This window comes from Dipodomys merriami, unplaced genomic scaffold (assembly GCF_024711535.1).
Source record: "Dipodomys merriami isolate MVZ:Mamm:240054 unplaced genomic scaffold, mDipMer1.0.p SCAF_6, whole genome shotgun sequence".
Classification (NCBI taxonomy): domain Eukaryota; kingdom Metazoa; phylum Chordata; class Mammalia; order Rodentia; family Heteromyidae; genus Dipodomys; species Dipodomys merriami.
The window spans coordinates 70347480-70635837 of NW_027206179.1; the positions used below are offsets into that span (position 1 = coordinate 70347480).

The 288358-nt window shown below is 40.9% G+C and overlaps 5 protein-coding genes, 2 long non-coding RNA genes and 1 pseudogene across 14 annotated transcripts; 3 read left to right on the forward strand and 5 right to left on the reverse strand.

The window, feature by feature from the left end:
• Positions 1-8740: 8740 nt before the first annotated feature.
• Positions 8741-37586, reverse strand: LOC138813572 (uncharacterized). The gene is made up of 3 exons (XR_011367853.1): positions 37450-37586; positions 16828-17135; positions 8741-9470 (listed from the first exon to the last, which is right to left on the reverse strand). It is a non-coding gene; the product is annotated as an uncharacterized lncRNA (long non-coding RNA).
• A 122-nt stretch (positions 37587-37708) lies between these two features.
• Positions 37709-132883, forward strand: Micu2 (mitochondrial calcium uptake 2). Of its 3 annotated transcripts, XM_070003117.1 has the most exons (12): positions 37709-37923; positions 62841-62979; positions 72979-73010; positions 73433-73508; positions 91977-92024; positions 93156-93238; positions 107357-107422; positions 121644-121741; positions 125188-125359; positions 129744-129852; positions 130416-130573; positions 132439-132883. In XM_070003117.1, exons 1-12 carry the CDS (start codon positions 37714-37716, stop codon positions 132541-132543), a joined length of 1296 nt encoding a protein of 431 aa, XP_069859218.1. In that variant the 5' UTR covers positions 37709-37713; the 3' UTR covers positions 132544-132883. The 3 variants fall into 3 exon arrangements, with proteins under 3 accessions (XP_069859218.1, XP_069859220.1, XP_069859219.1); XM_070003119.1 differs by lacking the exon at positions 130416-130573; XM_070003118.1 differs by lacking the exons at positions 72979-73010; positions 73433-73508 and having other exon boundaries at positions 37712-37923.
• Positions 132884-138080: 5197 nt separating this feature from the next.
• Positions 138081-150015, reverse strand: LOC138814174 (uncharacterized). Its single transcript, XR_011367913.1, has 3 exons — positions 149863-150015; positions 138442-138518; positions 138081-138339 (listed from the first exon to the last, which is right to left on the reverse strand). It is a non-coding gene; the product is annotated as an uncharacterized lncRNA (long non-coding RNA).
• A 1157-nt stretch (positions 150016-151172) lies between these two features.
• On the forward strand, positions 151173-209436 carry Zdhhc20 (zinc finger DHHC-type palmitoyltransferase 20). Of its 5 annotated transcripts, XM_070003120.1 has the most exons (14): positions 151175-151756; positions 168781-168804; positions 173279-173382; positions 179488-179608; positions 184459-184528; positions 186614-186646; positions 187509-187629; positions 190786-190821; positions 191863-191995; positions 196129-196255; positions 200580-200654; positions 202105-202220; positions 203290-203366; positions 204672-209436. In XM_070003120.1, exons 1-13 carry the CDS (start codon positions 151240-151242, stop codon positions 203325-203327), a joined length of 1515 nt encoding a protein of 504 aa, XP_069859221.1. In that variant the 5' UTR covers positions 151175-151239; the 3' UTR covers positions 203328-203366; positions 204672-209436. The 5 variants fall into 5 exon arrangements, with proteins under 5 accessions (XP_069859225.1, XP_069859224.1, XP_069859221.1 ...); XM_070003124.1 differs by lacking the exon at positions 173279-173382 and having other exon boundaries at positions 151173-151677; XM_070003123.1 differs by lacking the exons at positions 203290-203366; positions 204672-209436 and adding an exon at positions 201718-201762 and having other exon boundaries at positions 151174-151756; positions 202105-202185.
• LOC138814418 (U6 spliceosomal RNA) lies at positions 200875-200973 on the reverse strand (annotated as a pseudogene).
• Positions 209437-217269: 7833 nt separating the features above from the next.
• Mrpl57 (mitochondrial ribosomal protein L57) lies at positions 217270-218066 on the reverse strand. Its single transcript, XM_070003128.1, has 2 exons — positions 217963-218066; positions 217270-217796 (listed from the first exon to the last, which is right to left on the reverse strand). The coding sequence occupies exon 2, from the start codon at positions 217785-217787 to the stop codon at positions 217479-217481; it is 309 nt and encodes a 102-aa protein (XP_069859229.1). The 5' UTR covers positions 217788-217796; positions 217963-218066; the 3' UTR covers positions 217270-217478.
• An 86-nt stretch (positions 218067-218152) lies between these two features.
• Ska3 (spindle and kinetochore associated complex subunit 3) lies at positions 218153-235511 on the forward strand. 2 transcript variants are annotated; one of them, XM_070003126.1, is made up of 9 exons: positions 218153-218348; positions 220678-220739; positions 220840-221005; positions 223404-223800; positions 226110-226195; positions 228483-228565; positions 230962-231178; positions 233326-233453; positions 234508-235511. In XM_070003126.1, exons 1-8 carry the CDS (start codon positions 218246-218248, stop codon positions 233406-233408), a joined length of 1197 nt encoding a protein of 398 aa, XP_069859227.1. In that variant the 5' UTR covers positions 218153-218245; the 3' UTR covers positions 233409-233453; positions 234508-235511. The 2 variants fall into 2 exon arrangements, with proteins under 2 accessions (XP_069859227.1, XP_069859226.1); XM_070003125.1 differs by having other exon boundaries at positions 230962-231165.
• Positions 235512-239043: 3532 nt separating this feature from the next.
• Positions 239044-246862, reverse strand: Sap18 (Sin3A associated protein 18). The gene is made up of 4 exons (XM_070003127.1): positions 246727-246862; positions 246444-246553; positions 242082-242204; positions 239044-240925 (listed from the first exon to the last, which is right to left on the reverse strand). The coding sequence occupies exons 1-4, from the start codon at positions 246796-246798 to the stop codon at positions 240769-240771; spliced, it is 462 nt and encodes a 153-aa protein (XP_069859228.1). The 5' UTR covers positions 246799-246862; the 3' UTR covers positions 239044-240768.
• Between the last annotated feature and the right edge of the window lie 41496 nt (positions 246863-288358).

Consider the following 288358-nt stretch of genomic DNA (forward strand, 5'->3'; position numbering starts at 1 on the left):
GTTTTTAATTTTTGTTTGTTTGATTTTTGGAACCAGTGATCCTGAGGCTTAAACTCAGAGCCTAGGTAATGTACCTGAGCTTTTTTTGCTCAAAAAGCTAAGGCTAGGGCTCTACTACTTGAGTGACACCTTCTCTTCCCCTCTCCCATTTTGTTTTGTTTTGTTTTTCCTTTTATTTTTTTTTGTAATTTATTGGGAATTAAAGTTTCATGGATTCTCCTGCTGGGCTGACTCCTCAGATCTCAGCCTCTTGAGTTGCTAGTATTAGTTGTGAACCACTGATGCCCAGCTGTTTTTAACTTTCAGCTAGCACTTAATGATTGCACATGTTTATGAAATACAAAGTGACATTTCAATCCATGCATACAATGTGTAATGATCAGATTAGAGCAATTGGCCTATCCATCCCTATGTCAGGATTAATGTTTACTTGTTGTTGTTTGTGCTTTCTGCAATGCTGCAGATGCAATCCAGGGCCTCAGCATTCTGGACAAGAGCTCTACTATTGAGTCACATTTCCCCAACTCCAAAAATTTTTTCAGGGGATGAGGAGGGAGTTGGGGCAAGCCCTGAGGCTTGGACTCAAGGCCTAGGCACTGTCCTTTAGCTTTTTTGCTCATGGTTAGCATTCTACCACTTGAGCCACAACTCCACTTCCAGCTTTTTGATAACTGGAGATAAGAGTCTCACGGCCTTTTCTGCCCACAATCACAATCCTAAGATTTCAACCTCCTGAAAGGTAATGAGGATCACAGGTGTGAGCCACCAGCGCCCAGCCTCCGAGAGTTATTTCTAAAATGGCATGGCCTAGCTCTTAGCACTGCATCGAATTCAACCCTGGAAAACCCTCTTCTGTGTCTTACCCTTCCACTTCTGCCTCAAGGGTTTGTAAGTGTTAGACAGACGAAGTGAGAGGCGGGGCAGGACAAGGTGCTGCTCTGGGCTTTCTGATCCATGTTTGTCCAGTGGATCCCCTCCATGAGAGAAGGGCTGCCTTTGTGAGGCCCGGCAGACTAGAGCAAGTTCGTGCAGCCCTCTGCATCTCTTGGCTTCCTTGGGAAGGGAAATGGCCCTTGCAGCCAGCCAACCATGCTGGAGAGTTGCTCATGAATGGACATTGTGCTGGCCTGGCGGTGCTCAATAAGATTAGTCTTTAGCTGATGCACACGGATCTTACTGAAAAGGCCATTCTGTAATTGTTGCCATCAGTGCCAGGGCAGCGACATTAGGCGGTGGCCTGAAATTCCCTGGAGGGGCCGGGTTCACTCACGTGGAAGAGTAGGAGCTGAGAGTTAGGGGGAAAGCAGCTCATTAGGGCTCTGACCCTCTCAACACCAATTACTCCCCCGCACCCCAGATAACTGCCAAGCAGGGGGCACACTAGAAGCTTCCAGGGTTTTGCCACTGTCCCTCCTTCATGACCTCTGTTGATTACAGCTTCAGAAATAAATAAACCTGACCTTCAAATCATCTCACACCAGGCTCCACACAAACAGTCCTGGGAGCCCAGGAAAGGCTCAAGGGGTTTTCTATCGCTGATCAATTTTAGAGAAAAATACTTAAACCTAATAGAGTGGTGCAAAAAGCTAGTCTTTTTTTAAACCAACTCTTCTCGTTCCTCCAGTGAGGAAAGAGATTTTGGCAGCAAGGTGAGATGAAGAAATATTGGGCTGGGATGTAGCTCTGTGGCAAAGTGCTTGTCTAGCAAGTGCAGCATCCTGCATTTAATCCCAAACACCAAAATAGAAAAGACTAAAAATAAGCAAACAAAAAAGAAATGTTAATATATCCAATTTTTGCAGAAAGTTATGTGGAATGGAAATCGTAACCCAAAAGTCCTCCTTCCTCCCCCCCCCCACCTTACCACAACTCAATTTCATTTGGGAGCAAAAAATGTTAAAGGTGTGGAGAAGCAAGAAAAAAAGTTGAGGGAAGAAAGAAAATCTCAAGGGATGGGAAGGGGAAACAAAGGAGGAGGCTACAATGCTTGATAAGAAATGTACTCATTACCTTGCTCATGTAATTGTAACCCCTCTGTACAGTATTTTCACAATTAAAAAAAAAAAAGAAAGGAAATCTCCCAGAAGAGTCCTGGGCAGGAAAAGTCCATGAGATTCTTTTTTTTTTTAACTGTATTTTTTTTTGTCTTTTCTTTTTTGGTACTGGGAATCGAACCCAGGACGTTGCACTTGAGGCAAGTGCTTTGCCTAGCCCAGCCCAGGTCCATGAGATTCTTATCTCCAATTGACCACCAAAAAGCAGACATGGAGTAGTGGCTCAAGTGGTAGGGTGCCAGCCTAGAGCACAAAAGCTCAAGGACAGCATCCTCCAGACTCCTGGCCTTGAACCAGCATACACATACATATGCACACACACACACACACACACACACACACACACACACACAAATGTGCTCTAAAAACATTTTTCACATATTCTGTATATTTTATCATTTTGTATGCATAGTACATGCAATATAGTATGTATATTGTATACATTGTACATTTATGTGCATGTATTATATTGCACATTTGTGTACACATTGCATGTATAGTACACATTTCATGAGTGTATTGTATGCCATGTATTCATGTATATGTTGTGTGTATAGTATATATTTCATGCACACATTATACATGTAATCCATATTTCATCTATGTATTGTACATGTACATATTTTATGTATATATAGTACATGTTTCACAGAGATACTTTGCATATTATCATATTTCATGTATGTATGGTATGTACAGTACATATTCCTTATACATATTGTACATTTTATATTTCATGGCTGCAATGTACATATGGTATGTATTTCGTATCTGTATTGTACACATGGTACATATTTTATGTATGCGTTGTACATCTAGTATATATTTTACATACATATTTTATGGTCAGTACATATTTCATGTACATATTACACATTTCATGTGTTCATTAGAATCCTCAGGCATTAGAGAGAGCCCTAGGCCTTAGCATCTCACTTGAATATGTGTCCACTACTTACAACTTCACCCCTGCTTCCTTGCTCTTTTTCTGCCTATGGGGTAGCTTCGTACGAAGTTTAGAAACCATGGCTTTTCAGGTGTTTGGACTTCTTCACACACTCTGGTGTGGAGCGCATACCTCCCCCATACACGCGTGCACCCACACACTCACCCCAGGCCTGTCTCTGACACACACAGCCCCTTGCTTCCTCTGGCTGCTGGGTTGCTCCTGTGCAAACTTGTTTCAGGAGATGTCTCCACAGAGCTGGAATAAGAACATGTATCCTTCAATTGTTTCACGGCTTTCGATGAATCAACCAGTTGTTTTCTGCGTTATGTAAATATTCTTTCAAATATGCAGAGGCATATTTCAGAGATGATTATTTTGCTGACAGATCTTGTTCATAAGTACTAATGAAGAAGATATTTTTTACAGATAATCCAAACACACAGCTCAGGTATAAAAAGGTGCTATTAGCAGAACTATAGCTCCAGAGTATTCTCCAAATCCCAAAGGAAGAAGCTATAACTGTTTGGGATGGAATAGAGCTGTCAAAACTATATGAAAAAAAAACTTTTTTTAAAAAAAGCTCTGTGAATGGAAAAACATAGATCATTCTTCTGTTTTATTTGTAGCAGGTTGAAAATTGTTGCCTCCAGGTAGAAAATATAAACAAGGGATATCGGCGCCCTCTTGTGGAGGGAGACAGACAACAGTACTGTGTCCAAATTGGTTTACATTCTAAAGGGACTTTTACCCTCCTGATGGTTATTCAACTATTTGTTCTGCTGGGCACATTTACTCTGAAATCAGAGAATGTGCTTCTAAGTTTCAACTCCTCGGATTAACTCAAATTACTATTGACTTGTCAACATCCTGAGGAGCTTATCCCATGTATCTCTGGCAAGATTTTAGGCAAGACATAGTACCACTCTGGCGTACAGAAACTCCTGATTCAATAATAGCTATGTGCATTTGATCATATGAAACGATGCTTCTCGAAACGAACTCCAAGAAATGGAAACAAGAAGCTTTCTGTTATTTTGCTTCTTGGTTGTTGTTTTTGTTTTCTTTCTCCTTTGTCACTGTTTTTTTTTTTTTTCTGTACATTTTGTCTTGCGTGTAAATTATCTGTTTGGGGGAGGGGAAGGAAGAGCACAGAAACAGTGGGACCAAGAGTGAATAAATGCAGCAGTGATACTCACTAGACACTATGTTGAAAAAATATACAACTTGTTTGGGAGGAGGATTGAGAGGGGAAAAACTTAGGAGAAAACGAGGGAAGAGATGACACTGTTCAAAAAGAAATGTACTCATTACCTGACTTACGTAACTGTAACCTCTCTGTACATCACCTTTATAATCATAATTGAAGAAAAACCTCGTGATTAGCTCTCTTTGCATCCTGCTGCTCTTAAGACATACAGAAGCCATGATAACCTTATGATTCCACATCTGATGAACTAGTCACTCCCTTTTTTCAAGTGTCATATGTGAATTTTATCTTCATTTTTTGGATAAGAAAACCTGTGGCAAATAAGTTTTGCACCCACTATCCTCAAAGCAGGAAGAATGTTATTTTTTGTATGTATGTACATATACTGGGGCTTGAACCCTTCGTTGGGCACTGTCCCTTCATTTTTTGGTTTTTTTCTTTTTCTTTCCTTTTCTTTTTGCTCAAGGCTGGCATTCTATCACTTGAGCCACAACTCCACTTCCAGCTTTTTGAATTGGAGATAAGAATCTCTTGGACTTTCTTACCCAGGTTGGATTTGAACCTCAAATCCTCAGCTCTCAAACCTCCTGAGTGGCAAAGATTAACAGATGTGAACCATCAGTGCCCAGCCATATCAGTATTTTACATTCTCAATCAAAAGCAGTAGGCTTGTCTTCTTGTCCCCTTCTGCTTAGAAACTTAATATATATTGGGGTGGCACTGATCAAGACACATTGTACTCATAAATTGATGTATTGAATTGAAACCCTTTTGTATAACTACTTAACGATAATAAATGCAAGAAACAATCACTGAACAGAAAAACAATAAAAGAACAATAATTTTTAAATGAGTCAATAAAGAAAGGAAACAAAAAGTATTTAAAGTAGAAAAATGTAGCTTTCTCCCTTATTTGCAATATCTAGTATAGGTATGAGTCAAGCGGAAAAGGCCAGATAATGTGATGTTAGGAAAATGAACCCTTAAATATGTATTTTAATGTTTTCGTTTCTTTCATGCATGTGTTTCTAATGCATTTATAAGATTATTTCTTTGTTGCTTTGTATGTCCCTCCCCCACAGTGTAACCCCCGCTTTCACTATATTTGATGTCAGTATATCATGTGGAGGAGATGGGGACAAACAAGTCGTTTAAGGATTCAGGTGGACCTGTTGCAACAATGAGAAGTACAAAATGTCATGTCAAAACCAGCTTTACAATGTCGGTGTGGGGGGGGGGGGGAGGGGGGTATAATTGGGTGGGGGGAGGGGGGTAAAATTGGGTGGGGGGAGGGGGGAGGCAGGGAAGGGAAGTGAAGGGTAAACAAAGGAGGAGGCTGCAATGCTTGGTAAGAAATGTATGCATTATTCTGCCCATGTAATTGTAGCCCCTCTGTACAATATGTTCTCAAATAAAATAAAATACAATTTAAAAATAAATAAATAAATAAATAAATAAATAGTTGAAAAAAAAAAAAAGACTTAAAACCTTTAGCTTTGGGATATACCACTTGGGGTAGGTGGTGGCATACTCATCATTAGACATTTCCAGTCCTAAGAATGGTTGTTACATCTATTGGGAAAGCAGAGGAGGAGCACTGGAGGGCTGCTTAAGCATCTTGAAGACCAAAGAGTACCAGATGGTTAGAGGAAGCCTTGGTTCTCCATCAGGTACCGGAAGAGGGGTGCAGAAAAGTTCTGGTAACTGTTGATTTTGCTATTACCTCTCACAGAAACAGTACCAATTTTGATTCATGTGACCACCCACAAATACACCATTGGTGTATTTTCCAGGCATGAAGTATAAAGCCAGCAAAGCATGAAATCCCTTGTAATGACTAATTTAACAAGAGCCCATGACTTTTTGAGAAGAATGGACCTGGGGCCTAAACCCAGGATATAGAGTGAAGGGATCGGAAAGGCACTGGGCAGAGCACAGTGACTGTGGCATCCCAAAAAAAAAAAAAAAAAAAAAAAAAGAAAAATGTAGCTTTGAGGTGTTTAGTAAGAAGTTAACAGGACTTTTGCCTTTAACACCTTTGCACACATCACACTGTATAGAACCAATGTCAGGTAAGTTTGGTGGTGCCATTCCTATTCAGTAGTACTGAATAACGTTCCTGTATGTGTGTATATGTGTGCACGCACACATGCATTCATGTGCATGTGCAGGGAGTGGGGAGGGGTTTACTGGGACTTGAACTTGGGGTCTTTCTGCTGGTTCTCTATTTCTTGAACCACATTTCCACTTTTGGCTCTTTGGTGATGACATGGAGGTTAAGAGTCTAAGAGTCTCACAGACTTTTCTGCTTGGGCTGGCTTTGAACCAGGATCCCCAGATCTCAGCCTCCAGAGTAGTTAGGATTGCAGGCGTGAGCCACCAGTGTCTGGCATACTGTAACATTCTTAAATGCCAAGAACTTTGTCCTTTGTTGGTCACTCTTGTGGAACCCCTGCCAAACTTTATCATGGAAAAAAATACTTCAGAATCCTGAGATTCATCAGTTATTCAAGCAATAAATTAGCTGCTAGAAACTTCAAATATTCATAGAAGTGAACAATCAAGACTTTCTTGTCATTGGTACAAATATTAGAATAATACCTTATCTTCTATTTTCATCTTGCTTTTTCCAGTTTGATATATTTCTCAAAAGTATTTCCTTTACCTTGGATAGAGAAAACAATCCTGGTTAATCTAGAATGTGTCTTGTAGGAAACAATAATTATGATGTGGTTTTACAATCTTAAACTTTATTGAGGGACAAATGAAATACACTCTGTCATCTTCAATATTCTTTTTTAAAAGCATCACATTTGAAGATAGGCTTTCCTATTAATTATTAGCAATAATAATACTAATTATAATTATTAGCCCTTGGCAGCTGCTCAGACAAAGAAACTAGGCACTCAATATACTTCTCCAAGTTTAGCCTTTCCATGCAACATATAATTTGAAAATCCTGAAAATAGATTTAAACACTAGTAATTCTATATTTGTTTCCTTAATAGTGTTGTGACGTAAGAGATTTTTTTCCTATTGTGCTTGTCTCTTGCAGCTGCATACACAGCAATTATTCAAGCCTATGAAACTCACATGAGACAGAGACAGAGGCTAATAAACCTTACTAGAGTCTGGAGCAAACTGTATCAATTAGCATGGTGAGTCTTCACATGATAGTCAGCTCATGTCCGAACTCAGAGAAAAATACATTTCAGCTTCTGTATTAGATCACCACAGCAAGATCATTCAAGAATTAAAATAATTTAATACCAATTCAAAAGAATTAATTCTACCAATGTCACATATTCTGAACCCTGGGACTTGAATTCAGTGCCTCATGCTCTCCCTTGGTTTTTCCATGTTGTTTTTGTTTTTGCTCAAGACTGGTGCTCTAAGAGAGATGAGGAGAAGGATGAAAGGCTGACATTGATCGAGATGCATTGTACTCATAAACTGACACACTGAGTTAAAACCCCTTTGTACAATCACTAAGATGGGCGATCTGCTAACACCTATAATCCTTGCTACACAAGGAGGCTGATATCTGAGGATCATAGTTCAAAGCCAGCCTGGGCAAGAAAGTCTGTGAGACTCTCATTTCCAATTAACCAGCAACAAGACAGAAGTGGAGCTGTGGCTCAAGTGATAGAAGGCTAGCCTTGAGCACAAAAATTCAAGAATAGTGCCCAGGCCCTGAGTTCAGGCCCACTACTTACTATTAGCAACAGATATTCAAATTATATATGCACACACATATACATACATACATATGAAGAACTGTATTTTCACACCTAAGATCCTCAAGCCCAGAAACACCTGAATCACACCTTCCTGCTCTACCCCCATAGATGTTTGACATTGGAAGAGATTCAAAATAAATTTGTCAACTTAAAATTAGAGAAACAGAGAATTGCAATTTGAGTATTTAATCATGCTGATACTAGGGTGTGAATGCAGACCCTCGAGTTCTTGTTGGCTTCATCCCCTCTGGACCGAGGTTCGACCACTTGACCATGCTTCCACTTCCTCATACATTTCCTCTATGACCTTCCTTCAATGTAAGGTCTTAGAATGTTAGAGGACAATTTAAAATAATCTATGCCTGTAATCCTAGCTACTCAGGAGGCTGAGACCTGAAGATCACAGTTCAAAGACCGCTCAGGCTGCATACTTCATGAAACTCTTATCCCCAATTAACTAGCCAAAAAAGCTGGAAGGGGAGCTATGGGTCAAATGACAGTGGAGCTATGGATCAAATGACAGGGCACCACCTTGAATAGCAAAGCTAAGGGACAGTACTCAAGCCCTAGCACTGGCACACACACACACAAATTGATCCAAGATAAAGTATAATAGAATACCTTAGTCCTTACATTTTTATAAATAAAGTAATAGACATCCAAGAGTATTAAATTAATCCATCAATTGTGTGCTCTTTTTCAAATAAAGATTTTAATTGAAAAAGATGATTTAGTAACAATTAGAGCTTTTATAAGCTGGTACAAATTTAAATTGGGCTAATTTAGAAAGAAACATTTCTTCGATTATAGTTGGCATCAGTCTGGGGACAAACACCCAAATTGTACTTGTTAAGTAGAATTTAATGCACATACATTTTCATAAGGACTAGTTTTGCAAACACAAAACTGTGAGTGACTACAAACATCTTAGAATAATTACAGCCCCCTTTTTCGTTTCCATGGGATTTTGTTTTCTCCCCAGAGGACAATTTCTTAGACATGTATGTGATCATCTCACTTTTTTTATACTTTGTAGGAAGAAATAAGCAGAAAGTCTGTAACACTCTTTATTGAAGTTTCAAGTGCTTAAGGCATTCCGTTATTACCCTACTCCTAAATGCCTCCCCCTCTTCTTTGACACACTCTTCCACAGCGTTATCTTCTGCCAGAGTTCCAATGGGAAGCACAGGAAGGTCTTGGCATCCTCCAGTTTATTCTATTATTTTTTTAGAATTTTTTATTTTGAGAACTGAGATCATTTTTCTGGATCAACCAACAGAACTGGTTCTTCTCCCCAATCTCCTTAACAGAAAGCCAAGCTATCTCATTGTACATTGGCGTCTATAGATAGCAGTGTCTTCTTGCTTTAGAACAACCCTACCTCACGTGGCTCTTCACAGGTATGTGAGGATCACAACTGAAATCTGGCATGCAGGCATCATCAATGTCTTGTTTTCCAGTCCAACCCCTAACATTTCTGCTGGGCCAATATAGATGGGACACTTGTGTGCTAGCGCCACCTGTTGTTGAAAAAGCAGAAATGAATATGACAGTCATGAGACTAAATTGGACTAGTGTTGGCTTTAAGACAATCAAGCAATAGAACCACAAGTTTATTTTTACTTTATCTAACGAGTAATTATAAGAGAACTACATAATTTTTAGCCTCAATATTTTATGTCATTTTTACTACTTTGGTTTTACAAGTTTGCTTTTACTTTATTGAATTTATCCAACAAGTAGTTACAAGAGCACTACCATAGTGGAAGATGGTACATAGTTGTACCTTTATCTTTGTTTTTGTTTAGAATGCACAGACTATTTTTATTTTTCCATATTCCATTGGACTAGCTTTATAAGAATGGTAGACTCGCTGGGCGCTGGTGGCTTATGCCTGTAATCCTAGCTACTCAGGAGGCTGAGCCAGCCCAGGCAGGAAAGTCCATGAGACTCTTATCTCCAATAAACCACCAGAAAATCAGAAGTAGCTCTGTGGCTCAAGTGATAGGGCACTAGCCTTGAGCTGAAGAGCTGAAGGGCAGCGCCCAGGCCCAGAGTTCAAGTCCCATGACTGACAAAAAAAAAAGGTAGACATAAATACATATTTTAAGCACAGAAAAAAGGCTGAAATTCAAATAAAACTAGGTAAGTTAGGTAGTGAAGTCTACTACAAAAACGCGGAAAAACTCATCAGTGTTGTATGTGATGCAAAGATTTAAGGCATTTATCCACATCTGTGGAAATACTGCATATAGCACTCTGTTAAAATATGTAATTCTTTTTTTTTTTGTCAGTTGTGAGGCCTGAACTCTGGGCCTGAACTGTTGTCCCTGAGCTCTTCAGCTCAGAGCTAGCACTCTAACACTTGAGCCACTTCTGACTTTTTCTGCTTATGTGGTACTGAGGAATTGAACCCAGGGCCTCATGCATGCAAGGCAAGCACTCTACCACTGAGCCATCTTCCCAGCTCTAATTCTTTCATTTTTATGTATCAGCTAAAATATTTTTAAATTTAAACCAGGCACTGTGGATCATGCTTGTAATTCTAGCTACTCAGGAGGCTGAGACCTAAGGATTGTGATTTGAAGCCAGCCCAGGCAGGAAAATTCTTCTCTCCAATTAACAACCAAAAGCCAAGCAGAAAAGCTCAGTGAGGGTGCCCAAGCCCCTGGTCAGGCACACACACACACACACACACACACACACACACACACACACACACACACACACACACACACACACACACACACACACAAAACACTAAAGTATTTTATATTGATATATTTTAACACAGACTTTGATAAGGTTTCTAATTAAACTCCAAGAATTCGTTTGAAACAAAATTTGAAATTAAAAAATTTTAAATACATTGAATTGAAACCTTTATGTATAACTGAAATACAACTCTTCCTAAAGTTGAATGTTTCAAACAAACAAATATTTGTTTTGTTTTCCACATCTAGAAAAAATGGTAAATGTTTAGAAAGGAAGAACCATGAGGAGGGACAGCTGCATGAAGGTTGTGTGTGCACGTGCATGCGCACACACACGCTGCTTAGTGCTAGGCTTTGAATACAGGTGTCAAACTCTAGTTTGGCATTTTCATTCAAGGCTGGACTCTACCACTTGACCCACAGCTTCACTTCCTCATAATGGTTATTTACAGTCTCCTCTGACCTTCTCAACTTTGAGTTCTGAGAGAACCAACAAGATTCCCTTGAACTAGAGGACAAGAATCAGCCTCTCCCAGCACAAGGCTTATCAGTCTTGAACTCATGATCCTGAAAACATCAAGAGCTCATAGAGTAAACTTAGCATGTCTTCAGATCTTCTTCCATCTGAATTAAGAATATTTGAAGCCAGGCACCAATGGCTCATGCCTGTAATCCTAGCTACTCAGGAAGCTGACATCTGAGGATTGTGGTTCAAAGCCAGCCTGGGCATCAAAGTTTGTGAGGCTCTTATGTCCAATTAACTACCAAAAGAGCCAGAAGAAGAGCTATGGCTCAAGTGCTAGAGCACTCGCCCTGAACAAAGAAGCTTAGGGACACTGTCTAGGCCCTGAGTTCCAGCCACAGAACACACACACACACACACACACACACACACACACACAGAGAGAGAGAGAGAGAGAGAGAGAGAGAATACCTTTTGTAATATCCTCATCAAATGCCGGTCATATTTTCCAGGACAGAGGGAAGGGAGCCAGCAGCCTCCAATGGAAATGCATTCCATTATTGGGCATTTATAACTGTCAGAAAAATCATCTTCAAATTAAATAAAACTAGAAATGCTTCCTACTTTGGTTCAAAGATTGCAAGTACTCATGGAAAGACTATTTTCCATCTCATTGGCTACCTATGTAGCCCTCTCATCAGATTTTCCATCTAACTATGATTACAATATTTTTATTTCATTCTACAATCTTTCGATGACCTACTATAAAATAGAAACCCTGAACCAGGCACAGTGGCTCATACCTGTAATCCTAGCTATTCAAGAGGCTGAGATCTGAGGATCACAGTTCACAGCTAACCCGGGTAGAAATGGCCTTGAGACTCTTATCATCAAAAAAATCCACCAAAAATCTGGAAGTGGAGCTATGGCTCAAGTGGTACAGCATTAGCCTTGAGCCCAAACACTCAGGAACAGAGTCCAGGCCCCAGAGTTCAAGCCCCAGGAGTGACACTAAAAAAATATAAATATACACATACTATATATGTGTGTATGCCTTCTTTTAACAAATATAGTCATTTAGTATCCACAGGGGATTGATTTCAAGACACACACACCAAACATCTGGATTTCAAAACCTTTGAATACTCAAGTCTCTTATATAAAGTGGTTTAGGATTTTCAAAGAACCTACATACATCCTTTTATTTCTTTTTCTTTTTCTTTCTTTCTTTCTTTTTACTTGGTACTAGTCCTGGGGCTTGAACTCAGGGCCTGAGAGTTGTCCCTAAGATTTTTGCCCAAGGCTGCCACTGTTTCCATTGATTCACAGTTCCATTTCTAGCGGGAAATGTGGTTCCAGTGGTTAATTGGAGAGGAGTCTCACTAACTTTCCTACCCCAGCTGACTTCGAACCACAGTCCTCATATCTCAGCCTCCTGAACAGCTAGGATTACAAGCATGAGCCACAGGTACATTCATCCTTTTAGATCCTTCAAGCATTGGTAGATTCTTTAGCAAATAGAGTATGACAGAAGGGCTATGTAACAAGTTGTTATACTGTATTGCTCAGGAACTCATAATGAGGGAAGGAAGTCTGAACATGTTCAGTTCAGACACAATTTGGGGGAATTGTCCCATATGCTGTCTGGAAGAGATGAAAGGACAAAGGGTCAGAGTGATGCTATTTCTTCTCTTGTTAAATTGTAGGTGCTCTCTGCAGTCGTACTTCCTTACTGCTGGAATCACAGCTGCAATCAGTACCCATGTATAGATCTATATGTATAGATCCAGGAACTTGACTGATATGTGGCTCAGTTGTATATATTAGGCAAGTACTGTACCTCACAGCTTTATTCTCCACCCTCATTTTTATTTTTCTTTCTGTTTTGATTTATCTTTGTTTGGTTGTTTATTTTTATTTGGGTTTTGTTGTTTTCACCAGTCCTGGGGCTTGAACTCGGGCCAGGGCACAGTCCCTGAGCTTTTTTTGCTCAAGGCTAGCACTCTACCACTTGAGCCACAGCTCTACTATGACTGTTTTGGTGGTGAATTTGAGATAAGAGTCTCACTGACTTTCCTTGTAGGGCTGGCTTCAAATCACGATCCTCAGATCTCAACCTCCTGAGTAGCTAAGATTACAGGTGTGAGCCACCAGCACTATGCCATTATTGTTTTTGAGATAGAATCTCACTGTGTTTGTCAGGATTACCTAAAACTTGAGATCCTCCTATCTCAGATTCCTGAGGGTTGGGACTACAGGCATGTGTTTTCAAGTATTTTTTTATCCATAGGTGTGAAACCTACTGATATGGAGATCCTTCCATAATTCTTTAAGTAGGTTTGAAAAGGACATATACTTCTTTCCTGAAAGTCTTTAAGTGGATTTTGAATTCATTTTCTTTTTATAATTTAAATTTTTATTGTAAAGGTGATGTACAATGGGATCACAGGTGTATAAGTCAGGTAATGAAAGAATCAGTTTTCTTCTTTAAATACAGTCATCTTTAGTAAGTGCTAGTCCATTTCTTTCTGATTTTCCAATTATGATACATGTGTACTTTAAGCATAGATAATATTTATATAATATAGAAAGGGTTAGCATGCCTTTCTCTGTCAAATCCATGCTGTATATAACAATCTTCAGCTTATCTCTGTCTGCTCACTAAAGTTGCAAATACACATATTTTTTATTACCTGCTGGACTTCTCCACATCAATGTTTCAAAAATACTTTGAGACAGGTACCAGTGACTCACACATGTGATCCTAGCTACCTAAGAGACTGAGATCTGTGAGTCACAGTTCAAAGCCAGCCCCTCCCTACAGGAAAGTATGAAAGGCTCTTTTTTTTTTTAATTGTCAAGGTGATGTACAGAGGGGTTACAGTTACATAAGTAAGGTAATAAGTACATTTCTTGTCCAATTTGTTACCCCCTCCCTCATTTTCTCCTACTTTCCCTCCGCCCAATCTCTGTACCCCCCCCAAGTTGTACAGATCATTTCCAACATATTATCACCAATTAACCACCAAAAAGCAGAAAGTGGAAGTGCGGCTCGAGAAATAGAACACCAGCCTTGAGAAAAAAGCTATGTAACAACACTCAAATCTTGAGTTCTGTATTAGCACAAGGCACACACATACACACATACACACACACACACACACACACACACACACACACACACACACACACACACACATCTTTGAATACCACGACTCCCCTCTTCACCCTGTCTCTTTTCCCTGCATCAACCCCCTTTTTGGTGTCCCCTGGTTTTTCCACGGTAAAACCAAGATTCTAATGGTGCCATATTCTTTCTCATCTTTAGTATCTTGTCAGCGGCCAAGTTGTTTTGATTTCACCTCTAACTTGTGCTTCAATTTTCCTTGTCCTGGAATATTCTCTTTGCCTGTCATAAGCCTTTATTTCCTGACTTTTGGACCATTTAATAGGTTTGTAACAATTAGAAGCATTTATGATTCTCCGTGAATTAGAGAATGAAGTCTAATACTTCGAACCTGGAACTCAAAGCAAACTCCTTCACTCTTGGATTCCTTTTTTTTTTTTCACTTTTGATTGGCATATATTAGTTAATACAAAGTGTTTTTTTGTGATATTTCTACACATACATAAAATGTATCCCAGTCAAATTCAACCTCTCTATGATCCCTCATTATCTCCCTACTCCCTTCCTTAGAACAATTTCAACGGGTTTTGTTTTTCTATTTTCACACATCTAGAGTAGTTTAACCATATTCAATCTCCATATACTCTTCTTTCACTCTCCCTCCCTTCCCACTTGAGACTCCACCTCACCACAATCAGAATGACTATCATCAAGAAAAAAAACCATAAACCATACCAGCAAGGATAAATGGAGAAAAGGGACAATTACTTATACTAAATGTAAAGTAGTACAAAAATTATGGAAATTAGCATGGAAGTTTCTTTAAACTTTCTTTCTTTAAACAACCCAGGTACCAGTGGCTTACGAATGTAACTCCATCTATCCAGGAAGCTGAGATCTGAAGATTGCTGTTCAAAGCCAGCCTGGGCAGGAAAGTGGATGAGACCTTTATCTCCAATTAACCACTTAAAAAAAAAAAAAAAAAAAAAAAAAAAAAACCAGACGTAGAAGAGTGTTAGCCTTGAGCAAAAAAAAAAAAAAAAAGAGCTCAAGGACAGTGCATAGGCCCTGAGTTCAAGCCCCAGGACTAATACCAAAACTACTACTACTACTACTAATACTAATACTACTAATAATAATAATAGACAGTTCCTATATGTTCCTGCTATACTACTATTAGGTATATATCTAAAGAAAATGGGAGTCAACACAGTCAATATCCCTGCGTGTTCACAATATCCACAATATGGAATCAGCCTCTGTGGTTATCAACTGATGAATGAGTAAAAGAAAATCCATGGTGAACTATTGTTATTCAGCCATAAATGAGAATGAAATTGTCTTATTTATAGGAATTTGGTGGAACTAAGAATCATCCTGTTATGTGAAAAAAGTCAGACTAGGAAAATTAAATATCACATATTCTTACTCAGAATTTTCTGTGTGAGTGTAGTAAACTCAGGGCCTGGGTGCTGTCCCTGGGCTTCTATTGCTCAAATCTAGCGCTTTACCACTTGGGCCATAGCTTCCCTTATGGATTTTTTTTTCTTTTGAGTAGTGTATTGGAAATATGAGTTTCGTGGGCCTTCCTGCCCAAGCTGGCTTCAAATTGTGATTCTCAGATTCTCAGCCTCCTGCGTAGCCAGGATTACAGACGTGAGACACCAGCATCCAGCTTTCACCCATGGATTCCAAGTTTCTTTTCAGCCTTATTTTCCTTTACACTGCCCTTAAACTGCAGCCTTCATATGTTGACGTTCTCCCAAAAACATGTCTTAAACTGTGTCCAATCCCAATACCTTTGTTCAAATATCTATTTGTTGGTATATTTGCAAATCTTGTACTAACACAAACAATCCAACCTCTTCTAAGAAGACTCCTATCATAATGAGCCCGTTTCCCCAAATGCTTCAGACATCTTCTGCGTTTATCCCATCTTTACTTACATCAGTTATTTATATATGAGTCCAAACTTTTTTCAAAGCAGAGACTACATCCTCTACATTTCTGTATCTTCTGCATATTCTATCAAAATGTTTTGATCAAAGTGAGTAGCTACTTTATAAATATTTATATCAAAATTGAATAAACATCTCAATGAAATCAGAATTAACCACAATAAGGAAACCCCTTAGAATAAATGGTAAGAGAAGAGGTTTTCTTTAATTTCCTCATTTGCTTTTTATGTCTCTATAACAACATATTGTTTACTCTGCAGAAAAGAATAAAGCAGGATGGAGGATTTTGTGAAAGTGACTCATGCAAAATTCAGATGACATCAGGTAGAAAGGACTTTACAAACCCTGCCCCTCAGTCAGTCCTCAGCATGAGGCATGGAGATTGCCCTGTTTATAAGCAACCACATTTTCATAAGGTACTAATAACCTAATGAGGACATGCCAAAGTCCTGTGCAGACCCTTTCATCTATTTCTTCCTTGCTTTGGGGGGCTCCAAGAATGAAGATGACAGAGAGACAGAATGGGAAATAGAAGAACAGAGAAAAGAAGCAAGTGACAGTAAAGAAATAAAAGGCAAAAGAAACAACTTAAAAGGACTAGCCATGATTTACTACCTGTGGGTGTCCAGTGTGTGCCTCATTTGCCCTGGGCTCCAGGTTTTCTTTGATCTTCCTCTCAGCTCGTCCCATCTGCTGCTCAGAGGAGATAGGAAGGACTAAGGGTCAGAGTGACGCTGTTTCTTTTCTTGTTGAACTGCAGGCCCTTTCTGTGTTCCTGCTTCCTTCCAGTTGGAATCACAGCTACAATCAATGGCTTGCATGTATAGGTGCCTGTGTCCCGATCAGAAGGGATTTGCTGTGGCAGAGCTCAATGGTAGAGCACTGACATAGTATTTTCAAGGCTGTGGGTTCCATAGTCAACACTAGAAGGGGGGGAAAAAATCAGGAGGTTGAACACTGGTGGTTCACACCTACAATTCTAGCTACTACGGAGGTTGAGATCTGAGGGTTGTGGTTCAAAGCCAGCCTGGGCAAGAAAGTCCATGGAATACTTATCTCCAATTAATCACCAACAAGCTAGAAGTAGAGCTATGGCTCAAATGGTAGAGCACTAGTCTTGAGTGAAATGGCTTAGGCAACGCACCCCAGGCACTGAGATCAAGCCATAGTATTCTCTCTCTCTCTCTCTCTCTCTCTCTCTCTCTCTCTCTCTCTCTCTCACACACACACACACACACACACACACACACATACACACACACACACACACACACACACACACACACACAAAATCAGAGGAGAAGGTTGGGAGTTAAATTAGATACTTTAAAAAAAAAAGTACATTCACACCATGATACCTAATATTATTTCTCCTAAGAAGATGGGTCAGATGTTATCTAATTTGCAAGTGTAACCAAGTTAATATGAGAACAAACTGGTGGGTACAAATCCAGTGGCTGTTACCTTTTAAGAAAAAGAAAATTTTAGGGGTTGGAGACATTGTTCTGTTGGTAGAGTACCAGCCACTGAGGGAAAGCATCAGGTACAGAGTTTGAGTCCCCATCTTAGGCCAAAAAATAAAAAACAGAAATCTAGACATGGATACTCACACACTCAAGACAGCCATGTGATAAGGGAAGTAGAGACTGGAGTGATATGGTAACGAGCCAAAGAATGGCAAGAATTACCAGTCACCACTAGGAGCTAGAAGAAGCAAGGAAGGATTTCTCTCTGTAGTCTCCAGAATGGACATGGCTCCTCTACTTGAATTTCAGATTACTGGTCATCACAGCTGTGAGGGGACACACTTTTGTTATTTTAAGCCACCCAGTTTGAGGTCATTTGCCTGAGATATTAACATGGATACTGAGGAAGTTGGGTAATCAGAGATCATAATCCCAAGAAGAAAATTATAAACATGGTCTCCTCCTGAGGTAGAAATCCATCTATTTAGCCCAGGTCACTAAACAATGTGGTTTGCCCTCCTTGGAAAAAATACTTTGTAGTATTAAACGTTGGCTGGATAATTTCATTTTATTAATGTTTGAAATCTTAAGCAGACAAAGAAGCTGTCACCAAAGAGAAGAAAGTAGAGGAGTCAGCCGATGCTTGACATTCAGTAGGTGTTTAATAAATAGTTGTTGAATGAATAGAAATAAAATTGTCAGAAAATGTCACAAGACATCAAAGCAGATTCTGATCCCCAGAGAATAGAACTGAGTAACTCAAGAGCATATGTCTGCTACCAGGGAACCACGAAATTCAAGAATAGTAGACCTAGCACAAAATGTGTATAAAGAAAACACTTGGCATTGAACAAAGTGCTATGTGCTCAAAATAGTATTTTCCTAAGTGGATGGGCTATAGGATGGATCTATAGTTGTGTATTCACTACTCATAAAATATATATATATATATATATATATATATATATATAATGAAGCTGGGAGCCAGTAACTCATACCTATAGTCCTACTTACTCAGGAGGCTGATATCTGAGGATCTTGGTTCAAAGACTACCCCGGCAGGAAAGTTCCTGAAACTTTTAACTTCAATTAAGAAAAAACAACAACAACAACAAAACAGGAAGTAGAGGTGTGGCTCAAGTGGTAGCATACTCTCCTTAAGCAAAAATAAAGCTTAGGGACAATGCCTAGGCCCTGAGTTTAAGTCCCAGAACCAGCACACACACATACACACACACACACACACACACACACACACACACACAATAATGAGTCAACGTCAAAGAATGTATTATGATATAAGCAGATGATGTTTCACCTTTCTTTCCTGATCCACACTTCTTCCATATCTGTGAGTTACCTCTCAACAGAAACAGTATGGATTGTCAGAAGACTCCATAAAACATTGGGCTGTTCATTCTCTCTCACAGACTAACAGACAATACAGGAAAATCTCCTCTTTCTGTGTCCAAAGACTCTTCCCATGTTCCTCTCCAGTTTATATACTGTAATTAAAACAATAGCTGTCTAAACATTTTAATGACTTCCTCTGAAACCAAGCTTCCCCAGCCCCATGATCCTTGAGTGGCAATTGTCCAATAGACCTTGTAAAATTATGGAAACGTTCTCCATCTATGCTGTCCAGTGGTTGGCACTAGAACACACATAGCTATGCAATGCTCCAAATAATTGAATGTAACCAGAGATCATAATTTAAATTTTTACTTAACTTTAAATAGCCACAGGTTGCTAGTGCTTACTACCTTGGACAACATAGTTTTAAATTATTATTTTTTGTGTTGGAGCCTGTCCTGGAGCTTGAACTCAGGGCATGAGCACTGTCCCTGAGCTTCGTTCCACAAGGCTTCTACTCTCTATTTGAGCCATGGCTCCACTTCTAGATTTTAAGTAGTTAATTAGAGATAAGAGTCTTGTGAATTTTCCTGCCAGGGCTAGCTTCAAGCCACAATCCTCAGATCTCGGCCTCCTCCGTAGCTAGGATTACAGGCATCTACCACTGGCCCCACGATGCTCTAAACTATTTTTAAGGCAACTCCCTCTTTTGCATGGCTTCCCCTGCCTTCTGCTTCCTAACCAGAGACCTAAGCTTCCATCTCATACACGCTGTTCATTGATCCTGAAATCTGCAACCTCTTGCAGGTGTTGGAGAATTTTTCGGCACCCATTTAGCCTATGGAATGGCAAATATTTGAGGGAATTAATGAAAGTCACAACGAAACCTACCGTTCAGCCATTTGGATAATCCATTGCTGAAAGGAATTTATCTCAAGAAGGAATTAACCTGGCTCCCTTGGAATTTTCATCTGATATTTCCAGTGACCTATACTGTCAGTCAGTCAACATTTAAAGATTCTTGGGAACTTCTTAGAAATATAATCTCCACCTTATCCCTACAAAACCTGAACTTGCATTTGAAGGAGCTTCTCCGGTTATATGCTTCCACATTAGTATTGAAAAGCATTCATCTAAACTATTCAGAACTGTCTACATTGACTCCCATAAACGTTTGTGCTTGTTAGAAAGAAAGTAATACACTGGTCTTTAGCTGGTATTATCTTTTAGGATATGTGTAAATTACTTGTAGAAAGCCCTTAATTAACTACTTTACTACAACTGAAATTTAAGAAGTAATATATTGCTATGGAAAGGCAGCTAAATTAAGACTTGAAGAGCTGGAGGCATGAATCAAGTGCTAGGGTGCCTATCTAGCAAATGTAAATTCAAACTCCATCGCCACCAAGACACAAAACAAACCAAAAAAAGACTAGAAAAACCTCAACTTTCTATTTTGCCTCCAATTATTGGTATAATCTGCTAACATTGTTTTGTTTCAGTTACTTTGGGTTTTTTTCCATTGCAATTCAATTAAATATATTAAATGAGGGGTTTCTAGTAGATGGTCTTCAAGCGGGGTCCACGCCTCTTTAGAATGTCACAAAAAGAGTGAAGCTAGGACTTTAAGGAATTTGTGTGTGTATGAGATTCTAACACTGCAATTATCTGTTTAATTTCCATAAGGTTACCTAGAATTTTCTCTTTATCACATCTTCATTGCTTCCTTTGACTAAACTTAAGTTAACTGCAGACAGAGTAAGCCTGACCAAAGCACACTGTGAGCATATACAGATGTATCAAAATGAAACTCCCTTGTACAATTAATTGATGCTATTTTTGTTGTTGTTTTGTCAGTCGTGGGGCTTGAACTCTGGGCCTGGGCACTGTCCCTGATCTTTTCAGCTCAAGGCTAACACTCTACCACTTGAGGCACAGAACCACTTTTGGCTTTTTCTGTTTATGGGGTGCTGAAGAATCAAACTCAGGGCTTCATGCATATGAGGCAAGCACTCTACCACTGAGCCATCTTCCCAACAATTGATGCTAATTTTAAAAAGGAAATTCTCTTACAATTTCTGGCATGAGCCACTGAAGTTGAGCTCACTTTTCTTTCTTTCTTGGACTCTGCTAAGAATGCGAAACCTTTTGTTCGTTTCTTTATTTATTTGTATTTATTGTAACATGGGGGGTCAAACCCAGGGCTTCATACTTAGCACTGTACCACTGGGCTTTACTTCCCTAACCTTATACCTTCTTCTCTGTTTGATATTAGTAACATCATACAATCAAAAGCATTCCTAAAAAAAACAAACAACAACAACAAAAGAAACAGATCTGTCCTCACTAGAGATATTGAAATTTTTCCAGTCCCTCCATGTACTAGGAACTTCATAGACTATATTGAAATACCACACTGTATTTAAAAGAAAATGTGATTTTCCTTTAAGCACTTGTTCTGGTAAGTCATACCTGTAATGCTAGCTACTCAGGAAGCTGAGATATATGGATCACAGTTCAAAGCTAGCCCAGGCAGGAAAGCACAAGCAAGAGTCTTATCTCCAAATAACCACCGAAAATCCAGAAGTGGCTTTGTGGTTCAAGTGCTACAGCACCAGCCTTGAGCAAAAGATTTAAGGGACTTAAGACTCCCAGATCCTGAGTTCAAGCCCCAGTAACAGCAACTAAAACAAAACAAAACTAAACCAAAAAAAGTTTGTTCCTACATCCCCAAATATACTTTCAAATATAATAAAAACTCTGTCTGCCAAGGCAGCTACTCTGGCTATAATTAAAAGGGAGGAAACATTACACAAGGAAATGTGTTCTCTGGTTAAAGCATAAGTACAAAATCCATGAAAGGTAATAACAAGATAATAATTTGTGTTTCTCTTTTGTACTTTCTGAACAAGCCATTGGAAGAAAAAGTGGCTTTAACTCTGAACTCACTATTTTCTAATACATTTTTAATGTTTCACATGGCGACCACCATGAGGGCCTGTAAAAATAACTTTAAATTCCCATGTCAAGTGAAGCCTGAAGATTTGGTTTCATTCTCTGAACTGCTTTGTTGAGAAATATGCCCTAAAAGGCATTTCTCATTTTACTCCCTTCTAGCTTCAACAGCTGCGGGATGAATTCTGAAACGTCTTTAACCCAATCTGAAATGTAGAATTTTGATCTCTGAAGAAAGTATTTTGGAAGAGCCTCACACATGGTAGAGGAAGGGATTTAAAGCTTTGATAAGGCTTCAGAAAGTGAGAAGCACTGTGAAATTTTAACAAAGGGCCACTTGCTTCGTCTCCCCCTCTCCAAGAATGCTTCAGATCTGTAATGTACAATCTCATACTTTCCATGCTATGTTATACATGGGTGAGTTGTGCTTTATCCCCGAATTTAACAACCTTCCGGACACAACCCATTACCACAAGCAAAAAGGAATCTTGAGAAAATAAATTCAAGTAAATATTTAGGTGATATTCAAGTGTTATATGCATATATATCCATAATCATATATATATATATATACACATATTTCTGGGTTTTTTATTTTTACTGTTTTCCCATAATTAGTAGGCTTTACAACCTAGTGTATCTTTCTAAAACTGCAGACAGTGATTTGAGGAATTATTGGCCATAAAGGCCCAGAGACAATGATATTCAAAGCTACGCAGGGCAGAATCGCTGATCTTTAGAGATGCATGCAAATGCTATATTCTCAGTATTTCATGCCTGATGGTGGATACATAGCTTCCTTCCTGGTTCTGACCAGCAGGCTTCAGATGAGCATAACACCATTGTGTGTGTGTGTGTGTGTGTGTGTGTGTGTGTGTGTGTGTGTGTGTGTGTGTGCACGTGAACACAGACACACACGTACACACACATGCACATCCTAGGGCTTGAACTCAGGACCAGGGTGTTGTCTCTTGAGCTTTTTTGCTCAAGAACCACAGCTCCTCTGTGCTTTTTGTTAGTACATTGGAAATAAGAATTTCCCAGACTTTCCGCCCAGTCTGGCTTCAAATTCTAATCCTCAGATCTCAGCCTCCTGAGTAACTAGGATTACAGGCATGAGTCATTAGTGCCTAGTTTGGCAAATGTCATCTTATCTACACTTACAGCAAGATACAATTCATTACTACCAATGTCTCAAAAGAATCACAATACCGTACTCAGGATCTATCTCATTAATAACCACGGTAATATGTGTATTTACATAAATACATAATTCTAACATTAATCAAAAAGTCCAATGTCCTATCTCACTGATTTTTCCTCTTCATAAATCTTCATTAAAAGATTTAAGTAGAAGGCGGGCACTGGTGGCTCACCTCTGCAATCCTAGCTACTCAAGAAGCTGGGATCTTAGAATCGAGGTTCAAAGCCAGCCTGGGCAGGAAAGTCCATCAGACTCTTATCTCCAATTAACCACCAGAAAACCAGAAGTGGCACTGTTTCAAGTGGTAGAGTGCTCACCTTGAGCTGAAGAGCTGAGGGACAGTGCCCAGCCCCAGAATTCAAGCTCCACAACCAAAAAAATAAAAATAAAAATTGGGGGGGGGGGTAATTAGGGGAGGTAAGTAGAATCTGTAAACCCTAAAGAGTCATCCTTCAGTTCCCAGAGGGGTGGCTCCTGGTCTTCCTTTCACCATCAGTGGAAAAATCTGCAGCTACTGAATCTGTGTATCATTTATGTACCTTTCATGATCTCCAAATAATACAAGCCAGCTTCCAGTGGCTCAGGCCTGTAATCCTAACTACTCAGGAGACTGAGATCTGAGAATCCCATTTCAAAGACAGCCCAAGCAGGAAAGTCCATGAGACTCTTATCTCCAATTAACTGGCAAAAAGCTGAAAGTGAAGGCTCAGATCAAAAAAAGCTAGAAACAAGTGTGATTCAAATGGTAGAGTGCCATTCTTGAGTGAAAAAGCTAAGTAAAAGAGTAAAGCTCTGAGTCCAAGCTCCAGTTCCAAAACAATAAATAAATAGGTAAATAAATAAAAGTGCTGTATAAATGATTGTTATACTGTATTGTTTAGGGAATAAGATCTGTCTGTCTCTGTTCAGCACAAATGCAAGTTTTTCTTTTTGCTCTTTAAAAGTCATTTATTTGCCAGGCAGTGATGGCTCACATTTGTAATCCCAACTATTCAGGAGGCTGAGATCTGAGGCTCATGGTTCAACTTCAGCCCAAGCAGGAAATCTATGAGACTCCTATCTCCAATTAGCTACCTAAAAAAAAAAAACGGAAGTGGCTCTATGGCTCAAAGTGGTAAAGCTTTCACCTTGAGTTTAAAAAAAAAAAAAAAAAAGCTCAGGGGTCTGGGGATGTGGCTTAGTTATAGAGTGTTTGCTTTGCATGCATGAAGCCTTAGGTTCAATTCCTCAGAACCGCATAAACCGAAAAAGCTGGAAGCAACCCTGTGGCTAGCCTTGAGCAAAAGAAGCTCAGGGACAGCTCCCAGGTCCTGAGTTCAAGCCCCAAGCATATATTGATCACTTAAAAATTAAAGAAAAGTTTATATGTAACAAATACACACTATGTATAGCTATAGATACCCGGGGGATAGGCCCAGTTCAGACCACTCCTGTACAATAATTCCACAGGAAATACTGGGAGGGGTATGGATGGGTATAAATGCCACGGATGGCTGACATTGGGCCCTGACTACACCTTTGCAGGTGCTCAGGCCTCACCTCTCAGCCTGCGTCCAGTCCTTCTCCAACAGTTGTGTTTTGTTTTTTGTTTTTTTAAATAGTTGACCCACAGTTGATTGGCAGAGGACAAAAAAATGTTCTTGGGTATGTTTTGTTTTGTATTTTGTTTTGTTTTGGTTTTTGGTACTGGTCCTGGGGCTTGAACTGAGGACCTGGGCTTTTGTTCAAGGCTAGTGCTCTACCACTTGGCTAAACACAGAAGGCTTGATTCCATTTGGCTCACATCTCCTCTGGCCATGGCCACAGTTACCCTTCCAGATGGCTGCAGCATTTAGATGTTGAGGGGTAGAAATGAGAGGAGTTTCTAGAAACGGATCCACCTACTCTTCTGTTTGTGCCAGTACTGGGGATTGAATTCAGGTCACAGAACTCTTGCTCAGCATTTTGTTTTTGGTTTTTTAATTATCTTTAAGTAGTTGTAAGAGTCGCCGTTTAACAGGGTGGCTTATGAATAAAATATATCTTCATCCATGTTGCTCAGCTTTTTTGCACAAGGCTGGTATGCTACCACATGAACCACATCTCCATTTCCAGCTTTTTTTTTGATTGAGTAAAGACTAAGAACTCAGGATTTGTCTGCCCAGTCTGGCTTTGAACCTCAATCCTTAGAGCTCAGCCTACCAAGAAGCCAGGATTATAGGTATAACCCACCAGCACCCAGCTTCCTAGTCACGCTGAGTTATGGGAAAGAAGGGTCACCCATTATACCTAACCCCATTCTTCCTTTCCAGATCACCACCACTTTATGATTTTTCACTGCCTCTGTGAGAAATGGTGGACAATGACCCCTCCCTGTATATTTTTCTAAGTCTATAACACAGATTCAGAATAACCCAGTCCTTTAGGAAGAGAAGCCCCTGTAGGAGCTACTCCTGTCAGATGCCAGTTTCCTTTCCTGCTAACCTTCATGAAGAGGTGGCTGGGTGGTAGCATAGTATGGAAATCAAAACATAGGTAAACCAGTGGTTCTGCTTTAGGGGTAAAGGAATGAACAACGAAACTGAAATTTTGAATTTTTCCTATTAAGAAACGAACAAAAGAAGAAGAATCAAAGTTTTTACCTTCACTTTGTAGTATCATTTTTTTTTTATCCTGGAGCTTGAAATTAGGGGCCTGAATATTATCCCTGGGCTCTTCTGCTCAAGTTTAGCATGCTACCACTTGAGCCACAGCTCCATTTTCAGCTTTGTTTTGTTTTGTTGTTGTTGGGGGGGGGGGGCGGGACGAAAGTGCTGTTCCTGCAGCTTAAACTCAGGTCCTGAGCACTGCCCCTGAACTTTCATGCTCTACCACTTGAGCCACAGCTCCACTTCTGGCTTTTTGGTGGTTAATTGGAGATAAGAATCTCATGGACTTTCCTGCCTGGGCTAGCTTTGAACTGTGATCCTCAGACTCAGATCTCAGCCTCCTGAGTAGCTAGATAATGGATGTGAACCACTAGCACCCAGCACTTTCAGCTTTTTTGGCAGTTAATTGTTGATAACAATCTCATGGAGCTGGGTGTAAGTGGCCCACATCTGTAATTCTAGCTACTCAAGAGGCTGAGATGTGAGGATCATGGTTCAAAGATAGCCAGGCAGGAAAGTCCCTGAGACTCTGATCTCCAATTAATCTCCAGAAAAGGAGAAGTGGCACTGTCGCTCAAAGTGGTAGAATGCTAGTGAGTGAAAGAGCATAGGGACAGCACTCAGGCCCTGAGTTCAATCTCCATGACCATCAAAGAGAAGAAGAAGGAAGAGGAGGAGGAGGGGGGAGGGAGAGGAAAGAGAAGGAAGGAAGAGGAGGGAGGAAGTGGAGGGAGGAGGGAGGAAGAGGAGGGAGGAAGAGGAGGGAAGAAAGAGGAAGAGGAGGGAGGACGGGAAAGAGTCAAACAGAATTTCCTGCCCAGGCTGGCTTCAAACAACAATCCTCAGATCTCAGCCTCTGCTGTAGCTAAGATTACAGGGGTGAGTCACCAACACCCTGTTAATGACATCTTTTTATATTCAAGGATATCCCTTGGTTTTCTGGATGCCTTAAAACATATGAATATATGTCACAAACTTGAAGTTCTTGCCTGAAATCTTGGAATCATGAAACATGTCACTCATATTTTTTGGTTTTGGTTGTTTTAATTCCTGTCCCCTTCCTCTCCTTGCTAACTTGGATATGCCATCTTCCTAATTCTATCTAGGATTTTCCTGAAATGTACTTTTTTCCCTCTGGTAATATTGGCATTTGAACTCAGGACCTCAAATTTGCTCAGTTTGCTTGCTAGGCTGGTGCTTTATCACTTGAGCCATGCCTTCAGCCCAGATTTTTTTTGGGGTCTGGTCATGGGGCCTGAACTCTAGGCCTGGGCGCTGTCCCTCAGCTCTTCAGCTCAAGGCTAGCGCTCTACCACTTGAGCCACAGCGCCACTTCCGGCTTTTTTCTTTTAGCTTATGTGGTGCTGAGGAATCGAACCCAAGGCCTCAGGCATGCAAGGCAAGTGCTCTACCACTGAGCCAACTTCCCATTCAGCCCAGATTTTTAATGGCCAATTAGATAATGGCCAATAAGTCTCACAGACCTTTCTGTTCAGATAAGTATGAAACTTTGTTACCAAATTGCTTTCCCTAGGACATCCTTGCGTTTTCTGCAATTCATTCAACACTTTAAAAGAAGTTTTACACATCAATTGGATTGTAAGCAGTATTAAAAAAATACAAAATCAAAAAATCAGCAAATGAGCTCTCTTTTCCTTTTTTTTTGGGGGGGGGGTCTGGTCATGGGGCCTGAACTCTGGACCTGGGCGCTGTCCCTCAGCTCTTCAGCTCAAGGCTAGCACTCTACCACTTGAGCCACAGCGCCACTTCCGGCTTTTTTTTTCCTTTTGCTTATGTGATGCTGAGGAATCGAACCCAGGGCCTCATGCATGCAAGGCAAGCACTCTACCACTGAGCCACCTTCCCAGCTCAAATGAGCTCTCTTTTCTGAATCCTCATCTTTTCAAAATTCATGATGAAATGCATAGCATAAGACTATGTGAGTCTGGGGTCTGTGTCGACAAAATCTAGTTGAGGAGAAAGGCCAAGGTATTGGTAAAAGGTGATTGCAGAAGGCAGGTTACGTATACAATACATAGATACTCAGTGTTGTAGATTCTCTCATTTTGTGTATAATTGTTTTTCATAAACTGAAATAGTTTCATGATTTCATAACTTCAGTTAATAATGCAGTCACTCCTCCATTTTCATTAATGCACCTCTGTGAGGTGCATTCTTGAGCTATGGCATTCAGTATGAAAGCCTAAATTGGCAGATCATCAGATTTTTGTGTCTATGTCTCAGAAAACTTAAAAACAAAATTTTCCAACTGAATTTGAAGAAGGCAAATTGATCACATGGCTCTCATTAAAATAGTATTGACAACTCAAATTAGTAAAATATTCATTGTACCTATAATAATGTTTACATTTTCTTTAGTGAAAATTATTTCATCTTCAAATTGTAAATCTTTACTATCTGTTTTGAGTATTTTTTTTATAAATGTGTAGACTTAAAAAATGAATAAGCAGCCAGGTACCAGTGATTTATACCTACAATTTTCACTAGTAAGGAGGCTGAATCTGAGGATTACAGTTCAAAGCTAATCCAGGCAGAAAAGTGTGAGTTCTTATCTCCAATTAACCACCAAAAAGCCAGAAGTAGAGCTGTAGCTCAAGTGGTAGAGTGCTAGCTAGTTTTGAACTAAAAAGCTCAGGGATAGTGCCTATTCAAGCCCCAGGACCAACACAAAGAAAATAGAAAGAAAAGGAAGGAAGGAAGGAAGGTAGGAAGGAAGGAAGGAAGGAAGGAAGGAAGGAAGGAAGGAAGGAAGGAAGGAAGGAAGGAAGGAAGGAAGGGAGGGAGGGAGGGAGGGAGGGAAGGAGGGAGGGAGGGAGGGAGGGAGGGAGGGAGGGAGGGAGGGAGGGAAGGAGGAGAGAGAGATTACATTATGTATTGACAAAAGTTTTAAGCCAGTCACCTACAACTCACTCCTGTAATAGCTACTGAAGAGGCTGAGATCTGAGGATCAAGATTTGAAATCAGACCAGGCAGGAAAGTTTGTAAATCTCTTATCTACAACTAATCACCAAAAAGCTGAAGGTGCCACTGTAGCTCAAGTGGCAGAATATCAGCTTTGAGTGAAAAAGCTAAGGGCAGCACCCAAGCCTTGTGTTAAAGCTCCAATCCTGGCGCGCACACACACACACACACACACACACACACACACACACACACACACACACAGAAAAGATGAATTCAAATATGTCTTTGACCTAGAAATGTAAAAATGTAATCTAATTCAGCAAGGCTGTTAGATTACACATTAAGACTGATTACGCATTAAGACTGATTTTCTTTGGTAAGAAAGGAATAAATATGAAGGACTCTCCAAAGTACATTAAAGAGGTTAGACTCATTTTTGTATTAATCAGCCTATGAATGGGCATGAAGAACTATTGCTTGGAGTAGTCAGATGTTGAACTATATTTATAGTGGATAACTGTGTGTCAGAGGGTATGAATCATTCCCAGAGGTCTTAAATGAGTCAAAAGAATTGCTAATTATGTCTTCCTGTGCAGTGTGGGGCCATGGGTAAAAATATCTGGGGATCATGACTGATACCAGCATGTGTAGAAATAGGTCGAGATAAAAATCTCACTGACAAGAAAACAGCACTGCCTAGAAGAGCCTTTTCTGTGTCTTTCAAATCCTCCTCTGTTTCTCATTCCCTTCTTATCATCCAGGTTTTACATTCTCAGTACCTCATGCCCTGATCATAGGAACATCTCTTAACACATGCCTTTGCTTTCGGTCTTTTTCTTCTCCCAAGCATTTCATAGATGGATGTCAGCTCTGTCTTCCTAAAACATTTCTTTCATCATATGTCCATTAGCTGTGTGATTTAACCTTTATAGGCCCTCTCTCTCCTTGTTGGAAAAAGGAGGAGATTGGTTTGAGTTTATTTTTCCAGTCCTAAAATTCTATTCTCTATCAATCCAAAGAGGGTAAGTTGTTTTATTTCTTCAATCTGACAAGCTATATTGAGTGTGAAATATATGCCAAGCATGGTACCATGCCTTGGAGACACAGAGTAATAAGACTGGTCTTCTTAAGGCTGCCATACCTGGGCTGGGGACTGACACAGTGGATTGGGCAACCAATGCTTAAAACTCTGTGTGTGTGTGTGTGTATGTGTGTGTGTGTGCGTGTGCATGTGTGCATGTGTGCGCATGCATGCTTGCACACCAGTACTGGGGCTTGAACTCAGAGCCTGAGCACTATTTCTTAACTTTTCCATTCAAAGCTAGCACTCTACTACTTCAGCCATAGCTTTACTTTCAGCTTATTGCTAGTAAATTGGAGATAAGAGTCTCACAGACTTTCCTGCCCAGGCTAGCTTTGAACTGTGATCCTCAGATCTCAGCCTCTTGAGTAGTTAGGATTACAGATGTGAGCCACAGTGCTCAGCCATATTTTTTTTTGTCGGTTGTGGGCTTGAACTCTGAGCCTGGGCACTGTCCTTCAACTCTTCAGCTCAAGGCAAGCGCTCTACCACTTGAGACACAGCACACTTCCAGCTTTTTCTGCTTATGTAGTGCTGAGGAATCGAACCAAGGCCTCAGGCATGCAAGGCAAACACTCTACCACTGAGACACTTCCCAGCCCAGCCATGTTTTCTTTTAAGATGTTATGGGAGGGCTGGGAAGTTGGCTCAGTGGTAGAGCACTTGCCTTGTATGCCTGAGGCCCTGGGTTCAATTCCTCAGCACCACATAAGCAAAAAGAAAAAAGCCGGAAGTGGCGCTGTGGCTCAAGTGGTAGAGTGCTAGCCTTGAGCTGAAGAGCTGAGGGACAGCGCTCAGGCCCAGAGTTCAGGCCCCACGACCGGACCAAAAAAAAAAAAAAAAAAAAAAGATGTTATGGGAGGGGGGAGGGAAAATGGAGACAATGAGGGAGGAGGTAACAATGTTTGACAAGAAATGTAGCCATTACCTTACTTATGTAACTGTAACTCCTCTGTTCATAACCATTATAATAAAAGAAAAGAAAAAAGAAAAAAAGATGTTATGAGAATATAATAGTGATTGTCTTCAGTGAGAAGACATAGTTGATCTTTTTCTTCAAGACAAACGTCCTTATGGAATTAAGAATATTCGTTAGCCACCTATGGCTCACACCTATAATCTTAGTTTCTCAGGAGGTGGAGACCTGAAGATCAAGGTTTAAAGCCAACCTAGACAAGAAAGTCCATGAGAATCTTATCTCCAATTAAGCACCAAAAAGAAGTGGTAAGTGCTAGTCTTGAGCACAAAAGTTCAGGGACAGTACCTAGGCCCTGAGTTCAAACTCTAGAACTTAAACACACAAACACACACACACACACACACACACACACACACACACACACACACAGCATGTTAGCTGTCAGAAGATAGGAAAATAATTTAGAGAAGTCAATTAATGGGTGAGAAAGGCCAAGATAAAGTCTAAGCAAACAAAATACAAACATGAGGTGAAGTGTGGGAGATGTAGAGATCAGCCACGAGATGGGTAGGAATAGAGGAAAGAGGCATGAAGAGTCTAAGGTCAAATGTGCAAAAGGTCAAGTGGATTGACAACTGTTCCACAATAGTCGTGTGGTATATAAGGATGTCTTTTCTTAGTCCATAATGGGCTCCATTCACAGCAGTGGTCCTAGAAGATTATAATGGAGCTAAGAAATTCCTAATACCTTAGTGATATCATAGCTAAATGATGTTCTGTATCACACTGCTCATGGTATGCTGGTGTAAACAAACCCAAAAACATATACTATAATGTACAATATGTAATATTTGATAATAATGATAAGCAACTATGTTACTGGCTTACAGATTTCTTATGTTATAGTTTTCTTGTTACTTTACAATATACTTCTGTTTTTCAAGATTTACGCAAGAGTCAAGCATTGGTGGCTCATGCCTGTAATCCTAGCTATTAAGGAGGTTGAGATCTGAGATTTAAAGCCAGCCCAGGCAGGAAAGTCTGGAAAGACTCTTATTTCCAATTAACCAGCAAAAAGTCAGAAGTGAAGCTGTAGCTCAAGTGATAGAGCACTAGTGTTGAGCAAAAGAGCTTAGGGACAGTACTCAGGTCCTGAGTTCAAGCCCCCGTGCCAGCAAACACACACAAAAAAAGTAAAAATACATGCAATTATGTACAATATGTAATGTTTGATAATGATGATAAACAAATATATTACTAGATTATAAATTCACAATGTTATACTTTTCTTATTAGTTTAAATTTTCTAGTTTTTAAAGTTCACTGTGAACAGTATGCTCTGTTTTGCTGACAGAAACTTCACAATCTATTGTTTACACCATTATTTTTTGGGTATATGTGCTAGTACTAACGCTCAAACCCAGGGCCTGGATATTGACCCTTAACTTTTTCCACTCAAAGGTGGTATTCTACCACTTGAGCCACAGCACTACTTCCAGTAAACCTGACTTACCCCCAGCTTTTTGGTACATCCATTTAACTTATGCTTAATTTAATGTCACGTGGGGTTTTGTCTCTTGTGGCACACATAGTGTGTATATTCCCTATAGCCCAGATGGGTAGTGTATTATACCATCATCTAGCACTCTGCAGTGTTCACATAGCGAAATCACCTAACAGTGCACTTCTCCAAATGTGTATTATTTTTAAGAAGCACATGATGGGGGGCTGGGAAGGTGGCTCAGTGGTAGAACGCATGCCTTGCATGCCAGAGGCCCTGGGTTTGATTCCTCAGCACCACATAAGCTAAAAGAAAAAAGCCAGAAGTGGCGCTGTGGCTCAAGTAGTAGAGCGCTAGCCTTGAGCTGAAGAGCTGAGGGACAGCAGCCAGGCCCAGAGTTCAGGCCCCATGACCGGACCCAAAAAAACAAACAAACAAGAAGCATATGATGGCTAAGCATCAGTGGCTCATGCCTGTAATCCTAGCTATGATCAGAAGGCTATGATCTGAGGATCATGGTTTGAAGCCAACCCAGGCAGAAAAGTCCCCATGAGACTCTTATCTCCAATTAACCCCTCAAAAACTGGAAGTGGTCCTGTGACTCAGTGATAGGGCACTAGCCTTGAGCAAAACAGCACAGAGGCAGAGCCTAAGTGCGAGTTCAAGTCTCATAATTGATCCCCCCCATTAAAAAAAAAAAGCATATGATGATATATACTGCAGAAATCATTACACAGTCCCCTTTTGGCCACCAAGCCACTCCAGGCCAGTCTTCTGTTCCAAGCCTCATTGCATCCAGTCTTCCCCTGGCCCTTAGTCCTACCCCTTCTCCCACCTTGGAAGGCCTCCCTCAGACTCTACCAAGACCCACACCCAGTTTCCTCTCTTCCCTTCCATCTTTCCCTTCTGCCCCAACCACGTACTTTCTCTTCTGTGCAGCTCAATATTAGATAAAATTAGGAATTGTTTTGAAATTTGGGCCTAGCCTTTTCAGTGACAATAAAAATCCTTGTGGGTAACTTTTATTTATTTACTTATTTGTCTGTATCACTTCTGCCCCTCTGCTTGAGGAAAAAAAGCACAGGCTAAATGAATTAAGACACCCTATTTTGGAGCTGTTCGTGTTTCCATTCTGCTTCTACCCAATTGCCATTTAAAACAGACTAGGTGTTAGCTGGAGAAGCAGCTGCTTCTTATTTGGGAATTGGTTTATATATACACTGCAAAGATGAAAATACACCCAAGCTTGGGCTTTCTCTACAGCTGGTGATGAAGAAATGCACAAAGCTAGAGCCCCAAAAAGACCAGTATAGTCAATGTGCTTAGAAAATGTCAGCAGCTGCCAGGGCAGATTCATACTTCAGATGGCTAGAGTTTTATTCTATTATAAGAGTTTTTCCTCTGCAAAAGAAAAGTTTGTATACATTAAATCTTAAGTGAGAGCTCTAGAGGATCAGGCACATAACATAAAACAAACAAATAAAACTAATTACTAAGTACAATGTTCTAAGGAAATTCAAAGGTTTTCAGCAAAAGACACTCATTTAAAATAAAGCTTTAGCTGGGCACTGGTGGATCACAGCTATAATCTTAGCTACTCGGGAGGCTGAAATCTGAGGATTGAGGTTCAAAGCCAGCCAAGGGAAGAAAGTTTGTGAGACTCTTATCATCAATTAAATAACACAAAGCCAAAAGGGGAGATATGGCTCAAGTGGTAGAGGGCCAGCCTTGGGTGAAAAATCTAAGGGATAGTGCCCAGGCCCTGCATTCAAGCCAAACATAAACAAATTAATAAAAATAAAATCAAGCTTTGTCCTGTTGATCAATAGGGGGTTACAGAGTGGGGAAAGAGAAATGGGTTCTATTGGCCTGGTAGGTAATAGCAGGAAGGTGACAAAGAGCATGACTGATGGTGGATATGATTGAAGTATATAGTTTGCATGTATGAAAATAGCACCATAAAGCATCTTGAAATTGGGAAAGGCAAAGAAGGGGGAAATGATGGAGGAGTGAGATTGACTAGAATACATTGCATACAGGTGTGGAAATGTCACAATGAAACCCCTCCTTGTATAACTAACCTATCGTAATCAAAGTAAAATAATGATTTGTCTTGAAAAACAAGCTATACCAAAGGTGTGATATATTTCTGTATCCTTGATTACCTAATTTGGGACTAGATACCCTACAATGGCCCTTGGGCCACATACTTATTCACTGCTTCATATATGTATCTATTAAATGACTAATATATACTGACATATTCTAGGCACTGTACTTGCTAGGTCTGAGGAGTAAAAAGCTACAGTTGCCCTCCACTCAAGGATATCAAATTATGGGAGAAATAGACTGTTCTTAAATATGCCAAGTGATCTAATTAGAGTAGCATCTATTTTGGACTGTAAGATAAGACATCTAGGATGTCCAAACACATCCTAAAAATCCTATAATCATCAAGGGATAGAAACAAAATAGATCTCCACAATCTAGGAAAGCAGGACACATACCAAGAACTGCCAAAGTTAGCAAATGCGAAAACAGACCAGCAGTTCATATGGTCAGACCAGATACTGAGAAAGTAAGAAGTCTCACGTTACCACAGGCTAGTGATCTGGATTTGGCAGACATTTCCAACAAGCTCATTTGTGATCACATAACAAGAATAAGCTAAATCTTGAGAAGATGAATTCACATCTGTTGTGAGGCCACCAAGTGCCAAGTATTTGGTTAGTTACTTCATATAAATTTTCTCATTTAAACTCCCCTCCATAAACTGTGAGAGTTCTTAACAGATGAGAAATTAACACTCAGATTAAAATTCCTAGGTGTCAGTGGTTCACACCTTGCTATTCAGAAGGCTGGAATCTGAGGATTGAGGTTTGAAGTCAACCTGAGCAGAAAAGTCCATGAGACCTTATTTCCAATTAACCACCAAAAAGCTGGGAGTGAAGCACCCAAGTGGTAGAGTGCTAGCCTTGAGTGAAAAAGCTGAGGGACAGTGCCAAGGCTTTAAGTTTAAGCCCCATTACCAGCACGGAGACAGACAAACAACAATGCCCCCAACCACCGTGATCATCCTGGTTTGAGATAGCTTTAAAATGTATGCATTGAGTCAAATCTCTTGGTTTCTTTCCTAGAAAGACACACTAGAAGTGATTTCAGCCACCAGGAAAAAGTGAAGAAATTAAAGTCAAGTCAGCTAAAAGAAAGGGGTACATACTAAGTGTGGATAACTAATTTATTCATAAAACTTCCATTAAGGGGTCAAATTAGATTCTACCTGAAAGCTTTTTTGTTGTTGTTATTGTTGTTTATTTGCAAAACTCTAAGATGGTGATGGATTATACAATCAGGTGTCTTGGCACTATCAACTTGGGCTCCAAATTACTCCAGGCCCAATTAAAAGCTTCAGGTAGCTAGGGACATATCAGATGCTGAATGAGCAAAAAGTTAATTAAATTTACTCAGGAAAAGTGATGAGCAAAGAATGGAAGATCAGAGACTACAAAATGAAGCCAAGTTGTCTGCGTCAGCTAAACTATTTATATTATCCAAAGAACTTCCAGGACTGATGTGTTGTACCTGCAATAGGGGAAAACATATTTCCCCAGTAGTAGGGACATGAGTGGGTACACTGTTGCATCTGACATCAGCTCTTAATCCCAGGTGAGGTAATAACAACCACCAAATACTTTGCTGGAACAGAATTTAAACATTCAGCAAATAGTACTGCCTGGAACCAAGTGGCTTTGTCTGAGAGTTCATAAGAAAATTAGTCAGAAGGCTGACATTGAATATGATTTAGCAGAAGTAAAAGAACAGGGAAGACCGGAAGTATAGGAAAGAACAAACAAGATATATGGAAAAGGGACACTTTTTTTTTTTTAATGTTTGCCAGTTTTCCGAAAAGGAAAAAATTCTGGAGGTGAATGTTGATGAGCTTGTGTAACAATACCAATTGACCTAATGCCACTGCTCTGTTAAAATGGCAGTGTTAATTAAAATAAATTTTAAAACAAGGTGCTGGTGGCTTATTCCTGTATCCTAGCTACTAAAGATGCTAAGATCTGAGGATCATGGTTCTGAGGTAGCCTAGGAGGGAAGTCTGGAAGACTCTTATCTCTCACTATATTAAACAGCAACAAGCTGGAAGTGGAGCTGTGGCCCAGGTGGTATAGTGCCAAGCCTTGAGTGAAAAAGCTAAGACCCAGGTCATGAGTTCAAGCCCCAGTACCCAGTTCATGTATAAATAAATTTATTTTAAAGTTTCAGCTATAGAATATACAAACTTTTTCTTTGTTAGTACTGGGGCTTGACTTCTGGCTTAGCTTTTCCACTTACAACTAGAGCTGTATTGTTTAAGGCATTCCTCTAATTTCAGCTTTTTGCTAGTTAATGAAGTCTCTCATATTTGTCTGCTGGGGCTGGCTTTGAATGGAGATCCTCAGCTCTCATCCTCCTGAGTAGCTAGGATTATAGGTGTGAGCCACTTGTGCCTGGAACCCTTTCTTTAATAAGGATAGTTTAACATCGGCAAGGCAACCTGATTGTTATTTAAAATGGTTGGTGCTGGGCTGGGAAGGTGGCACAGTGGTAGAGCACACGCCTTGCATGCGAGAGGCCCTGGGTACGATTCCTCAGTACCACATAAGCAAAAAGAAAAAAGCCGGAATTGGCGCTGTGGCTCAAGTGATAGAGCGCTAGCCTTGAGCTGAAGAGCTGAGGGACAGCGTCCAGGCCCAGAGTTCAGGCCCCACGACCGGACCCAAAATAAAATGGTTGGTGAAAAACCATCTAGAGATTATTTACATAAACTTCTGAATAGCATGATATAGATAAATAGACATGTGTAAAAGTGTTATCTTGTTAAAGTCTTAATCTAGACAGGTTTGTGGAAATTAGGGCAAGTATAGAATTGTGGAAAACATAGGATTTTCCAGTCCCAACCCCCCCCCCCACTTCAATGATTGGGATTCCATACCAGGATGGTTCTCATCCTTGATTGGAATTAACACTCTGCCTGTCAAAGGTGGCTTTCCCTCCCAGTTCCCACACTACCCACCAAGCACCAGGTTCCTGCTTTGACCATGAAATGACAAACTTTCCCTTAAGCGGATCAAAGGTGCCAAGACTCAAAACAAATACACAAAAGTCAACTACTAATTGGTCTACTTAATGGGAGCTCCTTGGATCATCTATTATGCACCTGTAGTCCAACACTGCAGAGCTTCTTACCCCGTAGGACCCCTCTCTGGCCTTCCTTAAATAAGGGAAGATCGCGCGACCTGACACGTGAAGGACCTTACTCTCACTGCCATAGGTGGCCCTTTCCACCAGGGAGAGCCTCGCCTAGGCAGTCCGGCCGGCACGCACGCCCACATCTCGCGAGAGCTGGGCCGCAGGGGGCGTGCCCACATCCTGAGCGGTAGGGGGCGGGGCGCGGGGGGGGGGCCACAGCACTTCCGCAAACATGGCGGCGGCTGCGAGGCAGACCTCTTGGCTCGTGGCCTGGGGCCACAGGCTGCGGCGCGGGCTCGCGGCGGGTCGACGCGGCGTGCCGACCCGGGGCACTTTGGCAGCGGCTGTGGCTGGAATGGCCCTGGCAGGGGCCGGAGCAGCCTGGCATCACGGCCGCGTGAGCGTGGCGGCGCGCGAGGGCAGCCTCCCGGCGTTAGCACAGGTAGGGGGCTCGGCCCTCCCCGCCGGCCCACCCAGGCCCCGCCCTCCTTCGACGCCCCTGGCGGGAGGGGTCCCGCCCTCCCTCCCCTCGGCCCGGCGCTGGCCCGCTGGGGGCGGGGCTTTCCCCCTGCGGACCTCGGGCTCCTCCCTCCCCTTCCGGCGGCCCACCCCGGGCATCTGAGGCTGGTGACAGGCAGGTCAGGCCTGGGCTGGAGGTCAGGCGGGGGGCGGGGGAAATGCACCCCTGTAAGTTGAGTTGTGCTGTGCCTTTTTTTTTTTTTTTTTTTTTTTTTTTTTTTTTTTAGCATCTCTGGCTGCTGCAAGCGCTGCTTCCCACCTGGTTAGAGAAATGGGTTTGTACCCGGAGCCCCCCGGGCTCAAGCCTGTCATCCTAGCTACTCAGGGCACTGAGATCTGAAGAGTGGGGTTCAGAGCCAGCCGGGCTAGGATAGTCGTGAGACTCTTTTTTTTTTTTTTTTTGGGGGTCCGGTCGTGGGGCCTGAACTCTGGGCCTGGGCGCTGTCCCTCAGCTCTTCAGCTCAAGGCTAGCGCTCTACCACTTGAGCCACAGTGCCACTTCCGGCTTTTTTCTTTTTGCTTATGTGGTGCTGAGGAATCGAACCCAGGGCCTCATGCATGCAAGGCAAGGGCTCTACCACTGAGCCACCTTCCAGCCCCAGTCGTGAGACTCTTTAACTCTTAAATTAACCACCAAAAAAAAAAAAAAAAAGCCGGAGGTGGAAGTGTGACTCTAGTGTTGGATCGCTAGTCTTGAGGGGTCGGGAGGAAGCTCAACGGCAATGCCCTGTCCCCCGAGTTCAAGCGCCAAGACTGACTCCCTCACCCCCCAAAAAAGGTGGGTTTATGATCTGCAGGTATGTTCGTCTTATACCCCACAACACATACACACACACGCACACACACACATCTGTTAACCTTTAAAAGTTGACACCCACTTTGGATAGTTTGGTCGAGTTGGCCTACTACCAGATATTTTGTTGTTGTTGTTAGTAATGAAAATCAATCTGTAAAAATTAAGAGGTTGGCTGTGAGAGAACAAAGGAAGGAGTGACATTATCCAAGAAGAAATGTACTCATTAGCTGACTTCTGTAACTATAAGCACTCAGTATATCACCTGCATAATAACAATATTTTTTTAAAAACTTAAGCAGTTCACCAGGCATTACTGACTCATACCCCTGTAATCTTAGCTACTCAAACTCACTGAGATGTGAAGAACATGGTTCAAAGCTAGCCCACCAGCCCAAACAGAAAAAGTCTGTGAGACTTTTATCTCCCATTAAGCAGCAAAAAGCCCAAAGTAGAGCTGTGGCTCAAGTGTAGAGCACCAGTTTTAAGCAAAAACAAAAAACTCAAGTGAGACAAGGCCCTGAATTCAAGCCCCAGTACTAGCACCAAAATAAGCAGTTGATAACTTCCAGATATCATCCACTCTAAGGAATATTACATGATTATAAAGCCTAATGTTTAATGGACCCAATGTATTAAGCAAAAAAAAAATCATCTGTGAAATGTAAACATGCAGTTCCTTAATTGGTAGGGAATTTACACGTATCGACTTTTAACAATTTGAAAGACTACTTACAAAATACTGTGTAGATATTTTAGTGTTAATATGTGTTTTCTGGAACATAAAAGCATTTTATTTTGCTTTATTTGTTAGGTTTTTATTTGTAATAAAAACTCAAGGGAAGCCAGGCACTGGTGGCTCATGCTTGTAATCCTAGCTACTCAATAGGCTAAGATCTTAGGTTCGAGATTCAAAACCAACTTGGCAGAAAAGTCCATATGATTCATACCACAGCTCCATTTCTGTTTTTTTGGTAATTTGAGATAACAGCCTCACAGACTTTCCTGCCTAGGCAGGCTTAGAGCAGTGATCCTTAGATCTCAGCTCCCTGAGATTACAGACATGAGCTACTAGTGCCTGGCTAGATTCTAGAGTTTTATAGCATTTTTGTTAGTTAAGTTGGTTTCTCTGCTTTTAATCTCACAGGGTCAACCCCTTGCTAGTTAGGGCCCTAGTTAATCTTCCCACAGTTCTACTCTACTACACAATGTACCTTTCTTTGGGAATCATTTATACCTCACTCGGCCTTGAGTATAGTCTACTTTTTTTTCCCTGCTACTAGTGATAGAACCCACCTGTGGGTGGTTGCTCACCCACTTAGTATCCCCAGTCCCTGTAGTCATATTCAGAACTGTCACTACTCAGATACCTCTCAACCAAGGTGATTTTATTCATTGTTCCCAGAACATGTGTCTAATCCCCATTTTTCTAATTGTAGACTCTTACTTCACTTCACCACCTCATTGGATTGTTTTGCTTTGTTTTGTTCTACCCTCTTCCACTTCTAGCCTAGTTCTTTTGTTTGTTTGGTGCTAGTACCGTAGCTGTAGCTTGAACTCCAAGGCCTTGTACTCTCCCTTGGCTGTTTTCTGTTTTTGTTTTTTGTGGTTGTGGGGCTTGAACTGAGGACATGGGTACTGTTCATGAGCTTTTTTGCTCAAGGTTAGCACTTTCCCACCTGGAGTCACAGCCCCATTTTCCACTTTTGGGTGGTTAATTGGATATGAGAGTCTCATGAACTTCCCTGTCTAGGCTGGCTTTGAACTGTGATCCTCAGATCCCAGCCTCCTGACTAGGATTATAGGTATGAACTACCAGTGCCTGGCTCACTTGGCTTTAAAAAAATAATAATTTTATTATCTTTAAGTAATTGTCAAAGGAGTTGTCACTCACCAATAGTTTATGAATACAGTGAATCTTGATTATTATCACCCCTTTCAACATCCTTACCTACCCCATCCAACCCACCCCCTCCCTGACTTATCTTAATTTTAGGTTATGTATTGACTGTTTTGCCATTTAACGAATTCTTTTGGCTTTTTGACTCATAACTGCCTCTACCACTTGAGTCACACCTTCACTTCCAGCTTTTTGCTGGTTAATTGGAGTTAAGAGCCTCTTGAATTTGTCTGCTTGGGCTGGCTTTTAACCTCAATCTTCAGATTTCAGCTTCCTGAGTAGCTAGGATTATAGCTATGAGCCACCAGCATCCTATTTTCTAGCCTGTTTTCATTTTTTAATTCCTGATTCTCCTTAAAAAAAAAATCTCTGTCCCAGTGGAGTAGTTTGGATTCTTTCTTTAACCCTCATTTCCCTCTCATCTGCAACTTTGTAACTTTAAGCCTTGTTAAAATAATTATTTTATTATCAATTGTTTTATAATGCCTGTTCATACAACATTTTCTTGATCTGCTTTTTGGACCAATTTAAGACACTGGGTTTTCCTTTACTACCATAATGTACAGATCCTGTCAGCAACAGTAGCTAAATACTAGGTTGTTTAGTGTAGCTATACCTTGGAAACTCTTCCTCCAGCTAAGTGAATGATGGATTTCTCTAAAAGGTGTGTATTTAGTTGGGGGAGGGAAGAGGGGTAGTTACTGTTAATCTTCCACCATCTACTTTGGGAAGCATATGTGCATAGTTGAGAATTCTTAAAATAGATAAAAAATGATTAGTGATAATTCTTTATCTTTTGATACAGTTTTGTTTTGTTCATTAGTATGGTTATAATTATTTTACTTAGTATCAAGAATCTATAATAATACTGATAATGGCCTTCACATTCAGTCATCAGACTACAAATGATTTTTTATAAAGGGTGAATTTATATTAATTATATATTTATATATGATATATATGAATAATATGTTGTATTTATATATTTTATATTAATATTATTATGCTTTTATCCTCTCTGTGATCACAGCTTGCAGTTGTGAAAGTCATTCAGGAATTAAGCATAGAATTCCAGGCAGGGACGTCAGATTAGTTGGGTCTCCTTTCTTTTTTTTCTTCTTTCTACCATTATTGAAATCCTACTGTTTGCCAGGCTGTATACACAAAGTGGGGAGATGGGGGAGTGTAAGAAGACAGCTTATATGACTACAGAATTACAGTTTACTTGGAGAAGGTAGTTTGAATACAGTGTAAATACATGGTTTGGGGAAGTGGCAGTGTGGCTCAAAGTGGTAGAGCACAAGCCTTTAGTTAAAGAGCTCAGGGACAGCACCCAGGCCATGAGTTCAAACCCCACGACCAACACATACACACACTCATGTTGAGTGCTGTGGAAGTGTTATGCAAGATCACCTAATACAGTGTTGGTTTCCTGGAGGAATGATTCAACAGTATTGTGATTGGGAATATATTGGGCAGAAAGCTAAAACAGTGTTGCAGTAAAGGGAATAGCTTGGAAGAAAATGACTTAAAATGAGTGTAAGTGGTGTCTGGAAATCAGATCATTGCATGACTTGGAGCCACTTTGGTTGATGTTTTCTCATGATTTATGTATACATCTTTATCTGGAACAGTATGAGTTTGTTCTGTATGCTTTGTTTTCTTTTTTTAGTAATACTGGTGTTTGAGCATGCATTCTTACTAGCATGCACTTTTTAAAAATTTAAGTAGTATACAAAGGCATTGCTAATCAACAAAGCAGTTTATGAAAAATGCATCAATTTTGTAGAATATGCATTGAATTTTATGACTGCATTCTCCCCCTCTTCCTGTCTTTGACTCAAATGTTTTAAAAGTACATTCTAGATGAGTATATATACCTCTAACCTTTTTTGCTGTAGATTCTTTTTCAGGTAGGGTCTCCCTTTTTTCCTGGGGCTGTCCTCATCCCAGCTGGGATGATATACCCAGCTGCTAATTGGTTGAAATGGAGTCTTTTTGCCTCAGCTAGCCTTGAACTATGATCCTCCCAATGCTGCCTCCCAAGTACCTGGAATTCCAGATAGGAGCCACTGTACCTGGGCTTTATGGGTTTTTTTCATTACAGTATATCAGAAAGCACATGATGTAGAGTTCTATAATAATATTTATTTTTACCATATCGTAAGAAGATATGTCCCAGGTTTCTTCATTGCAAAGTTTAAAAAGTACATTATACTCAGTAATTAATAAATGTTTTATGGGAAGAAACTTTTAGGCATCATAGGACTTTATTTTCTCCACTTTTTAAAAATTTACTTATATTTGCTTGGACTCAGGAGTTTTGAGTTTTTAGCCAAAGGATTTCACTCCATTACCACCACAATTTATGTTAATACCTGGTCTCTCAGTCTTCTGAAAGCTATGCATTGGACATGCTGTGCCTTACTTCCCTTGTTCCTGGCAAAAAGAAAAATGAAGAGGAGGTACAGCTAATTCTTGACTACCTCAGCTAAGAGAAGAAAGCTTTTGCCTTAGATAACACAGAATGACAGTTAATTTGTCTAAGATAAGGTAAAAATAAACATCATCTCTACCTGTGTTAAATTCGATCATTTCCCGTGTGCATTGTTCAAATGTTTATTTATGCTGACTGTAGTACTAGAAATATATAAGTGGTCTGGAAAAACACTACGAGTTCGGTATTTTATTTGGTGGTTTATCTTGTAGTATCATGGTTTGGATCCACAGCCTAGAACTTAGTAGGCAAATACTCATCAAGTTGAGCCATATCTCCCAGCTCATGTTTCTATTTTGTTCTTGAGACAAGTCTTGGTCCCTTTGCCCAGGGTGCACTGAAATCAAGGTCCTCATGCTTCTAACCACTCAGGTAGCTGTATGTGATGCTGCAGGGTTTTATTTCTTTATTTCATTTTCTTTTTTACCTGAGACTGAGACTTGAACTTGAACTCAGTATCTGATGCTTGCTTTCACTCATGGGCTGGCACTCTTATCACCTGAATCATGCCTTCAACCGCAAGTAACAAGTTTTAAATGGAGAAGAAAGTAGGAAAATGAGAGTAATAAGTATAGACCATAGAGAAGATTAAAATAAGCTGGGCACTGGTGTCTCACACCTGTTATCCTAGCTACTCAGTAGGCTGAGATCTAAGGATCTCTATTCCAAGCCAGCACAAACAGAAAGGTCTGTGAGACTCTTTTCTCCAGTAAACTACTCAGAAAAAGGCAGACGTGGTGCTGTGGCTCAAGTGGTAGAGCCCTAGCCTTGAGCAAAAAGAGCCTCTGGGACAGCACCCAGGCCCTGAGTTCAAGCCCCAGGATCAGCAAAAGAAAAAAAAGAAAAAGGAATACAGTATTAAAATATATAGGGCTGGGAGTGTGGCTAAGTGGTAGAGTGTTTGCTTAGCATGCATAAAGCCCCGGGTTCAATTCCTCAGTACATAAACAGAAAAGGCCAGAAGTGGTGCTGTGGCTCAAGTGATAGAGTGCTAGCCTTGAGCAAAAGAAGCTCGGAGACAGTGCCCAGGCCCTGAGTTCAAGCACCAGGACTGGCAAAAAAAAAAAAAAATACTGCTGAATATAGAACACTCTTTCCACTATATATCAATGATTATTTAAAAATTAATAAATAGAGCCCTAAACAGTTTATAGTTTTAAATGGTATTGCTTTCTTTTATTTCAAATTGCCTATATTTATGGTGATTGTTTTTGTGAAAAGGGGGGAAAAGGACATTAAGGCATTAACTGTGAGTAAAGTTGGAACTTATTGGAATATATTGCTAGCATATTTGTGTGCAGTGCATTAGGTTTCATAATAGTCACTTAAAATTGGTATTTGAAGGATAATAAACTTTATAGCAAACTGCAGGAGTTTAGTGACTATGAAATATTATATGCCCAATGAAGAGTTAAAACTTTCTTTCAACAGTAAAGCAAGAATGCAAAGAAGTTTGGGTTTGGGTTTTTATTTTTTTCTGTTTTTACTTTTGCCTCGGGTAAAAATGTCTGTGGAAATAGGTAAGTGATGACAAAGCTTTGATGTTAATAAGCCCAAATGGAAGTAAAAAATCAAAGTGTGTAAATAGCAAGATTATGAAAAGAAAGATGACTAAGTTATACTTTGTAATTACAGGTAATTTGTGCTTTTGGCATAGCTATTTGTCCCTTATGAATGAAAGGCTGTCTTACTTTCCTGCTTTGTGTAATAGTACAGTACTTAACATAGCCTACTGTAAATCTCTGGAGGCACTTTTCTGGGGGCCAGGAGGGAAAAAGCAAATTGTAATATAAAAGCAGAAGAGTATTTTAATCTTTCTTTTTCCAGTTACATTTGTTTAACTGAACCCAAACAAAAAGTCAGTGCTTTTTGCTCTTATTTTATAAACCATATGTTTTAGGAAACAGTGGCTGTAGTAAGTGCTTCTGTTGCTGGGAATTTGGTTTGTTTGTTTGTTTGTTTGTTTGTTTGCATAAACATATCCTAAACCATTAATGGTAGCAGTATATGAATATAAAAGATATTCATAATGTAAATATTTAGTGAATGAATAGAAAAATGGTTTGCTAATAACCTATTTTCTATAAAAAGGTTATTAAACGGTTCTATATTTTTCTGTAATTTCATTATAAAAATAGTATTTAATCAGATATACTTTTAGTACAGTATAGTCTATATAGTCCGTATGTCTGTTGACATCTGTGAAAGTTCTACGAATGTTTTATGTAGGACAGAAGTTGTGATTACCACTTATTAAGAATATGGCCTTAGCTGGGTGTTGGTAGATCATACCTGTAATTCTAGGCTTACACCTGTAATCCTAGCTACTCAGGAGGCTGAGATCTGAGGATCAGAGTTCAAAGCCACCCCAGACAGGAAAGTCTGTGAGACTTTTATCTACAGTTAACCATCAGAAAACCAGAAGTGGTGCTACAGTCTGAAGTGGTAGAGCAGTACCCTTGAGTAAAAATGTTCAGGGATAGCTCCCAGGCCCTGAGTTTAAGCCTGATGACCAACAAAAAGCAAGCAGGCAAGCAAGAAAGGACTTAAAAATCCTAAATTTTTCCGCCTGTGTATTATGTACTGAATATATATTAGAAACCTCGTAGCTTAGGGTCCTAGGCATCATTGTTCTCAGTCCCTTATTAGTGCTTAGCTGGTAAATCCCCTAGAAATATCAACTATTTTTTAACTTTTTAACTTTTAACTTTTTAACTCTGAAAGCCAGAAAACATTTTCACAAATTGATCTAGATTTTTCAAAGCAAAATAAGAAGGGCATACTGTATCCACTATTGGTGATTATATAGTTTTTCTCATTCTCTACCTAGTATGCATAATAAAGAACTATACTAAAAAAAAGTTATAAATGGGCTGGTTTCAATATTTTTGTGCATACAGTACAAATACCAAGAGATTAAATCACACTATTAAGTGTTTTAAAAACCTTTCTTTTCAGTTTTATTTGGTCATAATTGCTCAATGAAGAACCAGCTTAAATCAGAAGCAGATCTCTAGTAAGGTTTCTTTGCATCCCTTCAAATCCATAGTCCTGGGTATTTCTAGAATGGCTCCAAGACTGAATCCAGGTCAGGGTACCTGCTATTTAGTGGTGTAGTGCCCCTTTATGTATAGCTTCAGTGAGTGCCACAGAGATGGGGTTGTGACTGCCTTACTTAAGAGGCAAAACAGTAAACAGATGAGTATTTCCCAAAGGTTCAGCTCATTCTCAAAGGATAACTGATTCTGCATCTTACATATGTTTATATATATATGTATACATATATACATATAGAAGGCATTTCTAGTAGTTCTTACTCTCAGACACTAAGTAAGATACTGTGATGGTAAGCCAGTGAAGAATGATAATGAAGAACCATCGAGGGTTGACCTTCAGGACTGCAATAGAAAAAGGACAATCTGTAGTTTAAAGTGTTTTAGAGACACAGTTTTTCCAGAAACTCATTACTAATAGTTTTCCAGTGATTGAAGTTAGATTGATTTATTTAATACTACAACTATTTTTTAATTTTATTTTATTGTACAGATGTTGTACAGAGGGGTTAGTTACATGAGGAAGGTAATGAATACATTTCTTATCAAGCATTATTACCCCTTCCTTTTTTTTCCTCCTACTATCCCTTCTCTTCCCTCCTCCCTTACTTCTCCCCCCTCCCCCAAAGTTGTAAAGTTCATTTCCAACAGAGTATTTTGTGAGTATCATTGTTGCAATGGGTCATCCTGTGTCCTTGCTTCAGCATTTTGTTATTCCCCTTCCCTTCTCCAAATTAAATAAATGTATATGCAAGATGCAGGGTACCAAAATCAAGTACAGTGATATACCATAGGGGGAAGAAGATACAAAAGAAACAACAACAACAAAACCCACATAGTACATTAAAAACAACAACAACAAAGAAAAACTTGTGTCCATATCTTAGGGTTCATTTTGCTTAGCATCATCTTATATGTCATATGTACATAGCTTTTGAGCTATGCTCATCTGATAAGATTATCCTAGACGTATACTAATTATTGCAAATAAGGAAAACCATGAGACCTATATTACTTTGGGTTTGGCTTACTTCACTTAATATTTTTTCCAGGTCTTTCCATTTTCTAACCAATGGGGCAGTGTCATTCTTTCTGATGGAAGCCTATAATTCCATTGTATTTATATATCACATTTTCTTGATCCATTCATCTACTGAGGGTCATCTGGATTGGTTCCATATCTTAGCTATGGTGAATAATGCTGTGACAAACACAATCGTGCTAGTAGCTTTAGTATGCTCTTGTTTGTGATCATTTGGGTAAATGCCCAGAAGTGGGATTACTGGTCGTAGGGGAGCTCTGTGTGTAGTCTTTTGAGGAACTTCCATACTGCTTTCCAGAGTGGTTGAATAAGTTTACACTCCCACCAACAGTGCAATAATTTTCCCCATGGCCACATCCCCTCCAACATCTGTTGTTACTGGATTTCTTGACTATAGCCATTCTAACTGGGGTAACTATTTTGTTTTTTAATTAAGACTTCAACATCAATGTGTCCTACCATGTCTAGCAGCTTTTTTTTCTTACTGAACATTTATGTATTATGAAATTTTAGAGGGGAAATCAACAAGAAGCATTTGAAAACCATCTGCCTCGTACTTGACTTGAAAAGACTAGTTACTGTTTGACTTTGAGGTGCTAAGTATAGAGTAGAATGGTTTCTTTAAAAAAGAAATAAAAATCATTTAAAATCTTGCAAGAGAGGCTGGGAAGTGGCTCAGTGGTAGAGTGCTTGCCTTGCATGCATGAGACCCTGGGTTCAATTCCTCAGCACCACATAAGCAGAACAAGTCGGAAGTGGCTCTGTGTCTCAAGTGGTAGAGCGCTTGCTTTGAACTGAAGAGCTGAGGGACAGCACCCAGGCCCTGAGTTCAGGCTCCACGACTGGCAAAAAAAATCTTGCAAGAAAGCAGGCATGGCAAACCTGTAATCCTTCCAAAATGGGAGGCTGAGGCAGGAGTATTACATTCCAAGCTAGCTAAGCTATATTATGTTTTAGACCAGTCTAAGCTATGTGGTAAAATCCTGTCTCAAAACAAGAGAGACTCACAAGGCTGAGATCTGAGGATTGCAGTTTGAAGTCAGCCCAGGCAAGAAAGTCCATGAGACTCTTATCGCCAATTAACCACTAAAAAGCCAGAAGTGGAGTTGTGGCTCGAGGGATAAAGTACCAGCCCTGAGTAAAAAGCTAAGAGACAGCACACAGGCCCAGAGTTCAAGACTTTTATCCTCACACTATGTGACTGTAATTCCAGTGTGAGAACCCCTAAAGTCATATGGAAAATGTGTATGTACTATTTCTAAGAAAGGACACTTAATATTCTCAAACAGATTTACAATCTGTTTAAAGATTAAGGAAAATGTCAAATATGAGCTAGAAATCTAGTTCTTAGTTCACCATTGTTCTTTCATATTATAGAAATCATACTTTTAGCTCTAAAGCTCAAAATAATAATGGTTGTCCCAAATAGTGTTAGTATAGTGAAAGTGAGCTGTGCTTACTCTTTACAATGTGCCTTGTCACTGTAGCCTTGTTCTCTAGGCTCTAACTGTATTTCTCTTTAATACTTCTTTACTAAATCTGTATTTATTATACTTACAGTGATATTTGTCACCCTTATATAGAGAAGTGGGGAAGGAAGTTGACTGGCTATCTCATCAAAACAAAACCAAAAAACAAGTAAAGAAGATGAAAATTAGAATTATACAAATATATGTAGGATAGGTTAAGTCAACATTTTTGAACATTTATTTATTTAGTTAGTTAGTTATCTGTGCCAGTTCTGGGGCTTGAACTCAGGGCCTGGACACTTTGCCTGAGCTTTTGTGCTCAAGGATAGCATTCTACCACTTGAGACACAGTTCCACTTCCAGCTTTTTTGGTGCTTAATTGGAGAGATAAGAGTCTCATGAACTTTCCTGCCTGGGCTAGCTTCCAGCTGCAATCCTCAAGTCTCAGCTTCCTGAGTAGCTGGGATTACTGTAGCAAGAGCCACAGCTGAGGATTTTTTTTTTCTTTTAAATTTTTAAAGATAGCCAGTGGATGACATTAATCAAGATGCATTGTATTCAAAAATTGCTTTGTTAGAGACTGAGAATGTGGCTTAGAGGTAAAGTGCTTGCCTCGCATGCATGAAGCCCTGGATTTGATTCCTCAGCACCACATAAACAGAAAAGGCTAGAAGTGGCAGTCTATACCATATATGACACTTTGGATACATGTTAAAGAAAAATCTTCGTTTTGACTCCTGAAAGTTTAAAAATCTTATATGAGAAACAAAAACAAAGTTGGGAACTTAGCTAACTTGGGATGTGATTGACATAGTTTTACATTTCCCTGTTTAACACCCATTATAGTAAAAGACATTAAAAGGTAGAAACAGCTAAAGGTAAAAATCAACTCTTGATCTAGCAGACATGGCAGTTGAAATTTAAAGTGGAAAATTCTGTTTCACTTATTTGACTGTTGTTTTACTTTAGCTATACTTAGTACTACCTTACACAGATCTGTTTGGTTTTTCAGGAATTGTTCTGCAAATTTCTTTGGAATTTAAAATAAAAGCATGGTTATCTTGCTATAAAATATACTTAGAAGAATGAAGTAAAAGTAGAAACAAGTTTTGGAAATCCTTGCCAGGCCTTAAATTACTTACTTTACATCTTTTTTTTTTGGCTGGTTGTGGGGTGTGAACTCTGGGCCTGGACACTGTCCCTCAGCTCTTCAGCTCAAGGCTGTTACTCTACCACTTGAGCCACAGCACCTCTTCTGACTTTTTTTTGCTTATGTGGTGCTGAGGAATCGAACCCAGGGTCTCATGCATGCAAGGCAAGCACTCTACCACTAAGCCACCTTCCCAGCCCCTTACTTTACATCTTATAGGTAACAGATATACAGCTTTGCTTGAATAAAAAAATTAATTTGAGGGCTGGGAATGTGGCTTGGTGGTAGAGTGCTTGCCTAACATGCATGAACCCCTGCATTGGATTCCTCTGTACCATATAAACAGAAAAAGCTGGAAGTGGCACTGTTACTCAAGTGGTAGAGCACTAGCCTGAGCACAGAGAGCCTCAGGGACAGAGTCCAGGCCCTGAGTTCAAGCCCGAGGACTGGCATTAAAAAAAAGTAATTTTACAAAATATTATATAATTCTATGTATTTTCATATTGTGAAACTTATGTATTACTTTTATTTACTAGTGATTTATTTCATAAGCTAAAAGAATAACATGTATATTAGTACGCTTGCTAGGACAAGCATTATAATATTTTATACTCAAACAACAAAGCTGCTGGAATTAAGCTTTTATTTATTTACTTTTGGAGATACTGGGTTTGAACTCAGAGCCTGTGGTTTACTGGCAAGTATGCTATCATTTGGGCCACACCCTGTGCCTTTGCTAGTATATTGCCTGTTTTAGTAAAATAGTTGGCTCATCTTCTGATCCTTTTTTTCAGATGTACTTAAGTAGTAAAATTTTGTTTTAAAAGTACTGTATTATAGTGTCAGTGATTCCAATATGAAGCAAAACTAAAATCAACTAAAAACTAAACCAACCATAGTAGAAGGCTGAAATCCATCCGATCCTTCATTCATATTTTTATAGGAGGGAGTGAAACAGCTGGTGTAATCCAGTTTCAGAGCATTCTGTTTCTGAGAGATGCCATGGTTTCTGTGCTAGGCAAACAATCAGGCTGAGCCCTTTGTTTTATTAACCAGCACCTGTCAATAGCTTTGCCTCTTTCCCCTTATTATTAAGGCATATTTAAGGCCTACAGTAATTAGCAGTATGCAGTAATTTGTAGTTATAATAAAAGGAGAAAGGGATCATATGCATAGTTAGTGAAATTGCACATAGTATAGCATACACCTAGGTACCTAAAGATCTTTTCAGAAATTGTTAGTGAGGTTTAAAATATGCAAGCATAAAAACCAAATGTTTTCATCTTTGTCCTAAGACTGGAATCTTTTAAAATTATTTTTAATTTACAGTTTGAATTTGGAATGATTCCCATTCATAAAGATCCATTCATTCATGGCATACTTTTGGGGGTTTTTGGTCTGAGACCAGGACTTGACTTGGTACCCAACGCATTCACTCTTTGGCTGGCACTCTTAACAACTGAGCCACACCTCCAACCTCAATGCCATGCTTTAACACATACACACATTTAATCATAATAAATATAAATTAGGAACTGAAGACTCAAAGCCAAAGGTACTTTCTGTTCTTGAGAAACAATGTAGTAAGATACATTTCTGGTAGTGGGTTATGAGAGCTTTGTTTGAAATGCACTCAGGTTCTGTATGCTCATGGAGTAAACACCTAACCCAAATAGGTACTCCAGGAAGGACTTCTAAAAGAGGTAAATACCAGAACTAACTTTTAATAAGTTAGCAAATGAGAAAGGGGACAAGAAGTAATTAACTGTATTGCAAGCTTCTCCTTGTGAAATGTTTCCATTACAATCAGAAGCAAGTCTTGCTCTGTCTTTTGAAAGATTTACTGATGCTGATCAAAGGCAGCCAAGTGAACACTGAGGTTAAAGATACCCCAACAATTCAGACTAGTTTTAGGGAAGTCATGTCAGCAAGGATCAAAAATAAGGTTGGCATTTGAAACTGGTATGTTTGTTTTGAACAAACACCTATTCATGAAAAAGTGGAATTTGAGAGAAGAAGAGAGAAAGGTGGGAGGGAGAAAGAGAGCAGACAGATAGACAGACAGAACTGGAAGTTGAATTCAAGACTTTACCCTCTCACTTAGCTTTTTTTACTTATGGCTGATGTTCTACCTCTTAAGCCAAACTTCCAGGTCTGGAATTTTTAAAAGAAATACAGCTTTTGTTTTTAATAGGAAATTGTAAATCTGCTCCTCTATTAAAGATTTCATTATCTTTTCATTTACCTGAAGTTTAAAAAGATTTTGTTCTGTTTTATTTTGGATAAAAATCTCACTTATGTGGAGTCAACATTCATTGCAGGTTTTTAAAAATAATTTCAATCTTTAACCAAATTTTGCATGGGATTAGGGCATGTATCTTAAGGGAGTGTGATAGGCAAACTGCTGTCCACCTTGAGCCACAGCTTTGCACAGCCATCCTTGCTGCATTTCTGTTAAACTGAGGAAGCAAATGGAGGTGACAGCCATCTGCTGGGGCTTGGGAGATGGCATTCAGAGTGGGTCACAGAGAATGTGGGAGCATGAGGCAAAGCATGGCAAAATAATCTGTGAATGAATCACTTTGCTTATGCAGTCCCAAACTATGAGGTACATTCGGATACAGGCTGCAGCTGTTCTTAAGAAGGCAAGGGAGGAAGGACTGGAATCCTTTAATCCATCCCTTCTTTGCTTCATACTGCATCATGTAGTGCAGGAAACAATATCCTGAATATTGTTATCCTTAGTGGCTCCCTGTGTTTATGACTCAGCCCTCTGACAGCAGCACTTTCCCCAGGCTTCCTTAAAGCTCTCAGTTTCCAGAAGATCTTTTTGCATGGTATATAAGATTCCTGAAATTAGATCATAGCTTCTGTCACAAAAGTTCCTTATTACTGCTATGCAGTTATTTCTCAGCTGCCCAAAGATCATGATCCAGATACATTTATTTATACCAGACCTGTTACTAGTTTTCTATTTAACGTTAATTGTATAATCTTGAAAGTTACTAGTGATGCATATCTCCTTGTGAAATGTAAAACTCAGAATGTCATGGTTGATAAATAACCTGAAAAAAATAATTTCCAGAGTTTGAAATCTATCCTTGTGGGACACACGCGTATGCTAAATGCTACTTGTTCTTTCATATGTCTTTTCCAACAAAACCTTCTATAATGCCTCTCTACTAGGAAGCAAATTTTCTTCATTCATTTTAATCTCAGTACAATAGTTGAGGAATACCTGTTATCTTGGTAAAAAAAAAAATAGTTGGTCTTAAGATACATATTTATTAAATAAGTTTATGTTGATTAACTATAGAAAGAGAAGTATAGTATCCTGTGAAGGAAAATAAGCTAAAGTAATTCAGTCATGTCTTGAGAAAAACATGACTTAATTAATATTGCTACTTATGATACTTTAGGGTATGAGAAGATATGTTAAATGCAACTCCTTTGGACAGCTTCGTAAGGATTTATTTTTATTTTTTATTTTTATTTTTTTGTCAGTTGTGGGGCTTGAACTCCGGCATTGCCTGGGCAATGTTGCTGATCTTTTTCACTCAAAGCTGTGCTCTGCCACTTTGAGCCACAACACTTCTGGTTTTCTGGTGATTGATTGGAGATAAGAGTCTCATGAACTTGCCTGCCTGGACTGGCTTCCAACTGTGCTCCTCAGATCTCAGCCTCCTGAGTAGCTAGGATTACAGGTGTGAGCCACTGGTGCCCAGCTAAGATAATTTTTTAACAAGTAAGTAAAATTAATTTTTAGGAAGACCTTAAAGATTAAAAAAAATAAAGCTTTCATCTTTTTGTTTTTTTCTGGTTGAGGAGCTTAACTCTGAGCCTAGGTCCTGTCCCTCAGCTCTTCAGTTCAAGGCTAGCACTCTACTTGAGGCACAGTGCCACTTCCAGTTTTCTGGTGGTTAATTGAAGATTAGAGTCTCATGGACTTTCCTGCCCTAGCTGGCTTTGAACCGTGATCCTCAGATCTCAGCCTCCTAAGTAGCTATGAGTGAGCCACTGGTGCCTGGCTAGTCTTTTAATCATTGGAAACATTTAAACTTTTCATTTGGACTATAGAATATATACCATTATGAAGTATTTCCTGGAAATAATAAGGAGAAATTAATATTTTGCTGATCAATCTAGGAAGGTTTAATTACTGAGAGAGATACTGTTTCCTTATTTATCAACAGCTCCTGATAATAGCTACTCTTCTCTATTCAGAAATTCCTGGTATGTGTGGAGCTTTTTTAATATATAAAAATTAACATATATAAACATATGCCATTTCTCTTACCAAGCCTATATAAGCATATCCAAGCATATCTTCAGGTTTCATGCCTTTAATTCTAGCTACTCGGGAGGTTGAGATATGAGGATCCAGAGTTCAAAGCCAGCCCAGGCAGAAAAACCTGTGAGACATCTCCAATTAACCAGCAAAAAAAAAAACCAAGTGGAGGTGTGACTCAAATGGTGGAGTACCAGTCTAAGCGAAAAAGCTAAGGGACATTGGCCCAAATTTCTCCTTTGCTAATACTCTTGTCATTTGTAGAACTTCTCATGAATAGTTACATATGAAAATCTTGAATTTAGTCCAGCAGTATTTTTGTTTCATGGACAGTAAAAATCTCCCTAGTTCAGAATAAAATGGAAAAGTCCAACCAAATTAGTAAAAGTTTCCAACCATAAAGTTTTCTTTAAGTAAAGAAGATAATATTTTACTCACACCACAGAAAGCTCAGACAACAAAGCAATTGTATTTCATACACATAAGTACAAATTCCAAAATAAAAGCCTCAGATGAGTTAAGTGTTACTATATTTTGTCTAGTGTAATGTATATGTAGTAGACATTTTGAAAGCTATAATGTTGCAATGAATGTCCTTTCTTTTCCCACTTTTTTCTTGGGAAATGTAGAGACCAAAGAATGTTCAACAAAGAACAGAAAACTAACTTTCCAATTTGTCACTTCATGGATAAAAAGTAGACAGAATGGTGAAGCACCTGTTGCTTTAAAGGCAATAAACTAGTGAAATGTTTCAACAGAAGTCATTAGCTTTCAAAGATCTCTTTTATCCAGTTCACATCACTCATTGCTCTTAATTCCTTTGTCACATTTTTTTACTGCATTACAAGTAATCCTTGAAATCCATGGAGCATTTTGTATATAACTAGAACCATGTGGATCGTTCTCACATGTTCAGTGTAGCCTCAAATCCCAACATTTCTTCTGTTCCTTCTCTCTCATATATTTAGTATTAGATTCAGGTTTGAGAAGCATATCTTTGTAGTAATGGGAGGAATTCATCCCCCACTCACCACTTTCCAGCTAGGGAGACTAAATGCAGTCCCTGGGTAGGTTTAGGATAACAGCCACCAACAGGCCCTAAGCAGCTCTTTGATCTCGGCAGCTCTGCTGCGTTCCATACCCTCCTTCTCTTCCTGCAGAGCTAGTTCTTCAGGCAGCTGCTTCTCATGCCAATCCATCTGTTATTTGGTTATTTGTATGAAACTGTATACACTGGCTAACAGAGTAGATTTGTAGAAGTATTTAATGAAATCTCATTCAGATAAGGTTAAGATTAATCGTGTTTATTCCATTCCTTCCAGAATAGTTCTCTTTACAATAAACAGGTTAGAGTAAGGAAGGGCAAAACAGTTTTTTTCTCTGGATTAAATGAGCTCAGTGTCCCCAATATTTATGTACTACTTTATTTCCCCCCCATAGCATTCAATATGTGTCTTTTAAGAATAATTTTAGAATGAACCAGCTAAATTGAAACTTCTTTGTAAAACTATTTGAACATAATTTTTTAAAAAGAAAGCAAATTTTAAAATATAGTCAGATAAATTCTGTCTAAACCTCTACTGTATCTTTCTGTTGTGTTTTGTTTGTTTTAGTACTATTAACTCCTTAATGAACAGTTTTTAAAAGGTCATATCCAGCGATAAGGAAATTCATACATCAAACTCCCCCCCTACTCCTTTTTTTTTTTTTTTTTTGCCAGTCCAGGGGCTTGAACTCTACGGCTAGGCACTGTCTCTGAGCTTCTTTTTGCTCATGGCTAGCACTCTATTTCTTGAGCCACAGCACCACTTCTGGCTTTTTTGTGTAGTTTATTGGAGTCTCACGGACCTTTCTGCCTGGGCTAGCTTTGAACCACGATCCTCAGATCTCAGCTTCCTGAGTAGCTAGGATTATAGGTATGAGTACAGGCCCTAGCAAATTGATCAGTCATAGGCCAGGTATCCAAGGATCATTCAGATGTAGAGTGCATACACATAGGGTAATGGTAAATAAACAGATGCTTAAGTTGTTCTTTCTCATCCTAAAATACAATATGTGTCATGTGTCATGTGAATGTTCTTTTTCCCAATTGCTTTTCTTCTGTTTTCAATGTGATCTCTATTCTATGTTTTCAGATAATCTATTAACTGTTGAGTCTAATCTTTACAATTTCTTAAACTTTTTTTTGTTTTGTAATATAGCATTTTTCACTATTCTTTTTTTTCTTTCTTTCTTTTCTCTCTTTTTTTTTTTTTTCAGTTGTGGGGCTTGAACTCTGGGCCTGGGCCTTGTCCCTGCACTCTTCAGCTCAAAGCGAGCGCTCTACCGCTTGAGCCACAGCACCATTTCCATTTTTCTAGTGGTTTATTGGAGATAAGAGTCTCTCAGACTTTCCTGCCCTGGCTGGCTTTGAACGGTGATCCTCAGATCTCAGCCTCCTGAGTAGCTAAGATTACAGGCGGCCATTCTTTTTTTCTTGACTACTTCCTGTTTTAAACATTTCTCTTGACTTGCATCTTGTCTTTGCTCTATAATGTTAAAAAAAAAAAAAAAAAAAGAAAGCCTGTTGCCAGATATTATCCTGCTCCTTTTGGTGTTAGAATAAAGGCTTTCTCAAAAACAAAAAAGTCTTTAGTTTTTCTTTTGCCCTCCCACATTTTCTTTCAGAATATGATTTTTGTTATTTGTTTCCTACTGTTCTTGCCTTCATTTTCCTCAGGATTTTGAATAGATCACACCTTAGGTATTAAATGGACATTCTGGCCTTTGCCATAAACAATGTGAATATATATTCTTGACTCCTTTCTATCTTGATCCTTTTATCTTTCCATTAAAATATTAGCTGAAGAACAGAATGTTAATAGTTTTATCAACTGGTCAGTTATTCAGCTGCTGAAGGTTTTAAGAGCTCGACTGTGGACCATTAAAGTTGGGAACACATCTATGCCCTAGCATTCTTGGAAGTTCTCTCTGTTCTGTAAACTTGAGGTTTATCCCATCCCATGGAAACAGCCTTCCAGTTTCATTTTGTTCCACCATTTTGAGGTGCCTGCCAATTTAGAGAAATGTCCCCAGTTTATAGATTTTTAGATTATTGTAGCCATTAATACAGTATTTTCCTCTGCCCAACCAATCCATAATATGCTGTGTTGATTCTGTCTTTGATAGGACATGGGAAGAAATGGCAAATGTTAGGCCATTAGTGAGCGCTAGGAATATCAGGTAAAACATTGTGCGCTCTTCTCTGACTTGCTCTGCCCCTGTACATTGGGAGATACCATGACAGTACAACCTCTGGCTCATATAACACTTTTTTTTTTTTTGCCAGACCTGGAGCTTGAACTCAGGGCCTGGGCACTGTTCCTGAGCTGCTTTTGCTCAAGACTAGTACTCTACCACTTGAGTTACAGTGCTACTTCTAACTTTTTCTGTTTATGTGGTACTAGAGTATCGAACCCAGGGCTTTATGCATACTAGGCAAGCACTCTATAACTAAGCCACATTCCCAGCCCCATATAACCCTTTTTTATGACAGCCCCTCCTTGGTGCACTTTACTGCTTTTTATAGGACAGTCATGTCAATACAGTGTGAGTATAGTGAATTATGCTATGTACACCCCAAGCCAGTGAGGTAGCTCAGAGTTCCACCTTTGCATTCTTACATCACACTTGTCTTTTTGAAAAACAAACTGTTTTGCAGCCTGGGTGTGGTCTATCAGTTGGGTCCAGATTTTTTGTACCTAGAAGTTCCTCTCCAAGAAATTTAAAGTTTAAGGCCTTAGCATAGCTGCTTTGTTCTTTTGGGGTTTGGGGTTTTGTCAGGTTGGATGAGAGGCAAGAAGGTTTTTAAAAGCTTTGACTTACTGCTCTGTCAGTAAATTCGTAGATTTTCTGAAAATTGACTTTTTAAAGAATTATCTCACTTTAGGAAGGTTCATTATGCTTTGGGGGGGAGTGGAACTAGCATAGAAAAAATTTATTCCAATTTTATTTACACATATATTTCCTGTGTAAGTTCAGAGTAAAATCCAAAGAGAGTCAGAAAAACTTAAAGCTTGGTTTGTGCATCAGATCTTAAAGTACCTAGAGATTCTGACCTCCTCCAGGGCTAGATTCTGATTTCCTTCAGGGCTAATGTATTCTCAATAGCCTTGAAACGATCCATAGCACTTCAAAGAATGTTATACATGAGTAGCAAAACTGGTGCCAAAATTTATATCCAAACTAAATTGCTCAAAATTTGTATTATGGTACTTTTTAATCTATGTTAGCAATTGCCTTAACCCTAGGAGATGATAACCGTCACATTGTTCTTGACATCCTGAAACCCGAAGATCTGTGTGTGAGCACATTGCATTGTTATTCATAGATTCTTTTCCTGTGATGCCTCATTATGACTAAAGAATGAACTAATGGTGAGCTCTTTAAAAACATATGTTGACATTATTGGGAAGATGAAAGCATTTGCATCTTGTATTTTAATTTTATTTGACATGTAACAGTGTTTATGACAATGCCAAACTATGTCTCCTTGTATTTTTTGTGAAAGACATTCTGTTTTCACTCACAGCTCTAATCATTTTCAGCCTATATAAACATAGTCTTGCTATTTTTCTGACACACACATTCTACAAAGTACTTTGGATGTCAGTAAGTCAGACAGTGGAGTCTGAATTATGCCATGTCATGAATCTTCCAGATAACTAAAATTATCTTTGTAAAAAAGAAAAGTTTTTTCTTATGAAAGATTTACATTTAGAACTGTTATACTGTATTATTTTACATTTTCCTACATATTGAGCAGAATATTCCCTACATAGTTCCTCAGTGACTGAAGATCATCTCATGAATATAGCTAGGGGCCCTACGTTAGTAATGGTGGGAACTTTGATTGGTTCAGACCATGTCTGTTTTATATTATTTTCCATGCTACCTCACTGTCAGGCTATGTGCTCTCCATTCTGCTGTTAGTGAATATTTTAGTGCAAAATAGGCATTTTTTTAAAGACATTTGGAGATATCCACTCATAAATGCATTGTGCTCAGGAAAACAATGAACCATTCCATGCTGATAATGAAGGTTACGATGATTTACTGACAAAATAGAAAATTTGGGACTGGAGGCATGGCTTAAGTGGTAAAACATCAGCCATGAGCAAAAAGCAGAATGGGAGCAAGCAGCCCTGAGTACAAGCCCCAGTCCTAGCACAAAACACAAAAACAAAAGTCAAAAAATATATACAAAAGTTTATAATGAGTATATACCAGAGGAAAACTTGATAAGATGCACTATCCCATGGTATAGTTAGAGAAACACTTTACAAATGGTTCATATTTTCTTTTTAAGAAATGTAAATATTCACAAATATTAACTCAGTTGGACTCAAAATCTTAAAAGGGTAAGCAGCATCAAAGTAAAAAATAAAGAATTACATTCTATGTAAAGTGGGCAATTAAGAATTTCCACTGGCTGGGCGCCAGTGGTTCATACCTGTAATCCTAGCTGCTCAGGAGACTGAGATCTGAGGATCACGATTCAAAGCCAGCCTGGGCAGAAAAGTCTGTGAGACTCTTATCTCCAATAAACTACTGAGAAAAAGCCAGAAGTAGCATTGTGGCTCAAGTGGAGAGCACTAGCCTTGAACACAAAGAAGTTCAGGGACAGCACCCAGGCCCTGATTTCAAGTCCCAGGACCAGCAAAGAAAAAAAAATTTTTTTAAGTGAAACTAGTGTGTTACCCTGCATTTGTGCTGGCTCTACACATTCAGCATCCAGTGGCTCAGGCCTTTGATCCTAGCTATTTAGGAGGCAAAGATTAAGATATTACGGTTTTAGGCCAATGTGGGCATAAAAGTTGTCCAAGAGGGGGCTGGGAAGGTGGCTCAGTGGTAGAGCGCTTGCCTTGCATGCTCAAGGCCCTGGGTTCGATTCCTCAGCACCACATAAGAAAAAAGCCAGAAGTGGCGCTGTGGCTCAAGTGGTAGAGTGCTAGCCTTAAGCTGAAGAGCTGAGGGACAGCGCCCAGGCCCAGAGTTCAGGCTCCACGACTGGACCCCCCCCCCCCAAAAAAAAAAAAAGTTATCCAAGATTCTATCTCAACCAGTGGATAGGTGCAGAGACATGTGCCTATTATCCCAAGCTATGGGGGAAGCACAGTGACTAGGCTTAGTCACTACAAGTGAAAAGGGAAGGACGGTAATAGGAGGATCACAGTCCAGTCCTGCCTAGAAGCAAAACCAGACCCTATCTTGAAAATAACCAACACAAAAGGATTGATGAAGTGGTTTAAGTGGTAAAGCACCTTCTTAGCAATTAAAGGACCTGTGTTCAAACCCCAGTACCACAAAAGAAAAGTATTTTTTAATGTTTTAGAAAAACAAGGAACAGCCCTTACGTTTGGAAGCAAACAATTAAATGAAAATGTCATTCAGGGCTAATAGTGAAAACAAAAAGGCGGAGTGAGGACCAGACCTCATTAGCTGATGAATTAACAAGCACTGTGGAAAATGTGGTGACTCACATTATAACTGGCTCAAAAAGATTCCATCTTGTACAGAACAATTACAATTGGAAAAAAAAAAATGACTTGAGGTGAGTGACTTGAAGTTTCCTTCCCAGCTAGCTGCTCCCACTCATGTGTAGGCAGACAGAAGTAGCTCATTTTCTTTGATGGCTTTTTTTGAAGTATTTAAAATAGGGTCTCACTGAATAGACCAGGCTGGCCTCAACTCTCCATCCTCCTGCCTCACCCTCCCAATGCTGGAATAACAAGTGTGTACCATAACACCTGGGTTAAATCGCTGAACCAGACTTCAAGACATTCTATATATCTCCAGGCACCGGTGACTCACACCTGTAATCCTAGCTATTCAGGAGACTGAGATCTGAGGATTGTGGTTCAAAGCTAGCCCTGGCAGGAAAGTCCATGAGACTCTTAACTCCAATAAACCACTCAGAAAACCAGAAGTGGCGCTGTGGCTCAAGAGGTAGAGCTGAAATGCTGAGGGACAGTGCCTAGGCCCAGAGTTAAACCCCTTGACCACCCAAAAAAAAAAAAGAAAGAGAGAAATAGAGAAAGTCAAAGTCTATATGTCTACTAATTGAAAAAAGGAAAAAATCATAACCACTTATAAGTTTATTTACTTGGTTTCTGTTTACTAATTTAGCCATCTAAGCCTTGGGGAAAATCCTGTGAGATTTTAATCCTGAGGCCCAGTGACAAGACACTTGTATCATTTGTACTGCCTTTCCAGTGTTTCGTTCAAAGAAACCAGTTATCTTATTAGACTTGAAGTTTTCTGTATGCTGCTTATTAGTAATGAACAGACTGAAACAAGGAAATCATTCACTCTTTTCTAGTTTAGTTTAGTGTATTATATGTATCCCATTTCCAGTTTAGAAAGAATCTGTGGATTTTAATACTCATGTGGAATTCTGTACCCCACAAGAAGGCAGGAGATAATAAACTTCCAGATGAAAGAGTAAAGGAGCCAGGCACTAGTGTCTTAAGCCCGTAACCTAGCTACTCAGGAGGCTGAGATCTGAGGATCATGGTTCAAAGCCAGCCTACCAGGAAAGTCTATGAAATTTCTATCTCCAATTATCTACCCAAAAGTCAGAAGTGGAGCTGTGGCTCAAGTGGTAGAACACTAACCCTGAGCAAAAAAGCTCAGAGACAGCACCAGACCCTTAATTCAAGTCCCGGGATCAGCAACAACAACAACAAAAAAGAAAATATGTTCAGACCAGAAGAGATGAGCATTTTTAATTTAACATTTTGATATACTCGAGTTTTAAAACTAGCCAAGTTTATTGGATTGATATGTAGGTCAGGAGTGTGTGCTGAGTCATAGTATTTCCATATTTCCAATATAGGCTTTCATGTCTTACCAAATGATGGCTGTTAAGTAAACTAACAAAAGCAGATGTCAAAACCTTGGTGATGTTCTGCTCTCCTCTTCCTTCCATTTTTGTCATGTGCCCTAAAGACTACACCATGAATTTGACTGCCCAGATCTTAGAACTAACCTTGGCATAGTTTGTTTAACTATTGTTCCCGGGGGCTGGGAAGGTGACTCAGTGGTAGGTGCTTGCCTTGTATGCATGAGGCCCTGGGTGATTCCTCACACCACATAAGCAGAAAAAGCTGGAAGTGGCGCTGTGGCTGAAGGGGTAGAGCGCTAGCCTTGGGCTGAAGATCTGAGGGACAGCGCCCAGGCCCAGAGTTCAAGCCCCATGACTGAAAAAAAAAAAAAAACAACCAACTATTGTTCCCTGTCTTGGAAAACTGCTCATTTATTGATTTCCAGTTAAATATTTCTGCTCTGAGATACCTTTCTTAAGTGTACAAGGCAACTAATTGTTTCTCTCTTTCCAGACCTAAGGAATTTTGGGGGGCACTTCTCACCGTCTTACATTAATTTATATACTTACTGTTACTCTCCCACTCTGGAATTAACTTCCCTCAGTCTTATGCTGTAACCTCAGTGCCTACTGGCAGAAGGTAGTCACTAAGCAAATATTTGCTAAGTGATTTAAACTTCAAGGGCTGTCAGATATAACATAAAAATTACTTTTTGAGACTATTCTGATAATAGCTGAGTTTAGGAATACTGAAAAACATTTAATTACTTTTTTTTTTTTCCAGAAAAGTGACTGTGAAGCAATAGAAAAAGTGAGCCTTCGTAAACAGCGGTTTATGCAGTTTTCTTCACTGGAACATGAAGGAGAATATTATATGACACCAAGGGACTTCCTCTTCTCAGTAATGTTTGATCAAATGGAACGTGAGTTGAATTCATTATTTATTAGTTTTATTTTTTAAAAAAACTCTAAGAGGGAAAAACAGGATAGTTCCAGGCTGACCTGGAACTACTTAATGAAACCTTGTCACAAATAAATGAATCTAACTTTTTTTGCGGGGGGGAGGGAAGGGCTTCAGGCGTGGGGCCTGAACTCTGGGACTCTGGGCCTAGGCGCTGTCCCTCAGCTCTTCAGCTCAAGGCTAGCGCTCTACCACTTGAGCCACAGCACCACTTCTGGCTTTTTTCTTTTTTGTTTATGTGGTGCTAAGGAATCGAACCCAGGGCCTCATGCATGCAAGGCAAGCGCTCTACCACTGAGCCACCTTCCCAGCCCCTGTTTACACTATTTTAATACAGTTTTTTTGGTAATGTATATCAAAAACTTAAAAAACACTGACCTAACCCAAGTTCACTAAGCAAATAATTAAAGAGGTACAAAAATATTTCTTTCAGAAGTAGTTTAACCTCTTTGACACGAAAGTAACTTGGACATCATCATTCCTGTCCTCACAGAAAAAATAAAGGTGAAAAATGGAAAATCCACAACTCCTAAGACATATCAGATAACAGATCACAAGGCACGCTTGCGACAGGCAGATCCAGAAAATAAGAGCCTCTGCAAAGAAGAAATAGTTTAAGGATAATTGACTAGCTACTAAAATCTTAGTGTGAACTAGCCCAGGAGTTAAAAACTTCTGAAAACTCAACAATAGAAAGAACTTAGGGGGCTGGGAAGGTGGCTCAGTGGTAGAGCGCTTGCCTTGCATGCATGAGGCCCTGGGGTCAATTCCTCAGCACCACATAAGCAAAAAGAAAAAAGCTGGAAGTGGTGCTCTTCAGCGCAAGGCTAGCGCCCAGGCCCAGAATAAAAAAAAAAAAAAAGAAACAAAGAAAGAACTTAGGAAAATCACTAGGAAATTCATCTAGGATAGCAGAGTTCAACTACAGAAAATTTTAAAAAACAGAAAGTCTCAAAAGAAGTTGAGGGCCACTTTACCTATAGAGGAAATGACTATAAGAATGATTTTTCATGTCTCATAAATTATTTAAGTAAGGAGGTAGATCAAGTATTTAAATTTTTGAAAGAAAAGTTCCCTATCCCTATCCTAGGTAGAAACTAGATACCATACTGTAAAATAATAGTTGCCTAGATTCTAAGAAATAACCTTAAGAAAATTTTCAAATTCCTTACAGGAAAAATTGTTCTTTTGAGAAAATACCTCAAGCAATCTTTATTAATGAAAAGAATTCTCTTTGGATATGGCCAACATTATAAAGAGTTAGACATACATGAGTTTGTTTTTTTTTTCTACAGAATGGAGAAATAGGAAATTTGAACAGTCAGCTATCTTTAGAAAAGTTCTGGTTCTCTAACAAGAGAATCCTAGGAAGAAAGAGTCTAGAAAAAGACTGAGTAATTTTTTTTTTTTTTTTTTTTTGCCAGTCTGGGGGTTTCAACTCAGGGTCTGGGTACTGTCACTAGGCTTTTTTGCTTAAGGCTAGCGCTCTACCACTTGAGCCACAACTCTACTTCCAGCTCTTTGGTAGTTAGAGATAAGAATCTCACGAACTTTTCTTCTCTGGCTAGCTTCAAACCATAATCCTCAGATCTCAACCTCCTGAGTAGCTAGGAATATAGGCATGAGCCACTGGTACCTAACCCTGAGTAAAAAAAATTAAAACTTACAGGACCAAACAAAAAAAGAAAAGTATGAACTAAGTTAATATAGTACATAGTTAATGAGACAGGGTTTGTGGCTAAATGAAGTCTCCATCTTGTTACAAACATTCAAATTGAAAATCTTTACAAAACATTGTGCTTACCCAACTAGGAATGTGTATTTGTAGGTCCCAGTTGGTAAGCCCTTATCTATGCTTAAAATGCAGTAACAGTGATAATTCTAGCAGTTTTGGTAAGTGGTTTTTGACAAGCTGATAAGAACATAGGTATGGAAAAACATTCTGAAAGAAGAAAATTGGCAATTGCTTTACAGGAATGAAGCCTTAGTATAAAGCTGTAGTAAGTAGAAACAAATGACATAAGCATAAAGATAAATTGTTGGAGCAGAATAGAAAGTCCAAAAGCACACAGGCATAAATATAATTTTAACAGATGATAGAGGTGGCAAATTAAATGCAAATCAGTGGAGAAAATGACTATTCAATTACTAATGCTAGGACAGTTTGATACTAATATAGGAAAAATAATGCCTTTAAATTTTTGAGTGATAATTTTTAAATCTTGAAATGTTTGAAAAATATTTATTGAATAAGAAACAAAAAGTAAAGCATAAAAGAATGATAGAGCCAGGCACTGGTAGCTCACAACTGTAATCCTAGCTACTCAGTAGGCTGAGATCTGAGGATTGCATTTCAAAGCCAGCCCAGACAGGAAAGTCTGTGAGATTCTTATCTCCAGTTAACCACCCAAAACTGGAAATGGAGCTGTGACTCACAGTGATAGAGTATACTAGCCTTGAGCAGAAAAGCTCAAGGATAGCACCCACTCCCTAAAAGAACTTGAAGAACAAGTTCAAGCCCCACAACCAACCAAAAAAAAAAAAGAATGAGAATTCAGTCATACTAAAATTTGAACTTCTGTTTACCAAAAATTGCTTCAGAGAAATTGTAAAGATAAGCCAAAGCCTGACAAAATTTATTTACAACACATATAATTGACAAAATTTAATATTTATATGCTAAATTACAATAAAGAAAAGGTAAATAATTAGAGTTAAGGACATGCTGTTTCAGGATATGCCAACATACTATTGACATATCTTAATGTTTATATACTGAATTACAATAAGGAAAAGGTAAACAATTGGAATTAAAGACATGCCATTCTAGGATATGACAAATGGCATATTGATCATTTCAATCTGACATTACTTGAGGAACTGTAACATCAGAAAGGGCCATTTGACTTCATTTTCCTTCATTCTTTTGGGAGAGAGGTCCTTCACAACATAGCCTTGATCACCAGACTGGCAATTGTGGTAATTCATTGCAGCAGAGTCAGCAAATTCTTTGAAGTAACCTTTATCTCCACTAACTTAAATACTCCCCTATATATCTCTTAATGACATTCCTAGAATTTACAGAGGTCTATTTGTCCTGTCACTCCTTTACAAATTTATTATTCTTTGTCTAAGAATTATAAAATGTTTTCCTTATTCAATTTCTAGATTCAGCTAAAGGGCTCTCTTAAGAGCCAAGGATGTAGCTCAGTATGGAATGTTTACCTAGAATGTATGAGACTGTGGGTTTGATTCCCAGAACCATAAGAAAAAATAAGGAAAGGAACCACATATGAACTATGGAGGATGGAGAAAGATAGAAGATAGGTGTGTGTTGGGTGTGTGTGTGTGTGTGTGTGTGTGTGTGTGTGTGTGTGTCTCAGCTTAAGAAAATGTACAGAAATAACTATCAACAGTATAAACAATAAACATGAACATGTGTACCCTTGTTAGTAACTACAGTAAGATAATTTTATACCTATTAGATTTGCAGTAAACAAAGGTTGAAGAGAATGTAGATCACTAGAGATGTAGGTCATATGGACTTTTGTATAGCCTTGATTGGAAATAAAAATTGAAACTACTGGGGTTGGTGATTTAGCTCAGTAGAAGAGCACTTGCCTGGCAAGTTCAAGGCCCTCAGTTCAATCCTCAGCTCTGGGGGGAAAAACAAATTGAAACTACTGCCAGGCACTGGTGGTTCATGACTGTCAACCTAGCTATTCAGGAGGCTGAGATCTAAGAATCACAGTTCAAAGCCAGCCTGGGCAGGAAAGTCTGTGAGACTCTTATCTCCACTAGACTACCAAAAAAGCTGGAAATGGAGCTGTGGCTCAAATGATACAGTGCTAGCCTTGAACAAAAGAAACTCAGGAGCAGTGCCCTGGCCTGAGTTCAAGCCCCAGAACCAGCACATACATACATACATACATACATACATACATACATGCATACATACATACACACATACACACATACACACATACATACATACATAATAAAAATTGAAAATACTACTATGGAGAACAATTTGGAATTACTTTGTAAAGTTAGAGATTAGCATAGCTTTTGACCTCCATTCCCATTCTTAGGCATATATATACATAGAGTGTATGTATCCCAACAGGACCACTGCCTGTGTACACGAGGATGTATATATAAGAACACCCATGGCAACAGTGTTAGGCTAGCAGAAAAGCTGGAAACAATTCAAATTTCCATTAGTAAGAAGATGACTAAGTGTTAGTGTGTTCACACCATGGAATTTTACTTAATAAAAGTGAACAAACCTCAGGAGAATCATTTTTATCATGGAAGTGTGAGCAGCTCTATAGATCTACTGCCCACTAAAAGTAGTAAGTAAATAAATCATTTAACGCCTCTGGTGATGGTCCCAAGATTACACTGCAAATTAAGAAACATCTGAGGAGGCTGTGAATGTGGTTTAGCAGTAGAGTGCTTGCCTAGCATGCCTGAGGCCCTGGGTTCAATTCCTCAGTACCACATAAGCAGAAAAAGCCAGAAGTGGTGCTGTGGCTGGTAGAGTGCTAGCCTTGAGCAAAAGAAGTTCGGGGACAGCCCAGGCCATGAGTTCAAGCCCCACGACTGTCAAAAAAAAAAAACAAGTTCCTCAACAAACATCTGAGCTCATGCTATAATCCTAGCTACTCTGGAGCTTGAGGTCTTAGGAACCCAATTTGAAGCCAGTAGTGGCAGGAAACTCTATGCAGCTCTTATCTCCAATTAACCAGCAAAAAGCTGGAAGTGGAGCTGTGATTCAAGTAGTATAGCACCAACCTGAGTGAAAACACTAAAGGACAACACCCAGGCCCTGAGTTCAAGCCCGAGTTCTGGCATAAATAAATAAATAAGCAAACAAGCAAATAACAAAAATAGGCCCTAGGAGAAGAGAGAATTAGTACCCCAATTTGCTATAGAATATTATCTAAAATGTTTACTTTCCAACAAAATGTTTAAGACAGGCAAAGAAACAAGAAAAATTACCCCAGTGGGCCAAAACAGGCAACAAACTGTGACTGCAACCAGATACCAGATTTAGCACAAAAAGACTTCAGAATAACCACCGTAAATATATTAGAAGAATTAAACCATGATTAAAGATTATAACATCTCCACTTTTATTATTCATTGGAATGCAATTAAACTCCATCAGAAGGCATTTAACCAAATCAAGAATTCAGTAATTTTGAAGGCCCAATAATGCATCCTTTATGCATATGATGTCCTTCATCATGGATAAGAAGAAGAAGAATCTTGGGTGCATTCCTGAGGATCAAGAATAACAACAGAACTAGGAGAAACTGGGCCAACCCACTGACCCATAGTCTCTTGTGTGTAAACAGAAAGATTTAAAAAAAAAAAAAAACAGTCTAAGACTTACTAAATTTTAGCCTCATATTTACCTGTTAGTTATCTTTTTGGGTTTTTGTAAATGATACCCTTCATTAATAGCAGTTGGTAGGACTTATGTAAACCATTGCTTCATGGTCATTTCAGGTGATCCTGGCTGTTCCTTTCCCTGGTTCCTCCTTGGGGTTGGGGATCCTCCTCTGTGCTCGAACCAAAATACTGTTTCCCTTCAACTCTTCTCTACTTGTCATTCCTTTGTTGTTGTTTTGGAAGTTTTTGTTGGGAATTTTGGCAAGGATTTATTTTAGTATGGTAGAGGAAAAGAAAGAGAAAAACATTTCCTGATCCCCCATGCAAAAAGTGGGAGTTAGACTCCAGCCCTATTTTTCAGTTATTACTCCTATTGCCTTTCATTTTTATCATTCATATCCCATCTCCATTTCCTGTGAAAGCACCAGCCCAGAGAACCAAGGGGTTTTATTGTCAGCAGGAGCTGACAGGCTAGCTAGCTCAGGATAGAGAGTAGTAGCCTGTCCTTGAGAAGGAAGTTTAATTGTATAGTGCCAGGGAAGCTCAAGGCAGGACAGGGAGGCCGAGGGAGGGAATTTTCGCTGAAAGTCGGGAAGTGCAGCTGGACAGACCTGAGTGGACAGCATTCCACTGATGCTAGAGGAAGCTAGAGATGCCTGTAGTTTCGGGAATGGGGTGGGGGCTAACAATTGTGGCCAAGCCCGGCCTGGTCACCCAATTTCGGGGAAAGGACAGAGGACCTTAGATGGAGGCAATCAAACCAAAATGGGGGAAGACATGCTAACAACCAGGAATTGCTGCAGTATTTAAATTGCAGATTTCAGAACCCCATGCACTAGCATTCTTCTTTACCATCCCATTCTTCATACCGTATCCAGAATGTCTGTTCTCTGACCTGATAACTGGTTCTAGTCTCAACTATTCTATAATTCCCAGGCTCTACTCCTGGATCTTCTTCCTTTGCTATAGCTACAAGTTTTGTCATTTTGTTGCTCTGATAATGCCTTGCAGATCTTCCCTGTTTGTCTTTCTTGTTGAACTTAGCCTACTGGGAACTGCTGGAGAAAGCAAAGGACTATACAGATTGGAACCACCAAATTCATTGTCTTTAACCCCAGCTAGATTCTCCAAGTACATTCACTTAACACTGAGCTCTCTTCCATCTCCTTCATGAGCTCTTCCAAACTTTTGCTCCTTTTTTAAACATTATATTACATCCTTCCTTCACTTATTTTTTTTTTTTTTTTGGTCAGTCGTGAGGCCTGAACTCTGGGCCTGGGCTCTGTCTCTCATCTCTTCAGCTCAAGGCTAGTGTTCTACCACTTGAGCCACAGTGCCACTTCCAGCTTTTTCTGCTTATGTGGTGCTAAGGAATCTAACCCAGGGCCTCATGCATGTGAGGCAAGCACTCTACCACTGAGCCACCTTCCCAGCCCCTTCCTTCACTTTTTAAAGGATATCATTTTAAATGATAAGATTTTATCTTGTATGTGTATCTGTTTGTCCATGTGTATCTGTATGTGCCTCTAGGTGTGTGTCTTGTGCTTGAATTCAGGGTCTGGGTGTTGTCTCTGAGCTTTTTTGCTCGAAGCTGTATTTTACCTTCCAGGTGTGTGTGTGTGTGTGTGTGTGTGTGTGTGTGTGTGTGTGTGTGTGTGTGTGTGTGTGTGTGTGTGTGTGTGTGTGTGTGTGTGTGTGTGTGTGTGTGTGTGTGTGTGTGTGTGTGTGTGTGTGTGTGTGTGTGTGTGTGTGTGTGTGTGTGTGTAATTGGAGATAAAAGTCTCATGGACTTTCCTTCCTGGGCTGGCTTTGAACATTGACTCTTAGATATCAGCCTCCTGAGTAGCTAGAATTACAGGCATGAGCTACTGGCACCTGGCTGATTTTTATCTATCTATAGAATCCTTCATATCCCTTCCATACTACCTAAAAGCCTATCTGGTTTTCCTACTCTTTTTAATTTGAAACTATTCACCTCACCTTTCTGTGACTAGTCCTGCCACCCTCTCCTCTGGTCCTGTCATTCTTTTTTTCTCTGCCTTAAAATACAAATAGTCTCATATTTTTGCTATCCTGAAAATTTCTCACATTTTCTATATAGATGTAAATTTAAGAGTCTTCAGAGTAAAATTGCTGTGTAAAGGTAAGATACTTCAGGTCTCAAAACTGATTTTAGATAGAAAAAAAAAGAAGTGAAGGACTGAGTCATGAGGTATAACAGCACATTGAGGTTGGAGAGTTGAGATCACGCAAGGAAAAGGAACAGCTAAAAAGATAGGAGGAAACTAGGAATGCAAGCTGTCATGAAATTCCAGTAAGATATCAGTGACCTCTCCAAGAACCATTTTGGTGGTGTGATATAAAAGTGAAAGCCTGCCTGTGTAGTAGATTTAAGGAAAATATGGGGAAATGGGAAAAATAATAAGTAGTCTTTGAGATATTTTACATGAAGAGAAGAAGAGATGAGAAGCAATAGGTAGAGGTGAAAGAATGATGAAGAAAGGTTTTGTTAAGGTGGGATAAATAATAGGATTATTGTCATTAGGTAGTGGATGAGAGAAAAAGATGTTTGGTGAGTTAATCTTAACTCTCCTGTCTCCTTCTAGAATTATAAAATTATTAGTATCTGCCTCATAGTATTGTTAGGATGTTTAGAAAATATGAGAAAACTTTCTAGTGCTATAAATTAACATTAATTTTCCTAGTTAAAAAGTAAAAAAAAAATCAATTACATCCTTCAAGTCTAAAAAAAAAAATTATGTAAGTGCAGGTGCACACCTGTAAGCCCAGATACTGGAGCATAAATGAGAGACCCTATTCAAAGTTCATGAAAACAGAAAGGGTTGGAGTATGGCTCAAATGATTGTTCCTCCCTTGCAAGGTCCTAAATTCAAACTCTAGTACCACAAAAACAAACAAACAAAATCTACAACTCCTGACACCTAAGTTTACATCCTAGATGTTTCTAAAAACTCTGTAGTGACATCTGTACTAATTTTTCAGTTAGGATGAAAACAAAAATCTTAACAGTTTATGAACAACAAACACTAGAAATTGTTCATAGTGAGCTGAGCACCAGTGGCTCATGACTGTAATCCTAGCTATTTGGGAGGCTGAGATCTGAGGATCACAGTTCAAAGCCAACCCAGGTGGGAAAGTGTGTAAGACTTTCATCTCCATTTACCCACCAGAAAACTGGAAGTGGCACTGTGGCTCAAAATGATAGAGCACTAGCCTTGAGTAAAAAGAACCAGGGAGTCCTCAGGCCCTGATTTCAAGTCCCACGACAGAAAGAAGGAAGGAAGGAAAGAAGGGAGGGAGGGAGGGAGAGAGGAAGGAAGGAAAGAAAGAAAGAAAGAAAGAAAGAAAGAAAGAAAGAAAGAAAGAAAGAAAGAAAGAAAGAAAGAAAGAAAGAAAGAAAGAAAGAAATTGTACCTAGTAGATTTTTAGCCTGGATTAATCAGTCCAGACTAGAAAATGCACTTCTAAAAACATTCCTTTTTTAAAAAATGTATATGATACAGACAACTAAGATAAACCAAAGGGGATTATTAGATTTCATATCCTGAAACAGAGTGAGATAGAAAATAGATACTGTTTAAAAGAATTATAAAGGCTGGGCACTGGTGGCTCACGCCTATAATTCTAACTGCTCAGGAGCCTGAGATCTGAGGATCATGGTTCAAAGCCAACCAAGGCAAGAAAGTCATGAGGAGACTTTTTTTTTTTTTTTTTTTTTGCTGGTCGTGGAGCCTGAACTCTGGGCCTGGGCCCTGTCCCTCAGCTCTTCAGCTCAAGGCTAGTACTCTACCACTACCACTTGGGCCACAGCACCACTTCCGGCTTTTTCTGCTTATGTGGTGCTGAGGAATCGAACCCAGGGTCTCATGCATGCAAGGCAAGCACTCTACCACTGAGCCACCTTCCAAGCCCCAGTCGTGAGACTCTTATCTCCAATAAACCACTCACCAGTAGTGGTGCGGTGGCTCAATTGGTAGAGTGCTCACCTTGAGCTGAAGAGCTGAGGGACAGCGCCCAACCCTCAGAGTTCAAGCCCCACGACCAACTAAAAAATTCACTTCAATGAATAAAAAGCACAGCATCTTTGTATGTAGATTTGGCTCATGATTTTACTTTAGTCAAACCTTCACTGTTTGTTTGGGTTTTAGGGGGCTTTGGGGTTTTGATTTTGGTTTTGGTTTGGGGTTTTTTGTTCGTTTGTTTGTTTGTTTTTGCCAGTCCTGGGGCTTGAATTCAGGGCCTAGATACTGTCCATGTATTTTGTGCTCAAGGCTAGCACTCTACCACTTTGAACCACATTGCCACTTCTGGCTATTTGTACCTTAATTGTAGAGAAGAGTCTCATGGACTTTCCTGCCTAGGCTGGCTTTGAACCGAGATCCTCAGATCTCAGCCTCCTGAGTAGTTAGGATTACAAATGCCCAGAGTAAACCTCTACTTTTTATAAATTTTTAGTGTTTGTCTTATAAATGTTTTTCTTCCTTAGTTCTAGTTTGTCAAAGAATATGGGTACTAAATAGCATTTCTTCTTTTGCTACAGGTAAAACTTTAGTCAAAAAGCTAGCAAAAAAGGTAAGCAGCATGTGTGATTTTTGTTGTTGTTTGTTTATTTGGGTAGGACAGAATCTGAACTTGTTCATTTAAATTGAAAGACTTGGGCTGGGGATATGGCTTAGTGGTAGAGTGCTTGCCTAGCATGTATGAATCCCTGGGTTCAATTCCTCAGTTCCACATAAGCAGAAAAAGCTGAAAATGCTGCTGTGGCTCAAGTGGTAGAGCACTAGCCTTGAGCAAAAGAAGATCAGGGACAGTGCTCAGGACCTGAGTTCAAGCCCCAGAACTGGCAAAAAAAGTGGGGGGAGGCTGGAAGCACGGTCAAGTAATAAAGAATATAGCTAACACAAGGATGAGACACTGAGTTCCATTCTGTAGTACAGTACAAATAAACTTTAAAAAAATAAATAAATTGAAAGACTTAATTTGTGTATTCAAAGGATATTGACGATGTACTGGCAGGAATCCAAACAGCTAGTTGTGGATCAACTTTTTTTAGAGACCTTGGTGATAAAGGTAAGTAGCATTTGTTGTTCAATTTCTAGTTATGTGTTTTATTTAATTAAAAGCATTATTATGGAATTATCCATGAGATTTATACCTTGTTATTTATTAGGTGGTTCTAAACATAATAAAATATCCATTTAAGTAAACAAATTTCTCAAAACTTTTTAAGCAGTTAAGATAAGCTACTGAAACACCAATGTTAGGGATGGGAAGTTGGCTCAGTGGTAGAGCGCTTGCCTTCCATGCACGAGGCCCTGGGTTCGATTCCTCAGCACCACATAAGCAAAAAGAAAAAAGCCGGAAGTGGCGCTGTGGCTCAAGTGGTAGAGCGCTAGCCTTGAGCTGAAGAGCTGAGGGACAGCGCCCAGGCCCAGAGTTCAGGCCCCACGACCGGACCCTAAATAAATAAATAAAACACCAATGTTTTAATAGAGGGAGAATGAGGTAGAGTAAAAGGTAAAAAGGTGATACATAAATCTAAAGAATAAAGATGAGAAGATCACAGAGAGAATCCAGAGGAATGAATACCAGTATGTAAGGAAATAGATGATGGTCAAAAAGATGAGGAAGCCAGGCGCCAGTGGCTCACTCCTGTAATCATACCTACTTAGGAGGCTGAGATCTGAGCATCCTGCCAGCCCAGGGCAGTAAAGTCCATGAGACTCTGATTTCCAATAAACCACCAGAAAACTGGAAGTGGTGCTGTGGCTCAAGTGGTAGAGTGTTTGCCTTGAGCTGAAGAGCTGAGGGACAGCGCCCAGGCCGGGAGTTCAAGCCCCATGACCAACAACAACAAAAAAATCAGGAAACAGAGAATAGAGGAAAACCAGGAGAATGATATCAAGAGATCCATTTTAAAGACCAGAGTTACCAAATATGTAAAAATCAAGTAAACTAAGGGATGGAGTAAGCGAGGTCCATTAGATTTAGGAGCAGAAATGCTGGGCTCTTTAGAAAATACAGGTGAATGCGGGGAAGAGATCTGAAGCTACACTGTAGAACTTTGAGAAATGAATGGACCCTGAGAAAATTAAGTGCATACTTTCTGAGGTATCTTGGCATGTACAGAGGAATAAGAGGGTAGGAGCTCAGGATAGAGGCAGGAAGCTGAAGAAATATTGGTTTTGTTTTGATAAAGAGGCCAGAGCATGTTTCCTGTCTCAGAGGGAGAGATGAAAATATAAGAGAAAGGAAGCACGAATAAGTCGAAATTCTGAAGAAGAGGAATTGTCTTCGGAACTCAGGTGGAAGTACTAGCATACCACAGGCTAGATAGCTACTCTTTTGTATCTAGAGGAAAAGGTGAGTAGATGGTTATTTTATGCTTATACTTGCAAATTAGTGACAAAAAGCTGAGCAGTTGTTGACATAGCCTTGGCTTTTTTTTTTTAATAAAACATAAGTGGTAGGACTGACTTCTATGGAGAAAGAAAATTTGAAGAAGCTTCTATAATGAGAAAAGAAAATTGAACAGATGAAAGAAACAGAAAACAATTTCTGGGAAGCCTTGAGGGACCAGAGAAGAATGTAGAGCATGAAATACTAATGCCACCAGCCAATGCAGTTGTGTATTCATTTTCCTGCAGCCTGCATATAGGAATAGAAATGTTCAGCAGTTGTATTAGAGAGAGAATTTTGCTAGATTAGTAGATGAAAGGATCTTAAACCTAAAAGAGGAAAATTTATAATAGGAAGAAAGGTGAAAAGAAGAACATAAAAAAGTCAAACAAGATAACCTATCAGTGAGTTGAAACACAGATATAGTGAGTAATAAAATGAAAAAGAGCAGATAGATTAAAAATAGTCATTTAGAAATCTTTCAAGTAAGCTGGACACCAGTGACTCATACCTTATACTACTAACTACTTGGGAAGCTGATAGCAGAAGATCATGGTTTAAAGACATTCCAGCCAAGTAATTCAAGAGACTCGATTTCCAAAATAACCAACACCAGTTGAACAAAAAGAGTAATGCTGGAGCTATCATACTGTCAGACTTTATACTTTAGAGCTATAGTGATAAAACCATCATGATACTGATCTAGAAACAGACCTGAAAATTCAAACCGATCAGAAGACTCCAAAATGAACCTACACCTACAGCTATCTGATTTTTAACAAAGGACCCCAAAATATATGTTCAAAAAAAGATTTTTCAACAAATGATGCTGGGAAAATTGGATATTCTTACACAATAGACTATCCTTTATCCTGTACCAATATCAATTCAAAGTGAAACTTTGAAACTTTTACAAGAGAGAATAAGGGAAACACTAGAACTTATAGGAACAGACAGTAACTTGAAGAATTAACTCTTGTAGCTTGGCAAATAGGAATGGGGATTGACAAATGTGATTGCACCAAGCTAAAAAGCTCTGCAAAGGATGTAGTCACTAGGCTGAAAAGACAGCCTACAGAATAGTAGAAAATCTTTGCCAACTACATATCTGACCAAGGGACTAATAACCAGAATATATTGGAAGCTCAAAATATTAAACTCCCAAAGAAATGGCCCAATTAATAAATGGGCAATAGAGCTAAACAGACACATCTTGAAAGAATTACAAATGGCCAACAAATACATGAAGACATGCTCAAGTACCTAGCTATATATGAAGTGAAAATGAAAACAACATTGACTTTTGTGTGTGTGTGTGTGTCGATACTGGGGCCTGAAATCTGGGCCTGGGACAGCCAGGCCCAGCTCAAGGCTAGCGCTCCATCATTTGAGCCACAGCCACCACTTCCAGCTTTTTTTGCTTATGTGGCACTGAGGAATCAAACCCAGGGCCTCATGCATGCAAGACGAGCACTCTACCACTGAGCCATCTTCCCAGCCCCACAACACTGAATTTTATCCACTGCAGTCAGAATGGCTACCATCAAAAACAAAGACTCCAACAATCATAGGCAAGGATATGGGGAAAAAGGAACTCCAATACAGTTGGGGCCCCTGTGAACTAGTGCAACCACTGTAGAAACTAGTTTGAGGTCACCTCAGAACATTAAAGATAGAACTACCCATGATAATGTCACTAAAGATAGTACGACTCACCCACCAATAATAGCACTTTTGGGCGGGATATAATAGTGACACCTGGACACACATGTTTGTTGTACCACTATTCACAACAACCAAGCTATGGAAATAGCCCAGAACCAACCAAACAATGAATGGGTCAAGAAAATGTGGTATGTGTATGTATATACACACAATGGAGTATTATTCAGCCATTAAAAAGAATGAAATTATGTCATTTGCAGAAAAATGGATGGATCTAGAAAGCATAATAAAGTGAAGCAAGCCAGGCTCTGAAGAACAAAGTTTGTTCTCTCTTATAATCTGGTTGTTAGGCCTAAATTATGTGTAAACAGTATTATGTATTTAATTAAAACATGGTATTTGCAGATGTGAGATATAGTAAAAAAAAAAAAAAAACCCTTTTTAACAATTAACATGAAGTGAAAAGAACATTAGGAAGTTGAAACATGTCTGTGGTACAAGTACTTGTGGAAGGGGTCAGACGAACGTAGAGGAGAAAGGAGAGTGAGTATAATCAAAGTACTTAATGTGCATGTGTGATTTAAAAAGGGTCTAGAGGGGGCTAGGAAGGTGGCTCAGTGGTAGAGCGCCTACCTTGCATGCCTGAGGCCCTGGGTTCAATTCCTCAGCACCACATAAGCAAAAAGAAAAAAGCCAGAAGTGGTGCTGTGGCGCAAGTGGTAGAGCGCTAGCCTTGAGCTGAAGAGCTGAGGGACAGCGTTCAGGCCCCATGACCGGACCCAAAAAAAAAAAAAAAAAAAAAGAAGGATCTAGAGGGAGGAAGGAGAATGACACATGATGCAGATGCATTGTATATGTCAATGGGCATGTTAAAAAAAAAACCCTGATAAAACTGATATTAAAAAAAATTGGGGCTGGGAAGGTGCTCAGTGGTAGAGTGCTTGCCTTGCATGCATGAAGCCCTGGGTTCAATTCCTCAGCACTACATTAGCAGATAAAGCTGTAAGTGGCACTGTGGCTCAAGTGGTAGAGTGCTAGCCTTGAGCTGAAGAGCTGGGGAACAGCTCCCAGTCCCAGAGTTTAGACCCCACAACTGACCCAAAAAAAAAAAAAAAGCCAAACTGAAGCAGGGTGTCGGATGCTCATCCCTGTAATCCTAGCTACTCAGAAGGCTGAGATCTGAGAATTGCAGTTCAAAGCCAGCCCAGGAAGTAAAGTCCTCGAGACTCTTATGTTCAATTAACCACTAAAAACTGGAAGTGACCATGACACCCCCCCAAAAAAAAAAAATTGAGCCTGGTACGATTGGCTCATGACTATAACCCTAGCTCCTCAGGATACTGAGATCTGAGGATCAAAGTTCAAAGCCAGCCCCAGTAGAAAAGTCCCCATGAGACTCAAACTGGAAGTGGTGTTGTGGCTCAAGCAGAGAGCACTAACCTTGAGCACAAAGAGGCTCAAGGACAGTGCCCAGGCCCTGATTTCAAGCCCCACAACTGACAAAAAAAAAAAAAAAAAAAAAAAGGCCAAACTGGAGACATGGGGTAAAGTGGAAGAACAGTGGTCATGCTGGATGTGTGGCTCAGTGGTAAAGCAAGCACTCACATAGTATGTGCAAGGCCCTGGATTCTGCCCTCAGCTCTATCTTTAGTGGAATTATCAGGCAGTAGTTCTATCTTTAGAACTTTTTAATGCAAAAATATGTAAGTAATAGTCCATACTTAAATTACATTATTGTTAAAAGTATCCATTTCTGCTCCTCCTTCAGTATGTGTGTATTTAGTAGATTACATAGAATTTAATGGTATTTTATAAGTATTCATTCTTTATACTATTTAATTATTATTAACTATCACAGAAACTGATTTCTTCCAGCCATAGTAACATAAAAAATAGTTGTATATGCGTTAAGAAGTTAACAGTCTCCTAAGTTTTTCTTTCTTTTTTTTTCTTTTTTGTCGGTCGTGGGGCTTAAACTCTGGGCTTGGGCGCTGTCCTTGTGCTCGTCAGCTCAAGATGAGCACTCTATCGCTTGAGCCACAGCACCATTTCCTCTCCTAAGTTTTTCATACGGAGAACTTACTGGAATGTAGCCTTGAGTGTAATGATTAAGAATATGTTTTGGAATCAGTAGGCTCAAGTTTAAGTTTTTCCTAGTCTTATTACCAGGAGAAATAATTTAATTGCTTTCACCCTCATTTTCATCATCTTTAGAACAAGATAGTAAAACCTATCTCATAGGATTGTTGAAAGATTTTAATAAGACAAGATTTTTTTAAATATTTCTAGTGCCTACTACAATAGCTCTAAAAAATTCCCAGTTTTATTAGTCTTAGTTTTCATATTAGATCTGGCACATTGCAAATTTATTATTGGAATATTATAATTTTATATGATTCTGTAAGATTTTAATATGGCCCTTGTTTAATGATTTGTAAATTGAAATAATTAGTAGCTTTTTATTAGCATATATTAGCTATACTAGGGAGGATGTCATTGTGACATTTCCAGATAGATGTACAGTGTGTTCCAATCATTCTGTCCCTAACTCCCTGCCCATCACTTGTTCTTACCCCCTTAACCAACTCCATAATACTATTTCAACAGGTTTCATTGTTCTTCTTTCATACATGCTGGACAACCTATTTGACTGTATTCATCCTCTTCCACCTTCATTAGCCTAACCCCTCACCAGGACCCACTCCCCAACAGAGTCTGTTGTTCTTTCCCTGTCCTCAACCTCCAATTTACCATATGTTTTAGTGCATTTAAAAGTAATGTGACCAGGGGCTGGGAAGGTGGCTCAGTGGTAGAGCACTTGCCTTGCATGCTCTAGGCATGCACCACATAAGAAAAAAGCCGGAAGTGGCACTGTGGCTCAAGTGGTAGAGTGCTAGCCTTGAGCTGAAGAGCTGAGGGACAGTGCCCAGGCCCAGAGTTCAGGCCCCACGACCGGACCCAAAAAAAAAAAAAGTAATGCGTCCATTCTTTATTAATATTCAGCAAGGACCGCCTAAACTGGGGAAAACAAATGATTAAGTAATTCTAATTGGGTGAGTCTGAAGGAAGGGGCTGCCTAGTCTATCCTAAAAGAGCTTATGAGAGAATTCTGAATCTCATGAGAGATAATGAAGGTGAGATTTAACAAACTTTGTACCAAATGGAGGGGTGGTTTTGTAATAATGAGACATAGTATGATGGGGAAGTAAGCAGAGAGCTGTAAGCAGAAGCATTTCATTTTCATGGTCTGAAGAACATAGCAGTAATGGAGATTATATAAAACTGTTAAGTGGAAGCTTTGAAAACAATAATGAGATTTGAAGGCAAGCTAAAAGCATAGTCTTGATTGTTGAGACAGGAGAGAAACAAACCTGCTTTTTAGTCTCTCCTTGAAGTTGAGACCACTTGGGTTCATGTTCTCTTTATCCAGTCTCTACTTGCAGCAGCAGATTTGTGGAGAGGTTTCCATATTGGCAAGTGAGAAACCAGGGAGGAATTCTCAGGTCCTCCAAGTCTGCCAGAGATTTCCATTGAAGTGTAGCACAACTGGAAATCAGGGCTCTAAAAGGAAGATTGCCACTCTATTTTTGTACTACCATTATGGCTTCTAAGCCCATAAGGAAGAAAAAAATAGTACTAGTTTTCAGAGAATACTGAGAAAGATTGTCAGTACCTTCTTTATTTATTTTTACTTTCAGCAGAGAAAGAGAACCCAGGGGCCTTCTGACACATTTTCCTCATTGGATAGCTCGCTCGCTCTCTTTCCATCTCTCTCTCCTTCTCTCCTCCTTTCTCCCTCTCTTCTTCACTTCCTTCTCCCTTTCCCTCCCTCTTTACCTCCTTCTCTTTCTCCCCATTTCTTTCCCTTTCCATCTCTTTCCTCCCCTCTTTCTCTGTGAAGGGTTATTTATAGTCTCAGAATGAGTAAGGGCACTAATCATACATTTTTAGGACTTCTTGAAGAATTAAACCTAGCATTTCTAGATCTTTGGGAGAATGGCCTTGATGGACTATTAGAAAAATAAACAGAGCTTGGCACTGGTGGCACACAGCTGTAATCCTAGCTACTCAGGAGGCTGAGGATCACAGTTCAAAGCTAGCCCTGGCAGGAAAGTCTGTGAGACTCATTCCCCAATTAACCACCAGAAAACCAGAAGTGGCACTGTCACTCAAAGTGGTAAAGTGCTAGCCTTGAACAAAATTGCTCAGGGACAGTGTCCAGGCCTTGAGATCAAGCCCAACAACCTACCAAAAAAAAAAAACTCACAGTGCTAAGAATGTGGCTTAGTGGGAGAGTGCTTGCCTAACACACATGAAGCCCTGGGTTCAGTTCCTTAGTACCACATAAACAGAAAAAGCTGGAAGTGGTGCTGTGGCTTAAGTGGTAGAGTGCTAACTTTGAGCGAAACAAGCTCAGGGACAGTGTCCAGGCCCTAAGTTCAAGCCCAGGACTGGCAAAAGAAAAAGGAAAAAATGGAAGCCCATGACTTACATTAATTAGCCAGTCATTCAGTTTGTTTCTTTTTCTTAGCCAAAGACCATAGGATATTCAAAGGAGAAATACAGGGAAGAAGCTGATAAGTGAAGCTAAAGGCAGAGGAGGCTAAGAGGAGCTACAAGCAGTAAGTGACTGTAAAGTTAAATAAAACAGAAAGCAGCCAGGCGCAGATGGCTCACACCTGTAATCCTAGCTATTCAGGAGGCTGAGATCTGAGGATTGCGGTTCAAAGCCAGCCCGGGCAGGAAAGTGCATGAGACTCTGATCTCCAATAAACCACTAGAAAACGGGAAGTGGCACTGTGGCTCAGTAGAGCGTTTACCTTGAGCTGAAGAGCACAGGGACAGCGCCCAAGCCCGGAGTTCAAGCCCAAGACCGGCAAAAAGGAAAAAAAAAAAAAAGACTCTATTAATAAAGTACTGACAGAAAACAGAAATATATAGTCTAATGATATCAGAAAAAGTAAGCAATTGATAGGGAATATATGAAGCAGGACAACAAAGTTACATGATTACGAAAAGTTAGAATTATCAGCCAGGTATCAGTGGCTTACACCTCTAAGTCTAGCTATTCAAGAGGCCAAGATCTAAGGACTATGGTTGAAAGCTAGCTCAGGCAGGAAAGTCCATGAAATTCTTACCTCAAATAGACAAAAAAAAAAAAAAAGTCTAAAGTGGAGTTATGGCTCAAGTGGTAGCATGCCAATCATGAATGGAAAGGCTAAGGAAAGCAAGAGAAGGGGCGATGTCCAAAAAGAAACTTATTCAAATTACCTGACTTAGGTAACTGTAACCCCTTTGTACATCACCTTTATAACAACAATAAAAAATACAAAAGAAGCTAAAGATAAAGGAAAGCTCCAAGGCCCTGAGTTCAAGCTCCAGCACCAGCAAGAAAGAGAGAGAGATAGAGGATAGAACAGACAGCTACTGTCACCATTTGTCCAGTTGCTGGCTTCCTGTCACTGAGGCCACATCCCTCCAGTGCATCTGCTTTACCACTTTAGTTGGGAGAAAACTATCCCTGAGGCCTAGGGAAGTTCAGAAGCTTAACCCATAAAGCCTCACAAAAGGCTGAGAAGGTGGCTCAGTGGTAGAGTGCTTGCCTCGCATGCACGAGGCCTTGGGTTCAATCCCTCAGCACCACATAAGCAGAAAAAACCAGAAGTGGTTCTATGGCTCCTGTTAGAGCGCTAGCCTTGAGCTGAAGAGCTGAGGGACAGCGCCCAGGCCCAGAGTTCAGGCCCCATGACTGACAAAAAAAAAAAAGCCTCACAATTTGTATCTGGCCCATAGTTTATAAGCTTCTTTAATGCCCACCTCATCTATAAAATAGTATGTGCCTCAGTCTTAGAGTGAGACAAGTATAAGACATCTAGCACAGTGCCTGAAATAAAGCATCAGTAGAAGCTTATTTTATTATTAGAGAAACAAACCCATGGGCAGGGAAGGTGGCTAAGTGGTAGAGAGCTTGCCTCACATGCATGAGGACCTGGGTTCGATTCCTCAGCACCACATAAACAGAAAACTCTGGAAATGGCACTGTGGCTCAAAGGGTAGAGCGCTAGCCTTGAGCTGAAGAGCTGAGGGACAGCGCCCAGCCCCAGAGGTCAAGCCCCACGACCAACAACAACAACAAAAAATCCCATGTGCCATAATTCTCGGTCTCTGAAGCCATACTATCTTACTTCTCTTTGTACAGCTTTTTCTGCAGTGCCTCTTCCTCCTCTTATCTATTAAACATTGGTAATTCTATAAATCTGGATTTCACTTAACTGCCTTTCTTCAACCTCTGATTTTAGCATTTATTCAGCAACTCCCAGACCTCTTTTCACTGTCTCTAGCCCAGGTTCATACCCTGAGTTTCAAAGATCTGAATATAATACTAGCTATTAGACACCTACTTTTGGATCTTGCTCAGTTACCTTGATTTCAACAAATATCAAGCATCACAATTTGGGGATGGGAAATGGTTTGAAAATTCAGGCCCTCATGGCTTGCTTAGCTTCCTTGTTCTGCTGTTGCTCTGCCACTCAAGCCTCAGCTCCAGCCTCTACTATTTTTAGAACATTTAAAAATAGGGGCTGGGAAGGTGGCTCAGTGTTAGAGCGCTTGCCTTGCAAGCCTGAGGCCCTGGGTTCGATTCCTCAGCACCATATAAGCAAAAACAAAAAAAGCCGGAAGTGGCGCTGTGGCTCAAGTGGTAGAGCGCTAGCCTTGAGCTGAAGAGCTGAGGGACAGCGCCCAGGCCCAGAGTTCAGGCCCCACAACCGGACCCAAAAAAAAAAAAAAAAAAGAACATTTAAAAATATTCCAGCCAGGCACTAGTGGCACACCCCTGTAATCCTAGCTACTCAGGAGGCTGAGATCTGAGGATTGAAGTTCAAAGCCCAGGCAGGGCAGGAAAGTCCATGACTCTTATCTCCAATAAACCACTCAAAACCTGGAAGTGGTGCTGTGGCTCAAGTGGTAGAGTGCTAGCTTTGAGCTGAAGAGCTGAGGGACAGCGACCAAGCCAAGAGTTGAAGCCCACAAAAAAAAAAAAAATCCATTTTTGCCATGTGTAAAAGTGGTGAAAATTTAAAATAAATTAAGCCATAGTAGCTCATAGATACTCAGGAGGTAGAGCTCAAGATGATAATGGTTTGAGGCCAGCCTAGACAAAAAATTAAGACATCATCTCAACCAATAATTCTGGTTGTGGTAGCATGACTGGCATCCCAGCTATCAGGGAACCATAAATAGGATTGCAGTCCAGATTAGCTCAGGTATAAAAAGAAATTCTGGGGTGGGGGTGGGGGGTAGCAGGGGTAGTATGAGGGGGGGGGAGATGGGAAGGGATAGGAAGGGGAAACAAAGGAGGAGGCAACAATGCTTGATAAGAAATGTACTCATTATCTTGCCCACATAATTGTAACTCCTCTGTACAGTATTTTCACAATTAAAAAAAAAAAGAAATTCTATTTGCAAAACAGAAAGCAAAAAGGGTTAGGGGAGTGGCTTAAGTGATAGAGTACCTGCCTAACAAGAACAAGGTTCTAAGTTCAAACCCCAGTGCAGGGGGAAGGGAGGTGCAGAATAAATAAATTATACATTATTGATATTGTATATTAAACTATCATGTATTTTTTAAATTCACAGTATCAATAGTTTATACTTAAACTGAGTTTACCGTAACACCATCCTCAAATATGTACTGAGCATAAGTTATAAGATACGTTGTTAGATACAGATATAGAGCCAGGGGCACCCGTGGCTCATGGCTCACTCGGCTCATGCCTGTAATTCTAGCTACTCAGGAGGCTGAGATCTAAGGATTACGATTCAAAGCCAGCCTGGGCAGGAACATCTGAGAAACTCTTATCTCCAATAAACCACTCAAAAAACCAGAAGTGGCGCTGTGACTCAAGTGGTAGAGTGCTAGCCTTGAGCTGAAGAGCTGAGGAACAGCACCCAGGCCCAGAGTTCAAACCCCATGACCAACCCCCCAAAAATAAATACATACAGATATATTTCTATGACAGGTATGATAATCCAATGTCTTTGAGAAACAGGATTCTCAAAATATTTCATTTTTTGACATGCAATTTTGAAATGCTGCCACTTAGCAGCATTTATTTTATAATTAAATATACCAAATATTTACAAAACTGTTTCTGCTATATATATTCTGAAGTGTTACTTTTCTTTCAAAGCATTTTCAGAAGGCAGATGCCTAGAATACTGTTGTAAACTATATCTTAAGAATCTCAGGTGCTATCTTATATATTTTCTCAACTCTGTTTATTTAAGCTTTTTATTTAAGTCAGTGTCTTAACAAAAGACACTGGAATTTTCCTTTTTACAAAGATGCCCTTGAATCAAGGACCTTTACCTATGTTTAAAGAAAAGAAAAGTGAGGTCTTCCTTTGGCTACAAGCCCAGTGCAGTCGCACACTTGGCCATTTTTTTCACTTTGTTGTATTCCTTTGAAAATTAGAAATATGCTGTTCTCTGCTTTTTTGAGGCTGCCAAGAGATGAAATGCTTTGATCCTTTAGCTAACATTAGAGCATTTCTGCCAGATACAACATATGACAAGACACATTTTGCTGCTTCTCTCTTCACATAAATACTGAACACTTTTAAGAAAAAGAATCAGAAGACTTACTTGTTAGAATTGAAAAGAAGTATACCTTCACCCAAATAAAACAACAAAAAGATGGTAATATAATAGGATGCAGGTCATTTAAAGCATTGCATAACATTGGCGCCCTAGATACAAGGTCTTTCCTACATTGCTCTGAACCACATTTATTCCTGTTATTTAGTCCCTGTTTTTCTGATTGAGAGCTGTTAGGGCATAGCCTTCCTTCACACCAGAGTAAATGGAGTCCCACCATATCACCCTCTTCAATCCTTCATTTCTCACCTGGGGGCCATCGTAGTTTTATTTCACTTTGCTTCTTCCACATGGATGTTATTTCAGACAATCTTTTTTCAATTTCCATATTCAGGTTGATCTGTCTTACATGGCTTTTCCCACTCATAACACACCTTCTCAACTAAATTTCCATGAAACTGGACAGGATGGAGCACATATGTTCTAGCTACTTGGGAAGCTGAAGCCAGAGAATTGCTTGAGCCTAGGAGTTTGAAGCCATTGTCTAAACAGAACAAAATCTTATCTCGGAGAAGGAGGAAGAAAAAACAAAACTCATCATTCAGAGACTACCACTAGAACGACTTCCTCAAAACACCTATGACTACCTAAACTCTGTATGTGACTTCACATCTTCTAAATCTTTTAACTCTTCCAATCAGTTCCCCAGTGGTATCAAGTTATTCTGTAAACATCAGACTTCAGTCCCCATATACTCCTGGATCTAAGTACCAATTCCAACACTTAAAGAGTAAAGAAAAAAAGGAAAAGGGAAAACCGGCAGATTAAAAGAGAGTTAATCCCACTTGGCACTTAACTCCTATGTGATAAACCCACAAGGACTGTACCTTGGACCTAGAAGTTCCTGACAGGCCTGTCCTGACTCCACCACAGACCTGGAATTTCCTGTGCTGCAGGTGTGAACTTCCCAGAGGCTCCCAAGTGGCACATGACTATACCATAGGCTCCATATAGTGTCTGGTCCACAGACCATAATATGAACACCCAGTCAGGCTAAGCACTGCAGCAACCCACACATAGATCTGGGAGGTCCTGGCAGCTAGTGGTGCTGGAAGCACAGCATAGTGGCTTCCAACTGGCAGTTACAGATTACTACAATGAGTAGATGCTCACTACTGTGAGCTCTGGAACTTGGGAGGTGAAGCTACAAGTTTAGTGGAAACTATGTCGGACTTGGGGTTGAGAGCACAGAAGATTTCACTGGAGATTGTATCTACATCTCCAAATTCTTTCACCCTATGCTGGAAAACAGACACTACTCCATAGTCAAGTCCCTTACGCCACCTACTGGCTTGAAGGACTTGGACACTGAGGGGAAAGGAGAGAGAAAGAAAGAGACAGAGAAAGCCTGCGCAAGCACATGTAACTGTAAGACCCAAAATTTCTGATTTTGTTTTTTATGTTTGTTTTTTATCACTGTCTTTTTTTTTTAATTTTATTTTATTTTATTTGAGAACATACTGTACAGAGGGGCTACAATTACATGGGCAGGATAATGCATACATTTCTTACCAAGCATTGCAGCCTCCTCCTTTGTTTACCCTTCACCTCCCTTCCCCGCCTCCCCCCTCCCCCACCCAATTATACCCCCCTCCCCCCTCCACATGGACATTGTAAAGCTGGTTTTGACATGACATTTTGTACTTCTCATTGTTGCAACAGGTCCACCTGAATCCTTAAACGACTTGTTTGTCCCCATCTCCTCCACATGCTATACTGACATCAAATATAGTGAAAGCGGGGGTTACACTGTGGGGGAGGGACATACAAAGCAACAAAGAAATAATCTTATAAATGCGTTAGAAACACATGCATGAAAGAAACGAAAACATTAAAATACATATTTAAGGGTTCATTTTCCTAACATCACATTATCTGACCTTTTCCGCTTGACTCATACCTATACTATATATTGCAAATAAGGGAAACCATGGGACCTATGCTTCTTTGGGCCTGGCTTACTTCACTTAATATAATTTTTTCCAAACCTTTCCATTTCCTAACAAATGGGGAAATGTCATTCTTTCTGATGGAGGCATAGAATTCCATTGTGTATATATACCACATTTTCTTGATCCATTCATCTACTGAGGGGCATCTGGGTTGGTTCCATATCTTAGCTATGGTAAATAATGCTGCAGTAAACATAGTTGTGCTGGTAGCTTTAGTGTGGTCTTGTTTGTAAACATTTGGGTAAATGCCCAAAAGTGGGATTGCTGGATCATAGGGGAGATCTATGTGAAGTCTTTTGAGGAACCTCCATACTGCTTTCCAAAGTGGTTGAACAAGTTTACATTCCCACCAACAATGAAGTAAGGTTCCTTTCTGTCCACATTTATCACTGTCTTGATTTGATTGTTCTTACTGTTATTCCTTTGTGATTATTTTAAATACCTGATTTAGGCAATTCTTGTATACTGCCATTGTCTTTTTAGTTTTGTTTTTCTTTCTTCCCATCACTGTAGGTGAGCCACAAAACCTACTGCTCAGTGTTTAAGGTTAAATCACCCCCTTTCCTATTTACCTTCCCCATTTAAATTCTCTTCTGTATACAAGTAGAACTGCTCTCACTTATATTTTCTCCTATCCCTATCTCTTCCTTTGTGATCCTTATTTATGAATACTTGTAGCAAGTAATTAGTCTGCCTGATCATCCTTTATTTGTTTGTTTTAAGTATATGGTATTTATCTGTTTGATTTTCTTTATTATTCTCGCTCAACGCATCATCAGCTTACATTGTACTTAACATTGTACTTATATTACTCCATTCCCACCATTTTTTTTAATAAAGCCATACATCTTGTATGGTTCATCTTTGCTTGATTCATCTTTGCTTCTACATGCATCTAAAAATTCAGGAGCAGTCCCAATGGTAAGTCTTCATCAGCAATTGCCATAAATCTCAAGAGTTGTGGTTTACCAAATGCAACAGCTTTTGTAGCCAATTTTCCTCACCCTGAGTGCAGAAGTGGACAGCACTCAATTTCTTGAGCATTGAAGCCAAATGTTTGACTACTGATACACATTTCCCCAATCTACTACACTACCTAGTCTGAAATAATCACTGAGAAACTGTAGCTAAAATGACATAGGAGATGAAAATACCTAACTAAAGGCTTAGCCCAAATGCATAAATCACAGCGTAGAACCACAAAATCCATAAAGATAGAAAACAACAAATCTCATTCAGAAGCCAACAACTGCATAATAAAATAAATTTCATACAAATTCAGAAAACAATGACTGATTAATGAAATTAAAGATATATATATATATATATATATGTGGAGCTAACTGAATTTAGAAATGATGCAAATAATTGAGCTTGCAAAATTCAAACAGCTAAAGGAAAAAAGTACAGGATATGAAAGAGGAATTTATTTAATAAAGATTTTTAAATTTTTAATTATGGAGATGAGGGGCTGGGAAGGTGGCTCAGTGGGAGAGTGCTTGCCTTGCATCATGAGGCCCTGGGTTCAATTCCTCAGCACCACTTAAGCAGAAAAAGCCAAAGTGGTGCTGTGGCTCAAGTGGTAGAGCACTAGCCTTAAGCTGAAGAGCTGAGGGACAGCGCCCAGGCCCAGAGTTCAGGCCCTACAACCAACAACAACCAAAATAAAATTATGGAGATGAGAGCTCAGTAATATAAATTTAAAAAAGAAACTCAGTTGAAAGCTTACCTAATAAAACAGAGCAAAGAAAAAAAAGAGTATCACAAATTGAAGCTGAAACAGGAATTTTATCAGTCAGATATTGAAAACTCACTAGGAGCTAAGTGCGAGTGGTTCATGCCTATAAATCTTAGCTGTCAGAAGGTTGAAATCTGAGGACCATGGTTCAAAACCAGTCCAGGCAGGAAAGCCTGAGAGACTCTTGTCTCTAACTAGCAAAAACTGGAAGTAGAGGTATGGCTCAAGTGGTAGACTGCTATCCTTGGGCAAAAACGCTCAGAGACAGCATCCATGCCCTGACTTCAAGCCCCAGAACTGGCACAGAAAACAAAAGAGAGGAAAAGGGGAGGGGAGGAAAAGGAGAGAAAAGAAAAGAAAGAAGAAAAGAGGGAAGGAAAGAGAAGTGAGATCACTAAGAAAATATGTATGAGATATGAAGGAAAAGCATCAAAAACAAATCTACAAATCATGGGCATCAAAGAAGGACAACAGACATAAACTGAAAGCCTAAATAACCTGTTCAGTAAAATAACAACAGAAAATTCCTTAGTCATGAGAAGAAAAAAATGCATATGTACATACACACACACAAACACTATGTTCTTCTCATTATGAGCAAGATAAAACCTAACATGATCTACTTGAGCAAGCAAAAAGGTTATTTGGTCACCAACGTATTAGGTTTAACCTAACTTAATCTAGGGCTTAAAAATCACAAGAAAACATTTTTCAGAATGCTGTCAACTGAAGATTGGCTTTATTCTCAGCCTCTAAATACTGGCCTGTGACAATTCAGGGAGAGCCTTGGTCTTAAATTTAACATTCTCAAATCATCAAAGTCCAGCTATATCCTACCACCCCAAAAAATAAGTCAGTGGCTCCAAATTCTCTCCAGAAATCCTGTAAGCACCATTTTAAGATGCCCTTCTTAAGTCTTGCTCTATCCTTGAACAAGTCACTGAAGTTAGACTATTGCAAGCTGCTCACTAGCTTGGGCCCAAGCTACTTTCCCATTCTTCCTTCAGTTCCACAGGAATACAGTGACTGGCTTAGACCAGTCAGTATCTGTTTCCAATGGAAAAGGTAGGGCTGTCTCACCACCTCCTGAATGTTTGTGAATGAAGAAGGATAATTTCTCAATGAGAATTAAAAGTATTGCCACAAAGATATTTGCATATGTCATTAATGGCTTGAATTCAGAGCTTAGGTGCTATCCCTTAGCTTTTCTGCTCAAGGCTGAAACTGTTACTTAAGCCACATCTCTACTTCCTTTTTTTGGTAGTAAATTGATGCTTAAGAAGAGTCTCATGGACTTTCCTGCACCACTGAGTTTGAACTCATTCTTCAAATCTCAGCTTCCCAAGTAGCCAGAATTATAAGTGTGAGCTATCACTGCTTGTCACAAAGGTTTCATTACAACATTTTAAATAATTATGTAAATTCTTTTGAAACATTTCAATTTGTGTTATGCTGCTTTATTTTAAATTTCCTTCACTTGAGATGTTATGAACAGTGAAATTTGAAGTGCCATACCAAATCAGACTTTAGTGAATAACTCTTTTTGTTATTGTTGTTGGTCCTTGGGCTTGAGCTTGGCCTAGGCATTGTCCCTGAGCTTCTTTTTGCTCAAGGCTAGTATGCTATCACTTTAGCCACAGTGCCACTTCCATCTTTTTTTAATTTTTATTTTATTGTAAAGATGCTGTACAGATGGGTTACAGTTACATGAGTAAGGCAATGAGTACAGTACTTATCGATCATTGTTGCCCCTTCCTTGGTTGTTGTCCCACTCTCCCTACCCTCTCCCTCCTCCCCCATCCCAACCCCCCCCCCAGTTGTAAAGTTTCTTTCCAATATACTGTCCTGTGGGTGTCACTGTTGCAATGGGTCATCCTGTGTCCTTGTTTCAGCAATTTGTTATTCCCCTTTCCCTCCCCAGATTAGAAAAATGTACATACAAGATGCAGGGTATTGAAATAAAGTACAGTGACAACAGGGGGTATACCTCAGGGGGAAGAACATACAAAACAAACAAACAAAAGCCACATATCTGTTTCTAAATTGTTTATTAGAGATAAAAGTCTCACAAGGACTAGTACCCATGGCTCACGACTGTAATCCTAGCTACTCAGGAGGCTGAGATCTGAGGATTGCAGTTCAAAGCCAGCTGGGGAAGGAAAGTCTGTGAAACTTTTTTTTTTTTTTGGGGGGGGGGCCTGGTAGTGGGCCTGAACTCTGGGCCTGGGCGCTGTCCCTCAGCTCTTCAGCTCAAGGCTAGTGCTCTACCACTTGAGCCACAGTGCCACTTCCGGCTTTTTTCTTTTTGCTTATGTGGTGCTGGGGAATCGAACCCAGGGCCTCAAGCATGCAAGGCAAGCACTCTACCACGGAGCCACCTTCCCGGCTCCTGTAAAACTCTTAATCTCCAATAAACCACTCAGAAAACTGGAAGTAGCACTGTGGCTCAAGTGGTAGCGCGCTAGCCTTGAGCTGAAGAGCTGTGGGACAGTGCCCAGGCCCAGAAATCAAGCCCCACGACCACAAAAAAAGAAAAAGAAAAAATAAATCAATTTCAATTGAGGCATTCCTTGGCCAAGTTCCATTGACACTTAAAATTAATTATGATACATTCCTTACTAGCAACTTGATTTTTTTTAAAATAGTATCTTCAGTTATAGTATCTTTGTTATAAAACTTTTCTACTGTGACAAAGAGGGGTGATTTAAAGTAAAAAGTAAGGGTATTTTTACTTAGGTGAAGTTTCAGTGTTAACATCCCTATGTAATTAATTTTTTGAAAAAGTGTTATTTAAGTGGTTGTACAAAGAAGTTCCCATTCTACAAAACAGTATATGAATACAAAGTGTCTGATAACATGGTCACCCATTACTCCTAACCCATCCCTTCTCTCACTTTCTTTTCTTTTTTTTTTAATTGAGATTAGCTGATTACATAAATTTCACATATTTCAGAGTATTGTGGAATAGTGATAGTTAAAGTTACAAACACATTTTAACCTTCACAAGGCAAATTGTCATTATCATGGTCTATAAAGTTTGTGGATTCTATGAGCTTTAACATCCCTATGTAGTTACTTTTAAACCATCTAAAACTTATTTCCTGGTGGGTTTTTTTTGTTTTTCAGGGCTTATTTCATATACTGAGTATCTTTTCTTGCTTACAATCCTCACTAGTAAGTATCCACCATTTTTTATAATAATCGTGATACTCTTGTGCGTGTGCATGTGTGTGCGTGTGTGCGTGTGTGTCTGTGTGTCTGTGTGTCTGTGTGTGTGTGTGTTGGTCGGTCCTGAGGCTTGGACTTGGGGCCTGGGCACTGACCCTGAGCTTTTTTTGCTAAAGTCTAGTGCACTACCACTTACTTGAGACTTGAGCCACAGCTCCACTTCTGGCTTTGGAAGGGAATGGGGAGTGGGGGGGGGGGTGATTAATTGGAGATAAGAGTCTCAAAGACTTTCTTGCTCAGGCTGACTTTGAACTGAGATCCTCAGGTCTCAGCATTCTGAGTAGTTAGGATTACAGGCATGAGCCACCAATGCAAGGCAGTAATTCTCTATTCTTATCAGGATTTGCAAAGTTTGGCATTTGTGTCATTATTAAAAATTAGTGATGTATTCAGGCACCTGTGACTCATGCTTATAATTGTAGCTACTTGAGACTGAAACCTATAGGATCTCATTTCAGAGTTGGCCTAAGCAGAAAAGTACAAGAGAGTGCATCTCCAATTAACTAGCAAAATGCTAGACTGAAGGTGAGGCTCAAGTAGAACTTCACCAGAAAGCAATAGCACAGGGGCTGGGAAGGTGGCTCAGTGGTAGAGCGCTTGCCTTGCATGCATGAGGCCCTGGGTTCTATTCCTTAGCACCACATAAGAAAAAAGAAAAAAGCCAGAAGTGGCACTGTGGCTCAAGTGGTAGAGCGCTAGCCTTGAGCTGAAGAGCTGAGGGACAGCGCCCAGGCCCAGAGTTCAGGCCCCACGACTGGACCCAAAAAAAAAAAGTAACAGCCACTATGAAATTAGACAAAGTTCTGTAAGAATAGCCCTTGATGGAGTTAAATGAGTTTTCAAATTAATTTTACATTGAAGAGTAGAAAAGAGTTTCCATGGAAAAAGTGCTAGAGGAGGTAGGAGCAAAACCTTTCCACCTACCTACCTTTGAAAATTATCTGAAAAGGGTCATTTCTCTGCCTAGGTGCTTGCTCATAGAGTTTCTGGTGGTTTGTTTCAAACTTGAAGATGTATCTGTAAATAAGTTGTGATTCACCAAACATTTAGGAATACTCATTTTTCACTTCATTGCAGAACCTCATACAGGGTTTCATGTTGCTTTTAAAATGCTGGATGCAGATGGGAATGAGAGGATTGAGAAAAAGGAATTTGTTAAGGTAAGAAAGTGCTCAGTATTTGGAAGTTATCATAAAGCACTTGATGCTTGTGCAATAAATTTACACTTCCATAACTATCAAAATTATGTTAACTACTTATATTATGAAATGTTGAGAAATCATTTGCACATTAAAAAATGTTTGTTACATTTTTCCAAAATATTATCTTGAGCAAAGTGAGTCATCAGCACATAAAATTTCAAAAGAAGAAGTAAGCTTAAACTTATCTATATGTTTAGGGAATTTTTTTTGTTCAGGGAATTATAATACAGTAAAAAAGGCTTCATATCATATATATGTTTGTAAAAATAGTTGTCAAAGACATTAAAATTATTAACAAGAAAAAAAGAGTAAGAATAATAGAAACTTTTAAGTAATGTGCCTTTTATCACAAAGCTCAAAAGCCTCCAAGTTACCTTTTTTTGAAAAACAGAAATAAATTTCTTCAGACTTTGTTGTTGTAGTTGTAGTATCAGGTTTTGAATTCAAGATCTCATTCTTGCTAGGCAAAAGCTTTACTACTGAGCCACAACTCCCCACCAGTCTTTGGCTGGTGGGTTTTTTTCCCAGTACTGGGCTTGAATTTGGGGCCTGGATGCTGTCCCTCAGCTCATTTTTACTCAAGTGAGCCACAGCTTACTTCTGAATTCTTGTAGTTAATTAGAGATAAGAGTCTCATGAACTTTCCCGTCTAGGCTGGCTTTAAACCTCCATCCTCAGATCTCAGCCTCCCAAGTAGCTAGGATTGCAGGTATGAGCCAACAGTGCCCCGTTGGTTTTTGAGATAAGATCGTTTTTCCTGCCCAGGTATATTCCGAGACCATGATTCACCTATTTTAGGCTTCTTATAGTTGCTGGGATGACAGGCACATGCCACAACACTATGAAGGGATCTCCATTGGGAAGACGTTCCTAGGACTTTTCTGCCCAGTCTGTTCTGGAAATACAAGCCTCCCAATCTCAGCCTCTCATGTAGCTATAGAATGACAGGCATACAATGCCTGAGAAGGGTCTCAGACTAGCCTTGCACCATGATCCTCTCTTTCTCAGCCTCCCAAGTAGCTAGGATTATAGGTATGAGCCACTAGTGCCTGGCTTCGGTCTGATTTTTTTTTAGTGATATTAAATATTTCCACTATTTCAGATTGAACTGTAGATAGGAAGAGACTGAACACACAAATACAAACAGGCACACACATACAGTATGTGGGCGAGAAAGAGAGGACACTCTCATGTTTAACCAGCATTTAAGTGTGAACTCAGTGAGGGAGGCTAGCCACCTACAACAGGAATCTCAGCATCAGCTCCCAAGACTATAAAATATCTGGGGAAGCAAGAGAGTAGCAGGTAACAGCATATTCATAAAGTCCAAGATATTGCCACATGGAGACTTTCTTTTATACATTTTTCCTTTGTAGTACTAGGAAGGCTGTTCAAATAGTTGGGTTTACATCTGTGAATTAAAAGTAGAAACTACAATCAAGAAAGGACATGAAAGTGAAAGGGACTTATTAGGGATCTGGAAGGGTGCTGAAGAAAGAGGGTAATAGGAGGGCTGGGAAGGTGGCTCAGTGGTAGAGTGCTTGCCTTGCATGCATGAGGCCCTGGATTAGATTCCTCAGCACCACATAAGCAGAAAAAGCCAGAAGTGGTGCTGTGGCTCAAGTGATAGAGTGCTAGCCTCGAGCTGAAAAGCTGAGGGACAGCACCCAGGCCCAGAGTTCAGGCCCCACAACCGACCCAAAAAAAAAAAAGGTAATAGAGTGGGTGTCTATCATCAAAATACATAATATACATGCATAGAAATATCAGAATGAATCCCATTACTTTGTGTACTAATAGAAAGAAAAATATTATGGAATAACACCTATAGAACCTGGCCAAGTTGAAGTGGAGGGATAAGAGGACAGGAGAAATCAATGGCTACTACTTTTTCTAGCCTATTACCTGAGTAGGAAAGATAATCATAATATCTTTCGTTAGACTTGTTTTTTTTTTTGGCGGTTTGAACTCAACGCTTTCACTTGCTGGGCAAGCACTCTGCACTTGAGCGATACCCCTAGCCCAATAATAGCACTCTTTGGTGAAAAAAACGTATCACTTATTGGCTATATCTTTCATATATGTTATATTTACAACACCCATTTGCAGTAGTATCCCTATTTTATAGATGAGAAAATTGGTATGTACAGTAGACTCTTGATATGTGCAAAATCTGTGGTTCCAAGGAAATGCTCAGGATGCAGAGTTCAGTACTGGACTGAAGATGCTTGATTCCTTTGTCCTATAACACTGCCCAAATACATACCACTACACATATACTGTCTTCAACAAATCTAATCTAACACTTTTACCTTGTTTGGGGGACACAATTTGCTTTTTGGAAAGCATATTTTCACAAAATTAAGGGCAGAGAAATATTCAGCAATGACACAAGAAGTACAGATTGATAGCTATACATAAAACAAGTTTTTTTGTCATTTTTTTGTCATTTTTTTGTCATTTGTCATTTGATTATTTAAAAGGAAAATTAATTTAAATCCAACCTAAGGAAGAAAATATTTGCCTAAGTAGAACTGAAATATCAGTACCATACTTCTATTCTACCATACTTCTTTTTAATCTTTTGTTGTTGTTGTTATTGGTTGTAGGGCCTGAACTCTGGGCCTGGGCACTGTCCCTCAGCTCTTCAGCTCCAGGCTAGTGCTCTACCACTTGAGACACAGCATAACTTCCAGCTTTTTCTGCTTATGTGGTGCTGAGGAATTGAATGCAGGACCTCATGCATGCAAGGCAAACACTCTACCACTGAGCCACCTTCCCAACCCCCCATACTTTTTATCCTTCATATCTCAGGGACAAGAAACAAATCTATAACAATTACTATCATTCAGATAGTTCATATGGGTAGTTTATATGAAAAGCTTATGATCCATGAAGATGAGATTCTCTTAGGTTGATTAAGCTATTAGTGACTCCTTGGGAGTCAGTAGGTATAGGGAACTAATAGGTCTTACATTTCTTGGATAGTAAAATCGGAGATAGTTTTAAAAAATAGACCTAAGAGAGCCCCTGGTAATATTGCTATCATGCTTTCAAAGTTCAGCAATTTTGTTTCACTTATAGAGGTTTGATAACGACATGAGGCCAAACTACAAAGCCTAAAGAAAATACTGATTAGCCGGGCGCTGGTGGTTCACGCCTGTAATCCTAGCTACTCAGGAGGCTGAGATCTGAGGATCGCGGTTCAAAGCCAGCCCGGGCAAGACAGACCGTGAGACTCTTATCTCCAATAAACCACCAGAAAACCAGAAAGTGGTGCTGTAGCTCAAGTGGTAGAGCGCTCGCCTTGAGCTGAAGAGCTGAGGGACAACGCCCAGGCCCAGAGTTCAAGCCCCACGACCGACAAAAAAAAAAAAAAAGAAAATACTGATTAGCAGTAGAGAACATGTTATTGTTCCCATTTCCACAAGGACATAACTAAGGCTTTTACAAGAACTCAGTCTTTTCTGTAGATACAGACTCTGTTCTTGATATTATTACATATACTTTAATTTTTCAAATATGCTTTTTACTTAATAGGGATATATGCTGCATTTATAGACCAATTTCTGATTACTGACTTACCCTTAAATATCTGAAAAATTATTGAATAACTAGTCCATGAATTATGATACATCACTTTTCTTTTAAGTTTGAGGTTATAAAATTCAATTTTTTATTTTTTTATTTTTATTTTGTCAGTCATCGGGCTTAAACTTTAGGCCTGGGTACTGTCCCGGAGAGCTCTTCAGCTCAAGACTAGTGTTCTACCACTTGAGCCACAGCTCCACTTCTGGCTTCTTCTGTTTATGTGGTGCTGAGGAATTGAACCCAGGGCCTCATACATGCAAAACAAGCACTCTTACCACTGAGCCACCTTCCTAGCCCATAAAATTCAATCTTAAAAGCCTATAAAATACAATGTGACATGATACAGGTTTTTAAAAACAACATTTGAGCCAAATACCTGTGGTCAGGCCTATAATCCTAGCTAATCTGGAGGCTAAGATCTGAGGATTGTGGTTTGAAGCCAGCCCAATCAGGAAAGTACATGAGATTCTTATCTCCAGTTAACTACCAAAAAGCCAGAAGTGGGTTCTGACTCAAGTGGGAAAGCACTAAGCTTGAGAAAAAAAGTTCAGGGTAGCATCCAGGTCCTGGGTTCAAGCCCTAGGACTGGCACCAAAAAAATAAAATAAAAAATAACATTTAGAAGAAAATTACATTTAAATTAATTATTTAAATAATTATTTCACGTCCATGGTCTTTATATTACTAAGTCTAAGTATTTTGCATCTTACATTTGAAACAGTCTTAAAAGAAACAAATAGTTCTTTGCAGACTATAAAACATTTAAAGAATAGGGAGAGGGGGCTTTAGTCTATCTCAATGTTGACTCAATTAATTTTAGTTATTGCTCTCCCCACTGTAAGTTATAAAAAGTAATGAAATTTACTTTAAAATCTAAGACATAAGTATAACAAAGTGATTTCAACAAATGTAAAAGTAGTGATAAAACATATTAATATAAAATCTTGTGAAAATGTCCCAAAATGCAAAACACTTTGGTTTACTTCTGTGTTTCATAACACATTTATGTTTTATTAACAACCAGATCTAAAAACTGTATTACTGAGTGTATTGCTTGTGCCTTTATCCCAAAAACTTGTAAAATAGCAGCTATCTACATGACTTGTACTTTGTCAGGTAATAATAAACAATACAGACAGTGATCAAAGCCAGTAATAGTTAATCCGTTTCATCTCTACCTTGATAGATGGTACATCTGCTTATGTAGGAGAAGTGCCAAGGTTTTAATGCAGCTTCTCTAAACAATAGATTAATGACAAGTCTGTTTACTAATATAAATTGCTCCCTAGGTGGTCCTTTTATTTCACATTGTTTTCATACTGGTAGAAAGGATTACTACAATAATGTCATAATTTATCACATCAAATATCCTGCTAGAATTAATACTACATAAATAAAAAAGCCTTTAGTAGAATGTATTCTTCTTAATTTTATGATAGTATTCTGATCCAGAGTTTATTTAAACTGTCATTTTCCCTGAAAGCAAAAGTAAGTTAAATTGGCTCAGCATGCTTTGTTTTCAGCCTGAAATTGGAAGTACCCATCAATGTAAATTTAGTAGTCAATTTAGTGGTACTTTTTATCCATTCAGAATTTGTATCAAGTGAGAATGCTTATGTGTCTCTAACCCTGTTTCTCTAACATAGCACCCCTATTTCCACCCAAATCTCCTTCCCCTAATCCTATGGTAGGTTTTAGTTACTCAAATCCAGCCCAAATACCATCTCCTCAAAGACAACTACCTTTCTCATAATGATCCACCCCCAGCTATGTGTCTCTGTCCTATTACCCTGCTCTATTTTATTATACTCATAGAACTTGACATGCTCTGACATGACTATATTCGAGTACTTGTTTGTTACCTCTAGCCCATGAGAATGTAAGCACTGTCCCCACTGTTCTGTATCCCCAGCATAACAATGCTGTTCTGTCCCAGTGAGCATTTAGGACCTTGTTGTCATGAGCTAATGTCATGTCTAGCCATTGTAGAAAAGATCTTAAGATAGATACCAGAAAGATCTTTTAGCCCAGGTCTCTAGACAATATGTTTAGGTTTGTACTTTTTCAAATGGAGATATTATATAGAACTTAATACCCAGAAGCAGAACCTGCTGGAATCTTCCCCTTGTATCCAACTATATTGTATTAGGTAAAACCTGACATGACAAGATTTATCTGGCACAAAACATACTTTGATAGACTATAGGATAATCCCTTGCTATTCTGAATTTCATACCATGTTTGGATAAGCCTCCTAAAAAAATTCTTAAGTGAACTAATCTTATTTGCTTTTTTTGTTGGTTTTATTTGATTTGATTTGAACTTTTTTATAATACAGCTATATGAAGACTATAATAACTACATAGAATGCCATAATAAAAGAATAATAAGCTTTGAACCTCTTATAAAATTTTATAATTAATATTTTATTGCTACCTAGTCTATTTTTGAAAGTTTATTTTAAATGTCTGTATGATAAAAACAGAGGACCAAAATTACCAATATTAGGAATCAAAAAATATTGTGAAGATCTACAGATAGCAAAGAGTAAAAATGGATTATTGGGAACAACCAGTGCATATGTGCCTAAAAATTTGGCAATTCAAATGAAAAGGACAAGACCTTAATAACAGATAAACAAGATGAGAGCTAATCTGTATGGCCTTTTGTCAAAGAACTGAATTTATTTTCCAAAACTTTCTTACAAAGAAATGAATTCAAGTTCATCAGTTTCACTGGTGAAATCAGTGGAGCAGTTAAGAAAGAGGTACTACTAGTTTAGTTGAGATCATCATTACCCTAGTAACTACAATTTCACACAGACCTACCAAAAAAGGTAAATTATAGTCCTGTTTTCCTCATGAACAAAAGTAAAAAAATAAAATTTAACTACTTCACTGGATAGAACAAGTCAAGCACTATGTACATTATAACCTAAGTAAGAGCTACCAAGGAATATTAATTGATCTTAATGGTTGAGAAATCAGTTCACTACAATCCATTATATTAACAGGACAAAGGAGAACCAATAAGATCATGTTCACACACAGACAAGCATTTAACAAACGAAACCATAAAAGTCAGCCAAATAGTAATGGCCCTTCCTTAGTCTTAAAGAGCATTTATAAATAAAGATAGAGGCTGAGAATGTGGCTGAGTAATAGAATGCTTGCCTAGTATGCATGAAGCCCTGGGTTCCATTCCTCAGTACCACATAAACAGGAAAAGCCAGAAGTGATGCTATGTGACTCAAGTGGTAGAGTGCTAGCCTTGATCAAAAGAAGCTCAGGAACAGTGCCCAGACCCTGAGTTCAAGCCCCAGGACTGGCAAAAAATTAAAGAAAGGAAGGAAGGGGCTGGGAAGGTGGCTCAGTGGTAGAGTGCTTACCTTGCATGCATGAGACCCTGGGTTTGATTCTTCAGTACCACATAAGCAGAAAAAGCTGGAAGTGGCACTGTGGCTCAAGTGGTAGAGCGCTAGCCTTGAGCTGAAGAGCCGAGGGACAGCACCCAGGCCCAGAGTTCAGGCCCCATGACCGACCAAAAAAAAAAAAAAAAAAAAAGAGTCCAGTGCAAGTATATTGTATGTTGAGCAGGACCCTGAGTTCAATCAAAGCACCAAGAAAACAAAAGGCAAAGCTACTTTTATACTGTAAGGAGAAATCCTAAATGACTTCATCTTCTGTTCAATATTTTCTTGGAGATTCTAGTGGTAACAAAAAGAAATAAAAAGTTAGAAAAATGCTGAGAAAGGATAGAGTTTATTTAAGCTGACATGATTTGATATAGGATATCCTAAGGAACCAGTAACAAAAGCAAAGATGTCTAAAATAATACGAATTTAAAAAGAACTGAAGATAGAAGATGAAGTGTATTCTTATATACTAGTGACAAACAGAAGATGAAATTAAGATCACTTGTTTGGGACAGTATCAAGTAACAAAATAATTAGAAATTAACAAAAGTTTTACACTAAAAGCTTTAAATGTTCTTGGTAGAAATTCAAGGAGGCCTAGATAAATTAAGATACTACGATATGCATCGTGTTAAGGAATTTGACTGTCTTAAATATCAGTACTTGCAAAATTTGTCTTAATATTCAACTTTCCTGAGTAAAATCTGAGCAGCCCTTCTGTGTGTATGTGTACCAGGCCTAGGCTTGAACTCAAAGCTTAGACACTGTCCCTGAACTTTTTTACTCAAGGCTATCACTTGAGCCATAGCTCCACTTGTGACTTTTTTGGTGGTTAATTGGAGGTAAGAGTCTCACAGACTTTCCTGCCCCAACTGGCTTTGAACTGTCTGTGATCCTGCCTCCTGAGTAGGTAGGATTACAGGCATGGGCCACCTGTCACCAGACCTGAACAGCCTTTAAAAAAGAAAAAGAGAGAAGAAAAGAAACTAATAGCTGCACCCTTGTGGTTCATACCTGTAATTCTTCCTATTCAGAAAGCTGAGGTTGAAGATCGAGGTTGAAAGCCAGCCAAAGCAGAAAAGTCCATGATATTAACAAAAATGCTAGACTGGGGATATGGTTCAAGTGGTAGAGCACCAAGCAAGTACACAAAGTCTTGAGTTCAAGTTCCAGTGCCATCAAGAAAAATAATTAAAAAATAATAAATGAATAATTTTTTTTTGGTCAGTCATGGGGCTTGAACTCTGGGCCAGGGCACTGTACCTCAGCTCTTCAGCTCAAGGCTAGCACTCTTCCACTTGAGCCACAATGCCACTTCCAGTTTTCTGAGTGGTTTATTAGAGATAAGAGTCTCATAGACTTTCCTGCCTGGGCTGGCTTTGAACCGCAATCCTCAGATCTCAGCCTCCTGAGTAGCGAGGATTATAGTGCGAGCCACCAGCACCCATCTACAAATGAATAATTTTTTTAAAGGAAGTATCCAGGAACCAATGGCTCATGCCTGTAATCCCAACTACACAGAAGGTTAAGATCTGAGGGCTGATTCAAAACCAGCCTAGGCAGGAAAGTCCCCATGAGACTCTTATCACTAATAAACTACTTAAAATGGCCATAAGTGGCCCTGTGGCTCAGGCCTTGAGCTCAAAGAGGCTCAAGGACAGCACCCAGGTCCTGAGTTCAAGCCCCAGGACCAGCAAAAAAAAAAAAAAAGCTTTTGATATAAGCACAGAGCCTAAATAAAACATGTCAGTCTTAAGAAACAAGAACAAAGCAAGATAGCTCACACTGACAGACTCCAAGTCTATGACAATGACAGATGATACTGACTCATGAACAATAAATCAGTGGAGGTAGATCCATGAATGATAATAGACTTTATCCTCGTAGTCACTTAATTTTCAACAATGAACCAAATCAATAAATTGGAAAGCAAAAACTTGTTTACTAGATAGGCATATGGAAGAAAAAAAAGCTTCTCCATATACAAAAATAGAAGGTGCTGTGACTCAAGCCTATAATCCTAGCTACTTGAGAGGCAAATATCCAAGGTTCAGGGTTCAAGGCCAGCCTAGCACAACAGTTTGAGAGATTCTATCTCAAGCAATGGCTGGTTGCTGTGGCATGCTCCTCTTATTTCAGTTATGTAGGGAGCACAATGACTGGGTGCAGTGGTATGTGCCTGTCATCCTAGCTACATGGAAAGCCGAAGTAGAAAGATCATAGACCTAGCTAGCCTGGGCATAAAACAATTATCTTAAAAAATAACCAATTCGTAAAGGGATTGGAGGCATATCTCAAGTGGTAGAGGGCCTGCCTAGCAAGCACAAAGCCCAAGTTTAAATTTCAGAAATGTGAATTTGGGGTGAACAATGAATACAAATGTAAAAACTAACACCATTAAACTTCCAGGTAGAATATTAAAGAGAATATCTTCTGAAAGACTGAGTCTTTCTGTTTTTTTCCTTTTTTTTGTTCTTTTTTTTATTATGAAAATACTGTACGGGGGGGCTTACAATTACATGGGCAAGATTTCTTTTTTTATGAGTACATTTCTTATCAAGCATTGTTTCCCCTTCCTCCTTTGTTTCCCCCTCCCATCCCTTCTCATCCCCCCCACCCTCCCATCCGATCTTCCCCCGACCAAAGTTATAAAATTCATTTTTTGAGATAGCAACTATACATCTCATTGTTGCAATGGGTCCACCTGTATCCCTATTTAAACGATTTATTTTTTTCCCTTCCCCTCCACAAATTATACCAACATCAAATACAGTGAAAGCAGGGGTTATACCATGGGGGAGGGACATACAAAGCAACAAAGAAATCATCTTATAAATATGTTAGAAACGATTGCATGAAAGAAAAAAAACATTTGAATACTTATCTTGGGGCTCATTTCCCTAACATCAACTTATCTGACCTTTTCTGCTTGACTCAGACATATACTAATTATTGCAAATACCCAGCCAGGTGCCAGTGGCTCACGGCTGTAATCCTAGCTATTCAGGAGGCTGAGATCTGAAGATCAAGGTTCGAAGCCAGCCCAGGCAAGAAAGTCCATGAGACTCTTATCTCCAATTAACCACCAGAAAACTAAAAGTGGTGCTGTGGCTCAAGTGGCAGAACACTAGCCTTGAGCTGAAGAGCTAAGGGACAGTGCCCAGGCCCAGAGTTCAAGACCCATGACCAACAAAAAAGAAAAGAAAAGAAAAGTATACCCATGTGGCTAGGAAAGGCAATCCACCACTGAGCCACATCCATAGCCCCAGACAGTTTCCTAGGGCACTGAAAGCAGTAATGATAAAAAGAAAGTGATGAATTAGTTTACATCAAAATGTAAAACTTCTGCTCAGAAGCACTGTTAAGAAAGTAAGTAGGAATCCAGGTGCCAGTGCTCACACCTATAATTCTAGCTACTCAAAAGGCTGAGATTTGAGAATCAAGGCTTAGAACCAACCCAGGCAGCCAAATCTGCAAGACTTTTATCTCCAATTAACTAGCAAAAAGCTGGAAGTGGAGATATGGCCCTAGTAGTAGAGCACCAACTATGATTAAAAAGCCAAGTGAAAGTATGAGGCCAAGTTCAACCCTAGTACAAGGGGGTGAGGTATGGTGAAGAAAAGGCAGGGAAAGAGAATAGGCTTGTTGTATTGGTGCTTGTCTATGATTCTAGAAGTCAGGCGGATAAGGCAGGAGACTCTGGAGTTTGAGGCCAGCCTGGGCTACTTAGTGAGACTTTGTCTGACAAAAAGACAGACAGGGCAGGGTGGTCAATTAGGAGAAAATACTTTGATAATACATGTCTGACAGAGGTCTTGTATCCAGAATGTATAGAGAACTCCTGCAACTTAAAGTTCTACAATTTAAGTTTAGCTGTTGGGATCTGGCCCAGTGGCAAAGCACTTGCCTCACAAGTACGTAATATCCTAGGTTTGATCCTCAATACCAAAAAAGAAAAGACTTTTAAAAAGAAAAATCAGAATGATATATCTGTTTGAGCCAAATATTAGTGGCTCACATCTATAATCCTTTTTTTTGGTCAGTAGTGAGGCTTGAACTCTGGGCCTGGGTGCTGTCCCTCAGCTCTTCAGCTCAAGGCAAACACTCTACTACTTGAGCCACAGCACCACTTCCAGTTTTCTGGTGGTTAATTGGAGATAAGAGTCTCATGGACTTTCCTGCCTGGGCTGGCTTGAACCGGGATCCTCAGATCTCAGCTTCCTGTGTAGCAGGCATGAGCCACCAGAGCCTGGCTACCTATAATCCCTACTGTGAAAGAGGCTGAAATCTGAAGATGAGAAGGAAAGTCTGTGAGACTCTTATTTCCAATTAACTACCAAAATGCCAGAAATAGTGCTGAGGCTCAAAGTGGTAGGTACTGCCCTTGAGCACAAAAGCTCAGAGACAGCACCCAGGTCCTAATTTCAAGCCCAAGGACTGGCACCAAAAAAGAAAGAAAGAAAGAAAAAAAAAAAAGTGTAAGGACAGTGTTCAGCCCTCAGTTCAAGCCCCACAACCAAAAAAACACATGTAAATGTACTTAATGAACAAAAGTCAACAAACACTTTACTGGAGAAAATAAACAGATGTGTAATAAATACTTGGAAAAGTGTCCCATATGAACCATTAGGTAAATGCAAATTAATAGTATGGTACACTTCCAACAGAAAAGGTAAAATTAAGAAGACTGGCCATAACAAATATTGGTGAGGGGGGCTGGGAAGTTGGCTCGGTGGTAGAGCGCTTGCCTTGCATGCATGAGGCCCTGGGTTCGATTCCTCAGCACCACATAAGCAAAAAGAAAAAAGCCAGAAGTGGCACTGTGGCTCAAGTGGTAGAGCGCTAGCCTTGAGCCGAAGAGCCGAGGGACAGCGCCCAGGCCCAGAGTCCCCACAACCGGACCCCCCCCCAAAAAAAAAAACACAAAACGAATATTGGTGAGGATAGGAAGGAACCAGTTTGCTTTGGGGGGAAAAAAAAGTTTACTAGTTTTTTATGAAACTTAATAGACATGGCTCAAGTGGCTAGCCAATGAGTGAAAGCATCAGATACTGAGTTTCAGTCCCAGTCTTGGACAAAAAAAAAAAAAAGGAGAAGAAGGAAAATGGGGACATTCCAACTGTAATATAATATTAACGTGAAAATATAACATTGAAATTCCTTCTGTATAACTAAATAAGCTAATTAAAATATGGTATGGCTGCTGAGCACCAGGTGGCTCACGCCATCTCAGGAGGCTGAGATCTGAGGTTCACAATTGAAAGACAGCCAAGACAGGAAAGTCTATGAGACTCTTACCTACAATTAATCACAAAAAGCTGAGTGGAGCTGTGGCTCAAGTGGTAGAGAGCAAACCTTAAACGAAAAAACTAAGAGGTGTGTACACATGAATGGTATGGCTAAGATTGGTACATTTTAAGATCTAATATTGTCTGTAATTTAGAGTTATTACTTGAAGTAATAATATAGGAAAAACAGAAGTACTAACTAGAAATAATAACAGAGGAAAAGTAGGTAGAAGTAGAGGAACCAAGAATGATAGTGTGCTGATTATCACTGAAGTTAAGTAATGATTATGGTGGCCTTTTATATAATGCTGTTCATATTGTTTATGTTTGAAATTTTGTATAATAAAACTAAAGAGGACAGTGGAAAATTAAGAAATATTTGAGTCTTGAACCTGGCTTTAAGCTATTAACTTAAAACTTAAGAGGCTAAACAAAAATAAAACATTTCAGTGTTTCCCCCTGAACTAAGTAGTGAGCAGTCAATGAAAACAGGGATATAGAGAAATAAAGATAAACCACTTACTAAGATAAACATAATAGACATAGCTAAATTTGAGATTGAAACAGGTACCAGTGTCTCAAGCCTATAATCCTTGCTACTTGGGAGAGAGAAATTGGGAGTGTTGTGAGTCCAGCAGGGTAAAAAAGTCTGTAAGACTCCTTAACTCGTAACTAGGCTCAGTGGTACCTGTCATCCCAATCTGGTACATTGACACTGGGAAAATATAGATTCCAGGCCAGCCCAGGTAGAAAAGTACATAGGTTATATAACATAAGTTATTATATCTCTATGGCTAGAAACTGGATGCATTAACCAATGCCTGTGATCCTAGTAATGGTAAGAAGCCTAAAGTAAGCAGACACCTGTGTGAGAAGAGAGACATATTATCTTAAAAATAACCAGCAAAAGATAGGACTGGAAGTATGGCTCCAGTGATAACAAGCAAAAAGCCCTGAATTCAAACCCTAGTGTGATTTTTTTTAATGAGATTAATCATTTCAGATTCAATTACAGCAGTTTGCAAACTATTAACAAATTATCTAGGAAAAACCCAATTGCTTTATTTTATCCCTAACTTGGAATTTTTGTCTATATCTGATTTTTTAAAACCTTTTTTTTTAAATCTGCTTTCCTTGTGAAGATTGTTACAAAGGATTCTGAAAGGTAGGTAGGTTTTTCAATATACTCAGCTTCAAAGGAATATTAACAATTTTATAATTAATAGAAGTAAATATTTGTTTTCCTGCCCTATAAATACATAAAAGAAGGAAACACAATATATGTATAGCATAAATAACTTAAAGAACCATATACTTGAAAATGTGACCATAAACTATCAGTGGTTAAAAAAAAAATTATGAATGAAAGTTCTTTTGAGAGGGCTGGGAAGGTGGCTCAGTGGTAGAGCGCTTGCCTTGCATGGATTAGATTCCTCAGCACCACATAAGCAAAAAGAAAAAAGCCAGAAGTGGCACTGTGGCGCAAGTGGTAGAGCGCTAGCCTTGAGCTGAAGAGCTGAGGGACAACGCCCAGGCCCAGAGTTCAGGCCCACGACCGGACCCAAAAAAAAAAAAAAGAGAGAATTACACTAATAATAGTGTTAGTACTTTTATCTGTTTTATTGTTTGATTTTTACATGGTCTAAGAGAAAGAGGATAGCAATTTATCATATAGAAAGTATGTACGTTTTAAAAAAAGAAAGTATTTAAGTTAGTATTTAATAATATATTTTGAAAACTCCAGGAGGCAGGCATGTAAACTCATGTTTGCAATCTTTTTAGCTGCAGAAGATTATAAGCAAACAAGATGACTTCAAGACAATGAAAACTAATGAAACAGAATGCCAGGTATGTACATATAGTCTAAATATTTCCACAGGGGATGTTTATAATAATTGCTCTATTCTATTTGTTCAAATAAATGTCCTCAAGTAATTGGTAAGATTTACCAATAGCAATATTTTACATAAATGTACTATATTCACATGGTCCCAACTCCAAAAGGCACACATGAGTATACAGAGCAAGAGTTATACAGCAGAATTTTCCCCAGGCAGTCAGTCCCCAAGTTTTCCTCCCTGAGCAATTAGTGTTATCAGTTTCTTATATACACTTCCATACACACACTCTCCAATATATATATATACTCTCCAATATCTGCTATAGAATATGAACCAATTGACTGGGAAGGTGGCTCAGTGGTAGAGTGCTTGCCTTGCATGCATGAGGCCCTGGGTTCGATTCCTCAGCACCACATAAGCAGAAAAAGCCAGAAGTAGACTGTAGCTTAAGTGGTAGAGCTCTACCCTTGAGCTGAAAAGCTGAGGGACAACGCCCAGGCCCAGAGTTCAGGCACCACAACTGGCAAAAAAAAAAAAAACAGAATATGAACCAATTTTTATTCCCACCTGTGCAAGTACATTTTGAGCTACAGCGCCATTTCCGGTTTTCTGGTGGTTTATTGGAGATAGGAGTCTCACGGTCTCTCCTGCCCGGGCTGGCTTTGAACCGCGATCCTCAAATCTCAGCCTCCTGAGTAGCTAGGATTACAGGTGTGAGCCACCAGCACCCGGCTGTGCAAGTACATTTTTTTTTTTTTTTTTTTGTCGGTCGTGGGGCTTGAACTCTGGGCCTGGGCGCTGTCCCTCAGCTCTTCAGCTCAAGGCTAGCACTCTACCACTTGAGCCACAGCACCACTTCCGGCTTTTTTCTTTTTGTTTATGTGGTGCTGAGGAATTGAACCAAGGGCCTCATGCATGCAAGGCAAGCACTCTACCACTTAGCCACCTTCCCAGCCCTGCAAGTACATTTTTAACTGATAATCTTTAAATTCAACCCTACCTCAGGATTTTCCTTGACATTTTCTTAAATTTCCAAATCATTTCATTTTCTTGAGCATGTTTATTTCAGAATTTGCAAATTATTAAAATCAAGGTGATTTTACATGTTATCCTCTTTTGGTGATCCTGAACTGTTCTTCTTTGTCTCCCATCCAAGTGCAAATGTTATAATGTCCTTTTCCTAGATGTACACATCCTGTATCTTCTAGTACCTGTGTGCCATTGTCGTGACGCTTCATCACATGTGAATAGAATTGTTTCTTGCATCCTCTTCAGTGAAAACACCACGCAGCTGCTTTAGCTTGAGTGAGTTAGGAGCCTGGTTCAGTCTTTAAAAGGCCTTACCATGTCACATTGATTCTTGAAATGCCAACCTTCTATCTTCTGCCTGACTTCTGGTTTTCCTTGTTTACATTTAGTTTCTTCACCTTTGTTCCTCATTCCACTGCTGTCACTTGGCCAAGCCACTGTCATTCATTACTTGCATTCCCACAGTAGCTCCTGACTGACCTCCTTGCACCTACTCTGTCTTCAGTCTAATTCATTTTCTCATTTTCACCAGGGTGACTTAAGTACTTGTATAACTACTCTTTTTTTTTCTTTTTTTTTTCTTTTTTTCTTTTTTTTTTGTTGGTTGTGGGGCCTGTACTCTGGGCCTCGGAGCTGTCCCTCAGCTCTTCAGCTCAAGGCTAGCGCTCTACCTCTTGAGCCACAATACCATTTCCAGCTTTTTCTGCTTATGTGGTGCTAAGGAATTGAACCCAGGGTGGCATGCATGCAAGGCAAGCGCTCTACCACTGAGCCACCTTCCCAGCCCCTATATAACTACTCTTTAAAATTAAATAAATAAATAAGAAAATAAGCTCTAATAGCATGTAAAAATTTTTTCATAGTTTCCCTTTGTTAAGTTAAATTCAAAACTCCTCATAAATCTGAGTTATCCAACCCTCCTTCAGCCTTCTTCTATACCACTCACACTCAGAATCCTAGTTGCCTATATTCTGATGTTGCTTTCATCAGACACTGGGCACACCTGTTTATCAACCTCAGAGAAATTGGAAATATTAAATGAATTAATACATTGCAGTCTCCTAGAACTAACCTTAACAGCCTAAGTTGTACATAAATAAAAATTTGCTATCTAGGCCAAGCATAGTGGCTCACATCTGTAATACAAGCTACTTAGGAGGCAAAGATTAAAAAGATTGCAGTTGGAAACCATTCTAGGCAAAAAGTTAATGAGACCCCCATCTCAATCCATCAATAAACTTGGCATAGTGGTGTGTAGCTGTAATCCTAGCTACTCAGGAGGCATAACTGGTTTACTAAAACAGGATGGGGTAGCCAGTTGCTGGTGGCTGCCTGTAATCCTAGCTACTCAGGATGCTGAAATCTGAGGAATGTAGTTCAAAGCCAGCCTGGGCAGGACAGCTCGTGATTGTCTTATCTCTAATTAACCACCAGAAAACTGGATCCCACAGTGGCTCAAAGTGGTAGAGCACTAGCCTTGAGCGAAAAAGCTCAGAAACAGCGCCCAGACCTGAGCCAGAGCCCCACTTCCAAAAAAGACAGGAGCATGGACTGAAGTCCTAGAAGGCCTGCCTAGGAAATACAAGGCCTGGAGTTCAAATCATAGTACTGCCAAACAAACAAAAAGAAAAACTTGCCATTATATATTATCATATTATTGTTGATTTCTACATCCAAGTCAGAGAGCAGCATAATGTCTGCACCTTCAAGTTTTATACAAACTCCCTGTAAGCATGTTTATTCCCACTTTCTTCCTATCACAATTTAAATTACATTTCTTAGGGAAATTTCCTGAGCTTCAGCCCCTGCACCATCACTATTTTTAATAATTTGTTGAATGCCCAGGAATGTAAAACCACAGGATCCTCAAGCCCTAGGAGTGTGTAGTCATAATAGAAATTTACTACATCTTTATTGATGACTAATGGACTGCCTGCCTGCCTGACAGACAGTACTATTGTGTTTATGCCTTCTTGGGATTTTTTGTTTGTTTGTGTGTTTCCAGGGGACATAACTGGGACTTGAACTTAGAGCCTTATACTTATTAAGTAGATGTGCTCTACCACTTGAGCCACACCCTCAACCCAATGTCTCATTTCTTATTTCAAAATGAATTCCAGATGAAGCAGAAATTTAAGTGTCAAAAATGAAAACATGGAAGTATTTTAGGAAATTAGTATTTTTACATTACTGAAGTAGATAACTGTTTTATATTATTGAGGTAAGTAATGCAGTTGTATTCCAAATTCCGTTGGATTTTGCTGCTGCTATTTAACAGCTAATACCTCAAATTTTAAAAAAAGGTCAAAAGACACGAAGAAGTAGCAGGATAAATACAAATAAGTAATAAACATGAATAATTAAAGAAAAAAGTTAAATAACAGCAATTGTTAAAATTTGTTTTCCTACCAGACTGGCAAAAGTACAAGGTTAATAGTCTGTAGTCCCAACTAGGCATGGTGGCTCATTCTGGCACACTCTCAGAGGCTGAGGTGGAACATTGTGAGTTCGAGGCCCACGTGTGCTACGTAGTGAATTAGAAGCCAGCCTGAGCCAAATATAGCAAGATCCTGTCTAAAAAAGCAACCAAAAAAATCCCGGACCCAAAAAAAAAAAAAAAAAAGGTAGATCACTAGCCTTGAGGGCAAAGAAGTACTGAATTCAAACCCAGAACCAGAAGGGAAAAAAAGCTACCAATTTTTAAATTATATACAAGGAGATATCTGTAGACACATATTACTAGTTTACTTTGCCATATTCTGAATATAGTAGTAATAGATAACCAGTTGTGATAGACAGATAGTGATAACCTTTTCACATAAAGTGACTTTATTTTTTTTTGGGGGGGGGGTCCGTTCGTGGGGCCTGAACTCTTTTTTCTTTTTGCTTATGTGGTGCTGAGGAATCGAACCCAGGGCCTCGAGCATGCAAGGCAAGCGCTCTACCACTGAGCCACCTTCCCAGCCCCGAAAGTGACTTTATTTTTGTACAGGATATCTTTTGTCTGATATAGTCACTTATTTTCCTGGGTTTATTCATCAGTTACACATCATCACAAATAAGAATGTTCATTTTTGGAAAGATAGTATTAGTGAACTAAGAATACTTTTTTGTTTTTTATAACACAAGCATTGAATTCTCACTTACTCTACTTATAAGCAGTTGGCTTGCTCACAGCTGGAACTCTACCCTTGAACTATGCCTCAAATCTGACTTTATGTTGGTTATTTTGAAGATTAATCTCTGAACCGACTTCTCTGCTCAAATTGGCTTCGAATCCTCCAGATCTCAGCCTTCTGAGTAGGATTACTGGTGTGAGTCACTAACAACCAGCTAAGTTAGAATAGTTCAGGCCAAAAGCAAATTAAATATAAAAATAACCTTTGAAACTTGGTAAGGAATAAACAATGTTTCACGTGTTGAAATATTAAACATAGCTTTCAAATCATAAGCCTTCATAAAAGCAGCCAGTAGAGTAATGTATATGTTAGGCAATATAAGGAAGATTTTGAAGCTTGGCATCATGGCTCATGTCTGTAATCCTTGCTACTCAGGAGGCAGAGATTTGAGGATTACAGTTTGAAGTCACTTGGGGCAGGAAAGTCCATGAGACTTATCTCCAAATAACCAGCAAAGGGCCAGAAATGGAGGTATGGTTCAAGTCATAGAACTGGCACACAAAAAAAATTGAACACAATTCAAAATCAGTCTTTAAGACTAGAAGTTTAAAATACATGTTCTGTGGGAAAATTACCTTTTGGGTTTGATTTAGCAGAAGTGAATATCCTTTTCTTTGTGTTCTTTTGAAAGAAAATGTACAAAATAGCAGATATGTGCACAAATAAAAAACCCACTCAAATAGAAATGAAAACTTGAAAATATCTTTTAGAATGCATTAAAGTATATTTAAATTATTAAAACAGTGGTACACATTCGTAATGCTAACACTGGGAAGCTGAAGCCTGGGCTACACATTAGTAAGACTTTGTCTCCAAAAAAAAAAAGTGAGGGGGGGGAAGGGGGGGAAGGAGAAGGATTGGGATTGGGGGGGAGGGGGGAGGCTGGGAAGGGATGTGAAGGGTAAACAAAGGAGGAGGCTGCAATGCTTGGTAAGAAATGTACGCATTATCCTGCCCATGTAATTGTAACTCCTCTGTACAGTATGTTCACAAATAAAATTAAATTAAATTTTAAAAAAAGAGAAAAAAAAAAGTGAGGGCTGGGAAGGTGGCTCAGTGGTAGAGTACTTGCTTTGCATGCCTGAGGCCCTGGGTTCAATTCCTCAGCACCACATAAGCAAAAAGAAAAAAAGCTGGAAGTGGCACTGTGGCTCAAGTGGTAGAGTGCTAGCCTTGAGCTGAAGATCTGAGGGACAGTGCCCAGGCCCAGAGTTCAGGCCCCACAACCAGACCCCCCCCCAAAAAAAAGTGAAAATAGGAATATGAATGGTAATTTTTTTGTGAGTCCTAGCTTAAACTCAGGACCTGGGTTCTATCTCAGAGCTTTTGTGCTCAAGACTAGCACTCTATCATTTGAACCACAGCTTTACTTCTTGCTTTTTAGAAGTTAATTGGAGATAAGAGTGTCAGGAGTCGGGCGCCAGTGACTCATGCCTGTAATCCTAGCTACTCAGGAGCCTGAGATCTGAGGATCACCGTTTAGTGCCAGTCTGGGCAGGAACATCCATGACACTCTTATCTCTAATTAACCACCAGAAAACAGGAAGTGTCCCTGTGGCTCAAGTGGTAGACACTAGCCTTGAGCTGAAGAGTTGAGGGACACCACCCAGGCCCAGAGTTCAAGCCCCATGACCAATTAAAAAAAAAAAAAAAAGAGTATCAGGGAATTTCCTGCCTAGGCAGGCTTTAGACCATGATCCTCAAATCTCAGCCACCTGGCTCATTATGGATGGGCACCAATGGTTTATGCCTATATCCTACTACTCAAGAAGCTGAGATCGGAGGATTATAGTTGAAAGCCTTCCAAGGCAGGAAAGTTTGTGAGACTCTTACCTTCAATCAGCCACCAAAAAGCCAAAAATGGAGCTGTAGCCTAAGTGTACAGCACTAGTCACGAGCAAAATAATTCAAGGACGGTGCCCAAGTCCTGAGTTAAAGCCCCACAAGTGGTACAAAAAGTAATAAAAAAAATAAAAAGAAATAATAGGGTAAAACTTCTGTTTTATTCAGTTGTATGCTTAGAGCAATACTTGCATCTTATTAGAAAATATTACTGTGTTCTATCACTTCTGTGTTGCCATATGGTAAATAGCAAAATTAGAAGCTAAATTTCTTCAGGAAAATTTAACAGTGTATCATTCTGTCTGCAATGCATAGATAGCTGTAAACCTGGAAAATTAGTAATGTTCTTATGTTTAAAAGTATATAGTATCCAGGGGCTAGGAAGGTGGCTTAGCAGTAGAGTGCTTGCCTTGAATGCTTGAGGCCCTGGGTTCGATTCCTCCACACCACATAAACAGAAGGGGCTGGAAGTGGTGCTGTGGCTCAAGTGGTAGAGTGCTAACCTTGAGCTCAAGAGCTCAGGGACAGTGCCCAGACCTAGAGTTCAAGCCCCATGACTGACCAAAAGAAAAATATATATCCAGGTGCTGTTGGCTCATGCCCGTAATCCTATCTACTCAGGAAGCTGAGATCTCAGGATTGTGGTTCAAAGCCAGCACAGACAGGAAAGTCTGTAAAACTCTTATCTCCAGTTAACCACCAGAAAATCAGAAGCGGTACTGTGGCTCAAAGTCATAGACCACTAGCCTTGAGCAAAAGAGCTTCCCAGGCCCTGAATTCAAGCCCCACAACCACCAAAAAAAAGTAGACAGTGTTATCTCAGATGATTGGGAGATGCATAGTAGTCAGCTAATTAGATTTACCATCTGTGAATATTACCTAATGTTTTAGAAGATAATTTTTGCCAAGAATAAATTTTGTGCCATTTTAACTAATTATTCAATAGTTAATACACCCCCTTATTGGACCATAAAGCTGAGACTTAAATTAATGAAAGCTGAGCTGTAAATTAATTAGATATACAGAACCTGAGTCCTTGAAGAGACAGAATTGAATCCAAGAATAGAAGTGTCTAATTCAGAGCTACTTTGAACAGAAGAGAAAACAAAGTTTTGCACAAATCATGGTTTCTATTTGGGAATTAAAAAATACAGAAGCTGTAAGTCTAATTAGGGATGGGGATCTAACTTGCTAAGAGATGCCAAAGAAGCTCTGTGTGTCTTTCATGTCTCCATTATAGAAATCCCGTAGTTTGGACTGACAATCAGTTACATAGTCCAAATTAAATTGCCTATCTCTAAGGGGATGAGGGAAGGGACCAAAGGAGCAAAGCTAAGCATGATGGGGTTGGAAATAGATGGACAGTTTAGGTGCTAGAATTAGAAAAACATGTAACATGGGCATAGAACACTGATCTTAAACTTGTAATGCTCCTGCCATACCCTCTGAGTCCTAGGATCACAGGTGTAAGCCTGCCTTGTCCTTGAATTCTTATCATAGATGAACTTAATATGCATCTGAATTTTAATAACTTCTGCTTCTAGAAAGATGGAATTAATATACTTTCCCATATTCCACCCACTAAGTGTAACTTAAAACTCTGTGCATTATACATAAAACATTTAAGCCAGACCTGGTAGTGTTGCTTTTAGTCCCACCTACTTTGGAGGGTGAAATAAAAGGATCACTTGAACCCAATCTGGGCAACACAGGGTCTCAATTCAAAATATAATTTTTGTGAGTTTTTTTTTTTGGCCGGTCCTGAGGCTTGAACCTCAGGGTCTGAACACTGTCCCTGAGCTTTTGTGCACATGGCTAGCACTCTACCACTTGAACCACAGCTTCACTACCAGAATTTTTGGTAGTTAAAGATAAGAATCTTACAGGCTTTTCTGCCTGGGCTGGCTTCACAATAATTTTTTTTTAAGCACCAGATAAGAAGACTTAACAGGTGTCAAGATTTTGACAGCCTGGTCAAAATAGCAAGATCCATTCTAATAAATAAATAAAAGTCATTATTATCTTTTAAAATGTATAACATGGGCTGGGCAGGTGGCTCAGTGGCAGAGTGCTTGCCTTGCATGCATGAGGCCATGGGTTCGATTGCTCAGTACCATGTAGGCAGAAAAAGCTGGAAGTGGTGCTGTGGCGCAAATGGGAAAGCACTAGCCTTGAGCTGAAGAGTTGAGGGACAGTACCTAGGCCCAGAGTTCAGGCCCCACGACCAACCAAAAAATAAATAAATAAAATAAAATGTATAACATTCTGAATAATGGAAGAAAATGTAACAGAGTATCTAGTTCAAAGAATGTAAGGAAAGACAAGATGTATTCCCTGGATTTTTTTTGGGGGGGGGGGTCGGTCGTGGGGCTTGAACTCTGGGCTTGGGCGCTGTCCCTGCACTCTTCATTGAGCCACAGTGCCACTTCCCGTTTTCTGGTGGTTTTTATTGGAGATAAGAGTCTCATGGACTTTCCTGCCCAGGCTGGCTTTTAACCGCGATCCTCAGATCTCAGCCTCCTGAGTAGCTAGGATTCCCTGGATTTTTATCTTGACTTTATTAGCAACTCAGAAACACCAATAAGCCCAAACAAAAGCCACTTGCTCTAACCAGAAAACAAGAATGCAGCATAGCAAGACAAAACTTTAGAGGGGAAAATGCATAGAGCCTGAGGAACTTGGCAAATACCAGCAAAAGATTTGGGGACTGAGGCTGTAGCTTAGTGCTAGGTCCTGGGTTTAGTCCTCAGGCACAGAGGGAGGTATAGATAGATAGATAGATAGATAGATAGATAGATAGATAGATAGATAGATAGATAGATAGATAGATAGATAGATAGATAGATAGATATGAGATAGACATCTTAAAATAAAATGAAAAAAGATATCATGTAGACATTAATTTGTTAAAAGCATGAGTGCCTGTCTAGTTTCAGATAAAATTAACTTGTTAGAGATAGGAAGAGACACCCACTAAGGCAACATACCAAATTCTAATTGTGTATACAGTGAAACAACAGAGTTTAAAAAATAAGTGACACCAAAACTGATAGAACTAAACAGAGACATAGACAAATCTACAATTTTAACTGTAAATTCTAACAACTATTTGAACAATTAATAGAACATCTAGACAGAAAATCCGCAAAGACATGGAGTTCAACAGTACCTTCAGCTATCAGGACCTAACTGACAGAACATCCCTCCCAACAACATAATACCTGTTCTTCCCAACCACCTATAGTACACCACAACATACCACATCCCAGGCTAGAAAGCAAACCTCATCAAATTTGAAAGAATTGAAATTATACAGAGTATGTTCTCTCACCATGACAACATAAAACTAGAAACCAATAACAGCAAGATAACAAAAATCTCCAAATACTTAGGAACTAAATGTTTAAATAGGCCTTGAGTCCAAAAACAGATGCCTTTAGGCCAACCAAAAAATGCATTTAACTGAATGAAAATGAAAATGCAGTTTGTCAAAATGTGTGAGATAGAGGTGAAACTCTATTGAGAGGAAATTTAGTAACATGAAATGCCATAATTTCTTGGTTGGGCACAGTGGCATATACCTGTAATATCAGCTACTTAAGATACAGAGATCAGAAGGATCATATGAAAAGAGGATCGGCACCATTCATCCTGCTGTATCAGCTTGGATGATTTGAAGCAAAATATTCTGAGAAAAAGTAAAACTAATATCAGATGTTCTGTTCTGAATGATTCCACTTCTTTTTTTAATATATATTTGTTATTGTAAAGATACTGTACAGAGGGGCTGGGAAAGTGGCTCAGTGGTAGAGTGCTTGCCTTGCATGCACAAGGCCCTGGGTTCAATTCCTCAGCACCACATAAGCAGAAAAAAAGCCACAAGTGGTGCTGTGGCTCAAGTGGTAGAAAGCTAGCCTTGAGCTGAAGAGCTGAGGGACAGCGCCCAGGCCCAGAGTTTAAGCCCCATGACTGACCAAAAAAAAAAAAAAAAAGATACTGTACAGAGAGGTTCCAGTTATATGGGCAAGGTAATGAGTCCATTTCCTATTGAGCATTGTTATACCCTCCTTTATTTTTCCCTACCATCCAGTGCCTCCCCACCTCCCCAATTCCTCCCTCTCTGTCCCACCCTCCTTCCCCTTACCCACTCCCCCACCTATCCCCACCCTGCAAAGTTGTAAAGTTCATTTTCAACTTATTGTCTTGTACATCTCATTGTTACAATGGGTCATCCTGTGTCCTTCTTTCAGCATTTTGTTATTTCCCTTGTGATTCTATAACATTTTTAAGTAAAAAAATTGTTAAGTAGAGACAATTGATTAAGAGTTACCAGAGGTTAAAGGCAGGGTGGGAGCAAGGTAGACTTGGGTATAACTATTTAAAAAAGTATAAGATCTTTGTGATTAAAAAAATGTCTTGCCAGGTGCCAGTAGCTCATGCCTGTAATCCTAGCTATTCAGGAGGTGAAGATCTGAGGGTTGCAGTTCAAAGCCAGCCCGGGCAGAAAAATCCCTGTGAGACTCTTATCTCTAATTAGGCACTCAAAATCTGGAAGTAGCCCTGTGGCTCAAAAGTGGTAGAGCACTAGCCTTGATCAAAAAGAGCTCAGGGTCAGCACCCAGGCCCTAAATTCAAGCTCCATGACTAACAAAAAAATGTCTTTTGACAGACAAGTGATACTGTTCTATAATTTAGCAACATGTTACTATTACAGAAAACTGAGCAAAATGTACAGAGGATGTTTTTATATTACTGCATTTTTAAATTTTCTTTTTAAGTATATTTTTCTATACAAATACATGGATTATTTCAAAGATTTTTTGGGGGGGGGGACCGGTCATGGGGCTTGAACTCTGGGCCTGGGCGCTGTCCCTCAGCTCTTCAGCTCAAGGCTAGCATCTACCACTTGAGCCACAGTGCCACTTCCGGCTTTTTTCTTTTTGCTTATGTGGTGCTGAGGAATCGAACCCAGGGCCTCATGCATGCAAGGCATGCGCTCTACCACTGAGCCACCTTCCCAGCCCCTTCAAAGATTTTTTAAGACTCATAAGAGGTATATTTGTTCTTGAGTTATGCATTCCTCTAGATTGGGCTTTTTGTGCATTTTGCCTAATTGGTTCTTACTATAGCACCTTTTTGAGGGTGTGGTGCAGTCTTTCCCTTATTCCCATGTTGTGTCCAGACCTCTTTGTACTGGTAGAGTACGAGAGAACTTCTCCTTGCTACCCATCCCATCTTATCCAGAATTTATCTTTTTTCCCCTCTCCTGCAGGTATTGTATTTTGATCCATTATACTATAGATGGAAGGGTAGAAACAAAGTAGAAGGGATTTCCAACATGGGAGGTGAAAGAAAGGGCGTTCCCAGTAAGAAAAAAAAATTGTGACACCACAACCTTTCAAAGGCACTGTGTTTAGAAACACAGGACTCTCCTGGGTCAGAAATGAATGGACACAAAAGAGATATGGAAGATTTCGTCAAGGCAATTTACTTTTGTGCAAAAGGGTCCAAGGCCATTACTCTCCCCAGAGCTAGGCAGGCACACTGGGCATATCAGTTTGCCAGGCTTTTATCCCAATCTAAACTGTCCCTCTTCCTTGTAAAGGAGTTAGGCTGACAGTCTAAGTACAATTGATTACCAAGGTTAAAAAAAAGGGGGGAAGGAATTCTTTTATTCTTGTCAAAAGTTCACTTTTTTTTTCACTTAGCAATTACAGTTTATTATTTTAACTTCTTCAACACAAGAGATTTATCTCCTAACATGGCTAGCTGGCAACAAGTAATACAGATGATAGTTACAATTGAAGTAAATAAAGCAAATAATTCAGGAAATATCAATATACAATACCAAATACACTTTAGTTTGACAGAGAAGAATATGTTTTCTCCCAGCAACAACTAGAAAAAATAAATTAGCCCTTGTTGAGGACAGGGGGAGTCTAGATTCTGTTCTATGAGCCCATGAAGTAAACTAGAACACAGATGACTACCCCTTCAGTGTATCCCGTCCTCTGGGCTACTCCTTACTTCCTCATTTAACATAGTGCCCTGGGAGATTATAGACCTCAACACTCCCTCAAACTGCTCCAGTTTTACCAACTTTTGTAGACGCTTCAATGGAGGGAAGTTGGTAAGAAGGTTCCACATGACCTTCTTAGGGCTGTCTTCTTACCCATCAGTCTGTTTATTGCTAAGTTGAAGATTTTTTTATTATCTTTAAATAGTTGTACAAAGGAATTGTCATTCAGCAAAACAGTTTATGAATAAATGCATCTTGAGCTGTATCACCCCTTTCAACATTTTCACCCCTCTTTTGACCTACTCTTCTCTAACTTTTCTTAATTTTGTAATATATATGCAATGAGTTCTTAACTGCATTCTCCTCCTCTCTGATTCATCTACCCCTCTCCCTTTGGCCTTACCTCTCCCCACCACACACACCCTAGCAAGTACCAGTTTTCTGGTGCTTATTTTGTTGGGCTTTAACTCTGTCTTTCTAAGGACATTATTTGAGTTCTCCCAAAAGTCTGCCATATTTCAATTAATACATTTGTAACCACCTCCATATCACCCAACATGTTTACTTAAAGGTAAATTCTAGCTACCACAAATGAGGGAAACCATGCAATTTGTTTTTCTGAGTCTGACAATATAATTTTTACCAAGTCTTTCCATTTCCTCATAAATGGTACACCATTCTTTCTAATGGATAAGTAAAATTCTACTATGTATATACACCATATTTTCTTGATCTGTTCATCCAATCAGATATATCTAGAGCTAATTCCCTATCTTGACTATGGTAAATAGTGCTGCAGTGAACATGATTGTTCTGATGGCTTTACTGTAACCTTGATTGTGCTCTATTGGATAAATGCCCAGGAGTGGAATTGCTGGGTCTTAGGGTATTTCTATATTTCATTTTTAAGGATCCTCCATACTGCTTTCCAGAGTGATTGAACAGGCTTACATTTCTACCAATAGTGTATTAGAATTTCCTTTTGGCCACATTCTCACCAGTATTTGTTATTGTAGGTTTACTGCATAATGGCCATTCTAACATTCTAACTGGAGTAAAGTGGATTCTCGGTGGTTTTTTTATTTGCTTTTCCTTTATTTCCTTCAGAAATGTTGAGCATTTCTTCATGTGTCTCTTGGCCATTTTTACTTCTTTGGAGAAGTCTGTCTTGATGCCCATTTATTGATTGGGTTGTTTAAGGTTTTAGTGTTTTTTGTTAAGCTCTGAGTACATTCTAGATATTAGGCCCTTGTCTGATGTATAGCTGGTGAAAAACTTTTTTTAGTTTTTGATAAAGTTCTCACAATGCAATAATCTCACATCCCACTTCTGTTCTCTGAAGCTGGTATAAGGAAAGGGTTAGGAGGAATAGACCATACCACACCTAACGTGTCTTTTTTTTTTTTTGCCCTAAATATTTATCTTACATTTATACCTCTCCTTTTGTTGTTTGGTTAATGATTTCATTTTTCTATAAATTGAAGGAAGAATCTCTCATTGCTTTAATAAGAAAAAAAACAAATGTTTTGCACTGTGTGTGTGTGTGTGTGAGTGTGAGTATGATTGCTTGCTGGTCCTGAGACTTGAACTCAGGGCTTGCTACTGTCCCTAAGGTTGTGTGCTCAAGGCTAGCACTCTACTTTTTGAGCCACAGCTCTACTTCTGGCTTTTTGCTGGTTCATTGGGGCTAAGAGTCTCACAGACTTTGCTGCCCAGGCTGGCTTCAAACCTAAGACCTCAGGCTCCTGAGAAGCTAGGATTACAGGCTAATCACATGTAAATGTGAGTAACCCAGACTCTATTTTGCATTTCTAACATTCAGTTTAGTCTCCTGCTTTAATTCTCTCAGCTCTGTTCATTAGGAACTACCTAAAGATCACATTTTGATCTCTATTCTCAGCTATTAGCCCCACCTAAGAATTTCTTTCCTGATCGTTTATCTTGAGTATTTCTAGTCTTTATTTTTCTTTTGTCTAGGCAAAGATGATTTTAGAACACTAATGATTATACAAAGTAGCAGACCAAAGTATTAGCTCTATCCTTTTCTCTTTTTCTTAACTAAAAATCATTTCTGGGTATTATCTCAAGAGTTCCAGTATACAAGTTCTGTTTTTATCTTTATAAATAGTTACTTTAAAATACTATGTGCTTTTTTAAAGGAACCAACAGTGAAAGAACCTGAAATGAATACAACTCTTCAAATGCGTTTCTTTGGGAAAAGAGGAGAAAGGAAACTTCATTATAAAGAATTTCGAAGGTAAATTTAAATATGTTTATTTAGGAGAATTCAATGAGTAGGAAGTGAAAAACTGAACATATTTCCCAGAACTCCAGACCGTACACATAAATACTATTTCTGAGCCAAGTGCTGGTGGCTTATGCCTATAATTCTAGCTACTCAGGAGGCTGAAATCTGATTACCATAGTTCAAAGCCAGCCTAAGCAGGAAAGATTAGAGATTCTTTTTTTTTTTTTTTTTTTTGCCAGTCATGGTACCTGAACTCTGGGCCTGGGCACTGTCCCTCAGCTCTTCAGCTCAAGGCTAGCGCTCTACCACTTGAGCCACAGCACCACTTCCAGCTTTTTCTGCTTATGTGGTGCTGAGGAATCGAACCCAGGGCCTCATGCATGCAAGGGCAAGCACTCTACCACTGAGCTACCTTCCTAGCCCCAAGATTAGAGATTCTTATCTCCAATTAACACCAGAAAACTACAAGTGGTGCTGTGGCTCAAAGTGCTAGCTAGAGTGCTAGCCTTGAGCAAAAAAGCTCAGGGACAGCAGCCAGGCCCTGAGTTCAGGCCCCCTGGCCTACAAAAATAAATAAATAAATAAGATTTCTACATTTGCGTAGTAGTTATCTCTAAGAACTAAACTTAAGAAACATAAAGTTACTATGTTTAGGAAGTGGCTCTGTGGCTCAAGTGGTAGAACACTAGCCTTGAGCTGAAGAGCTCAGGGACAGCACCCAGGCCCAGAGTTGAAGCCCCACAAGAGAAAAAAAAAAAAAAAAAAGTTTCTATGTTTAAAATAGGAAAAATACTATCTATCTCATAGAATACAATATTCTTTTTAGTAACTTGATATTTGTAACCAAGAGATATGCCCTTAGTGTCAATTTGTTGTTAATATAAAACAAATTGGGCTGGGAATGTGGCTTAGTGGTAGAGTGTTTGCCTAGCATGCATGAAGCCTTGGGTTCGATTCCTCAGTACCACATAAACTGAAAAAGCCAGAAGTCCACTGTAGCTCAAGTGGTAGAGCTCTAGCTTTGAGCCCAGAGACGCTCAAGAACAGAGTCCAAACCCTGAATTCAAGCCCCAGGACTGGCAAAAAAATAAATAAAGTACAAATATAAAACAGACTACCCAACAATACTTTAAAAAAAGGACCATTCATATTTGGGTACACAGGGTACAGTCTCCTTCCCCCTCCTTCCCCCAGAATTGGCTGATTTTAACTGGGCTTACTTTTGTGTTAGAATCTACTGTAGGTTGGCCTACAGGTGCCTGTTTTAAAATTCCTCATCTGGAAAACATACCTTTTCCATTCTTTAACACAAAGGTTGGCATACTTTTTTTTGTAGAGGCAAAACAGTAAATGTGTTCTGTGTCACTACTACACAGCTTTACTCTTTTTGTTGTTATTGTTTTCTGTGTCAGTCCTAGAGCTTGAACCAGGGCCTAGGCGCTGTTCCTAAGGGGTTTTTTTTGTTTGTTTGTTTGCTTGCTTACTGCTAGCACTCTATCCCTTGAGCTGCATATACTTCTAGCTTTTTTATATAGGTATTTTAGGCTGCACTTAAGCAAAGCCATCAGCAGCCTAAGGGTGCTGAGATATAAGTAAGAAAGTGGCTAAGAGTGGAGTCTGAGCTTCAGTAAGGATGAAAATAACAAGGGTGCTACACCATATCCACAGTACTGTGGCATCTACTGTCAGTATCCACAGCACCTTAGCAGCAACTGTCTATGCAACATACATGGCGGTTTTTTGTTGTTGATGTTTTATTGTCTTCTATATCTTTCAAGGTCAGATAGGCATTCTTCCCTTTTACAACTGGCACCAGTAAATATGTATCACATCATTAATTAACTCTATTCAGGAACAGGGTCTTATCTTTCATTTCTTTCTCATTCTGTAGCCCAATGGCTATCAAATACTTTTAGGTTCCTAATCAAGAATAATCTCTTGGACGCTTCCACTTCTTTCTGTCCCACTTTCCCCACCTACTCCACTATACCAAAAATGCAGTTGTCTTTCACAGGGCTCTGTTTTCTTGTCTTGTCTTCCTCAGTCAAGACCAAGTCTCAAGGCCACCATGAAAAGAACAATTAGCTATGATTTTAAGCCAAATTTCCTCCTTATCAATTTACTGTGCATTCACTTGCAAGTAAATTATTCTATTATGAATCCTAAATAAGAATCAGTTGAAGGGCTGGGAAGGTGGCTCAGTGGTAGAGCACTTGCCTTGCATGCAGTAGGCCCTGGGTTCGATTCCTCAGCACCACATAAGCGGGAAAAAAAAAAGCCAGAAGTGGCCCTGTGGCTCAAGTGGTAGAGCGCTAGCCTTGAGCTGAAGAGCTGAGGGACAGCGCCCAGGCCCAGAGTTCAGGCCCCACGACCGGACCCAAAAAAAAAGAATCAGTTGAATGTCATCTCAGGATAATAGTACAAGAAAATTCAATTAAAAGACAAAAAATATCAGAAATGGTCTTGCTGATTCATCAGTCTACATTTAAAATGTTTAAAAATTTAGATAAAATTCTCCTTTGATCTAGAGAGAAACATGGCATTGAAAAATCTGTACATTCAATACATTAAGAGAATGTTGTATGTAAGATATTCTTACCTGTGTTTGGGAAAAATAGAAAACTTAAAGCAAATAATTTTTTAACGTTGGCAGCTTTTCCCCTGTTGACCTGGAATGTACCTCTTTTTGCCCCATGGATTTCCATTTAAGCTGTGATATGACAGATAGAGATCTTTTAACATGCGGAAAAGTGAATAAGGGATCTGCAATATATTAAAACTTGTGAAGATTCTAATATTTTCCACATGATTTACATTATAAGTAAATCAAGTGTAACATTTCTGGATTTTTGTTCAAAGAAAATAAAAATTAATCTGATGTCCTTTTAATTTATACCTTTCCCTAAAAGCTGTTGGTGAACAATTCAATCAAAGTGCCATATTTTTCTTATAAGGAAGGAATGTTGAGTCATATAGATCTATGCTATTATCCAAAAGATTACAGAGATTTTTTTTCAGATAGACCCTAAGCTTTTGATGCAAAGCCATTGATTGCATTTGCTAGTTTCAATGTCAAAAAAAAAATGAAGAACTACTAATTATGACTAATATTCTAAGAACATGGTATCCCCTAAAATTTAAAACTTTCTGATTGTTGATTATGTTTCTATATTGTAAAAATTGCTTTCTGTGGAACTTTTATTTTCTATGACTGTATCAAAGCTCATCAAAATGTAGGTTACCTGGTAAATCTGCACAAACAAACTGAATACAGGAAGTCTCAAATTGAAGCAGGTACTGGAGTTTATCAACTTCTCTGTATCCTTCTCCCACAATCCCTTGGGAAACCCTACCTTCATTGTGCCCACCATATTAAGAGGCTAATAGTGAAATGAGTAATAATATTAAATTTGAATATCACTACCTGCTACTATATTTTATGTTTTAATATTCAGATTTATGGAAAATTTACAAACAGAGGTTCAAGAAATGGAATTCCTGCAGTTTTCTAAAGGTTTGAGTTTCATGAGAAAGGAAGACTTTGCAGAGTGGCTCCTTTTTTTCACTAACACTGAAAACAAAGATATTTATTGGAAAAATGTAAGAGAGAAGTTGTCAGCAGGAGAGGTAGGTATGCCCTTTCCTTATGCATATGATAAAAATGAAATAAATTAGATATTTTTTATAACTAAGTTAATTTTTAAATTAACCAAGTTTATACCATTCTTTATTGAAATATGAAATCAAAGAATTTTTTCAACACAGTTTTCCTGTGGGTGAATTCCTTCCAAAGTCAAAATCAATATAGCAACTGTGAATTTGCAATTCTACTAAAGTCAAGAATAAGACAAGAGCCAGGCACCGGTGGCTTATACCTATAATCCTAGCTACACAGGAGGCTGAGATATGAGGATCAAGGTTCAAAGCCCAGGCAGGAAAGTCTATGAGATTCTTATCTCTAAAAACAACGCAGAGAACCAGAAGTGGCACTGTGGCTCAAATGGTAGAGTGCTCACCTTGAGCTGAAGAGCTGAGGGACAGCACCCAGATCCAAGAGTTCAAGCCCTACAACCAACAAAAGAAAAAAAAAAAAAAAAGATCTGGGCGCCAATGGCTCACACCTGTAATCCTAGCTACTCAGGAGGCTGAGATCTGAGGATCACGGTTCAAAGCCAGCCCAGGCAGAAAAGTCTGTGAGACTCTGATCTCCAATAAACCACTAGAAAACCGGAAATGACGCTGTGGCTCAAGAGGTAGGTAGAGTGCTCGCCTTGAGCTAAAGAGCATAGGGACAGCACCCAGGCCCAGAGTTCAAGCCCCACAACTGACAAAAAAAAAAAAAAGTAAGAAAAAAAAAAAGAATAAGACAAGAATTCAATAACCTCAAACCTCAATCCTTCCAATTCCAACTTCTGAGTAACTAGAATTACAGGTGTGAACCACTGTGCCTATTTCACTTTATATTATATATTGTTCTAAATATATTTAGAGTAGAACTTTTTTAAAGGTATTTCAAATGCAAAAGAAAATATATATAATAGAAGACACCATTTAAAATCACAATAGAAATATATAACAACTAGAAATAACTATAACAGGCCAGATGTGATAATGTATGCCTGTAATCTCCACTGCTAGAGAGGTAGAAGTAAGAAGATTGCAATCTGAAGTCAGCTTACTAAAGTGTAAGACCCTATGATAAAAACACTACAAGTGCCTGCTGCCAGTGGCTCACACCTGTAATCCTAGCTACTCAGGAGGCTGAGATCTGAGGATCACAGTTCGAAGCCAGCCCAGGCAAGAAACTCTGTGAGACTCTTATCTCCAATAAGCCACCAGAAAAGTGGCAGAAGTGGCACTATGGCTCAAGTGCTAGAGCACTCACCTTGAGCTGAATGAATAGCTGAGAGACAGCGCCCAGGCCCAGAGTTCAAGCCCCACGACTGACCAAAAAAAACCTATAAGTAGCCAGACGCCAGTAGTTCACACTTGTACTCCTAGTTACTTAACAGGCTGAAATCTGAGAATCACGGTTTAAAGCCAGCCCAGGCAGGAAAGGTCAAGAGACTCATCTCTACTAAAATATCCAAAGAAAGCCAATACAAGAGCTGTGGCTCAAGTGGAAAGAATGCTAGCCTTGAGCAAAATAAGTGCAGGGACAATGCATAGGCCTTGAGTTCAAGCCTCAGGACCAGCACCAAAAAACTTTGGAAATGAGGAAGTCCCCATACTGTCAATAATTAACAACAACAACAAAATTAGGGATAGCTAGGCACTGGTCATTCATGCTGTAATTTAGCTACATAGGATGCTAAAATCAGAGAATCCACTTTCAAAGCCAGCCCAGATAGGAAAGTCCATAAGACTCTTTTCTCCAGTTAACCACCAAATAGAGAGGTTTAGGTTTGGTTCAAGTGGTAAAGTACCAGCCTTGAGCACAAAAGCTCAAGGACACCCAAGCTGCCTGCATTCAAGCCCCAGGACAGACACCAGGGGAAGAATAAGTAAGTAAGTAAGTAAATAAATAAATAAATAAATAAATAAATGAGAAAATTTGAATATACATATTTATATACGAAGACATTTTCATAACCTTGATAGATATAAAGGAAAATGCACTCCTATTTCAAGAGACTCTCTCTGTTATTGAGTAGGAATCTCAGTATTGAAAACAAAACTGTTCTTCTTTTAATTAGTCTATAAATGTAATGATTATATTAGTCAGAACAGCCCATACTTTTTCTAGTTACAAACTTAACCATAAAATTCTTATGGCTAACATCAATGAGTTCTTGTTCAACCATGCTACATTTCAGTTGTAGGCTGGAAAAAGCACTGTCATAGTTACTTAGGAATCCAAGTCTCTCCAAGGCTCTGCTGTCTTGAAGCCCCATCATCTGGTAGAGACACCATCCTCAAAGGCTGTGTCAGGAAAAGAAAGGAAGGAATCACATTCTAGGAATTGAATGTCTTGGCCTAAAACATCACCTGACACTTGGCTATTGGCCAAACTAATCACATAACACCACCTAAATGCACAGAGGTGAAGAAGAGTGGTCTTTCCCCTGTGTAGGAGACAGAAAAACCCTGATATGAACGAACTCTAATGGGTCTCAATAAAAATGCCATTAAAGGGAAACTAGACAGGCCATACAAGTTAAAATGAAAAGAATGTCAAGATATGAAAGTTATCAAGCCTAGGTAACTAAAAGAGTTTCAGATATGAATTTGACAGATCAATTGAACAAGAATACAAAGTACAGAAGTCAACTCATATGCACATGAACATTTTCTATATGTAAGATAGTATTTCAGATTAATTCATAAGAATTATTAATAATTGAAAATTTCACTGGTCAACTGATGGACAAAGTAAGATAACTCTACCTCATTGCTCTAAAACAATCCAGATGGTTCTAAACTTAAAATCTTAGAGAAAATGAACCTGAGTATGTATAGGAAAAATTTGGGGGGAAAATATCTTAAAGAGGAACAGATATAGATACAGATCTTTAAAAGCAAAACTCAGAAGCTTTCAAGTAAAAATTGTTGAAATGAGTACCTAAAAATTAAAAATTGTATCACTTCCTCTCATCTTCATTTAAAGATATAATCAAAGACACATTAAAAAAAATAAAATAGGGTGTGGGATCTTGGCATCATCCATTTAATACCATTCTCCTTAATTTGTAATTGAATTTTTAAAACTTCATGAATAACAAGAACTTTAAGGGGTCTGAGCTATTAAAAACCAACATGTTAGCCAGGCACTGATGGCTTACTCCTGTAATCCTAGCTACTCAGGCAGCTGAGATCTGAGGATTGCAGTTCAAAGCCAGCCCTGGCAGGGAAGTCCATGAGACTCTTATCTCCAATACACTACTCAAAAGAAATAAAGCTGGAGGTGACACTGTAGTTCAAGTGGTAGAGTACTAGCTTTAGCAAAAAGAAGCTCAGGGACAGTCCCCAGGCCCAGAGTTCAAGCCTCAGGACCAGCAAAAAAAAAAAAAGTCATCGTGTTAACAACTGTAAAGTTACATATTTTTAAGTTGCTCTGTTCAATTTTATGACTCCTTAGAGAAGCTACAAGATTAGAGGCAAAAAAACAACAACCTTAAAGCTGTATTATTTGCATAAGTATCATATTTGTGTCAGCTCTTTTCTTACCAAGTCCTCTGAGGGTGATGCCGAGAAGCCAGATGATCTCTAGGATCATCTTGAAGTCAAATGAATACTCATTTGAATACTCATTGCTCCACTTAGTAAACCCTTGGGAAGCTACTTACATAAAATTTAGGCCATGACCGCACGCACACAGTAAATGACAGAACTAAAGATTAAGCATAGTCCATCTCACTCCAAAACCCACTACTTTTTCAATGCTGTGTACACTGATCTAACCAAGTACAAATATACTCAACAGTATTTGTCTCCTGCGCTGCCATAGCAGAGCACACATTGAGTAGCTTACACAATAGAAATGTATTTCTTCACCATGCTATAAGTGGGAAGTCTGAGGTCAAGGGGCTACCTTTCCAGTTACAGGGCACTTCCTCACTGTGCCCTTATATAGCCACACACACAGAGAAAGAGAACGGAAGTGAGCTCTGATGTCTCTTTCCCTGTAATAGCAGTCCTACAGGATTGGCACCTCACCCCTGTAACCTGCTTCTACCTTCATTTCCTTAGGGCATCAAAATATGAATTGAGGGCAGGGACAAAATTCATTCTGTAACCCAGGACCATGCCAAGGCTTACAGTATGCCTCTCTAAGAGCTCCCATTCACAGTGTCCGCTCTACACCACCATACACAGTGGCCATACACATCTCTCCTGGTTCCTCCTAAGTTCTAAAACCTATTTTTCTATTATTACTCTGTGTGTCAAACTTTTTAGTAGATTTGCTTAGAGAGATCTAAGTTCATAAGCTTTATGATAGAAGACTGATCATTAAATTCATTTGATTTTTTAATGTATTCATAAAATTGTAATAACCTTTTATTTTCATTAGAGCATTAGTTTGGATGAGTTCAAGTCATTCTGCCATTTTACAACTCACTTGGAAGATTTCGCTATCGCCATGCAAATGTTTAGCTTAGCTCATCGTCCTGTTAGAATGGGTAAGTAAAATCATTGATGTTATCTGTAAGCATTTTCAGTCTATTCTTGAAGTAGTTGATACCAACCAAGGAGTCAGCCATCTGTAAAATAATTTGACTTTTATTCATTGTGATTATCACTTATTTAACATTTACTTTAGGGCTGGGAAGGTGGCTCAGTGGTAGAGCACTTGCCTTGCATGCATGAGGCTCTGGGTTCAATTCCCCAGCACCACATAAGCAAAAAGAAAAAAAGCCGGAAGTGACACTGTGGCTCAAGTGGTAGAGCGCTAGCCTTGAGCTGAAGAGCTGAGGGACAGCGCCCAGACCCAGAGTTCAGGCCCCACGACCGGACCCAAAAAAAAAAAAATATATATATATATATATATATATGTCCTGTAAAGCTTTGATTCAATTAAAAGTTACAGTCTTGACATTTCTCAACCAAATTTATGATTGAAATGCATTTACAATGAGTGGTGTTTAGTGTCTCATTTCCCAAATAAGAAGAACTTTTATTTTCACAATGAAATGTAGATCAAGTCTAGCCTGGCTGATGGCCTGTTTTATGTTCTGTTTTTTAGCGGAGTTTAAGAGAGCTGTGAAGGTAGCAACAGGACAAGAGCTCTCTAACAACATTTTGGACACTGTTTTCAAGATCTTTGACTTGGATGGTGATGAATGCCTGAGTCATGGAGAGTTTCTTGGGGTGTTAAAAAACAGGATGCATCGAGGTTTATGGGTAACCAATTTTGAATTTAAAAAAAATTATTACGCAGCTCACACCTGTAATCCTAGCTATTCAGGAGGTTGAGATCTGAGGATTGTAGTTCAAAGCCAGCCTAAGCAAGAAAGTCCATGAGACTCTTACCTCCAATTAACCACCAAAATGCCATCAGTGGAGCTGTGGCTCAAGTGGTAAAATATTATCTTTGAACAAAAAAAGTTAAGGGACAGTGAGTACACAGGCCCTATGTTCAAACCTCAGGACTGGCCAAAAAAAAGTTGTTAGCATGATGTTCATCCTAAAAATTTAGGGCAAATATGTTAGCTTAAATAGAAGTTTAATTATTTATAGAAATTATGAGGCAATGACATAAAATGAGATTGTAATTTTTTTTTAATCTGGAGCCAGGTGCAGAAGGCTTGTCCCTATAATCCTTGCTACTCAAGACACTGAGATCTGAACATTACAGTTTGAAGCAAGCTCAGGCAAGAATGTCTGTGAGGACTCTTATATCTAATAACCTACCAAAAAGCCAGAAATGGAGCTGTGGCACAAGTGGTAGAGTGCTAGCCTTAAGTAAAAGCAGCTCAGGTTACAGCACCCAGGTCCTGAGTTCAAGTCCAGAACTACTTCCCCCCCCCCCAAAGAAAAACAAAATTGTTCCTGGATCTAATAAAAACTGCTGCTAAGAACTTATAGCCTAGTATTTGGCTTAGAGCTCTGTAGTTAGACATACCTGAATTCAAATCCTGTATGCAAAGCTACTTCATTTTCCTCATTTCTGGATTATGATTGAACTAAGAGAATCTGCCAGGCATAATTATGAGAAGTAAGATACCATTATCTGAGGCACAGCAATGTTAGTTATATCATTATTCACTATCTATGGGAAGAAATCAACCCTAGAATTCTGTTGAGACTAGAAATCTACTACAAGTGGATTCCACTAATACTAGAAGTACTCTCATGAAAGAAACATAATAATTGGTAGGTATGGGCTGGGAAGATGGCTCAGTAGTAGAGTGCTTGCCTTGCATGCATGAGGCCCTGGGTTCAATTCCTCAGCACCATGTAAGCAGAAAAGCTGAAAGTAGTGCTGTGGCCCAAGTGGTAGAGTGCTAGCCTTGAGTTGAAGAGCTGAGGGACAGTGCCCAGGTCCAGAGTTCAGGCCCCCACAAACAACAAAATAAATAATAATAATTGGTAGGTAGGAAGGAAAAGCAAGATATTAGAGACTGTGATGTTCTTGGTCATGAAGGCGAATCTGTTCATTTACAACTTAGAAAAGTGAGTTCAAGCTTCCTTCCACACACATAATTTACAGAAACTATATGAGATTTTTAATAGCAAACCTGTTTGAAACTATAATCTACCCCCAAGTAATTTTTGGGGTGAGGGAGAATATAAAGGAAAAAAATAACTAAGTAAACATGAAATCGTTTAAAATGGAAGAGAATGATGTAATTTTTACTTTTTTAATCAATTACTTTATTAGCATTCATTAGTTGTACAAAGGGGGTTTTGGTGTAACACTTTCACAATGTGTCCAAATCAACTCTGCCTTCTCTATCACTCTCCTTCAGCCTCTTCCTCCTCCTCAAACAGCAACAGTTTTCATTTTTCTATTTTTATATGTGCAGACAGAGTCCACTGACCATCCATATTCTTCTTCCTTCACCTGCTTCATTATCCCTCCCACCTTCTGCTGGCACTCACCTCTCCCATCAGAGCCTGTTTTACTTTCCTGTCACTTTTTTAGTGTGTGTTAATTACACCATGGAGTCCTGCTGTGGTATTTCAGATATGCATATATTATATTTTGATCATAATAACCCTCTATTGCTTTCTCTTCCCTATTAATTTTTACTTTTGATTAACAGGTGCCACAACAACAGAGTGTACAAGAATACTGGAAATGTGTGAAGAAGGAAAGCATTAAAGGAGTAAAAGAAGTCTGGAAACAAGCTGGAAGAGGTCTTTTTTAAAGAGATAATGTAGCAGTTACGTTATTCCACATGACAGATTTGGGGATTGGTTTTTCATAGTACAAGCAGCTTTTCTTAAATCTTCATTGACTCCCTTTGTAATGTAAAGATGCCTTCTGATTTAATACTCTGTTGATAAATTTCCATTAAATGACAATAAAAAGAAAAGAGCATATTCATTTACAAAATAGATTGAATCCTGTCAGATCTATATCAGAAGTAATGTTTTGTGCTTTGGTAAGATGGAAAACCTAGTTACTCTCTGACTTCTTGGGTAAGATCAGATGTGCTTTCTGAAAGGTTGAATAAATGCTTGTGAGAAAAAGCAATGGATGAACAAGACCAGTGTCAATTCCAGATATTATGTGCGTCTGATAGAGTAAATGAAGTTTCAAATTTACTAAAAGTTGTTATCTTTATCATCTCAGAAATTTCTCATGTTTTATTTCAGTTAATAGCTTAGCTATGTCTTTGTTGTCTTTAACATATGTCTCTACATCTTATCTGGAAGCAGAATAAAGTAATTACACAGATTCAGAAAAACTCAGGGCTTTTTATTTTTAAATGTAAATGTTTCTTTGTTTTGCGGGTCTCACTGATCTGTATTCTTTTTTTTGTTTGTTTGTTTGGTCATGGGGCTTGAACTCTGGGCCTGGACACTGTCCCTCAGCTCTTCAGCTCAAGGCGAGCACTCTACCACTTGAGCTACAGTACCACTTTCGGTTTCCTGGTGGTTTATTGGAGATAGGAGTCTCATGGTCTTTCCTGCCCCGGCTGGTTTTGAACTGTGATCCTCAGATCTCAGCCTCCTGAGTAGCTAGGATTACTGGAGTAAGCCACCAACACCCAGCCTGATCTGTATTCTTAAAAACTAGTATGAGATGTCACTCAGAGGCAGAGTGTTTGCCTGGCTTCATGCCCAGCACTGAAAAACACTAGCAATAGTTGGGAAAATTTTTGTCATAAGATCAGGGTACCATGAGATATACTGAATTGTTTCAATGAATGTTTGAAATGGCCTTAGATATGGAAATCAGTACAAGGCTTCCCAAAAAACTAAATAGACATACCTTATAATTCTACTATATCACTCTTGGGTACATATCCAAAGGAGAGTAAATCAATATACAAGAAAGATACTGGAAGTAGCACTGTGGCTCAAGTGGTAGAGCACTAGCCTTGAGCTGAAGAGCTAAGAGTCAGCACCCAGGCCCAGAGTTCAAGCTCCGTGACTGACCAAAAAAAAAAGCATACTTGGGGCTGGGAAGGTTGCTCAGTGGTAGAGCACTTGCCTTGCATGCATAAGGCCCTGGGTTTGGTTCCTCAGCACCACATAAGCAAAAAGAAAAAAGCCGGAAGTGGTGCTGTGGCTCAAGTGGTAGAGCGCTAGCCTTGAGCTGAAGAGCTGAGGGACAGGGCCCAGGCCTAGAGTTCAGGCCCCACGACCGGACCCAAAAAAAAAAAAAAAAAAACAAATTCAGGAAGGTTTCCTGTGTTTTCAACTTTCCTAGCCTCTCTCTTAGTGCTGACTATGGCTGCTCCATTCTCCACAGCATCCTGTGAATTCTCAACTCTAGCAAATCAAGCCCCTTGCCTCCCACAAGTACAATGTATACTTTTCCACCTTTCCCACTCTTGTCCTAATAAAATTCTAGGCTGCAAGATGCTGGCCATGTATCAGTAGTTTATCTCTAGCAAACTTAAATCAAGAACAGGATACCTTGGTCATCTTTATCAGTCTAGCTTAGTACCTGGTTATCATAGACATCCAGCAAGTATTTGTTGGATTGAAGGAAAGGAAAAGGACCAAGGCTGTGAGCAAGGGAGGATTAAGGGAGAAAAAAGGAAGGCTTTCAGAGTTCATAAGTGGATGAAAAGCATGCTAAATCCCTGCTGGGTGCAGAGTACATGGTGGTGAATTTAAAGCACATGGTCTCTGCTGCAGTAGGGCTTATAGTTAAAAGTAAAAACTTGAAACTAACCAGAATGAGTTTTTAAGTGACTATAATTATGAGTTAAGGTAAGCAGTTACGTTAGAAAACAGAAAAGGAGGACTGGGAAGGTAGCTCAGTGGTAGAGTGCTTGCCTTGCATGCTCAAGGCCCTGGGTTCGATGCCTCAGCACCACATAAGCAAAAAGAAGAAAGCCAGAAGTGGCGCTGTGGCTCAAGTGGTAGAGCGCTAGCCTTGAGCTGAAGAGCTGAGGGACAGCGCCCAGGCCCAGAGTTCAGGCCCCACGACCGGACCCCCCCCCCCCCCAAAAAAAAAAAAAAAAAAAAAACAGAAAAGGAGACTTTTTGGTTGTTGGTACTAGAAATTGGACTCAGGACCTCATCTCAAATATATGGCTGAGCCACTTTTTTACAATAGTTTTTGTTTGTTTTGTTTTGTTTTTGTCAGTCATGGGGCCTGAATTCTGGGACTGGATGCTTCAACTCAAGGCTAGCGCTCTAAACTTGAGTCATAGCACCACTTCCAGTTTTTCTGCTTATGTGGTGCTGAGGGATCAAACCCAGGGCCTCATGCATGCAAGGCAAGCACTCTACCACTGAGCCACCTTCCCAGCCCAACAGTGATTATATTTTAGGTAGACTACTGCTTTCTACCTAGGCATGTGCCTGAACCATGATCCACTCTATTTTAGGCTTCCCCAATGGAGAGCCGGGTTTTGAGTTCAGTTGTATAGTTGAGGGGTAGTCATTTTCAACTAGGCCTGTTTTAATGTCAGGATGAGAATGTGGGTTGGCTGCTGGTGGCTCACACTTGTTATCCTAGCTACTCAAGGCTAAAATCAGAGGATTGTAGTTCAAAGCCAAGCAGGCCAGAAAAGTCCATTTGCAAAATAATTGTCAAAGGGGTATAAGTTGGAGGCATGTCTCAAGTGATAGAATACCAGGTGACCAAGTACAAAGCCCTGAGTTCAAACCCCAATATTGCCACACACATACACACACAAAAAGAGTTGAGATGTGGAACTGAGAAGACTCAAGTCATCCAAATACTCAGTGAATGCCACAAAGGGTGAGGCACTTCCCTGGCAATGAGAAAACAGATGGGAACACAGACCAACCCCATGTCCACACAGATCTTACATCTGACACACACGCTGCCAGTTAAACAGGAAGCAACATGTACCAGTGCCTAGCCTTATTTTTTTATATCCCTCTAAGCATCCCACATAGGCGGGATGACAGACACACATCAACATGGCCTAGCCTATTTGGTTATTTTGGTTTAATTTGGTTTTGGTTTTGGTCCTTGGGCTGGAATTCAGGACTTGGGCACTGTTCGTGAGCTTTTTTGCTCAAGGATAGTATGCTATCACTTGAGCCACAGCTCCACTTCCAGCTTTTTGGTGGTTGATTGGAAATAAGAGTTTCCTGGACTTTCCTGCCCAGCCTAGCTTCAAACCATGATTCTCAGAACTCAGCTTGTAGGATTACAAGCTTAAACTACTAGCACCCAGTTATGCCCAGCTTTTTTGTACTGGGAATTGAATTCAGGACATTGCACTTCACTTGCTAGGCAAGGGCTTTGCCACTGAGCTACATCCCAGCCATATGCCCAGATTTTTAGTGGTTGAGATTGTTTTGCTCAGCTGGCCTTAAACTGGGATCTCCCTAGTATCTGCCTCCCAAGTAGCTATGATTACAGACTTGAACCACTGCACCCTGGTAAGACTGTATTTGGGTGATTAGAAATCAAATTTTTGCACAACTGTAATCCTAGCACTCAAAAGTCTGAAGCCAACCTGCACTGTATTTCAAGATCCTGTCTCAAAAAACCAAAGCTAAAAATAAAATTGAGCTGAATTTTGGGGGGATTTAGTTTTGTCTGTTGAGGGAGAGTTCACTATGTAAGGCTAGCCTCAATTTTGCTATCACCATGCCTTGTTCTTCCAAATATTACAATTACAAAAACACCCTGCCTCACTCTGAAAACAGAACTCGTTTCAAATTTGAAAGAAAGTGCTTAATCTCAAAAGAACTGTATAAATAAGTAATTTACTTTTCTATGATTTTTGCAAAACTACTTGATCCTATTTGAAAAGCATATGGGTTTGTACCAAATAAGCTAACTAGATTAGCCAGTGATGCCTCATGAGACACTCATTTTGCAAGCAGCTGTACTTCCTAAAAATCAAAACAGAACCTTTAGCCATGTGTTTCTTTTTTTTTTTTTTTTTTTTTTTTTTTGTCGGTCGTGGGGCTTGAATTCTGGGCCTGGGCGTTGTCCCTCAGCTCTTCAGCTCAAGGCGAGCGCTCTACCACTTGAGCTACAGCGCCACTTCCGGTTTTCTGGTGGTTTTATTGGAGATAGGAGTCTCACGGTCTCTCCTGCCCGGGCTGGCTTTGAACCGTGATCCTCAGATCTCAGCTTCCTGAGTAGCTAGGATTACAGGCGTGAGCCACCAGCGCCCGGCAGCCATGTGTTTCTTTACGGTCATTTTGTTGAATAAATGGTCATTAAGAATCCTAATGTTTGGTTGGTTATGTTGTTATTTCTCTGTTTATCTTTTAAAAGGTGGAGAGCATGATCTCCTGAGCTGTGACTTCATCCATCTTCCCTACTGTCCAGGGATCTCATCATGCCTCTGGCTTCCATTGTCTCCCATGAACTCTAGGCACATTTGCTTCTATGTTTCTGTGTGTGTGTGTGTGTGTGTGTGTGTGTGTGTGTGTGTGTGTGTGTGTGTGTGTGTGTGTGTGTGTGTGTGTGTGTGTGTGTGTGTGTGTGTGTGTGTGTGTGTGTGTGTATTTGCTTCTATTGTGTGTGTGTGTGTGTGTGTGTGTGTGTGTGTGTGTGTGTGTGTGTGTGTGTGTGTGTGTGTGTGTAATGGACCTTAAACAGAATTTTGCAATCTCAGGGTTTTTGTTGATTTTTTTTTTTTTTGGCCATGGGGCTTAAACTTAGGGCCTGGGCTCTGTTCCTGAGCTCTTTTGCTCAAGGCTAGTGCTCTACCTCTTTGACATAGCTCCACTTCTGATTTTCTGGTGGTTAGTTTGAGATCAGGGTCTCATGGACTTTCTGCATTGGCTGGCTTTGAACAGTGATCCTCAGATCTCAGCCTCCTGAGTACCTAGGATTACAGGCATGAGCCACCAGCTCCTGGCTGGCTTGAGATTTTTTGTTAGTTTGTTTTTGTTTTTTTTGCTCATGGGTGGTTGGTGCTCTACCAGGATTGTGCTCTGCCAATTGAGCCTCACCCTCACTTCCAGCTTTTTGCTGGTGAATTAGAGATAAGAATGTCTCAGGGCTGGGAATATGGCTTAGTGATGCATGAAGCCCTGGTTTCGATTCCTCAGTACCACATAAACAGAAAAAGGCAGAAGTGGCACTGTAGTTCAAGTGGCAGAGCACTAGCCTTGAGCTGAAGAGCTGAGGGACAGTGCCCAGGCCCAGAGTTCAGGCCCATGACTGACAAAAAAAAAAAGATAAAGGGATAGAGATGCAGATCAGTAACAGAGTACTTGTCTAGCATGCTCAAAACAAATTCAAATCATAATGGAGAAAGTAATGTCAGCTGATAGCAGACAATGGAGCTTCAAGAATCTTCTACTAAAATAGCTGTGAAACTGGCAAGAACTATTCAACTGTTTTGAAACTGAAGTCTAGCAGAACACCTTTGGCATCTGTGTTGACGCTTGATGAAGAGGCTGATACATTTTGTGCATTTTGGCAGCAGGCAGGCCACTTTCCAGTGCAGCCTCCTGAAGCCATGGAGAGCAAGGAAATTGTCACCATGAGTCAGTCGAGGTTGGGTGCTTCAGGAAGCCCATCAATCGCTGCTTTTGATCTGTAGAAGAACCAGCACATAGAACAGTCATCTTTAATTATTATTTATATAATTTTCATTTATTTGTACAAAGGAGGTTCAACTGAGAAGAACTACCAGTACCTGGCCAAGTACACTGTATCTTGATCAAAGTCATACAAGGGGACAATCTTCCAATCCATCTCCACAGGCTGAAGCAGCTTCTCAAACACAGGTGATTTAGGAAGACAGGAAGAAAGAAGGAAGAAAGAAAAGAATTTAAAGCCAGTTCCTGGTGGCTCACACTTGTAATCAGAAGGCTGAATAATAGTTCAAAGACAGCTCAGACAGACATATCAGAGTTTTATATCCAATTAGCTAGCAAAAAGCCAGAAGTGGTGCGTGGTTCAAATGGTAAAGCACTAGGCTTGAGCAAAAAAGCTAAGCAAGAGTAAGAGGCCTTGAGTTCAAGACTCAATACTGGCACAAAAAAGCTGGGCTGGAGGCATGACTCAATGGTAGAGCACTAACCAAGCAAGCTCAAGGCCTTGAGTTCAAATTCCAGTACCATCCCTCCCCCCCCCCGCCCCCCCCCCCCCGCAAAAAAAAAAAACAATGACCTTATTGGCTAAGCAATATGTATCTGTTCAAGTAGTTAAGCCTGGGAGAATAATGGGTTTAGACCAGCCTGGCAAAAATGTTCACAAGACTCTATGTTAACCAATAAAAAGCTGAGCATAGTGGCTCGTGCCTGTTATCCCAGTGATATGCCCAGGCTAAATGTAAGACCCTACTCAAAAAATAGCTGCATCTAGGCACTGGTGGCTCATGAATCTAGCTACCCAGGAGGTTAACATCTGAGGATCTCAGTTCAAAGACAGCCCTGTCAGGAAAGGCTGTAAGACTCTTTATCTCCCATTCAACCATCTAAAAACCAGAAGTGGAGCTGTGGCTCAAAGTGATAAAGTGCTAGTTTTGAGCACAAAAGCTTAAGGACAGCACTCATGCAGAGTTCAAGCCCTATGACCAGAAGAAAAAAAAAAAAAGCTAAAGCAGAGACAAGGTGTGACTCAATTACTGGAACATCTACCTCACAAATACAAAGTCCTGGGTTCAAGCCCTAAAACCACTAAAAAATGGAGCCACTAATACTACCTCAATGTCATAGGATAAACGTGACAAAAATGATAAGATATGCAAGGGGGATAAAAAGGATCCTACAATCTGATTAGAAATATCAGAATTCAATACAAAAGTTCCACAAGATGGCACCCTTGCTATTCCAAAAACTTTTTTATCTTTCTTGGGCCCTGAGCATGAGCTTAAATAAAAAGCACAAAAGAAATACAGAATATTTCAAAAGCAACTAGAAAGGAAATACTGTGGGAGACTTTGAATTGGCATACTTTAGCTAAACAGTTACCAAAAATGGATTCATGAATTATGCTGTAATTGTACAGTGGAATTCTAGACAGCTGTTAAGTGGTGACTGAAGAAACTAGCTGATTTTGCTGACTACTAAACTATTCTCTTTCTCCTCCCTTCCCGGCATGCTTGGCCTTGGCATGGCTGGGCAGCCACCCTAGAAAGGCCCCATTCTTTTTTGCCTGTTGTCAGCATGCTGAGCTCTGCCTCTAGGGGGCAGTAGATGGAAACTGAAAGCTTAGAGTTAGAATGTGCCTGTGTCCTATCAATGTGACTTGTGTCCAATCCCAGCTTTCACCCTGCAGCCCTTGGTACCAGTCTCTGGCTTTTATTTATTAATTTATTTTGGCACTCTCAGAACTAACCTCTTTGTTCCCCCTACTCCTCCCATCCTTCATTCCATCCCCTAAGACACCCACACCAGCCTCCTTTAAGCTTCTAGATTCAAAAACCTCTAACCCTTTCCCTCTGTTCCAGTGACAGCTGCTTCAAGCAAGAACTTACTCTGTCACTTCTTGTTTCTTATGTATCCTAACACCTGTTTAATTTCTTCAATTATGTTTTCTCTGTTGTAATCATGTAAACTCTGATATAATAACCCTGTGTAGGGAAATACAGACAAAAGCTGGAGGAATAGATGCAAAATACCTATGTATATAAAGTTGTACATATATGAATATATAGATGAGAATATAGGTGGGGGGGAGGTGCTTGTGGGTGTATACCAGTCCTGGGGCTTGAACTCAGGGCCTAACCACCATATGTAAACTTTTTTTTCTGAAGGCTAGCACTCTACCACTTGAGCCATATCTCTGCTTCCAGCTTTTGTATGGTTAATTGGAGATGAGATTCTCACAGTCTTTCCTGCCTAGGCTGGCTTCCAAATGTGATCCTCAGATCTTAGCCTCCTGAGTATCTGGGATTACAGGCATGAGCCACCAGCACCTGACAGGCATATTTCTTATATATACGATAATTGCCCCATCTATCTATCTACCATATATCTATCTAGAGATATCTATATCTCTGTAAATAGATCTACATCTATATAGAGATCCATTGATAGATCATAGATTTCTCTAGATAGCTCATATTAGATATATTGCATATAAAAATGTATCAAATCATCACAACAAATGCTATGAGAAAGATACTGTTGTCCCTGTTATAGAAGGAGGAACATTGTCTCAGGGAGGCTCAACAAACATAGCTAAGAGGAGATTAGGCTTCAACTTGTACCCAAATATCCCTAACTCCATAATCTGTGTTTCTTCCATCATATTCTTAAGGTTATTTACATATTTGCTCCTCCTGCCCCCCAGGGTTCATGTGATGGAAGCCTGGTCCCCATTGTGGTTGCACTGAGAGATGGTGCAGCTTCACAGAGCTATAATACGAGTTGGCTGGATCACTGGGAAAAGAATTAAGGTAGTTTCCCTAATAGTTGTTATAAAAGAGTGAACCTGAGCCAGGACCTAGTGGCTCACACCTGTAATCTTAGCTACTCAGGAGGCTGAGATGTAAGGATCGTGGTTTGAAGCCAGCCTGTGCAGGAAAGTCTGTGAAACTATTATCTCCAATTAACTACTCAAAAGCCAAAGTAGAGCTCTGGCTCAAAATGGTAGGCAACTAGCCTTGACCAAAAGAGCTTAAGGACAGCACCCAGGCCCTGAGTTCAAGCCCCATGGCCTACAAAAAAAAAAAAAGTGAACCTGATCTCTGAAATGCTCCTCAGCTTTCTGCATCTCACACATGTAGATCCAAGATGCTCAACCAGAATGCCACCTGCTGTTTCATATGAAGTGAGGAGGGCCCTCATCGTTAACTTGCAGCATCCTAAACTGTGAGGTAAACTTTTCTAACTTGTTCCTGTGTGTGCACGCGTGCACTTTTTCTTATTATATTTAAGTAGTTGTATGAGGGGTTTCAATTCAATATGTCAGTTTGTGAATACAATGCATTCTGGCCAGTGTCACTCATCATTCTCCCTACCCATATGCATATTGCCCATTATTACTGTATTTGCCCATCTTTCCTTTCTCCTTTTGTCTGCCCTCCCTCCCCTCTTCCAACCACATATTTCAGCTTCCTGCTATTCATTTTGTTAAACTATGTTTTTTGTTTGAAGGATCACTGGAATCCTCCCCTGCATATAACATACTTTAGTTAATCCACTGCATATGTTTATGATCCTATCAGTGTTCTCATATTGTATTTATAATTTAGATCTAACTCCCACATATAAGAGGAAACATGTGCCTTTTGCCTCTCTGAGTCTGACTTGTTTCTTTTAACATAATTTTTCCAGGTCCATCCATTTCTTTGCAAATGGTAGTATGTTATTCTTACAGATGGATGAGTAAAATTCCAGTGTGTGTGTGTGTGTGTGTGTGTGTGTGTGTGTGTGTGTGTGTGTGTGTGTGTGTCACATTCTTCATTCACCCATTGTAGGGCATCTGGGCTATTTCCATAACTTGACTATGGTGAATAGTGCAGCAATGAACATGGATGTGCAAGTATCTTTATTGTATCCTGACTTGTAAACCTTTTGGCTAAATGTCCCAAGAGTGTGGCTCATATCACCAGATCATAGGTTAGTTCTAGGCCTAGTTTTTTGAGGACTCTCCAAGATGCTTTCCATTGTGGTTGCATTAGCGTTCCTTTCTCCCTACTTCTTCGCTAGCATGTGTTGTTGTTTGTATTTTTTTTCTTTTTCTTTCTTTTACCTTTTTTTTTGTCATGGGGCTTGAACTCAGGGCCTAGGCACTGTCCCTGAGAGTTTTCACTCAAGGCTAATGTTCTCCCACTTTGAGCCACAGCACTACTTCTGGTTTTCTGGTGGTTAACTGGAGATAAGAGTCTCACAGACTTTCCTACCTAGACTGGCTTCAAACTGCCATCCTCGAATCTCAGCCTCCCAAGTAACTAAGATTACAGGTGTGAACCACCATGCCGTTTGTTTGTATTCTTGATAATGGCCAATCTTACTGGGGTGAGATGGAATCTATTTTGTTTTTATTTGCATTTCCTAATAAATCTCTTCTATTCACAAATGTCCTAACTTCACATATCTCATCATAGCTCTGAAAAAAGATTAATACAGACCTCAAAATCAATTATGCTTAACTGTAATTCAAGGCTAGGGATATAGCTCAGTGGTAGAACATGTGCTAGGTATGCACAAAGACCAAAACTACAAAGATAAAACTACTTTCTTTTTGTTTTTCCTTTGTCAGTCATGGGGCTTGAACTCTGGGCCTGGGCGCTGTCCCTCCACTCTTTAGCTTAAGGCAAGTGTTCTACCACTTGAGCCACAGCACCACTTCTGGTTGTTAATTGGAGATGAGTCTTATGTACTTTCCTGCCCAGGCTGGCTTTGAACTGAGATCCTCAGACCTCAGCCTCCTGAGTAGCTAGGATTACAGGAGTGAGCACTGGTGCCTGGTAAGATAAAACTACTTTTTACAGCATAGTTCAAGCTCTAGTCACAAATATTGTAAATTTTATTTATAATAATGTAAATAAAATAGTATACTTTTTTCCTTCTTTGCCTATATTATGGCTTGAACTCAGGGCCTGGTCATTATTCCTTAGCTTTTTTGCTTAAGATTGATGCTCTACCATCTACTTCCAGCTTTTTGGTGATTAATTGAAGATAAATCTCATGGACTTTTCTGCCCAGATGACTTTGAATCTCAATCTTCATATCACAACCTCCTGGGTAGTTAGGATTACAGGTGTGAGCCACCAGTGCCAGCTCATAATACACTTCTAATAACACTAGAAAATATAAGCATCAGCTGCAAGGCTTCAATTATTGAAGTTATGAGATTGAGGGAATTAGAGAGGAAGCATGTCCGTCCCTAATTCCAAGTTACTTATCACTTGATTGCTGTTATATGACACCTTTTGTGACAATGTATGGAGAAAACAGACCTGGACCTTTCTTCAGAATGCTTAAAGACTACGGAATGTACCTTTCTTTAATTAAATCATACATAGCAGTTCTTAACTATATCATACAGGATTTAGCATAGACAGGATTTGGGATTGCAAGGGCAGTTCCAGTGACTCCATCCTCCAGCCCCACTCAAAAGCCCGTTTCTTCCCAGTTCAGTGCTTAGCATAGTGTATCAACTCTACTATGAATTTGTCAGTTCTTAAATCCAAAGTGATTTTACAGAAACATCAGAGCACCAGAGACAGTGATAGCACAGTTCCATGTTTCCTAAAAGCCTTTTCTCTCTGCTGATTTAACTCCTTGTTTCCCACATAGCCTTCCATTGATAGCACCTGAGCCCACAGACACCTTGTAGCCTAAACACAGTGAAAAATGTATGCCCAGACCATGGCCAGGAAGACTTTCAGAGTGAGAAACAATCTAACTGGACCCAAAATTCATGTAACAGTCAAAAATGTACCTAATCACTGTGCCATGCCAGCTAACTCTGAACTCCTCATTTTGGCTGCATTTCTTTCTTCAGTTAGGAAACTGAGCCTTAGGATTAAATCACAAATCACAAAAAGAAAAAGTGAGTCGGGTATCAGTAGCTCACGCCTGTAATCCTAACTACTCAGGCAGCTGAGATCTAAAGATCCTGGTTTGAAGCCAGCTTAAGAGGGAAAGGCTGTGAGACTTTTATCTCCAATTAACCACCAGAAAACTGGATATGGTGCTATGGCTCAAAGTAGTAGAGTTCTAGCCTTGAGTGCAAAAGCTCAGGAGGACAGCACCCTGATTTCAAGTCCTAGAACCAAGAAAGAGGAAAGAGAAGGGGGAGAGAGAAAGAGAGAGGAGAGGAAAGAGGAGAGGAGAGGAGAGGAGAGGAGAGGAGAGGAGAGGAGAGGAGAGGAGAGGAGAGGAGAGGAGAGGAGAGGAGAGGAGAGGAGAGGAGAGGGGAGGGGAGGAGAGGGGAGGGGAGGGGAGGGGAGGGGAGGGGAGGGGAGGAGAGGGGAGGGGTGGGGAGGGGAGGGGAGGAGAGGAGGGAGGGAGGGAAAGAAGAAGAGAGGAAGGGAAGAAAAGAAGGAAAAGAAAGGAAGGAAAGGAAAAAGAAAGAAATGCCAGACACTTGGTGGCTCACACCTGTATTCCTAGCTACTCATGAGGCTGAGATCTGAGGCTCACAATCTGAAACCAGCCCAGGCTCGTGTGTGTGTGTGTGTGTGTGTGTGTGTGTGTGTGTAACCCACATTTCACATATATCCAAAACAGATTAAATCAAGCTAGTGCATGTGTTGGTCACCTCAAACTAATTTGGGGGGGAAGAAGGTAAAAACATTTTCAATTATTCTAGGTAATTTCATATGTAAAATAGTCATGAACTGTATTTACTTTGCTTGTGACAGGTCACCAAAACAAATTTCTCATATTTAACTCAAGCTTTGTAGCTTTGACCAACGTCTCCTTACCCTCACCTCCCACTTCTGTAGCTGTAATTCCACTCTCTGCTTCCGTGAGTTTGGTTGTTTAGATTTCACATTTATGTGAGAACATGTAGTCTTTGTCTTCCTGTTTTCCTGTAGAAAACTAAAAAGACTGTGCTAGAAGCTAGTGACTCACACTTGTAATCCTAGATACTCAGGTGGCTGAGATCTAGGAATCAAGGTTTAAAACCAGCATGGGCAGGATAGTCCATGAGACTCTTATCTCAAGTTAATAACTAAAAAGCCAAAAGTAACACTGTGCTCAAGTGGTAGAGGCCAACTTTGAGTGGAAAGCTAAAGGACAACAACCAGGCCCTGAGTTCAAGGCCCAAAACCAAAACCAAAATAAAATAAAATGTCACACCTACAATTGGAACAGGGTTACATGAAACTATAGTCACTTTGGTCATCCTTACCCAGCACTGTCCTTTCTATAGACTCCCTAAGGCATGAAGATTATAACAGAGCCAGATGTGGCGATGTGCTATAATTCCAGTATTCAGGAGGCTGAGCAATGAACTGAATTTGGAGGTAGCCTGCATTACCTCACTGTCTCAACAAACACTACAAAGAAGAAAAAAGAGAAATCAGAGCAAACACCTTTTTCTGCCTCCCTCCTTCCTACCCTAATGCTGGGGATGGAATGAAGGGCTTCTTTTATGCTAGCAACTCTGATTACAATTCTTTCCTGAATGTATTAAATATATTCAGGAATAGTCATCAATCAATATCTGGGTAATTTTACAGAATAGTTTGCCATAACCATTACCACCTCTTCTTCCTCCTCCTCCTCCTCCTCCTCTTCCTCCTCCTCCTCCTCCTCCTCCTCCTCTTCCTCCTCTTCCTCCTCCTCCTCCTCCTCCTCCTCTTCTTCCTCCTCTTCTTCCTCCTCCTCCTCCTTCCTCTCTCTCTCTCTCCTCTCTCTCTCTCTCTTTCTCTCTTTCTCTCTCACACCATCAACCTATTCCTGAGCTAGGTATATAGCCAAAGCAATTGTTGTGTGTGCTTTGCATGTGTAAGGCCCTGGGTTCAATGCCCAGCACTAAAAACAAATTATTTATAATAAAACAATATAAATATCTCAAAAATAAACCAAAAATAGGCTTATACCTATAATCCTACACAGGAAACTGAGATCTGAGGATCTCAGAGCCAGTACCTGCCCTCCCCCCTCTCCCCTCCCCCCCACCCCCTAACCCACCCCACCCCGCAAAAAAAAGATTCCTGGTACCATTTAGTTCCCTCTGGTAACCATTCTTACACTGGTTCAGATAGTGTTTGTTTTCAAGTCAATTTCAGAACTGGTGTGTGTGTGTGTGTGTGTGTGTGTGTGTGTGTGTGTGTGTGTGTGTGTGTGTGTGTGTGTGTGTGTGTGTGTGTGTGTGTGTGTGTGTGTGTGTGTGTGTGTGTGTGTGTGTGTTCTGGGGCTTGAACTCAAAGCCTTGTACTTCTGCTCAGCTTTTCCACTCACAGCTGGCACTCTACCTCTTGCGCCTCCTGTTCTGGATTTTTGCTGGATACCTGGGACAAGAGTCTTACAGAGCAGGCACTGCTGGCTCACACCTGTAATCCTAGCTGCTTAGGAAGCTGAGGTCTGAGGACCACGGTTGGAAGCCAGCACAGGCAGGAAAATCTTTGAGATTCTTATCTACATTCAACCACCAGAAAACCAGAAGTGGAAGTGTGGTTCAAGTGGCTCAAGCACTAGCATTGAGCTGAAAAAGCTAAGGGACAGTGTTCAGGCCCTGAGTTTAAGCCCCACTACTGGTTTAAAAAGAAAAGAGTCTCATGGACTTATCTACATGGGCTGACTTGGACTGACTTGGAACCTCGATCCTCAGAGTTCAGCTTACTGAGTAGCTAGGATTATAGGTGTGCCCAACTTCTGATTTTTTTTTTTTTTTTTTAGTGAGTTGTGGGGCTTGAACTCTGGGCCTGAGTGCTGTCCCTCAGCTCTTCAGCTCAAAGTGAGCTCTCTACCACTTGAGCTACAGTGCCACTTCCAGTTTCTGGTGGTTTATTGGAGATAAGAGTCTCACGGGGACTTTCCTGCCACGGCTGGCTTAGAACTGTGATTCTCAGATCTCAGCCTCCTGAGTAGCAAGGATTACAGGTGTAAGCCACCAGCCACCAGTGCTGGCTTGGAATTCTGAAAGAATATTTTTATTGTAGGTCACATGGGAAAGAAAAGATTTTTCACTTGTTGGAAATTTCACCACTGAGGCAACACCTATGATGAAAGATAAGTTAGCAAAAGAAAAGCAAACAGATATGTTTAATATTAAGTCTTTTGGAATGTGGAACCTTAGAAATAAGGACCCAAAGAAAGTGGGAAACAGCTGGAAGCTAGTGTCTCACACTTAAAATCCTAGCTACTCAGGAGGGAGATTTCTGAGGAACACTGTTCAAAGCCAGCCTGGGCAGGAGAGTCTGTGACACTCGTATCTCCAATTAATCACCAAAAAACCAGAAGTGGAGCTCAAATGATAGAATGCCAGCCTTGAGCTGAAGAGCTCAAGGACAGGGCTCAGGCCCCAAATTCAAGCCCCACAACCAAAAAAAAAAAAGAAAAAGAAAAAGAAACAGGGTAACTTGAACTAAGTAGTTTCACAAATAGTAATGAAGAAGTGTGATTGGAATAGAGAGAATTTAGCAAGGCCTATTCAGATCCTTCTTCGTGTCCCTGTCTTTCAGGTTAAGGATATTTCTCCTCTGGGTACAGGTAGGAGACTTCTTGAATGGAAGAATCTTCTAATCTACTTAAGATAAAAATACAGGGCTGGGAGCCGGGCGCTGGTGGCTCACGCCTGTAATCCTAGCTACTCAGGAGGCTGAGATCTGAGGATCATGGTTCAAAGCCAGCCCGGGCAGGAGAGACCGTGAGACTCCTATCTCCAATAAACCACCAGAAAACCGGAAGTGGCGCTGTAGCTCAAGTGGTAGAGCGCTTGCCTTGAGCTGAAGAGCTGAGGGACAACGCCCAGGCCCAGAGTTCAAGCCCCACAACCGACAAAAAAAAAAAAAAAAAAAAAAAAAAAAAATACAGGGCTGGGAAGGTGGCTCAGTGGTAGAGCGCTTGCCTTGCATGCATGAGGCCCTGGGTTCAATTCCTCAGTACCACATAAGCAAAAAGAAAAAAGCCAGAAGTGGCACTGTGGCTCAAGTGGTAGAGCGCTAGCCTTGAGCTGAAGAACTGAGGGACAGTGCCCAGGCCCAGAGTTCAGGCCCCACCACCGGACCCAAAAAATAATAATAATACATTTTTGCTTTCTGTGGTGTGGGGATGGAATCAAGGACCTCACATAGGCTAGATAAATGCTCTACTGAGCCACAGCTACAACCCCTGAATTCAAGTTGTGACTCACTTTTTTGTATGTTGGTACTGGAGTTAGAACTTAGGGCCTGGACACTGTCCTTTAACTTTTTGAATCAAGTCTGGTGCTCTACCACTTAGGCTACATACAGCTCTACTTCTGGCTTTTTGATGATTAGTTGGAAAAGAATCTCATGGACTTTTCTGCCAAGGGCTGTTGTTTTTTGTTTTTTTTTTTTTCTTTCTTCATGCTTTTTTTTTTTGGTTGTGGGGCTTGAACTCTGGGCCTGAGCACTGTCCCTCAGCTCTTCAGCTCAAGGCTAGTGCTCTGCCACTTGAGCCACAGCGCCACTTCGTAGTTCTTTTATTTATTGCCAGTCCTAGGGCTTGAACTCAGACCTGGGCACTTGTCCCTGGGCTTCTTTTGCTCAAGGCTAGCACTCTATCACTTGAGCCACAGCAGTATCACTTCTGGCTTTTTCTGTGTATGTGCTGAGGAATCAAATCCATGCAAAATCATGCACCCCAGGCAAGCACTCTACCATTAAGCCACATTCCAAGCCCCAAAGGCTAGTTTTGAACTGTGATTTTCAGATCCCAGCTACTGATTAGCTAAGATTACAGGTGCCTGAGCCTCTAGCATCCAGCTTGTGATTGTTTTTTTATTTGCATCTTTTCATCTGTGTGTGTGTATGTGTTGTGCATGAGTCATGGGGCTTGAACTCAGGGCCTGGGCTCTGTCCCTGAGCTTTTCTGCTCAAGGCTAGCACTCTACCACTTTGAGCCACAGCTCCACTTCCTGCATCTTTTTTAAATTCTATTTTTCACATGTTTTGGAATTGTAGCTTTAAATTTATGGGTTTCTTTTTCTTCATTCTTAATATCTACATATATAATGTATAGTATTATATATATTACTTCTAATGACTTCAAAGCTGCCTTTACTTGTCCTTATTTCTACTTAGACCTTGGTTCAGACACAGAATTTATTATTGAAAAACCAGAAATTGATCAATCACTGGCCAGTTGGCAGCTGGATTCAGTCCTAAATTACAGGCCTGCCATCCTTCAGTCTCTATTAACTTTTTTTTAACCCAATGATAGCAATTGCTCAGCATGTGTAAGATTCTGGGTTCTATCCCAGAACTTAAAGAAAAAGCCATGATCCCAAAGATTGATGAACACAGTTTCTTTTCTAGGATTAGTTATGAGTTGTTTTTGCAATTTTCCTTCCCCCCACCCCCCTACCACTGCTATTCTTTGGAGCAGAGCAGCTGCACTCAAAATAATTTGAAGTTCTAAAGCTTTTAGTGTGTGTGTGTATATGCCCACACTGGGGCCTAAACTTAAGGATTTGGCGCTGTCCCTAGCACTCTACCACTTGGATCCACTGCCCCACTTACAGCGTTTTGCTGGCCAATTGGAGTCTCAAAAGATTTTCCTGCCTGAGCTGGTTTTGAACCATGATCCTCAAATCTCAGCCACAGCTGAATAGCTAGATTTTACAGATATGAGTCACCAGTGCTCAGCTTAAAGCAACTTTCTTATCAGCTTTTTCATTGCCAGCGGACTAGTTTAGGCCACTGTCAAGTAATACTGAGAGTATTGATATAGCCTCCCAATCCATTCTGGTCCTCCAGACTGCAGACTTTCTCCTCTCTAAATCATTCTTCTCACTATGACTAGAGTGATTGTCATTATGACCCTGGCTAAAGTCTTTAAATGATTCTCTGTTGTCACAATCAGTAGCAGAGATCGAAGGGTCCCACACATCCATCCCAGGGGACCACACTGAGGCAGGCAGGCACAGGAGAAAGATTATTATAAGGTTTATTGGAGGAGCCATATTTCCCCGAAGAGGGAGCACATGGCCTCCACCACCAACCAGGTAGCAGGAGGGTCTGAGGGTCGGAAGTGATGGGAAACCAGGTGGATCTGGGCGGAGAGAGGGAGGGGCCAGCTGTATGGCACGAACTCCAGGGATGGGAGGGGCTCAGGTCTGGGTGGAGCTGAGGACCAAAGGTGGGCATAATGCTTACAGGGATAGGGTAAAATTACTCACCAACATGCAGAACGAAAAGATTATTAGCATACGGGATCCTTTGCTTATAGGCCAAAGAACATTAACATGTCTGTAACCACTAAAGATAGAAACATTCCGAAAAGAATGAACATGTTCCTCCCCTCCCCTCCCCACAATGTGGCTACACTGGAATGGCTTTGGGATAAGAAGGAAATAGATTTGAAATATTTTCTAGAACTCAGGTAAGAGTCAATACCTTCTTAGAACATGTGGCAATCATTTAGAAATCAGGAACAAATGTGATCTAGTTGGTGACTAAATGTTGGGAAGAACTGGGTAACTACAAAAAACCTTCCAATATTTGTTCAACAACTACTAACGATTTCCTACTGTGTGGCGCTAAGGGGGGAAACCATGTGTAAGGAATACCTTTTACCTTGTCAAGGTAATTCATTTCCACTAGAATTTAAACTGGGTTACGTGCTCAAGTGTGTGTCCCCCGCTCCCCCTCCCCTCTCCGAAAAAGAAAATAAGATAGGCTATCAGGCCTATCTTCCATCTTTATCGAGGAGAGTTTTCACCTGGCGGATCTCCCTAGCCAATGAGCCATTCTCTTTCCCTACCGCACCCCTGCCCCGCCCTGAGGGCGGTCCCGAGAAAGCCACGCCCCTTGCCCCGCCTCCTCGGGCTTTGAAGCCCCGCCCCTGCGGCGCGGGGGCTGCGGACCCGGGCCGGTGCGGGAGGAAGAGGAGGCGGGATGTGGGGTGGGGGCGGCCCGGGGCCGCGCGCCCCAAGGGGCGGAGTCAAGAAGACTCATCGCTCAATCGCGAAGGCGCAGCGACACAAGCCGAAGACACAGCGCCCAATCGCGAAGGTGCATCGTCCAATCGCGAAGGTGCATCGTCCAATCGCGAAGGCACGGCGTCCAATCGCGAAGGCACGGCGCCCAATCGCGAAGGCGGACAGCCCTGTCCCTCGGAGTAGCCTTGCCTCGCCAGTGGCGGAGCAGAGCGAGCGCTCGCCTCAGGAGGTCTCGGGCTCCTCCGAGTCGAAGGACCAGGACCAGGACCATCCCCAGGACCATCCCCAGCAGGAATCGAGTGAGCCGGTCCAGCACCAGCAGGAACTGAGTGACCACGAGCAGCGCCAGCAGAACATGGCGCCCTGGACGCTGTGGCGCGGCTGCCAGCGAGTGGTAGGCTGGGTGCCGGTGCTCTTCATCTTCTTCGTGGTGGTCTGGTCGTACTACGCGTACGTGGTGAAGCTGTGCGTGTGTGAGTACCGGGCGGCGGGCCGGCGGGGCGGCGGGCCAGGCCTGGCGCGGAGGCCGCGGCCCAGGCGCAGTGTCACGGCTTTGTTCAGTTAGCAACGCGGCCTGCGGAAATCCCGGCTCCGGGCGGGCGGCCGGGCTCCGCGGCGGCGCCCGGGCGTGCGGAGCGAGGCGCGGGTCGGGGCCCCGGGCGGGCCCCCGGGGGAGCTTCTGGTTTCCGCTGTCACCGGGCGGCTCCCGTCCTTCTGTGACGGAGTGTTCAGAGACGCGTTTTCTTCGAAGGAACGGGGAGCAGTCACCTTTCTTGGAAGGTGGAGGGGTGCGAGCGGATGCGCTTTAGGCCGGTTTTTACTCGCGGTGAGATGGGTCATGCCTGGAGCGGTTTTGCCCGGGTACCTGCGGGAGCGGGCGGCCGGCGGCGGCGGGGGCAGGGAGGTGTGTCACCGGCCGGCCGGCCTGCGCGGAGGGCGGCACCGCGGGACCGGGCCGGGCCGGGCCGGGGAGGGCCGGGGAGGGGGGCGCGACCCCGGGCTGCGCGACCCGCGAGCTGCGCCACCCGCGAGCTGCGCCAGCTGATTCTAGTTCCTTTCCTTTCTTTTCCCTTTCCTTTCCTTTCTTTTCCCTTTCCTTTCCTTTCTTTTCCCTTTCCTTTCCTTTCCTTTCCCCTTTCCCTTTTCCCCTTTCCTTTTCCTTTTCCTTTCCCTTCCCTTTCCCTTTCCCTTTCTTTTCCTTTCTTTTTTCCTTCTTTTTCTCTTTTGATGGTGGCCTTGGACTCACTTTAAAGTTCATTTATTTCGATCTGAATCCTGAGGTTGGTACGAATTGTGGTTTTCGTTTTGGAAGAACGAGTGGGACGCGCACAGCCTGATGATCGTTTTCTTGGATGTTGGTTGCGGGGGGTTTATGTTAGTTATAACCTTCATGTGGGGTGCTTGGGTGTCTTGTTTTTGTTTTTAAATTTTTGCTACTTCCTTATGTTCCTGAGGGTTTTGTTACCGTGTAGTTCTCACCTTGATTCCCTGGAGTAAAGGCAGAGAAAGAATTGCAGTACACCTAAAAGGATTTGGACCTGCTGGTCAAATAGGTTGTCTTTTAAGAGCGAAGGAAATTCGCAGCCCCTAATCAAACCATGGGAGGGTGTTGGGTTTGTGCTTTTGAACGATTACTCTGTCTTAGGTGAGTTGTTCATAGGCCTTGAGTGTCTGCAGATGACTATTTTACTGACTGGCCTTCCCCTCCCGGTTTTTTTAGAGCTTGCTGCTTATGGTAACGTTTTAACATGAAAGCATAAAAGCAAGCAAGGATGGTGTCGCAAACCTGTAATCCTAGCACTTAGGAGATGGAGGCAGAAGGATGGGGTGGAGGAGCCCCTAGACCACCTTGAACTACATAGTCTCAGTCAAAAAACAAAAGCAAAAACAACAAAACAGAAAGAAAAGAGACCAAATGGTATTTGGTGTTCACAAACCACTGTCCCCAGACATCCCCAGAGGACATAATCTTAGTCTTCAGCCTGAATCCACAGTTATTTGGAGGACAACTATTAATTTGAAAAAAAGAATCACATAGGATCTATGGTAATATCAAGGAAAAGAAAGAATATTTACTTTTTTTTTTTTTGGTGTGTGTGGGGGCCACTGCTGGGATTTAAATTTGGGGGTTACTAATCAGGGCATACCTCTTTGAGCCATCCTCTTCCTCTTTTTTTTACTTTAGGTTTTTTTTTGAGATAGTTTTGTGTTTTTGTTGCAGGTAGGTACAGAATAAACTCTGGAATACATTTCCAAAAAAGCCCAATAGTGTGCCAAGTATAATTAATTATTCTTAGCCTTTTTTTTTTTTTTTTTTGTCAGTGTGGGGCCTGAACTCTGGGCCTGAGCACTGTCCCTCAGCTCTTCAGCTCAAGGCTAGTACTCTGCCACTTGCGCCACAGCATTATTTCCGGCCTTCTCTGTTTAAGTGGTGCTGAGGAATCAAACCCAGGGCCTCATGCATGCAAGGCAAGCACTCTACCACTGAGCCACCTTCCCAGCCCATGGTTTGTCTTTTGAATACCAAAATGCTTGCTTAAAATAGTATTTGAGCCTGGTGCTGGCCTCAGCCCTATAATCCTAGCTACTGCAGAGCTACTACTGAGGGCTGAGGATCACAGTTCAAAGCTAGCCTGGACAGACAAGTCCCAAAGATTCTCTTATCTTCAGTTAACCAGTAAAAAGCTGGAAGTGGAGGTGTTGTACAAGTGATAGAGAAGAAATCTTAAGGGAAAAAAAAGTAAGCAAGCTTGAAAAGGCTGAGAGGAAAGGCTTTGAGTGTGTACGCACACACACACAGTTTTAAAGTAATTTGAATTGAGATTTCTTTTTTTATTACTGACTCTGAAGGTACATCATTATTATTTAATTCTCTAACCTATTCTGATTCCTGTAGTGGTTTTGAAATAAAGCTGAAGGAGCACTGAAAATGTGATGCATGTTCACATTGCATGAGCAGATCTGTTTGGTAGTGAGGACAGAGAGAACACTTCATCCACTCCTGTCATTGTCCCTAATATCTCAGAGCACAGGTATTTGCAGACATAGGAGTATAGGAAGTGGGACTGAGCCTTTTATTTTGTATTTTTATTGGCATAAATCAATTGTGCACTGTAGGTTCATTTTGACTATTTGTGTAATGTGTCTTGATTAGAGTCACCTCCTCTATCACTCTTCCTCATTCTCTGTCCACTTTCTGAGCCAATTTCATGGCATTTTTACACAGGTAGACATTATCTCTTCAGTCACCTCCCACCACGGCCCCCACACCCAAGGCATGACATGTTTCACCTCACTAATCATTTTTTTTGCAATTTTTTTATTGTGATTAAGTGATTACATAATTTCACAAGTTGCACAGTATTGTGGGATAGAGATGCTTAGTTAAAGTCACAAACACATTCTAACTTTCATGGGGCAAACTGAGGCTTTGCTATGTCACACAGTTGTTGAAAGGTGGGGGCTGGGAAGGTGGCTCAGTGGTAGAGCGCTTGCCTTGCATGCATGAGGCCCTGGGTTCCATTCCCCAGCACCACATAAGCAAAAAGAAAAAAAAAGCCGGAAGTGGTGCTGTGACTCAAGTGGTAGAGCGCTAGCCTTGAGCTGAAGAGCTGAGGGACAGTGCCCAGGCCCAGAGTTCAGGCCCCACGACCAGACCTCCCAAAAAAAATTGTTGAAAGGGAGCATTCAGATGTAACCTACATCTTTTTATTCTTCCATATAACTTTTTTTTTTCTTTTAGTGTGTGTCAGTCTTGGGGCTTGAACTCGGGGTCCAGGCACTGTTCCTTTAGTGCTTTTTTTTTTTCCTCTTAAGGCTAGTGCTCTACCACTTGAGCCACAGCTCCAATTTAGGCTTTTTTTCCCCCCTAGTATATTGGAGCTAAAAGTCTCACAGACTTATCTGCTGAGGCTGGCTTCAAACCTCTATCCTCAGTGCCAGCCTCCTGAGTAGCTAGGATCATAGACATGAGCCACCAGCCCTCCCCTCCCACCCACCCCCACATCCATATACCTTTTAGTTACCCATTAGAATCAATGGAATTGTGGGGAATGGTTTAAGTGTTTCCATTCTTGGAGATTACTTAGGCTTTAGGTAATCCTAGAGATTTATATAGTAAGTTTTGCTCTGTGTGTGTGTGTGTGTGTGTGTGTGTGTGTGTGTGTGTGTGTGTGTGTGTGTGTGTGTGTGTGTGTGTGTGTGTGTGTGTGTGTGTGTGTGTGTGTTTTGCTGTGCGTTTTGCTGTGTGTGAATTACATCTCTGGACCCCAGCCCTCTGATAATGTGACCGTAATAACATTTCCACATGTAGTATTTATTTAATCCTCATAATAACGCAATAGGTTAAGTAATTTGCCTAGGATGATAAAGCTGGTAAATCACATGATCAGAATTGATACTCAAATGCTTTGACTCCAGGGCTTGTGTTTTTGACAGTATCTGGTACCCAGGACAATAAAATTTAAGGGTTTTAAGATTCCATTTTATCTCCTTTGTTAGTGGTTGCTTCAGAGTTTATAGCATACGTCCTTATTATAGTTTACTTCCAGGGGTTACATTTTTAAAAAGAAAAAGCATTCTTCCAGTCTTTATGCATTTCTTTTATTGTAAGACTCACATCATATTGGTATTATTTTAAGTGGTTGCCTGTCCTGGAACTTGAACTCAGGGACTGAGTACTGTTCCTGAGCTTTTATGGTCTACCTCCAGCTTTTGGGTGATTAATTTGGAGATAAGAGTCTCACAGACCTTCCTGTCTAGGCTGGCTTCAAACTAAAATCCTCAGCTCTCAGCCTCCTGAGAAGTATGAGCCAATGATGCCCAGCAGTAGTTGACTATCTCTTGGAAAGATTTAAATAATAAAAACTAGTCTTACATTTTTCCCCCCAGTCCTGGGGCTTGAACTCAGGGCCTGGGCATTATACTTGAGCTTCTTTTGCTTAAGGCTAGCACTTGAGCCACAGCACCACTTCCAGCTTTTTCTATTTATATGGTACTGAGGAATTGAACCCAGGGCTTCATGCATGCTAGGCAAGTGCTCTGCCAACTAAGCCACATTCCCAGCCCCCAAACTTACATATTCTTTATGTAGTTACCATTTCTAGTACCCTATGTTTCATTTTATAGATTTGTATTTCCAGCTCTTGTTCATTACCTTCTGCTTCAAGGGTCTCTTTCTTTGTTGTTTTGTTTTTGTCGGTTGTAGCACTTGAATTTAGGTCCAGTGACTGATGCCTGTAATTCTAGCTACTTAGGAGGCTGAGATCTGAGGATTGCGGTTCAAAGCTAGCTTGAACAGGAAACTCTGAGACTCTTATTTCCAGTCAACCACCAGAAAACTGGAAATGGAGCTGTGACTCAAAGTGGTAGAGCATTAGCCTTGAGCAAAAAAAGATCAGAGAGAGACAGTGCTCAGGTTCTTACTTAATGTCCCACAACCGGGGAGGGGGGGGGGGGGGAGGAAGTAATGTATTTACCGGACTGAAGGTGTGGTTCAAGCTGTTCCAGTGCCAGCCAAGTGAGTAATAACCTGAGCAAGCATGAGTCCCGGAATTCAAGCCCTGGTACCACCGAAAAAAAAAAGCTCAAACTGAAAGAGCTTTCCTATTTTCTTCCACATAAATTGAGTCTTCCTTGAGGATTCCAGTTCTTTTTTGTTTTTGTTATTTGCAGACCCAGGATGGCATGCATGCTAGGCAAGAGCTACCGCCAAACTGCATCCTTGATCTTTCTGTTTCTTTCTCTCCTTTGTCACTCTCACTTTTCTTTTTTTTTGGGGGGGGGGTCTGGTTGTGGGGCCTGAACTCTGGGCCTGGGCGCTGTCCCTCAGCTCTTCAGCTCAAGGCTAGGGCTCTACCACTTGAGCCACAGCACCACTTCCGGCTTTTTTCTTTTTGCTTATGTGGTGCTGAGGAATCGAACCCAGAGCCTCATGCATGCAAGGCAAGCTCTCTACCACTGAGCCACCTTCCCAGCCCTCACTCTCACTTTTTTGAGGTTTGAATTCAGGGCCTCCCACTTGCTATATAAAAACTTGAGCCATGCCCCCAGTCTCCACCAATTACTTGATGGGCAAGAAACAGGGAAGGAAAAAGCTTTGGACAAATTAGAAAGCAGGACAAAGCAATTTGGAAGAAAAGATTTGCTTCTACCCACATAAGGGCACAAAAATTGTAGTTATCTAGTAAGATAACATAAAGTTAACTTGAAGCCAGCGGCTTTTCCCTGTACCACTACAGCTAGACATCTTCAAGCCTGTGACCTCTGTTTTGTGAAATGGCTCTCCCATTAGGAGGTCTAGCCTTTCATTAAATCTGGGCTGGCCTCCTCCTACTTGATTGGCCAGTAGACCTTGATGGAGTGATTGATGTGTGAGTTCTAGAGCCAAAGCTTCAAGACACTGTGCATTTTTTTGCCTTATCTCCTTTGGTATATTCTAATCATCATGTAAGAGTTAGAAATCATATGCATGGTCAAAGGTTCTGCTGTGTGAACAAAGCTGGCTTTTGCCATAAGGGAGCTGCCTGATGGACTGCAGGTGGTAGGAACACCCTAACTGATCATGACAGACTGCTACCCACACAGTTGTAGGTAATAATCACTGGATGTTGCTTAAAGGTACTAAATTTGAGGATGGTTTGTCAGGCAGGCCACCTGGTCACTAATATCATAGTAGTAAGTGTAGTCTCTTCGCACTCCACTCCTGCATTGACCCCATCTGTCCTCTAGGAAACAATGAACAGATTTGTCACTCCTCAAAATCTTGGCTGGATTTCTACCTTGTTTTGTAGGATCTCAAGCCTTACAATGGCTTGAAAGCATTACTTCTCTGATGCAATTTTCTTCCTAACCTTCCTTCTTTGCCTTCCTGCCTTGGTGTCACTTACAGTTTGAGCCATTCCTCCAGCCTATTATTTTTTTCAGATAAGGTCTCATACCTTTTTCTCAGGCCAGCCTTAGATTGTGATCCTTCTATCTGTGCTTCCTGCATAGTTGGCATTGTAGGCTTGAGTTACCCAGCTTGTTCTTTGAGATTATTCTTTGCTGTTACCTCTCATCAGCCTTTTTGCTTGGACTGGCCTCAAATCTCAATCTTCTTACCTCTCCCTCTTAAATAGCTGGGATTAGAGGCATGTTTCACTATGCTTGACCTACAATTTCCTTTATACTTGCCCCCCTTTTCCCCTTTAGTACTGTGGATTGAACCCAAGGCCACACATACACTAAGCACGTACTCTCACTGAGCTACACCCCATCTTATCTCAAAAAGTAATATATTCTCCATAAAGGTGTTGTCACCTTCATTTATTTCAGTACTGGGGATTGAACTCAGGGCCTTGCACTAGCAAGGTAAGTAAGTGCTTTACCACTTGAGCTCTGCCACTGCCTTATCACTGTAATTTAGTATCTGTTATTTCAGCATTGAAGTGTAGATGCCCATCTGCTGAGGTGTGTGTGCTGCACGTCAGCAGTACTTAAACTTGTGCTACTTATGTGCTTACAGGAATAGTGTCAGGTATAATCGTCTTAAAGTTCCAAGTGATGAGGGTATGAAGGGCTCCCTACCCTTCTCTTTTCTCCCCTCCCCGCCCCTACTAGAAGCAACCCACAGCCCTCACTCTCCTTGCTATCCCAGGATACAATGTGCTTCGTAATTTATTTTATCTCTCAGAATTTGTTTTCCTGCTACAATGTGGGCTAATAGTACCTAACTTACAGATTAATGTAGTTTTTTGACAGCACAGATGTTCAGATTTTATTGGGGATGGCAAAAAGATTTAATAGCCGCTAGCACACTCATTCTTGCCTTTTCTTTATGGTAAGAGTTGGTCTTTTTGTTCGTAAAAGTTTCTTAAACCAGGTGCTGGTGACTCTCGCTTGTAAAACTCAGGAGATTTGAAGATCAGAGCCTGAAGTGGAGGTGTGGCTCAAGTGGTAGAGCGCATAGCCTTGAGTATAAAAGCTAAAGGATGCACTTAAGGCCCAGGACCAGTAGATGCACCCAACAAGTTTCCTTAACAGTCCTTAAACATTTTATTGTCTCTCAAGATCTCCAGTGAGTAACAGGAACACATTCTCACCTAGTTTTTCCCTAATTGGCTTATATGAAGATCATTTACAAAAATATACCTATTTTGCTATAAACTGTTGGTAGTGCCAGAAGTGTGTGTATGTGTGTGTGTTGTCTAAGTAACAGAAGGAAGGAGCTCTCCACAATGTCATTATCTGTGATTTTAAGGAGATTAGTGCTTCATACTATTTCTGTAAGCATATAAGTAACTTAGAAGGCCAGTAGGTAGACATTTGGACCTAACTGTTAAAACAACATAAAAAAATAAAAGTGACTACTATAGTTTCCGAGAAGATTTCTTTTTCTTTTCCTTTCTGAGTCATGGGGCTTGAACTCTGGGACTGGGCGCTGTCCCTCAGCTCTTCAGCTTAAAGCAAGAGCTCTACCACTTGAGCCACCAATGCCACTTCCGGTTAGAGAGAGAGTCTTTTGGACTTTCCTGCCTGGGCTGGCTTTGCACTGTAATCCTCAGATCTCAGCCTCCTAGTAGCTAGGATTACAGGCATGAGCCACCAGCACCCAGCATGGTGATTTCTTTAAGCTAGAGATCTAGAGGTCTTGAAAAAATTTTTTTAATTTAAATTGTTATAAAAGTGATATACAAAGGGGTTACAGTTTCATAAGTCAGGTAAAGATTGGGGGAAAAAATAAATCTTCCCCTTCTTTCCACCCAGCTTTTTTGGTCTTTTTGTTTCTGGACAAGATCTCACTATACAGCCCCTCATTTCACTATATTTTCTCATCCCTCAAAATCCTTCTGCCTCAGTCTATAGAGTGCTAGGATTATAGGTGTGAACCATTGCGCCTAGCCTAAAAGTCTATTTTGAAACACTTTTCGAAGTTCTTTGGCATTTCCCAGTGTTTGGTTATGCTAGTGGGAACTTTGAACCAATGGGGATTGGAATCTTAGGAAGAGTTAATTTTGACTAAAGTATCAGTTGAGCAACATATGAAAACATGCATGCTTATTAAATATGAAGTCCTCAGAGAAGCTCTTTAAACTTAGCTGTAAGGAATGGTATTATCAGCACTTGATGGAGATAATACCAAAACCACTAAAGTGTTAGTAAAATTTGTCAGTGGGTGTGAAATTATACTGGTTTATTGGATGTTCCTCAGTTTCTTTTTTCAATGGATAACTAGCAGGCTTCTAACTATTTTTTAGTTTTTAAATTTTAATTATTTTGTCCATCATGGGGCTTGAACTCTGGGCCTGGACACTGTCCCTGATCCTTTTTTGCTCAAGGCTAGTGCTCTACCACTTTGAGCCACAGCTCCACTTCTGTTTTTTTGGTGGTTTATTGGAAATAAGAGTCTCACAGACTTTTCTTGCCTGGGCTGGTTTTGAACCACAATCCTCAGATTTCAGCCTCCTGAGTAGCTAGGATTACAGGCATGAGCCAACAGTGCCTGGCTTCTTCTAAGTATTTTTTAAAAGGAAGGTTTCATGGCCATGTACCATGCACACATATACAGTACTCTCTTAAGGGAAAACTTTCAGACTATGTTTTTCAGCCCTGAAGACTGAATCTTCTAAAACTAAATTGATGGCTACTCCCCTGCTTAGCACCCTCTAGTGGCTTTTAATTTGCTCTCTATGAAACCCTATTTGTATGGCTAAGGCTTTAGATGCTGGGCCCACTAGTTCTAATTTCGTCTTCCAATGGGTGTTCAAGAATGAACAGATTGACGCAGAAGCTTCAGTCAGACAGGCTGTGTTGCTTTTGATCTGTCAGGCCAGGCAGGATTACACCTGAGTATCCTTCTGCTTCCTGTTCCTTCTACTTGGAGTGCTTTTATTTATTTATTTTTTTCAGGAGGAGTTTCTTTATTTTCTATTAAGTATTCTTCCAAAAGCATTATTTTTATTCCATGATTGCCTTTTTTTTGTCAGTGTGAGGCTTGAACTCTGGGCCTGGGCGCTGTCCCTGCGCTCTTCAGCTCAAGGCTGGCGCTCTACTGCTTGCGCCACAGCACCACTTCTGGTTTTCTAGTGGTTTATTGGAGATGAGTCTCACAGCCTTTCTTGCCCAGGAAAGAACTGTGATCCTCAGATCTCAGCTTCCTTAGTAGCTAGGATTACAGGTGTGAGCCACCGGCACCTGGCTTCGGCTTCCATGAGTGATAAGAAATAACATTAGAATTAGAAAGACTACAAAGAAATAGCAAATGTGGATAATTTCTTATATATATATATATATATATGTATATATATATATACACACACACATATATATTTTAATTTTTTTAATTTTAATTTTTGTTGGTCGTGGGGCCTGAACTCGGCCTGGGCGCTGTCCCTCAGCTCTTCAGCTCAAGACTAGCTCTCTACCACTTGAGCCACAGTGCCACTTCCAGCTTTTTCTGCTTATGTGGTACTGAAGAATCAAACCTAGGGCTTCATTCATGCCAGACAAACACTCTACCACTAAGTCACTTCCCAGCCCCCGGATAATTTCTTTTTTTTTTTTGGGTCCGGTCGTGGGGCCTGAACTCAGGGCCTGGGTGCTGTCCCTCAGCTCTTCAGCTCAAGGCTAGCTCTCTACCACTTGAGCCACAGCGCCACTTCCGGCTTTTTTTCTTTTTGCTTATGTGGTGCTGGGGAATCGAACCCAGGGCCTCAGGCATGCAAGGCAAGCGCTCTACCACTGAGCCACCTTTCCAGTCCCCCCGGATAATTTCTTAAGCATAGGAAAAAGAAAAATTATAGTAAAAGGCTGAGAACCTAATAAACTTGAGATTATAATTTGAAAATTGTGCATCTGAAAAACAAATGTATTTTTTTTTTGTTTTTTTGTTTTTTGTTTTTGCCAGTCATGAGGCTTTAACTCAGGGTCTGGGCACTGTCCTAGGATTCTTTTGCTCAAGGCCAGCACTCTACACTTGAGCCACAGCGCCCCTTCCAGCTTTTTCTGTGTATGTGGTACTGAAGAATCAAACCCAGAGTTTTATGCATGCTACACAAGCACTACCACTAAGCCATATTCCCAACCCCTATTCAATTATTTTTAGCAACAGCATTATAGGACTCTTAATACCCTGATTTTTCAAGAAATAAACTCTTTAAATATAGACCTGTGGGCTGGAAATGTGGCTTAGTGGTAGAGTGCTTGCCTAGCATGTGTGAAGCCCTGGGTTCAATTCCTCAGTACCACATACACAGAAAAAGCCAGAAGTGGTGCTGTGGCTCAAGTGGTAGAGTGCTAGCTTTGAGCAAAAGAAGCTCAGGGACAATGCCGAAGCTCAGTGCTCAATCAAGCTCCAAGACTGGCAAAAAAAAAAAAAAAAAAAAAAGCCTGTGTCCAGCTACAAAATTTTCCCCGAGCTTTGATCATAGTTACCATAGTTATCTTTTTGGAGTGGGGAGGATTGCTTCTAATGGTATGATATGCAAAACATTCAAGTTTTTCCTGGTTAATCCCAATGCAAAATGTTAAGAACTATTAATGAAAAATCCATGTTATCAAGTGTACAACACTAATTACCATTCAGCTGCTAGTATTCTGTTTTTAACCTAGTTCTCCCAAAGAAAATTCTTAAATTGAATCTTCAGCAGAATGAACCTTATATATAGCCCTAAGCAAAACAAAAGCTTTTGTTTACACAATCCTTAAGATTTTACTGTTCCTAATATTCCAAACCATAATTACCATATTAACTTTGTCATGTATAATTGTATGCAATTCTGCCAAGCAGTAGTATACTACAAGACCCTGAGGTTAGGAAAAACATGATCTGTTACCCCAGTTTAACAACAAATCTAACTTTTGCTAGTTGCCAGTGTATGGTTTTAATCTAAGCCGTGACAGTACAGGAGATGGAGACATATCTCGTTATCTCATCTTGGTTTTCCCAAGTTGTCAGAGGTGTTCTTCACAGTTTTGCTTTGCCTGCCTGAAGTTGAAGACTCTGTAATTTCATTGCCAGGCCCATGTTGCCACTGATTTTTAGTTTACCTTGCAAGAAGGCTGACTGAGGATTCATTTTCCCAGTCATCAAAGCCAGCAAGTGTGAGTCGGCCATGGTGATTGTGCAGTCAGCCTTCTTATCTGAGTTCAGAAGCACCGATCCTTTGCTGTTCTTTTTTTTTTTTTTTTTTTGCCAGTCATTGGGCTTGAACTCAGGGCCTGGGCACAGTCTCTGAGCCTCTCTGTGTTCATAGCTAGCACTCTACCACTTGAGCCACAGCGCCCCTTCCACCCTTTTCTATTTATGTGGTACTGAGGAATAAAACCCAGGGCTTCATCACGCTAGGCAAGCATTCTACCACTAAGCCACATTCCCAGCCCCCTCTGCTGTTCTTTACATCCACTACCTAAGTGGCTCCTTTATACCCAGGGACATCCTTTACCCTGAAGACAAAAATGCCACCAATTTTCTTCACAAACTGTTCACCTTCCTCTTCAAGCTTTCTTCTCACTCTTCTTGAAGATATGGTCTGCCTTGAACCCCTGCCTGCAGAGCTGGTGGGTGCAGCCTCAATCTGATGTGTTCTGGCAGCCTCAGGGAAGCCCATCCTGTAGAGGGTGACACCAGGACAAGGCCCCTGCAGTGCTTTTAGCCATGATTTCCACATAGCTAGCTAGCTCTCCTGGTTTGTTTATATTGTTGCTCTTACCCCCCCCCCTCCCCCCGGGCTTGAACTTTGAGCCTGGGCGCTGTCCTTGTGTTTCTTTTTGCTCAAGGCTAGTGCTCTACCACTTGAGCCACAGCTCCACTTATGGCTTTTTTGGGTGATTAATTGGAGATAAGAGTTTCACAGACTTTCCTGCCCTGCTGGCTTCAAACCATGACTCTAATTTCAGCTTCCTGAGTAGCTAGGATTTACAACCATGACATTTTGATTTTTTTAGTCTAGGCTGAGCTGGGAGCTGGTGTCTGTAATCCTAGCTAGTCAGCTGAGATCTGAGGATTATGGCTCAAACTGGGCAGGAAAGTCTATGAGACTTTAATCTTCAACTAACAAAAAGCTAAACATAGTAGTGGCATGGTTCAAGTGGTAGAGCTCCAGCCTTGACTGGAACAGTCATCATGAGGCCCTGAGTTCCAGTCAAGTGATGGATGTCAGCACCAAAAAATATAAAAAAGACTCCAGGCCTATTTTGTAGAGTTTCCTTCAGCTTGGTTTGTCTGAAGTTTCCTCATTAGATTCTAATCAGTCCTGATTAGATGCAGCAAGAGTGCCACAGCAGTGCCCTTTTGGTCACTTCTGTGAAGTTTCAGTTCTTTGTGTTTCGTATTCTGGTAGAATCACTGATACACCGTATAGATTGGCCTTCGAGGAAGAACTTCTTGCTCCATTGTGACAAATGTGTTCTATGGCCAGCTTGCAGCTGCCAAGTCTTTGAGCATGACTCACCTCACCCAAGGTCAACACCCTTCCTGATTTGGCCTGCAGGGCTCCGAGCTTGAGTGAGATGGAGCTAGATTTCTCCCCCAAGTGTCCTGCCAGCCTGCATTGCACTTAGATTTCCCCTCCTTTCCAGTCACATGTTTTTCCTAGTAAATATACTATACTTCAGTGCCTCAGCAGGATTCCAGAAGACAACTTCAGATTTCTTATGAGGAAACACTGTCAAACGCTAAATAATCTGTCCCTTCTTACTATTACTTAACTGTGCTTGGGGGGAAGCAAGGGGAACTTGCGGGGAAGGGGAACTAAGACTTAAAACTCCGGGCCTGGGTGCCTCCCCTTAGTTTTTTCTCTCCAATCTGGTGCTCTCCACTTCTAGCTTTTTGGTGGTTAATTGGAAATAAAGAGTTTCATGGGCTTTCTTGCTGGCTTCCAACCATGATCCTCAGATCGCAGTCTCCTGAGTAGCTAGGATTAGAGGTATGAGCCACCATCACACAGCCATGTAACTCTTTTCAGTATACTTTGAGGAATTGTACTTGAAACAGTTTACTGTACTATTTGCCAAATGGTGATTTTCCCCCCCCTAATTCTATCATTTCCTCTACATTTTTAGAACTCTATGGCATGGAATAGTTAGTCCTTCTATTTATTGATTGACTTGTTAACATATACATACAAAAGTAGATTTTATTATATGAATAATAATCTAGTGGTTATTCTGTTATTCAAATTGGCCAAGATTTGGCCAATAGCAAACCCCTTGTTCTGGTTTTTGTAGGTGTTTGGCAGGTCTTCCTCATTTTATAATATTTTTTTGTGCTGGTACTGAGACTACAGGCCTTGAACTCAGGGCTTGGGTGTGCTGTCCCTTAGCTTTTGTTGTTGTTGGTGGTAGTGGTGGTGGTGGTGGTTGTGGGGCTTGAACTCTGGGCCTGGGTGCTGTCCCTCAGCTTTTTAGCTCAAGGAGAACACTCTACAGCTTGATCCACAGTGCCACTTCCAGTTTCCTAGTGGTTTATTGGAGATAAGAGTCTCATGGACTTTCCTGCCCGGCCTGGCTTTGAACCTCGATCCTCAGATCTCAGCCATCTGAGTAGCTAGGATTGTAGGCATGAGCCACCAGTACCCCGGCTTCCCTTAGTTTTTTTGTTCAAGGTTGGCCTTTTATCACTTGAACCACAGTTCCAGTTTGGGTTTTTGTGGGATTAATTGGAGATAAGAATCTTAGAGACTTTCCTACAGTGATCTTCAGATATCAGTCTCCTGGGTAGTTAGGATTGCATGCATGAGCCACCAGCACCCAGCTATAAAACTTGCTTTCATCCATCACAATATTTTTCAGGGTCGTCTGGGTGGTTTTTCTTTATTTGCCATTTCAAAATGCTTATATTTGGATTAACAAAACAAAAACATTAAAGTACCAGAAGGAAATAGGTGTTGCTGCACCCTAGTGGCTCATGCCTGTAATCCTAGCTACTCGGGAGGCTGAAATCTGAGGATCACAGTTGAAAGCCAGCCCAGGCAGGAAAGTCTATGAGACCCTTATCTCCAATAAACCACTAGAATACCAGAAGTGGCGCTGTGGCTCAACGGTAGAGTGCTAGCCTTGAGCTGAAGAGCGCAGGGACAGCGCTCAGGCCCAGAGTTCAAGCCCTATGACCAATTCTTCCCCTCCCCCCCCCCCAAAAAAGTGTGTGAATGATTATCAAATTTGTGTGGAGACAGCAATCACATTTTCAAGCTCCAAAGTTCAATATTTTTAATCCCAATAGAAAGAAATGGATATATTATGTAAAAATTCACAGAAAATGAAAATGGCCCACTAACATGAAGAGAAGCTTATTCTCGCTTGTAAATACAAAGTAAAATTAATACTAAAAGCTTAAAAACACTCAATTGGGTAGACTAAAGAAAAACAGGCTGTCTCATGCATTTTCACTTCAGGCTTTATTTTTTTTATTTGCTGATTAATTGGTGATAATGGTCTTAAGGATTTTTCTGCTGGGACTGGCTTCAAACCTTGATCTTCAGATCTCAGCCTCCTGAGTAGCTAGGGTTATAGGCATGAGCCACCGGCACCTGTCAGATTGGCAAAGACTTTTAACTAGGACATACCACATGAATCATAAAGAAAAATGGAGGTGAGCACTGGTGGCTCATACCTGTTATCCTAGCTACTAAGATCTAAGGGTCAGTGTTAAAAGCCAGTCCAGGCAGGAAAGTATGTCAGAGACTGTTCTCCAATTAACAGCTAAGAAGCCAGTGGTGGAGGTATGACTCAAGTGGTAGAGCGCAAGTAAGAACACAAAGCTGTTGAGTTCAAACCCCAGTATTGGCACATGTACACACACAAAATGTTCTGTGTGTACATCACCCAGTGCAGTTGATGCGGAAAAGCTCTCAGTCCTGTGTTACAATCAGTTGTGTTAAAACTTTGCATCCTAAGCATTCATGGGTTTTCCTTGTGCTGGTCTTGGAACCATATCAGCAGATAACAAAGGTTTATTGTACCAGTAAAAAGAGAACTAGAATGTATAAGCTCGTAACTCAGTGATACAAGAAGCACATGCGCACCCGCTCTCTCTCGCTCTCTCTCTCCCTCACTCTTTCTCTGTCTCGTGTGTGTGCGCGTGTACACACACACACACACACACACACACACACACACACACACGTGTCAACCAGGGTTGAAGGTATAGCTCAAGTAGTAGATTGCTTGCTTAGTAGTACCCATTAGGCCCTGGGTTTTCTTAAGAAAAACAAGGTGCCAAAAGCCAAGTGTGTATGTATACCCATACTATGAATAGAACGAAGTTGTGGTGCTCTGCAGAATAGAGTAAGGTATAACAATCTTATATATTTCATGAAGAACTAGAAAACAGAAATAGGAGTTTAAAGGCTGTATGCATAAAGAAATCACATATAAGGGCAGAGAAATGCTAATTACACTGATTTGAGATTATTGCACCTTGAATGCATGTTTTGAAATAACACATATCACTTAAATAGGAGTGGTATTATGTGTTCATTTTTAACATTTAATTTGAGTATAGCTTTTACAAAGAGATTGGATAAAGTACATTACAGGCTAATAAGTTAGTTTTGAGAGAGTAGTAGTATTTTCTTGCAATTATCACTGTTAATTCACTTTTATAACATTGATCTAAACAATAATTTGAGTAATTGTACTGTTAATAAGAATTTAGGGGTAAAGGCATGGCTTAGTGGTAGAGCACCTTACTACAAACACCAGTATCATATGTGCACACATACACATATCTTAGTAGCCAGGCACTGGTGGCTTGTTTCTGTGATTAACTACTCAGAGGGTTGAAATTTGTTGAGTGCCGGTCCTGGGCCTTGAACTCAGGGCCTGTTCACTGTCCCTGAGTTTTTTTGCGCAAGGCTAGCACTATGCCACTTGAACCATGGTTTTTTTGGTGGGTACTTAAAGGTAAGAGTCTCATGGTGTTTCCTTCCTGAGTTGGTTTTGAACTGCAGTCCTCATTTCAGCCTCCTAAGTAGCTAGGATTATAGGTACAAGCTACCAGTGCCCAGGCAAGAAAAGAGCAAGAGATTTTGTTTCTAAGTAACTGGCAACAAGCTGGGATGGAGGCATGGCTCCAACTATGAGTAAACTCAAGAAGAGGGAGAGGGCCGGGCGCTGGTGGCTCACGCCTGTAATCCTAGCTACTTAGGAGGCTGAGATCTGAGGATTGCGGTTCAAAGCCAGCCCAGGCAGGAGAGACCGTGAGACTCCTATCTCCAATAAACCACCAGAAAACCGGAAGTGGCGCTGTAGCTCAAGTGGTAGAGCGCTCGCCTTGAGCTGAAGAGCTGAGGGACAGCGCCCAGGCCCAGAGTTCAAGCCCCACGGCCAACAAAAAAAAAAAAAAAAGAAGAGGGAGAGGCCCTGAGTTTAAGTCCTTGTACCAGCAATCTTTTAATTTAACATTTTAACGTTTTTAAAGTTTGATGAAAATGATGTTGGATGAATACTGAACTTGAAATAAAACTTAGGTACAAAATGTTCAAAGTATATTTATTCGCTGTTTTTTCTTCTGTTCTAGATACCATTTCTAAAGATGAAACTGGTAAGGCCCTTTCAATCTTATTTTAAGTAGAATATGTATGGTATCTTAATTGTTATCATATATATTTTTTATTTACTGATGAATATATGTTTTTGTTTTTCAAAAAGGAATGACTTTTCTTTAACATTTTCAATAATTAAAATAAAATATAGTGTTGGATTTATTCCCAGACATTCATTTTATATTATTTAAATGAAATGAAGGCGTTTTTAGTTGTAAGGCACCTTACTCCTCAAACTATGTATTTCTGTCTTGTGTGTTCTTCAGAACTCTCTGTACAGATTCTTAATATCAGTTCTCAGTGGATTCTACTTTCATCATATCTAAATGTCACTGTGGTTCTCTTAATTATGCATTTGTTTAAAATAGCAAATTGCTACTCACAGATATTTAATGAAATATCTAGACTTTAAATTTGAAAATTATTGTGCTAGATCAAGGAAAGTAAAGGGTTTTTTTTGTTGTTGTTGTTGTTTTTCTGTTGTCTGGTTTTTGGCAGGACTAGTTTAAACTTGCTAAGCTAGCATTCTACCACTTGAGCCACAATCCTAAAGCTTTTCCCTTTAGTTATTTGGATAGGATCTTAACATTTTATTTTTCAGATAGGGTCTTGCATTTTTGCCTGGGTGCTAGTTTGAATCACAACTTGGAATGACAGCTTGCACTACCATGCCCAGCTTTTTTGTCAAGATAGAGGGTGGGGAAATCTCACCAACTTTTTGCCCAGGCCAGCCTGTAAATCTCTGCCCTCTGAGTAGCTGGGATTATAGGCAGGAGCTACTACACCCAAAGTGTACTATGCCTAAAGTTTTATAATGACTCACCAGAGTGATAACACTTAGGGGGGAAAATGTTTTCTCAAAATTTCACTGAAATTAAAGTTTTATAAGTACAATGAGATAGATTACAAAAAAAAAATCAGAATTTGTTTTGTGTCAGTCCTGGGGTTTGAACTCAGGGCCTGGGTACTGTCCCTGAGCTTTTTTGCTCAAGGCTAGCACTCTGCCATTTGAACCATGGTTTTTTGGTAGATACTTAAATATAAGAGTTTCATGGAGTTTCCTTCCTGAGCTGGTTTTGAACTGCAGTCCTCATTTCAGCCTCCTAAGTAGCTAGGATTATAGGTACAAGATACCCAGATAAAATGTGATTTTTTTTTTTTTTACATAAAACACCAGATGATTTCTAAAACAGTTGGATAGCTTTAAATTATTAGTAAATATATATTCTAATTACTGGAGACAATCAGGTAATAAGTATGTTACTCTTAAGTCCAAGTTTTAGTAACAGAAGAAACAAAGACTCAGTCATGGTAGATTTATCTTTTTTTTTAAATCAGAATTTCCTGGGTGTTAAAAGTTCAGATGCATAAAATACAGAATTTTAAAATTTCTTTAAAAACTTTTTATTCGTGTTATTTGGGATTATTTACCATGTTTTTTCAGGGTCTTTTGGTAACATTTTTGTTGTTAATTCAGTTTTAAGCAATTGTTGAAACAGACTTGGACCTATAAATGACTTATTTTGAACATTGATTTAATTACAGTTAACTAAGATTTGACTTTACAGATTACTTGTAACCTGTGGCTTTTAACACGCATATATGACTAGAAGATTGTAACAATCACATAAATTTGAATTTTGTTAAAACATTTTCTACTATTCTTTGTTTTAACTGATTGCCCTGTTATAATTGATTACCCTTTGTTATAATTGATTATCTTCTGTTAAAATTCCTTACCCCCTGTTATAATGATTACCTTCTGTTAAGTACTTCCTATATTCCAGGCATTGTTCTAGGCCTTCTCTTTCTTTCTTTCTTTTTTTTTTTTTTTTTTTTTTTTGTCGGTTGTGGGGCTTGAACTCTGGGCCTGGGCACTGTCCCTGTGCTCTTCAGCCCAAGGCTAGCACTCTGCCACTTGAGCCACACAGCACCACTTCCAGTTTTCTGGTGGTTAATTGGTGATAAGAGTCTTATGGACTTTCCTGCCTGGGCTGGCTTTGAACCACGATGCTCCAATCTCAGCCTCCTGAGTAGCTAGGATTACAGGTATGAGCCACTGGCGCTCGGCCTTTGTTTCCTTTAACTGAGATATCATATATTTTAAAGCAGTCCATTTTGATTTTTTTTCTCATAGAGAGTAGAAATGTTCTAAAAATACATGCTAATATATATATATATATGTATATATATATATATTAAATATTCAGGAATTTGTTACCTTACGCTATTCGTAAGTAAATAGTTAAGTTTATAAAGTATCTCACTGTTTACTATTTATCACAAAACTGTCCAATGGAATTTAGAGGAGAAATGACCAGCTTGACTGAATATAGTGGCCAGGCAATAAATATATATTCTAATTACTGGAGACAATCAGATTATAAGCATATTACTCTTAAGTTCAAGTTTCAGTAACAGAAGAAACAAAGACTTGGTCATGGTACGATTATCTTTATCATTAAATCAGAATTTTCTGGGTGTTAAAAAGTTCAGAGTTGCCAGGCGCCAGTGGCTCATGCCTATAATCCTAGTTACTCAGGAGGCTGAGATCTGAGGATCACAGTTCAAAGCCAGCCCAGCAGGAAAGTCCATGAGACTCTTATCTCCAATAAACCACTAGAAAACTGAAAGTGGTGCTGTGGCTCAATTGGTAGAGCACTCGCCTCGAGCTGAAGAGCTGAGGGATAGCACCCAAGCCCTGAGTTCAAGCCCCATGGCTGACCAAAAAAAAAGTTCAGAGTTGATAAGTGACCTTACTGTGGTAAAAGGTGATTAAACTCCTACATGGTTTTCTAAAACATGTATTCTGTCTATCATCTATCTATCTATCTGTCTGTCTGTCTATCTATCTATCTATCTATCTATCTATCTATCTATCTATCTATCTATCTTATCTACCTACCTACCTACCTACCTACCTATCTAGGACCAGTACTGGAACTTGAACTCAGGACCTGGGCACTGTTCCGTAGCTTTTTCACTGAAGGCTAGTGTTCTACCACTTGAACCATACCTCCTCTTCTGGCTTTTTGCTAGTTAATTAGAGATAATAGTTTTAATGGACTTTCTTGCCTGTGCTGCTTCAGCCTTGATCCTTTGATCTTAGCCTCCCTGAGTAGCTAGGATTATGGACATGAGCCACCAGCACCTTGTTCCCAATTCTATTTGAGACCATTGAGCAGACCACAAGACTTGACTTGGAGGGAACAGATAGCATATAGAAATGCAGTTTATTGAGAAGCCAGATTTTCAGCAGGGATGAGTCAGTAGTAGTGGAAGCAAAAAGAGTGCATTTAAACATGAAAGAAACTGTGGTTGGAATTGTATCTTGGCATTAGATGTAGAATCAGAAGTAGAACGGACTAAAAATGGTTCAAAAAATAGAAATAAAATTTTAGGGGTAACATAGAGAAAAGAACTTTAGATGGATTGGAATTCTGGTGTTATCACATTTAATAAGTAAGGGATGTTGGCCAAAACACAACATTCTATGAAATTCAGTGTTGCCATTAATACAGTTGAAGATTACCTTGTAAGATCAACACTTTTGTGAGGGTTAGATTAGTAAAGTGCACATTGTATACTTTCAAAGAGACTTGGAGTAGCTAAAGTCAAATATGACTAGGAAGGCCCAGAGTCTTATTAGGATGCACTGGCCAGGAATTTCACAGTCAAAAGGAGGATGAACTAGATGTGCAATCTCATGGACATTTCTGCCCATGCTGGCTTCCAGCCTTTATCTCCAATGGCAGCCTCTGGAAAAGCTTGGATTACACGTGTGAGCTCCTGGTGCCCTATTGGAAAAAGATTTTGATAGAAGTTGAGAGTGGCCAAAAGTTTTTCTTGTTAGCCTGTGTTGAATATGAAAATGATATTTAAGATATCTGTTCTGGAGAATACAGGGTAGCGTTATTTAAATTTGCCCATTATAATTGGCGATTTACTTTCAATTACCATTTACTTCATGATTTACTTTCATTTACCATTTGTTGGATTTAATATTCAGTCTTGATTGTTCTTAAAAAAATTCAAGTTGTTTAAAATGAACATTTAGGGAAAACTTAAAATACAAGTTGGCTGGTCATAGTGGCAGTGCACACCTGTTAGCACTAAGGAGGCTGAATGAGTTTGAATCTGGTTTGGGCTACATAGTGAGTTCACGGCTAAATAAATAAATAAGAAACAACCCAGTGACTTGAAACAACCTCAGGAACTTGTCAAATCTCAGCTTAGGTAGTCTTTAGTTACAGACCAGACTGATAATCCCTTAAATATAGGGACAGAATATTTTCTCATATCTATTAATGTCAGTATGCAAGTAAAAGAATTATACGTATTTGATGTTTTAATGAGTCTTAATTTTTTTTTAATTGGATCTGGTCACCTGACCCAGATAATGTATTTTTTATGTAATGCTTTTTCCTGTTGTCACTTGGACTCATTGAAATGTTATTTGTTTTTATTTGCCAGGAAAGACCGTTGTTTACCTTGTGGCTTTCCATCTGTTCTTTGTTATGTTTGTATGGTCCTATGGGATGACAATATTCACAACTCCCGCTACCCCCTCCAAAGAGGTAAAGTCAATGTTGGTTAATTGACAAATGCTTTAACTGATGATGGAAATGTTTTCCCTTGTGTTACCTAGTTAAGACTTTATATAATATATTTGTTTTGTTTCCATTCATAAAATTGTTTACTAACTGTATTTTGAATGTGAGTCATAGCCTATTTTCAGATACACAATTCACTGGTTTACTGTAGTAAAAAGTTCAGTTGTACTAATATCTCTGACTCTCTCTATATTAAAAAAAAAAAAAAAAAATATATATATATATACTCAGGGCCTGGATGTTGTCCCTTAGCTTTTTCATTAGAGGCTGGCACTCTGCCACTTGAGTCACAACTCTACTTTCAGCTTTGGAGATTAATTCTGCCCACACTGGTTTCAAACCACAGTCCTCAGGTCTCAGCCTCCCAAGAACTACAGGCATGTGCCACCATCACCTGTTTATTTCCTTAAATTAAAAACATACTCTTTATTTCTGAAGCAAAAGTCCTAAGGGACACAATTGAGTTATGGAAGTAATATATTTTTGGAAACCCTCTTAGTATATTTTCTTAGGCAAGAACAAATACACTACAACTAAAGAAAGTGGTGGTAAAAAATTGTTCAGGTCATTGTTTCCTACATCTTACTGTGATTAGTTTGTTGGGTTTTTTTCCCCCTATATAACTAGATAATCAAAATTAGAATCCTTGGCCATGTGTGGTTGACTACATCTATAATACCATTTACCTGTAGGTAATTGGCGGTCATCTCGAGCAAAAAACATGAGACCCTATCTAAAAACTAACTAGAAAAAAGGCTGTCTAGCAAGCAATCTCAAGACCCTAATTTCACTCTTCAGTACCACCAGAGAGAGAGAGAGAGAAAGGTGAGGGGAAGAAGGTAGAGAGAGGCTGAATGAGAAGGCTGAAGGAGGAAACGAGAAGCAGAGGAGGGAGAGAAAGGAGGAGGGGTGAAGAAAGACGTGGAGGGAGAGAGAGAGAAAGAAGGAAGGTGTAAGAAGAACGAAGGAAAGAAGGGAAGGGGAGGGGAGGAGAGGAAATGAGAGATTCACTGAGTAAGGTATGGTGGCACATGCCTATAATCCTAGCGTTTGGATGGCTGAGGCAGGAAGATACTGAGTGTGTTACATGGGTGGATTTTGTTTCAAACTCCTCCCTTAGAGGAGGGGGGTCCGGTCATAGGGCCTGAACTCTGGGCCTGGGCGCTGTCCCTCAGCTCTTCAGCTCAAGGCTAGCGCTCTACCACTTGAGCCACAGCACCACTTCCAGCTTTTTTTCTTTTTGCTTACGTGGTGCTGGGGAATCGAACATAGGGCCTCATGCATGCAAGGCAAGCGCTCTACTACTGAGCTACCTTCCCAGCCCAGGAAAAAATTGTTTTTTAAATATTCCCTAGAATTAAACTAATCTGGATTTTATTTTCTACTCTAACACATTATGTGATCTCTCTGAGATTATTTTTTTAATCACAAAATGGAGCTAAACGAGATTTATCCCAGTGAAATATTAGATAATGATGGTAATTGTTTCCCTTCATGTTGAAGATATTTATCATATGGTAAAAAAATCAGCTTCCATTGAACACTTTGATAAACACACATGTAAAAAGAATACTTGCTATAAATTTCCACTTGATAAGATTTCACAAGCTAAATACACCTTTTAACTACTACTAGGCACAGTTTCAGGAAACTGATCATTCCCAGCCCCCTCAGTCCCCTCATGCTTCCTTCTGGTCATCCATATCATGGAAATCTCTCTTCAGCCTTTCACCAGCAAGGGTTGATTTTGTCTAGTTTTCTCTTCAGTACGAATCATCATGAAGTAATACATGTAGTAGCCATTGTCTGTATGCTTGTGCAGCTTGCATTCTGTTTGTGAGATTCACTTGTGTGGCTATAGGTAGTGGTAGATCGTTCATTTTCATTATCATGTAGGATTCTTTGGTGGCATATAATACAGTTTATTTACCAGATCTACTGTTAGTAGTCTGTTGGGAAGAATCATGAAAAATAGGCCTTCTGAAACATCTTGGGGAATGTATGTGTGGTTCTTTTGTGAAGACCCCTAAGACTAAAGCATTCATGTACAAAGAGCAGAACATATCATATGTGCTATGTATAATAAACATCAGTAGATAAATTCCTTGCCCATTGTTTACCTTTTGGATATTTTTATTTTAAGAAAAAAAAGTAAACCATAAAGCCAAAAACTTGGTGGCTCTTGCTTGTGATCCTAGCTACTCAAAAGGCTGAGATCTGAGGATCGCGGTTCAAAGCTAGCCCAGGCAGGAAAGTCCATGAGACTCTTATCTCCAATAAATCACTCAGAAAAGTGGCACTGTGGCTCAAGTGGTAGAGTGCTAGCCTTGAGCTGAAGAGCTGAGGACAATACCCAGGCCCAGAGTTCCAAGTCCTAGGTCTGACCCAAAAAAAAAAAAACATTAAGATCTGAGGATTGCAGTTTGAAGCCAGCTCAGGCAGGAAATGCTGTAAGACTTATTTCCAACTAAGCATCAAAAATAAAAGTCAAAAGTGGAGCTTCCCAAGTGGTAGAGCACCAGCTTTGAGCAAAAAAGCTCAAGGACAGTACCCAGGCTCTGAGTTCAGGCCTCAGGACTGGCAACACACACAGAAAAGTAAATCTCCTAAAGGTTTCTTCAACCATATTCATCAGATCTTGATAATAGCCCTTAAAGTTATGCTATAAACTACTTAATTTCTCAGTTCATGGTGGGTATTTAATAAATGTTGAATGAAATAAACTATTAATCTCTTGGTTTTGTTTTGTTTTTTTTATCGGTCATGGGGCTGGACGCTGTCCCTGAGCTCTTCAGCTCAAGGCTAGTGCTCTACCACTCGAGCATAGTGCCACTTCCAGCTTTTTCTGCTTATGTGGTGTTAAGGAATCAAACCCAGGGCCTCATGCATGCAAGGCAAGCACTGTACCACTGAGCCACCTTCCCAGCACCAACTATTAATCTCTTAACATTGCAAAGGACCTAATTTTATTATAGTAATTCCTAGTAATGACTGTTGAAAACATTGTAAAAGGAACCTAATTGATGTTTCAGTAGCATCATCTGAACATTGAATTTTAAGATAGTAGTGCAGCTGTGTTTCAAGTGGTAAAGTGCTATAGTCTTGAGAAAAAAAAAAAAAAAACAAACACAGGGACATGGGCTGGAAAGGTGGCTCAGTGGTAGAGTGCTTGCTTTGCATGCATGAGGCCCTGGGTTCAATTCCTCAGCAACACATAAGCAGAAAAAGCTGGAAGTAGCACTGTGGCTCAAGTGGTAGAGGGCTAGCCTTGAGCAAAAAAAGTTCAAGGACATCACCCAGACCCTGACTTCAAGCAATAGGACTGGCGAACACACACATACACACACACACACACACACACACACACACACACACACACACACACACACACACACACACACACACACACACACACACACACACACACACACTCCTAAAGAATTCTGACTGGAAGTTTCAACTGCTTAAGGAGCACTTTGTTTTTCTACCTGCTGACTCAAATACCAAAACATCCAATACATTTGCTGCCCCAATCACTGCTAACAGCTTAACAATGTTGTTTATTTTGTTATATGATAAGAGCCGGATTCAGAAAATTATGACACCCAAAAGATTAGGGAATTGTCAAAGATTACAGAATTACTAGTAGAGCTGCTATTAAGATGTTGGCGTCATGGGGCTTGAACTCTGGGCCTGGGCTCTGTCCCTGAGTACTTTAGGCCAAGGCAAGTACTCTACCACTTGAGCCACAGTGCCACTGCCAGTTTTCTGATGGTTAATTGAAGATAAGAGTCTCACGAACATTCTTACCCAGGCTGGCTTTGAACTGTGATCCTCAGGTCTCAGCCTCCTGAGTAGCTAGGATTATAGGTGTGAGCCACCAGCACCCAGCTCCTAGTACATTTTTCTATGTATTGCTAACATCTCTTCTTGCCTTCCCATATTAGTAGTATAGCCTGAGTTCAAGTGTACTTTAGGAAGTAAAAGACCTTCCATCCCAAATAACAAGCCCATACAGCAGTCAGAGAGATCTTAAAGAAGTCTTAGAAGGGGGAGTGGGGGGGGTGGAGGGAGGAGGTTGGGTGGGAAGGGGAAACAAAGGAGGAGGCTACAATGCTTGATAAGAAATGTACTCATTATCTTACCCATGTAATTGTAACCCCTCGGTACAGTATTTTCACAATAGAAAAAATATATATATAAAAAGAAGTCTTGGGGCTGGGAAGGTGGCTCAGTGGTAGAGTGCTTGCCTTGCATGCCTGAGGCCTTGGGTTCGATTCCTCAGGACCACATAAGCAAAAAGAAAAAAGCTGGAAGTGGCATTGTGGCTCAACTGGTAGAGGGCTAGCCTTGAGCTGAAGAGCTGAGGGACAGTGCCCATGCCCAGAGTTCAGGCCCCATGACCGGACCACCCCCCCAAAAAAAAAGAAGTCTTAGAGGGGCTGGTAAGGTGGCTCAGTGGTAGGACGCTTGCCTTGCATGCAGGAGGCCCTGGGTTTGATTCCTCAGCACCACATAAGCAAAAAGAAAAAAGCCAGAAGTGGCGTTGTGGCTCAAGTGGTAGAGTGCTAGCCTTGAGCTGAAGAGCTGAGGGATAGCACCCAGGCCCAGAGTTCAGGCCCCACGACCGGACCCCCACCCCCACCCCCCAAAAAAAAGGAAGTCTTAGAGACTTGTGAGTTCATTTGTCAACCTCCTACAGGCAAGGATAATCACACAATTCTACTGCCAGTACATTTTTTTTTGTCACAAGAGATTTGGAATCAGGGATGTGTGCTTGCTGGGCAGGTGCTCTGTGTCTAAGCCCATGCCTCTAGCAATCTCAGGCATTTCTGATTTACTCCCTCTAAAATACTTCTGTAAATTTGTTGTGCCAGTACTAAGGCTTGAACTCAAGATTGAGTGCTTTCACTTACCTCTTTTTGCTCAAGGTTAGTGCTTTACCTCTTGAGCCACAGCTCCACTTCTGGCTTTTTGCTGGTTAATTGGAGATAATAGTCTCACAATTCTGCCCCGGCTATCTTCGAACCACAATCTTCCAGATCTCAGCCTCTTGAGTAGTTAAAATTATGTGTGTGCCACCAGCACCATAACCTTTTATATACTTAGAAAGACAGAGATAAAATATATGTTTGGAGAGAAGAGGGTCTGGTCAGATTTTATTTTCCTAGTAAAATCTCACAAATCTCTGGGCTGAGCTATTAGTCCTAGCCACATAAGCTGTCAGATCTGGTACTTTCTATTCACCATCATTACTTTCCCTGAAGAATTAAAGTTAAAATATTAGGAGACACTTAAGAAAAAATCAGAATTTCAGATGAAGAATGAAGCAAAACCAGAACTAAACTGGATTATGTTCTTGGAATTAGTACAAAAGTCTGTTTTTCATTCAAAATCACTGAACATAATTCAAACTATGAGGAACTAGGTTCAAATTGTGACCTGAAGATCACAATTGCTAGTAGCTAGGATTCAGTTTGTGAGTAGCTAGGATTACACACATGAGCCACTGGTACCTGGCATTCCAGCCTATTTTTAAAGAACAAATTTATTATATATATATATATATATATATATATATATATATATATATATATATATATAAAGGAATTTAATCTACAAAAAGTAACGATGTATATTTATGGAGTTTATATTCATTGCCACCATTTGTAGGAAGGACAGGTATGTTTTAATTTGTATGTAGTTTTTGTCTTTAAATTAGAAATGTGTAAATAAGCCAGATATGGTAGTACATGTGATCCCAGCTACTCGAGTGACAGAGAATTACAGGAGAATTACAGTACAAGGCCAGCAAGGGCAGGGTTAGTGAAACCTTATCTGGAAAACAAACTAAACTAACAACGACTGGCTCAAGTGGTAGAGCATTTTGCCTGGAAAGCTTGAAGCCCTGAGTTCAATTCCTAGTACCAAAATAAAATATACCTTCATGAAACAGAATATTTGTGTGTGTTTCTTTTATTATTATTATTATTATTCTAAATAAAACATTTCCTGAGCATGATTCTTCACCTCATGGGATTTAAATTTTTAATCTTTCTCTTTTTATAGTTCCATTTATCCAATTCTGAAAAGGAACGTTATGAAAAGGAATTCAGCCAAGAAAGACAACAAGAAATTTTGAGAAGAGTAGCAAGAGATTTACCTATCTATACCACGTCAGCTTCAAAAGGTACAAAGTGTCTTTCCTTCTGCTGGCACTGATGGTAGGAAGCTGATACCTGAAGGATCATGATTTTTAGTCAGCCTGGGCAAAGAAGTCTGTGAGACCCCCATCTCCAAAATAACCATTCAAAGGCAGGGCTAAAGGCATGGTTCAAGAGGTAGTAGTGTTGGGGCTGGGAAGGCGGCTCAGTGGTAGAGCGCTTGCCTTGCATGCCTGAGGCCCTGGGTTTGATTCCTTAACACCACATAAGCAGAAAAAGCTGGAAGTGGCACTATGCTCGAGTGGTAGAGCGCTAGCCTTGAGCTGAAGAGCTCAGGGACAGCGTCCAGGCCCAGAGTTCAGGCCCCACGACCGGACCCCCCCCCCAAAAAAAAGAGGTAGTAGTGTACTAACAGAACAAGCCAACCCAGTAGTTTTGAGGTTCAGACTTCAGACCCTGATAATACCCCTCCCCCCCAATGGTGTTTATTTCTCAGGATACATTTACATGGATTGACAATTAAGTGGATATACAATAATTGGTCACAATTGATGTCTACTGGAAAAAGATGAACTATTTTCTTTTTCTTCATGGTGTTTTAGATATAGATAGATACGTAATTATCTCATCAGATTTTCTCAAGGAGCTTGCTTTTTAAAAAAATTTTAGCCAGGATTTATTTTAGTAAAACAGGATTATGAAGTTAAGGAGAAATGGCAGAGAGAAATATTTCTTGTTCCTCTTGTAGGAAATAGGAGTTAAAGACTGTAAGGGGCTCATTTTAATATGAATCTCTATTTTCTACCTATTATTCTCCCCCAGCTCACCTTTTATATTTAAAAATTTCAAGTATTATTCCTAGTAAGCCATCATTTGGAAATTCTGGTTTGAATTGGTTTATTATGTGTCAACACTGAGTAATAAATCCAGAACTTGCTAAGAATGAGGAGCAGTCAAACATAAAAAGGTTCCAGGTGGGCTGGGAAGGTGGCTCAGTGGTAGAATGCTTTGCCTTGCATGCATGAGGCCCTGAGTTCGATTCCTCAGCACCACATAAGCAGAAAAAGCCAGAAGTGGTGCTGTGGCTCAAGTGGTAGAGCACTAGCCTTGAGCTGAAGAGCTGAGGGACAGCGCCCAGGCCCAGAGTTCAGGCCCCATGACTGGCAAAAAAAAAAAAAAAAAAAAAGGTTCCAGGTGTGGTGGTATAGGTCTATAATCCCAGTTCTTCTGGAGGCTGTAGGGAGGAGAATCACAGTCTGAGGCCAGCTGGGGCAAAAACAGGATACCTTACCCAAAAAGCAAACTGCAAGTAAAAGGCTAAGAGTGTGGCTCAAGCAGGCTCCGAGTTCAACCCCCTGTATCAAAATGTAAAGAAAGCAGGGAAGAAAGGGAAAGGGAGAAGGTTAGGAGAAACTTAACCCAAACAGATATTCAGAGACCAAGCCATGAAGTCATGTTTATTAGCTCTGAACTCATGCTCTTTCCTCTGTACCACTTTTTTGTCAGCTATGGGACTTGAACTCTGGGCCTGCATGTTCTCTGAGCTCTTCAGCTCAAGGCTTAGCGCTCTACCACTTGAGCCACAGTGCCACTCCCGGTTTTCTGGTGGTTTATTGGAGATAAGAGTGTCACAGACTTTGCTGCCTGGCTGGCTTTGAAATGTGATCCTCAGATCTCAGCCTCCTGAGTAGCTAGGATTACAGGTGTGAGCCACCAGCGCCCGGCTTCTGTACCACTTGTTTCACTGAGGTTCATGACTGAAACAGCACTTTCCTTTCTCAGAGTTAGCCTTTTGATGAGGGGAATCTGTGAGTGACTAAGCTGTTCATTTAAGTATAGGAATTTGTTTTAAATTATATATTACATACTTCATTAATTGATTCAAACAATAGACAATAATGTCAGTTTAAGAGTTATTCTGTGTTGTGTTTTACATATGAACTCTTTTTTTTTTTTCCAGTCGTGGGGCTTGAACTCTGGGCCTGGACACTATCCCTCAGCTCTTCAGCTCAATGGCTAGCACTCTACCACTTGAGCCACAGTGCCACTTTGGCCTTTTCTGCTTATGTGGGTGCTCAGGAATCGAACCCAGGGCCTCATGCATGAGAAGAAAGCATTCTACCACTGAGCCACCTTTCCAGCTCCTACATATGAACTCATTTAAAACAGAATGTGACTTAGAGGTAGAATGCTTGCCTATCATGTATGAAACCCTGGGTTGGATTCCTCAGTACCACATAAACAGAAAAAGCCAGAAGTGGTACTATGGCTCAAGTGGTAGAGTTGCTGGCCTTGAGTAAAAGAAGCTTAGGGACAGTGCCCAGGCTCTGAGCTCAAGCTTCAGGACTGGCAACAAAAAACAGACAAAAAACAAACCCCCTATGAAGTAGGTACCACAGTGCCTATTTTGCATATGAAGAAACTAAGGCACTATTCTGGGACATGAAGGTCCCATTGTATGAGAACCAGCCTGAGGCATGGTGACCAGAGAGAAGAGGCAACACAGATCCAGAAGAGCACTAAGTGCCGTTTATTGAAGGACTTACTAACAGAAACTCGGTCCTGCTTAGCAGGAAGATCAAGTGGATCCCCGATGGGTCTACATGTTTGGACCAAAATAACATCATTTAATCCAGAAAGTACCTGATTATTCTCTGTCAAGAATCAGGCACCAGGCATTATGTAAAGCTGAACATACTGCTTCAATGACTTTGTCGACTCCTAGAGTGTGGGCAGCTATGCAGAGAAAACCAGCTAGGATTACTCTGGTACAGTCATGGCGGCCATAACTCCCCATAACTCCCAGTGGCTGCAGTCATGTCAGGGTGAATCTATTTAGACACAGAGAAAGTTGAGTTACTTGTTCAATGTCATATGGGCCATATGTGAGAAAGAGATTTCAATCAAGAACCCACTGGGCTTTTCAGCTCCAGAGGGAAATAGGGTGATGGGCAACTTGTGAATAAAGACAGTTTATGGGCTCGAGGCTTATCTCAAGTGATGGAAAAGCCCTGAATCAAGACATTAGCATGCACAATGAGAAAAAAAGAAAAGTTTTAGTGTCTGCAAATTTTAGGAGATAATCTGATTGACTTTAAAATGCACTTAATACTAAGATTTTACAGTGCAGTTTTTCTGTTACGGGTACAGTACAAATTACTTGAACTTTCTAAGGCTTTCATTCTTCATTTCAAAATGAGAATAAGCGGGGCACTGGTGGCTCATGCCTGTAATCCTAGCTACTCAGGAGGCTGAGCTCTGAGAATTGTGGTTCAAAGCCAGCCCTCGCGGGCTGAGCACTGGTGGCTCACACCTGTAATTCTCGCTACTCAGGAGGCTGAGTTCTGAGGATTGAGGTTCAATGCCAGCCGGAACAGGCACCTCAGTGAGATTTTTATCTCCACCAGAAAACCAGAAGTGGTGCTGTGGTTCAAGTGGTAGAGTGCTAGCCTTGAGCTGAAAAGCTTAGGGACAGCATCCAGGCCCAGAGTTCAAGCCCCATGACCGACAAAAACAAACAAAAAACAGGAAGTGCAGCTGTGATTCAAGTGCAAAGCATTAGTCTTCAACGAAAAACTCAGTGACAGTACCCAGCACTATCATATACATAATTAATACGTACATATACATACCTAAATTCAGAATGTCATTATATCTGGTTTGGTAGACATATTAAAAAAAATTTTTTTTGGTCGGTCATGGGGCTTGAACTCTGGGCTTGGGCACTATCCCTCAGCTCTTCCGCTCAAGGCAAGTGCTCGAGCCACAGCACCACTTCCAGTTTTCTAGTGGTTAATTGGAGATAAGAGTTTCATGGACTTTCCTGCCCAAGCTGGCTTTGAACTCTGATCCTCAGATCTCAACCTCCTGAGTAGCTAGGATTACAGACGTGAGCCACCAGTGCCCTGCAACATATTAAATTAGATGGTATAAATGTGAACATCTTGGCATGTATAAACTTTTCAACAAATTTTATTTCCTGTACTTTAAGTATATGATAGCTAAGTTAAAACAATCTATTTATTTTTTTAGGATGTTTTATTAGTGTACCTAATTGTACGGAGGCAGGCTCATTGTGACATTCCCATACATACATACAATGTATCCATCCACCTACTCTCTGTGGCTCTCCTTTATCTCCCATGCACCCTTCTTAAAACCGTTTCAACTGCTTTCATTGTTCTGTTTTCATATGTGTGTATAAAGTTTTCCCACTGTCTTCATTCACCCCTCCCACCTCCTGCTGGACCTGTCCCCCGAACAGAGCATGTTTTACTCTTGTCATTCATTATTTTTACTGCATATTAATAATATGTTCACATTTCTCAGGTTCTCTTCTATCATGACTTTTTGTTTTGTGAACTTCCCCAATGCATTTTGGTTGTTTGTTTTGTTAAATTAAAGCGAGGTGCTGGTGGCTTATGTCTGTAATCCTAACTACTCAGGAGGCTGAGTTCTGAGTATTTCAGTTCAAAGCCAGCCAGTTAAACACCAGAAAACCAGAAGTAGCACTTTGGCTCAAAGTGGCAGAGTGCTAGTCTTAAGCAAAAAAAGCTCAGGGTCAGTGCCCAGGCCCTGAGTTCAAGGTCCATGACTGACAAAAAGAAAAATAGAACAAGAAAATTGTTGGAATTGTTTTCAGAAGTAGGTAATGTAAGGGAGTGTGATGGAGGAGGGGGTGAGACTGATTGGAACACATTATATACATGTGTGTAAATGTCACAGTGACGCCCCCCCCCAGGTATAACAAATGTGTGCTAATAAAACTTTTTAACTGTCCATTTACCACAGTTGTTTATTTTAAAAATTAAGCCTTACCATCAAAATACTTCAATTTGTATATCCTTCAGCATCTTCTTTTACCTCTTTCATGTAGCTATCAGATACTGTGAAAAATGTCAGTTGATTAAACCTGATCGGGCGCATCACTGCTCTGCGTGTGACACGTAAGTGTTACTCCTTTGCTCTCATTTAAGCCCAACACTGGAAATCAGTGATGGGGAAAAGAGAGGAGAAATTGACATTTTATGCTCTATATAAGCTTAAACGAAAAAGCAAACTGAAGAAAAATATTTAGCAAAAGTATTTTGTCCTCTCCTATTTGCTGTGGATAAATAGCTAGCAAAAAACGTTATGCAAGCCAAAATATATGCAAAAATAATCTTGATAAGTTTTCTACTGGTGGACAGAATTTTCCTTAAATATGCTTTCTGTTTTTATACTTCATATGATATTGACAAGGTAATAATTATAACCCTCTTCAGAAAGGTAACTATTTTTTATTAAAAAGACTTTAATGATGGTTTGCTTGTTTTACTTTTTTTTTTGAATGGGGCTTTAACTCTGGGCTTGGGCGCTGTCCCTGTGCTCTTCAGCTCAAGGTGAGTGCTCTACCACTTGAGCCACAGTGCCACTTCCAGTTTTCTAGTGATTTATTGGAGATAAGAGTCTCATGGACTTTCCTGCCCCGGCTGGCTTTGAACCGTGATCCTCAGATCTCAGCCTCTTGAGTAGCTAGGATTACAGGCGTGAGCCACTGTTATTTTTATGTATGTATCTACTTGTTTATTTAACTATTGTGTCCTACCAGTGGGGCTTGCATACAGCCTAAGTGCTGTCCCTTTGGTTTTAGCTCAAGGCTGGCATTCACGTGCTTGAACCGCAGCTCCACTTCTGGTTCTTTTTTCTTTGCAGCTAATTGAAAATAAGAATGGCACTGACTTTCTTACCTAGATTGATTTGAACTTCAGTCCTCAGATCTCAGCCTTCTGAGCAGTTAGAATTACAGATGTGAGCCACCAGCTCCTGACTCAGTTCTTACTACTGATACTGATATTAAAATCTAAAAGATAATAAAGTAACTTTAGAGGTTTTCCTTCAGTTTTTTTTAACTAGAAAAATGTAAAATAATTTACCTTTTGGCATATATGGGAAAGTGAGTGTATCAAAGAAAAAACTGCTTGGAACCTCAATTAATCATTGCTCTTGAAGTAAACAAGGGCTTTAAGGTTCACATTTGTTATATATTACTTGAGTTGACTTATAGGTAACTTTATGCAATTGTAAAGTTACTATTAAGGAGGCAAATATGGGTGTTTGGTTTTTGTTTTTGTTTTTTGTTTTTTGATCATGGGGCTTGAAGTTTGGGCCTGGGCACTGTCTCTGAGTTCTTCAGCTCAAGGTGAGCACTCTAACACTTGAGCCACAACACCACTTCTAGTTTTCTGATGGTTAATTATAGATAAGAGTCTCATGGATTTTTCTGCTCAGGCAGCTTTGAACCGTGATCCTCAGATGTCAGCCTCCTGAGTAGTTAGGATTACAGGCATGAGCCACCAGCACCCAGCTGGTGTAGTATTGCTTATAAGTAGTGTAAATTTGTATTGGCAAATATGGAAAGAACCATTTTTAGTCCCATCAGTGTTGATGTTTTAGAATATTCACTTCTAGGGGCTGGGAAGGTGGCTCAGTGGTAGAGCGTTTGCCTTGCATGCATGAGGCCCTGGGTTCGATTCCTCAGCACCACATAAGCAAAAAGAAAAAAGCCGGAGGAAGTGGTGCTGTGGCTCAAGTGGTAGAGCGCTAGCCTTGAGCTGAAGAGCTGAGGGACAGTGCCCAGGCCCAGAGTTCAGGCCCCATGACCGGACCCCCCCCCCAAAAAAAAAGAATATTCACTTCTAATATTTTTATGATGTTAATATTTAAAACATAGGAATCTTTTCATTGCATTCTACCTTCAACTAATTTTTACGGTAGACCTTTCTAATGTGGCAAGTATTGTCCGCAAAGCTGACTATTAAAATGTCATTTCATATATATAGTACACTGAAGTAGATCTGCCCAGCTGGTTTAAAAGTCTAAATAATTATGACCTTGTACCTACAAAAGTATCAGAAATTATATCTAACCTAATGCTTCTGAGTTTGTTCTCTTATGGTATTATTTAAAGGGAAATTTCTAAGGGAGAAAAAAATTACAAGAAATTAGAATTGACTTCTGCCTAAATTTTCTTATACTTATTTTTTTCTTAGATGTATTCTTAAAATGGATCATCACTGCCCGTGGTATGTATTACAAAGAAAAAATGCCCTAAGGGGTGGAGAGTTGGAAAGAAGAGAATTTATAGTTATTTACTTAAGTATTATTAATTTTTTTTCTACATCTGAGCATGAAACCTAGAACCTCACACAGGCTAAAAAAGCCTTTCTACTGGGATGGACTCCTAACCCCCTCTGCCATAGTTATGTTTGGAAGGTCAATTTAATAGATAAAATTGATATAATTACATGTAGCATATGGATCTAAAGCTGTGTGTGTGTGTGTGTGTGTGCACGTGTGTGTGCATGCGTGTGTGTGTGTGTGTGTGTGTGTATGTGTGTGTGTACAGGGGTTTGAACTCAGGGCCTGAATGCTGTCCTTGAACTTTTGTGTTTAAGGCTAATGCTCTGCCCCTTAAGCCACACTTCCTTCTCTGGCTTTTTGATGGTTAAATGGAGATAAGAGTCTCATGGACTTCCCTGCGTGGGCTGGCTTCAGACTTTGATCCTGAGTCCCCTGAGTAACAAGCAGTCTTTAGGTGTGAGCCACCCACTGAACTGTATATTTATGAGACTGACTCTTTTTTCCCAAATGGTCCATTACTAAATAATAATGTTTTCTGATTTCTTACTTTTTTTATTATGGTTAAAAAAACATGAAATATATGACCTTAACTATTTCTGTAAGTATAGGGTTCAATAGTTAAATATATTTATATACTTATACATTCCCCAGAACCTGAATATCTTGTAAAACTTTAACTGTGTTTCATTGAGCAATTCTCTATTAACCTTCCTACCAGCCCTTGGCAACCCCCATTCTGCTTTCTATTTCTGTGAATTTGTGATCTGTCTTTGTGTGACAGTGTGACTTTCTTTGTTCTTCTAGGGTGAATAACTGTGTGGGATTTTCTAATTACAAATTTTTCCTGCTGTTTTTGTTGTATTCCCTATTATATTGCCTTTTCGTGGCAACAACAGTTTTAGAATACTTTATAAAATTTTGGACGGTAAGTCTTTATTTCCTGTCTTAAAAAATGTGTTAAAGACATTTTTAAGATATTATATTCCTAAAGAGTTGCTTTAAGTGAATACCTTTATTTTCATTTTACTAGACTCTGAGATATTTACACAACAGTCAGAGATAAAGGTTACATTTCCAGACATGTCTGTGTATAAATCAGAGTGTGTATTATACAAGTAGAGACAGCTTCATTTGGTGATCCAAATTGTTTGCCACACTAACAAAGATATACCAGTTTTTGAGTAAGTAATTGCTTTTTTTGGCTGAATGATGCTTACTACAGTTTTATAATAAAAGTGTTATCCTCAGCCCCTTAGAGAGCTTTTTTTTTTTTGAGGAGGTGCCATAATAGTCTAGTGGTCTGCCAGTTGAGCCATGTCTGCAGCCCAGTTTTTTTTATGGTTATTTGTCGATTTTCTTCTCTGGCTGACCTTGAACTGTAATTTTCCAAATCTCAGTTTCTTGAGTAGCTAGGATTACAGGTTTGAGCTATTGGCAGCCATCAGATTTTTCATGTCTAGATTTTTTTTAACATTTGTAAAAATGACAAATAACTAAAAGTTTGTTTGTTTTTGACAGACGAACTAGTTAATCTGTGGTTTGTGCCATACATTACCAAGGAATGCAGTATAGTTTAAAAAAAAAAAAAAACCTAAGGCAACTGTTTAAAAAATATGTTGTGACCTTTGAGATATGTTGTATTATTATTTTTTGTTGGGGTTGGGGCATTGTACTAGGATTTGAACTCAGAGTCTTACACTTTTTAGGTGAGGCAGGCACTCTGCCAGAAAGCTATGCCTCTAGCCCTTCTTTTACATTATTTTGAGGTAGGATCTTGTGCCCTGCCTCGGTGTACATGACCACACACAGTTTCTTCCATTTTGAAAGAGACTTGTAGATTTTCTGCCTAGTCTGGCCTTGAACCATGATCCTTCTGATTTCAGCCTTCCAAGTAACTAGGAGTAATGAATTATGTGAAAGAAATTAGGTCCAAAAGAGTACATGTAGGTTAGGTGCAATGGCTCAGGTTTGTAATCTTAGTTACTCAGAGACTGAGAAGACTGTGGTTCCAGGCTGGCACTGGCAAAAAAGATAGCCAGACCTATCAACAAGATCATGGCTGTGGTGGCATACATCTGTCATTCTAGGTAGGAAACAGGATTAGAGTCCAGGTTCATTCCTGGGTGAGAAATGAGACCCTATCATAAAACTATGAATACAAAAAGAGGACTAGAAACATGATTTAGTGATAGGGTGCCTAACAAACACAAAGTCCTGAATTCATTCCGCAGTACTGCTCCCCACCTACCCCCCAGAATGAATACATACATTGTGCTACTATGTTTCTAAAGGAAAATAACATAAAAGTGTATAATGTCTTCACTGGAAAAAATATATTTAAAAATTGTAATTGTAAAAAATTGTAATGTATTTAAAAATTGTAATTACCTTTGGGAAGATCTAATAGAGAGACATGCTTTTAAAAATTACCTTTTGAACCAGGTTTTGGTGGCTCATATTTGTAATCCTAGCTACTCAGGGTGCTAAGATCTAAGATTACAGTTCAAAGCCAGCCCAGGCAGGAAAAGTCCATCAGACTCCAATTTATCACCAAAAAGCCAGAAGTGGAGCTGTAACTCAAGTGGTAGAATGCTATCTGTGAGTGAAAAGGCTTAGGGACCGTGCTTAGGCCTTGAGTTCGAGTGTCAGTACCAGGACTAGCACATACACATACACACTCAGCCATACACAAAGGGTCTCTGATGGCCAAGCTAAGTATGTGGGAGAAGGGTCAGAGTTAGTGTGGCTGAAAATTTCTAGCAGTAACATGGTCATAGCTACAGAAACAGGTGGTATGAAGTCAATTAAATCTGCTTGGGGGACTACTAACGAGATAGCCAGAGAAATATTTATTTGCTAGCACATATTCTTTTTAGAAATAAATCTGTGTTTTGTTTTTGTTTGTTTTGGTAGTTTTGTTTATTTTTGCTTTATTTTGTTTTTGTGCCTGTCCTAGGACTTGAATCCAGGGCCTGGGTGCTATCCCTGAGCTTTTTCTTGTTTGTTTCTTCGTGGTCCTGGATCTTGAACTTAGGGCCTGGGCTCTGTCCCTGAGCCTCTCTGTGCTCAAGGCTAGTGCTCTACCATGAGCCACAGTGCTTTTTCTGTGTAGTTTATTGAAGATAAAAGTCTTGGGCTGGGAAGGTGGCTCAGTGGTAGAGCGCTTGCCTTGCATGCATGAGGCCCTGGGTTCAATTCCTCAGCACCACATAAGCAAAAAGAAAAAAAGCCAGAAGTGGCGCGGTGGCTTAAGTGGTAGAGCGCTAGCCTTGAGCTGAAGAGCTGAGGGACAGTGCCCAGGCCCAGAGTTCAGGCCCCATGACCGGATCCCCCCCCCAAAAAAAAGTCTCACGTACTTTCCAGGCTGGCTTTGAACCGTGATCCTCAGATCTCAGCCTCCTGTGTAGCTAGGGTTACAAGCATGAGCCACTGGCACCCAGCTTCCCTGAGTCTTTTCATTCAAGGTTACTGCTCTTCCACTTAAGCCACAGCTCCACTTTGGGCTTTTTTTTTTTTTTTGCAGGGGGGGTAGTAATTGGATATAAGAGTCTCATAGGCTTTGCTGCCTGGACTAGCTTCAAACCATAATCTTTAGATCTCAGCCTTTTGAACAGCTAAAACTGGAAGTGTGAACCATCAGCTCCCAGTGTTTTGGGTTTTTTCTTTTTGTTCTGTTCCTGGGGCTTGGACCCAGGGCCTGGGCACTGTCCTTGAACTATTGTGCTCAAGACCACTTGAGCTACAGCCCCACTTTTGGCTTCTTTTAGTGGTTAATTGGAGATGATCTTCTCTCAGGTTTGTCTGCCTGAGCTGCCTTTGAACTATGATCCTCAGATCTCAGCCTCCTGAAAGCAAATCTGTTTTTAAAAAAACAAATCTCTGCTTTTAAAACTGAGGATATCTGAAATCCACAGGAAGAGCTAAGTGGTCTGCTTTCTTATGGATTTTGTAAAAATGTTTTAGATGACCCTTAGAAAGTAATCTCTTAGTATTCCTCCACACATACAGGATTTATAAAACCACGTATTCAGGATAACTGTGTAAAATTGGTTTCTTACTATATTGTCTCTATTTGCACAAGCTCTGCCGCAGGAAATCCACAGAGAATTGTCCAAAGGTAAAACATCATTGCCATGACATTCTCATAACCATTTCTATGACATTTTTAGTGAATGTGTGTAATAAAAACTTGCTTCACAACATGGTGAGGGAGCAGAATCACTTAATGTGTTTTAGTTATATAGTGGTTGCTCTGGGAGAAAAAAAAGCTATGTCGAATACCCTAATGCCTAACTGAGTAGTAGCTCAGGAGCCTGGAGAGTACAGAAAATAAAAAGAAAGCCCAACCACAAGGAAGAACACTGCTTCTTCTAACCTTCCTTTTAGTATGTCAGAGGCTTTTTAAGTCATGCCAGGTAGCCTCTTGTTCTGAGAGAATAGGTGACTCATTTTAACACCTAACACTGAAAGGCTTCCTCCTCCTCTTCCTATTAATAGATACTAATTTCTTCTAGGTTAAAACTTTGCTTCTGTTAAAATGCATGTAGCCATAAGAAGGAATGGCAGAGGAGCTGTTTTCATTCATTAATACCTGTGGTAGATTTATTTATCAAAATTGGCAATTACCTAAAAGGCTGTGTCTATAGAAAATGCAACAAGGATGAACAAGGTAGGCTTAGCAGTTCAAGGCACGAATAGCTTTAAGGTGATATGGCCATAGAGATGAGTGTACCAGGAGAGTAACGTGTAAATATGTCAAAACTCTGCTGCTCACAGCATGCAATGTGTCATGAAGCAAATGTGTTAGCATAGATGACAGCCAGAGCCCTGTGCATTCTGCATGTTGGAGAAAGCTTGACTATATACAGAAGTGTAGATGAATCCATTTTTTCATCATATGACAGAAACAAAATTTAAATATTTAAGAGCCCTTTTTTAAAAAAGAAAACAACTATTTCTGATTTCATGTATAAACACTTCAATATACCAGTTCCTTGTTTTTGCAAATTGTTTCTTTGGGGATACATTTTTCTAATTTAGTGTATTCTTCATCTGTAGAGGATTTTTGGTGAATTCATCTTTGGGCAGAACTGAGGAATAAATAATACTGTAGAGGTTCAATATTCTCCAGGTTAACTCTTCTTTTTTCTCCCCTCAGAATGAGCTGGCAGATCCACATGTGAAATTCCATGTACTTTTCCTGTTCTTTGTGTCTGCAATGTTCTTCATCAGCATCCTCTCACTCTTCAGCTACCACTGCTGGCTAGTTGGAAAAAATAGGACAACAATAGGTAAGGAAGCTAGAAAAGCCAGACACCTGTGGCTCACACCTATAATCCTAGCTACTCAGGAGGCTGAGATCTAAGGACCATGGGTTCAAAGCCAGTCTGGATAGGAAAATCCATGAAACTCTTATCTTCAGTTCACCACAAAAAAGCTAGAATTGAATTGGTAGACTGCTATCTGAGCAAAAACACTTAGGGACAGTGCATCAGCCCTGAATTCAAGCGTCTACCAGTGCATACGCATGTGTGCACACGCACAAACACACACACAAACAAATTACATTAAAAATAAATAGGCTTCACTACTATCCAATAACAGCACACTTAATTAGAAAATTAATCTCAGCTATTTGAAATGAACTTGGGTATTTTGTAGTCTAGTTTGAAATCCACACTTAAGTTTATTCCATGGCCTTTTAATGGTTTGCACACTTTGACAAACAGTTCACCACTTTCGTTACAGCCTCACCTCTTACACCATGGTCTGTGGCTGTTTCTCCACTGCTACAACCAGGGTTTTCTTCTATCACTTCTGCCGTTCTTTATAACTGTCACCTACCTACCATGAGGTCATTTTCTCATAATTTAATAAGTTTCTGTAGTCAAACTAATGCCATTATTTCAAATGATAATTTCATTATTTCAAAAGAGCAAATCAGCCCCTTTGATTCTGGTGGCCACTCATTCCCATAACATATTGATCGACTTAGAACTCAGAGCCTCTGGAAATGATTTTTTTTTTTTTGGCTGGTGGGGCTTGATTGCTCTCATGGCCTTGGTGCTGTTCCTGAGTTTTTGTTGTTGTTGTTGTTCTTTTTGCTCAAGGATAGCAACCTCCTAGGTTTTTTCCTTCTCTTCTGCTTTCATTTCTCATCCTGTCCATTCTAGAGCTTTTGATAGTTTTTGAATATCACCCGTAAATATTCTACCACTAAATTTTCTCCCAGAATTCCTTACTTCCATTGAGATTGTTAAAACTACAGATTGAAGGTTCACTGTTCTGCTGTGAGTCATGGGGTACTGGTCCTCCTCTTCATCTGTTTCCTACAGCATAAAAGTAGACTTGCATCTTTTTCTCCATTCCTTACCTAAAAGAAGTCACAACTAGGCTCTCATCTTTTTCTCTTTACATTGTTCTTTTTCTCCTGTTCCTGTGACCTTCACTCTTAACTTCTGATGAACAGTGTCCTTTAGGATTCATCTTAGAATTCTTCTATGTACCGTCCCATCTCTTCTGAGATCCTTTCCTACAGTTTTCACTTTGCTTTCCTATGTTGTCAATCTCTTCTGAGGTCCTGGCTTCATCTTAACATTAGCTTATAAAACAAGCTGAGTGCATTCTGGTTCTAAAGGAACACATTTCTTGTGAACCCTGTATCTCTTTCTAGAACTCACTGTGTATCATTTGACAACTGATAGCAAGATACTGGCCTATATAATCACTTTTTTGTTGTTCTTGGTCATGGGATTTTAAACTCAGGGCCTGGGAACTGTCCTCTCTCTCTCTCTCTCTCTCTCTCTCTCTCTCTCTCTCTCTCTCTCTCTCTCTCTCTCTCTCTCTCTCTCTCTCTCTCCCCCCCCCCCTCCCTCCCTGCTTGGGTTGGCTTCAAATCACGATCTCAGATCTCAGCCTCATGAGTAGCTAGGATTACAGGAGTTAGTCACCAGCACCAATCACTGATCAAAATGTGTCACTTCCTCCACTACCACCACCAACAGCCCTAAGGCATACATAGGTGTCTTGAACCTGTTCGGGCAAACATAGGTCCTCAGATCTCTGTACTCTCAGGGAACCACTTAGCCCATGTAATTTTACTAGAAAGTAGGTTCTTGGGTAGGAATATCATAAAAATTTTTATTTGGATCCCAAATACCTAGTACTACCAGACATATAGGAAGTTCATAGTGAGTGAAGCTGAAAGAGTTAGAATATCTTTTTCTTTTTGTGTGCAGGGGGAGACAGTACGAGGGTTTGAACTCAGAGACTTGTGTTTGCCAGCCAGCTGTGCTGGCTTTTTTTTTGCACTGGTTATTTAATAGGATCTTGCTTCCCATCTAAGTAAACCTAAGACCATAACAGCTATTTTAGGCTTCCCATCCTATCTGGGATTACAGGAGCATGCCACCACACTCACCTTCTGCCCATTGAGATGGAGTCTTATGGAATTTTCTTTTTTTTTTTTCTTCCACCCCTCCCTCTTATGGAATTTTCTACCTGAGCTGGCCTGGAATTACAATCCTCCCAATCTCAGCCTCCCAATATTTTAGGATGACAGGAGCGGCTGTTCCTAGCTTTCACTTAAGGAGTCTTTTGAACTTTTCTGCCTGGCCCATTTGCTGCTTCCCAAGTAGCTAGGATTACAGGCATGAGACACCGGCACCTGCCTAAAAGAGAATATCTTTAATAGAAAAACTGTGAGCCAGCTGGGCACCGGTGGCTCACACCTGTAATGCTAGCTACTCATGAGACTGAGATCTAAGGATGTTGGTTCAAAGCCAGCCTGGGAAGAAAGTCTGTGAGACTCTTATCTCCAATTAACCATTCAGAAAACCAGAAGTGGTGCTGTGGCTCAAGTGGTAGAGCGCTAGCCTTGAGCTGAAGAGCTGAGGGACAGCGCCCAGGCCCAGAGTTCAAGCCCCAGGACAGACCAAAAAAAAAAAAAAAAAGTGAGCCAGTGACTCACATTTGTAATCCTAGCTACTCAGGAGTTTGAAATCTGAGGATCATGGTTGAAAGCCAGCCCATGTGGTCTCCTTGAGACTCTTTTATCTCCAATAAACTACCAAACAAACAAAAAAAACAGCAGTGGAGCTGTGGCACAAATGGTAGAGCACTAGCCTTGAACAAAAGAAGCACAAGGGCAGAGATGGGAAAGAGGGAATGAGAGGGAAAGAGGAAGCATCTTACTCTAAGCAAAAGGAAAGAGATGTGCATGTCACCTGATTTGGAAGAAATAGTTTATTGTCAAAGCTTATAGAATTCACAAACTTTATAGACCATGATAGTGACAGTTTGTCTTGTGAAGGTTAAAATGTGTTTGTGACTTTAAGTATCACTATCTCACAATACTGTGAAATTTATACAATCAATTTCAATAAAAATTATTTAAAATTTTTAAAAAAGCACAGAGACAGTACCTAGGCCCTGACTTCAAGCCCAGGACTGGCAAACAAAAAGAGAGGGAGAGAGAGAACCAAGTAGTAATCGTTATACATACTTTATTTGATTTTCAGTAATATTAAATAGTTATTTTGGTATGTTATTTTAGATGGTTGATAAGATAAAAAATATACTTTTTCCCAAATTAGTTTCAGAAATCTGTTTTTTAAATAACATTTTTAGGGGCTGAGAATGTGGCTTAGTGGTAGAGTGCTTGACTAGCATGCATGAAGCCCTGGGTTTGATTTCCCAGTACCATATGAACAGAAAAAGCCGAAGTGGCGCTGTGGCTCAAGTGGTAGATCGCAAAACTTGAGCACAGAGATAGATGCTGAAGGACAGTGCCCAGGCCATGAGTTCAATCTCCAGGACTGGCAAAAAAAAAATTGATACATAGTAATTGTGTCTATTTATTGGACACAGTGTGACATTTCAATATACTTACATACCCATGTGTCAGCTCTGAGTAATTGTTATATCTGCCACCACAGATGTCTTACCATTTCTAGTTATTTTTGAGTGTTGTAAAACTACTAGTCATTTTAAATTATATTCTAGCTTTTCATGTGAAAAATATAAGCGAGCAGCAAATTAATATTTTCCATCCTTTATTTTTGCTTTGGTTTTTGTTGGGTTTTTTTGGTTTGGGGCTTGAATTCTTGGTCTGGGTACGGTCCCTCAGCTCTTCAGCTCAAGGCTAGCGCTCTACCACTTGAGCCACAGCACCACTTCTGGTTTTCTGAGTGGTTAATTGGAGAAAAGAGTCTCATGGACTTTCTGCCTGGCTGGCTTTGAACCTCGATTCTCAGATCTCAGCCTCATGAGTATCTAGGATTACAGGCATGAGCTACCAGTGCCTGGCTTCCATCCTTTATTTTTAAATAGATTGGTTATGTATACCTACATATATATATGCACATGTGTGTGACTATATACGTATATGTATATATGTATATTCTTTTTTGTTGTTTTGAAACAGAATCATTCCGTTCACCTACATTTTCATATGGAACTGATGGAAATGGTTTCTCTCTTGGATATGGTAAAAATTGGAGACAAGTATTTGGTGATGAAAAGAAATATTGGCTACTTCCAGTATTTTCAAGGTAATTTTTAAAATGTAGGTCTAAGAAATGAATGGAATATGTGGTGGTTTCTATATTGAGTTAAATGTCTTAATATTCAGAGACAATGACAAATGTTTTGGGTTTTTTTTGTGGGGGTGGGAGTGGGGTTGGAAGTACTGGTATTTGAACTTGGGGCCTCTCCCTTGCTAGGCCAGCACTCTACCATTTGAGCGATGCCCTGAACCCTTTTTACTTTATTTTTCAGATAAGAGCTCCCATTTTTTGCTTAGACTGGCCTGGACTGCAATCCTCCTCTCTATGCCTCTGCATAGTTCTGATTACAGATGTGCACCACAGTGCTTGCCCAGGCTGGCCTTGTGCCACCATTCTCCCAATCTCCACCTCCCAAGTAGCTGAGGTTACAGGTGAGAGCCACCACACCTGTGACAGTTCTGTGGGCCTTTCAAATGAAAATTCTGAGTATCATGAACATATCTTTAGTGTTCCTTTTTAAAAATATTTTTTAGATATGTTAAATGAGAGTTTGAGCATATCATCATTGAGCAATCATAAAGATGATTCATAAAATATAATCCATTTAAAAAAATTTTTGTTTCGTTGGCAGTACCACGGCTTCAAATTGGGGCCTTGTGCATTCTTGGCTTGCTTGCTCAGCCGGCACTCTTATCTCTTCAGCCATGCCTCTAGCCCAGCTTTTTTGCTGGTTATTTTTTTGGACTTTGCTGTCCCAACTCGCCTCAAACCATGATCCTCCCTGATCTCAGCCTTCCTGAGTAGTGAGGATTACTGATATGAGCCACAGGTGGCCAGCTAAAAACTTTCTTTTGTTTCTGTCAATGAAAATTTGAAGTGAAAAAACATCACTAAAGTGTATTCCTATTGGTTGTAGCTTCAAAGAATCTATCAAGCTGGGTGCTGGTGGCTCATGCCTATAATCCTAGCTACTCAGGAGGCTGAGATCTGTGGATCATGGTTCAAAGCCAGCCCAGGCAGGAAAGTCCTGAGACTCTTATTTCCAATTAACCAGCAGAAAACCAGAAGTGGTGCTGTCACTCAAGGGGTAGGGTGCTCATCTTGAGCTGAAGAGCTCAGGGACAGTGCCCAGGCCCAGAGTTCAAGCCCCACAACCCACAAAAAAAAAAAAAGAAGAAGAATTTATCATAGAAGAGTACACGGGGTTGGTAGAATGGTGCCTGCCTAGCAAGCACAAGGCCCCACATTCAATCCCCAGTACTGCCTCTCCTCCACGAACATAAAAGAACTGTGTATCTTTTTTTTCTTACAGAGTAGTTAATTCATAAAGGAATTTTAGCTCAGGTATAAAAGAATATGTTTCCTTTTATGCTTCAATTCCAGCCATCTAAGTCTGTCTTATCTCAGTTATTTTAGAGAAAGAAAAAAATATTTGAACGTGATGTGCCAGTCTTGGCAAAGAATTGTGGAGTTTTCCTTAATCTAATTGCCAACTTTTTGTCTAAAAAGGCCTCATTTGGCCCTCACTTTTGAAGGACTTTTTTGCTTGTATAGGATTCTAGACATTACTTCCCTATCTCTGGCTTATATTTTTTCCCTGAGAAGTTTGTGGGCACACCTATTTTCATATGTAATGTGTCTTTTCTCGGCTGCTTTTAAAACTTTCTGCTTATCATGACTTTCATGAAATTTGATTTTGTATTTGTGTGTGTAGTGTAGCAGCCTTACTGCCACAGCTCCACTTTTGGCAGGTAATTGGAGATAAGTCTCACAGACTTTTCCTGCTCCAATTCACTTTAAACTCTTTTCTTTCTGGTAGTTTTGTTTTTCCTTAGCTGTGGATCACATTTTCTGCTACCTTCCATGTCAGTAACTTCTGACTGGATAATGGACATGTCTACTAGTACTTAGCTTAGTTGCCTAGATTTTATTGTCTACACTTAAAGAATTCACTCTTTGTTTGAACAGCTATTACTTACGCTCCAGCTTGGTCTTTTTAGGTGGGTTTTAAGCTTTATTATGTAGCATTTTTTTTCTAGGGCTTAATTTAGTCATGTAGTTAAAAGTTCAGCTTTTTAAACTATCCTTTCAAATCTCTCCTTTCTGACTGTTGAAATTTAGGTGCCTCTCAGTGCTACGAGAACTCTAAATTTGTTCAACTTTCATTACCCAGCCATCCTTTTTTTCCTGATTCACCTGTATTATATGATCAAAATACAAGTACTGGGGCTGGGAATGTGGCTTAGTGGTAGAGTGCTTGCCATGATACATGAAGCTCTGGGTTCAATTCCTCAGTACCATATAAACAGAAAAAGCCAGAAGTGGCACTGTGGCTCAAGTAGTAGAGTGCTAGCCTTGAGCAAAAGAAGCTCAGGAACTCAGGCTCTGAGTTCAAGCCCCAGGACTGGCCAAAAAAAACAAAAAACAAAACAAGGACTGCATTGTGTAGATTTATTTGTTTTTTTGGGGGGGGGTCTGGTCGTGGGGCCTGAACTCTGGACCTGGGCGCTGTCCCTCAGCTCTTCAGTTCAAGGCTAGTGCCCTACTACCTGAGCCACAGCGCCACTTCCGGCTTTTTACATTTTGCTTATGTGGTGCTGAGGAAGCGAACCCAGGGCCTCATGCATGCAAGGCAAGCGCTCTACCACTGAGCCACCTTCCCAGCCCCTGCACTGTGTAGATTTCTATAATCATTTTCTCCTTCTTTTTCTTCCCTCCCACTTTCTTCTCTTCCCTCCCTCCCTTCCTTCCAAGACTTCTATAGCCTTTTCTCTGCCTGCCTTTCTCTTCCTACCTCCCTTCCCTCTCCCTTCTCCTCTCATCTCCCTTCTCCTCTCCTCTCCCTTCTCTCCCTATCTCATGTTGAGTTTGTTCTACCATTGAACACTTTCCCAATACTTACTGACTAATCTTTCCTTTCTCCCTCCTTCCAGCCTTTTCTCCCTCCTCCCTTCCCTTACTCCCCCTCACCCTCCACCCCGTACTGGAGATTGAACTCAGGAGTTACACTTGTTAGATAGGTACTCTAGCACTTAAGCTACTTTACCAGACACTTTTTACATTGGTTATTTTTGAGATAGGGTCTTTGCTTTATGTCCAAGGCATCTTCGACGTCAGTCTTCATTTTTGTGCTAGCCCACTTCGCTGGGATGACGGGAGCACACCAGAGTACCCAGCCATTGTGCTGCTTCTGTAGCTGGGATAAAAGGCACGCACCACTCTACCCCAACCATCGGTTGAGATACGGAGTCTCAGAGTCTTCCCCTCACACCCTCCTCCCCAGGCTGAACTCCAACCATGATCTCTTGATCTCCATCTCCCAAGTAGCTAGGATTACAGGCTTGAGCCTGCATATTTTCCTTTTCTCACTTTATATAGTAGGTTCAAACCTCAAAGCTCCGTGTCTGAAACCTTACTTCATACAAACTGCTTGTCTTGGCTTGAATTGCCCTCTTGTTGCTGCGGTCCTGCCAAAAGGCTGGGAGCACTTGTTGTATTTCATTTTTTTCTCTCTGAGACTATTGTCCTCTGCTTCCTATTTTGAAATCCATCATTTTTGTATACTGGGCTCTTTTTGACTATGATGACATGTCAAGTTTATAGTTATTTAGTCTTGGTTAGAAGTGAAAGATACTCTTTGTCTTTTTTAAAGATTAGAAGTTTCTTTAGGACAGAGGTTCTCTTTTATTCATTGGTGCATCCTTTGTTCTCAAAATATTTCTAAGAACATCATAGGCATTATGTAGCTGTTTGTGTCACAGTGTTGGAGAACCAAACCAACCTAGGGCCTTGTGTGTCCCAGGTAAGAACTGAACCATTAGATATTTTGTGTAGTTAATGTTGTAGAATGGATAAATAGGTAGAATTTGTATCTTATATTTCAGTTTTAGCCTAAAAGATATCTTAAATGGCTGTGAAACAATAGATCAGTTATCAAGCCAGGTGCTGGTGGCCTCACGCCTATAATCCTAGCTACTCAGGAAGCTTGAAATCCGAGGATTGCAGTTGGAAGCCAGTCTAGACAGGAGAGTCCATGAAACTCTTATCTCTGACTAACCACTAAAAAGCTAGAAGTGGAACTGTGGCTCAAGTGGTAGAACACTAACTTTAAGCAAAAAATATCCCAGGCACGAAAGAAAAGAAAGGAGAAAAGGTCAATTATCCAAATGATTGATTAGCTACAATTAAGGTACTAACTAGGCATCATGATCTTCATAAGCAAGAAAGACATTGTTTTAAATATATACATAAAGGACTAACATCTTCATTGGAGATATAAACAGTCTAAACTAGAAACCTACGAATTATTCAGTTTGACCACTTTAATTAATTTATGTGATTCAAATAATTACTATTCTTCATTATGCAGTTTGGGTGATGGTTGCAGTTTTCCAACTCGCCTTGTAGGGATGGATCCAGAACAAGCTTCTGTTCCAAACCAAAGGTGTGTTTCTTGTCCTTAAGTTTTTCATTATTTATGGTAAAACAAACTGTATGTATGTGTTACACATGCATGTCTTATGGATGTCTATACTTTCAGTAAGCCAGCCTATGTAGGGAAAGAGAAGTTCTGTTTAAGCTTTTTTGAATTGAGGGCTGATATGTGGTATGTGCTTAGGATGACCATATTTCTCTTTAGCACCCGAACACATTCCATCCATATTAAAAACATGGGATACTTGTGTCTCATCCCTGTACAGAGGCTGTGCTAATCTTCTCTGTGCCATTTGAATTTTAGTGTATGTGCTTCCCAAAGTGAGCACCAGAACACTTTGGGAAATCAGAAAGAGAGTACTGTGTCTAAAGCAAGTTAATTGTTTTGTTACAATAGCCACATGCAGCTGGAAATGACGGCACACCAGGAAGGAAGTAAATATGCTACAGCCCCCTAGGATGTAAGATTTTTCAAGTTTTGATTATTGGCTTCTACCAAAGTTCTTTTTGTTTTGTTTTGTTTTGTTTTTCAGAGAATTTGAACAAACTCACTGGTTTGTTGTTGTTGGGTTTTTTTGACTAGTACATTTTAATTTTTAATCAATATATTTCAACTGCAGTAATGAGTATTCAAATTTTATTTTTTTCTTAATCATTTTCCATAATTTCATGGTGAGAAAATAGCTTTATAAACTCAATGAAAGAATATATTTTAGGTAAAATTCTAAAGAAGCTAATTATTTTTTCTGTGAGTGAAACAGTTGAAGCACATTACAGCTACCAATTCCAAATCAACATATAAGTGTTAGGATGTAGCTCTTAGACCTTTGAGTTCAAACATTTATTGTGGTTCTGAACAAGTCATTGAAACTGTCTGAGTCTCAGTTTCCACTTGCCTCCAAGGGTTACTGACAGGGTGGACACCAAGCACCTAGCCAGTGTTTAGTCCCTTATAGGTACCAGCAAATTCTAATTCCCCTCCCTTTTTCCCACCTCCATTCCCTCCCTTCCCTAGTTCTCTTAGTTAGAAAAATAAGTCTACGCTAAATCACTAAATCATTTTTTCCCCTTAGATCTAAACTGCAGAGGTAGAAAGCAGAAAACTTGGGAAATGACAGGTAATTTTTTTGTACTAGCAGCAGACATAGCTCTTCACCTGTCCTTATACTACCTTATGGCTCCCGATTAACATGTTCAAACATTTCAGACTGGCCTCTGAAGCTTTTTTCTTAATCTAATTGGTTTCATTGGCAGTGTTACAGTACACAAGCCTGGGTGTAGAAAGCCAGGGGGGATGTGGGCATATTTTCCTTTACAGATAGTACATTCAGAGCACTGTGGTCTCATGACTTGCCCTCACATATTTAGGAGAAAGATTACTAATTTGCTGCTTATTAATTTTTAAATGCCCTTCAGTGAACAGTAAACTGCTTAGTAAATTATTTGTTCTCTCTTTTCAGTATTGGCTCAAATCAACCTTTTCCTACCAAACCACTCAGTGAGTCAAAGAACCGTTTGTTGGACAGTGAATCTCAGTGGCCAGAAAATGGAGCTGAAGAAGGTGTCGCCAGAGCAGGTAACAACTGAAAATACTGCTTCATTAGCTCAAATGAAAATCACCAGACGTAATAAATGTGGAAAAACAAAACGAAATTTTTGGTAAAACATCGTATATCTGGGATGTTTGTGTGTAATGGTAGCTTCAGTGGGAAATAGGCAGAGGCAGACAGATGTAGTGGTTCTTTTGGCTTTAGGAGTATTTTAAACATTCTTTTGCATTAGTATCTGTAGAGTCTTCATTAGGATGCTTTTTAGACTTCTTGTGTAAGACCACTGGAAACTTTTTTTTATGTACACACCTTAAAACTGTTATCTGTGGCTGGGAATGTGTCTAAGTGTTAGAGTGCTTGCCTAGCATGCATGAAGCACTGGGTTTGATTCCTCAGCGCATCTTAACAGAAAAAGCTGGAAGTGGCGCTGTGGCTCAAGTGGTAGAGTGCTAGCCTTGAGCAAAAAAGAAGCTCAGGGACAATGCCCAGGCCCTGAGTTCAAGCCCAGCACTGACCAAAAAGAAAATAAAAATAAACAAAAAACTTGTAATCTGAAAGCATGCTTACAAAACATTACAAATGATGGTATGAAAAAATAATCTTGAAATAACTCAAAAGTTCAACTGGACCATGTCCTCTTAAATTGGAAGGACAGTGGCATTTTTGAAATTTCAAATTTCCAGGGTAAACAACTTTTTAAAAATGTAGCAATCACATAAACAATTTATGACCTAGGTAAAGCAAATTTTCTTGATACTTAACAGATCTTATACCAAGTAGGCAAGGATTTTGGCTGGATTTTTTGAAAAGCAGCTCATCCAGGGAAAGTTCATTTTTGGAATTCTTTATTATTGCCATTTCACAACAATCCTGTGTTTTAAGACCAGTGGATATTTTCACAAGGATAAGCATGAAACCAAACATTTGACTCTTAACACTCTCTACTCACTCCTGTCTCCTATACAAGGGAAAATGGTTGGTGCCTAGAGCCTATTTAATGCTTTACATAATAGTTGTTTGATGTAATTAATTTTACCATTTATCCAGAAACTTAATACTTTTTTTGTCATGTCATATATAATTATGTGCTTGCAGGGACAAATAACCATGTTACAGTGGCAATAGAAAATTGAGTACCACTTGTTCATAACTAACCATTTGATAATTTCAAGGTAAGACAGCATGAAGTTAACTTCCTTGAGCAAATGTAGTTTATTGGATATTTCTAATTTAAATGTTATAATTTCTTAACTTTTCAGTTATATCACATTGTAGGATATCATAAGTAGTATAGGAGAGACTGGAAGGTAACACATTTGGCAAAATCTGTCTTTTCATACTATTTCTGGTAATTGTCAGTAAGTGCTGATTGGTAGATAGATGAAGAAACTAAAAGAGATAGTTAAGGACTGATGTAAACAACTAACCTTTTTATCTTATTAATTAGTTTAAGGCAAAAAAATTAAGGCAAAATTATTGAAGAAATTAGATCCAAAGAAGAATGATTAAAGTCAAAAGCCCAAAACAAGATTTAAGTGATTCACTGATAATATTTAATTTTGTGGAGTCACAGCACAAGTCACTGCCACAGATCCATTCCTTCAAGGCAGGTGCAAGGTGCACACTTTTCCAAGGGGATCTGGAATCTCAAGGAAGCACATGCCTCCTTGTTATCAGCTCACTGCCAGGTCTTCCAGAGTTCCTGTACAGGCTAAGAGCCAGAGCCCAAGACTACAGACTAGGTGATGGAAGTCTCACACTAGTCAGACAGATTGCAGTCTGAAGAGGAGCTGCAGGACTTGCATGTGTGACAACCATTGGGCCTACCCACACTACCTATGGCTGCAGCCAGGGACAGGTGCTCAGACCTGCCACATTGTTTCTTAAGTAAGCCAAATAAATACTGGCTTCTGTATCTGGTTAAGAGTCTACAGTTCGTTTCTCTCACAGTTGCTGCAAGAACTTCTCCATTAGTATTATAAGTGGATGTGCGTGCGTTCTCAAGGAATGGCCAAGCTCTAACAGGCAGGGAGTACGGAAAGACACCTTCCCCTCTTTATCTTTCTGGATTGCTTCAAGGGAAGAAAGTCATATCCTTGTATTTATTGCTTATAAAACTGGTAGAATGGGCTGAGAATTCAGCTTAGTGGTAGAGTGCTTGCCTAGCATGCAGGAAGCAGTGGGTGCTATTCCTCAGTACCACATAAACAGAAAAAGTCAGAAGTGGTGCTGTGGCTCAAGTGGTAGAGCTTTAAGCAAAAGAAGCTCAGGGACATTGCCAGGCCCTGAGTTCAAGCCCCCGAACCGAAAAAAAAAAACAAAAAACTGGTAGAATACTATTAGAATTTAAAGATTTGTTTCCTATTTTGTACTATTATTAGCACCTTTATATCTTAGCCTGTTAAACCATTTTATACTTTGAGAAATTTAAGAAAATAAAATTTTAACTAATAATTCAATTGTTTCTGTTTTTGTAGGTACATAAAAACATTGTGGACTAATACTTTCTATTTTATTTGCAAGAAAGTGACCAACAGAACGGAATAATTCAAGTATAACAGAAGATATATATTTTTTAATAAAAGGAAGCCTTTATGCAGTTTGCTGGACCCACAGAAGCACTACGGAGCGGAAAGATGCCTTAATTCAAGAGTTCACTTGTGTAACATTGACTCGCAGCTCAAAAGTGACTTACTTTTACTTTGGAAATAACATGTACCTGTCATGAGATGCTATGATATGAGCTATTGTCACATATCAACATGACATATGTATTTTCTTGGTACCTGACTTAGAATACTAGAGTTCTTAGTAGCCATATAAATTGTCCTTCAAAAAACACAAGCTAAAAACTTAAGTACATCTAGGCCAGTTGGCAGCTGAAAGCAAATAATATCCTAATTATTCTTGCTTTTACTGTGTAAGGGAAAAGAAAGTAACTGCTTTTTTAAATTGGGTGTTTGCTAATTTATAATTACTGTTTTATACTTTTCAACATTTTTAATACAGTTTTTTATTGTTGGCTATAAAAATAACACTCAGAAGGATTCAGATGTCTAAATGTGTTATCATTTAGAATATAGAACACACTGGTATAACTCATTGACTGCTTAGTGAGAAGCATTAATACAACTGTGTACTGTAGTATAGTGCTTGCCCAAGAAAAATACTTGGCAGTACATGAAATATTTTAGGTCCTTACAGCTGCTTGATAACTGTTTATTGACTTTTCAGGGGTATTTATATGGGCAGGGAAACAGGTATCTATACTATAGAAAGAAGTAACTAGAAGAGAAACAGAAAGATAGGCAGGATGCTATAAAGTGCTTAAAAATATTTTAAATCTTAAAAGTATTTAGAATGAAACATGTCATTGAGTTAACTTCAGATTTCTTTTTTGATAATAACAAAATTACTGTGATACTTTTTACAGTATTCCTGTAACAGGTTAAATATTGATCATTGAAACTAGGGGGGGGCTAATCAACTTGTGAATAATAGAGTTCTCAGGAAGAAATTTAAAATCCTGAGTAGTCACTTAAAATTCCCAGTCTCAAGCCAAAATTCCTAAGAGCAAGAAAATCTAGGCTCAGTGGCACCAGTGGGTATATTCTAGAGCATAGTACAGTGTGCTGTAAAGTATAATGTAAAAATATTACTCGTTTATACCGCTTAATCAAACACCGAAGCCCAAAATAATTGCTTCCCATAGGCTGGCAGAAATCTTACCAGCACCTATAGATAGGACAGTTTGGTCTGAAAAGGATCACAGGGGAAAGAAGGTGCCTTCGAGGTGCTGGACCACATGGCTTCTAATATGCTGCAGTGCCCAGTTTTGTATTTAGGGAATACCTTCTATCCATTGATTGGGATGCTAAGGTTTCCTAATCCTCCATAAACCAGATAGTGGCTGCTCCAGTTTGCTTTGTTTTGGTTTGTTTTTTTATTATTGTTTGCATTCTGCCTCTGGACTCTTGGCCTGCAGCAGTGAAGAGAGTTGTTTGGTCAGCTGTGCCCTTGTTGCTAAGTGCATCTGTTTTCTCTTGTAACACTACAGCAAAGTCCTTCATCTTCTGTACTCATGAGTGCCTGTTTAAGGGTGGCTTTGAGATAGCATCATCTCTTTAGTGATCTGCTGAGATAGAGCATCTTTTGATGATTGATAATCCTTGTGAGTTGTTAATCTTTCTCTTCAGTGCACTAGCAACTTTACACATTTGAGAGTTTTGCCTGAGTGAGGTATTCCTTACCTTTAAGCTGAAATACTTGGAGAAAGAGATTTCATCCTGTAGGAGACAGTTTTCAATAGTTTAGGATTGTGTGATTTCTCAGCCTTTTCCTAGAAGCATGGCAGCATCATTAAACCCTTCTACAAAGCTTTTCATGGTGCTGTATGGAGTTATTTCAGAGAAGGTAGCAGTCTGTTTTAACTGGTTTATAAAAGCTGATCCAGTGGGCAAATGAATCCATTGCCCTCCAAATCAAACAGTGCATGGGAAATTTATGTTGAGTTCTTCCATTGCAAGCCATGTTGTTACTTCTTTGAAATCCAGAGTTAGATTCAGATCATTAGTGGGTGCAGGGACCTCCTGGGCTTGCTCATTGCAAACAGAGCATTGAACTTGTTGGTTCTCTGTTACATTGGGTTGTAGCTAGGCAGCCTTTACAATTGGCACTTAAGGCCCCTTCTCCATTGTGAAGTAACCTGTCCTCCTTGATTTAGCTTTTCAGTTCTATTATAACCTCATATTTTTGATTAAGGGTCACAGTAAGCATGCTCACAATGACTTGAGACTGCTCTTCCAGCAGCTGTAGACTTTGCTTTAGTGGTCCAGGCTATTGCCATACAGGAAGCAAAGTGCTTTGGGAAGAAAGCAAGGTCTGCCTCACTGATGGCACTTATCCTGGTGACATTGTGTTGGTGTCCCCTTAGTTTACAACTGAAAGGATTTGTTGGACTTCCACAATGCTAATATTCAATCTTACTGGGTGGAACTGGGAATGTGGCTTAGTGGTAGAGAGCTTGCCTAGCATGCACGAAGCCCGTGTTTGGATTTCTCAGTAGCACATAAACCGAAAAGGCCAGAAGTGGCACTATGGCTCAAGTGTTAAGAGTGCTAGCCTTGAGCAATAGAAGCTCAGGGGCAGTGCCCAGGACTGGCCCTCCCCCCCCCCCAAAAAAAAAAAACTTATTAGGTAACTTCTCCCCTCTTTGGACCAAAAGACTGCATTAGCTTTGAAGACTTAGTTCGGAGTACTATAATATAGATTCTTCTACCTTTGTTTAAACACTTAATTTTAACAATCTTTATTCTGCAAAACTAGACTGAGAATTAAGAGAGATTACCAAAAACAACTTCAGTTTTGTGGTTTCCATTATTATAAGGGATTGGTAAATGCTTAAATCTACTTGATCACTTTCAGAAACATTCTGGTCCTTTTGTATTTGTACATGTAGATCAAAGGATTTGCATGCACCTGGCTGATGAGTAAGGAAGAAATTTCCCCTTAAAACTATATTCAGGAATTTTTGTGGAATTATAATCTTTCTCAACTTTTCATTAGCTAGTTATCCTCACCTTAAATAGCACAGTAAAAACCTCTTCGGAATTTTTTTTTTTTTGGGGGGGGGTCAAGTCATGGGGCCTGAACTCTAGGCTTGGGCACTGTCCCTCAGCTCTTCAGCTCAAGGCTAGCGCTCTACCACTTGAGCCACAGCGCCACTTGCAGCTTTTTTCTTTTTGCTTATGTGGTGCTGGGGAATCAAACCCAGGGCCTCATGCATGCAAGGCAAGCGCTCTACCACTGAGCCACCTTCCCAGCCCCCTCTTCTGAATTTTTTAAAAGCTTTAATTACTTTAACCTAGAGCCAACATTTTTGCCATATTTAGCCTTTCCCCCATCCCAGTATTGGGCATTGACTCCAGTACTGAGTTATATCCCCAGCCCAGGCAGAAGTTATTTATACATATTAATGGCCATTCATTAAGGGCCTTCAAGTGGTATGGGAATCAGGGAAAGGCTGCCTCTTTGGTATTTCAACTGGTATTGAATAATGCTCAATTGTTTGAAGAGCCAAGGTCAACATGAAGCCTTGCCAAAATTTCTACTTACTTTTATCCTTCAAGCACTTGAACATTTGTGATGATGCTTAAGAAAATGAAGTAAAATTTCAGATTTTGCCATTGCCATTAAACACAAACTAGATGAGATGTTTCACCTGGTTCAAGATTTACTTGACTATTCAGTATCTGAGGCCTCTAATCAGTATCATTATGCCAAACCAAAGAGCAGCTGCACTGTATTAATTAAAAATGAACATGTTTACAATATTTAGTTTCACCTTTTCATAAGGATGATTAAAAAAAAACTCTTTACATGTGTAGTGGCTCTGACAAATGTGTATGTCATCAATGAGCAAAACTGTAAAGTTAGGAGAAATCAAATATGCAATGTTTACTTGAATTTTATTCTGTTAGCAAATTTTGACTATGTTTACAGGAGTGTTTAAGATGATCCAGATATGTAAGATCTTCAGTTGTCTTTAAAGCAAATCCATATTAAGGGCTTAGTGTTAGGACCTGTGTATTTGGGAATTGAATAGACATTAACTTACAAATATGTTCCACTTACATTCTGTTCTATAAACTAGGACTTCTATCAATGGATAAGTATTTTTAATCTGTTAAAAAATTAATCCTATTTTTGCATTTTCAGCCAAACTGAAGACCATATCTAACAATACATTAGATACAGGTATTTAAATCTGAAAATCATATGTTTCATATTACCTAAACTGTATTTTTCAATTTAACTTTAAAATATAGACTCAGAAAGGTCCATATTTTTCTAATGACTTCACGCTGTTAATTTGTCAGGTTGCATAAAGAAACAAGGGATTGTAATTTGTATTGAGAGTAAGAAAGCTGTTAAGTTTATTATATTTGTACATGATTGCAGATGCATCTATGCTTGTTTAAAAGATGGACACTATTTTAAAGTGATCTTTACTATGCTTTTATATAAACAAATTTGAAATACAGTTTACTTTAGTTATCTTTACTTACCAAATACCATAAGCCTTGTATTTATTTCTCATTTGTATAATTCTGGACCATGACTTAATATTGACTTTGCTTTTTTTGTTTATTTGTGGCCTAACCTACATTAACCTATGTGCAGAACATTTTTACGTATTTCCCCAAAAACCATAATTAGTTTATTAATAAACAAATAAAGGTCTGATCTTGTTTTTTTTCAGTAATTTGATGTTATAAAGGATTATTTCCAAATGAGACAATAATGATGTTGGTAAGCTTGGAAAGCTGATAAAAGCATTGGTTGTTTAGAGGAAGATATTGGCTAATAATGTGGGGAAATCTTTCTCAGGTATAATTTTGATGTAATGAAATCATATTTGGCTTAGTTTGGCTAAACGTTTAAAATTTTACTGAACATAATTTCATAATTAAGGAGCTGGAAACTGGTGGTTCGTGCCTATAATCCTAGCTACTCAGGAGGCTGAGATCTGAGGATAGTGAGACTCTTATCACTTAAGCACCATAAAAGCTGTGGCTAGCTGTGGCTAGCATCAAGGAACTGTGGCTAAATTTGAGCAACAAGATAAGGGACAGTGCTCAGGCCGAGTTCAAGCCCCAGGACTTGTACACACACACCACAGTGCTGAAGCCCTGAGTTCAAGCCCTAGGACTTGTACGTACGTACACACACACACACACACACACATACACACACACACACACACACACACACACACACACACACACACCACTAGGACTTGTACGTACACACACACACACACACACACACACACACACACACACACACACACACACCACTTTACAATCTTGAATACCTTCAAGTCAGTATAGTACTAGATTTAATCTTGTAGATTTCCTTTGTCATATGTGTTCCTTTTCCCATGCAAAGCCTGGGGAATAAACAAGGAGACTGAAGGTTGAGCTCTGATTGTCAGTTCTCAGACTAGTGAAATTCTAAGTTACTTTCAAGAACCAACTGCAGCCCAAAGAGATGAAGAATCCCTTCCCCTCTTCAGAATACTATGTTGTGAGTAGGGGAAACTATGAAGTGGCCAAAATGGTTGGACATAGGGGAGTAGAATAAATGACAATTTTGTGACTTTGTTTTTGGCCCCTCCAGGCCAGTTTCAGTGGCTTGCATCTGATAGGTTTTGAGTAATGTTTTATTTCATCACAGGCTGCTCTTCAGCTGAGGTTGTCTCCTTATATTTCTTGGTATGAAATGATTCGATTCTTTTCATCCATCCAGGATTTCTACACTGTAGTCCCAGCTTCTATCCTTAGAGTCCTCCCTTCGGGCCAAGTTACCATCTTTAGATCAATATACTTCTCTTACTACTTCATTTTGCCGCAAGCTACTTACGCACATGAAATGTAAACTATAATTTTTGCTTTTAGTGCTAGTACTGGGGCTTGAATTCAAAGCCTAAGTATGATCCCTTAGCTTTTTCACTCAAGACTGGCACTCTACCACTTGAGCTACACCTCTACTTCTCAGCTTTTGCTGGTTAACCAGAATTAATAGTCTCACAGACTTGATCGCCTAAGCTAGCTTCAAATCATGACCCTCAGATTTCAGCCTCCTGAGTAACTAAGATTATAGGCCTGAGCCACCAATGCCCAGCAATTTGTTATGTTATTGATCTTCCTACTGTGTTTCAAAGACAAACATAAGCCTTAGATATTTCATATCTGTGAGGTATGTAGGATGCTGGACAACCTATATAATAGCATTTGGGGAAAACAAAGCTGCCTCTATGCTTTACATCTTGCACCAAGACAATTCCAGATGCCTGGCAGTTACCTATTTTAAAATGAAAGCTTACCTGTAAGAAACTTGGGTAAGGAGTTTTTTTAAGTAGGATACTAAGAGTATTTCTAAATAGGTGTCATTTTGCTAGTCATAAAACAGTTCTGAGTATAGGAAAAGTTAAAAACAGCACGAGTATGACTGGGGGTGTAGCTCAGTGTAGAGTGCTTGCCTTGCATGTGTAAGTGTGTAAGTCCCTATATTCAATCCCCAGCACTAATCAATTCCTATCAAAAAATAATCATAGGAATCACCAGTGATATAAAAAGACCTAGCTTCATTAAAGAAATGCAAATGAAAGCAGCAATATGATTATTTTGGCCTAGGATAGTTGCTGAGATTATGGGCAAAAAATCACTTTTGATTGGAGTGTAAAGTAAAATTTTACCTTCACTAAAAAATGCAATTTGAGTCAGGTACTGGCAGGTAACACCTGCAATCCTAGCTATTCAGAAGATATTCAGCCTGGGTGGGAAAGCCCAGGAGAGTCTTATCTCCTGTCAACCAACAAAATGACAGAGGTGGAGATGTAGATCAAGAGGTAGAGTACCAGCCTTGAGCTAAAAAGCTAAGGTACAGTGTCCAAGCCCTGAATTCAAGCCCCACTAATGACACACTAAAAGCAATTTGGCAATATGTGTCATGACTAGTATACTAGCAACTTCACTTTCAGGAATTTGTAAGGAAATGGAGGCTAGTTTTCTGAGATGTGTGTGTTTTAATGATACTACAGTTTGAACTCAGACCTGGACCGACTCCATGAGACTCTTCCTTTCAATTAACCACCAAAACGTTAGAAGTGGAGCTGTGCTTCAAGTGGTAGAACACTGGCCTTAAGCAAAAAAGCTAGGATAACAAATAATATAACTGAAACCAGGCAGAGGCTCACACCTGTAATCCTAACTACTCAGGAAACTGAGATCTGATAATCCTGGTTTAAAGCCAGTAGGCAGGAAAGTTGGTGAGACTCATCTCCAATTAGCTACCCCTCACCTCACCACCCCCCCCAAAAAAAAGTGAACTGGAGTTGTGGCGTAAATTATAGAGCTCTATCTAGCCTTGAGTAAAAAGGTTCAGTGCCCAAGCCCTGACTTCAAGCCCCAGGAATGGCTGGCTCAGAAACTTCTTTTTAAATGTACTAACCACAGTTCAGAGGCAAAACTAATTTTGAGTGTAATGGGAGTGGGGCAGCCGTTTGAACCCAGGAGTTTGGAGATAGCCTGGGCAATACAAGAAGCCTCCATCTCAGAAAAAAAGCAAGGTTTTATATTGCTAAGACGCATGTTTTAAACACAAAGACAAAGTAAAGGGGTAGAAAACATGCAAGTCTATTAACTATAAGAATTGCCAGATATGAAGAATACTTAAAAGATCAGTTATTTCAGGAAGACATAACAATGTATACAGGTCTACAAAGCTTCAAAATACAGAACACAATTTTTAAAAAAAATCAGCCGGGCCCCGGTGGCTCATGCCTGTAATCCTAGCTACTCAAGAGGCTGAGATCTGAGGATCACAGTTCAAAACCAGTCCGGGCGGCAAAGTCCTTGAGACTCTTTATCTCCAATTAACCACCAGAAAACCGGAAGTGGCGCTGTGGCTCAAGTGGTAGAGCACTAGCCTTGCATGCCTGAGGCCCTGGGTTAGATTCCTTAGCACCACATAAGCAAAAAGAAAAAAGCTGGAAGTGGTGCTGTGGCTCAAGTGGTAGAGCGCGAGCCTTGAGCTGAGGGACAGCGCCCAGGCCCAGAGTTCAAGACCCACAAACGACCAAAAAAAAAAAAAATGAGTGTGAGGCTAGTTTGGGCATCAAAGCAAGAGACCCTCTTTACAAAGAAAGGCTGGGCGACAAGTGTCTCACTCTTGTATACCTCCAATTAACCAGTAAAAAACCCAAACTGGAGGCATGGCTCAAATGGCCAGCTATGAGCAAAAAGCCCTGGCTGGTACTGACAAAAAAGTGTGATAATCAGCGCGGAAGGGGCGGGGCATCGCGAAGGGACCGCCCCACGTGGCCGGCAGCTGGAGGGGAAAGACCTGAGGAGTAGCTGGGAGAGGAAAGGAGAGCCAGAGGAGAGACACGGGAGTGGGGAGGGAGACAGCAGGAGGGGAAAGCCTGCTGGAGTAGAGCAGAGCAGGCCTCAAGAAGCCATCTCGGACCTCCTCAGGAGCTCATTTAGGGCCTCCTCGAGAGGCTGGGACCTCTTCTGCATGTCATTTGGGACCTTCCTCTAGAGAGGCCTGTAGAGAGTAGAGAGGCCAGCAGAGGAGGAAGGGATGAAAAGGAAAAGACTTCCCCTTTGGAGATTTGGAGTTTCGGAGGTCTCGGTTTGGAGGTTTGCCTACCAACTAATAAAAAGTCGGGGCTTTTTGTCACCTTTAACTGCCTCGATGGATTGCCTCTCTCATTAGAGGTCATAAGGAAGAAAAAGCAAATATAGAAGGAACATTTCAAATACTTCTCATAATTGACAGGATAATTGACAGGCGATCCCCTAAAATATACAAAATTATGATGAGAGCAAGGCAATCTAGCCAGACACGATTAAAGAGAGAAGAATTTTACTTACACTATTTACACCAGAAAGGGGGTCTGTGACTACCTTGTCCTGGGCTAGATACCCAGGACAAAGAGGAGTCTCCACCACCAAACCTCCAAGCCTCCAATGGACAGCCCGACTTTTATTAGTTGGTAGGCAAACCTTCAAACCCAGACCTCTAAAGCCCTAAACCTCCAAAGGGGAAGGCTTTTCCTTTTCCTTCCTTCTCCACAGGATTGCCCTGCTCTGCTCTGCTCAGGTAGGCGCCTCCTGCTGTCTCTCTTCACTCTCAGCTGCTCAGAACCCAATCTATATATATGCTGTGCCCCGCCCCCACTCCAATGGCTCCAACCGGCTAATGATTTCAACCACCACTCACGTCCCACCCCCAAGATGCCCACAGTCCAATCACTTGACAGCTTGACAGCTCTTGATGGCATGCCCCATTGGGCGGTGATGTCAGCCTCTCAATGTCGGGCCAGCAGAGGGGGCCGGTCCATGGAGCAGTGATGTCAGCCTTGACGCAGGGCTATGATGGGGTTATTTCAAGATACAAATGACACTATCTATGCTGGACTCATTTTCACTTACAAAACTTAAGTTACTGCCACTAACCGCAGAAAATGTGAACTTGTATGGATATGGGACTTTTACCTAGGCAAATGGAAGGATCTTGCAACAAGAACTCTAAAATTTAAGAGAATGAAATACCTTTGAAACATCTTTTGACACCAACGAAGTAAACTCAAACAAATAATAAAATACTATTAAAATTACTAGGATTTAAAGACATGCTTGTTAAACACTGTGTGTGTTTGCTGGCTTGAACTCAGCCTCATTCTCATTTTTGTTCAAGACTGGCACTCTGCCACTTGAGCCACATCTCCACTTTCAGCTTTTTGGTGGTTAATTGGAAATAGAATCTCAAGTACTTTCTTGCCTGGGCTGGCTTCAAATCTAAATTGCAGTCCTCAGATCTCAGACTCCTCAGATCTCTCAGGCATAAATCACCCATGGACACCCACCCAGCTTCAGTGGAGGATTTAAGATCTTATCCTACCTGCAATTAGAGAAATGCTAGTCTCCTTAGCCAGAGATCATGCCAATTCATCCCCAGCAAGAACAGCAGCCAGAAAACCATCATCGTAGGTCTCCCACCCCTGCAGATGAACAAAGGCCAGGTTGTTGGACTCTTCACGTACGGTAGATTGTTAGGGAAAGTGACTGTCTCTACTTACATAGAAATAGGAACATCTAGCCAAGCACCAATGTCTCATGCCTCTAGTCCTAGCTACTCAGGAGGCTGAGATCTGAGGATCATGCTTCAAAGCCAGCCCAGACAGGAAAGTCCATGAGACTCCTATCTCCAAACTCAGAAAACCGGAAGTGGTGCTGTAGCTCAAGCAGTAGAGCGCTCGCCTTGAGCTGAAGAGCTGAGGGATGGTGTTCAAGCCCCACGACTGACAAAAAAGAAATAGGAACATCTACCACTCTTCCAAGAAAGGGTGCTTGGAATGTAAATAAATCTCTGGAAAAAATACATTCCTGTCTCTTATTTTATAACCTGAGTTTTTCTCTCCTTTGAAATGTAAACACACAGGAAGACAATGTTCAGATTCCCTCCAGTCTCTGCAGTAGTCTTCCACATTAACCCAAGTCTATTCTGGGGATATTTTGCTCCTAAGGAGATGGAAAGTTTTACCACAAGGAGACAAATAGCTTCATCTTTAAAGCCTCAGCCTTCCTGCTGGAGTAGTATCAGCCTGCTGGTGCTGTTAGATGCCAGACTGGGTGGTGCATAAACATTTTATCTCCCCACAGTTCAGTAGGCTTGAAAAGTTCAATATCAAGCTGATGAGGAATAAGGCACTATTGCTGGTGCGCCTTATGGCTGTACCCTCATGTGGCAAAACCAAAAAAACCAACAAAACTGTCAAGTTCTCCACTCAGGAAATACACTCAGGACTCACCATCTAGTGAAAATAGGTCTTATGTGACATGAGGGACATACAGAGAAGTGATGTAGCACTCCTCCCTTGCCCAGCTGAAGGACTGTCAGTGGAGGCCTCTACCCAGCAATAATGAAGAAGCCTACTGTCAAAGGCAGCTCATGTATAAGACAGGAACCTCTTCCCTTGAAGGGAGTTTCAGAGAATACCTGAGAAAAGATTGTAATAAGTTCCAAAACTTCCTAATACCAAAATACCTGTGCAATTAATAGCTTGATATGGTAGTTCACATCTCTTAACTACCCACTGCTGTTGCTGCTGCTTTTCAAATTAAATGTACTCATAAAATATTAAACACCTCACAGAAAGCTAGAAAGAAAAGGAAACTCAACTCTTTCTAAGTACAGCATAAACCTTAAACTAAATTTTAATTGCAAAGTAGTTTTCATCTGTATTGTTCCACGATTTGTTTACAGCTCATCAGTTGATACTAGTTGTTTCTAGTTTTTTACTATAGCAATAAAGGTGGATAGTTAGGATCTGCTTTCCCCCCTTATACCAGTACTGGGGCTTGAACTCAAGGCCTCACACCCTTGCTTGGCTCTTGTACTCAAGCTGTGACTACCACTGTAGTCACAGCTCCATTTCCATTTTTTCTTTTGATAACTGGAGATAAATGCCTGGGCAGCTAGGATTACAATGTGTGTTTGTTAACCAGAAAGACTATTCAAGCCCTGCACCATCAGCTCATGTTCATAATCCTAGCTACTCAGAAGGCTGAGTTCTGAGGACCACAGTTTGAAGCCACGCCTAGACAGTAAAGTCCCTGACTCTTATCTCCAATTAATGAGCAAAAAGCCAGAAGTGGAGCTGTGGTTCAAAGTAGTAGAGTACTAGCTTTAAACAAAAAAGCTGAAACAGCACACATAAGCGCACAGACCTCAATGCTGGCAAAGGCAACTGTTGGGTTTTGTACTTTCATGTTAGTGATGCTAATACCTCCTAATTCAGTTAAATGTCCTTTTGTTATCGGTAATAAGGTTTGAACTTACAGTCTCTCAGTTGGCTAGTCTGGCACTCTACAACCTGAGCCCTGCTTTTAGCTGGTTATTTTAAATACTGTCTAGCAAACTTTTCTACCCTAGCTGGTCTCATATCTCAGTCCTCAGATCTCAATTTCCTGAGCTGCAAGGATTACAGGCATGAGCCACTGGTGCCAGCTTGTCCACCTATGGAAAAAAAAATGTCATTTTATGAGTACATTTAATTTGGAAAGCTTTTCCCACTTAAATCATTTATTTCTGAAGATAAGCAAAAATATTATTGCACCACAAGACCCCAGGGTATAATCTCATACGTAAACCAATACCCCCCAAATATAGGTTGATAGTCTTTTTTGGGAGGGGGAGGGGTTCCAGTCGTGGGGCCTGAACTCTGGGCCTGGGCACTGTCCCTCAGCTCTTCAGCTCAAGGCTAGCACTCTACCACTTGAGCCACAGCGCCACTTCCGGCTTTTTTTGTTTTTGCTTATGTGGTGCTGAGGAATCGAACCCAGGGCCTCAGGCATGCAAGGCATGCCTCTACCACTGAGCCACCTTCCCAGCCCCTAGGTTGATAGTCTTAATTGCAACACTTATTCAAAATAACATTTCATATCACATCTCTGGGCCAGATACTTTCCTGCCAGGCCAAGAAAAAGAAAAGCAGCAGCAACAGCAGTGGCATATGTGTTTAAGTATGTGGGTGATCAGAGCCCCACATTTCGACATCATTTTACTGTTATAATGAAGCTGTTGTACAAAGGGGGTCCTGTTTGTTTTCATAAGACTCGGGTCTGGAGGCTCACATGGTGACAGTTTTGCTCTTTCAGTTCCAGAATAAGGTGGCGATCCATCCCCGGTAGGCTCGAAGTGCTGGCTGGGGGTTAGGACCACTTCTTGGTGACGTTGAGATGGCTGAGCTGGTCGGCCGCGTATCTATGCGGGGGAAACTTGGAGGTGGCGGCCGCCTTGATGGCCTCGAAGGCCTGGGCCCTGCGCTCGGCGGCGTGGCCGTACTCCTGCTCCGCCGTCAGGTAGGGCATGCTCAGCCAGTAGTGGTTCTCGCTCTCGATCTCCAAGCGACGGATCATCCTCTGCTTCGCCCCCGAGGACACGAACCGCGGCCGCCGGTGCTTCCCGGTCCACTGCCGGCCCGGAATGCGGCCGCGGCGGAGGAGGGCCGTGAGGAACATGGCGGCGGGCTGAGGAGACACGGAGCTGGAGGCCGCCGGGCCGGACTAGGCCGGGCGAGCCACCGGGGCTCACACACGCCGGGAAGGGACGGCGGCCCACAGACACTGGAGGACTCCCCAACCGGCAGGCAGGGGAAGAGATCTTCCACACCACCGACTAAGCCCAGCCACTCACCCGCAGCTGTCCACGGAACCGACGTTCCTCCCGCCGACGCACTATAGCAAGGTCGGCGGCTCTCAGCAATCTCCGGCTCCTTTACGCGGGATTTCAACCGTCGCGAGAGTTCTGCGCACGCGCACACCCAGGGACGTCGCTGCCCGGACCCGTAGAAGAATTTTGCGCATGCGCGCACTTGGGACGCGCACGCTGCGACCTATTTCAAACCAGTGGCGCGTTCCCTCCGAGCGGTTCTTCGGAGGCTTCCTCACCCAAGTCCCTTCTCCGCGCTCCCTGACCCATGGACCCGATTCGGAGTTTCTGCGGGAAGCTGCGGACGCTGGCTAGCACGCTGGACGATGAGACGGCCCGGCTCCAGCGAGCTCTGGACGGGGAGGAGAACGGTGAGTGGGGGCGGGCCGGGCTCCGGCTCCCCCGCCCCCCCGCCCGCGGTACCGCGGCTCTGCGGCGGCCCGAGCTGAACCGACGAGCCGGACGGCTGACTCGGGTGTAGAGGGGTGAGCAGTGCGTTTGGTGCCGGTCCTGGTGGCCTCGCGTCGGCCTGGGTTCTGTTTCTGAGCTTTAGCCCTCGACCCCTTGAGCCACAGCGCCACCTCTTTGTGGTGGGTTATGGGAGATAAGAGTCTCACGGACTTTGCTGTCCCAACTGGCCTTGAGCCAAGGTCCTCAGATCTCAGCCTCCTAAGTAGCTGGATGACAGGCGTGTGCACCAGCACCCGGCAAGTGTCATGATTTTAATATCCTTAGGTGTTGAATCCTAAAAACCCTAGGTTCCTTTGACTGTAAAAATAACATGTGCTTTGTATGAAACGTTAGCTTTAGACAAATAAAAAAGAAACTAGCTGAACCAGTGGCTCACACCTGTAATCCTAGCTACTCGGGAGGCTGAGATCTGAAGATCATGGTTGGAAGCCAGCCCAGGAAGGAAAGTCAGCAAGACTCTCATCTCCAATTAAACAAAAAGCTGGAAGTGTATCTGTAGCTTAAGTGGTAGAGCCCTAGCAATCAGCAAAAGGCTCAGAGACAGGGACAGGGACAAGCTACAGAAACCAGCACCAAAGAAAAAAAGGAAAAACTAAATAGTTCCTATAAACCATCATCAGAGGACACCACTATTAATGCCTTAGGAAGTTTTTTTTTTTTGTATTGGCTTATGTAGTTAGGCTATTTCTATAAAAAATTTTGGACTAACTTGTTTTTCTCCAGGTGCTGATGATTAAACTGAGGGCCTTTCATTTATTCTACCTTTTTTTCTTTTTGTGTGACCGCCCTGGGGCTTGAACTCGGGGTCTGAGGCACTGTCCCTGAGCTTTTTCTCTATGCTAGCACTTTACCACTTGAGCCACAACTTCACTTCAGGCTTTTTGGTAATTTACAGATGAGCCTAACAGACTTTTCCTGCCAGGGCTGGCTTCCAACTGGAATCTTCAGATCTCAACCTCTTAAATGGCTAGGATTACAGATGTGAGACACCTCCGTTTGGTGTTACTTTGGTTTTCAAATTGGGTATTGCACTGACTAACATCATACTCTTAATTCATCTTTGTTTGCCTCTTGAGTAACCACTACCACCACACTGACCTAGCCTATGAGGTATTTTTTGGTGATTATTTTGGGTGGCGCTGGTGTTTAAACTCAAGTCCTTGAACTTGCCTAGCTGGTGCTCTACCACTTGAGGCAGGCCTCCATTTCATGCTTTTTTGCTGGTTAGTTGGAAATAATAGTCTCTTGGATTTTTCTACTCTGGGCTGGCTCAGAACCATGATTCTCAAATCTCAGCCCCTTGGGAAACATGAATCACTTCAGTAATTTTTTTTTTTTTTTTTTTTTTTTTTTGTCATGGGGCTTGAACTCTGGGCTTGGGCGCTGTGCCTTCAGCTCAAGGCAAGTGCTTTACCGCTTGAGCCACAGCACCACTTATGGTTTTCTAGCGTTTATTGGAGATAAGAGTCTCATGAACTTTCCTGCCCGGGCTGGCTTTGAACCGCGATCCTCAGATCTCAGCCTCCTGAGTAGCTAGGATTACAGGCATGAGCCACCAGCGCCCGGCTAACTTTAGTAAATTTTTAAAGAACAGCCTTATTTTTCTTTTCTTTCTTTTTGTTTTTTAAGCAAGGATTTTTTTTTTTCTTTTTCTTTTCTTTGTTCATCTTGGGGCTTGAACTCTGGGCCTGGCTGCTGTTTCTCAGCTCATCAGCTCAATGTGAGCACTTTACCACTTGAGCCACAGTGCCACTTCCAGCTTTCTGAGTGGTTTATTGGAGATGAGTGTTTCATGGACTTTTCTGTCCCAGCTGGCTTTGAACTATGATCCTCAGACCTCAGCCTTCTGAGTAGCTGGGATTACAGGCGTGAGCCACTGGTGCCCAGCTCTTTTTCTTTTTTGAGCAAGGATTTACTATGAGGATTTTATAATTCCAAGAAACTACAATAAGGGCCTGGGAATGTAGTTTAGTGGTGGAGTGCTTGCCTTGCACACATGAAGCCTTGGGTTCAGTTCTTCAGTGCCACATAAATAGATAAAGCTGGAAGTGGCACTGTGGCTCAAGTGGTAGAGTGCTAGCCTTGAGCAAAAGAAGCTCAGGGACAGTGCCCAGGCCCTGCGTTCAAGCCAAAGGACTGGCAAAAAAAAAAAAAAAAGCTACATTAAATTTTCTATTTTCTTTTATTTATTGGACTTTTTTTTGTTTGTTTTCCACATTCATATTGAAGATTTTGAAGATTATCCAATGAGAATTTTATATGACCTTCATTCAGAAGTCCAGAATCTGAAGGTATCATTACTACAGTATTGGTTTATTATTTTTCTTTGGTGAATTATTTTTTAAGCTTAAACTTGCAAATTATATAATGTATTTTCTCTTCTCGTAAAAGGATGATGTCAATATTCTTCTGAATAAAGCAAAATTGCAAAGTCAAGAAAACATTGGATTCATAAAGGCAGCAAAAGTACTGATGAAAAAAAATTCAACAGATATCATAAAAATAAGAGAGTTTTTTGAGAAGTATGGATATGAGCCGCGTGTCAAAGAAAATTCAGGTTTGACTAATATTTATTTATAGTATTAGGTATACTATTAAGGAAGGCAATATGATTAAGATAGCTTTTATAGGCTTGGCCTGTAGCTTTTGTTCTGGTTCTACTTTTATGCTTGTCATTCAATAATCAGTAAACAATACTCCACAGTGCAGTTTATAGATCACAAATTTGAGGCCATCCTGGGCTGCATAGCAAGATTGTCAAAATACATATACACAAATACATAGTCCTTGTCCTCTCCACAGTGTTAAATGAACATGAACATCCTCTTAAATGAAAGAATTGTTTGAATAATTTCATTTGGAAAGAACAAGGTAAATCTATATGACAGAGTAGGTCAGGTCTAGTCTGCTCTGCCAGTGAACAGTTGAAGAACCTTAAGCATGCTATTTTACTTTTCTGTGTTCAGTTTCCTCTTCTATTGAGTGAGAGATTTTTCACCTAAGTTGATAGTCCTTTTTTAGGTTTTGTTTTGTTTTTGTCAGTCATGGGGATTGAACTCAGGGTCTAGGCACTGTCCCAAGCTCTTCAGCTCAAGCAAGCACTGTACCACTTGAGCCACAGAGCCACTTCCAGTTTTCTGGTGGTTAATTGGAGATAAGAGTCTCACAGACTTTTCCTGCCAGGACTGGCTTTGAACCAAGATCCTTAGATCTCAGCCACCTGAGATTACATGTATGAGCCACCCGTGCCCATCTTAGTTTTAAATTTTAAATTTTTAACAGAAGGTCAATAGTATAGCATAGTGGCTTAGAATTGAGAGCCGAAGGTCCATATTGTGGTACATGCCTATAATCCCAGCTGCTTGGGAGTCTGAAGACAGGATTGTTTCAATTCAAGGTCAACCTTGGCTACCTAGTAAGATCTTATCATAGAAGGAGAAGCTAAATTGCCTCAATTAAGCATCAAATTTTAGTTCAAATTTCTACCACTACTACTTGATGTATTACTTTTGCAAACTGACTAAGGTTGTGTCATAGTTTCTTACCTGTCTGGTGGGAGTATTTATTATAGCTACTAAGTAGGGTTGGATAAGGACTAAATGAGATAAAATTTACATAGAGCAATGCTGGGCATGTTAATTATTAACTTCTTTGTTCTACCAAATCTGGATAATCTCTGGCTTTAATATATGTCTGTGTCTTTATGGAAGCGATCACATAAATGAAACAGTTCAACAAGTCCATATTGAGTATGTGTGTTTCCCCACTGTCTCAGCTAGGCATTTGATAAACAAGCTCCCAAACTCATGGAAGATAAGTCAGTCTATTTTTGTAGACCATTCTTTCTGTTTTAACTTAGGCATCAGTAACTTGAGAATTAAAATAATATGCTTTGCTAAATTTAAAATAGAGTTTATTCTATATTTAATTCTTTTTTGGGGGGAAGGGGTTCTGGTCGTGGGGCCTGAACTCTGGGCCTGGGTGCTGTCCCTCAGCTTTTCAGCTCAAGGCTAGCGCTCTATCACTTGAGCCACAGGCCACTTCCGGCTTTTTTCTTTTTGCTTGTGTGGTGCTGAGGAATCGAACCCAGGGCCTCATGCATGCAAGGCAAGTGCTCTACCACTGAGCCACCTTCCCAGTCCCTCTACATTTAATTCTATACCATTTAATAATAGAATAATTTCAGGAAAAAAATTTTTGTTGTTGCCGTTGTAGGGCTTGAACCCAGGGCCTAGGTATTGTCCCTGAGCCTTTTTGTGCTCAAGACTAGCACTCTACCAATTAAGCCACAGCTTGACTTCCCAATTTTTGACTGGTTAATTGGAGATAAGAGTCTCACAGGGATTTTTCTACCAGGCTGCATTCAAACTGGGCTCTTCAGCTCTCAACCTCCTGAGTACCTAGAATTACAGCTGTAAGTCACTGGCATCTGTCTTCAGAAAATACTTTTAAAAGACTGTTGATAGGGGCTGGGAATGTGGTCTACCTGTAGAATACTTGCCTAGCATGCATGAAGTCCTGGGTTTGATTCTTCAGTATCACATGACCAGGAAAAGCCAGAAAGTGGTACTATGGCTCAAGTGGTAGAGTACTAGTCTTGAGCAAAAGAAGCTTGCAGACAGTACCCACGCACCTCAGTTCAGGCCCCAAGACTGGCACTGAAAACAAAACAAACAAAAGAACCTGATGATTATATTGAAGAAGTAAGGAATTTTATCTGTAGGTATTGATTTTCTAAAGCGCTATTTTCTCTCCTGTAGCATCAAAATGGAGTATGACTAGACAAGAAGTACATGTCAGAAATTTGTTGAAGAAACACTTGGACATTTTTAGAAAATCAACACTTAGGCTGATTTGGGAAAGTTTCCAAACAAATAAATTTGTGGGTTTTTTTATAAGCATGACATTTTGCCTGTTTATGTTTGACCAAAATGTTCCTCTTTGATCTCATATAGTATGTGAGAAAGAAGTCACTGACCCTTCCCTGGAGCTGGCTGAAACCAAGCATCTTCCAACACCTGATAGGAAGGCAGAGCTCTCTGATCCTTTGGTTTCTGAGAAGCATCTTCGTAGTCCACAGCTTTCTGATTTTGGACTTGAGCGGTACATGATACCCCAAGTTCTACTAAAGCCTCAGCAAGCAGTGGACAACCATAAAGAAGAGCACACCATTGACACTCCACCAACTACACACCCTCTAGTTAAAGTGCCTACAACCCCCAAATGCACTCTCAATATGGACAACTTTGAGTGTGTAACTCCTAAATTGGAACACTTTGGTATCTCTGAAGACTCTATGTGTTTAAATGAAGATTACACAATGGGCCTTAAAAAAATGATGAATACTAAAAGGTAAGGAACTTTCTTATAATGTATAACTTTATCTATCTTGCTGAAACTTTTGCATTTATTGATATTGTCCCCCATAGGAGAAATACAATGAGCCAGGCCCCAGTGGTTCACCTGTAATCCTAGCTACTCAGGAGACTGAGATCTGAGGATCACAGTCAGAGCCAGCCCCAGCAGAAAAGTCCCCGTCAGACTTTAATCTCCAATTAACCACTCAAACCCTCAAATTGGAAGTGACTCTATGGCTCAATTGGTAGAGTGCTAACCTTAAACCTTAAGCACAAAGAGGCTCAGGGACAGCACCCAGGCCATTAGTTCAAGCCCTACAACTGACAAAAATAGAAATAAAATGTTTTAGACATTGTTTTTTTTTTTTGGTCAGTCCTGGGGCCTGCACGTTGGGCCTGGGCGCTGTCCCTTAAGCTCTTCAGCTTAAGGCTAGCACTCTACCAGTTGAGCCACAGCACCACTTCTGGGTTTTTCTTCTTATGTGGTGCTGAGGAATCAAACCTAGGGCCTCATGCATGCAAGGCAAGCACTCTACCACTGAGCTACCTTCCCAGCCCTAGACATTATTCTTCCCTTTACAAAGTTCTCAGATATTTTATTTAATTTTTTTTTTTAATGTATTGTACCCATCTTGGAGCTTAATGCAGGGCCTGGGCACTGTCACTGAGCTTTTTTGCATAAGACTAGCACTACCACTTAAGCCACAGCTCCATGTCTGACTTTTTGGTGGTTAATTGGAGATAGGAGTCTAATGGACTTTTCCTGCCTAGGCTGGCTTCAAACTGGGACCTTCAGATCGCAGTCTCTTAAATAGCTAAGATTCCAGGTATGAGCCATCAGTGCCTAGCTTATTTTTTTGTTTTTGGGGTCCAACACTAGGATTTGAACTCGGGGCTTTGTGTTTGCTAGCAGATGCTTTGTAAGTTTGTCATACCTCTAAACACTCAGATTGTAAATATCAGGAATCAAATTCATCAATAAAGTGTGCTATTAGTAGGCACTGAGATTTGAGGATCCCTTGGTTGAAAGTCAGACTCTTAGTTCCAATTAATGAGCAAAGAGCCAGGGGAGCTGTGGCTCAAAAGGTAGAGAATCAGCCTTGAGCAAAAAAATCTAAGCGAGGACACAAGGCTCTGAGTTCAAGCTCCAGGACCAGCATACACAGGCACAAAAGTGTGAGCTATTGATTTTCTCAGGTGATAAGCTATAGAAGGAGTGTTAAAAGCCTGAAAATTTTGTAAGGATGGAAGGAGAAGATAAATACATGGTGTGAAACTAGTAAGAATATATGGCTGCTTTGGTATGGATACTTGGAAAGACGAGATCAAAGCTAAGCCTCAGATTTCTGTTTTATTGCCCAGGATAAAGCCACAGAAAACTGGTAAGAATTCCTACAGCTTATTGGCTGCTACTGTCTCATGCCTGTAATCCTAGCTACTCAGGCTGAGGGTTGTGGTTAAAAGCCAGCCCTGGCAAGAAAGTCTATAAGACTTATCTTCAGTTAACCAGCAGAAAACCAGAAGTGGAGCTGTGAAAGTGGTAGAGCACTAGCCTTGAGCAAAAAATGCTGAAGAAGGGATGGGAAGGTGGCTCAGTGGTAGAGCACTTGCCTTGCATGCATGAGGCCCTGGGTTCGATTCCTCAGTACCACATAAGCAAAAAGAAAAAAGCCAGAAGTGGCACTGTGGCTCAAGTGGTAGAGTGCTAGCCTTGAGCTGAAGAGCTGAGGGACAGCACCCAGGCCCAGTGTTCAGGCCCGACGACCAGACCCTCCCCACCCCCCATCCCAAAAATGCTGAAGGATAGCACCCACACCCTGAGTTCAAGCCCCATGACCAACCAAAAAACCCAAGCAGACCACAAAATGATTAGCCTTCTTTGAGCCATAGGTAAATAGGTAAAGAAGGAACCATGATTTTTTTTTTTTTTAATTATTGGTTGTGGGGCTTGAACTCAGGGCCTAAGGTGCTATCCCTGAGCCTCTTTGTGCTCAAGTATACTGCTTTACCACTTGAGCCACAGTGCCACTTCCAGTTTTTGAGTAGTTAACTGGAGATACAAGTTTCACAGGGACTTTTCAGCCCAGGCTGGCCTTGAACCATAATCCTTAGATCTCAGCCTCCTGAGTAGCTAGGATTAAAAGCTTGAGCCACCAGCGCCTAGCATAATGATTGATTTTTAAAAAGATTTTCTCATGGACCTTTTATTCCATAAAACAGAATTTAACTACAGTGAGATTAAATTTTTTTTTCCTAAAGGTTAAATGGTAAGTAACTCTTTTATATCTTCTTGAATTTTACCAGTGAGGAGGCCACAAGAGCAGAACCTGTGACTGATGACAACTTTCTGGCCACCAGGGGTTCCATAATCCAGCAGCTGGAAAAAAGTGGTAAGTTTAAAACTCAGCTTCTAGGGGCTGGGAAGGTGGCTCAGTGGGAGAGTGCTTGCCTTGCATGTATGAGGCCCTGGATTCAATTCCTCAGCACCACATAAGCAGAAAAAGCTGGAAGTGGCACTGTGGCTCAAGTAGTAGAGCGCTAGCCTTGAGCTGAAGAGCTGAGGGACAGCACCCAGGCCCAGAGTTCAGGCCCCACAACCAACCAAAACAAAACAAAAACAAAAACACATCTTCTAAGCGGTACTCTGCCCAGACTATCTTTGTACAGAAATGGCTTCATTGCCATTTTATGAAGTTTTATGAATTTATGAATTGCGTTTTATGAAGTACTAGTCAAATTCAGTATGTCAGCTTTTTTCTAATATTTTAAAACATACAAATTCCACTGTAGAGAAAATGAACTATGCAACTATGGACAGGACAGGAGAGGAAAATGGGGAGAAGCAAAGGAAGGGATGACATTGTCTAAATATACACATTACCTGAAGCATGAAATTGTAACCCCTCTGAACACACCTTAATAATAACAATAAAATTATGTTAAAAAATAAAACCTGAAAAATGTAACCTGAAGAGGTAGAGGAAGGAGAATTGTGAGATTGAGGCTAATCTGAGCTTCATAGCAAGTTCAGAGCCAGCTTGGGTTATGTAGTAAGACAATAAAAACAAAAAAAAGTAAACATTTTTTTAAATGTACCACCATAGTGCTTTTTGTTCATTTACTTTAAATCTGCTGCTTCAAATTGTATGTTGTCTTTCTTGAGCCACATCTAGAATACACTAGCTAAGCATTTCAAATTTGGGAGTTTTTGTTTTTAGTTCAATAACTATTTTCAATATTTCAGGCACTGTTTGTATATTTGTCCCAGGAAACATGGGATATAAAATTTAAAAATTCTACAGTTGTTAAAATTCTAGTAACTAATTTTTCAAATTCACTAATCTGTACCAAACTTAATGGCAAATGTTTAAAAATGACTGGTCTTTGCCAGACCTATCCATAGTTTTGGACATATTTTCAGAATATTTTTCTTTGGGTTGCTTCAGCACAAAGCAGTATTTCTTCAGCCATTAATGTTTGTTGCTGTTCATGTCCTTGCAGCCTTTATCTTTTTTTGTGTGTGTGTGTGCTGGTCTTTAGGATCTGGATGCTGTCCTTAAGCTTTTTTGTTTAAGGCTAGCATTCTACCACTTGAGCCACAGCTCTTTTTGGTGAATAATTGGAGATAAGAGTCTTACACAGTTTTGTAATTTTTTTTTTTTTGGTCAGTCGTAGGGCCTGAACTCGGCCTGGGCACTATCCCTCAGCTCTTCAGCTCAAGGCTAGTGCTCTACCACTTGAGCCACAGTGCCACTTCTACCTTTTTCTGCTTATGTGGTGCTGAGGAATTGAACCCAGGGCCTCATGCATACAAGACAAGCACTGAGCCACCTTCCCAGCATCTTACACATTTTTCTGTCCCAGCTGGCTTTGAACCATGATCCTCAGATCTCAGACTCCTGAATAGCTATCACTGCAGGTATGAGCCACTGGCATCTGGCAGCCTTTACATAAAGTTTGTCTGTATGTAGGGATATGTGTATATAAAACCTGGGCTTGAACTCAGAGCCTGAACGTTTCTCCTCAGCTCTTTTGGCAAGGATTACACTAACACTTGAGCCACAGCACCACTTCTAACTTTATGCTGGTTAATTGGAGATAAGAGTTACATAGACAGGGGCTGGGAAGGTAGCTCAGTGATAGGGTGCTTGCCTTGCATGCATGAGGCCCTGGGTTCTATTCCTCAATACCACATAAGCAGATTGTGCTACTGTGATAAATTTCTTTTCCATTATGAGCTTTTTGCTCTTAACATCCAATTAACCAGATACTAGATGTAAAATTTATATTCATTGTATATGAATCCATACTACATGAATTATGTTTTATTTTGTACTGTTCTTAACAACATTGCAACCTTGCCAATCTTCTATTGATACTAATGAAAAGTATGTATGTGAATAAAGTACCAAAGTATATGGACTGTACTTAAACTTTATTTCCAGAGCTGGGAAGGTGGCTCAGTGGTAGAGTGCTTGCCTTGCATGCATGAGGCCCTGGATTCAATTCCTCGGCACCACATAAGCAGAAAAGGCTGGAAGTGGCACTGTGGCTCAAGTAGTAGAGCGCTAGCCTTGAGCTGAAGAGCTCCCAGAGTTCAGGCCCCACAGCCAAAAAAAAAACTAACAAAAAACAAAAAAACCCACTTTATTTCCATATCTATTGTACACCTTCCAGATGCTGAATATATGAATTCCCCCTTGGTGCCTACATTCTGCACTCCTGGTTTGAAAATTCCTTCTACCAAGAACACAGCTTTGGTAAAGTTTTATATAATAGAAAACTGGATTCTTTGTCCTTATGATTTAAGTTTCGCTACTACTTACAAATTCAAACTGTCTAAAAACTTAGACATCCCCTGTTCATCACCTTTACAATAAATTTTTTAAAGCTTGGACAAATGCAGCTTTTTATAGTATATTTCTAGGATTTTAGCAACCTAGATCAAGATTTTTAAAACTTTTTTTTCCCCTTTATGAAAATCTGTTGAAGGAAAATTGAAACATAGATTTATAATGAATCACAGGGAGAAACAGAAATAGGAAAATGTGCGGAAAAAAATGACACAAGACATTAATCTGGGGTGGTTGCTTGTCATATTTGGAATAACAGAGGAGAATATACAAAAAAGAATGAATAGAAACTCCACAAAGTGGTTGTCACTGGGTGACAGACTAATGGCTAACTTTATACATTTTTTTTTTTTTTTTTTTTTTGCCAGTTCTGGGGCTTGAACTTGGGGCCTGGGCACTGTCCCTGAGCTGCTGCTTTTTTTTTTTTTTTTTTTTAACACAGAATAAAACCTTTATTTCCATTTCCTGGAGTTCATTTTGATAAATATTATTTTATATGATCAGATGCACATAGGTATTGTGTTTCTGTGTTCCTTTACTAAGAGTGTCCGCATTTGGTGTCACTGTGTGTTAATGCCTAGGGTCCTGTACAATTTATCATGTCCTAGTATATTTTAGATCTAGCTCCTGAGCTTCTTTTGCTCAAGGCTAGCACTCTTAACACTTGAGTCACAAGGCCACTTCTGGCTTTTGTTTTTGTTGTACTAAGGAATTGAACCCATGGCTTCATGCATGCTAGGCAAGTGCTCTACCAATAAGCCACATTCCCAGCTGTATTTTTTTCTTAATATATATATTATATATAACATATAATACTATATATTATTTATATTTTTTTTTATTTTCCAATCATGCAGCTTAAACTCTGGGCCTGGGTACTATCCCTGAGCTCTTCAGCTCAAGGTGGGCGTTCTACCACTTGAGCCACAATGCCACTTACAGTTTTCTGGTGGTTACTTGTAGATAAGAATCTCACAACTTTCCTGACTTTCCTGCCCCAGCTGGCTTTGACCTGTGATCCCCAGATCTCAGCCTCCTGAGTAGATAGGGTTACAGGTGTAAGCCACTGGTGCCTGGCCTTATTTAACATTAAAACTGAATCACGCTAACTGTGGGTGGCTCACACCTGTAATCCTAGCTGCCCAGGAGGCTGACATCTGAGGATTGTGGTTCTAAACTAGCCTAGGTAGGAAAGTCTGTGAGACTCTTATCTCCAATTAACCACCAAAAAACTGGAAGTGGCACTGAGGCTCAAGTGGTAGAGCGCTGAAGAGCTGAGGGACAGGGCCCTGGCCCAGAGTTCAAGCCCCATGACCGACAAAAAAAAAAAAAGAACCACTCTGCCAGGCATCAGTGGCTCAGACCTATTATCCTAGCTACTCAAGGGACTGATATCTGAAGATTGTCTCAAAGCCATCTCCCATGAGAAAGTCCATGAGACTCTTATCTCTAATAAGCCAGAAATGGGGCTGTGGCTCTCAGGTAGTAGAGTGCTAGCTTAGAGCTATGAAAATCAGGAACAGTGCCTAGGCTCTGAGTTCAAGCCCAGAACTAGCACCAAAAAAACCCCAAACTGAACCACTCCTTAGAGGAAGGATGAACACTTCTGACAATCTTGTTGACAAACAATAGAATTGTTTGTCATGGAAATGTTCTGTACTCTGCAATGTCGAGATTAAAATGAGGCTAATGCAGCCTAGGAGTTAATTTGTAATTTAAATTTAAATTTGAACTGTCCTGTGTAGAGTTGGATGGTGTGGACAAAACCATGCCTTGTTATCAATTGCAACCTCAGGTTATCCACTTTCTGGTATTTGCCATTTACAATTAGTTTACAACAGACATTTCTCCTTATGTGTATCTCTTTATTATAACTCTGACCTTAGGAGACTGAATGACTTCCCTAACTCCAGTTTAGTACAAATTACATGCTAAGCTTTTCTCAGATCTGCTTTCTTCCTCTTAGGAGTGAGCTGCCTGCTGCAGTCCTGTGCAGACACTTCAGCTTGTCCATACTCCCATCTGCCCCAGTTAGTGTACTACATCAGTGGGTGGAATAGTCCCTCTAAGCTGGAATGCAGTCAGCATTCCATTTCCTCACCTTTTATTACAAATGAAGGTGGTACTTTGTCTCCCATACATACTATTTCTTTATTTTTCTTGATGTTGTTTAACACTTGGTCAGGGAAAAAAGGAGTGATCTGGGATGGATACTTAGACCCCAGGAGAACTGACAGTTGACCGACATTTTCTATGTATGACATTATTGACTCATAATTCAATCATTTGTTTTTATTGTATAGGTATCTACAAATTCTCCATTATCAAAAGCAAATAGTTTGTTGAATGATTCGGAAGTTAAAGATTGTGCCTCACTCGTTTTAAGTTCTGATGAATGCTTTGAGAACTTTGCAGATCCCGCCTCTCCAAAAATCACATCTTATGAAAATCTGCTGAGAACCCCTACACCTCCAGAAATAACAGCAATTCCAGAAGATATTCTCCAGGTTATTTTCCCAGGCAATTTTTTTCTTTGTGATATTCTTTTCAAAATCAGTATATTGAAAGACCTTAAGCTAGCCAGGCCCAAGTGGCTCACACCTGTAATCCTAGCTGATCAGGAGGCTGAGATCTGAGGACCATGGTTCAAAGCCAAAGCAAGCCCAGGCAGGAAAGTCTTTAGAGTCTTATCTCCAATAAACCACTCAGAAAACCAGAAGTGGTGCTGTGGTCAAGCACCACAACCGACAAAAAAACAACAACAAAAAAAAACCTTCCTTAAGCTGCCTATGTATAGTCTTATATACAGTGGCTAGTTTGAGTATTGAGGAAAATCTTAAGTTATTGAGGAAAATCTTAAGTTTTAGGATATGAAGTCCTTCTAAATCTATCTGGGAAAGCCTATCCTGAGCACTAGCTAGTATCACCTCAGATTTTTAGCAATATTACCTTCGTAATTACCTGTTACCCTTAATTTGTTTTTCTCTTTAATGTTGTGTTCTGGAATTATTCCTATGGTATTTCCAGTAGTTGCTCAGCTGCAGTTCCATGCTGGCCATTGGTCCACTGGAAGTGATACTGGCCAAATGAACTGACACTTCAATTACCCTGCAGCTCTGCAGGCCAGGGTGTCACCAGAAACGTTTAGCAGTGTTTCTTGAACTTGAGCCTTTGGGGACTTCATTTTTAAAACAATGACATTGATATAGGAATGTCTGATTCTATACTATAGCATCCCTTATGGCTATTCTACTACTAACTACTAAATAACCAGTCTGATTCTTTGATGCTGTGTAATGAAAGTCACAGTGTTTGGCAATTGCTTTAGCACATGGAATATTTAGTCTATTTTTTTAAGCCTACATTCATAGCACATGTGGTTTTGTGGTAATTCCATAGATCGGTGCATTGAGCACATTTATCCTATTTAGTATATTCCTGTAAAACCTCTCAGACACATGGAATTCTTTTTTCTTTTTTTTTTTTTTTGTGGTCAATCATGGGGCCTGAACTCTGGGCCTGGGCATTGTCCCTCAGCTATTCAGCTCAGGGCTAGTGCTCTACCACTTGAGCCACAGCACCACTTCTACCTTTTTCTGCTTTTGTGGTGCTGAGGAATCGAGTCCAGGGCCTCATGTAGGCAAGGCAAGCACTCTACCACTGAGCTACCTTCCCAGCCCAAGGCACATGGAATTCTTAATAACCATTCTAGAAATGTCCCTGGATTATGGAGAGCTATGAGAAAGATAAACTACTTGGGGAAAATGCTCAAATGCCAGTGGAACTGAATCATCCTAAAATATGAACAAAGTCTGAATTTTTTGTCTTGTGTGTCTGAGAGATTTATAAAGTGAGTGAGACAATATGAACATGTTCTGTTTTCATGGGAGTTTAGAGAGCTCCATTTCTCACCGCTCATTCCTTTTTCTCCTTTCCACCGAAGGAAACTGTGCTTTTCTTCCTTGTGCTGGGGGTGGGGAACTCAGGGCCTTAGGCATGCCAGGTGAGCACTTTACCACTGAGAGACATCCCCCAGCCTCTAGACCATTTTGTGCATTAACAACACATTGCTGGTATCTCAGATTGTTATAACCAGTCTCATAACTGGTGATTTTTCTTTTGAGCATTTCTTATTTTCCCTGGTATATTTTCTTTTCTTTTTTTTTTTTTTTTTGGTCCATTATGGGGCTTTGAACTCTGGGCCTGAGTGCTGTCCCTGCACGCTCTTCAGCTCAAGGCAAGCACTCTACCGCTTGAGCCATAATGCCACTTCTGGTTTTCCAGTGGTTTATTGGAGGTAAGAGTCTCACGGACTTGAACCTCCATCCTCAGATCTCAGCCTCCTGAGTAGCTAGGATTACAGGCATGAGAAACGGGCACTCTGCCCCCTGGGTATAAAGGCTTAATTTTGCGCTCAGGAGTATATCACTATTTGTTTCCATTAACCTCAGTGTATCTATGAAGGCTTCAGAAAGCAAAACTTTCCATCCAAATCGAATTTCTATTATCTCCACCTCTTTATTGCTGTTGAATATCTATTGAACTGCTAAGACAATTCTCAGTGTTTTAAGTCTTTATGTTTAAATTTTTCATGGCTTGAGTGTTTAGAACTTCTTCCAGATTATGTCATTTACACGATTGGTAAAAAGTAATTTGCTTTGTTTTAGATTTTATCAAAATACAACTCAAACCTCACTACTCCAGTAGCAGTGAAAGCAGTGCCTCCCAGGAAAGGGCTCCTCAGATATGAAGGACAGAGCATCAGAGATGTTGGCAACAAGGAAAACTGGTAAAAGTGAGTGGAGTGCCATGATAAGCAAAGCTCGAGTGCTATTTGTGGATTTTGGACATTAGGTGAAAAGTCCATCTCTACCTTTCATATAGAATTTGGGATTGCTGGAGCCCAAATTTCCATATTATCTAGTTTAATTGTGTAAATGAGTCTAACCCTATTTCTTTCCTTTTTTGTTTTTGTTTTTGTTTTTCAGGGTGTGTGTGTGCCTTTGTGTGTGAATGTGCACACCTGTATGCATAGAAAAAAGAAAAAGGTCGGGCACCAATGGCTCATGCCTGTAATCCTATCTACTCAGGAGGCTGAGATTTTGAGGATCATGGTTCAAAGCCAGCCCTGGCAGGAAAATCCATGACATTCTTATCTCCAATTAGACACAAAGAAAAACTAGAAGTAGAGGTGTGGCTCAAGTGGCAAGGCCAAGCACGCGCGTACACACACACACGCGCGTACACACACACACGCGCGTACACACACACACACACACACACACACACACACACACACACGCGAAACCACATTACTTAAATACCATTGAATACACCCTTGTACTCAGTGCCTATGCCTGTCCGTTAGCTTTTTCACTCAAGATTGGTGCTCTACCACTTGAGCCCCACCTCTATGTTTTTTTTCTGGTTAATTGGGCATAGAGTTTCAGATGTGTCTTCCCAGGCTAGCTTTGAACCTCAGTCCTCCTCAAATTGAATGTCGGGAATGGCTAGGATTACAGATGGAAGCATCCAGTGCCTGGCTAATCCTAGTGGTTTTGTTTTGTTTTGCCAGTTGTGGGGGCTGAACTCTGGGTCTGGGCACTGTCCCTCAGCTCTTCAGCTCAAGGCTAGTGCCCTACTACTTGACCACAGCACTACTTCTGGCTTTTTTCTGCTTATGTGATGCTGAGGAATAGAACCCAGGGCCTCATGCATGCAAGGCAAGCACTCTACCACTGCGCCAACTTCCCAGCCCCTAGTTTTGTTTTTTATAGGTATAAATATTAGAGTTATCATCTGTTCTGTTAATGGCCTTTAATTACCATCTTATTTGTGTCTGTTTGCAGGAATTCCATTTGGGACCATCCATTGTAGAGCAGACTAAGGTAGAAGCAGAACTGAACTTAACACATTCTCCGCCCTCTTGGACAGTGATGGTTAAACATGGTTTTTGTGGAGTTTTGATTTGTTTTCAGCTGTCTTGCTGACATTGTTCAGTCATGTAATTTTTAAAGATGGTGTTACATTAGCCTACTTAATCTAATAGAATGACTTAAGAAATGTCAGGAATTGGACAGTTTATAGGATGTAAATGCTACTGCTTATTAGCTACTCTGATCAGACACCTGATCTTGTGACTGTGTGGTTGCTGCTATCTGCCAGCTTTGCCCATCTGTTACATGAAACTCCCCTACTTGGGAGTTTGGAAACATAGTGAGTTCCAGGCCAAAGAACCCATTTCAGAAACAAAATGCAAAAATAGCCAAAAGGGATGGGGTATAGCTCAAGGGTAGAATCATTGTCTAGCATGAGTGATGCTCTGGCTTCAGTCCCCAGTTCCACAAAACAAAAATACTGAATTGCTATTCACAAACTAGATAAAGTAAGCTTTAAAGTAACATAGGAAAGTGGAGAGGGCGCTTTCTGGCATAGGTTAACTACCACACTGTGCAGTAGAGGTGGCAGGATGTGGCAGCTGGAAAGAGGAAGGAATGCACTGCTGTAGGTCTTCTTTCCTCCCAGCCTTGCACTGTGGTGGACATTCTCACACATCACATGACTGCTGCCTTCTAGCTTTGCTTTCCAGCTTCGCCACACAGCAGATCCTACTCTCCTCTGGAAGGTTCTAACACTGGGCTAGGGGTCCTTCTGTACATCATCTGGGTTTCTAGAACTGCCTGTCCATCAAGCCTGAGATCCTTCTGATTTAAGAGCTGGAAAGTCATTATCTAACAACTTCATTATAGCTTTTCAAAGTTTGATGTAGATTATTCTTTAATTGTGCTTTGAAAATCAAATTGAAGAAGTGTAATTTCTTTATATAATGAACAATAAATCTTTTTCAAGGTCTAGTTTATATAAAGTCTTGTCCATTTGTGTGTCTGTCTGTCTCCCTGTCTCCCAGGGTTTGATCGTGGGGCCTGGGTGCTGGCCCTGATCTCTTGCTCAAGGTTATCATTCTACCACTTGAGCCACAGCTCTACTTCAAACTTTTTAGTGGTTAATTGGAGGTAAGTCTCATGGACTTTCCTGCCGAGATTGGTTAAACCATGATCCTCTGATTTCAACCTCCTGAGTGGCTAGGATTTCAGGTGTGAGCCACTCATACCAGGTTGGTTCACCTTTATCTTTGACTACTTGCCATGTGTTCCAAAATCGAAACATTAAAGGATGTGAGAAGGTACATCTAGCAAGATATTGGGATGGATGAGGCTAGGTAGGAAGGAAATGTTTCAGGCAGAGTAATCATTATCAATTTCCTTAAATTATTGAAAATTCAAATTAAAAGGGACAGTATTGACTGATAGGTTTGGCAAAAAAGTTGGCAGTAGTAACACTGATGAATTTGAGTGGCTTTCTGGAGATTGACGTGCGGAATAGATTGGAAAGAGAGCTGAGTATCCCTACAAGCAGAATTCAAGTCCTGTTCAAGAAGCAAGGAGATAGATATCAATGGCTGGATGGGATATGGACAGGGAAGTTTTAAAGTTGGTTCTAGATTAGGCATTTGTTTGCTTGTAAAGGAGCTCCACTTTGATGGTCCTGTTCCTTCAGATTTAGTTTGTCAAAAACTTAGTCCTGTGACTTACCACTTCCTCCTAAAAGCCTAGGTTTTGTGATGTAGCATACTTCAGCTTCTTAAGCTTCAAACGTTTTTTGTTTGTTTTTTTTAAGATGTGTCCTCAGTTCTCTTCTAGTGAAACCCAAGATAAGATCCGTAGCCTAGTCTATGTGACCATGTGGTCTATGCACCCGCCAGCTTCTTCCTTACGTGTACCCTAGTTGCACCACCTTGCAGATTCTTATTTTCCTGCCAGAGGGCTTCGTGCACACATGGCTCTCACTGCCTCACCCTATTGAGAAGCAGCAGACACCTGGTGCTTGCCTGCCTACTGCTGCCCTCTTAAAAATTTACAGACCAACTAGGTGCCTGTGGCTCATGCCTACAATACAAGCTACTCAAAAAGCTGAGATCTGAATCAAAGCCAGCCTGGATGGGAAAGTCCTTGATTCTCTATTAGCCACTATCAAGAAAAAACAGCAAGTGGAGCTGTGGCTCAAGTGGTACAGTACTGGCCTTGAATAAAAATAGTTCAAGTACAGTGCCCAGGTCTTGAATTCAAGGCTCAAGCCCTAGGCCTGGCAACAAAAAAAAAAAAAAGAAAAAGAAAAACTGAGCTCTAGCCTCTGGCTGAGCCAAGCATCACTGAGCACACCAGGCAATGATAGGGCTGCTCCCTAAGCCAGCCTGAGTCTGCTAGGATCCCGATTACTGGAAAAGAGCGGTACATTTATTGCCTGGAGCTGCTGGTGGTCTCTTGCCAAGGGGAGAATTGTCACCTGTGTGTGTGTGTGAAGACCAGGATGCTAGCAAAAGACAGGTGTGAGGTCTCCAGTCAGCTAGGCTGACATGAGCAGGTCCTGCCCCACATTTCAGCTAAATGGGTCCATAAACTAAAGCTTAACTGAGGGTTTTTTTCTTTTTTGGCCAGTCCTGGGGCTTAAACTCAGGGCCTGGGCGCACTGTCCCTGGGCATCTTTTGCTCAAGGCTAGTACTCTACCACTTGAGCCACAGCACCACTACCAGCTTTTTCTATTTATATGGTACTGAGGAATTGAACCCAGGCACTAGGCAAGCATTCTACCACTAAGCCATATTCCCAGCTCCATTCTTTGTCATTTCAATTTTTTTTTTTTTTTGGTTGTGTTCATCCTGGGGCTTGAACTCTAGACCTTGGCACTGTCCCTTAGTTTTTTTGTTCAAGGCTGGCACTCCACAGCTTGAGCCACAGTTCCATTTTAATGCCCCCTTGGTGGTTCATTGGAGATTGGCTCATGGAAATTCCTGCCCTAGCTGGCTTCCAAGTACAATCCTCAGATCTCAGCTTAAGCAGCTAGGGTCACAAGCATGAGCCAATAGCACCCAGCCTCACTTTAACTTTTATACCACCTCCTACTTCGTCCTTAAGTAGTGTACAAATGGGTTTCAGTTCAACATGCCAATTTATGAGTACAAAACATCTTGATCAATGTTACCCTTTCCATCATTCTCCCCCAACTCAACTGATCCATTCATTATTGGTACTCAATTTTCAGTGTCACATTACGTGATAGGACATGTAATAAAATATTTGGACATACGCTTAATCTTTCCAGTGGACCTCAAGCTCAATGTTGGCAAAGTACATATTTAATTACCCAAGTATATAGCATGTCTACTGAACTATTAATGATAGCAACTAGACATTTCACTAGGTAGGCATGGTTCTAAGTGCTATATATTAATCTCAATTATTGTCTTTTTTTGAAGCACTTGCCTGGTTTTTCAGATAAAAATTGATCACCTCAGGGCTGGGAAGGTGGCTCAGTGGTAGAGCGCTTGCCTTGCATGCATGAGGCCCTCGGTTCGATTCCTCAGTACCACATAAGCAAAAAGAAAAAAGCCAGAAGTGGCGCTGTGGCTCAAGTGGTAGAGCGCTAGCCTTGAGCTGAAGAGCTGAGGGACAGCACCCAGGCCCAGAGCGGAGGTCCCACAACCGGACCCCCCAAAAAAAAAAAATTGATCACCTCAGTGATAATCAACTTTCATCTCCCATTTCCCATCCTAAGTCTTAAGTCTCTGCCTTCTGCTGCTAGAGTTATGCCTAAGTTATTACAACAGCATCTGAAGTTCCTACCTTATCTTCAACTTCTGCCAACAGTACATTAAAAGTTCTGTTGGAGGACTGGAGAAGGTAGCTCTATGATGGAGTACTTGCCTGGCCTGCATGTACACGGCCCAGGGTTTGATTCCTAAAACTTTCTACATACTTCAAACAATTCATTTCATTGCCTACTCCAGGAAATAACTACTGATAAAAATAACCTGTGCCTCAGCTGTAGGCAAACCTGAATACGCAGTCCTTGCTTGGGTTGCTGATCAACCCAAGGAAATATGGAAATCATAGCCATATTTATCTATTAAGATGGGTGTTTGGTCAGGCACTGGTGGCTTATGCCTAACTAACTATGCATGAGGCCCTGGGTTTGATTCCTCAGCACCACATAAGCAAAAAAAAGAAAAAAGCCGGAAGTGGCGCTGTGACTCAAGTGGTAGAGCGCTAGCCTTGAGCTGAAGAGCTGAGGGACAAGTCCCAGGCCCAGAGTTCAGGCCCCACGACCGGACCCCAAAAAAAAAAAAAAAAAAAGGAAGAAAGAAAATATACTTTCTGTAAAAGGGGGCCCCCAGCTCATTCTAATTGTCACTGGGTCCCTATACCCGCATGCTCCTCTTTTGGAGTGGCAGCCCTTCTTCCTGTAACTGAGAACCAGAATGTCAGGTTTGTAGGGGTGAAGTGAGAGAAGGCATGGTAACATTTCTGCATGATTGGATAGAAAGTAGTAAGGCAAGTCCAGCTCTTTATTTAAAAAAAAAGTTGAAGTTTTTGTGAGTTTTCAACCTGGCCTGACAGTTGCGTAGTACTTTTCCCCCCCTAACCTAAACTTAGCCATCCCATGCATGTAGAACACACACAACCGGTAACAGCAATCCCAGTTATATACTGTGAGACACAGGCAATCAAGTACTGGAACTCACACTTCAGAGAGGAATTTTCAATACCTATAAGGCAGTCAGGCCAGATGTTAAAGCACTGAGCAAGATGCAACCATGGATCACATTCACAAAACAGCTACCATTACTCAAAGCCAGAGGAAAACAAGGCCTAAGTATAACAATTCTTAGCCTTATTATAACAAAGTCACTAGGTATTCTTTATACTTTTGGTGGTACCAACCTTTTAAGGAGAAGTTGCATGTTGAATCAGGCAAAGGAGTGAAATAAAAAGCCAAACCATTTTAGAGGGAGAATAAACTGGAATTATAGAAGAGCTTTTCTAAGAGTTTACAGCTTTTTCTTTAAAATAGCCTTTAGTTCCCACCCTCTTGATCTACACAGAAAATCTTTTTCCACCACAAGCAGGAAAATAGTTAATTCTTCAAGAACACAATTTAATTGCCTGCAGAGCACTAAAGCCCATACAGCCTGAGTGGGTAAGCAATCTAAAGGCCTCAGGGTGAACTTACAGCAGCAGCTACAGGTTCAAGGCCTGTCTGCCAACACCAACAGACACCAAGTCTGCAGAATCAGCAGATTCTCAATGGTTTTTTCTGTAGACATACAAGATAAAACTAGTATGTTTTTACTTTGACAATCACTGATATACAATTTTTCACTTCAGGGTATAGTTTTCATTTTCTGCCCTAACAGACTACAACTAATAAGGCTTTTACCAACTGCCATGTTTATAAATTTCAACCTAACAGTGCCATGGAAGACAACATACCAGTTCTGACAAAACTACTATGGCTACTAGCAGATTATTTATACTTTCTGGTCTGCCAAGGCTCTATTCTAAGCTCTTTTTCAAATATTTTACCTGTACTTTTTTTTTTGGGTCCGGTCATGGGGCCTCAACTCTGGGCGTGGGCACTGTCCCTCAGCTCTTCAGCTCAAGGCTAGCCCTCTACCTACTTGAGCCACAGCGCCACTTCCAGCTTTTTTTTTTCTTTTTGCTTATGCGGTACTGAGGAATCGAACCCAGGGCCTCATGCAGCATGCAAGGCAAGCGCTCTACCACTGAGCCACCTTCTCAGCCCGACCCCATTCCTATTTTTAAAACCCAAAAGCTCTCCCAACACAGCATTTCTCACACTTGAGTCTTTACTACAAATTCATCCTCAATTTCACACAATCCCCACGGCTTTCTTGTTTTGCCCCTGAAGGGCTTAAAATATCCTTCCCTCTACTACTTCCTAAAGACCAGGCTGAAACCCTGCTCCCATGCCCCATTAACTTGCACACTCGGGCTGATTGCACACATATATTTCACAATACAGTTTCACACGGAATGCTAAGAGCACTTTTCTTCATATTTTACAGAAGGGCTTGAAACGTGGACTTTCTAATAATATTCATACTATAGTACATCCAAATCTAACTCCTAAATAGATGTTACAATTTTTCAGAATTTAAAGGCTTAATGGCAAAAATCAGGGGAGGAAGAAGTATCTAAGTATCTTATTTTACATAAGTGGCTGAAAAATAAATTCAGAAAGTAAACAGGATTTAGTAAGGTCTCATCCGCCCCGAAGGAGGCGGTGCTCGGTTGGGAGGGGTAATGGCTATGTCTAAATAATCGCCTATCTGGAACTTCTGCGACTGAAGTGTCATGGAGTCGTCTGTCCCCTTTCTGCCAGACATGGTACTGCCAATCTCCTTCACTCTGTAGGAAAGGATATTGACAGCAGATCATAATCAATGAAATTAAGATGATAAGGAACTAGATTTACTCCATTATATAAACAGTTCAAAATTTTTAAGTATAATATATACTCTAGTATATTTCTGTAAAACCTTTCAGGCACATGGAACACTAGCCAAAAAAGCTGAGGGACAGTGCCTATGCCCAAGTTCAAGCCCCACGACCAACCAGGAAAAAAAAAATGTAATGACACTGCCAGATCCTAGCTACTTAGGAGGCTGAGATCTGATGAGCAGTTTGATGCCAGGCCAAAAAGTCCATAAGACTGTCAACTGTCAACTCCAATTAACCAGCGAAAAGCTAGAAGTGGAGCTGTGGTTAGCCTTAAACAAAGAGTTCAGGGGCAGAACCCAAGCCCCACGACTGACCCCCCCCCCAAAAAAAAAATTTTTTAAGTCATCAGGCATTAGTGACTCATGCCTATAATCCTAGTTACTCAGGAGGCTGAGATTGAAGATGAAAGTTCAAAACCAACCCCAGCACTAAAGTCCATGAGTCGCTTATCTCCAAAAAACCAATAGTGAAGCTGTGACTCAAGTGGTAGAACACTAGCCTTGAGCTAAGTTCAAGCCCCAGAACAAGCATCAAAAAAGGTTCACAAGCCGGGCGCCGGTGGCTCATGCCTGTAATCCTAGCTACTCAGGAAGCTGAGATCTAAGGATCACGGTTCAAAACCAGCTGGGGCAGGAAAGTCTGTGAGACTCTTTATCTCCAATAAACCACTAGAAAACCGGAAGTGGCGCTTTGGCCCGAGGGGTAGAGCGCTCGCCTTGAGCTGAAGAGCGCCCAAGCCTAGAATTCAAGCCCCACAACCGACCAAAAAAAAAAAAAAAAAAAAAAGGTTCACAGACCTGTTCTCTACTAAAGAGATTCATATATGGAATTGTCCCAAAGCTAGGCATGGTAGTACATGCTCCTAATCCCAGCATGGTGACCCTTTGAAGGATTAGCCAGCCTACCATGCATGAGGCCCTGGGTTCAATTCCTTGGTAACACATAAACATAAAATTAATAAAATAAAAAGGAAAAATAACCACTAAACATTTTAAAATAAGATTACCCTTACCCATTAAAACTAACAAAAGTAAACAGATTATAGGAAATAGAAATCACCTACCGATAGCCAGGTCTTTTAAGATCCATAAAAACAATTGCAAAATTGAAGTGTGTACCCTTCTTTCTAGCTTCTGGGTAGACTTCTTTTACTAAACTAGTCAGTTCTTTCAAGGTTGCATCCATCCTGCAATTTTTTGAAGATTTTGATTAATAAGGATATTTACCAACAAGTTACCACATGTATGAGTTGTGACCTATGTTTAGAAACTACTTGGATTTTATATCTAAAGTTTAATTGAAAGCAGTTAACTTAATAGTAACACTATTTGGGTCAGGCGCTAGGAGCTCAGGCCTGTCATCCTAGCTACTCAGGAGGCTTCAAAAGCCAATTAACCACCAGAAAACTGGAAGTGGCACTCTGGCTCAAATGGTAGATAGAGTGCTCGCCTTGAGCTGAAGAGCTCAGGGTCAGTGCCTAAGCCCAGAGTTCAAGCCCCACCAGCCTCAATGTTGAAAATTTCAATGAATTAAAGGTTCTTAGTGCTATCCATGACTTCAGAGACTCAACATGCTAATCCTCTGATGCCATGTAGTATTGTGTGGTTCAGTCTAAACTAATTCAAATACACAAAACAATTACTTCTAACATATACATAGTCTTCCCTATTATAGAATCTCTGAAACTGGAATGCATCCTAGAACTGAAGTGCTAGGAAACCATTTTCATACAGCTATGTAGCTTTCCTTTCTTAGATGCGATCTTATGAATTTTATAATGGAATGAGTAACATTTTCTCAAGATAAATCACAGCCCCTTTATAGTATAGGTACAAAAAAAAAAAAAACACTGGAAATATTTGTACTCAGAACTTTATAATCCCTTGAGCTAACAGGATTTCCTTCCACAAGTAGAAAAATGAAACTTAGTCTGAAACTTGAAGCAGCATCTCCCATAGGGGCTACCAGGCACTCGAGAATGACAGTTGGCACACAGCACCGCACACGATTCCATTCCCCAATTAACTCATCTACATGAAGGAAAAATGTCCCTATGAGCACATCTTCCATCTCCTACTGCTCTCCAATCTTTTTTCTTTTACTGGTTCTAGGACTTGAACTCAGCAAGAACACCACACCTTGAGTTTAAGCCCAGTTACAGGCATCAATAAGCCAATAAATAAAGCCGCCTGGGGCTGCCCTACAGATAAGGGACCTAGTTTTCATAATCATTTAAGTAAATTATTTGCAGTAAGTCTCTTACTCTCTCCTACTTTGTTTTCCTGGGTGAAGCCTGACTAAGAGATCTCAGTAATTCTCTTCCATTACCCTCTTCAGTGACCACCCAAAGTACTGAACATGCCCCACTTCTGTGATGACTAGTATACTGCCCCAACTCCATAGAGCTTCGGGCTTTGGCAGATAAACCTGCCATTGTTGGACTCCCCCTACTCCTTCTTCCTTGCCTTGTGTCAGGGTCACCTAATTTATAGGTGATGCTCCCCATCCACAATACAATTACAAACAGGAAACAGACAACTGCCTCTGAGTTTAACGTGTACACACTTACTTTTACCTCACTATTCCATGAGCAGTACAATACAGCAACTGTCTAGATAGCATTTACATTGTGCTAGAAATTATTTAAACTCTACTGGAGGATGTATATTAAGTTCTATGTAATACTATGCCATCTTTTCTAAAAGAATTGATCATCTTGAGAGTTTGGTATCCAGGGGAAGTCCAGAACAAACTTCAAAGGAAATATCTGAAAAACACTTCACAACAAGGAAGGACAGTATTTTTACTTGATTCCCTCAGGACCTAAGTAACAGACTGAAAATCCTATTGGTTGGAAGAAATATACTTTTTTGGCAGGAGAAGGGGGCAGTACTAAGGATTGGAAGGGTCATGAACTTAAGTCACATCAATCTTGGCTGAAATACACAACTTAACCTTTGAAGAGATTTTCATCGAGCCGCTTAATAATTCTTTCCTGTGAATTAAATCATCTTCCTATAACTTTTACCTCTGAATGAAGCAGAAGTACAAACACCAAGTACAGGGCTAGAAATGTGGCTTAGTGGTAGAGTGCTTGCCTAGCATGCATAAAGCCCTGGGTTTGATTCCTCAGTATCACATAAACAGAAAAAGCCTGAAATCAGGTGCTGTGGCTAAGTGCTAGCCCTGAGCACAGAGAAAGGCTCAGGAACAGAGCCCAGGCAATAAGGAAAAAGGAAAAGAAAAAAAGAAAGGAAGGAAAAAAAGGAAAGGGAAGGGAAAGGAAGGGAAGAGAAGAGAAGGGAAGGAGGGAGGGAAGGGAGGGAGGGAAGCAGGAAAGGAGTAAGGGAGGGAGAAAAGAAAAGAATCAAGGACAAGAATCATTGTAGCCAGGCAGGCTATAATCCTAGCTACACAGAAGGCTGACATGAGGATGAAACATGATGAAGGTTTGAAGGTAGTTGGGGCTGACAACCCTAAGACTCTTATTTCTAACTAACTAGTAAAAAGCCAGAAGTGGAGGCATGGCTTAAGTGGCAGAGCACCAGCCTTGAGGAAAAGAAGCTAAGGGGGAAGTGGCACTGTAGCTCAAGTGGTAGAGTGCTCACCTTGAGCTGAACATCTGAGGGACAGCACCCAGGCCCAGAGTTCAAGCCCCACGACCAACAAAAAAAATGAAGAAGCTAAGGGGAAGCATCCTGGCCCTGAGTTCTAGTCCCAGTCCCAACACACACACACACACACACACACACACACACACACACACACACACACACACACACACACACACACACACACACACACACACACACACACACACACACACACACACACACACACACACACACGTGACAGAGCACCAGCCTTGAGTAAAAGAAGCTAAGGGGAAGCATCCTGGCCCTGAGTTCTAGTCCCAGGACCAACACACCAACACACCAACACACCAACACACACACACACACACACACACACACACACGCAATGCCTGTAATCCTAGCTACTCAGGAGGCTGAGATCCGAGGATCATGATGAAACTCCAGTTAACCACCAGAAAACCCAAAGTGGTACATTGGTTCAAAATGACAGTGTTAGCTTTCTGCAAGGCTCAGGGCAAGTGCCTAGACCCTGAGGTCATACCTCAAGACCAGCTCAAAATAAACAAAAATAAAATAGTTCAGGTGGCAATCTTCATGTAACTTTTAACCAAAGTTCATGTTACTTTAACAAAAACACATCTTTTGAAATTATACATCAGTGCAAGAAGTCAGACCCGGGGCATGGCAGGTATAGCAGGAGATAAAACTCATCTGGAATCCAGGCTTCAATAAACACACACGTACACACACATATAAGAGGAAATCAAAAGCAGGGCGCTGTCGGCTCAAGCCTGTAATCCTTGCTACTCAGGAAGCTGAGATCTGAGGATCACAGTTCAGAGCCAGGCCGGGCAGGAAAGTCCATGAGACTCATCTCCAATAAACCACTAGAAAACTGGAAGTGACGCTGTGGCTCAATGGAGTGCTCGCCTTGAACTAAAGAGTGCAGGGACAGCTCCAAAGCCCAGAGTTCAAGCCCCAAGACCGACAAAAAAAAAGAAAAGAAAAAAAAAAAAAAGAAATGTACTCATTATCTTGCCCAATTGTAATGCCTCTGTTCAGTATTTTCGCAATAAAAAATATATAAAAAAAATAAAATCACTGGAACCCAGGCTTCAATAAACACATAAACACACACACACACACGCACACACACGTGTAACAGGAAATAAAATCATATGGAACCCAGGATTCAATAAATACACACATACACCAGACACACCAAGCTTCACTAGACACACACACACAAAGCATTAAGGCTTCGTGATTTTTATCCATTCTTCACTTTGGTGCTGTGGTACCGTACCTAAGGCTTTGAGGCACTTAGCCACTCCCACTCCCCCTCGTATTTACTGGTCTCAGAATCCTTCAAGGGCATGGGAGGGAGAGGGGAATCTTGGGGCTTGAACTCAGGGACTGGGGGGGGGGGGGCTGTTTTGCTCAAGGATGGTGGTCTACCACTTGAGCCACGGCTCCACTTCTCGTTTTCTGGTGGCTGATTGGAGGTAAGCGTCTCAGACTTTCCTGCCTAGGTTGGCTTCACATCGCCGCCCTCAGACCTCAGCCTCCTGAGCAGCCCTGCAGGCCCTGAGGCACCTGGAATCCGGCTCGGCTACCTGGCCGTTTGGGGCCAGGCAGCTTTCATGGGGACGACCACGTTGGATCTGCCGATTCCTAACCCGAAAGGCCTCGTCAGTGAAGCGTGTCCTTCCTTTGGGGTGCGAGGGCAGGCCCGGCTAGGAGTGACCGGGCCGCCGGAGCGCGCGCGCCCCGCGGGCCGCGGCCGCAGCCCCCGCCCGGGCCGCAGCCCCCGCCCGGGCCGCGCTCACCAGGTGTAGATCTGCAGCTCGCTGGACGGCACGTTTCCGCGGGAGAACTCGTCCATGCGGTGGTGGCGGCCGTTGTTGGTGGTGAAGACCCGCAGCAGCAGCGGGCACGTCTGGGGAGCACAGGAGGAGAGGGCGGAAGTGACCTTTCCGAGGCGCTCGCCGCGGCCTCCCGGGAGCTCCGGGAGCGACCACAAAAACAAAATGGAACCGGGCCTCCCCCCGCACCCCGGCCCCGCCTGCGCCTCGCACCAGCCCGCCCCCTCACACCGTGCGGGGCCCTCACCTTCTCACGATCGATTGGCTTCTCAGGCTCCTTCTTGATTTCCTCCTGGGTAACGCGCGATTCCACCGCCATCTTCCTTCTTCGGCCTGGGAGCTGATCACCGTGACCTCCGACCCCAGCGGCGAGCTTGAGCCTCAGCTCTCTCGCGAGAAGCACGAGGCTTTTTAGAGCGCCGGGGGCGGAGCGGGACGGGGCGGAGTTAGGGCAGAGTCGGGAGAAGAGGCGTGGCGTCGTTAGGCGCATGCGTATTCGCTGTGCGCTGCAGTGCACGTCCAGAGCGCCTGCGCCGCTCCTGAAAAGGCCGGAGTGCGCATGCGTGGGGAGGGACGCCTCTCGGAAGCGCCCTGTGGTCGCTTAGGAGTGAGTCACGTTGTTTGTATTGAAAGTTCCCCGAGAAAAGAGACATGCGCAGTGAAGGACGGGAACGCCGCGCCGAGCGACGTTCTCTGCGGTCGGCACAAACCAAATGCCGTTCTCTTCCTTCTGGTAGGCGGAGGTGGACTCTCCCGCGAAGGCGGCGCGAGGGCTTCTCCTTTCGAGCGGGGAACGCTTACGTCTTCTGGAAGAAGCTGGAACAGCCGCCGGCCGGGGCTCGAGCCCGGAATCCTAACTCAGAGAAGGAACAAAAGGACTGACTGGTGAGGAACGGGACCAACCCGTGAGGCAGACCCGCTTTGCAGAGGGAAACTTCCAGGTTAAATCGAAGCATCCACGGCATGCCGGGAAACGCGGGAGGAGGTTCGGCCCGAGGCTTGGCGGACCAGCGGCTTCGGACGCGTGAAAGGTGTTCCAGCAGACCTTGAGTCAGGATGCGTGCAGGGCGCTTGAGATGTATGATTTGGGAGGAGGACGCTTGGGATGTGTTTTGGTAAACATGCGTTAAACCCCTCACAAAGGCAAAATCCCGAATGCGGTCTTTGCTTCCAGACTTACTGCTTTGCTTCCTGGAAATTTCTATTTGTGATTTTTGCCTGATCAGTTACCACCCGAGTAGTGGGGTGTAGTCCTGCGTGGCTAATACACTCCTTGACCTTTTTATCTGAGTCAGCGGATGCATTTGCAGGAAATACATTTGTAGGAGCTGGGATTCTGCCGTAACTAGAGGCTGAGATCTGGGGGGCCACGGTTCAAAGTTAACCCCGGGCAGAAAAGTCCCCTCGAGACTCTCCAATAAACCACTCAGAAACCGGAAGTGGCACTGTGGTTCTAGTGGTAGAGCGCTGGACCAGCAAAAGAGCTCAGGGATAGTGCCCGGACTCTGTTTTCAAGCCCCACGAGCGACTTAAATAAGTGAATTATAGCTGTGCGTTTTAGGTACTTATGTGTATCTTACTTTTTAAAAAATTGTTGAAACTGGGCACCAGTGGCTCACATCTGTAATCCTACCTACTCAGGAGGCTGAGATCTGAGGATCACCATTCAAAGCGAGCCTAGGCAGAAAAGTCTGTGAGACTCATCTCCAATTAGCCACCAGAAAGCCTTAAGTGGTGCTGTGGCTCAAGTGCTAGAGCACTAGCCTTAAGTAAGAGCTCAGATACAGTGCCCAGGCCCACAGTTCAAGCCCCACGACCGACCCCCCCCCCAAAAAAAAGTATTAAATGTGCTTAGGATGAAATGGTGGCATGCATGCAATATTCAGTGGTTTTTTAGATAGCATTTCAGTCCCTCCCCGGTCTGATTTTTTTTTTTTTTGGCCGGACCTAGGGCTTGAACTCAGGGTCGTTGTTGTTGTTTTTTGGGTCCGGTAGTGGGGCCTGAACTCTGGGCCTAGGCACTGTCCCTCAGCTCTTCAGCTCAAGGCTAGTGCTCTACCACTTGAGCCACAGTGCCACTTCCGGCTTTTTTCTTTTTGCTTATGTGGTGCTGAGGAATCGAACCCAGGGCCTCATGCGTGCAAAGCAAGCGCTCTACCACTGAGCCACCTTCCCAGCCCTGAACTCAGGGTCTAGGCTCTGTCACTGAGCCTTTCTGTGCTCCAGGCTAGCATTATGAGGACTCAAACCCAGAAATTCATGCGTGCTAGGCAAGCACACTACCGCTAAGCCACATACCAAATCTTTTTCAAAACTTTCATAGTGTGAACATCTGACACAAGAGGGCACTCTAATCAATTAAAAGAAAAACTACAAAGTTGGGCGCTGGTGGCTCACGCCTGTAATCCTAGCTACTCAGGAGGCTGAGATCTGAGGATCGCAGTTCAAAGCCAGCCCGGGCAGGAGAGACCGTGAGACTCCTATCTCCAATAAACCACCAGAAAACTGGAAGTGGTGCTGTAGCTCAAGTGGTAGAGCGCTCACCTTGAGCTGAAGAGCTGAGGGACAGCGCCCAGGCCCAGAGTTCAAGCCCCACGGCCGACCAGAAAAAAAGAAAAACTACAAAAATGAAGAAATAGCCCCCCACCCCAATCCTGGGGCTGAGCCCAGTCCCTGAGCTTCTTTTGCTCAAGGCTCTACCACTGGAGCTACAGTGCCAATTCCAGCTTTTTCTGATTAGTTAATTGTAGGTAAGAGCCTCATGTACTCTCCTGCCCCATCTGGCTTTAAACCACCATCCTAAGATCTTAGCCTCCTGAGTAGCTGGAATTATAGTGCCTTGCAAGCAATATTTTCTTTTTATTTTTTTTGTTGGTCATGGAGCCTGAACTCTGGGTCTAGAAGCTGTCCCTCAGCTCTTCAGCTCAAGCCTAGCACTCTACCACTTGAGCCACTGTGCCACTTCCAGCTTTTTCTGCTTATGTGGTGCTGTGGAATCAAACCTAGGGCCTCATGCATGCAAGGCAAGCATTCCAACATTCCACATTCCCAGCCCACAATAAAATTTTATTTGTGATGTCAGGGAGATTTCATTTCTTAGATACAAGATCTCATTTTTGAACCTTTCCAAATCATTAAAATGCAGTTTTCTAATACTGTGAGTCAGTAGAAATGCAGTTGTTTTAGACTAGTTAGGATAGTTTTTCAGCATCCTACAATCCAAGGCTAATATTTGGCTTTGTCATACCACATTTAAACACAAATTACACCTGGGCACCAGTGTCTCATGCCTGTAAAGCCTAGCTACTCAGGAGGCTTAGATCTGTGGATCATAGTTCAAAGCCAGCCCAGGCAGGATAGTCTATGAGACTCTTATCTCCAATAAACCACCAGAAAACCAGAAGTGGTGCTGTGGCTCAAGTGGTAGACCGCTAGCCTTGAGCTGATGAGCTCAATCCCCATGACCAACAAAAAGCAACAACCAAAAATATATTTTAAAAAACCACAAATTATATTATTTAAGTGTGTGCATTACTTTATTTTCATTTTTTTATGTCAGTACTTGGGCTTGACCTCAGGGTTTTGTGTTCTTGCTTAGCTGTATTGTTTAGCTTTTTCTGCTGAAAGCTGGTATTCTGGTGGTTAATTAGAGATAAGAGACTCACAGGGACTTTTCTGCCTGGGCTGGTTTCAAACCATAATCCTCAGATCTCAGCCTCCTGAGTAGCTAGGATTACAGGTGTGCGCCCCCAGTGCCCAACTTTTATTTACTTTTTTATTTTGATTAAAAACTAAGGCCAGGTGCCAGTATCAGCACAAAGAAAAAAGTTATAGATCATACATTTGGATCTCCTGGGGAATTATTAAAGTTTTTCAAATTTCTAAAATGATACTCTCTCAAGTAAATCTTTGGCATACAGAATTTATAAGCACAATATTTTCAGAGTTCTATTCCAGTAAGAATTGTAAGCAAATAATCTCAGTAAAGCTTGTTACAAGAAATAAAAGAACCAATGGAATAGAATTGAAAACCCAGAAATGAACCTACAGACCTATAGCCATCTAATCTTCAATAAGGGAGCTAAAAAAATAGAATGGAAAAAAGACAGCCTTTTCAGTAAATGGTGCTAGCAAAATTGGTTAATTACTTGTAGAAAACTAAAGCTAGATCCTTATATATCTCCCTGCACCAGAATCAACTCCAAATGGATCAAAGACTTGGGAGTCAAAACAGACACTCTGAAAACATTATAGGATGGAATAGGAGAAACCCTAGGTCTCCTTGGCACAGGCCGAAATTTTCTTAAAAGAGACCCAGAAGCACAACAAATCAAAGAAAGGTTGGACAAATGGGATTGCATGAAATTGCAGAGCTTCTGCATGGCAAAGGTCATAGCTTGCAAGATCAATAGAAAGCCCACAGATTGGGAGAAGATCTTTGTTAGTCATACAATGGACATACCTGGAACTCAAAAAATTAAATCCCCCAACAACAAATCCTCAAAGAAACAACTGCCCAATAAATAAGTGGGCTAAAGACTTAAAGAGAAACTTCTCTGAAGAGGAAAGAAGGATGGCCAATAGACACATGAAGAAATGCTCAACCTCTCTAGCCATAAAAGAAATGCAAATCAAAACAACATTGAGATACCACCTCACCCCAGTTAGAATGGCTATAATCAAGAACTCTACTAACAACAGATGCTGGAGGGGATATGGACAGAAGGGAACCCTAATGCATTGTTGGTGGGAGTGTAAACTTGTTCAACCACTTTGGAAAGCAGTATGGAGGTTCCTCAGAAGACTCCACATAGAGCTCCCTTATGATCCAGCAGTCCCACTTGTGGGCATTTACCCCAATGATCACAAACAAGACCATACTCAAGCTGCCAGCACATCTGTGTTTATTGCAGCATTATTTACCACAGCTAAGATAAGGAAGCAACCCAGATGCCCCTCAGTAGATGAATGGATCAAGAAAATGTGGTATATATACACAGTGGAATTCTATGCCTCCATCAGAAAGAATGACATTGCCCCATTTGTTAGGAAATGGGAAGACTTGGAAAAAATTATATTAAGTGAAGTAAGCCAGGCCCAAAGAAACATAGGTCCCATGGTTTCCCTTATTTGCAATAACTAGTATATGTCTGAGTCAAGCAGAAACCATCAGATAAGTTGATGTTAGGCAAAATGAACCCCAAGATAAGGACTCAAATTTTTTTTCTTTCTTGCTATTGTTTCTAACATTTATAAGATATTCCTTTGTTGCTTTGTATGTCCCTCCCCCACGGTATAACTCCTGTTATCATTGTATTTGATATTGGTATAATTTGTGGAGGGGAAGGGAAAAAACAAATTGTTTAAATAGGGATACAGGTGGACCCATTGCAACAATGAGATGTACAAGACTTTATATTGAAAAACAATCTTTACAATTTTGGCGCAGGGGGAAGGGAAGGGGAAACAAAGGAGGAGGCAACAATGCTTGATAAGAAATGTACTCATTACCTTGCCCATGTAATTATAACCCCTCTGTACAGATTTTCACAATAAAAAATAAATAAAAGAAAATGGGTGTTGGTGGCTCATGCCTGTAATCCTAGCTACTTAGGAGGCTAAAATCTGAAGATCCCGTTCAAAGCCAGGCCAGGCAGGAAAGTCCATGAGACTTTCTCCAATAAATCACTCAGAAAACCAGAAGTGGGGCTGTGGCTCAAGTGGTAGAGTGCTTGCCTTGAGCTGAAGAGCTGAGGGATAGCCCCCATGCCCAGAGTTCAAGCCCCACAATCGACAAAAAAGAGAAAGAACAAAATAGAACTCCATTCCTAGAACTCAGCCTGCTAGTGATTATTACTTGGAAGGCACACCCAAAGACTCTGTATTTTCACATGTATGTACAGCACTGTGGCATTAACACTGTGAGCTATGCCACCATGACCCCATCTTGGTGCCCCTAAAGGTCTTGCTGAGTTACCCTTACAGAGCAATAATCTTTTTAGGTTATGAATCCTCCAATAAAAACCTTCAAAGTGGGGCTGGAAATATGGCTTAGTGGTAGAGTGCTTGCCTGAAGCCCTGGATTTGATTCCTCAGTACCACATACACAGAAAAAGAGCTAGAAATGGCACTGTGGCTCAAATGGTAGAGTACTAGCCTTGAGCAAAAGAATCTTAAGGACAGTGCCCAGGCCTTGAGTTCAAGCCCCAGGACTGGCACAAAACACACACACCACAGTGATTGAGCTTTAGTAAAACACAAGAGCACCAGTGGCTCATACCAGTAATCGTAGGTACTTAGGAGGCTGAGATCTGAGGATTGTGATTCAAAGCCAGCCCATACTCTTTATCTCTAATTAACCACAAAAAATGCTGGATGTGGAGCTGTGATTCAGGTGGTAGAGCACTAGCCTTGAGCAAAAAAGCTCAGGGACAGCACTCAGGCCCTCAGTTCAAGCCCTAGGACGAACACATAAAAAGACTGAGGGCAGGGCTGGGAAGGTTGCTCAGTGGTAGAGTGCTTGCCTTGCGTGCATCAGGCCCTGGGTTTGATTCCTCAGCACCACATAAACAAAAAGCTGGAAGTGGCACTGTGGCTCAAGTGGTAGAGCTCTAGCCTTGAGCTGAAGAGCTGAGGGACAGCGCCCAGGCCCAGAGTTCAGCCCCCACAACTGACAAAAATAAAAAAGACCAGGGGCATTGCTCAAGTTGTAGAGTGCCAGCTTTAATCTAAGTGTTAGGCCCTGAGTTTACATTCCGGTACCAAAAGAGAAAGACAGAGAGAGAGACAGAAGCACAGTCAGACAGGAACAATTACTGCAGCTATGATATAGCTGTATTGTTTTCACTGCCAGTTGAAGGCCACCCTATGACAGACACTAGATTTTATCTGTGCTATTTTCTTTAAACTTCAAACAACCCTAGGTACTTGAAAACCAGGTATAAATAGTAGGTGAACTAATAATAGTTCACATATATTTATTAACCTATGAATGCATAAGGTTAATAATTAGGTACTGAACACTGGTAACTCAAGTCCATAATCCTCACTACTCAGGAGGCTGATATATAAAAATGGGAGTGCAAAGCCTTCCTGGGCAGGAAATTCCATGAGACTTCTCTCCACTTAACTAGCAAAAAGCCTGAAATGAAGCTGTGGATCAGGTGGTAGAGTGCCAGCATTTAACAAAAAATACAAATGAGAGTCCAAGGCCATGAGTTCAAGTCTCAGTACGGGCACACACACACACAAAAAAACCCACCAAAAACAATAGTTACAGATTTTTTTAATTTATCATAAAAATGCATATCATAGAATGTAACATCTGAAGTAGTTATACATGCACAATTCAGTAGCATTAAGTATATTCACGTTGTTGAAACAGATGTCCAGAATTGATTTCTCTTATAAAACTGACAGTACCCATTAACAGTTCCCTCCAGCCTCTGCAACCCCCATGTTACTTTCTGTCTTGATGAACCTGACTGGTCCAGGTGCTTCATAAGTAGAATCATGCAGTATTTGTTTTTCTGTAACTGGTTTATCACACATACACACCTATATGTATATACATATACATATGTAATGTGTGTATGATGTATAATATTTTAAATATATATGTTATATGTATAAGGTATGAATTATATGTTTGTATATTATCTCTATGTGTACATGTGTGTTGGTACAGGGGCTTGAACTCAGGGCCTCGTGCTCTTGTATTTACACTCAAGGCTTAAGCCACATTTCCATTTCTGGCTCTTTGCTGGTTAATTGGAGAAAAGACTCTCACAGACTTTTCTGCTCTGGCTGGCTTGGAACTTCAGTCCTCAGATCTCAGCCTCCTGAGTAGCTAGAATGACAGACATAACCATTGGTGCTTGGCTTGTATATTCATATTCCTCTCTCTCTCTTTCTCTGTCTCTCTCTGTCTCTTTCTCCCTCTCTCTCTTTCTCCCTCTCCTCTCTCTCTCTTCTCTTCCCCTCCCCCCCCCCAACAATCCTGGAGCTTGAATTCAGAGCCTAGGTTCTGTCTCTGAGCTTTTATCCTCAAGGCTAGTGCTCTTATCACTCGAGCCACTGTTCTACTTCCAGCTTTTTGGGGGAGAGGGGTGTGATTAATTGGAGATAATAGTCTCGCAAACTTTCCTGCCCAGGCTGGCTTTGAACCACAGTCCTCAAATCTCATCCTCCTGAGTAGCTAGGATTACAAGCTGAGCCACCATCACCCGGCTATATGTTTTTTATGTGTATGTGCCAGGCCTGGAGCTTGAACTCAGATACTAGATGCTGTCCCTGAGCTCTTTTGCTCCAGGCGAGCACTCTGCTCATTTGAGCCACAGATCCACTTCTATGGGGTTTTTTTTTTGGTCATTAATTGGAAATGAGTCTCTCAAACTTTCCTGCTCTGGCTGGCTTTGAACCACAATCCTCAAATCTCAGCCTCCTGTGCCTAGTTCTGATTATCCCTCTTATCCCCTTCCCTGCCCTGTAAAACCGTCCTCATTGGGATAGAATCTGCCCTGAAGCTGACATTCTGCTTCTTACCATTGTGTCTTTGCACTGCTGTTCCTCTTCCTATTCATCCATACAGGTACATACAGGTAGGGGAAAGTCCCTGGAGAGATTGGAGCCAACAGGCGTCAGGTGCTCTTTGCATCCTGGACAGAGGTACATGCCTGCATTCAGCAACTCACCACAATCTGGGAGCCAGCCACCCCCTGTCTGGATGTCTCCAGTCCACTCAGTGTGCAAGTGCCTGAGGGATCTGTTTAATACATAAAACTATCTATGGAACTTCCTGTTCAAATGATCTAGTGCCTCCTAGTCATCTTAAACTTTCAGTGACATCATTGTCTTCATGTTAAAAATAGCCCATTATTTTTGGTGTTGACTATCCATTCTTCTATAACAAAATACTTCAGAATAATTTACAAGGGACAGAAATTTAAAGCAGATGTAGTAACACACAGTCTGTAATTTCACCTGCTCCAGAGGTGGAGACAGGACAATCGTGAGTTTGTGAACAACTAGGGCAAAGTCAATAAGACTCTTTTCTCAAGAACAAAGTACACACACACACACACACACACACACACACACCAATAATCTACAATGTTTCTGGCAATGGTGCAGTCATACACATAGCTATGCTTAGCTATGTCTTTTCTGAGGTTTGGTCCTGAGGTAGTGCTGGGCCCTGGTAAATGTCCACTCACATGGGAAGAGAGCCAGCCTCCTTTTCTCCCCTCTTCTCCCTGTCCTGATCCTTCACACACTATGGTTGCTATGTACATGCCAGATAGACCGGATGCTCACTGGATCTTCCTAAGCCTTTCCCAGGATCACTCATCCTTATCTGTGCTGCATCATGACCAAGATATGGGAAGAGCAAAGCTAAACTTGAAAGATGAAACTAGCAGGTAACTTTTACAAAGCCAGTCCCCTCAGTTCTGATGAGAGGGAGCAGTAGGCAAATGGGGGGATGGTGGTAAACACTGTGACATCCCAAGCTAGGCACTTACAGCTATGGGATGTTCTTGGCCCTGGCTTGGCCTTTTTGCTTTTCTTCTGTGGTATGGTTAGGTTCTCAAGCAAAGACAATTGTTTAGATATTTTCACCATTGTTTATCTTCTCACTCGTACCACTTTTTGTTGTGTTGGTAGTTGTGCTGGTCCTGGAGCTTGAACTCAGGGCTTGAGTACTATCCCTGAGCTTTGTTTGCTCAAAGCTAGTACTCTACCACTTGAGCCACAGTTCCACTTCTGGCTTTTGGTGATTAATTGAACATAAGACTTGTACAGACAAGGGTTGGGAAGGTGGCTCAGTGGTAGAGTGCTTGCCTTGCATGCCTGAGGCCCTGGGTTCGATTCCCCAGCACCACATAAGCAAAAAGAAAAAAGCCGGAAGTGGCGCTGTGGCTCAAGTGGTAGAGCGCTAGCCTTGAGCTGAAGAGCTGAGGGACAGCGCCCAGGCCCAGAGTTCAGGCCCTACGACCGGACCAACCCCCCCCCCAAAAAAAAGAGTTGTATAGACAAGCCGGGCACTGGTGGCTCATGCCTGTAATCCTAGCTACTCAGGAGGCTGAGATCTGAGGATCATAGTTCAAAGCCAGCCCAGGCAGGAAAGTCGTGAGACTCTTTATTTCCAATAAAGCACTAGAAAACAGGCAGTGGCGCTGTGGCTCAATCAGTAGAGCGCTCCCCTAGAGCTGAAGAGCTGAGGGATAGCTCCCAAGCCCAGAGTTCAAGCCCCACGACCGACAAAAAAAAAAAAAAAGATTTGTATAGACTTGCCTGCCCAGGCTAGCTTCGAAGTTCAACCCTCAGATCTCAGCTTTCCAGGTAGCTAGGATTATATAGGTGTGAGCCACTGGTACCCAGGCAGTACCACTTTTTTGTAATTGTGTCAGTAACCACACAAATTACTTCATCTATTACTCAAAAGTCCCAATGAAATAACACTCTTCTAGTCATGTCTTTTAGGTGGAGTCCAGACTCAGTAACTTGCTCCAGTCACAGCCCTCTATAAGAGAGCAAGATGCAGACAATGTCATCCTGAAGCTTGTCTTCAAGAGGGAGGATAATGGCACTGAGTTCAAGCCCCAGTACCAGCACATACACATACACACACAATAAAGATCTGCAGGCATTGGTACCAAGTCAACAATTGTTTTGGGTCAGTACTGGGACAACCATTTCACTAAAAATATTTTCTGCATTTTATTAAAATGTCACATCTATTATACAAATCTCAGAAAAAAATCAAGGAAATAGAAAGTTCTTTTAGTATAAGTAAAAAAATCAAAGAAATAGAAAAACATTTTAAATTATTACAATTCTATCAGGAAGTAATAACTATTATGAATATATTGGTGTTTTATAGTTTATGTGAATTGATATATACAAAAACTATACATACAGAAGTGTGTATGGGGCAGGGAATGTGGCTTAGAGGTAGAGTGCTTGCCTAGCATGCATGAGGCCCTGGGTTCAATTCCTCAGTACCACACAAACAGAAAAGGCCAGAAGTGGTGCTGTGACTCAAGTGGTACAGTACTAGCTTTGTGCAAAAGAAGTTCAGGGACAGTGACCAGGCCATGAATTCAAGCCCCAAGACTGGCAAAAATACATATCTATATACCTATATCCACACATATATACATATTTCTTTGTATATATCAATTCATACAAACTATTGTATATGTGAATCTATGTATACACATGTATACACACACAGTTGGTTCTGCAGATGTGGCATGATGCTATAACATTCAGTTGGGCAATGGTGGCTTATGCCTATAATCCTAGCTATTCATGAGACTGAGATCTGAGGAACACAGTTTGTAGCCAGCTTGAGCAGAAAAGTCTGTGAAACTCTTATCTCCAATAAACCAGTAAAAAAAAAAAGAAGTCCCAGAAATGGAAGTATGGCTCAAACAGTCGAGTGATGGCCTTGAGTAAAAAACCCAAGCAAGAGTACAGGGGGCCTTGTACTAAGTCCTCTGCCAGGAAAACTCCACTAACTTCCCCCAGGATAGGGAAGACTGGTCTCCCAGCTTCCTGAGTTTAGACTACCTCATCCACAGGGAGTAGGGCAGTGGGGGACCTCCAACTTCACCACCCCAGCTTTACCAAGGCTTTTGGACTCTGCTTACAATATCCCTAACTGCCAGATTCTCCTGTTGCAGCTTCTCTTGGAATAGTGACTTACTTGATTGTTTTGAAGCAGGAATGTTTCCTCCTACTCCTCTCTCATGTGCGAGATTCAAGAAACTGACTGGACATTCTTTCCACAGCTATAGGATGGGCATTTGCAGTGGCATTGTAGCTGATCTTACTGTAGCATGGTGCCTCTTGTAAACCCCCACTGGAACAGTGTTGTAGGAAGAGGTCATGATTGTTTAGTAATAACAGAAAAGGTGATCTCTGGGAACTGAGAAGACTTAAGAAATAGTTAAGAGGGGCTGGGAAGGTGGCTCAGTGGTAGAGTGCTTGCCTCGCATGCATGAGACCCTGGGTTCAATTCCTTAGCACCACATAAGCAGAAAAAGACAAAAGTGGCGCTATGGCTCCAGTGGTAGAGCACTAGCCTTGAGCTGAAGAGGTGAGGGCCAGCACCCAGGCCCAGAGTTCAGGCTCCATTAGCAGCCAAAAAAAAAAAAAAAGAAAGAAAGAAGAAAAAAAATAGTTAACTGAAGCTGGGCACCAGTGGCTCACCCCTGTATCCTAGCTACTATGAGGCTGAGATTTGAGGATCACAGTTCAAAGCCAGCCCAGGCAAGAAAGTCTGTGAGACTCTTATCTCCAATTAACCACCAGAAAACAGGAAATGGCACTGAAGTGGTAGAGCACTCCCCTTGAGCTGAAGAGCTCAGGGACAGCGCCCAGGCCCAGAGAATCAAGCCCCAAGACCGACCCCGCCCCCAAAAGAAATTCTGATGTTTCTGTTTAATTAAGATAATAATACTTCTCATTTATAATAACATTTTGAAAACAAATAATGCCTGTTTGATATTTTACAGAAGCTACATTTTCAAATCAGGATAGTTTTTGATATTTATATAATCACTAGAAGATACATTCATTTTTCCTATGGTCTATAATTCCATATGTGTTTTGAATATTTTCCTTCTATACATTGAATTTATGGTTTTTTGTTTGTTTGTTTTGTCGGTCATGGGGCTCGAACTGGGGCTTGAATTGGAGATAAGAGTCTCATGGACTTACCTGCTTGGGCTGACTTTGAACCATGATCTTCAGATCTCAGCCTCCTGAGTAGCTAGGATTACAGATGTGAGCCACCAGTGTCTGTTTTTTTTTTTTAATAAAAATGATTTAGACAATTATAATTGTTTTTTCTTTTTGTTGTTGTTGTTGTTTTTGTTTTTGTTTTTTTGGGGTCCGGTCATGGGGCCTGAACTCTGGGCCTGGGCACTGTCCCTCAGCTCTTCAGCTCAAGGCTAGCGCTCTACCACTTGAGCCACAGCGCCACTTCCAGCTTTTTTCTTTTTGCTTATGTGGTGCTGAGGAATCAAACCCAGGGCCTCATGCCTGCAAGGCAAGTGCTCTACCACTGAGCCACCTTCCCAGCCCTAATTGTTATTTCTTAACTGGTATGAATTGGCCTTTTTTTTTTTTTTTTTTTCTTGTTGCTCATGGGGACTCAGGGCCTGGGCACTCCTCCTGAACTCTTTGGCTCAAGGCAGGCACTTTATCACTTTGAATCTGAGCCACACCTCCACTTCCAGTTTTCTTGTGGTTAATTGGAGATAAGAGTCTCATGGACTTTCCTGCCAGACTGGCTTTGAACCACGATCCTCAGATCTCAGTCTCCTGAGTAGCTAGGATTACAGGTGTGAGCCACCAGCACCCAACAAAACTTGCCATTTTTATTATTTTGCTTTTTTATAAAACACAAAAGCACATTAACCTAAGTTTAAAATTAATTAAATTTATTTTTGATAAAAAAATAAAAAATCATGAAATGGTAATTACTTGTGATTTAAATATTGAGAAATTTGAGGCTGTTAACTATTCTCTTTACCATATGTATTTATGGTTACTTTGACAAAAGTTGCATTATTTTGTCTTATTTATTTATTTAGCCAGTCTTGGGACCTGGGTACTATGAGTCACGGCGCCACTTCCAGCTTTTTCTGTTTATGTGGTACTGAGGAATCGAACCCAGGGCTTCTTGCATGTAAGGCAAGCATTCTACCACTAAACCACATTCCCAGCCTAAATGAAATTTTGGTATTTAGAAAAAAAGAGAGTGCAAAGCCCTGACACACAAATAAATATTTAAATAAAAATATCATATTTGACAGAAATATACAAATTTAGTCATATTTTTAAGGCACTATAAGAAAACTAAGGTTTCAGAACTTTGTAGTCTTTCATTGTCTGGAATTTGAATGAATTTATCCTTGAATGAATTTCTTATTTTTATTTTTATTTTTATTTTTTTTGGGGGGGTCCGGTTGTGGGGCCTGAACTCTGGGCCTGGGCACTGTCCCTCAGCTCTTCAGCTCAAGACTAGCGCTCTACCACTTGAGTCACAACACCACTTCCCGGTTTTTTCTGTTTTGCTTATGTGGTGCTGAGGAATCGAACCCAGGGCCTCAGGCATGCGAGGCAAGCACTCTACCACTGAGCCAACTTCCCAGCCCTCTTTTTTTTTAATTTTTATACAGGTACTGAGACTTAAGACCTCATAGTTTAGCTTGGTTTTTTTGCTCATGGCCAATGCTCTACCTTTGGAACCATACCTTCAGTTCCATTTTCTCTGTTTTGTTTGTGCTACTCCTGGGACTTGAACTCAAGGCCTGATAACAGTCCATGAGGTTTTTTGCTCAAGGTTAGTTCTCTACCACTTGAGTCACAACTCCATTTCCACCTTTTTGGAGGTTAATTGGAGATAAGAGTCTCATGAACTTTCCTGCCCAGGCTGTCACCTGGGCAGTTTGAACTATGATCCTCAGATCTCAGCCTCCTAAGTAGCTAGGATTAGATGTGAGCCACCAGTGCCTAGCTTAATTTTCTGTAACTCTTGGATTGTCTACAACCAGTCAACTTTCTGCTATGAATTTAAATTTATAAACAAGATCCCCATATGAAAGTCCTACTTCTAGTCTAGCATATTGCAGACACAGGCATACCTGTGTGTCAGGATCACTTGGTGCTCATAATAAACTTGCAGATTCTTTCCTGAGAATTCTGGCAAATTCTGAATAAAGGTTGAGAACTAGCCAGGCGCTGGTGGCTCACACCTGTAATCCTAGCTAGTCAGAGGCTGAGATCTGAGGATCACGGTTCAAAGCTAGACCTGGCAAGAAAATCCATGAGACTCTTATCTCCAATTAACCACCAGAAAACCAGAAGTAGTGCTGTGGCTCAAATGGTAGAGTGCTCCCCTAGAGCTGAAGAGCTGAGGGACAGCACCCAGGCCCAGAGTTCAAGCCCCACGACCGACAAAAAAAAAAAAAAAAAAAAAAAAAAAAAAAAAAAAAAGTTTTTGAACTAGTGATCCTTCCTGAGTTTAATGTGAATATTCCTCCTGGAGTGGCATTATATGAAATGATTGGGCTAGCAACCCTTCTTGCTTTCATGCTCTTCCTTGTTGCCTCGATTGTAGAATCTGTTAGGAGTCAGACCTATCGCCCACTTGGCCCATGGGCAAGGCTCTTTCACACTGTAGAGTCTTCATTTTCTCATTGCAAAACCAGGAGGATGAAAATAATCATCTGAGAAGCCTGCTAGAAAGACGACATGAGATAATACTTCTGAAAACCCCACCTCAAATTTTCCCACCAGCCGCAGGGGTTTTGGTTAATGGTGACTGCTATGGTTCTCCCCACCCCTCTCCGCAAAGGCTGGGGTTCACCCACTTGAACCGCACATCTACTTCTAACTTTTTGCCAGTTAATTGGAGATAAGAGTTGTATGGATTTGTCTGCTGAGGCTGGCTTCAAATGTGATCCTCATATTGCAGCCACCAAAGTAGCTAGGATTACAGGAGTGAGCCACCAGCACCCTGCTCATTCTGTTCTTAAGTGCAATTGAAAACCAAGATATTATGATGCTTTTCACAAAAGCACAGACTTATGTTGTCTATGTTTATAATTTAAATTGTCCCTTCCCCTGAAAAATAATAATAAGATAAAATACTACAGTCAGTGGGCATCATTACTCCTGTAATCCTAGCTACTCAGGAGAGTGACATCTGAGGTTAACAATTAAAAGCCAGAGCTGGGAAGGTAGTTGTGGTAGAGCTCTTGCCTTGCATGTGTGAGGCTCTGGGTTTGATACCTCAGAACCACATAAGCAGATAAAACCGGAAGTGGCGCTGTGGCTCCAGTGGTAGAGCATTAGCCTTGAGCTGAAGAGCTGAGGGACAGTGCCCAGGCCCAGAATTTAGGCCCCACAACAAAACAAAACAAAACAAAAAAAACAGTTCAAAGCCAGCCTGGGCAGACATTCTGTGACACTCTTATCTCCACTTAACCACACAAAGCTTGAAGTCACAGAGCTCTGTCCTAGAGCAAAAAGGCTAAGGAACAGTGCCTAGGCCCTGAGTTCAAGCCCCAGTACCAGTGTACACACACACACACACACACACACACACACACACACACACACACACACACACACACACACACACACACACACACACACACACACACACACACACACACACACACACACACACACACACACAGAGATGAAAAAATTCAAGGCCTGCAGCCTGTACCCTTAGGATCTGGCTTAATGTGTAAGGGCTGCTCAGGCTAGGGCTAGTCTTGACTGGAATGTGGCTGCACTTACCACAACAAGATTATGGACATAGCAACTACATGCATGGTGAGCTAAAACTTTATGGAGCTTACAGTGCAGTGCTTAATTTATAGTGTGTGCTGACTTTGCTTAAAATTGTTTAAGGTCTAGGGTGCGGATCAGTGGAAGTTCTTGTGCTCAGCAAATACAAGACTTGGGTCCCATCCCCAGTGCGTATGCACACACACAGAAGTCTATTTAGTATGTCTCCTGTAGCCTGGTGGTAAGATGTGGGAGAGTAGCTAACTCAACTTCTTGAACTTCTTTGGTAACTACCCATCACCTGCCCAAATGCACCTAGGAGCTATATGTGACTGAGTTGCATTAGAACCTTGGAAGAAGGACAATCATTTCATTCCCACATGGTTTTGGAATATCCACCTGATTATCTTCTTCAGAGATGTTTGGCTATATATTGCCTTTAAAAAATTAATTAATTTCATTTTATTTATTGTGCTAGCCCTGGGGCTTGAATGCAGGGCCTGGGCACTGTCCCTGAGCTTTTGTGCTAAAGGCTAGCACTCTACCACTTGAGCCACAGCTCTATGTCTGGCTTTTTGGTGATTCACTGGAAATTAGAATCTCCTGCCCAGGCTGACCTGAAACTGCCTCCTGAATAGCTAGGATTACAGGCACGAGGCACTGATACCTGATTGATTGATTGATTTTTATTATTTTTTTCACTTGTTAAATTGTATTGCATTCGTTTATTTATTTTTGGCTGGTCCTATGACTATCATCCTCCAGAACTCAGGTTCCTAAATAGCTAGGATTGCTGAAGTAAGCCACCAGTGCCCAATTTCCAATTTGATTTTACTATTGTTATGATTTTTTTGGGGGGCCTGTGCACTGTCCCTCAGCTCTTTAGCTCAAGGTTAGCGCTCTATCACTTGTGTCACAGCGCCATTTCCAGTTTTCTGGTGGTTTATTGGAGATAAGAGTCTCACAGAGCCAGGTGCTGGTGGCTCACGCCCGTAATCCTAGCTACTCAGGAGGCTGAGATCTGAGGATCACAGTTCAAAGCCAGCCCAGGCAGGAAAGTCTGAGACTCTTATCTCCAATAAACCACTAGAAAACCGGAAGTGGCACTATGGCTCAAGCAGTAAAGCGCTTGCCTTGAGCTAAAGAGCTGAGGGACAGCGCCCAAGCCCAGAGTTCAAGCCCCAAGACCAACCAAAAAAAAAGTCTAGTGGCCTTTCCTGCTCGGGCTGTCTTTGAACCGGGATCCTCAGATTTCAGCCTCCTGAGTAGCTAGGATTAGAGGTGTGAGCCACCGACACCCAGCTTATTGTTATGATTTATTATTATTATTATTATTATTATTATTATTATTATTATTATTATTATTATTATTTTACAAGCAGTAGATTTGCTACAACATGCTCTAGATCATATAATTGGTGAGTTAAACTTTCTTACCACACTTCAAAAAAATCTTAACCAACTTAGGCACTGGGGGTTCACACCTATATTGTAGCTACTCAAGAGGTAGAGCATTGAGGATTGAGGTTCAAAGTCAGCTAGGCAGGAAAATCTGTGAGACTCTTATATCCAATTAACTGCCCGAGGAGATGGGGGGAGCTAGAAGTAGAGCTTAAGACTACAGTGTGAGAATAATCACACCAATCCTAAGAGTGAACCCGCTGTCTGCAGGACATCATGACAGAAAAACTCTACCATACCTGAGAGACTTAGAATAGAAGGAGCACATGCCAAATGGCTGATCAGCAAATGAAGGAACAAAGCATGTTTGACTGTAGCTGCTTGTCCCAATCTAGGAAATGCTCACCCAACCTTGGGAAGTCACTAACTGGAGAGAAGAGATGGGCTTGTCTTCACAACTGAGGAGTCAGGAATGCTCCACCCAGAGCAAAGTAAAAAGTGACCTAAGACAGCTCCACAGTGCTGCTGCACATTTCACCAAATAGTTTGGAGATTAATTCCTTAGGAATTGTTGTATTTACTAGTAACAGCCAAGTGTTCCCTTATGCAGGTCTCTTCATTAATACTTATTTGATAAAGAAGGTGAGCCTGTGTGTACTGCTACTATTTTAAAATTCTTTCTTAGGCCTGAGACACCAGTGCCTGGTTTTCGCTTGGACTTTTCTATCAAGATTGGAGATCAGCCACTTGAGCCATACCTCCACTTCCAGCTTTTAAGAAACAAATTGATTTTTTTATTCTTTTTTTTTTTTTTTTTTTTTTTGCCACAGGGCCTGGGCACTGTCACTTGCTCAAGGTTAGCACTCTACCACTTGAGCCACAGCGCCACTTTAGGCTTTTTCTGTATATATGGTACTGAAGAATCAAACCCAGGGCTTCATGTATGCTAGGCAAGCACTCTACCACTAAGTCACTTTCCCAGCCCAAATTAATTATCTGTGTGTGTGTGTGTGTGTGTGTGTGTGTGTGTGTGTGTGTGTGTGTGTGTGTGTGTGTGTGTGAAAATACCGTACAGAGGGGTTACAATTACATGGGCAAGATAATGAGTACATTTCTTATCAAGTATTGTTGCTTCCTCCTTTGTTTCCCCTTCCCATCTCCCCCCCCTCCCTACTCCCCACCCTCACCCCCAAATTAATTATCTTTAAAGCTGGGTGGCAGTGGCTCACACCTCTAACCCTAGCTACTCAGGAGGCTGAGATCTGAGAATCACGATTCAAAGCCAGACCAATAAACCACCAGAAAACCAGAAGTGGCACTGTAGTTCAAGTGGTAGAGCACTAGCCTTGAGCTGAAGAGCTGAGGGACAGCACCCAGGCCCAGAGTTCAAGGGGTTCCCATTTAACAAAGCAGTTTATAAATAGAATGCATTTTGATTGGTGTCACCCTAATACACACACACACACACACACACACACACACACACACACACACACACACACACACACACACACACTTTTTGATAGTTAATTGGTTAATTGGAGCTTTTGTACTCAAGGCTAACACTCTACTACTTGAGCCACGGTGCCACTTCTGGTTTTTGAGTGGTTTATTGGAGATCAGAGTCTCATAGGGATTTTTCTGCCTGGGCTGGCTTTGAACTACAAATCTTCAGATCTCAGCTTCCCAAGTAGCTAGGATTACAGACATGAGCCACTGGCACCTAGCTATTTTTTTTTAAGTCAAGGTCTTACTGTGTTTCTCAGTCTGGTTTTGCACTCCTGGCTCAATGATCCTTGTCTCAGCTTCTCAACAGTTGGGACAGCAGGCATGTACCACCATACTTGATTCACGGATCTTTAATCTCAAATAGAACACAAGAGGTGGTGTGAACTTCAATGGTGAAAAGTTACATCTTTCTTTTCTCTGCCTTCTAGATGAAATTGAGTGCTTTTTTTTGCTGTAACTGTAAAATATAGCTCAGTAATTGTGGCAGTCCCTGATTTTGCCTTCCATAAAAATCAGAGATACTCTAATATCACTTTATAATTGTTGGTCTCTACCAAAAACTTTGGAAGTGTTGGATCTGACTTCCAATCTTAATGAACAAACTAGCACATAGACCAAAAATATTTTATCTGCCTGGTGCCAGTGGCTCACTCATGTAATCCTAGCTACTCAAGAAGCTGAGATCTGAATATCATGGTTCAAAGCCAGCCCGGGCAAGAAAGTCCATAAGACTATTATTGCTAATTAATCACAGATAAAGCTGGAAGAGAAGCTGTGGCTCAAAATGGTAGAGTGCTAACTTTGAATGAAAAAGCTCAGGGACAGCAACTAGTTCAAGCCCCATGACTGACAAAACAAAAAGAAAATATTCTGAGACGTCAGGCACTGGGGGCTCATGCCTGTTATTTTAGTTACTCAAAGGAGGCTGAGATCTGTGGATCGAGGTTCAAAGCCAGCATGAGCATTTAAGTCCAAGAGACTCTTACCTCCAAGAAACCAGTAAAACACTAAGAGTAGACGGTTTGCTCAAATGGTAGGGCACCAGCCTTGGGTGAAAAAGCCAAGAGACAGTATGGGGTCCTGTGTTACAGCCCCAGGATCAGTATACACAACACACACACACACACACACACACACGCACACACACACACATTCTGAGAAGAGCCCACAGGAAAACTGTAGGGAGAGGTGTAGCTCAGAAAAGCTTCTGAATCCCTGTGAACCCAGTCTGATAGAAGCTAGAAGCTCCAGGAGCACAAAAGATTTGAAAACTCTCGTGTCTTCGCCAGCCAGACTTGAGACAGTCATTGTGAACCCAAAGGATCAGGAGGGAGGGAGCTGGCACAGTAGAGGATGATAGAAAGCTCGTGTTCTAGAAGCCACTTAGAAGAGGAGGCATCTGCCCTATGCTTCCTGCCACTTCTTTCAGTGTTCAGCTGAACCTCCCTCCATCTGTGCCTTGTGCTTTGCAAACAGTTCACTGACATCCTTTGCTGTGCAAAGTGATCTGGTGATCTTCCGATTCCTCCCTTTCTGCATGAGGCTCAGTGTTTTCAATGGCATCAACACAAGAATAGATTTATTGCAAATGTACTGCATAGTTTTCATCAAAGCTCAAACTTGGCCCATTGTACAGAAATTCATGTGGAACTGCTTCTGGCTGCCGGTTGTAAAATGGGACTGGAAGTGATTCCAAACTCAAGATGAACACTGTGTTTCATTTTTAAAAATAAATTCTTAAGAAGAAGGAAAAATTCTTTTTTTATTAAAGATATTTCAATAAAATAGCTGGCTTTATTAAAGATGCTAGCTTTATTAAAGGTACTTTTCCCCCCAGGGTGCTCATCCTGAAGTTTGAACTTAGAGCAGGGCCTGGTCACTTTACCTGAGTTTTTTCTTTTGCTCAAGGCTGCTACCACTTTGAGCCACTGTTCCACTTCTAGCTGCTTGGTGGTTAATTGGAGATAAAAATCTAACAGACTTTGTTCCGTAGCTTCAAACCTCAACCCTCATATTTCTGCCTCCTGAGTAGCTAGGATTACAGGTGTGAGCCACTGCTGAATGCCTAGCTATTGAAGATACTTGAAAGACACTAGCTGATTGTCACTCTCTGCTTAACTTTAAAAAAAGTTGTAAGAACCTTTAACATAAGCTTTTGGGTGTATGTGTTCCTATATTGGGACTTGAACTCAAGGCCTCAAGCTCTTACTCTTCTTTTGCTTCTTTTACTCAAGGCTACCACTCTACCACTTGAGCCACAGTACCACTTCCTGGTTTTTCTATTTAGGTGATACTGAGGAATTGAACCCAGGGCTTCATGCATGCTAGACAAGTACTGTACCACTAAGCCACATTCCCAGCCTTATTTCACTTTTTTACTCAAGGCTGGCACTCTACCACGTGAGCCACCTCTCCATTGCAGCTTTTGCTACTTACTTGAAGATAAGAGTATCAAGAACTTTCCTGCCTGGGGTTGGCTTCAAACCTTGATCCTCAGATCTCAGCCTCCTGAATAGCTAGACTCACAGGTATGAACCTTTAGAGGCTAAATGAACTGTTATCTTGTGTACCTTTTGTTTTTCAGTGCTGGGAGTGAACCCAGAACCCTGCTACAAGCAGGGCAAATGCTTTACCACTCAGCTATTTCCCAGTTTTTCACCCATTTTTAATGCACTCCAGGAGCAATGTGGCACACTGGGACTGTAGAACTGATCCATCTTGGAAAATGGAAACTTGGTATCATTTGAACAGCAACACCTATTTCCTCTCCTTCCCTAGCTCCTGGCGACTACAATTGCTTCTAGGAGTTTGACTAGAGAAGTGAGACTAGAGTTCTCAGAGAAGTGGAGCCCTACATTATGCATCCTGTGTCATGTCCCAGTTACCTGGTGTTCATTTTGTTCAACTGTAGTTAGTTGTTCAAAGGAGCTACACCATTGGAATCTTCCCTATAGTTACCATTGTTAATTAATTAATTTGCTGAGCCTGGGGCTTGAACTTAGTATTTGTGCATTGTCCTGAGATTTTTTGCTCAAGGTTCTACCAGTTGAGCCACAGCTCCACTTCCAGCTTTTTTGTGGTTCATTGGAGATAAGAGTCTCATAGACTTTCCTGGCTGAAGTGGGTTTGAAACATGATCCTTAGATCTGTCTCCTGTGTAGCTCGGATTCCAGGTGTGTGCCATCAGCTCCTAGCCAGTTACAAATTTTTAATAAAATCTGTATTATATTTGTAGTAACTCAAACACTCAGAGCTCTTTCTGCTGTCTGACTGGCTGCCATCTGCCCATATATCTAGACTGGATGGCTTTTGCTCATAACATCCTGTTTAACCTTTAGCCTTATGTTCACTATTTCAGGGAACAATCTCTTTAGAGGTGGAGAGTTCCATTTTTCTGCCTCATTCATTTCACATACTCACTTTTTACTTTTGTCCCTATTTTGCTTTAGAAGGAATCAAATTTATTTAGCCATATGAATGAAAGACATTGTTGACTCCAGAGATGAGTCAATCCAATTTGTGAAAATGGTTTTTTTTCTGTTTCCGTAAAGAGGGAAAAGTTAAAAATCAGTAATGATCATGTATACATGCACACTATCCAGATACCTCAACTCATGAGACTCTCATCTCCAATAACCAGCAAAAGTGACTCATGGGGTAGGGTGCCAGCCTTGAACAACAAAGCTAAGTAAGGATCTCAGTACCAGCACTCATACATACATACACACACACACACACACACACACACACACACACACACACACACACACACACAAACCACACACACTAATATAATAATGGGTTCTTTGTGTTAACTTGTAGCCTGCTCAGATTAGAAACTGAAAAGAATCATGAATATTTTTCTCAAAAGCTACTAGTAATTCTATTGCACTTGCCACATATAACAAAATGGACAAGAAGCTTGTCCCTTCTCTGTAGGATTTAATTAAAATGTTTGTTTGTTTGTTTGTTTATTGTCGGTCATGGTGCCTGAACTCTGGGCCTGGGCACTGTCCTTCAGCTCTTCAGCTCAAGGCTAGTGCTCTACCACTTGAGCCACAGCACCACTTTCAGCTTTTTCTGCTTATGTGATGCTGAAGAATCGAACCCAGGGCCTCATGCATGAGAGGCAAGCACTCTTCCACTGAGCCACCTTCCCAGCCCTAAAATATTTATTTTTGTTTTGGGGGAAAATAAGGAGCTGGACTCATGCCTATAATCCTAGCTACTCAGAAGGCTGAGATCTGAGGCTAGCCCAGTTCAAAGCTAGCCCAGATAGGAAAGTCTATGAGGCTCTTATCTCCAATTAACCACAGAAAACCAAAAGTGGCACTGTGGCTCAAAGTGGTAGAGCACTAGCCTTGAACACAAAAGCTCAAGGACAATATACAGGCCCTGAGTTCAAGCTCCACAACTGACAAGAAAATAAAAAGGAGGGGCTGGGAAGGTGGCTCAGTGGTAGAGTGCTTGCCTTGCATGCCTGAGGCCCTGGGTTCAATTCCTCAGCACCACATAAGCAAAAAGAAAAAAAAGCCGGAAGTGGTGTTGTGGCTCAAGTGGTAGAGCACTAGCCTTGAGCTGAAGAGCTGAGGAGCAGCACCCAAGCCCAGAGTTCAGGCCCCATGACCAGACTCCCCCCCCCCAAAAAAAGAGTCACAAGTAATGACTTAGCTGGGCTTCACTTGCTCACACCTAGCTTCACCTAGCTCACACCTTCACTTCACACCTAGCTGCATGGGAAGCTGAGATCTGAGAGTTGTGGTTCAAAGCCAGTATGAGCAGAAAAGTCTCTGAGACTTTAATCTCTAGTTAACCAGTGAAAAGCCAGAGTGGAGCTGTGGGTTCCAGTGATAGAGAGCCATTGAGTAAATAAAAACAAGAGAGAGTGACTGGCATACAGACATATATAATAACCTCACAGCGATCCTCACTGCATACCTCTGTGAAACCAAACACTTCCCTTCTACTGCCTAACCCAGTTTGAACAGAGATGGAGCAGGCTCCTCTGGAAGCTGGGAGAAGCTTCATTTCACTCTGCCACACCCCTCCCCTACTCCTAGACACTTTCCTTCCAAGAAGCCAGCCTGATTTTTTTTTACATTTTTTATTATTATATCTTTAAGTAGTTGTACAAAGAAGTTCCCATTCTACAAAACAGTCTATGAATACAAGGTGTCTGACAACATTGTCACCCATCGCTCCTAACCCATCCCTTCTCTCACTTTTTTTAAAAATTGAGATTAGGTGATTTATGTAATCACATAAATTTCACATATTTCACAGTATTGTGGAATAGTGATACTTAGTGAAAGTCACAAACATATTTAACCTTCACAAATTGTCATTATTATGGTCTACAAAGTTTGTGAATTCTGAGCTTTGACAATACAAATGATTTCTTCCATATCAGGTGATGATTACATTTCTTTCCTTTTGCTTAGTGTAGGCTGTTCCCTCTTTCTTTCCCTCTCATTCCTCCCTTCCCTTCGCTGTCTTTGGGTTGCTTAGTTCTTTTTCTTCTATGTCCAGTGCATCTGATGGGCCCCTTTGTTGTATGTTGTTCCATTTCCCACTTATTCTATTCTTCCTTCTGGCTTCCTTCCATTGCATGCATATATCTATCCAATATATGGTCAAGAACACGGAGGGGCTGGGAAGGTGGCTCAGTGGTAGAGTGCTTGCCTTGCATGCCTGAGGCCCTGGGTTCCATTCATCAGCACCACATAAGCAGAAAAAAAAAAATGCCAGAAGTGGTGCTGTGGCTCAAGTGGTAGAGCGCTAGCCTTGAGCTGAAGAGCTGAGGGACAGCGCCTAGGCCCAGAGTTCAGGCCCCACGACTGGACCCCCCCAAAAAAAAACATGGAGTCATTTAGCAATGATAGCACACAGTGGGTGGCTGTCCTTTGTTCCTTGAGTCCTGTTTACTTTGTCATATCTTCTTGCATTTTGGCTTTAGCATCCACATACTCAGGGAGACCATGTGCCGTTTCCTCTTTGTGCTTGCCAGCCAAGATCTTAGCAGCCTCAGTGTTCTTGGCTGCAAGATGGGGCAATGTGAAACTGAAATCATGTCTGGAAAGCTTTTAGCACAGCCATGGGAACAGAGTGGATGCAGTGGGTAGTATTGGCTGTCCCTTCCTTCTCTTTTTCCTGCCCTTGTCTCTTCCTCCTGATCTTCAGCACCACCATGTAGTCCACACACCCTCTGGCACAGGTGTGGTGGGTTGCTGACATCCAGGTCAGAAGTATTTCTTTCCAGAGAGAAATAATGGTGAGAACTTTTCTTCCCTATAATTTTCTGGTGTTCTTGGATGCCACTAAGTAATATCCACGACGAATGTTCTCCCCTTTAATCAGCCAGAGGAGCACAGCAGCAGGCGACACTGATGTCATCTTGCTGAGAACAAGAACCATGAGCTGAAGCTGACAGATTTCTGTCTTGCGTATTTTATTTTAATTTAATTTAGCCAGATACCAGTGGCTCATGCCTATAATCCTAGCTACACAGGAAGATAACTGCTGAGGCTGGATATTCAAAGCCAACCAGGACAGCAAAGTCTATGTGATTCCTATCTTCAATTAGCACCACCAAGCCAGAAGTGGAGCTGTGCCTGAAGTGGCAGAGCACCATCATTGAGAGAAAAAGCTAAGCAATGGTGTCCAGGCCCTGATTTCTAATGCCATTCCTTCCCCAATTCTTTTTAAGTTTAATTGTTTTTTTTTTTCTGAACTTCAAAAGGTTGCACAAAGGAGTTGCAATTTAACATGTTTATCTAAACGCTTTCTGGTCAGGCTTACCCTTCTATTATTCTCCCCAACCTCATCTTTTCCCTTCCTCAAACTCATTTCACAGTTCACATTTTCTCTGTCACATATATACATTGATTATTATTAATTATTATTATTATTATGGATTATTATTTGTCCCTTGTTCCCTTTTTCATTCATCTACTCCCTCCCAATCATGTGTATTTTAAACTCTGTGTGTGTGTGTGTGTGTGTGTGTGTGTGTGTGTGTGTGTGTGTGTGTGTGTGTGTGTGTGTGTGTGTGTGTGTGTGTGTGTGTGTGTGTGTGTGTGTGTGTGTGTGTGTGTGTGTGTGTACCAGTACTGGGGCTTGAACCACTCGATCCACAACTCCACTTGTGGTCTTTCAGTCCTGATTGGCTTCTTCGAACCTTCATCCTCATATCTCAACTTCCTGTGTAGCTAGGATAACAGGCATGGTGACTGCCCAGGTTAAACTGGGGTACAGGTCTCCCTTAAAAGATACACTTGTAGCCAGATACCTGTGGCTCATACCTGTAATCCTAGCTATTCAGGAGGCTGCGATCTGAGGATCATGGTTCAAAGCCAGCCTGGGAAGTTAAAGTCCATGAGATTCTTCTTATCTCTAATAAACCACCAGAAAAGCAGAAGTGGCACTGTGGTTCAAGTGGTAGAGAGCTAGCTAGCTTTGAGCTGAAGAGATAAGGGACAGTGCCCAGGCCTCGAGTTCAAGTCTCACAATTGACCACACACAAAAAAGTTAATAATAACCAATTGAATGATCTATACAGAAATTTGTGATAAATCAGGCAGTACCAGCATTCAATTTTGTTTTGCTTTGTTTTGTTTTGCGCTAGTCCAAGGGCTTGAAGTTGGGGCCTACGCATTGTTCTTGAACTTCTTTTTTTTTTTTTTGCTGGTCATGGGCCTGGGCGCTGTCCCTCAGCACTTCAGCTCAAGGCTAGTGCTCTACCACTTGAGCCACAGCGCCACTTCCAGCTTTTTCTGCCTATGTGGTGCTGAGGAATTAAACCCAGGGCCTCATGCATGCAAGGCAAGCACTCTAACACTGAGCCACCTTCCCAGCCCCTCCTTGAACTTCTTTTGCTCAAGGCTAGCATTCTATCACTTGAGCCACAGTACTTCTGGCCTTTCTGTTTATGTGGTACTGAGGATTGATATCAAACACAGGGCTTCATGCATGCTAGGCAAGCACTCTACCACTAAGCCTTATTCTCAGATCTCAAATATTGGTTTTAAATTGAGTTCCAGTGGCTAAAAAAGCTTGTAAATCCAGGCTACTTGAGAGGTTGAGACAGGAAGGATCATGGTTGAAAGGCCAGCCAGACAAATGAAGTTCCTGAGGCCTCTCCTCAACCAGTAGTTGGACAGAGTGGCATGTGCCTGCCATCCTAGCTTTATGGGAAGGGTGCATAGAAGATCGTGTCCCACTCACACATCTGGGCAGGAAGTGAGACCCTATCTCAAAAACGATTGGAGGGGTGGTCCAGCAACATAGCTTCCATCTCACTAGGATGAGGTCTTGAGTTAAAACCCAGTATTGTATAACTCTGTGTATGTGTGTGTGTGTGTGTGTGTGGTGTGTGCTGGTTTTGCAGGCTGTTTGAAATCAGGGTCCTAATAAAGTCCTTATGTTGTAATTTTATAATTGATTAATAACCCTCAGCTCTGTGTGTGTGTGTGTATGTGTGTGTGTGTGTGTGTGTGTGTGTGTGTGTGTGTGTGTGTGTGTGTGTGTGTGTGTGTGTGTGTGTGTGTGTGTGTGTGTAGGCTGGATGCTGTCTTAAACTCAGGGCCTGGATGTTGTTCCTGTGCTTTTTTGCTCAACCACTTGGGTCAGAGCTTTACTTTTGGCTCATGGATTTTCCTGCCCACGGTGGGTTTTAATCATAATCCTCAAATCTAGCCTTCTAAGTAGATAGGAGTGAACCACTGGTACCCAGCTTAAACCATAATTTTTTTTTGTTGGTTATAGGGCTTGAACTCTGGGCCTGGGCGCTGTCTCTGAACTCTTCAGTTCAAGGCTAGTGCTCTACCACTTGAGCCACAGAGCCACTTCCAGCTCTTTCTGTGTGTACTGAGGAATCGAACCCAGGGCTTCATGCATGTTAGACAAGCACTCTACCACTAGGCCACATTCCCAGCCCAAAACTATAATTCTATTCTCCATTTTAAGTTCCTTTTTTTTTCTCCTTGCAGTTTATTGCAGACGCCAGACAGCATATCCCATAGAGTTTCCCACGGTTTAGATTCTGTTGCTTTCTATATTGTATGCTGTTAACTGGGCTGCTCTGCTTATCCGATTCAGATCATGTGGGGGGGGGAGGGGGTAAGACATCACATCTAGAACCACCAGCCACCAGCCAATGCTGTCCCCATTTTGATGAATGCTTATTTCTTCATGCCCCAAGTCCTTTCCTTTTCACATGACAAGATGTTCTAGGTTCATACTGCACATTAAGGAATTTTTTTTTCTAACAAAACTTCCTTTAATGCATTTTCAGCATCCAGTATAAGTTTTGTTGTCTTGTCCATATGCAACCCAACACTGAAAGTCCAGCATAGTTCAAGGTGGTTAATAGAAATGTATTTAAAAATGGATTTTCTATTCCAGGACATGCAGACAGCCAGCTACCTGCAATGAAAACATACTTTAAGCCACATTTATATTAAGGAAAATTTTTTTTGTTTTTTTTTCCCTCCCCAAATAGGAATATTTCCATAAAATATACATCCTATCTCAGATGATATCAATATAGAAAGTTGCTGGAACCAACAGGTAGAGAAAAGGAAATTTGGAGCCGGGCGCTGGTGGCTCACGCCTGTAATCCTAGCTACTCAGGAGGCTGAGATCTGAGGATCGCGTTCAAAGCCAACCCGGGCAGGAAAGACCGCGAGACTCCTATCTCCAATAAACCACCAGAAAGCCAGAAGTGGCGCTGTAGCTCAAGTGGTAGAGTGCTCGCCTTGAGCTGAAGAGCTGAGGAACAGCGCCCAGGCCCAGAGTTCAAGCCCCACGACCGACCAAAAAAAAAAAAAAGAAAAGGAAATTTGGCTTAAGATTTTTTTTGGGGGGGGGCCTGGCTTGGGGCATTGGGGATACTTATTTGTTCAGCCTGCAAAAATATCTGTTACAATTTAAATAGAAGTACTCAAGGAAGAAGAGAGATATTTTCTGTGTACATTAGAAGTTCCAATAGATAGCTCATAGAAGTCAGACCATTAAGGAAAATTTTAAACAAGTGTATCTTCTTTTTTTGGTCAGTCATAGGGTTTGAACTCAGGACCTAGATGTTGTTCCTGACTCTACCACTTTGAGCCACAATGCCACTTGTGGTTTTCTGGTGATTAACTGGAGATAAGAGTCTCATGGGCTTTCCTGCCCAATCTGGCAGTTATTATTAATATCATCAATACTATCTTTTGGGGAGCGTTTTTGGTCGTGGGCTTGAGCTTTGGGCCTGGGTGCTATCCCTGAGCTCTTCAGCTCAAGGAAAGCGCTCTACCACTTGAGGCACAATGCCAATTCCGGTTTTCTTGTGGTTAATTGGAGATAAGAGTCTCAAAGACTTTCCTCCCTGGGCTGGTTTTGAACCTCGATCCTCAGATGTCAGCCTCTTGGGTAGCGAGGAATACAGGTGTGGGCCACCAATGCCTAGCTCGTTAATATTATCTTTAGATTTCATTTAGTTGACATATTTACACATAGAATTTTCAGTATACAACTCAGTAGTCATTAGTATATTAACAAGATTGGGCATCCATCATCCCTCTTTAATTTCAGAGTCATTTTATTACCTTCAAAGGAAACTCCAAACCATTAGCCATCAATTTCCATACTCTCTTTCCCCTCATCTCCTGACAACCACTAGTTTGCTTTCTGTATCTATGGATGGCCTATTCTGTACATCTCGTATCACTGGATTCATATAATATGTAGTCATTAGGGTCTTGCTTCTTTTACATGTTTCCAAGTTTCATCTATTGTAGCTTGTATCACTATTTCATTCCATTTTCATGACTGAATTGAAAGGATATTTTATCTATTGAAAGCATATTTTATCTACTCACCACCTAATGGAGATTTATTTCTGCTTATTGCCTATTATGAATGAATAGTTGCTACAAATATTTGTGAGCAAGTTTTTGGTATATTGGTATATATTGGGTATTTACTTGGGAGTGGATTTCTGGGTTGTACTGATGCTAAATTTAACTTTTTGAAGAATTGAAAAAAATTTTTGACAACTGTAGCATTTCAGATTCCCACCAATGAGGGAATTCATTTCTCCATATCTGTGTTCCTGAGTGAACACCTGTTATTATCTGTCCTTCTCATTAGACTTATTCCAGTGAGTGGGAAAGGATGTCTCATTATGCTTTTATTCATATTTCCCTAATGACTAATGCTGTTAGACTCTCTTCCTTTGCAGGTTGACTATAAGTGTAATGTGTACTGAAGATGAGCCTATTTAGATCCTTCACTCATTCTAATTGTTTTATTCATCTTTTCACTGTTGAGTGGTAAGAGTTCTTACTAAAATATGTAGCCTGATTTTCAAATATTTTCATTCATCCTGTGAGTTTTCTTTTCACTTTTTTCTTTTTTGTCATTTCTGGGCCTTGAACTCTGGCCTAGGCACTGTCCCTGTGCTCCTTTTGCTTGAGGCTAGCACTCTACCATTTGAGCCACAATGCAACTTCCAGGTTTTTCTGTGATTAATTCTAGATAAGAGTCATTCAGGGGCTGGGAATGTGGCTTAGTGGAAGAGTGCTTGCCTAGCATGCATGAAACCCTGGGTTTGATTCCTCAGTACCATATTAACAGAAAAGGCTGGAAGTGGTGTTGTAGCTCTAGTGATAAAGTGATAACCTTGAGCAAAAGAAGCTCAGGACAGTGCTCAAGCTTTGAATTCAAGCCCCAGGACTGGCAAAAAAAAAAAAGTCTTACAGACTTTCCTGCCCAGGCTTCAAATTGCTATCCTCAGATCTCAGCTCTGAGTAGTTAGGATTACAGGCTTGAGCCACCTGTGCCCAGCATTTTCTTTTTTTTTGGGGGGGGGGGAGGTCCCGTCGTGGGGCCTGGGTGCTGTCCCTCAGCTCTTCAGCTCAAGGCTAGCACTCTACCACTTGAGCCACAGCGCCACTTCCGGCTTTTTTCTTTTTGTTTATTTGGTGCTGAGAACTCGAACCCAGGGCCTCAGGCATGCAAGGCAAGTGCTCTACCACCGAGCCACCTTCCCAGCCCCTGTGCCCAGCATTTCTTTTCACCTTATTGTTGCTGTCCTTTGTATATAAAAGCTTTTAAGTGTGTGTGTGTGTGCATGTGCAGGTACTGAGGCTTGATCTCGGCGCCTCTCACTCTTTTTTTTTTTTTGTCCATTCATGGGGCCTGAACTCTGGGCCTGGGTGCTGTCCCTCAGCTCTTCAGCTCAAGGCTAGCACTCTACCACTTGAGCCACAGCGCCACTTCCGGCTTTTTTCTTTTTGTTTATTTGGTGCTGAGAACTCGAACCCAGGGCCTCAGGCATGCAAGGCAAGTGCTCTACCACCGAGCCACCTTCCCAGCCCCTGTGCCCAGCATTTCTTTTCACCTTATTGTTGCTGTCCTTTGTATATAAAAGCTTTTAAGTGTGTGTGTGTGTGCATGTGCAGGTACTGAGGCTTGATCTCGGCGCCTCTCACTCTTTTTTTTTTTTGGTCCATTCATGGGGCCTGAACTCTGGGCCTGGGTGCTGTCCCTCAGCTCTTCAGCTCAAGGCTAGCACTCTACCACTTGAGCCACAGCGCCACTTCTGGCTTTTTTTTTTTTTTCTGCTTATGTGGTGCTGAGGAATCGAACCCAGGGCCTCTGGCATGCAAGGCAAGTGCTCTACCACTGAGCCACCTTCCCAGCCCCCGCCTCTCACTCTTTTTTTTTTTTTTTTTTTTTGTCGGTCGTGGGGCTTGAACTCTGGCCTGGGTGCTGTCCCTCAGCTCTTCAGCTCAAGGCGAGCGCTCTACCACTTGAGCTATAGCGCCACTTCCGGTTTCCTGGTGGTTTATTGGAGATAAGAGTCTCACAGTCTTTCCTGCCCGGGCTGGCTTTGAACCGCGATCCTCAGATCTCAGCCTCCTGAGTAGCTAGGATTACAGGCGAGAGCCACCGGCGCCCGGCCGCCTCTCACTCTTGTTCAGCTTTTTTCTCAAGATCGGGACTCTGCCACTTTGAGCTTTCCGGCTTTTTGCTTTTTAACTAGAGATGAGTCTCACAGACTTTTCTGACCAAGGTGGCTTCAAATTATGAACCTCACATTTTAGCCTCCTGAGTAGCTAGAATGACAGGCACCCTGTAAAACCTTTCAAGTTTTTTATTTGTTTGTTTTTGTTGGTCATGGTGCCTGAACGCTGGGCCTGGGCACTGTCCCTCAGCTCTTCAGCTCAAGACTAGCACTCTGCCACTTGAGCCACAGTGCCAGTTCCAGCTTTTTCTGCTTATGTGGTGCTGAGGAATCGAACCCAGGGCCTCATGCATGGGAGGCAAGCACTCCATCTCTGAGCCACCTTCCCAGCCCACCTTTCAAGTTTGATAACTGTATTGTTTTTGTAATTTTGTCTCTTAAGCTTTTGCCATTAGGTCTAAGACACATTTTATAATCAAAGGACATGAGAATTTATAACTGTTTCTCCCAAGAATTTTATAGCTTTCAGTTCTCACATTTAGGTCTTCGGTTCATTTTTAATTAACTTTTGTATATGGTTTAATGTTAAGTCTAACTTTATTCTTTCACATTCAGATATATCATCCCTGTACTATTATTCATCTCCATTGAACAGTCGGGACAACCTTATAGAAAATAAATTAGCTGTAGATGGATGAGTTTATTTATGAACTCAATTCAATTCTGTTTATTCTGTTCTCATGCTGGTACTACACTATTTTGAACTATAGGCCTCAAGATTTTGGGCTTGAGGCTGGAGCTCTACCACGTGAGCTATACCTCCACTTCTGGATTTTTTCTGGTTATTGGAGATAAGAGTCCCTAGGATTTGTCTGCTTAGCCTGATTTCAAATGTCCTGAGTAACTAGAGTTACAGGTGTGAGCCACTGGCACCCAGTGTGTGTGTGTGTGTGTGTGTGTGTGTGTGTGTGTGTGTGTGTGTGTGTGTGTGTGTGTGTGTGTGTGTGTGTGTGTGTGTGTGTGTGTGTGTGTGTGTGTTTGTACCAAGCCTGGGGGCTTGACCTCAGGGTCTGGGCGCTATTCTTCAACTTTTTTTGCTTAAAGCCAGTGCTCTACCCTTTGAGCCACAGCTCCACTTCCAGATTTTTTGGTGATTAATTGCAAATAAGCATCTCATTACTAAGGACATTTATTGTTTGTTCATGTGTGTGTGTGTGTGTGTACTTGGTCTTGAACTGAAAGCCTTAGGCTTTCTAGGCTGGTGCTCTACCACTTGACTCATGACCCCAGCCTTTATTTATTTTTTAGACTATTTGCTAGGCCAGACTTAAGACTATGATCTTCTTTCCTATGCCTCCCTCATAGCTCAAATTATGAGTATGTGCCATGATGTCCACTGTGTTCTTTGGGATAGGGTCTTGCTGACTTCTTTTGTGGCCAGCTAGCCTCAAACCTGATTCTCCTATTAGTCTTTTGTTGTTGTTGTTATTGTTGTTGTTGTTATTTGCCAGTCATGGAGCTTGAACACAGTCCAGGTCTGAACACTGTCCCTGAACTTCTTTTGCTCAAGGCTAGCACTCTACCACTTAAGCCACAGAGCCACTTCTGGCTTTTTCTGTTTATGTGGTACTGTGGAATTGAACTCAGAGCTTTATGCATTCCAGGCAAGCACTCTACCAGTAAGCCACACTCCCAACCCTCTTGGAAGATTTCTGCCCCTGTCTGTGAACTTCCCTTATCTAGCCAGGATGCTTTCACCACCCTGGTACGCTGGCAGACCCAGGCCTCTACTCAGGAGGCCATGATGAAGGGTACTCTCCATCTTCACAAATCCAATGCCTGAGCACAGTGATTTGTTGTGTATTTTAGTTATTTGGAAAGGTTAAGTTGCATCACTTCTGCCTCCTTAGAAAAAAAGAAAAGGAAAAGAGAAATGAGCTGGTGTAAGCTGGTGGCTCACACCTGTAATCCTAACTACACAGGAGCTACTGAGATCTGAGAATTGCAGTTTGAAGCCAGCCCAAGCAGAAAAGCCCATGAGATTCTGATCTCCAAATAATCAACAAAAGGTGGAAATGGAGGTGTGACTTAAGTGGTTGAGCACCAGCTTTGAGCAGAAAAAGCCAAGCAAGGCCCTAAGCTCAAACAACCAATACCAGCACAAAAATAACAACAAGTAAAAAAGCAGCAACACAAAAATCCATAGTTGAATGTTTGGTATTTCTTAATGCCTTTTGTCTTATCACCATCAAGTGCCACACGTTAGCTCACAACCAAATGTCAGTTCATTTTGCTCTCACCCAAAGCAGAATCTTTTGCTTTTTACAGATAGCCATTCAACAAAGCAGAACATGTTTCTGAGAAGACAACAAGAGAAACAATGTTCAGTTCTGATTTGGGGGGGGGTGTAAAATTATAGGTATTTGAACCTAATTTGGGGGTGTTATTTTCCCGTGATGTTTCCAGGCCCATAGCCCTTGTATTTGAGCCATACAGGCTGCCCCTGCAGGAACTTTGTTCCCAGTTTCTATTTTTCCCAGCGGCACACTGCATTTACATTTCAGATTCCAACTGAGGGTTGCATTTCAGTGTGATGCCTACTGAGTAGGTAAACCTTCCTTGGAAGGTTAACTTTGAGCATATGGTTTTTAGGCCTCTCTATAAAAAGCATATGATTATTTTTCTTCTGTGCAGGGCTCCTCTATTAGTCTATTCTGTTCATTCTCTTTACAATCCCTCAGTCCAAGAAAGCTCCACAGATGCTACTGGCTGACATCCAGTCCCCTCCAATCTTATTAAAGAACACACCTACAGACACAAAGTAGTGCATGATTATGAGACTGGGCATTGTGAAGAAGATGGTGATTGAGTGGTAGTCGCCAAGCTATGAGAACTTTCACTGAATGGCTTTCTTAGTGCTCCCGTGGGGGGTTCCATTCATGCTTAGCATTTAAGAGTGGGGCTATGAATGCAAATCCAGATTTAAAGTCCAATTTCAGCTGAGCAAATGCTTGGGATTTTTTTTTTTCACACAGAAGTCCTAATGTCAACCATTTGTCAGTTTTGTCTTTTTGTAGAACTCAAGGGTAATGATTTCACTGCAAATCAACCTCCTGAACTGCCAGGGAATTTTCAGGGCTGAGCCCCTTCCATTGGCATGTGTCCTCAGTCAGCCTATTTGGCATTTGTTCTCATGCTTGCAAGATAGGAGAAGGGTTTTCTGGAAGCAAAAGAGCACATTCCTCTGAGCATTCCTCATGGTATGAGCATCTGAGACTCTGAAGGAAAGAATTAAAATCATCTAGCCATCTAGATGATTTAGCCAGTCTCCATTTTCTAACACTCTCAGAGCTTTTCACTGCCACGGTCTGTGAGCATGTGACATAACAGAGCAGGATGTCACTTCATATAGATGCTATGAACACCATACCCTGGGGATTCCCAGCCTGATGGACACTCACCTTACACGTGGAGAACAAGGTTATCATGTGTGCAGAGCCTTCATTAAAAAAAAAAATGGGAATGTAGCATAGTGGTAGAGTGCTTGTCTAGCATGCATGAAGCCCTAGGTTTGATTCCTCAGTACCACATAAACAGAAAAGGCTGGAAGTGGCACTGTGGCTCAAGTGGTGGAGTGCTAGCCTTGAGCAAAAGAAGCTCAGGAACAGTGTCCAGGCCCTGATTCAAGCTCCAGGACTGGTAAAAAAAAAAATGAAAATAAAGTAATAAATAAATAACAGGTGTAGGTGGCTCATGCCTATAATCCTAGCTCTTCAGGCAGCTGAGATCTGAGGATTAAGGTTCAAAGCCAGCCTGGGCAGGAAAGTCTGTAGATCTCCGATCTTCAAGTAACCACCAAAAAGCCAGAAGTGGAATGTGGCTCAAGTGGTATAAACCAGCCTTGAGTGAAAAAGCTAAGGGGCAATATTCAGGACCTGAGTTTAAACCCCAGTATAGCACCAAACAAAAAAATTTAAAGGAATCACAAAGGTGTAATGCCTTAGCACCTCTTCATAGTTATTAATTAATTAATATATATATATATATTTTTTTTTTGGTCCGATCATGGGGCCTGAACTCTGGGCTTGGGCGCTGTCCCTCAGCCCTTCAGCTCAAGGCTAGCACTCTACCACTTGAGCCACAGTGCCACTTCCGGCTTTTTTTTTCTGCATATGTGGTGCTGAGGAATCGAACCCAGGGCCTCATGCATGCAAGGCAAGCACTCTTACCACTGAGCCATCTTCCCAGCCCAATATATTTATTTTTTGTCAATCATGGGGCTTGAACTCTGGGCCTTGGCGCTGTTACTGAGCTCTTCAGCTCAAAGCTAGCACTCAACCACTTGAGCTACAGCATCACTTCTGGTTTTCTGGTGGGTAATTGGAGATAAGAATCTCACAGACTTTGCTACTTGCGCTGGCTTTGGACCACAATCCTCAGATCTCAGCCTCCTGAGTAGCTAGGATTACCGACCCCAGCTGCTTCTTCATATCTATATAAAATAATATACATACCAAAACCAACTCCAAAGATAAGGCAACAATAGGCTTTTTTGTTCTTTCTTCTTCTAATGATTCTGTATTCATTACCTGATATATGGTGTGTTCAGGCACATAACTGGGGTGGGGGGGATGACACAGAATCTGAGACCTATAATCCTAGCTAGTCAAGGCTAAGATCAGATGATCAAGGTTTCCAGCCTAGGAAGAAAAGTCCATGAGACTTATCTCCACTTACCCAACAAAAAGAAGGAGAGCTTGAACAAGAAACTTAAGGAAGAGCCCAGCGGCTGAGTTCCAGCCCCAGTACTGGCACACACACACCAAATAAAAGAAAATGAGGGCTGGGAAGGTGGCTCAGTGGTAGAGTGCTTGCCTTGAATACATGAGGCCCTGGGTTCGATTCCTCAGCACCACATAAGCAAAAAGAAAAAAGCCAGAAGTGGGGCTGTGGCTCAAGTGGTAGAGTGCTAGCCTTGAGCTGAAGAGCTGAGGGACAGCGCCCAGGCCCAGAATTCAGGCCCCATGACCAGACCCCGCCCCCCCCCAAAAAAAGAAAAAAGAAAGAAAATGAGGGCTGGGTGCAGGGGCTCACACCTAGCTACTCAGGAGGCTGAGACAGAGGATCATGGTTCAAAGCCATGGACAAGAAAACCTATGAGACTCTTATCTCCAATAAGCTACTCAGAAAAAGCCCAAAGTGGTGCTGTGGCTCAAGTGGTAGAGCACTGGCCTTTAACACAAAGAAACTCAAGGATAGTGCCAAAGTCCCAAGTTTAAGCCACAGGATAGGCAGAGAGAGAGAGAGACAGAGACAGAGACAGAGAGAGACAGAGAGAGAACTAGGGAACTAGGGCTATCTCTCTGAACCACAGTCCCAAATTTCAGAGATGCTCTCCCCAAGGCATGGCACTGTTCCTGACAAAATGCTGTCAGACCTTCAAATGGCTTAGAATTAATTCCATAGCTACAATTACAATGTTCAACTTTTGGTGTTTCTACAATTAGGGAAATTCCATCCAAAGTCCCCAAATTTTTCTTGCTGTTGGTTGGCTTTTTTTTTGGGGGGGGGGTGAGAGGAGAGACATGTACATCATGTAGATAATATAACTGTATAATTTTATTTTTAAAAAATGATTCAAACATTACAGGATGTTTGTCCCAGCCATAGCTTTCTTTAAATAAAAACTTATCAGAATTACCTTTTTTAGTCATTTGTTCACTATTCCTAAGAACACACATGGTGCCATTACTTTCTGTACTATTATTCTTTTTTTTTTTTTTTTTGGTCCAGTCGTGGGGCCTGAACTCTGGGCCTGTGCGCTGTCCCTCAGCTCTTCAGCTCAAGGCTAGCGCTCTACCACTTGAGCCACAGCGCCACTTCCGGCTTTTTTCTTTTTGCTTATGTGGTGCTGAGGAATCGAACCCAGGGCCTCAGGCATGCAAGGCAAGTGCTCTACCACTGAGCCACCTTCCCAGCCCCTGTACTATTATTCTTCAAGTCTGATAATAATACATAGATATTTTTGTGTAAGTCCTGGGGCCTGAACTAAGGTCCTGGATACTGACCCTGAGCTTTTTTGATCAAGGCTAGCAGTCTATTATTTGATCCACTGCTTCACGTCTGGCATTGGTAATTGGAGATAGGAGTTTCACAGACTTTCCTGCCAGGGCTAGCTTCAAACTCTGATCTTCATATCTCAGCCTCTTGGGTAGCTAGGATTACAGGCATGAGCTACAGGTGACAAGCTTGATAATATTTTGATTCATGAGACTGAAATTTGCATTTATCCTCCATTCTAAAATATTTTTTAAGCTGGGTGATGGTAGCTCATGCCTGAAATCCTAGCTACTTAGGAGGCTGAGATCTGAGGATCATGGTTCAAAGCCAGCCCAGGCAGGAAAGTCTGTGAGACTCTTACCTCTAACTACCAGAAAACCGGAAGTGGTGCTGTGGTTCATGTGGTAGAGTACTCACTTTGAGCTGAAGAGCACAGGGACAGCGCTCAGGCCCAAAGCTCAAGTCCCACAACCAACAATAAAAGAAAAGAAAGAAAAAAAAGTAAGAAAAGTTTATGAAATTCTTATCTCCATTAACAATCAAAAAACAGGAGTGGAGGTGTGGCTCAAGTAGTAGAGCACCAGCCTTGAACAAAAAAGCTAAGGAAAGCTGGGCTCTGGTGGCTCACACCTGTAATCCTAGCTACCCAGGAGGCTGAGATCTGAGGATCTCAGTTTAAAGCCAGCCCTGGCAGGAAAGTCTATGAGACTCATATCTCCAATAAACCACTAGAAAACCAGAAGTGGCGCTGTGGCTCAAGTGGTAGACCGCTGGCCTTGAGCTGAAGAACGCAGGGACAGTGCCCAAGCCCAGAGTTCAAGACCCACTACTGACCAAAAAAAAAAAAAAAAAGCCAAGGAAGTGCTTGAGGCTCTGACTTAAAGCCCAAGTACCAGCACTAAAATAAATAAATAAACAAACAAAACCCTTTTTTCAGGCCAGGTGCCTGAGACTCACACCTGTGATCCTAGCTTTTCTCGAGGCTGAGATCTAAGGATCCCAGGTCAAAGCCCGCCCAGGCAGAAAAGTCTGTGAGACTCCAATAAACTATTCAGAAAAAGCCAGAAGTGGAACTGTGGCTCAAGTGGTAGAGCACTTGAGCACTGTGGGGCTCTGGGACAGGCTCAGGCCCTGAGTTCAAGCCCCAGAATCAGCAAAACAAACAAACAAAAACCACACAAAAGATAAAAGATATATATTACTAACCAAACACTTCCAAGGACTTCTAGTACTTTACTCTCACTTGATCTTCATGACCATAATAGGACATTTAGTTATTTATTTTTTGGTCTGTTGTGGGGCTTGAACTCTGGGCTTGGGCGCTGTCCCTCTTCAGCTCAAGGTGAGCACTCTACCACTTGAGCCACAGCACCACTTCAGGTTTTCGAGTGGTTTATTAGAGATAAGAGTTTCATAGACTTTCCTGCCCCGGCTGGCTTTGAACCTCGATCCTCAGATCTCAGCCTCCTGAGTAGCTAGGATTACAGGCATGAGCCACCGGTGCCCAACTTAATGGGACATTTATAAATTTTCAATTTCTTGTATGTGTGTGTGTGTGTGTGTGTGTGTATCTGTGTGTGTACTTGTGTGTCAGTATGGAGCTTGAACTCAGGACCTGAGTGCTGTCCCTTAGGTTTTTCTCCCAAGACTGTTGCTCTACTTGTTGAACCACAGTTGTCTTTTTTGTTGGTCAATTGGAGATAAGAGTCTCATGGACTTTTCTGCCTCAGCTGGCTTCAAATTGTGATTATCAGGTAGCTAAAATTCCAGGTGTAAACCCCTGTCACTAAGATGGGGTTCCACTCTTAAGACCTTATCTAATTAATCACCTCCCAAATGCCCTCCAAATATAATCAGCACATATATATGGGGAATTAAGGTACAAGCATGCAAACTTTTGGGGGAACATATTTAAACCCCAGCCACAGAAGACTCTGGGGCTTAGTTGATGTGAGGCTCCATCTTTCACTCTCTCTCTTTTTTTTTTTTTGTCAGTCATCGGGCCTGAACTTTGCCTGAACTCTGGGCCTGGGCACTGTCCCTCAGCTCTTCAGCTCTAGGCTAGAGCTGCATAGTGTCACTTCCGGCTTTTTCTGCTTATGTGGTGCTGAGGAATTGAACCCAGGGCCTCATGCATACAAGGCAAACATTCTTCCACTGAGCCACGTTCCTAGCCCCCCATTTTTCACTCTTAAATATGACTGGCCTCTAGGTAGCAACTTCAGAAAGAAGAAAAGGACAGGGATGGGGGGTAGAGAGAGAAGGAGAGAGAAAAAAAGACATATAGACAGAAAGGAAAGAAAGAAAAAGAAATGAAAGAAAGAAAGAAAGAAAGAAAGAAAGAAAGAAAGAAAGAAAGAAAGAAAGAAAGAAAGAAAGGAGGGAGGGAGGGAGGGAAGGAGGGAAGGAGGGAGAGAGGGAGGAAGGAAGGAAGAAAGGAACGAAGGAACAAAGGAAGAATTTGCAAGCCAAGCACGGGTGGCTCACACTTGTAATCCTAGTTATTCAAGAGACTTGAGATCTGAGGATTGTGGTTTGAAACCAGCTCCGGTAGGAAAAGTCTGGGATACTCTTATCTCCAATTCATCACCAAAAATCCACAAGTAGAGTTGTAGAGCTGTGGCTCAGGTAGTAGATCTTTGAACAATATACCTAAGGCCCTGAGTTCAAGCCCCAGTTCTACACAATGTACATGTGCGTGCACATATATACACACACACCACTGAAAACTTTTAGGCTCCCTCCACTTTGTACACAGGTCCAAACACGAGTTTATAACTCGCTTGTTGGTCCTTATAGGTATTTGCACACTCTCATTGATATAGTAATATAAAAAGCAAGAGTCCATGGGATCTCCCTTTCTGTTTCATCTCTGCCAAATAGTGTGGATCCTGCCTTCTCAACAATGCCCCCATTCACATAGGTTTTCCATGCCCTCTGCCATAGTTCTGTGGCAGAGGTTGGGCACACTTCTGTAAAGGGCAGACAGTATTTGGGCTAAGGCCAGGTGGTGTCTGCCACAATTACCCAACTCTGTTATAAGCAAGGAGCAACCATAGATGATATATGAACAAATGACTATGGCTGTGTACCAGTAAAGTTTTACTCAGTGACACATCAATTTCATGGGTATATAAAATATTGGTTTTGGTTTTATTTTGTCTTTGTGCTGGTACTGGGGTTTGAACTCAGGGCCTGGGCACTGTCCCTTAGCTTTTTCACTTACAGGTGGTACTCTGCCACTTGAACCATACCTCCACTTCTGGCTTTTTGATAGTCAATGGGAGATGAGAGTCTCATGAACATTCCTTTTTGGCTTCCAACCTCGATCATCAGAACTCAGTCTTCTGAGTAGCTAGAATTATAGACATGAGCCACTGGTACTCAGCTTTGAAATACTATTTTTTTTTCTTTTTTTTTATTGTGAAAATACTGTACAGAGGGGTGAAATACTAATTTTTGTTTTTAATTTTCTTCTTCCGATAACTTAGGGATGTAAGCATCATTCTTAGTCCAAAGGCCATATAAAAACAGACAAAAGATTTGACTCATAGGGTAGGTTTACTAATCCCTTGTTATGAATTAAATTATATTTTTCCCCAAAATGTATATATATGTCGGAACCTTAACCACCCCCAGTACCTCA

Coding starts and splice junctions, on each gene's coding strand:
- Micu2 (XM_070003117.1), top strand. CDS start 37,714: ATGGCGGCGGCTGCGAGGCAGACCTCTTGGCTCGTGGCCTGGGGCCAC. Junction 92,025..93,155: donor CTTGCTTACAATCCTCACTA/GTAAGTATCCAC, acceptor ACTTCATTGCAG/AACCTCATACAGGGTTTCAT. Junction 125,360..129,743: donor AGAAGTTGTCAGCAGGAGAG/GTAGGTATGCCC, acceptor TATTTTCATTAG/AGCATTAGTTTGGATGAGTT.
- Ska3 (XM_070003125.1), top strand. CDS start 218,246: ATGGACCCGATTCGGAGTTTCTGCGGGAAGCTGCGGACGCTGGCTAGC. Junction 218,349..220,677: donor TCTGGACGGGGAGGAGAACG/GTGAGTGGGGGC, acceptor TTCATATTGAAG/ATTTTGAAGATTATCCAATG. Junction 228,566..230,961: donor CTACCAAGAACACAGCTTTG/GTAAAGTTTTAT, acceptor TTTATTGTATAG/GTATCTACAAATTCTCCATT.
- Zdhhc20 (XM_070003120.1), top strand. CDS start 151,240: ATGTGGGGTGGGGGCGGCCCGGGGCCGCGCGCCCCAAGGGGCGGAGTC. Junction 173,383..179,487: donor CCGCTACCCCCTCCAAAGAG/GTAAAGTCAATG, acceptor CTCTTTTTATAG/TTCCATTTATCCAATTCTGA. Junction 179,609..184,458: donor TACCACGTCAGCTTCAAAAG/GTACAAAGTGTC, acceptor TCTTTCATGTAG/CTATCAGATACTGTGAAAAA.
- Mrpl57 (XM_070003128.1), bottom strand. CDS start 217,787: ATGTTCCTCACGGCCCTCCTCCGCCGCGGCCGCATTCCGGGCCGGCAG.
- Sap18 (XM_070003127.1), bottom strand. CDS start 246,798: ATGGCGGTGGAATCGCGCGTTACCCAGGAGGAAATCAAGAAGGAGCCT. Junction 246,554..246,726: donor AGCCAATCGATCGTGAGAAG/GTGAGGGCCCCG, acceptor TGTGCTCCCCAG/ACGTGCCCGCTGCTGCTGCG. Junction 242,205..246,443: donor GAGCTGCAGATCTACACCTG/GTGAGCGCGGCC, acceptor AAAAAATTGCAG/GATGGATGCAACCTTGAAAG.